Below are 288358 nucleotides of genomic sequence, written 5' to 3'. Positions count from 1 at the left end.
TCATATCAGAGGTGCTCCAACCCCATGATTATTTTCATCTCCCTCCTCTGGACCCACTCCATCAGGTCCACATCTTTCCTGTATTGAAAGCTCCAGACCTGGATGCAGTACTCCAGCTGAGGTCTCACAGAAGTGACCCACAGTCCCTCACCGTCATCATCTGGATACCTGCACCCAAGGCAGGCATTTTGTGTAGAAAATAATAAATAAAACCCTGTGCTTTTACTTTATATGCTACTAAATATTTAAAAATGCTACAAATAACCAACAGAATATGTGAAAAAAGGACATCTTGATGTAGCTATATATGGAATCAGTAAAGAAAGAACAAAAGAGTAAAAGTCTATTACATTCAAAATTGTTAAGGATTTTAAATCAGGTAGCTTAAGATGATAATTTGTTAGCAAGAAATAGCTTAATACATTAATTTAAAACCAAGAAAGAGGATACAGAATATGAGAGCAGATTTTTCTTTGCAAAAGCTCTTTTTGCTCATTTTGCCTTGGAACGTTAGAAGTAGGGAAAATGTTGTGAAATGTTTGGTATTAATTTGGGTAGGATATGAAATATTGAGCAGGGAAAGAGAAACTATAGGTGGTCCCACCAGATTAGTAAGTGCCATCATGTTGTCAGTAACATCTAGATGAAAATTAGTGGAGTCTCTTCCATTATCATAGAATTATAGAGTTATGGAATCACCCATCTGGAAAAGACCTTAAGATCAATGAATTCAACCATAACTTAACATCTCCTTGTATAAACCTGCTAGACCACATCCTTAAGCACCTCATCCAAATATCTTTCAAGTATCTCCAGAGATGGTGGCTCCACCACTTCTCATGGCAGCCTGTTCCAGTGCCTGATGAGTTTTTCAAGTGAAGAATTTTTTTCCTAATATCCAACCTAAACCTCTCCTGGTGCACTTTAAGGCCATTTTTTCTCATCCTATCACTTGTTAACTGGGAGAAGAAGCCAGACCCCACCTCTCTACAACCTCCTATCAATATTTCTTTCTTTATTGATTTTCAGCTGAACTTTTGAGAGGTTGACTATACTGCACACAGAAAACTGTAAATCTGTGTGGGACATGCAGAGTTCAGAAGTAGATGAACACTAACAGTTTTCAAAATTAGTAGAAAACACTTCATCCTTTAAAACTTGAGTTTATTGTAGCATTTTGAACAGTCAGCAACTCCAAAGAAATAAATCTTATTGTTAACCTTTGATGAAGTTAATTGTGTTATAACAACATCCTATTCCTGTCTGTATATTTATTTTGCTCTCCATTTGCTAAATGGGAATCACAAATTGCAATTTCTGCTTGAAGTTGTCAGCGTGCTTGTCATTATTTTTTTTTCTTTTTTGAGGGAATTTCCCAAGGCACTATCACTGAGGAATGTGCAAGCATTCCCTAGAAGAAGCACTGTCTTCTCTTAGTTTCCAATTGGTATTAATTTACAAGTTTCTTGTTCTGATTATTTAAAGGTACCTATCATTCCTCTTTAGAGTTTAGCTGAGTTTTATTTTCAGTTCAAAGATATTATTTCAATTCAATTATCTACTGCTTCTCAAGTCTATGAAATGTATTTCCATTTGACTTTAGCATGCAAGGTTACTTTTATTTACAGAATCACACAGAGTTGTCAGGGTTGGAAGGGACCTCAAGGATCATGTAATTTCAACTCCCCCTGCCATGGGCAAGGACACTTTCCACCAGATTAGGTTGCCCAGCCTGGCCTTAAAAACATCCAGGGATGGGGCTTCCACCAGCCTCATTTCCTTAATATATCCTTTGCTATTGATGTACAATAGACTTCAGGAGAAATCCAGATTAATATCCCATATTTGAACAAATGAAGAATGACTTGATCACACAGACATGAGGGAAAAGCTTGGTCACTGGATGATTTATGTGTAGTAAGCTTTCAGATTTATTATCTTCAGATATTCTGTAATGGATCTAAAGATAATTATGATAGGGCAATTCAGTAGTTACCTTAATGCAAAGTCTTCCTGTTAAGATATTTTTTTTGAGTGCACTCATCTCTTACAGCTATTAATCCTCATTCTTCTGCTAAATCCTACTCTAAAAATGTGCTCCTGCCTGCATCCTTGTTTCTCTTGCTGTCTCATATGATGATAGAGTCCTCAGATGTGACGTGAATTTTAATCTTTCTCATTCTAAAAATAGTGCCAAGCCTTCCCACCAAATATTAGATGACCTTTTTCTGTAGAGAACCATCTGAAACATTTTGAAAGTATGACTTCTGAATTTAGCCCTAGGAAGAAGCTTGCAGATGGGCACCACATTTTATACTTCTGTCCAGTTAAACTAACTGTATTTTAGGCTGCTCCTACTTGTACCATCTCAACTCTTATTTGTTTGCACATTAACCTCCACTACTGGATATTCTTATTGAACCATACTAATGTGTTCTCATACTCCCAAAATTAAATCTTAAAGTTAAGCTTAAAGTTAAATTGAAAAACTTTTTTAAAATTAGAAATGTGTTTTTAATCTTGATTTTTGATGTTCAGTGCATTACAAAGAGTGTGGCCGGCAGATCAAGAGAGGTTCTCCTCTCTCTCTACTCTGCCCTGGTTAAGCCACACCTGGAATATTTCATCCAGTTCTGGGCACCCCGGTTCAAGGGCGATAGGAATCTATTTGAGAGAGTCCAACAGAGGGCTATAAGGATGATTAAGGAACTGGAACACTGCCTTATGAGGAGAGGCTCAGAGACCTGGGGGCTGTTTAGTTTGGAGAGGAGAAGACTGAGAGGGGATCTAATAAATGTCTATAAATATCTGAGGGCTGAATGTGAGGAAGGAAGGGACAGCCTGTGCTCACTTGTGCCCTGTGATAGGGCAAGGGGCAATGGATGTAAACTATGGTACAGGAAGTTCCACCTCAACGTGCGGAAGAACTTCTTCACTATGAGGGTCACAGAGCACTGGAACAGGCTGCCCAGAGAGGTTGTGGAGTCTCCTTTTCTGGAGACTTTCCAGACCCCTCTGGATGTGTTCCTGTGTGACCTGTGTGAGATTCTATGCTCCTACTCTGGCAGGGGGTTTGGACTCAAAGATCTAAGATCTCCAGAGGTCCCTTCTGACCCCTAACATCCTGTGATCCTGTGAATAGCATATTTAAAATTGGAATTCAAAAACAGTCTGCTTATAGGATCTATTGTCCATATAGTTCATAACTATTGCAGTATTTTCAAACTGAAAATAGCTTCTTTCATTTTACACTTGCATAGATTTCATGCTGTATTCTGATACTTACAGAAGATCATATCTAAAGTAGGAAAATGGTTTCTAAGTTCAGAACTTCAGGCTGATGTTGAAGTCACTCCTTTAAGTGTTATTGTTTGAGGGTCATCCTCTGTGTTTTAACACTTAAGGACATTTCTGGAGTGAAAATGTGTTATGAAGTACATTGATTAGGTGTCAAACCTTTTTTTTTATTCCCTCTGGACAAATAAAAGCGAATTTTTCCCGTAATACTACAAATCGAGTGAAACTGACTGCCATGAAGATCTGGGGTCACAGTCTATTTCACAGCACTGCTGCTACTAAATGGCAAATACTTATGCATAGAACAACAATCCACAGCAATTTCCTTTTACTGCGAGTAACACCTGATAACTTGGGACTGCAAGGTGAGAGACTGCGAACATGCAGAGCACTTTTCCTGTGAAACCTTGAATATCCACTGAATTTCAACTACAGTCATGACAAATATGTTTGTAACATGGCATTTTAAGGTATTTTAACTTTCATATGAAGAAAAAAGTCTTTTTACAACTGTTTTCAGTTTGTGGTTTTTAGTTTAGTTTATTTTTAACATATATATTGCAAACTGTAGAAATAGATAAAATTAGACTGTAAGGAATAATACATTTTTCTCTAATGACAATCAGAGAATCATAGAATTGGTTTGGTTGGAAAAGACCTCTAAGATCTGTCTCTTGTCATGAGGATTTTCAGGATAAAATTACCAGATCATAAGAGAATGAAAAATTTAAGTATTAATGGAAGAAAGACTAGTCAAAAAGAGAAAGGTGTTTATTTGGTTGTTTGCTTGTTGTAATTGTATAATAACTTAAATAATAATAATAATAATAAAGGAAATTCATAGAATCAAAGAACGGTTTAGGTTGAAAGAGACCTTAAAGCTCCAGTTTAACTTCCTCCCCCCTATATTTTATTATATGACATTATAGCAATGCAACATGCAAGAAATACTTAAAGAAAAAGGAGATCTTTTAAGTAATGTTATCTAGTGTCCTTAATCTTATCACAATGAGCTGTATTAGGTTACTTACATTTTGTGAATGCAATCTTTTTTTTTTTACACATTTTAGCTTTCAGGTGTCATTGATGAGGGGACAGAGTGTCTGCTCAGCAAGTTTGCTGAAGATACCAAACTGGGAGTCTTGGCTGATACGGCTGAAGGCTGTGCAGCCATTCAGTGAGACCCAGACAGATTGGGCAAAGAGAAACCCAGTGAGGTTCAGCAAGGATAAGTGAAGTGTCCTGCACCTGGGAAGGAATAATAAACTGCACCAATACAGGTTAGGAGGCAATCTGCTAGTGAGCAGCCCTGTGGAGAAGGACCTGGGAGTCGTGGTGGATAACAAGTTATCCATGGGACAGCAATGTGCCCTTGTGGCCAAGAGGGCAAATGAAATCCTGGGGTGCACTAAGAGGAGTGTGTCCAGGAGATCAAGGGAGGTTCTCCTCCCTCTCTGCTCTGCCCTAGTGAGACCTCACCTGGAATATTGCATCCAGTTTTGGGCTCCCCAGTTCAAGAATGACAGGAATCTACTTGAGAGAGTCCAACAGAGGGCTACAAGGATGATGAAGGGACTAGAGCACTGCCTTATGAGGAGAGGCTGGGAGACCTGTTTAGTCTAGAGAGGAGAAGACTGAGAGGGGATTTAATAAATGTTTATAAATACCTGAGGGTTGGGTGTCAAGAGGGAGGGGACAGGCTCTGCTCAGTTGCACCTCATGATAGAACAAGGGGCAATGGATATAAACTACAACACAGGAGGTTCCACCTCAACATGAGGAGGAACTTCTTCACTGTGAGGGTCACAGAGCACTGGAACAGAGTGCCCAGAGAGGTTGTAGAGTCTCCTCTTTGGAGACTTTCAAGACCCATCTGGATGGATTCCTGTGCGACTTGTGCTTGATTCTATGGTTCCAGTCTGGCAGGAGGATTGGACTCAGTGATCTCTGGAGGTCCCTTCCAACCCCTAACATCCTGTGATCCTGTGTCTGATTTATAATTTATTTTCAGATCAATAAATATTATTAAAAGCAATCAGCTGGAATTTAAGAGGATTGAAGAGGTCCTGAGAAGTTTGTGCCATTTTGGTACACAGAAACAGAAGAAAAAAAAAAAAAAAACCAGTTAAAACATATAAAGAGAAAAAATGTCAATGTTCTTATCTATAAAATTTTACTCTTAATTCCTTGAATCTGTCAAAACTAACAAGTAAGTTTTATAACAGCTAGGAGTGGAATGTTTGTTGCCAGTATGATAAGAACAATGTTTTCTTTAGGAGGTGACTTTCAAAGTGTTTCCCAGTTGAATAACCTGGAAGAGTTTCACGCAGAGCACACAAAGGACAGCTTTTGTTCAACAAGGTTCTTTAAATTCAGAAAACTAAATTTTTAGTCAGATACTTTGTGTTGCTGGTCAAAGTAAGAACCCTGATGGAACAATATTCAGATGCAAATGACCTTGAGATATGTGTAGAGTAAATACATATAGACTCAAGACAGAGATTATTTTTCACTATATTTTTGTTTTGTTTTGTTTTTCTATTTTTTCAACTCAAGGACCTTTAGAAGTTTAAACATCAGACTTGCATTTATAATTCACTATAATCTTTTGTTACTGAAGTCAGTGAACTGAAACCTTGAAAAACAGTCCACTCCCAAGTAGTGCTTAAGGTTTGTACCTATTTACTGAAAAGCTTTTCAACATTTACCTACAAGCTGTGATTATGGCTGTTCAGTGTTGAGCTGCATAAAATCAGAATTTTAAGATGTCTCTGCTTGTTTTTTATTTCTAAGCATAAATGTCTTTTTCTTACATCCAATGAGAAACTAATGCATACTAGCTCTATATTTTGAGATTTAAAATGCTGCAACAAGACACACACTTATTCACAGCTAATGAAGTATCCAATATCCGTTAGAAATTGCTATCACACTTTCATTTAATCTGTAATTCATAAAGCATTGAAAACTTGCAATGCTTTTCTGCAAAAATCAACAAAATACCACTTTCAGAAGTTTCCTATCACCTTTCTTTCCCTTTCCCTTTCCCTTTCCCTTTCCCTTTCCCTTTCCCTTTCCCTTTCCCTTTCCCTTTCCCTTTCCCTTTCCCTTTCCCTTTCCCTTTCCCTTTCCCTTTCCCTTTCCCTTTCCCTTTCCCTTTCCTTTTCCCCTTTTCCTTTCCATCTTTCCCTTTCCCTCTTTCCCTTTCCCTGTTTCCCTTTCCCTTCTTCCCTTTCCCTCTTTCCCTTTTCCTTTCCCTCTTTCCCTTTCCCTTTCCCTTTCCCTTTCCCTTTCCCTTTCCCTTTCCCTTTCCCTTTCCCTTTCCATCTCCTCTTTTGTTTTATTTAATTTTACTTTCTGTGATTTTATTCCATAATGATATTTTCTGGTATGCAGTTGCTTTGAATTTCCCAAATACATTTAAAAGATTGCAGTGTGTTATTCTGATGCACAAACCATTTCAATACGGTTACTTCTGAAATAAACATTCAACTAAATAACAGGAATTGTGTGAAGAAATATTCTAAACATGTTCCTAAAAGCTAGACTAGACTAGACTACTTTGAGTACTTAAGTGCAAACACTCTGTCCCATTAGCACTCTGTGAGCCATTCAGTTATTTTGCTATTAATATCCTTAGGAGAAAAATAAATGACTCTGAAACTCTTGGCTCTGCAGCTGATCAGTTTTGTTCTTAATGTGGTCTGATGTCAACCAGTTACAAGAAAGGCAAAGGACAGCACAAAGACCAGATGCCAAACAATTTGCACTCCCTGTAGTGAGGCAATTATTCCCTTGGAGGCTCTTATCATCTTTATAGGATGAATTCTACACAAACTCCAAGTATGCTTGCTGCTTTCTACTGCATTACTGGCACTGTAGTTAATGCTATTGATACAAATTACAGAGGAAGAAGGCTGAAACGAATCTGGATCACAGACATGGAAATTAAAAGACCATCCAGCAAACATCAAATTCCTGGTTTTGGGAAAATTTTCAGTTTTACAAATGAAAATATGTCCTTAAGGAAGGGGGAAGACAAAATAAATTTATAAGAGCATTGTTTCTTTTCCATATTGAAATAACCAACATTTGGGGGAAAAAAAATCCTGCCCAAGAAGTACAAAATGATACTTGAAGATCACAGTGTTAAAGGAGGAAGAAAAATCCCCTAGAAGGAAATAATGCAATTCTGAATTAGTCAAATATATTTCAGAAGACCACTTTACTTTCTTGCTTTTTCTTGCTGAAACGTAATCAGCGTGGCACCTTAGAAATTGCATTTTCATACCTTTATGTTTGAGATAACAAATACAGCAAATTTTGTACATCTCTGGTTTGAATGTGATATCTGCTTAGTCACAATGACACATTGCTGGGAGATGAGTATGAAAGGAACGCATGAAACATAGCAAAACGTGATGAACTGCTCCTGAGCTTACTACTTATGACAGGAAAACACAAGGACTTTGCTAAGTGTGCTTAGTTTATGAAAGTCACCATCAAAGAAAACTTCTTTTTAAAAATAATTTCTTCTTTTCCTTTACATTTTAAACAGTGAAAGCTATGTGATTTAGTATTTAATCTGCATTTGTTTGCTTTCATATAAGGCTCTTGCATCAATCATCTTGTGTCTCACTCACTTCTGACACCTTATTTATACACTTTGAAGTCATCATTCTAGAGACAGTTCAATCCAAATTAAACATGAAAAACATGAACCAGGTTTGGGTGCCTTCATTGTGCATAATCCTCCAGAGTTTTGTGAAACAGGAAGGAGAAGGCCTGGATCATGTGGACATGAATCAATATATCACTTGGCCTCTGTGATTAGGGTGTATCTCATGTTCCCTTTACTTGACATTAGAGACATATTCAACAAGTCTGATATTACGGAGTTTGCAGAGCTTCCTGGCAGGAGCTAAGACTTTAACTTCCTAGTGGGTTCTATGACAGATCAGATTATTCTGCAAGCATTGATATTATCACATCTTTACAAAGCAAAAGATTTTTGCCTGGATGATGATATCCTTCCTAATAATTAATTAATTATATTTTTCCCAATTAAAATTACATGAATTAGCAAGAATTTCATAATCTAGCACAATTAGTAGTTGTCTCTTATCTCAGCTGCCAACTTTTTGTCTGACTTCTGAGATTACTGGTAAGAAGCATTTGCAAGAAACATGTCCATGCTTTTATTTAGTGTTTACACCACAATGAGCTTGATATACTATTGATCTGTCTTAGCATGCTTGCCAAAAATGTCTCTTCCAGAGCAATATCCTGTAATAGCAGTTGTTCAGACGAGAAAAAGAAAGAAATGCTCCCACTTGAGGGGAACTAAATTGATACAATATTTTAACATTGCTAAGTACATTGAATAATACAACCAGGTGGAAATAAATTCACACTAATGTCTTTGTGACAGGTCTGCTTACAGGCAGTGTTGCTATCACCTTTATACTCTTGACATGTCTAGACATCATCTGCTTTCCTCCCTTTGTGAATGAAATAAATCATCCCTAGGTTTTGGTTAGCCATACTCAAATATTAAGACTGGGATCTTTCTATTCATTGTGGCTGAAATAGTATTTATTTGTTCAAAAGTGCAAAATTCTAGTCTCTAACAAGGGCTGCAAACCCATTGTGACCAGTAAAAGTGAATACATACCTGCCCCTCTGCTCTGCTTTGTTAGACCACAGCTGCAATACTGTCCCCACTTTGGGGCTCCCTGATTCAAGAAACAGGGATCTGCTGGAGAGAGTCCAACAGAGAGCCATGAGGATGATAGAGGACTTGAGCATCTCCCCTGTGAGGAGAGACTGAGAGACCTGGGGCTGTTTAGTCTGAAGAAGAGAAGACTAAGAGGGGATCTGATCAATGTCTATAAATATCTGAGGGGTGAGTGTCAAGTGGAGGGGGCCAAGCTCTTTTTGGTGGTGCACAGTAATAACACAAGGAACAACGGACACAAACTTGAACATAGATTTCACCTCAACACATGGAGAAGCTTCTTCACAGTGAGGGTGACAGAGGACTGGAACAGGCTGCCCAGAAAGGTTATGGAGTCTCCTTCTCTGGAGACTTTCCAAACCCACCTGGATGCATTCCTGTGCGGACTACCCTAAGTAATCCTGCTTTGGCTGGGGTTTGGACTCAGTGATCTCCGGAGGTCCCTTACAACCTCTAACATTCTGTGATTCTGTGATTTTTTGATTCCTGAGTGGGCTATCCTGATGAAGGTGCAGACACATACCATGATACTATCTGTGGGAAAAGGAAACATTTAAAAAAAATGTTAAAAGAAAAAAGAAAAAAATTGTAAAAAAAAAAAAAAAAAAAAAGGCTCCAAATCTCTAGAACAATAGCTTCAAAATTGAGTTTGGTTTGGGGTATTGAAAGTACTCCAGACTGAAAGTTTCCTGTGTTGTAGGTGATTCTTGAAGAAGAAGAGGAAATCCTTTTTGACTAATGAGTAACTTAAGGTGGTGAATAAAAGTTGAAGTCAATTGCTTGGAGAAAACAAACAAAATTAAAAAAACCATGCAAATAAAGCATTTACCCTGTACAAAGATTTGAGGAAAGACCACCAAATAAAATGAAAACTATCTTTCCCTTCACCTATCTTGAAAATAAATGTCATGTGGAAAATCACAGAAGATTCTATTATAATAGGAAATTCCTTAACCAAACCACCAAAATCTCCTGTTTCATATGACTACTGCAATGTTTCAAGCCAGCTGTAGTTTATATATCCCGTGTTCTGCTACAGGAGAAACAGCTTCTCATGGCAATTGCAATTTCTGGTAAAATCTACATCCAGTGTGAGCTGAGGTAAAGGCAGAGATTTGCATCACTTCTATTTAACACAAAGGATATGAAGAAGGACTACAGGGGAGCAAAAAAATGAGTGTGTGCATAAAGCATTACCTTAAAAATTTACTTCAGTCAAAAACCACATTTTCCAGAAAAAAATCAGACAGGAGTGAGAATTTTAGCCATGTTTTTTATGTACTCCCACATCTAAGCCTGGTGCCCAATTCAAAATATAACCCCAAAAGCTCAGCCTTTTCAATACTGATTGTGTGTGTGTGAATCTATTCTCAAAGTAAAATGCTAATCTTCTGTGAAGATCAACACCTTCCTTGATGGGTTTTTAACATTAATCACAGAATCATGTATTGCAGAATATATTTTCTTTTTTTTTACATTTGACTGAAACAAAAATCTATTAAATAACCTGAGGATTGGCCTTAGAAATGAACAAAGACCTTAGTAAGAGTCTCAGGGAATAAGTTATGAAAATTTCACCAAGAGCTGGTAAGATGTGGCTTTGGAAATTAGATGACCAACCTTCCTTAACCTTCTATGAACATTCAGTGAATCCCTTAGAGTTATGTGAAACTTTTCTATCTAAGTATTTGGACACAAATTCTATCCCGCGTATGCACCAATGTGCATTTTTTTTCTCATTCTGCTCCAGTTGAATTAATAATTTTTACTTATTCTTTTCATTCAGTCTATGTTATCTTCCTATGTTTCATTTCTACTTCATATAAACAAAATGCTAGGTCTGTAACTTCTTAAACTGCAATACCTTTTGTCCCCTTCCAATGAAATGTTTGCTGTCAAGAGGAGTTGAGGGCATTCAGCTGTTCAGAGAATCATTCTGCATCTTGGGTCTCGGTGGCAACACATTTCCTAAGATGTTAAAATAACACAGGCAGCAAAGAAAGAAAGGAGAAAAAAGAAAAAAGAAAAGGTGAAAAAACCCCAAATAATTCTATAAGATGTATAACTGGAAGTCTCTGTAACTTGCTTTGTAAAGGACTTTGTACATGAGAAGTGCCTAGGCATCATTAACAGTAGCTTATAAATACGTGAAGGGTGAGTGTCAGGAGGATGGAGCCAGGCTCAGCTTAGTGATGTGTAATGATAGGACAAGAAGCAATGGGTGCAAGTTTGAGCAGAGAAGGTTCCATATGAACATCAGCAAAAACTTCTTTACAGTGAGGATGACAAAACACTGGAACAGGCTGCCCAGAGAGGTTGTAGAGTCTCCTTCTCTGGAGACATTCAAAACCTGCCTGGACAAGTTCCCATGTGACCTACTCTAGGTGATCTTGCTCTGGCAGCTGGTTGGACTGGATGACCTTTCAAGGTCACTTTCAACCCCTAACATTCTGTGATTCTGTGCGACTTTGACACTGATATATCTGAACTAGTCTTCCTGACATTTTAGTGGCATTTTTCCTTAAAGCATGATATTTGCATTTTCTACATTGTTTTAGCATTTAATCCCTCCCACTCAGTCCTGTAAGTCATGCTTGAGACAATGCCTTAGCCTTACTTGTCCACACATCTTTTCTGTGCTCTTTCATTACTATGTGTGGCACATCTGCTGTCATATTTGATTAAGACTTTACAATTGGCAGGGCATCCAGACCATTGTTTGTGTCGGTCTGGCAAAAAGTTACTTTAATTAAGAGCTTTCTATCAATCAGTTCCATACATATTTAATCTCTCACAGTATAGCAGGACTTGAAGGTACTCTAAGGGTATCCATGGACTTTAAAAATTGATTCAGAACAAAGGGTCACTTAAAAAAAAAAAATCAATAAAAATAAAACTCTTTTCTTCTATTTTTCTGTCCCTTCAATATCTAAGTACCCCTTAATGTTGTGTCTCTCATTCCTTGCAAATGCTTTGGTATTCAGCTGGAGTAGCTGCACTTCTTATAGAGCAGCATTACTACACTCAGGCCTTTCCCTATATAAATATCTGGGTAGTTCCACTGAATTGCAGGAGGTCATGCAAAGGAACAAAGCAATGCAGAACGTGGTGTAATGCCATTAGGAGGGAAGATCTAGACCTGTTTCCATTTAGTCTTTGGCACTACTGCACAATAGCTTTGCTAAGCTAATAGTTACTGTTTTTCAGTATATTATGTGTAACAGTAGGAAGCATTAACACAAAGCCTCCCATAGACCTAGCTCATGAATTTGAACAGTAGGAAACGCTTCCTCCTACTAGCTTTATACCAGCACTGCAATTTCTGTTGCATGTTTCAATAGGTCTTAAATCATAAAAAGGATTTTAAAACCTGGTTGTGCATTTAATACAAAAAAAGTCAGCGTTAAATGAAACATGGATTACCAAGTCTTTCTCACACAAGGAGTGATCTAATCATAGAGATACAGGATTACTCTTAAGCTCTTTCTTTGACATGATTTTTTTTTTAATAGAAATGTGTTTTTTGAATAGATTAGAAGAGCTCAATTGCAGCAATTCTCTATGCCTCAATAGACAGAAGATACATATTCAAATCCTTCCTAGATTGGTCTGGGTTTGAAACCTGAGGGACTGTATGCCATGTTGGTATTCAAGGTACTGCACAAAAGTCAGAGCATTACACATCTGTTTGGAAGTATCTTTCATAGAAGCATAAAATCATAGAATTGTTATGATTGGAAGGGACCTCAAGGATCACCTAGTTCCAATCCCTCTGCCATGGGCAGGGACACCTCACACCAGATCAGGTTGCCCGGAGCCACATCCAACCTGGCCTTAAAAACCTCCAGGGATGGGGCTTCTACCACCTCCCTGGGCAACCTATTCCAGTGTCTCACCACCCTCATGGTGAAAAACTTCTTCCTCACATCCAGTCTGAATCTACCCATTTCTGTTATTGCTCCATTGCCCCCAGTCCTATCACTACCTGACATCCTAAGAAGTCCCTCCCCAGCTTTCTTGTAGGCCCCCTTAAGATACTGGAAGGCCACAATAAGGTCTCCTCAGAGCCTTCTCTTCTCCAGACTGAATAGCCCCTGCTCTCTCAGTCTGACTTCATAGGAGCAGTGCTCCAGCCTTCTGATCATCCTTTCTGGGCACATTCTAGCACATCTATCACTCTTCAGACATAACAAACCTACCTGATTACTTTTCAGTTGCAGTGCCTTTGTTTTGTTTTGTTGTTTGTTGGGGTTTTTTTGAGCCTTGCTTCATCAATTTTAGGCAAAACAGGGATGTTTTATATTAACAAGACTCCCTCCTTCTGTTCTCTGTCAGGCCAGCTTCTTCATTTAACACAAACTACTGCTGATTGTAAATGACCTTGGTCCAAAGATTGTTAAATCAACTTACCTTCCTGTCTCACCACAAGCTAGATGGTTTTACCACATCCTTAACTTTAGAACTTTTCTCTCTGTATTCTGCATCAGCAAGGATTTGAAGAGTTTCTACGACTGAACTTCTTCAAGGTATTTTAAGGGAGCAAAAAATGTGATTTCTGTTGAAGTCCAAGAAGATCTCAGCACATAATTCTCCAGTATTCCTTGAGAAATCCTATCTTAAATACCCTCCTTTTAAAAAAAAAAAAAAAAAAAAAAAAAAAACCAGTGCATCAATTATCCCTTCAAGTCCTACTTGACATCTGGGAGAAAAAGAGAACATTCATTTTAAGTGGATTCTATTGGGACTGATATCCTGGCTGTAAAACTGATTATTATCAGATACTTCACAGGAAAAGGCAATAGCCTCCAGAGAGAGCAGTTCTGGAATAATTCACTTGGAGGAAACCTCTCTACCCTTTTCCATCAGCTAGCAGTTGCATTTTAGTTTCTGACATGAAAATCTATTTTGAAAGACAAATTATTTTTTTAAATAATATTTTATTTTGTTTTGTTTTGGTTTATGTTATTTTATTTTGTTTTATTTTGTTTTGTTTCATTTTATTTTATTTTATTTTATTTTATTTTATTTTATTTTATTTTATTTTATTTTATTTTATTTTATTTTAATTATCTATACATATTTCTACCTTTTGACTAATTTCTAGATCTTGTTCTCAGTGGTATTATGCAGCAATTAGTGAATTAAATCACTGTCTTAGGCAAAATCATCATCATCAGAGTAACTAAGTACATTAATGAACACATTTTGACAAGACACACAGAAGGCTTCTGTGACGTACAGAAGCAGAATCTTTATTTGTCACACAGAGGACTGGGGAACATAGGTCCTCTCTAGTCTGACAGAAATTAATGGAAATTATATACCTAAGCACCTTTGAGAATCTGGAACAAAGAGATTAAATCAAGGTCATTGCTCAAGGACTTTGTCACTGGAAAAATAATTTCTGAAATCCACAAGTCTTTTAACTTCATCTCTGGATTGTATTCTCCTTTATTTTTTTTTGGAGGGCTAAGGCAGGTGGAATTAGAGGAATACTCTGGGTAATATCTTGTTGCAAACTGCTGAAACAATGCTGAAACAGTGGTTCTTTTACACAACTTCTCTAGGGACTAATGGGGACAGAACTCCAAAATTATTCAGTTGTGACACCAAATTCTTTCTCTTGTGGATGGAGCTTCCCTTTTTGCCAATATGTCAGTCAGGAAATTCAAGGATAAAATAAGGAAAAAGTCATGTCAAATAAAGCTGAATGCTCAAGGTGGAGAAATGGTTAAGAACTAAGGTCTATACTTCTTAAAACTCTTTACCTGAAAAAAGAGAACAATTTAAACACGTTTCATCTGTAGCATGTAGTAGCTGTACTGACTTTACACATGGTAGGAAATTCACCAGCGATTTGTTTCTCAAGTGACCAAGGATGATTCATGAGGTCAATCTATTCACTCTTTAGAAAGCAAAGCATTTGAGATGGTGTTTTTCAAGAAGCAAGAAGTTAGGCACTGATAATATACTGGAGTTCAGTGGAAACTTGATTTCTGCTTTATGCAAGAAGATGTCTTTTTTTAAAGCTCAGTTGCAGAACTGCATTCTGGAGGTTTTACCAAGGCCTGAAGGACAGGTTAAGAATATGGAAGTAGAACCTTTGCAAGGGTGTTCACTGAAGCAAGTAAATTGGTCCTCCCTTCTTATTCCCCTAGTTCCTTTATCACTCTACCCCTTAGCTGTTATCAGCATTCAAGGATTTGGTCTCCCCAAGCCTCAATAAAATTTGCTGTTATTTTTATCCTTGTGATGCTTAGCTGGAAACTGAGACCCTAAGGGACTGCATTCCACATTACTCAGAAATAGAACCTGTATCCACATCCTGACTCCCCGTTTTTGTACCTTAACATCAGCAATGTCTTTGCTTTCTGAAATAACTGCTAAATTATTTGATGTCTTGTGCTCAAAGGGAATCTTTATTTATGGGTGTGCTCCTTGGCACTGTGTAGCAAGAAAGGGAATGGAGAATTGTTGACAGACTGGGTTTCCAAGCTATCCAATTCAAGCAGAAAAATCAGAAATTAGAGTATGAGCAAATATATCCCCCATGCATCCCCAGTGAAACAAGGTGAGAGCTAGCAAAACTTTTAGCAATATCTTTAAGGGATGTTGCATCTGTATTCAACTGTAATACCTCCTATACCATTTTCTCCTTGCAGCCACCTTGCAATCATTCCAATAATTACTGTAGCTTTTATTTGTGCTGTTTGATTTTCCTTCACATGAAGTATTAACCATTTTAATTGCCTGAATTAAAAAAAAAAAAAGAAAAAGAAAAGAAAGAAAAGAAGGAAAAAAGAGAATGAAACACCAACAATCCAGCACTGTACCAAGTCAGTTAAATAAGGTTGCATCAGATCGATTTTATAAGGCTTTACTATGCAGGTATTTTTAGTCTTCTATGCTCTCTGAACTAAATGTTGAATGTTTCCTTAACTGCCTTCATCAGTCCTCACAGAACACTCAATTCTGTCAAAAAAAAAAAAGGATTTTTTTAACAGGTTAGGTAAAAAATAATAAAGCTGCATAATATCATACTCTTACAGAACAATTTTAGGAGATTGCAGAGCACTTTCCAAAGGAGTTTACTATTCATTTTAGAGCAAGGTAGCTAAGGTGCAGAGCAGTGAAAAGACACTACCAGAGCCAGGAATATGAGAAATAAATCAGCTGGGGGGTTTGTTTTAAATTATTACCATCGCATTTTATTTTGTTTTGATATAAGTATGGTTAGGTGGGTAACTTGTGATTTTGCAGGGTCATTACATATCCAAAAGGGCTGTGACAACTCAAGCATGAATTAACTTTGTTTAACTGAGGTGGATTATGCTATAATTACATCTCAGATAATGGTTCTCAGAATCAATGTTTTGGTTGAACAGATGTTGGCAAATAAGTATTCAAATCTGAGTCAAAATACTGACAGTGTAATTTTACACAGTATGAGCTTATGCCTGTGTTCTTATACGAGAAAAAATGATTTGGTAATTGCTATAAATATATTTCAAACCATATTCAAAGAGGCTGACAGGGAGCGGAAGAATAATAGAAGTCCTTCTCTTATAGAAAATGCTTTCTAGAGAAACTGTAAAGAGTTCAACTCTGTATGTGCTTACATGTCATGTGGTCCATCAGTCTAACTAGAAAAAGTGGAGGTAACTTACAAGAAGCGCACTGTTTTGGTTTGGTTTTCTCAGCCTCTTCCCTCATCTTCATACCCATCATCATTCTTCATATTGCTTATCCATGACATCATTGAAAACAGTTCTTTGTTAGATGCAAATAAAGAATTGACTTCATGTTTAGAGACTTATGGTCCTTTTATTCTTAGAGTAGGTGTAAAAATATATAGTTTTCAGTGTTTGCAAAGACTGGGGATGACATCAAAATAAACCAAATGTTTAATATTTTTGCTCATTGAACAATAGGAAAAAATACTTCTTAACCTGACTGGTTCAATATAAAAATTAAAACTAGCTTTAGTTATATGAACAAAATCTTCTGTCATATCCAAATGATTTACTGTTTTAAGAAACTGAAAACTCTCTTCTTCATACTGAGTCAGTTTCTAAAGCTATTTTTGACCAATAGGACTTCATTAAATTCTCAAGTGTGATAGCTTCCAAATTTCCATTACAAGATGAGCTTTACAGATCAAGACAAGCATGACAGTAAGATAGGATCAAGGATATCATCTGGCTCAGTGTGTGGAACTGATACACCGTAAAAAGCAAATTTGTGAAAAGGAGCTGATAGAAGGTCTGAGATAGTCATAAACAACTTTAGAGAGAGACCATCATAACCCTGTGGAAAATAGAACATTGTGGCCACTGCATGGCATAAAAGCTACGTGAGACAGTTTTTGTAATCAACATAAAAGTTTTGCAAGCTGTCAAGGCACTGAAGAAATGCTCCAGTGAATCTCCCTCAAGGAATTTGTTCCCAGTAGACTACAGCATCTCAGGTTTCTCCCTAACATCCTTGATGCATGCTAAGAAGCCACAGATAACATCTGCTCTCACCACCATCTGGCTAACTTCCTCTAGCTAACAATATAGATTCTCAACTTCCAAAACATACCTTCTAACAGAGCAAAGAAGACTTCTTGTAGACTCTCATTTCCAGCTGGCACATAAGACATTAAAAACTTCAGCAGCCATGTATGCACCTGACATATGGTAAGAAAAAGAGAAAGTTTGGGTTTTTTTTTTTCTATTAAAAGATACAGTTTAAGAAATAAGGTGCTGCATCTAAAGAATTAGTGTAAAAAGCACCTTAACATTTGGGTTTTTTTCCCCTAGTATAACTGCAAGTTACTCCAAATGTAACTTCAAATGACTTCAGTTAACTTCAACTGCTTGAGACTGAAGTAAAGGTTCAAGACAGACCCCAAAGCCAGTTCAAACTGTTATTAAAGTTAGTTTAATCCTTCAAACAAAGTGTGAATATCTACCATACCAAATGGGTGCTTGACTCTCATTGTCATCATTTTGTGGAGTATTAGTTTATATGTAGGCTTTTCTGTCCCAACCAAGTTTAATGAGTCTAACCATTGACTCACATATCATATATGAACAGGGGCTTGGAGCACCTCTGCTATGAAGACAGGCCGAGGGAGCTGGGGTTGTTCAGCCTGGAGAAGAGAAGGCTCTGGGGAGACCTAATAGCAGCCTTCCGGTAGTTGAAGGGGCCTTTACAAGAAGGATGGAGACTGTAGTGATAGGACAAGGGGAAATTACTTCAAACTAGAGAAGAGTAGATTTAGATTGGATGTTAGGAACAAGTTCTTTACCATGAGGGTAGTGGAACACTTGAACAGGATGCCCAGGAAGGTATTTGAGATCCCATCCCTGGAGATATTCAAAGTGAGGCTCAACAGGGCTCTGGGCAACCTGATCTAGTTGAGGATGCCCCTGCTTGCTGCAGAGGGACTTGGACTAGATGACCTTTGGAGGTCCCTTCCAACCCAGATCATTCTATGATTCGATGACATTCCTCAATAAGAATAAAGAATGAGGCTCAGTAACAGCTCTTAATGGAGAATAGACAGAATGACACACAGGCTAACTTGGAGATAGAAGTGTGTTTGAGTCATAATTTCCTGGAACCGGGAACAAGGACCTTTAAAAAGATAATAAGGAGACAGAGAATGTTTGTCTTCTTTAACACCTGAAATCATTAGCTTTAGCTGATGGGAAGACAATGATTGGTTCATATCCAAAGAAAAATTCCTATTCTGTACAAATGGGCTTTCAGAAGCCACCAGAAAATTGCATGTGGATTTTGAAATTCATGAAAACACAAAGGAAAGTATCACAGTCATGAGTATGTTAGACTGGCCAAGTTTTGGTTGATCCTCATGATAGTCACTGAAGAAAATTAATTGCTTCTATGTTACACAAGGAGTGCTGCATTTGCATCAAGTCTTGTAATAGATGTGTCCATCACTGAAGTTTGATTGAGTCAAAGGCATGACTGATTATATTCCTTCTAGTCATTTGAGTCATCCACTGGAGAAACAGTTAAGAGATGTGTCACTGGGTAGCTGTGGTGTTGGATTTATTTACTATTGATTGACTTGTATTAAATAATGAGAATTTGTTGAAAGTCAATTAATCCTTGTGGCTTAGTTAGTCCACATTTTATTTATTTATTTTTAAGTAAAAGAGTGCATAGAACCTTGTTAATCCCATCCCTGAGGCTCTATTTTGCTGCCTCATAGCAACCAAAATTTAATAACTGAGGATGCTTCACTCTCTTAAAAGGCACAATTAAATTGTGAACATTTGTGAGAATAATGCATTATTTTCTTGGTGAAACGATTCTTTCTGTAGTCAGGTCGTGTTGTAGCTCTGAATTTCTCGCTATCTGAATTATTTGGATGCCACAGTACTGAATCAAAGGATGTGACCCATACCCCATTTGTTTAAACAATATTTTTAGTGTTATTTCCATTGTTTTGTGGATATTCAGTTTTATCAACGCCTTATGTGTCTGTACATGCACGTGAGCTGAAAATAAATGTCAAGTAAACCCTTTTTATTTATTCTGAATTTATTAACTGAGTGCCTCAGAAACTGGCTAACACTTTATTTCACTGGTTCTTACAGCACATATCCTAATTTGTATGTAGATGATGCTACTTAATTAGTTTACAGATTAGTGATCCAGGTATCTGTGATACTCAGGTAATATTTATAATTAGTGGCTAATTTGAAATGAATATTTATTTTGCTGTCCTGATATCACTGAATTAAGTCAGAAGAGACTGACCTATTTTTAACATTCTAGGGAATTTCATTGTCGTTTTTTATCTTTAAAAGCTACAATCTTAGACTTTTTTGGTGTGAATGTTCAGTAGTAGTTGTTTTGTGTGAACACTCTCCAGTGGCTTGACAGCAACTACAGACAAATTTGGTGAAAGACTAAACCCTTTAGATTCAGATATATGTTTACAATGGTCTCACACAGGAAGCAACAAAACATAAAAATGACTGTTTGCCCATGTTAGAGGACATTATTTAACACAAAATCTTTCATCTCCTCTCCTTCCATGTCTATCTTCTGCAGAAAACTGCATGGTATGCTCAAAAAAGAAACTCATGAACTAGCACTCAAGCAGTGCTATCCAAAAACAGGGACCTAGCTGAGGTGTTTTGTGATATTCTGGTTAGATATGGTATTGAAATTACTTTTCACCTTGAGTATATTTCACCTAAAAATGTATGGTTTCTGTTAAACCATGCCCCAAAAAACTGCTACAAGTTGGTCTGCTTAGGGTTAGTGAGTAAATAAACTTCCCAATGCTTGCTGAAATCTTCTGGATTACAGAGGTGTAAACAATTAGCCCTTTCTCCTACTCTAAGCTCCCAAAGGATTCTTTGGCCAAGCAGTATTGCAGGGTAAGCAACATATTGATTGCTTTAAACAAGATTAGCACAGTGCAATGCAGAATATATACCTTAAGGTAAGACAACCTTTTTAGTCTTGAGCAGACAATTTACCACATTTTTTCAATTAATTGATTGCAAGATGCAAAATACATAACAGGAAAGTGAACTTGTTAATTTTTATTGAGTAAAACCTTACTGAAGACAGAAAGCAGTGCAATAAATAACCATAACCTTTGCTTGGCATAGCTATTGGTTATGTGAAGGCCAAGTCCTTCTCCTGGGACTAAAGACTATCTTTGTGCTAATTACCATTTCTTATATGAAATGGTAAAGGTCTAAAGACTAATGAAACAAATCTTTCCTGATAATCTAATGTTTCAGGAGTTATATCATCCTTAAACATCTTAAATTGTTCTATTGATAACTGCTGAAATCAGAGAGACTTTTAAGACAATCTGTCTCTGTTTCATTTCCTCCCCAGAGAATGCTGAAGTGAATCATGAAGGGGCATGTAAGGTTCTGTGTTCTTCTGGTTGGCTCTTCTTCTAGTGGGGACACTCATCAAGGACACATACCCAGTTCAGATTGGTGCTAAAGTTTGCAAACTGACTGACACAGCATTATGAAACAGTTTGATCTTTGCACTCGCTCACAAAACTGTCAATCCTGGCACAAATGAATGCCTTACTGACATGAGGCATTCATGCAAGCATGGGAAAAGGCACCACGTCCCTGTCACAGCTGCTGAGAATGGATAACTTCTGGTAGGCATGTAGTTGCATGTCATTCCCCTGGGCACAGCCCAGCTGTCCTGGAAGTAGGAACAGAGACAGACTGGACATGTTAATTGATTACGAGAGACCCCCACCTCCAAACGTTAGATTGCTTAGAAGCAATATGCACACCTGGGTCTCTTCCAACTTTTGAGCTAGAGGCTGCACACTGCCTCTTTATAGGCACAATCAGGTGAAGCTTAGTGCCACAGTGGCACATCCTTTGAAAAATCAAGGAAAGTAGTAGATACTGTACTCTAGTGGGCACTCCTGCACTGCTGGGAATCCAGCAGAGACTCTTATTTCCACAGCTCTCTGAAATGTCTTTGGTAATGGTTCACCACAGCTTTTTTTTTTTTTTTGGTTGTTCATGATCTTTTCTTTCCTTTCCTTTTCTTTTCTTTTCTTTTCTTTTCTTTTCTTTTCTTTTCTTTTCTTTTCTTTTCTTTTCTTTTCTTTTCTTTTCTTTTCTTTTCTTTTCTTTTCTTTTCTTTTCTTTTCTTTTCTTTTCTTTTCTTTTCTTTTCTTTTCTTTTTTCTTTTCTTTTCTTTTCTTTTCTTTTCTTTTCTTTTCTTTTCTTTTCTTTTCTTTTCTTTTCTTTTCTTTTCTTTTCTTTTCTTTTCTTTTCTTTTCTTTTCTTTTCTTTTCTTTTCTTTTCTTTTCTTTTCTTTTCTTTTCTTTTCTTTTTTCTTTTCTTTTCTTTTCTTTTCTTTTCTTTTCTTTTCTTTTCTTTTCTTTTCTTTTCTTTTCTTTTCTTTTCTTTTCTTTTCTTTTCTTTTCTTTTCTTTTCTTTTCTTTTTTCTTTTCTTTTCTTCTCTTTTCTTTTCTTTTCTTTTCTTTTCTTTTCTTTTCTTTTCTTTTCTTTTCTTTTCTTTTCTTTTCTTTTCTTTTCTTTTCTTTTCTTTTCTTTTCTTTTCTTTTCTTTTCCTTTTTGTTTTCTTTTCTTTTCTTTTCTTTTCTTTTCTTTTCTTTTCTTTTCTTTTCTTTTCTTTTCTTTTCTTTTCTTTTCTTTTCTTTTCTTTTCTTTTCTTTTCTTTTCTTTTCTTTTCTTTTCTTTTCTTTTTTTCTTTTCTTTTCTCTTTTCTTTTCTTTTCTCTTCCTTTTTCTTTTCTTTTCTTTTCTTTTCTTTTCTTTTCTTTTCTTTTCTTTTCTTTTCTTTTCTTTTCTTTTCTTTTCTTTTCTTTTCTTTTCTTTTCTTTTCTTTTCTTTTCTTTTCTTTTCTTTTTTCTTTTCTTTTCTCTTTTCTTTTCTTTTCTCTTCCTTTTTCTTTTCTTTTCTTTTCTTTTCTTTTCTTTTCTTTTCTTTTCTTTTCTTTTCTTTTCTTTTCTTTTCTTTTCTTTTCTTTTCTTTTCTTTTCTTTTCTTTTCTTTTCTTTTCTTTTCTTTTCCTTTCTTTTCTTTTCTTTTCTTTTCTTTTCTTTTCTTTTCTTTTCTTTTCTTTTCTTTTCTTTTCTTTTCTTTTATTTTCTTTTCTTTTCTTTTCTCTTTTCTTTTCTTGTCTTTTTTCTTGTCTTGTCTTTTCTTGTCTTTTTTCTTCATAGGACATTGTCAGAAGAGCAGGTTTTCAAAGTAAGCTATTATCCAAACATGGGGGTTTTGGTTCTTATGTTATGATTTTTGTATTATCTGCTTATAAAAAAAATATTTCTTTAGTATTGTTTTTCTACTAAAGCAATTTGGGAAAATGAACACATATTTTGAAGGTAGAGAGCATGACTGAACATGGAAGAAAGCTTGCAAAAAATCACGTCTACAAGGAAAATCTCTCCTGCCACAGATTAAAGCAACAAAGCAAACAGCATTTCTGCTAAAGAAACTATTAAAGATGCAATGTCAAAGAGTTTATATCTATATTTAAAAACAGACACTTGTGTACCTGTCTGAAAGAGAGACAATAGAACACTGGAGATGACTTGCTAGGCTACCTCAAATACTTGAAGCAAGAGGACAGTAAAGAAGCAGTATCAGAGTGCTGTAGTGAAAGATCAATACTGAGAGAGGTATAGAAGGGAAGAAGTACCTGGAAGATGTCAATCTGAGAGACGTCCCTCCTACAATCAATGTGATTATCTGGTGAGCATAATTCAAAACTTTATCTTAATAACAGCACCAGGGAAAAAAGGGAAGGAGAAAAGTCTAAAATGAACAGTAAAAACTAGCAAAACCTCCTAGATTAGGGGTTATATTTTAAGAAAATCAGCTCTACATGTTTATGAATATTACATCATACATCAAGCAATTAATGAAAACATCAGAAGAATTTCTATTATTTTACTTATATTTTTTCCCATTTAGAGCATGAATTTGTGCTAACAGTTTTAGTTTCATTATCTTTTGAAAAGCGCCATCAAATTCGATTACACACGAGCTTATCTGTTACAGCTTTGCAAGTTTTCTATCTCAGCAGCACTCAGGTTGAGAAATAAGGTAGAACATTTGTGCATCTGATCTGTTTGAAGGGTCTAGGTCGCTTCTCTGTCTACAACTTCAATAACTTGTGTGAAACCCAATTATTGGGAAACACAGATTGGCTGTTCTATGACAGACAGAATACATTATTTGCAGTTGCAGTGAAAATCTTTCACTGATCTGAAATTGAAAATCTACTTCTTTTTGGTGCAGATCATTTCAAGGACTGGACAAAGGGTTAGGATGATTGTGCTACTTCATGGCCAGAACAATCCTCACTAACAGTACAGACTAGGGAGTGAGGTGATAGAAAGCATCCCTGCAGAAAAGGACTTGGGGGTGCTGATGGATGAGAAGCTGGAAATGAGCAGACAGTGTGAGCTTGTAGCCCAGAAGGCCAATTGCATCTTGGGCTGCATCAAAAGATGTTGGGCCAGAAGACTGATGTGGTTCTGCCACTGCTCTGGGGAGACCTCAGCTGGGGTACTGCGTCCAGGTCTGGAGCTTTCAATACAGGAAGGATGTGGACCTGATGGAGTGGGTCCAGAGGAGGGAGATGAAAATGATCATGGGGTTGGAGCACCTCTGCTACAAAGATAAACTGAGGGAGCTGGGGTTGTTCAGCCTGGAGAAGAGAAGGCTTTAGGGAGACCTAATAGCAGCCTTCCAGTACCTGAAAAGGAGCCTACAAGAAGGATGGAGAGAGACTGTTCACAAATGAATGAAGTGATAGGACAAGGGGCAATGGCTTCAAACTAGAGAAGAGCAGATTTAGATTGGATGTTAGGAACAAATTCTGCACCATAAAGGTAGTGGAACACCAGAAGAAGTTGCTCAGGGAGGTGGTTAGGGCCCCATCCCTGGATATATTCAAGGTGAGGCTTGACAGGTCTCTGGGCAACCTGATCTAGTTGAGGATGCCCCTGCTTGCTGCAGAGGGAGTTGGACTAGATGACCTGTGGAGGTCCCTTCCAACCCAGATCATTCTGTGATTCTGTAACATACAGAAATTCTAGGAAGATTGTGATGACTTCCCTGGATAAATGTGTTCAGTTGTATCTCATAATTGTAGTTAGATCAAATTTCTCTATCTTCATGTTTCTATGAAGCTGAAGGTTGTCCCATACTGCAGTTCTTTAGCAGTACTATTTATAATTTACCTGAGGCTAGTGATGAAATCCCTCCCTTCTTGTGCTGTGCATGATTACAAACATGGAAAAATAACAAATCTCTGAGGACAAGATTAGTAACATCCATCTAAAAACAAAAAGAAATGAGGAAAAAAGACCCAAACAAACACAAAACCCAGAAAAGTACTGTAATCTCAAAGGGAAAAAAAGTGTTAATGCCTCTGCTTACTCATTTTGCCTTTATTTCTTAGTGAGTTTTAGATGAGAATCAGTTAGCTGAAGAAACAGAGGAAAGATGGAGAGGGAAAACTATTAGGAGATAAGCTGGAGGAAGCAGAGGATTGTAGAATGCATCAGGCTTCTCAGTCAGAGAAAGCTCATGCAGAGGATTTTCATTCAGACCAGCAGTCAGCAAGTAGGAGGAAATATTCAAGTGACATTTGCATGATCTGACTGCAAGGTCCATCAGAAAATCTGCTTCCCAGCCTGCTTCTGCTGGCCCTAGAGGACCTTCACCCTGCACATGGAGTAAGATAACTTCCCAGGTCAGATGCCTTGTCCTGACAACAGACCAGAAAGCAGGGATTATTCTTTCTGCTGCTTCACAGATGTGAAGGGAGGACACTTTTGCACAACTTTGCACCAAGGATAAGATATAAAGGTGAAGGCATGTCTTTCCCTCCTCTCTGTCTTGCATGCCAGTCTGGGTCTGCTTTTCCAAATTCTCTGCCTTTTTCACATTGCCTGTTTCACTGCCAGTCAAATTTTCAGCCAATAAATTGTCACATCTCTTTAGTCCAATACTAAATGACTGTAAATTTATTGGCCTGCTTAAGTATTTACATTCACATTTTCATATGAATATGAAGTATATATATACATATATATATATGTAAGGATCACAAAGACATTTGAATATGAAGTATATATATACATATATGTACATATGTAAGAATCATAAAGACATTTCCACCAAAAAAAGAGTACCTCAAATTATCAAACAAGTGTGGTGAGTGTGATGAAGTACTTACAGAGTAAGAAGATTAATAACTGCATAGAGGAAGGAAAAAAATTACTTAGGTAGCATGTCAAGGTTTGGAAGTGAAGCTACCCTTACATAGATTGCAAGCATTTTGGTAAAAGTGTGTTAGACCTTGAATTTTATGAGTGTTAGATTTTTAATAAATAATTCAGAGTATCTCCTGTGTCTGCTTTTATAAAAGCTATGCTTAAGATGATTTTGATACTTGTTATAATAAGAAAATTTTAATTGCTATTTGAGTTCCTGCTGGCTAAGGTTAATCAGTTGTTCTGTGGGTATTTCTCATCTGAAAAATATCTTTCAAACAGGTGAAATTTTTCAACCAACCATTGTGTTGTGAACAAAAATCCAGGAAATGTGGAAATTAAATTAGACATCAAGAAAATGCTTCAAAGACCAAGGTCAATTAGAGATTGGCATAATTTGCCAAGGGAAACTGGTGAAGCAGAGTCACTGAAGATATTCAAGACTATCCTAGTAATATATAGGACTAATTATATATCACTGAGTGCTTTCAAAGTGCTGTACTGACATGAACTAATTAATCTGCTCAATACTCCTCAGAGACAGAAGAGGAAGTACTGCAAGTTTTAGCATCATCTGCCACAGTTTCTGGTAAAAGGCAGGGAAAAAGAGTATTGAATAATCACCCTACCTTGGGTCTTTGTTATGTATATGCAGATGGGTGTGTGTGTGTGTGCAAACTGAAGCCACTGAAGACATGTAAAAGTAAACAGAAAAAAACCTAAACAAACCTTAAAGTAGATTTATGGTTTGGAAGTGTCTTTGAACTACTGAAAGGCACTACTCTTCCTCTTTTCACGTTCCAGTGGGGTCACTAGTGTTCACAGTTAAAACATTAAAGACTTATTTAAGCTGTTGCTTTACCCTACATCTCATCATATATTGCACAATGAAGCTTTAGAAGGCAAGACTAAGACTTAATTTTCAGTCATGCACTGATTTGTGTAACAATTATGTTCTTAGTTTGTCTTTTTATAATCACTAAGACACTTCTTTTTTGCTATATGTTGTACAAACAGCTCAGGGAGGTTTCAGGGAGAAGACAATGACTAGAGAAAAGACAGCAGAGGAGCAACATATTTTGATTGTATTTGGCTGTGACCTAAGCATAACCTAAATCATCAGCAATTAAACAAACAAATATTATATATGTATTGCCTTGGCAGCTACTAAAACAATAGTTGCTTTGGTCCTAGATATACATTAGGAAGAGTAAGCTCTCTGCAGCAGGATTTCACTAGCATTTGTCTTTTTGAAATATCAGGAAGCAAAGAACTCAGAGAGCTGAAAAGTGAGGTACTTGTCATATAATCAAAGACAGTGATAATGTCTAGGGAAGGTGATGAGAAGTAGAGCTTAGTGCTGAACTTATCTGGGAGAGTTATCTACTGGTTTTAGTCTTTGTACACACAGAAGGATTACATTACTTCTCTTTCTTAATAAATTGTTTGTAGTTCTTTGTAAGAAAGACTTGTGGAACAAGTCTAACAATGTGAGCTAAACCATGATATAAACATATACATTATTCATGCAAGAACAAAGGAGTTTCCAGCTGTCGAAGTACAACCAATTCTTCTTTAGTTAGTGTCTACTTTGTTAGATTTCATTATACTGAAAGTTGAAAGAACTGTAAATATTTGGAAATATTTGGAAGAAATTCTGTGTCTGGATTAGTATAAGACAGCATTTCAAACTCTTAGTAGATATTAAATTAGGAACAATATGTCCAGTTTTCCTTAGAACAGTTTTAAGAAGAGTAATGCTTTCCATGTCAGACTTGTGGCCTTTAAGTTAGCCTCAAAAACTAGGAAGCCTAAAGCTGAGCTTTGTCATGGTCTTGATTATAGACATGCTCATTTGTCCGTTCTAGTCTCTCAAGTCCTGAAGCAGAGTAGAAGGGCTGCTCACAGAGGTAGTGGAGTGGCCATCCCTGGAGGTGTTCAAGAAGCTGTAGATGTGGTACTTCAGAAAATGGTTAATGGTCATGGTAGTTGGGTTATGGTTGGACTCTTTTCCAACCTTAATGATTCTATGATTCCCAGTTTTATGCTTGAGTTTAGAACCCTAAAGAGAAAAGATGATATCACACCACTTTTTACAGTGGCTGCAACCAGACATTTTTTCCAGCATTGAAGCCCCTTAAATTTAGTGTCTGAAGTTGATAGGAAAACAATATTTCATTAATCAGACTAGGGGAAATGAAAGTTCATGAGAACATTTTTTAGTTTCTATTTAACAAATCTAAAATAATAAAAGGGAAAAAAAGGAAAGTTTTATCTAGTGCATAGTAAACCCATTGAACTTATTTCCCCAAGGTATAAGCAAGACCAAGAGTTAAGAAAGAGTCAGGTTACTTTATTTTGGATTAAAAGTGAGGTCTATAAATCTTCAAACTTTAAGGTATAAGCTAAGCATCATCTAATAAGAATTCAGAAGAAATTTTCCCTGTAGGCAGATTTTAAAAAGTTTGAAGAAAAGACTGGATGGGACCCTTAGTGCCATAATTTAGTTGATTAGATAGGGTTGGGTGATCGGTTGGATTTGTTGATCTTGGAGGTCTCTTCCAACCTGGTTGATTCTGTGATTCTGTGATTTTCTGATGGAGATTTTAGTGTCTTTTTCTGGCGTATTCAATCCTGACTGTTTAACACTAAATAGAATTTCTGTATATTTATATGTTCTTTAAGACCATTTGGGCCTTGACAGTTCAATCAGACTGGGAGCGCTTCAGAATTGATACTGATGACTCCACCTTAACCAAATGTAACCAAAAATAAAACAGTAACAGCAACAAAACAAAACAAAGCAAAACAAAACAAACAAAAAAAAAAACCCAAAACTTTTATGCACATTAAAATTAGGCTGAAGCTTGATATATCTGAGCCAACTGACTGTATTCTTTCCTTATTTTTTCACTATATTTCTGATGGATTGCTTTCTGAGTGCTCTAGACATAACATGCACAGAGGTATTTCATATCCATCATTTAGTCTTCTGTAGCCTGCAAAATATCTTACCCTAGGAAACCTTAGAATAAAGCTTTAGTATGTAGTGGCAGACCACAGACCTGTCAAAATACATCTGTGATAAATGTGAGAACTTGTGTTGTGGAAAGAGCTTTATTCAAAATATTTTCATTGTTCTCAAATTTTATCAGCTAAATCTTACTTTGTGTATTTCAAATAGAATAGTTAAGAGTTTTTCTGGAAAAATGATGTTCAAGGAGATTTTGTGTCAGCTGGTATTTCTTTTCTGCTTTGTATAAGTGTTATTTTTGTAATAAAAATATCCTGATAACAAAAACGTATCAATCAAAAGATTTTTCTGCCACAGTATAGCTTTGGAAAAAAAAAAAAAACCTGAGCAACAAAGAAATGAAACCAAACCAACCAACAAACCCAAAACCCACAAACAGACAAACAAACAATAAAATAAAACAAATTAATGTGAAATAAGGACACTCAGTCATAGACATTTACATGTAGAGGCTAAGAGTTAACACATTTTTCAGAGGCTTAGGTGAGGACTGTTCAATAAGGAATAGAAGTAAAAGGTGAAGGGAATGCTGAGAATTCTCTGGAGGTCAAGAACACCTTTTTATGGTGAAATCCTGTGTTTACAACAGTTTTACTAGAGGAAGAATAGGGATATTCTTCCACTGAAACAAGGAAAAAGATTCTCTCTCCAGAGATGTTAACAATCTTCCTAACATGACTTTTGGAGGGCATCCTGGGCTCAAAAGTGAAATTTCTGCAATGTGAGATTTTCAGGGACATTCAAAGACTTTTTTTTTTTTTTCTCCCTTTTCATCTGTACCTGAAGGCTTATGTTAATCCAGTCAGTAAAGCCAGTCATTTATTGAGCACACAAGCATGGCAGTCATTTGGGTCATCTGTGTTTACTTTTGTAAACTGCATTTAATGGAGGGTGATCTCTTGTGACAGCAATTGTATCTCACCACAGGGAGCGTGCCATGAAAATCCTCCAGTTTGTACTGCACAGATAGGGCAGGAGTGCCCCTGCCTAATTACAGATTTCTTTATGCCAATGCTCCAGCAAATCCAGTCAAAGATTGCAGTACAACCATAATGTAAAACCCTGTAGGGAGGATACTCTGGATTAGAAGAAGTACCATCAATAACTGCAAGACTGAGAAGAAGAAAGCTATGAAGCTTGAGTTTAGTAATCAACAATTACCAATGGAGTTCCAGCAGTGGAAGCTCAGCATTTATACTTATTTAACTCAGTCCTGGAGAAGCAATCAAGAAAAGTGCAGATCACAGAATCACAGAATCATTTTGGTTGGATAAGACCTTAAGATCATTGAGTCCAACTCGGCCTCAAGGACAAAATTCCCATTTTCACAATTGATAAGGTGAAGAGTGTGTGTGTGTGTGTGTGTATGCATATACACACATGAATATATACCACAGGGAGGTGGTAGAATCACTATCCCTGGAGGTGTTCAAAAAAAGATTGGATGTGGCCCTTGGAACCACAGTTTAGTTGTCAGGTGGTGTTGGGTAGTAGGTTGGACTTGATGATCTCTGAGGTCTTTTCCAACCTGATTGATTGATTCTGTGATTCTGTGATACATATCTATATATCTCTACATCTCTGCTCTATCTATCTATCTATCTATCTATCTATCTATCTATCTATCTATCTATCTATCTATCTATAATGCTTCTAGATGTATAAGGGAAACTAACAAACCAAACAGTAGTTTTAAATGCAGGGTGTATTTGGAAAAGAGTGCAGAGTTCCAATATGTGTATTTGATACACATACTATGTAATGGTATTATCATCTACAATGAGCTCTAAATGCCACAAAATTCTCTTGCACTCACTGCCACACAAACACTGGTGTTCAGGATGCATGGCTGCAATTTAAGCCCCTACATTTTCATGAGATAGCTTTTCCAAAATTGATATGGGTAACCCAAGGCAGACGTGCAGCACACTTTAAGGGTGACTGCTCCTAGGAACTGGAGTAATTATTCATCTTAGGAGAAGCAAAGGTTTGCAAAAGGTTTTGAAGTGTAATTAAGAGAAATCTGATTTATTTAGCAAAATGGAGACCTACATAATGGAAACTAAGATTAATCAAGTACTGCCTGATGAATCTATTGGCACATGTCCAACACAAGACATTACTAAGACAGAATAAAAAAATCAATAAAGTAAGTTTCCTAAATAATGCTGTTCCAAATCCTAGAGATTATTTGTTATTTCATGATCAATTCAGTCTGAGGTGCACATTTACTCTATAATCTTGGATTAGACTATGTGTAAGACTTTTACATAGCAACAGAAGACCTCAAGAACTTTGGTTGTGAGAATAATTTGATATTACTGTGTTATGTGGGGGATAATGCCCTCTTAAAACTACACACACTAAAGAAGGAAGTGTTTCTAGGGCCAGAATAAACTTTCTTTTATTATTTCTAAAGCCTTTCTTGTTCTATCACACATGTGTCTCCTTAGTTTTCACCACACAAAATGCATAGAACTGATCCGGTGATGGATGAGTCACTTAAGTTCTGCTCAGATAAATGAATGGTCCCATTCCCCTGCTGGAAGAAGGTATTTTCACCAATATGTTGTTTTAGTGACTGGAGTGAGGGTGTATCTGGTAGAATCCAAAGGTCATACATCAATTTGGTGATAGGCAATAAGGTGTTCTCTGGCTACTTAAGGTGTTCCCTTAAGGGAAACCCTGTGTGCTGGAGGGTTGAGTGTAAAATACAAGTACTTTCTTGCATCAATATTTTTGGTATCATGGAGGAATGATGCATAAGCTGAGGATGGAAAAGGTGTTTAAAAGCATACTGATAGCAGTCTTGTTTTTCTAACATTTTGTAGAACAAGGAGATTTTTTTCTCAGAACAGATAACATAAACTTGGTTTTAGACCCTAAAAAAATCAGTATTTACAATCTTTAAAACTTTATCTTATACATATTTGCCTCTGTAAAACCCAGACTGAAATACTGTCAAAAATGTTTCATATTATGTTAAGAAAAAGAGTAAAAATTTAAGTGAAGTAATAAAAAATGGCACTTTGAGAAAAGTTTCTAAGACAAGATTTCATACAGAACAGGAATAAACCCAAACTCCCCCACCAGGATTTGATTTTGAGCTTCCTGATTTTTATCTATAGCAGGATATCAAGAAGTTCTTTGTACCTTCAGCCTCTGAGAAAGAAAGATGTTATCTGCATCATGGAGCTTCAAAAACTTTGGAATGTCTTCTAAAAGATTTTATATGCCTTGAATAGGATTGAAGTTGAGAAATATGCTTCCTTTTTCTGTAATAAGCATCCCAGCATAGCACCAATCATTTAGATCACTAAAATCAGTGATTAGAACACTGCTGTAAAAGCCTGAATCATTTTTTAGTTTGTAGTTCTCAATCCAATTCACTCATGTTGATTCAATGTGCCTCAAGATGAGAACCATTAAAGCTCTAATTTAGACACGTCTCAAGTTGAGTGCCACTGCCAGTGGTTTCTTGTGGCGTATTTGCAATATGTAGTTTTGGAAACCTCCCCAGAGGAAGATCTTAAATATAAATTCCTCATTATTATTATTATTGTTGTTGTTGTTGTTATTGTTTTATTATTATTATTACTATTACTATTTTATTATTATATTTCTTTCTCCCTATCCATTACACATGTAGATGCTTACAAAGCAGTCTGACTATTACAAATCTTGAACCAGTGCAGCACTGCAGCAAGAAATAGGCCCCTGAAAATGGGTACTGTCAGGCTGAACCCCCAGAATACAGAGTTTTACATGTTCTGCTGGAAGGGTTATAATTTTCTGGTCTCAAGAAAGAGGAAGGGAGGAAAACATGTTCCTTGTTTTAGCAGTAGGTTCCTACTGAGTGTATGGACAAAATCACTGTAAAAGTAGTGCAATACAAGTCATCACACCATTAATTATGGATAGTGAATACAATTCCAGTTAGTAATGAATGCAAAAATCTAGCACAGATTGCTTTTCTCCTTCTCCTTTTTTAGAACTTTTCATGAAGATGAATCATTTTTTGGCACACTGGTAGGATACTTGCTTTTATATCTTACTTTTGCAGATCACTGATCTGCTGCTTTGGGAGATTTAAGCAAACCATATGAAGTCAGTTTCTCTTGGTATTTCAGATTACTTAAAGCTTCCTATTACTATACTCTCATTAATGCTATTTTTATTTAGCTGTTGAATTATATTTTTTAATATTATATTGATCTATTGGATTTATTTATTTTATTTTTAAAAAATATTATGTTGCAGTTCTCCATGATATTCCATATCCTGCTTCTGGATAACCTTTGAAGGCAAGCTGTCTGACAGTGATAGCCTTTCTCCTGCCTAGGAGTGTTCTGTAAGTGTATTGACTTAGATGGAAACATTCAGAGTTGCTCTTTTATTGCCATCTAGTGTCAGAATAAGGGGAAAATAGTACATGCATTTTAAAAATCCTTCAACTTAGGACTTAGAAGTGAATTTACATTGACTGTATGAGACTTTTCTTGTTTCTGGGTGAAAAAAAGATGCAATATAGTATGCTTAATACAGGAGATTCTAAACATCTTTGTAACTTAATTACATGCTAATAAGATGAGCCAATATGTACCAAATTGTTAAATACTTAACCTGGTGTCACTTAACCTAGTGGCATCTACTGTGTTCACAAACTGCTGTTACTTTGGCAATTGTCTTCTTTTACACTTTATTTTAAATATGATAACACTTCCTTACTGGGTTCGGCTGGCATAGAGGTTTTTTTTAATTTGTATTTTGTTTATTTTATTTTATTTTATTTTATTTTATTTTATTTTATTTTATTTTATTTTATTTTATTTTATTTTATTTTATTTTGTTTTGTTTTGTTTTATTTTATTTCATTTCATTTTCATTTTATTTTATTCTATTTTATTTCATTTTTATTTTATTTTATTTCATTTTTATTTTATTTTGCTTTATTTCATTTTGGGTTTTTTTATTTTATTTTATTGTTTTATTTTGCTTTCTTTTATTTTATTTTGTTTTATTTTATTTTCATGATGATATATTTTGAATTTTTAATCAAACAGGACACAGGGATGTTTTAGCTATTGTTGAACAGGGCCTACACAGCATCAAGGCATACTTCTCATGTTGACCTAACCAGTAAGTTGGGGATGCACAAGCCAGTAGGAGAGGACACAGGAGGGACAGTAGATCTTAACTGACAAAAGGAGCATTCCATACCATATGACACCTTGCTCAGCAATAAAAGGTGTGAGGAAAAATGAGGAAGGGGAGAAGTTCTGCTGTTTGTCTTTCCAGGTGCCTGATACACGCGATGGAGCCTTGTTTTCCAGTCTGAATCTCCCCAGCAGCAACTTGTCACCTTTACTCCTTGCTTTACCATGGGACTCTTTGTAAATAGGGAGTTGCCCTCCTCATGATCCCACCCTTTATGTACTTGTACATGGTTATGAAGGCTCCCCTAAGCCTTTCTTGTCAAGGATAAGCAAACTCAGTTCTCTCAGCCTTTCTTCATATGACAGGTCTGACAGTCTTCTGATCATTCTTGTTGCCCTTCTCTGGACCCTTTCCAGCCTGTCTGCATCTTTCTTGTATAGCAGGGACCAAAACTGTGTATAGATACAGCCTGCCAGCACTGAGATGAGTGGGAGAATGACATCTTTATCCCTGCTTGTGATATCCTTATCAATGCAACTCAGCATCCTGTTTGCTTTCTTTGCCACTGAAGCACACTGTTCACTCATGATGAACCTTTTGTCCACCAAGACCCCCAGATCCCTCTCCACAGCGCTGCTCTCAAGCCAGGTGGCTTCCAGTCTGAGCTGCATTCCTGGGTTCCGTGTTCCCAGGTGCAAGACCCTACACCAGGCCTCATTATACAGTTCCTTCTTGCCCACTCAGCCAGCCTGTCAGGATCTTCCTGATGAATACAGTGTAAAAAATGAAGTCATATATTTTTAGTCAAAAGTCTACAATATCAGGAATATTGCCAATTTTTTTTTTTATAATTAAGCTAAGAAATCCCTTATAGATAATTTTCTATTGCATGTGGTTCACATCTGTTATTTATCTTTATCTTTTTTTTTTTTAAATAACTTTCTGAGAGTTGGCTGCTGTGGTAACAAAGCTTTCCAAAGTTCTGTAAGGTTCATACTAATGTCCTACCATATTGTGCTATAAAAATACACCTTCCCCCCAAATTTTTATCAGTACTGTTGATAGAACCATAATTTAATCTCACTACTGTTTCAGTTTCTAGTAGTCATGGTATAGACAATTTTTGATGGCAGAGGTATAGCCTTAACAGTAGCAGTGCGTCAGTACTGCTTAGGCTATAAAATTTGCTTTGGAATTGCACACAGCCAGCTTATGGAAACTGTAGGGACTATCCACCTAGCAATCTATAAAAAGCTTGCAGAGTTGTAATGGTTAATTTGAAGAAATATTGCATAAAATGCACCTGACTATACCAAGAATAGTTCTTCTGGAATGAACAGATAAGGTGACAAAATGACAGAACATGGTCTTACTTTGTATGCTGGGTTCCTACACAGGAATTGCTCTGCTGCACTGAGCATTTTCAGTAGTTGAGAAACAGAGAAAAAAAAAAGTAGCTGGAAACCAAAAAGTACTAAGACAGATTTTCTGTTTTGTGCTGCACAGTACTTATGCTGAGAAGTTATGACTTCTTGCTCTACAATATATTGGCTTTATATAACCTTATATTGCTGAAAAGAAGTTCAGAATAACTCATGCCTGATGAAGCACTTCTCAACGGAAATTTGATTTCTTAGTTTATGAAAAAGTAGAGCTAAACAAAAGAAAAAAAGCAGAGAGACGTATTGCTAGCCAAAAGCAGACAGATTTCCATTTCCATCACTTTTTACAGTGTTAGTTCAGAACAGCTTGGTCCTGTAGGACATTTTGTTTTCAAGCTTAGAAGTGCCATAAAACACTCTCCAAGTAATTGATTAAATGTTCTATTAACATGTACGCATTCGTGTCATACTTCACTAACAAATTGCTTTTGGAATTAGCGTGCAGATCATGTTGAAAAGAATTCGTATTAATATAAAACACGGGAAAAAAAAACCTTAAGTGTATGAAATTCAGTCACATGGGTAACATTTTTCTATACTTAAAATTTCTTTGACAGAACAGTAATATGTTTAGACAAGTTTAATATCTCAAATTAATGTACCCCAAAAACTACTTTGTCTTTTCTCTCCAATTTTCTCTGTGAGGAGTTACTCTCAGAGTATATTCACAGGAGGTACTCTCAGAAGATGGAAACAGCTTACCTTTTTAGGCAAATTCTGGTAAGCCCTGTTTATTTGTTTTTGCTGCAACTGGAATCTTTGCTCTTTTCCCCATGTGCTTTAAAGGAAAGAACAATGGGGGGCAAAAGCCCTGAGAAATGTAAAGAGGAAAGTGATGTCTTTTCAGAATGGGTCTCCCTTTTCTGGAAGTTTCATCACAAAATCACTTGTTTTGTTTTCTTTTCCTTTGTTTTTCTAGTAGCATTTAATCAATTTTCTTAGCACTCTTTTTGCCTTAAATTATAAACATTTTCCATGGAAATAAGTGGACATACTGATTTGTCTCATCTCCTGCTGTACTCTGATATTGTCCTCTGCTGGCTGCTTTAGGTCATAGTGAAACTTATGATCATCAGGCTGAAATCAATAAACTTAAAATGGACAAATTTGCCTTCAAGCAAATGCCAATATCCATTTCTAGGTAAAGCTAAAATAAGAACAAACACAATCTTTGTGCTACAAACTAATATTTCTCCTTTTAAATCACTGATTGAATTCTACCATGATTCAATATACACATTGAAAACTCTAGAAACACAAATTTGCATTTAATTAAAGCATAATTACCAAATATTTTGGATCTCAGCAAAATTCCTTTGCAGGTGAATTGATAATACGAGTCACAGTTGCTTTTTTTTTACTTTTTATGTCCTGAATTTAAGGTTTCTCAGTTTCCCATTCTGTGCTGTATGTGAGTTTTGATGTTGTCATTCTGTCTCTTTACAGTAAGAGGAGAGGGAGGAGTCAGAGATGGGAGAAGAGCAAATTATCCTGGTAATAATTTATTATTGTGTTGTAAAGTTTAGGGATATATTACTAAAACAGATGTGTGAATATTGAAGGGCTTCACAATTAATGCTCTAGTTCTTTAAGGCAATTTATATGTGAATTGTAGCATTTTAATGGTATAGGTCTGTAATGAAATGAGTATTTGATTTTTGGCACCTTCACAGATGCAATGTAGTTTTACAGTCTGCAGCTTGTGTACAGCATGGCATAAATTTCACAGCAAAAATGGCTTGGTAAGCAGATCAGAAGGGCCATGAAAATGATCAGAGGGTTGGAACACCTCTGCTGACAGACCTGGGGTTGTTCAGACTGGAGAAGAGAATGCTCCAGGGAGACCTAATAATGACCTTCCAGCACCTGAAGGGGTCTACAAGAAGACTGGACAGAGACTGTCTACAAAAGCCTGTAGTGATAGGGTGAGGGGCAATGGCTTCAAACTAGAGAAGAGCAAATTTAGATTGGATGTTAGGAACAAGTTCTGAGCTATGAGGTAGTGGAATACTGGAACAGGTTGCCCATGGAGGTAGTTGAGACACCAACCCTGGAGATATTCCAGATGAGGATCAACAGGGCTCTGGGCAACCTGATCTTGTGGACGATGTCCCTGCTTACTGCAGAGGCAGATGACCTTTGGAGGTCCGTTTCAACCCAAACCATGATTCTATGATCAGTCTTCAAGAAGTTGAGGGTAGAGTTGAGGAAGGTCAGAAATGGATATGCTTCCAAAATGGTTGTGTTGCCAGCTGTTAAAATCCTTATGAATGTTACCTCATTTTTCCACACTGTATTTTCATACCGTGGTTGTTTTTGCTAACATTGCACACATACAATATTACTATTATAATTTCAAGTTCTATGCAGCCTCTGCTGAGTAGCAACACATCTTTCCATCAATCAGAGCATTTCCATTTCCTTTCTGTGACTCTACAGTAGCCTGCAGGACAGGATGAAATCTAAATCTTCAGTGATTTCTGTACTTGATAGCCAGCAGCAAATTCTTTTAAGAGCAACACCATCCCAGCAGGTATCAAAATCTTTACTGAATCTCCTCATAATTGCATTTTCTCTCCAAATCAGAACTGTATCTTCGCCTTCTGGAATAGTTTATCTAGTGCTGGCAGTTATTGTTTTTTTGTTGGTTTTCTTTTTTTCCTTTCTCATTTAAAAGGGAAGTTCAGCTAAGGGCACATATATTTCCATTAAAATTTTATACTTGTTTGCATTATTCTTAATGCTTTTCTTCAGCTAAATGGATACAGGCTTCAAAATTTAGGTCTAACTATTAACCTCAGTACTTCTAATGGAAAAGCACTAGAATTCCTCCTACTGGGCTGCCTTATTTACATCTCATATCATAATTAAATGAGTAATTCTGCAGTTCTGACTACTTTGTGGAAGCATTATCTGTTCAGCAGACTGCCAGGTACTAATTAATAGCAGATAGTCAGACATTACAGGTTTTCACATGTGATTTTCAATAGGTAATTTCTGAAAGAAGAGGGATTTCAAGGTAGGATATAGGCAGTAAAATGCTTATGTATAATTTCCAAAATAAAAGGTACTAAAGAAACTCTTACTGTTCAAATAGACACCACAGTTACCCATACAGTTTTTTCTCAACTCTGAGACGTGGGTGTAAGGCAGGTAGAGAGCAAATCAAGTTCAGAACATAAAAATTAAGTACTGACCTAGAAGCAGTTCACTTTTTTCTCCCAGGGAGAGAAAAAAAGAAAAAAAAAAAGTTCATTTAATGCATTTATTTCTCTTATTATACTAAATAAAGTAATTAAAATAAAATAGTCCATAATGAACAAAGGAGGACAATTAAAACTCACTCAAGGATTCTCTTCCCATTGATAGGAGATGAAAAGTGCACTGTTTATGACTATAGTTATGGTGAGCTCCATGAACTGTATGCCTGGGCAACATGAATGTCCATAATGTCCTTATGGTATGTCTCTCATGAACAGAGATTCTATAGAATTCACAGGAAAATGTTCAATAACTTGGGTAGGTTTTTTTTCCCTTTTTCTTTTTCCTTTTTTTTTTATCATCTTGTATATCACAGAGAGAATAAAGCTCCTGATATACAATATACTATAATATATCTCTGAAAACACACTGCCCAAAGAGGTGGTAGAAGTCCCATCCCTGGAAATATTCAAGGTCAGGTTGGATGTGGCTCTGAAGAATTTGATCCAGTTAAAGATGTCCCTGTACATTGCAGGAGGGTTGGACTAGATGACCTTTAAAGGTCCCTTCAAGTCCAATGCATTCTATGATTCTATGACTCTGTGATTCTATTTTTAGGATTTTCTAAAAAAGCCTACACCAAAGCTTATCACCCTTGACACAATTTTAAAGATCTCTTGACTCCATTCCTGCTTTGTATTGTCAGTCAAACTTTTCCCAATACAGACGTGATGACTTTACAAGAGACCCAAATATTGCATTCCTGCTTACCCAGGAAATTACTAAGTCTTCACAAGTACCCCAAAAGTTCAGTCAATGTGAAGAGTGAGGTCTCATCAAAGTCAGTGAAGCAGTACCAACTCATATCAGCTGTGGATTTAACTCATGAATTCTTTATCTTCTTTTGGCTGGGGTGTTCAGCACTGCATTAAGACAACGTTCTTGCTCAGCAATGTTTCCCAACACTCTGGTGAGGCCTAAATGATCATTAAATGGCCAAATGAATCTGTAATTCGGGGCATTTGCTATTTTTTTCTTATTATTTCCAACTGTTCCTTAAATACACAAATTATTCCTCAAATTTTTGCAGGCTTCTCTTTAAAATCCATTTGTCTTCTTTTTTTTTTTTTTCTTTTTGAGACTATTTTTCAAATAATTGTCTTCTTGCAAACCAAATAGAGTGCTGACAAGCCATGAGTGATTATTTTGGGTTTAACTGAGATTTGTAAATAATTTACCCCAAAAGAACTATTTCACTTTGTTGACAACAGAGTTAATTGTCAACAAAGAGGGAAATGTGCAAACAGGGACAGCGTATTGAAAAACAGGCTGCAAACACACAGGGAAAGATAGACTTAGATCACAGGAAATAAAATGTGTTTGCAGAATAAATTGGTGTAAACAAACATGATTTAAAGGGAAGAAAACAAAAACATAAAACTGTAAAGAAACCAAATCAGCCAAGCTTGTTTATAGTTCTAGATACAAAACGTATATCAAAATAAGAATCAGTATTATGTAGCATTAAGGTGACCAGAAAATCTTTTGGAGGATGAATCCAATTAGACTGTATGACTAAATCTAAAAGACTGTAACTGTTAATAAGTGAGCTGATTTGACCAAAAGAAAAAAAAAATAAACCCAGAATGCAGAGGAATAAATTCTCATGTAAAGAAAAGTTGTAATTGTGGTAGGATCCCAGTGCTGTATATTACATCCCTACAGCTATGTTTTGTTACGATTAAGTTTCATACCTGCAGCACAGTTTGTCAGGTAAATATTCCTCCTGTGAGAGCTGTAAACACCAGTTTTTCTGAGTGATGGCAGCTGTGAAGAGTAGTTGAAATGAAGCAGTCACATCAGCTAACACAGAATGGGTAAGATCCATGGCACATCTCGATGCAGAAGATAATTCATTAGGGTGATTCCCCTCTGCTTACTCAGCCACGCTCCCTTTTCATCCATGGCTCATATAGGATTCAATAACGGCATAATAGAAACAAAAGCCCTTGTCAAGGTGGCATGGATTCTTGTCTAATATCCAGCTAATAGGAATGAACAAGGTCACAAGAGAAGCTGATTTTGCATGCCAATTTGAAAAGCACTGGTGTGGTCTCTTGAAAGTAAAACACATTTGGGTTGCCTCTGTATGGCTGTACCCACCTGTGTGAAACTCCTGAAGTAATGTGTGTTCTTTAATGCTCTTATTTAAAAAGCATGTTGTCATTGTAGCTCTAAGACTGGGAAGGAGCACCCTGTTCCAGGTTGTCAGTCGAAGGACAGGTTGCTCCTGTCAGCAGCTCTTGTCAGGAGACACGAAGTATGTATCTGTACCACACATAATTGTTTCTAAAAGAGACACCTTCACCTGAATACCTGACAACTGCTTTGGCTGTTGTCATCTACTTTCTGTGGCAATGACATCTATCAAACCTTATACAAAAACAAAGAGGTCACCATGGTAATTTTGTATCCCTAAACTTAGTAAAAAGAAGTTGAGGATGCCGCTGCTGACGGCAAAGGGGGTTGGAGTAGATGATCTTTAGAGGTCCCTTCTATGCCAGACTATCCTGTGAGCAAATCATACCTTATTTTGCCCTTATAGACTTGCCTTTTGTGGTTGGGTTTATTTGTGAGTTTTGTTTTGCTTTTTCTTGATTTGAGAGTCCATTAAACAAAACCAGAGAAAATACTAAGTACCAGATTTATTTGGTTTCACCTTTGTTCATCACAGAAATCTTTCCTTTCCCATCTTTCTTTTCTACTAGAAATCAATATGTGTACATTATACATATATATATATATGTGTACACTATATGTGGATATAGATATATAGGAATATGTAATGTACATGTATATGTTAATTTCTGGCAGAAGAGAAATATGGGGAAAAAGTTTCCAAGATTTCTATGATCCTATGTATATATATATATATATTTATATATATGGAGAGAGAGAGAGAAAGAATCATAGAATCAACAGTTTAGGTAGGAAGGAATCTTAGAGATCATCTACTCTAACCTCCCTGCCATGGGCAGAAATGTCTTTCGACTAGACTTGCTTGCTCAAGGCCTTATCCAACCTGCTGGAACATCTCCAGGGTGGTGGCATCCACAACCTCTCTGGGTAACCTATTCATTCCACCTTTGTGTTGAAGAATTTCTTCCTAATATCCAATCTAAATCTACTCTCCCTCAGTTTAAAACAATTCCCCTTTGCTGAAGCCCTAGGGCTAAAAAGGGCATCAGTGTGCTCCAGCTCTCACATGGCAGCCAATGTCCTCTGCTGAAAGCTGCAACAGATCTTTCCTTGATGGATTTGGGTTCCTTTCTTTGCTGCATTCCCCCAGGCAGCTGGGAGGGATCAGCGCCGCAGCCTGAGAAAGAAGGCGTGCTTGCACTCCTTGCTGTCCAAGGGGTAGTACTTGTCATAGAAATCCAAAATGTATTCTTCAGTCTTAAAGCCAAACTTCTGGTAGAGCAGCATAGCAGGGTTGCTTGCAGAGACATGAAGGGTTACGTCTTTGCCCATGCAGGTCTGGATAAGGTGGTAAATCATGAAGGTTGCAATCCCAGCTCTTCTCCACTCAGGGTGAACTAACAGAAAAGAGATGTAAGCTTCATTGTACTTCACATCTGGCACCATGAAGCCAAAGGCAATGATAACTTTGGATGACTTGTGTGATAGCATCCATGGAAATGTCAATGGATCTGTCACGAGCCCATCGGTAGGTTGCATCTCTGCCTTGATGTCCTGACGAGTCATGGGCCCACCGAGCTAAGAACAGCTCACCTCGGTGTTTCCAGTCAAGATCAGGATCAGGATCAGAGTTTGTGTCCACCTGGGAAACTCTTGCAGCTAGATCCGCCTGATGGCTGTGTTGTGTGCTGAAACTGCGATCCGAGAGGGTCGATTCCTGCGTTCCAAAGGAAGAGGCCTGGAAACGCCAACTGAGACATATCGATGCTCACATTCCTAAGAGCAAAGCTACTGAAGAACAACAACACAACCATCAGGCGGATCTAGCTGCAAGAGTTTCCCAGGTGGACACAAACTCTGATCCTGATCCTGATCTTGACTGGAAACACCGAGGTGAGCTGTTCTTAGCTCGGTGGGCCCATGACTCGTCAGGACATCAAGGCAGAGATGCAACCTACCGATGGGCTCGTGGCAGATCAATTGACATTTCCATGGATGCTATCACACAAGTCATCCAGGCATATATCTCTAGACACCCATATGAAAAGTCCCTTTCCATCTTTCTTATAGGTTCCCTTCAAGTATTGAAAGGCAGCTATAAGGTCCCTTGGAGTCTTCTCTGGGCTGAAAAAAACCCAGCTCCAACCTATCCTCATACCAGAAGTGTGAAGAAGGATCATACTCTGTATATTTATCCCTTTAAGAAAAATAAGAAAATAAAACATGTATTAGCAAAGTATAAGATGCAGAATTAACATTATCTATGATCTACTTCAGATTGAATTTTGCCTAAAACTTTACTCAAAATATAGTAAAAATAGGGTCAGCCTTTGAATACTATCAATTTTAATTAGACTGGCAGAAGCTGGACTACAGTAAATTAAAGAAGAGGTACATGAAATATTGAAGAGATTTTGATCATGGTATGAAATAGATATTATTTTATTTATGAAATATATTAATTAATTCATTAAGAACTCACTCATCAGCCTGGCTACAAGGCCAGATGAAGCTGCAAGTCTAGATAAAATTTCTTTGCCTGACCGAGACTGTCTGCATCACTAAGGGTAGAAATAGAGACAGACAGACAGATGGACAGAAAGATAGAGCTGCTGATGATCTGTAGTTTTTCTTTCTGTCTTAGTGAAAGGAAGTTCTATCTGGGTGAGAAATGAATAGACAAAGAGTCTCTGTCCTAATCTAGCTGGCCAAACCAAGTTCAGTCCTGAAGTGAAGCTGCCTAACTTCAGCACATAGCAAAGCCAGTAATGCCACCAGAGAACACCACTTTTCTCCAGGCAGTTTGATGCTAATCATTTCATACCCGCAGGCAGGAATATTGTAAATGGGTGCTGGAGGACCAAAGTTTCCCAGAGGATTCCTTGATTGCTCTCTGTTGGAGCCCATGGGTGAAGTATGTTTAAAACTAGGAGTGACAAAAATTGAATATATGGAAATTTCCCTGTACATACTTTTTTTATCATGATACTAATGACTAGTCAGCAGTGCAGAGGTGGTAGGGGAGCTAGAGATAGACCAACAGAAAGGCCATAACATTTGATTTCCTTCATCTGTTACAGCTCCTTACTTTTGGAGCTGTAACAGATATATTTTGTGTGTGGAATGGCACTGATTACATGGTATCAAGCATGATGATTAGGCTCAGTGAAGCTGTGCAGTAAGTTAATTCACATGTGCCATGCAGATAGAAGTACTGAAGGTTATAAGGGATATATCCAAGCAGGTTGCATTACATATTGCTATCTAATGCAGACAACCTGGGGACAGTAAATGCAATTATTGTTAAAATTTCATATTTAGCATAGGAAAGTCAAAAAACTCCAGTTCTGAAGTTATCAGTCTTTGCAGTAAGTAAAAAAACATTTTGATGTCTTCCCAGGTGGTTTAGACAAGTTACATTTATTTCATGTGTGGAGATTTGCAAGGAATTTATTTTCACCTGAAATGTCTATTTGTTTCTTGCATCAAATTTATAATAATTACATAAAATTGGGCTAATCACTATCAAGTATATAAAATATTACTCAGGCTTGGACCAAAAAAAAAAAAAAAAAAAAAAAAAAAAAAAAAGAAAGGAGCAAATATATGAAAGAAAGAAGTTACCTCTAAGTATGATATGTAGTATATGTAGATAGTAATTTCCATAGAGTGTTGAACATTAAGATCTCAACAAAAGAAACTGAGTAACAATGGGTATGGGAATTTTTTGAAATCTAGAGGAAATAAAAACAATAACAAAATTTCTTTAAAAGGTTTGCACAGTTGTAGAAATACTGTTGCAATATTCCTGGGAATAAAATTAGCACCTGTCTTTTTAAAGCATTAATTGATATCTTCATCTATAGGGCTGGAACACCTTCCCTATGGAGGCAGACTGAGAGAGTTGGGGCTATTCAGTCTGGAGAGAAGGTAGCTCCAAGGAGACCTTACTGTGGTCTTCCAATATCTGAAGGGGGCCTACAAGAAAGCTGATGAGGAACTTTTTAGGATGTTGGAAATTGATAGGACTAGGGGGAATGGAGCAAAAATAGAAATGGGTAGATTCGTACTGGATGTCAGGAAGAAGTTCTTTACCATGACAATGTGTGACACTGAAACAGGTTGTTGAGGCAGGTGGTGGAGGTTTTTAAGGCCAGGCTGGATGGGGCTCTGAGCACCTTGATCTAGTGTGAGGTATCCATGCCCATGGCAGGGGGGAGTTGGAGCTAGATCATCCTTGAGGTCCCTTCCAACCTTGATAATTCTACAATTCTATGATTCTATGTAGGAACCATCTCATTTAACAAATACTAAGCTTATTTAGAAGCATCTTTCCTACTGATATTGTTTTTCTTTTTTTACTATGAATTTTCTTGCAATCAAAAGGGATTTTTTAATTTTTTTTTTGCCTTTTCTTTAGAAGATATTTTTAAGGTATTTTTTTCCAGATAATATTAATATCTGCCCAGACTTTTCCTATACTCATCTAGTATGGATTCTTGCTCAGAAACTTGAAAAAATTCTTCGATTTGCTCTAAGAATATAGCAGAGGATCAGTTGGAAACATGACACTGGAAACCCACATTCTGTATGCATTTGAACACGTCTTGGTATATGTGTGGATATGTTTCAGGTTAAAATGGGCTGACTTCCAGAAAAGCATAGAAATATAGACAGAAGGTTGTAGGTCAGTCTCTAAAGTTAGCATTCTGGCTGAGAATGGTATGAAGATGCACTGTGCTGAGAAGAACTCTTAAGTGATGGGGAAGCTGTTTCCACCTAAAATTGCCACTTATATATTTTTAGGAAGGAGCAGAGAGGTCAGAAAGGTAAAAAACAAGTTTCTGTATCATTTATGTTCCTCTATCTACAGCACATTAAAAAAGTAGTAATGTTGTCTCTTCATCTCTCCACCCTGATTTCATCCTCTGCAACAAAAGTTTCTATATATATGACAGAACACTTGAACAGGCTGGCCACGGGGGTTGTGGAGTCTCCCTCTCTGGAGACATTCAAAACCTTCCTGGACGTACTCCAGGGTGATCTGGCATAGATGATTCTGCTCTGGCAGGGGGGTTGGACTGGATGATCTTTTGAGGTCCCTTCCAACCCCTAACATTCTGTAATTCTGTAATATATTACACACTAGAAAGTAAGGAAAGCATTAGTCTAATTTACAGTAACAATTTTCTATGAGATGTTTATAAAAGTAGAGACAACTGGAAAAAAAAAACACAGAACCTTTAGGATGCTTTTGATGTTATATTTTAGAATAATAAGATTAAAAACCTTTATTAGAAAAAGATATTTTGGGAACATTTAATTACTAACCAAGGCATTAATCTACAATATATAATTCAAATTCTTAGATACATATGAAGGTAAAGAACTAGTAGAGTCATATTACAGTGAAGGTAGTGCAGCAAATTCTGCATCAGCATTCAGTCACAGGCAATAAAGTGATAGAGCTGTAAACCCAAAACCTTGATTCACATGCAAGGAATACAGTGATGCTTACCATATAATTGTTCCACTAAAAGGCCATATATAAGAAACATGCCTCATCCCCTAATTTGAATAGCAATTAATGTTCGAGGTTCAGAGTTGTTCTCTCTGAAACCGCTAACTTCTCCATGAAAATTCTTAGTTGAGGTGGGAGAAGAAGAGAGGGGGAGAATGACATCTCATTGCTTTGAGTGGGTCAAAAATGTTACTTATTAACTGGCCTCCTCCTATTAAAGGTGTGAAAATCTTAATAAATTAAAAGTGAATGACCAAAAATATGGAAGATGTATCCTGTTGTGGTCCAAAACTGCGTGGTAAAATGATTCTTAAGGGATGACTTTTCTCTTTTTTCTTTTCATCTGGCATATTACAGAACACATTATGTATCAATACTTTGTTCTAACCAAAGTAAATTATAGTGTTTAATTTTAAATATGTAGTCTCCCTTCGTGTCCCACCAGGCTTTGATCTAACCTACAGAATTTGATGGTGAATTTCATGGCTCATTTGTACAGTGTATATAAGAATATTTCTAATTTTCAGTCTGCCATTCACTCTCTTTACATATTCTAATTAGGCTAATCTCCACTTATTCCGCCATAAAGTTTCCCTCAGTTGCCCTCTGATGATCCACTATAATTTCACCACTATTTATTTTAAAAATTTCTTAAGTTTCTGGGGATTAACCAGTGCTAGCTCAAACAGGCACTTTTACTGGGCTGCCTTTAGAAGAAAGAGAGAGTTATAATACTTCAGCTTACATTGGAGAGTGATGGGGCTCTCACAGGGTGCTGGTCTGCAATAAAAAGGCACAGTCAAGAAGCTGGACTGTGAATTTGAAGCTATTTGTCACATGAAGTATTCAGACATATACTCTGTGTACTGAGTTTTAGTTTTGCTTCTTATTGCAGCAAGCTTTTGGCAATTTCAATTTTCATTTAAGTCAATCTATAGGCAGTGGTTTCCATTTTATTTTGTTTTAGTTTCTTCACAAAAGAGATGTCTTATTTTCTGACAGTTCTGATGTTTATCGTGCCTGCTCTCTATTGTCTGTATTCTTCACATTGACTCAGCTTAAGCTAAAGTTCAACTTCAAACAAATCCACCAGTTTTCTACAATTGGCATCAATGGGCAACAGCTGGACAGCTAAAAGTTTTCTCACTGAAATAGATGGAGACAAAGACATAAAAAATTATGCTAAAGATTGAAAGATATGAAATATTTTTTTTTTTGTTTAAGGAACAGGAAAAGGTGAATTTTTTAAAGTTAATTATAGAAAGAACTGTAAAAAAAAGATGCCTTTTATGGGGTCTGTAGTGACTGATTATCTTGCATTTGGGAAAGTACAGGACTAAGTGGCCTGTGATCTGCTCTGGAATTCCAACTTTGTATCATTTCATATGTAGGCAATAAATTATTATATCCTCCATCTTCACCCAGTATCATGCAATTATTTCAGTTGGAAGAGACTTCCAACATCATTAAGTCCAACCTTCAACCCAACACCACCGTGGCCATTAAACCATATCTCAAAGTACCACGTCCCCATGTTTCTCACACACCTCCAGGAATAGTAACTCCACCACCTCCCTGGGCAGCCTGATCCAATCCCTGGCCACTCTTGCATGAAATAAATGTTTCCCAATCTCCAACCTTATCCTCCCCTGACACAATTTCAGACCGTTGCCTTCATTTCATTCTACACAAGGGAGAGAGATCAACACTCACTGTTGAATCTCCAGATGACAAAAACGAGGTATGAGAATGAGCCAAAAATAATGTTTAGGTGTTTTTAAATTATTTAAAATGTGGAGATCCTTAGAGACTCGTTTGGTCTGTATGGAAATAGAAGGTCAAATATTGCAATGAATAACTTAATATGGATTGACTGCAAATGGACTCTGAGTGTTAGATGACACTGTTGTGGCCCAGGTCATAAAACCTGCATAAATTAGTTACAAATTGGGTACAGGTGGGTATTTAGCAAAAATGCCTGTTTGAATAGTTAGTTAAACACTACTATACACCAAAGAGTATTCATTTTTCACCTTCAAGATAGCAAAAGTGACATAAAACACAGAGAAACTTGAACGCTAATCCATATCATAGATTTCTATGTGCAACGTTGTATTTTTTAAACGTTTGAGTTATGCTGATTTATGGTGAAATACATTAAGACAACTTGGCAGAAATTGATTTGTTCATAAAATCTGAATATGTCTTCCTTTAACTTTCAGAGGAAATAGTGAGTCGAACAGAGTGCTAAGTATCATTTGTTACTGTAAAAGTCACAAGAGATACTATCTAATTGCTGACATAAAACAGAAAAAGAGAGTGCAGTTCATGCATATAAGGGCACTCTTACATTGAATTTTCAAAATTAAATTAATTTCTAAAAATATCCTTAATATGTTACACAAAGCTTTATATCTTTTTTTATTTTCCTTTACAAGAAGCTCTATTCTAAAGCATTTTTGCCCCTTAAAAAAAATTAAATAGAAAGAAAGATTTCAGGCAAGAGAAGACCATAAGAACATAATTTATAGCTCAGGTTTGAAGTAGACTTCCAAATATTAGAGTTGTTTTGCAGGCCAACTACATTTTTAGCACAAATCATTTTCTTCTTACACTCATTAAGTACCACACAGTGTTGAAGGACATAGATTACTGGGAGAAGTGGTAAGCAGAAGTATTTAGTATAGCTAGGCTGTTAACCATGAGAAATGGTCATGGTCATGGTCAGCTGCAAATATCACAGAATCACAGAAACATTCAGGTTGTAAAAGACCCTCAGGATCACCAAGTCCAACCATTAAACCTACTCTACAAAGTGCACCCCTAAATCATATCCCCAAACATCACATCCGAACAGCCTTTAAACAAATCCAAGGTTGGTGACTTAACCACGTCCCTGGGCAGCCCATTCCAAAGCCTAACTACTATTTCCATGATTTTTTTTCCTAATGTCCAGTCTACACCTATCCAGATGCAGCCTGAGGGCATTCCCTCTTGTTCTATCACTAATTACCTGGGAGAAGAGACCAGCACCAGCCTCTCCACAACATTCTTTCAGGTAGTTGTAGAGTGATGAGGTCTCCCCTCAGCCTCCTCTTTTCTGAACTAAACAGCCCCAGCTCCTGCAAATGCTCTTCATAAGATTTATTCTCCAGGCATTTCAGAGCTTCCTTGCCCTCCTCTGCACTGGCTCCATCACCTCCACATCTCTCTTGTATTAAGGTGCCCAAAACTGGACACAACACTCAAGGTGTGACCTCACCAGAGCTGAGTACAAGGGGACAATCACCTCCCTGCTCCTGCTGGACACAGCATTTCTAATCCAAGCCAGGATGCCATTGGCTTTCTTGGCCACCCGGGCACACAGCTTGCTCATATGCAGCTGCTTGTCAATTAGAATCTCCACATCTGTTTCTGCCAGACAGCTTTCCAACCACACTGCCCCAGGCTTGTAGCATTGCTTGGATTGTTGTGACCCAAGTGCAGGACCTGGCATTTGGCCTTGATGAAGCTCCTATCTCTGACTGAGTCCTGATTAATTTTTTAAGTAGAGAAAAGGGCTCACAGAGAGTTTCTATCAGTTGTTTAGTGGCTGGCCCAGCCATAACTCTTGGTATTTGTGTATCTTAAATTTCAAAACATGCATGATTCTTATTTATCAAAAGTTTTGTTTGGCTGTGCTTTTCTGTTGATTGTACATATTTGTAAATGTTGTGCGTAGTGCATATTTGTACAGATTCATTGCATTTCATCATAGATTGTAGATTTGCTTGTAAACGCAGCTTTCATTTGCTTCCAGACTGAGCTAGTCTGGTTACTGTCGGTGTTGGGGAGGGAGGATTTCAGCTCTCACACTGTTACACCTGGGAAGATACATCCATTTTCAGTGAGCAGAGCTGGGGAGGTCAACGTAGTAATCACTAGAGATACAGAAGGAGTGGCTGCTAGCAATCAGTTGAAGGGCAAATATTTAATTTCTGATGTTTGTCTCCTCTGGGTAGTAGAGATTAAGTCTGTTGTTTTCCAAAGCTATCTGAAAGGCATATTTCCCTTTACGTGTGTTATTATGAATATGATGCACTGCAGCTTACTGACAGGTCACATTTTTTTTAGCATCATCATTGAAATATATATATGTATGTATTTCTTTTAATCTTCTATTTCTTTTAATGTTCGTGATCACAGTGATTCTGTGATGGGAAGAAGTAAACCCATCATTTTTTTTCCCCGGAACATCACACACCGAGTTCTTTAGAGAAAAAAAAAAAAAAAAGAAAATATTATTTATACCTACTTCTGATTTTATACAACTTCAAAACAGATATTTAAAGAATGCAAAGGAACATTTTTTTTTTATATTTAAGAAAGGTCATTTGTTTTCTCCTTTTGTTATTTTTGTCCATTCACTGAAAAACTAAAACTGTGTAACACGTTTCATGCTGATTTATTGAGACATTTTGATGGATAATAGAATATATGCAAATTTTTGAACAAAATGAATCGGAAAAACAATCTTTTTCTGATTACATCTATATGATTCATTACATTTTTGCAGTCTCCACTACATTCTGAAAAGAAAGGCAATGACAATAAAGGCTATTTTGACTTACAGAAAAATCACTAATTGCAAAAGATTTACATGGTTCAGTTTAAGTTGCACAAATTACCTGATTTGTTGGGGGGGTTTAGGTCAAGAAGATTTAAAAGTGGTATAAAGGCTGTACTTAAATAGAAATAAATGTGATGTTAATGTTCCAATACCTGGTTTTGAACCAGGCTTCAAATTAGAGAAGAGATTTAGATTGGTTATTAGGAACAGATTCTTTACCATGAGGGTAGTGGACCTCTGGAACAGATTACTCAGGGAGGTAGCTGAGGCCCTATTCCTGGAGATATTCCAGATGAGGCTTGACAGGGCTCTGGGAAATCTGATCTAGTTGAGGATGCCCCTGCTAACTTCAGAGGGGATTGGACTAGATGACCTTTGGAGGTCCCTTCCAACCCAGACCATTCTATGATTCTATGATGATTTGTGTTTTAATAGCTATGGTGGTGTTAGGTTGGCAGTTGGACTCAGAGGTCTTTTCCAACTAAAAGAATTCTATGATTCTTATTACAAAAAAAAAAAAACAAACCCCATTTCCAGACCCCCCCCCCCCCCTTCTATCCTCTAGAATGTTAACCCCCTCTACTGAACAGGAAGGAATGCATTCCTATTAATTTAATTTTGATTCTTTGCTTTGAGGCATGGTGGACTGCACACCTGAGAAATGTTCCTTAAATGTAACTCTTAAAGACTAAAATTAATTAAATCTTTATGTCTCTGGAGAGGTGATGAGGATTGCAGAAGATAACAAACTTTCTCTACTTGAATTTTTAATTGAAAAACATGAAAAAAAAAAAAAAAGAGAGGAAGAACTGTCTAGGAAGAAACAGTCAAATGTTGCACAACTAACTCCTGTAGGAGACACAGACCATTTTAAACCATGGCATCTTTTGCATTGTCGCACAATCTGGGTTTAGCTGAAGTTGTTTAACTGCCTCCCAAGAAAGCATTGGTGCAAAAGATATATTTTCATCTTTTTAATAAATAGTAATACATGTGTAATGTGCATGCTGTAGACAGGTATCTGAAGGGAACCTACAAGAAAGCTGGTGAAGGACTTTTTAGGGTATCGGGTAGTGATAGGACTAGGGGGAAAGGATCCAAGTTAGAGGAGGAGAGATTTAGATTACATGTTAGGAAGAAGCTCTTCACCATAGGGGTGGTGAGACACTGGAAGAGGTTGCCCAGGGAGGTGGTGGAAGCCTCATCCCTGGAGGTTTTTAAGACCAGGCTGGATGTGGCTCTGGGCAACCTCATCTAGTGGAGGGTGTCCCTAACCATGGCAGGGGGGTTGGAACTGGATGATCCTTGAGCTCCCTTTCAACCCTGGCAATTCTGTGATTCTGTGACAATGATCTCTCATGTCTGCTATGTGAGTGTGTAATTTTCTCCTAATTAGAATTCAAGAGGAAAAGTCACACATGGTATACACACAATTCAGCTATAGTGTTTAGCACTTGCTTTCTCCATTGAAGCTGGCAGAGAAGGAGACTTGCATTCAGACATGGACAAGCTTGGGAACTCAATAAACTCATTAAGGTCACTATCATAGTTAATCAGTGGAATAGCTCATAAAATTGCTGAATATTCCCATCTAGTGCTGCAAACAGATCGTGTTACTAATTAAAGGCTGGATTCCCAAAGGAACTGAGGTAATTCCCAGGCAATTAATGGATCTGAAAGGTAATTATTGTAGCTACACTGTTAGCCCAGAAAAAAAATTTTGGACAGTGGATAAAACAGGTTCCTTTCTAGTGTGGAAAAAGGAAGCAGAAGTTTGAAATTCAATATGACATAACTTACCTGGTGTTTGATGCCAAAAGGAAAAGAATTGGTAATTCAGTGATCAAAGCAATCTTCTAGGATAGAGAAAACCACAGTAACTTACGTAAGTAAACTCCTAAAAAAAATCCTAAAATAACCAATAGCATATGCTTAGGAAATCCATGACCTGTAATACAGATTAAAGTCCCTGCTCCAAGAAGTCAAACTGACATGAAGAATTCTTCAGGATAAGATCCATCTGATACACACTCACACTGCTCTAAAGGGATTTTACACTTTGCAGAAAAGGCCCTTGGCATCCTGGTAGAAAACAAGCTGATTGTGAACCAGTGATGTGCCCTTCTGGCAAAGGTGACCCAATACCCTGGATTGCATTAGGACAAATGTTACCAGGAGGCTGAGGGAGGTTATGTTTCTTACTGAAGTAAGTCCAGCAAAGGGTCACAAAGATGACTGAGCTTATAACACTTGTCATGTAAAGAGAAGTGTCAGGGCTGGAAGGAACCTCAAGGATCATCTAGCTCCAAGCCCCTGCCATGGGCAGGGACACATCACACCAGATCAGGTTGCTCAGAGCCCCATCCAGCCTTTGAATATTATAGATGCATGCATTGGGTTTGGCTGTGTTTCTTTGTGTGTTGTTAATTTGTTTATGACATGCTTATCTGAAGAAGTTATTATAGTGGAGTTTGAAGATGTTTAAAATACAGAATTAGAATAGAAAAACTGGCAGGCCTTTAACTAGATCCACACTACCAGTCACCACTGTAATATCACAGTTTTTATAGCAGAAGTAACAGCAGTCTACAGACTCTGTCTCCAACAGTACCATAAAAATTGAAATACCATGAAATGAATTTTTGTTTGTTTACTGTACAGTGCTACAGCAGTGATTTGTGAATTGAATCTATTTTCCACAACCTTTAGCAGCTCAAAGATCAACTGTATAATTTAGTTCCATTTATATATGCATCTGTAGATGTGGAATTCGTGTATCAACATATTTATATCTGTTATGCAACTGTATATTCAAGTCTACTTTTTAAACTTAGCTCCTAAAGCAGGCACTTTATTTAAACAATCAAAGCTTTCAGATGTTTTCTTTTGAGAATCCCAGAGGTTTAAATCAGATGAGAGTAAAGCTAAGTGTCTCAGGTGTTTGCAGGATCAAAGAGTTTTATGACTAAATTCAGGGATAGTAATAAAAATAAACACTGAGGTAAAAAAAAGTAATGATTTCTAGTTCTTATGTTCCCTGCTGCCCATCTATTGCCAGGTTGAAATATATTAGATCTCTGTTCTTTGAGGGTCCAACAACAAAGGTTAAGTTGCATTGAAAGGACTTCAGAAGAACAGGACTTCATGGAGAAAGACCTTGGAGTCCTAGTGGACAGCAAGTTCTCCATAGGACATCAATCATTTATATGTAATATAAATATACAGTATAATTATTGATTATATGTATAGCACATAGTTGAATGCAGGCTCTGCTGTATCAAACCCACTTTATTTATAATAGATACATAAAAAATATCTGTAATTGTACACATATGTGTGTCTATATTTATGAACAGCCTGTGTCTTTTGGCCTTGGAAAAAAAGAAAAAAAACCGAAATTATCTTTGTTATTTTAATTCATGGCATGTGCTGAATATGCAGCAAACAACTTTCAGTCTCTTTTAACCACCTTGGTTTTCTTTTTTTAATTCAATGAACTTTTACAGCTTTATGATGGACAGGGTATTGTTTGTTACATCTTCATGATTTATATTCCTCTGTTCTATCCTCAATGAAAATATAAATAGCTCAGTCCTCAAACTTTTATTGATTTTTCTGGAAAGGCTGCTTCTTTGATGTTCATCTCAGAAGGAAAGTAAGAGGTTAGAAAAAGGAAGCATAGAACTGTTTGCACCATTAGTAATCATATGTTGTCCCTCTGGAATGAAAAATATTTTAAAACAATCATTATTTTCCAGTTGAAGGAAACTTATAGCATAGAGTCTGGTTTATTGATAGGCTAAGGGATTTATAAAATTAAAGAGTTATAAATGGCAATCCACAGGATTTTCATACATGAAGTTAAAGTTGTTACATATTTGGAATGCTAATAAATAAATTTTAAAAAACATCAAAAAATACAAAGAAGATGTTTTTGTACATATATTGAATTCTGTTTTGAACTCATGATTCTATCAGGCTGCGAATGATAATATAGATATAAAATTCCAGCAGCATTAGTATGATTGTATATAGATACTGAAACTCATTTACAGGTAAAAATAAATAAATAAATAAGGTTTAAATTATTTTTTTAAATTGGAGATGTTTCAAATAATTTATTCAAAATTACTTTACAGATTAATTTTTAATGAAACTTTCCTATACACTTATCAGCTTCCTTCCTCCCTCTTTCCCTCCCTCTCTCCCTGTCTCTCTCCTTTCCTCGATTTCTCCCTTCCTCCTTCCCTCCCTCCCTTCCTTCCTTCCTTCCTGCCCTCCTGCCTACCTTCCTGCCTTTCTTCCTTCCTGCCTCCCTGCCTGCCTTCCTTCTTGCCTGCTTGCCTACCTCCCTTCCCTCCTACCTGCCTCCCTTCCCTCCTGCCTGCCTCTTCCCTCCTGACTTCCTTCCCGCCTGACTTCCTTCCCCCCTGACTTCCTTCCCCCCCTTCCTTCTCAATTCTAACTGATCTGATTTATCAAGCTCTGTATTTCATATTTTGTTCATGAACTTTCTAGGGAGATTAAAAAATTTAATCCTTCTATAAACAACTATTAAAAATTAGAAATCTGTGGAAAAAATCAGATATATATTTATATTTATATGGACATGATTGAATGCTGCTTGATGTTGGATATTCATTTTTGGTGATTTTTAATTTTGTTTCATTTGTGAGTAGGAGAGGACAAAGACTTTTTTTTCTTTTACATTTCACTTTTTCTAAGACTTTTTATGTGTAAAGCATGCATATGTGTGTGCATATATATATGTATATATACATACATACACAATTATTAAATGAAGTGTTGCTGAAATAGCAGTCAAGATAGGAATGCAATTAGGCTAAGAACAGCACAGCATGAAAAAGAAATGCATATACATATTCATTTCAATTTTGGAAAGCCAGACAATAAAAAAAAAAAAAATCTAACTTTTGTGTTATAAAACATTCATTACTATCCTGAGCAAAAAAAAAGAATAAATTCTAAGGTTTTGCATGAGTTCTGTGAGAGTTTTGCTTGACTTCACTATTGAAATTAGGCTGGAAATATGTTTTATGTAAATATATCATTAGGGATAACTCTGTGATTATACAGAACAGATGAAAGCTGAGACTGCACTGTACAATATCAAAGTAATATCTCAGTGACCGCAGAATACACAGGATAATTGAGTATACAAATATGAACCTTGACTTGGGTGGCAGGAGAGGTCAGAGATTATGTATGCAGGCTATTAGTGTTTAATTTCTGGTTTCTACCATCCTTATCACACTGTGAATGCTATTACTTCCTTTTGATGGTAGAATTTCTGTAATCACGTCACTGATCCCAGTCTATTTGCATTACTTCTGTGACTGGTTTCTAACGTTTTAGCACCATTTGTTTAATGTTTCGTATTCTTTCCAATGTAATTTTGCATTTTTTTTTTAAGCTCTGAATTCTTAGACTATAATCTTTAGAGTAATTTGTGATAGGTTTTATCCCATATAATTTAGACAGCTAAAAGATGGGTCAATAGTTATGTGCAATCAAGAGATTTATGGTTCCTTTATGTATGCTTGCATCCCTTTTCATTTACTGTGGAGGTATCCTAGGATAACTACTTTAGATATTAATTCCCTGTCTACATAAAAAAGAAAATAAAAGAATCAGAGTCTTTATTTCCATCCTAGACACATTAATTTAGCCTGTATTTGCTTCAGCAATCTATATAATTACAAGGATTAAAAACCTGACATATTTCACCAACTGATCTGTAAAGCTATTTGCAGTTCTGTGAAAGCTCTGTGGTACCACTGACTCCGATATCACAATATCGGAAATTTCAAACACATTTTGTACTGTCAGTTAACTGAATTACTGAAAAATTCTAGAAAATCGTCTGATATCACCATTTCTAGAAAATGAATTGGTAAAAATTTGTTGTGATAATACAGACGGGTGAAGTAACTCCATTACATTGGTACCATATTCATCTGCAGTGTTATCTAGGGATGCAAAGTGTGCCCTTCAATATGTAGTTATTGTCTCACCTTTTTTTTTTTTTTTCCATATTCATTTATAGCTGGATATGATTTGCTCAGCTTTCAGATTTTGCAATCCAGTGTGCAACTGGACTGACAGACTCTCTGGAAAGGGCTTTTAAGAGCCCCACTTACCACTGAAAAATTTCTTTTCAATACCCTTCTTCGCTGCATTGCTTTCAAGTTTCTAAAGAGGTTAATTTGTGCTGAGAAGCCACAGCTTACATTTGTACTATTTTATAATCAATGCACAATGAAGAAAATATGTGGATACAATCTATTATTGATTTTAGTTTATCATTTAGGGTTTTGAATGAATCCTTCCCTTTATTCATCTTCTGTTAATGTCCATTTAACAGAATTCTACCTTCTGCTTCAGTGCTCTGCAAGCTGATTCACAATGTTTTGCACCATTAACTTGAAATCATTATGTTATTCATCACATACATTGTCCAGAATATTATAATAAATATTGCAAAGGAGGTCAAGGTATGGAGGTATTTTCTGTTGAGGTTGAAAAGTTTTTGTTTTTCTGAGCTATCCACTGTGCTGTAGAAAAGGCTTCAGCTCTTCTTGAGCTTCTGAATCACACAGTCGTTCATGGAGACAATGTCACAATGCTTGTTCCCATCCCTTAAACTGGATCCTTACCCTCTGCTCAATCTTCTTACGTTCCTCTTCTCTGTCTTCTGGTTGGTAAACTTCACACATGGATAAGTTTCAATCATATAAAACTCTCTATCACATCATACATATATATGATCTGCTCCTGGGTGTAACTCTATTCAGGACCACCTGCTGCAGTGGGGTTCTCCATTGGCTGCAGAGGAACAAACTATGACTCCATGGTCTCCTTTATGAGTCATGGAAAATTCTCTGCTTGGATGCCTGGGGCACCTCTGCTCCTTCTTCTGTGATCTTAGAGTCACGGCATGGTTTGGGTCAGAAGGGACCTACAGAGACCGTCTAGTCCAATCCTCCTGAAGTGAGCAGGGACAATCCCTCACTAGATCAGGCTGCCTAGAGTTCCATGGAGCCTGACCTTGAATGTCTGCAGGGATGGGAACCCAACCATCTCCCTGGGCAACCTGTTCCAGTGTTCCACCACTCTCATGGTGCAGAACTTGTTCCTAACACCTAGTCTATATCTACTCTTCTCTAATTTCAAACCATTGCCCTTTTTCCTATCACTGCAGGTCTTTGTAAACAGTTCCTCTCTACCCTTCTTGTAGGCCCCCTCCAGGTACTGGAAGGCTGCTATTAGGTCTTCCTGGAGCCTTCTCTTCTCCAACCTCGACAGCCCCATCTCCCTCAGCCTGTCCTCAGAGGATTGGTAGTCTTGGTTTCCACAGAGCTGTTTTCCACACCTTTTCCTCATTCCTCATTGATGTGTGCAGCCTTTTGACCTTCCTAAATAAGATTTCATAGAGGTGCTATCCACCTTAGCGGCTTACCTGGACCTTCAGTGGGTCCCCTGGAGCCAGCTGGAACAGACTGTCCAACATGGGACAGCCACAGCCTCTCCTCAAAAAGCTCCCCCCAATCCCAGCCCTTCACTGCCACCATCTGTACCCAGTACAGAACATTAGGTAGATTTTACAGAGGTATAAGTGAATAATTAAACATTTATGTTCAGCAGAGGCAGGAAATGTTTTGGCCTTGAAGCACTCAGTGCCTAGCCATATAAACTCTCCCTCATGTAGTCCTTCAGCTGTTTTTCCTTTCCCTCAGAGGTGCATTTCATATGCTGAGAAACACTGTTTTGGAAATGTATTTTACTTCTCAAAGACAGTGAGTTTATGTATGTATGGTGAAGATTTTATTTCAAGCATTTTTTAATAGCTGCTATAAGGATGAATAAGGAAAACTGAATTCCATGGGAATTTTTTCAATTATATTTTCTTTTGGGACTTTGGTGTGTTGTGTTTTCTGCTTTATTTCAAATGGTTGTCATAATTGATTTTGTTTGTGATATTTATTGCTTCAGCTGTGAAGAAGAAGATCATGAAGCATCTGTCTTTGAAGTATAAGTTTTGATTTTCAGGATAGCATGATTATAGAAGAAACAAAACTCTATGTTCACTGTAGAGGAAGTAAAATAATTATCATCTTCTTCCCCTTCTCCTGAATGGAATGTTTGGGAAGAACTGTGTGGGCAACCACATGCCGTTAATTTCAGAATGAAGGTCCTACTGTGAAAATTGGGTAGTAGAGAGAGAAACTAGAGGACAAGAGTATTGGAGCCACATCATTTTATTGTGGAAATGATACCAAGAAAGACAGTGAAACTTCAAAAGTTTAAAGCTATATGCGTATGAGTGAACAGTGAAACAGACGTGAAAATCTGGGGCTGGGACAGGAGGGTGTGGTGGGATATGAAGTTGTTACTGTGGTAAAAATCTTGGATAACTTCTTCCACAAAGAGAGGAATTTCTGCCTTTGTTACCTGATTACTCTTATTTGGTCTTGAGAGGTATAACAAATCCCTGTTGAATAAAATGTAAGAGGAAATTGATAAAAATTATTTTTTCTTTGATTGCAGTCTGTGAAAATACATATGAATAAAGGGACTCAGAATGAGCCGAGTTTGAATGAAACTGAGTTTAAGGAGTCTTCTGACATCATTGATCTGCAGTGTTTGTAACCTGGAGGACAGATGTGATCATTTTCTAGAAGTGGTGAAGCAGTACCAGCATTATAATTTCATAGGCATAAAAGCTAAGCAGAAAAGTGCAAGAAAAGACAGGTGTATTTGAGATCAGCTGTTGTATGCTCTGATATATAATTTACAGAAGACATGTTCAGAATAGTGGATGAATGCTTGTAACTCAAGTCTTTGAAGTAATAATTGAATTATAAATAATACAATTTTTGGCTATTATTGCATGTAATTAAATTTGTTTAGTTTCAATAACCTTGACTTGGAGGGAAAGGAATTCAAGGAATATCCACTGATAATAATAATAGTAATGCATGTGTTGTAGCATAAAGTATTCCTGAATTATGATTATAGACTAATAGCATAAGGTGTTTGTTTCTGCAAGTTGTTGACAGCCTAGGCCAGAGAAGTGAAATTTCAGGCTGCTGGATGGAGACATTATGTTAGCTGTGTGTTTATAACGTGTCAGGCAAAACAGAGCAATCTTGATCTGGGCTTCTTAGTGCAAACACAGATAAAGAAATAGCAAATGCAGTATGTTAAGCAGCAGTATACCTTGTCCTCGCTACAATTTGCTCTCTTAGGAAACGTGCAAAAGTAGGTTCTCTCCACATCTTCTCTGTTAAACAAAAACATGCTCTGAAGTAGAAACTTGCAGTTGTGCAGCCTATAGTTAAGCATGTATGTGTAAGTCCTGGCTGAGCTAGTCGCTTGATTAAGGTTATTCTCTCCATTACAAGCTTAGGATAATCATTGATGATGCAGCCTTAAGGAAATGTATGTAATAAGCTCAAAACAGGAAAGTTAAGACAGGTTCTGAGGTGTTCATTGAGGTTTCAGTACAGTTAGTGAAAGCTTTAAATTTTGTGTAGAAAACCCCTGGGAAAACATATTTATGAAATTCTAATATGCTTAAAATATTGATAAACTAAACTGAAAAAATAAAGAAAATAAGATAAAGCATACTTAATGATCTGAGTAATATCAAATGAAAAAAGATAAGAGTCTTCCTCTGTGAGGACAAGCTGAGAGACTTAGGGTTGTTCAGCCTGGAGAAGAGAAGGCTCCAGGAAGATTGTACAGTATCATTCCAGTACTTAATGAAGGCCTATAGGAAAGATGAGGGGGGACTCTTTATTAGGGAATGTAGTAGTAAGCTGAAGGATAATGGTTTGAAATTGAAAGAGGGTTGATTTAGATTAGCTATTAGGAAGAAATTCTTTACTGTGAGTGTGGTGAGACACTGGAATAGGTTACCTGGAGAGGAGGCTGTGTATGCCCCCTTCCTGGAAGTGCTCAAGGCCTGGATGGCTGGGGCTCTGAGCAGCCTGATCTAATGGAATATGTCCCTGTCCATGACAGAAAAGGTGGGACGTGATGACCTTTAAAGTCCCTTCCAACCCAAACCATTCTATGATTCTAAGAAAGTTTTCCCTTACATCCATTGATCACACTCATGTTCATAAAGCAATATTTTTCAAACTGCAAAATATTTGTTTTTGTTGTTTTTTTTATATCCTGAAGCTGTTAAACACTTGAAAATGAGCAATTATGTTTGTTTCACATCCATCCAAATGGAATTTCTTGTTGGAATCCCTAGACACAATAGGGGAAAACAAACAAATAAACAAACAAAAATCAAAACTGAACAATTAGTCATTGAAGGGGATGAACTACTCCATTTACATAGTTTAAACAAAATCAGAACTCAGATAGTTTATTGATTTATTAGTGGCTTTTTATTAATTGAAATCAGTGAACTATGCATGCAGAATCATAACCAGCAGTATAAGAGAGAAGTCATGGGACCAAAGATTGTTAATAGACACCTACAAAAGCCAGAGTGTTGGCTACCACCAGCACCCAGATTGGATACTAGGAAAAATTTCTTTACTGAAAGGGTTGTCATGCATTGTAAAAACTTGCCCAAGCAAGTAGTTGAGTTCCCACCCCTGGAGGTACTTAGGAGTAATGTAGACATAGTGCTTAGGGATATGATTCAGTGATGATTTGTCAGTGTTAGGCTAATGAATGGACTCAATGATCTTGAAGGTCTTTTCCAGTCTAGGCAATTCGGTGATTCATTGATAAGTGAGGAAAAGGGACAGAGAGCCTTCTCTCTCCTTTTTCATATCCTCTGTTTTCAGATAATCTGGCCAATAGTGGGTTTCCAAGGATGAAATTTCATTTTCTTCCACAGTGATATTAAAAAGTTTCACAGGAAAATGAAGGCTAAAAATACAAGGGTCCTTTTTCCATACCTTTGTACCCACTTTTTGTGTTTGCATGGAAATAGGGAGAGGAGAGAAGACTGTTACCCAGTTACACTCAAAGCTTGAACTATGAGAAACAAGTGGAAGGACTTATTTTATGTGAAGAACTACACATTGCTGAGAAGGTGAGGAGCAGGGGATAGAGGCTCTGGAGTCAAAAGCCTGAGGCATGACATGCAACAAATCAGCACAGGGCTTTCTTTTTAACCTCTGGAAATAAGAGAAGAGGCCTAACCATACAGTCTTAAAAGTTTTTTTAAGCTTCAGTGAATAGTATCTGAAACAAAGATGTCTGGAACAAAGTGTTTCTGGTTCAATAGGTGAATGTTTCCACTGAAAAAATTCATAGTGATATGAACTTAAAGGGAGGGTAGCAAAGTATATTTGTATTATGTCTATACAGAACAGAGAATTCCTTGTACTCACAGTAGTGTTTCTTTAACATTCTTGTCTCACAAACTGGAGATGAAGAATCTCCCTGCTTGTTACATATGTAAAATGCAATCCTTAAATCCTCTTCCTTAGAAAACTAAACCCACCTACTTTCATATGAAAATACGAAAAGAACTAAACAAATCAGAATTCAAATTTCTCTGGTTCCAAAATAAACAAAATGTAATACTCTATATTTAGAGTTTTGATTTTGTTGTTGTTGTTGTTTTGCTTTTTGTTTGTTTGATTGGAGTTTTTTGTTTGTTTGGTTTTTTTTTTCAGTTTGTAAATTTATTCCACAATTGCACTCTGATATTTTCCTGAATTATAAAATTTCACCTTGTGTTCTCTATAAGAGTACCTTCCACAGGATTTTCCTTGAAATTATGTTTGAAAATTTGATAAAATAAAATTCCTCTCTGTTTTCAAAGTTCAGTTTTATGAGAAGTACTCAGTAAAAGCTGATTCAAATGAAAATATCTTGAGAAATTCTTGTGTTTGAACTGTTGCAACAATTTTACCTGTAAGCCAGACTGAAATGACTAAGACATTACATGGGTTTATGTATAAAGTGAAGAATACATCCTGACTTTAAGCTAGGTGATGAAGCAATCCTGAAAAATTCATGGGAAAAATCCCCTATTTAAATAGGGAGATGAATTGGGATACTGAATATTTGTTGCATCATAAGATCAGAAAATATCAGCTGTGAATCACGCTATCATGCTTGCTGTAACAGAATCATAAAGCCAAAAAGCCTTATTTTCAGTTAATGTCTTGCATGACTGTTAAATCTCATGATAAAATTTCCAGAGAACAGACACAAGGATGATCAGAGGGCTGGAACATCTCTCTTATGAAGACAGGCTGAGAGAGTTGGGGTTGTTCAGTCTGAAGAAGAGAAGTTATCTGAAGGGGGCTACAAGAAAGCTGCTGAGGGACTTTTTAGGATGTCAGGTAGAGATAGGACTGGGGGGAAGGGATCCAAGTTAGAGGAGGGGAGATTTAAATTAGACATTAGGAAGAAGTTCTTCACCATAAAGGTGGTGAGACACTGGAACAGGTTGCCCAGGGAGGTGGTGGAAGCCCCATCCCTGGAATTTTTTAAGGCCAGGCTGGATGTGGCACTGAGCAACCTGATTTAGTGTGAGGTGTCCCTGCCCAAGGCGTGGGGGTTGGACCTAGATGATCCTTGAGGTTCCTTCTGACCCTGACAGTTTTGTAATTCTGTTTCTGTTAGTCAATAATGGGTGATGAGATAAAAGGGCTTGAGAGAGAGTTAACAATAAATAGTATTTTCTCAACTCTAAGAAGCTGAACAAGGACAAGCTGATCTCATTGGTGACTGAATTAGTAACAGAAGCTGCAATTATCTTTACTGATGAATGTTTGTAAAAGAAAATGCAGTTACAATAGGGACTTTTCTTTTCCAAAGAGGCAATCTGGCAGGGTGATGTATCATCCAAGTTAAAGACAAAAATGTCACAGCCACTTTTAATCAGTTCCAGGAGCAGAGGCTAAGTCTCCAAATAGAAGGAAATAATCATACAATGCATTTGTGCCTCTCTCCTTCTCTTTGAACTTCCTAAATTTACTAGACTTGCCTGAAAGAAAAAGGCTTCTGAAATGGAAATTAGAGTTTGAAACAACAATGCCTTTTTAATTTTAATCTTTAAAACAAAAAAATTGCCTCTTATTGCTACTCTTCAATGCAGAGGGAGAAAAGGTCTGGTTCAGTTTTTTACTCATGCATTGTTTGGTTGCTTAGTTGTTTTTGTTATAAAGTTCACTATTCACCTACCAGATCTTCAATATTCTACCTTTCAACATAAACCTTTATTATTTTTCTTATTTTATTTTACATTTTATTTTTTTTTACATTTTATTTTATTTATTTTTTATTATTTTATTTTATTTTATTTTGTCTTTTTGTTTTGTTGTTGTAGCTTGTTTTTGGTTTTGTTTTGTTTTCTAAAATAATTCTAGAAATGTTCTATGAATGCTTTTCAAATATAGGCCTATGGCAATCCTGAAAAATTAAGCATCCAACTTTGTGTTCTGTACTACATCCATTAATTCATGTTTTGAAGATAAAATTTCCCAAGGTGGAATAATTTCTCAGAAAATGGGACGGCTGTAAGTAGAGTCAATTTCCTTCACTCCTATTGCCTTTTTTGTGTGCAGTGCTGCTCTAAAACCTGAAGTATTTATTAAAAATAAAGTCCATTGAGACCAACAGAACAAGATTGAAGACAACTAGGATATCTTTTCACTTGAATGTACATATCTGAAAATGTAGACCTTTCTGAGAGCAGCAATATAATGTGCTCCAGGATTAGAACTGCCCTGTGGTTTGAGGTTCACACTTGGAATTCTCTAGGCACTTGGGTCAACTGTAGTTGGGGAGAGGGAAGTGAAACCATCTGTCTGAATGAAATGTGACTGGCTTTGAATGTGCAGTTTTACACTATTTTTTCTGACTTATGTAAAACCCTTCAATTATATTTATTATTATTATTATTATTATTATTATTATTATTATTATTATTATTATTATTATTATTATTATTATTATTATTATTATTTGAGAATGCCATTTTCTTACAAGAGGTTCTCTTGGCTATAATATAAGAAATTCATCTGTTTGTAGGTAAGACTGAAGCAAGTTGAGCACTGGAATAGGAATAGGTTGCTCAGAGAGGTGGTTGAAGCCCCATCCCTAAAGATATTCAAGGTGAGGCTTGACAGGTCTCTGGGTGACTTGATCGAGTTGAAGATGTCCCTGCTCACTGCAGGGATGTTGGACTAGATGACCTTTGGAGGTCTTTTTGAACCAATTCTATGATTCTAAGTATTGTTCTGAAGACTTTATGGGCCCTGTTATAAACAGGGTTTGAACATTGAATATTCAGACCTATTGAATATTGTTGCATTTTCACATCAAATATAGGCTTTATAATTTCATTATAATAATGGGTTACTGATAATTAGTCTTTGGAATCACCTTTCCTAAGCAGTTTTCCACCCACATTATTGTAGTTTCATCTATTTTGTGTTTCATTGTCAGAATATAATGCACTTCCATTGAAAGCTTTGGGAAAGTCAAGATAAGTGATTTGTTGAATCTCCTATTCTTAAGGGCTGCAATATTATTCTAAAAACCCAAAGTCACCAACAAAAAGTAATTTTTGTTTCTTCACTCTTTGAAGCTACAAGATTTCTACCAGTTGTTTGCTCTCAGCTGATCTTCCTGAGAACTGGAACAGAAAAGGTAGTTGAGACTGTTTCCTGACATCATTTGTTTATCATTCTTTCCCTGTGTTTGAGCAAGAGTAATGCTTTCCTCAGTCTTGTTACTCTGAATGCACTTGCAGAGCAAATTATTGATAAGCTTATTTTCACTAGTCATCCTCTGAATTGCCTTTCCCATCCTGATAAGTATATGACAGATATTTGATTGTGTTCTCTTCAATAAGATCTCCTTTCACTCCCCGATGTTGCCTTGTTCCAGTCAAACTCCAACTCCTAATTTGTATGAATTTAGGCTTGGGTTGATTTTTCATCCTCAATTATACTCCTACTAACAACGTCAATGACAGTCTTACAAATTCTGATTTGTTCTTTCTGCCCTCTGAATTATGACAGCTGAATCTGAAACCATTGTGACTCCCCTGGACCAGCCTCTGAAGAGGCACTTCTGCTCCACAAGGGGGAGAGATGAGTATCACTTGGCTGAAGAAATAAATGATTATCTCAAACTCTAATAGCAACTATCTGAATTGAACCAGCTCTAACATACAGGTTCTATTAACCTCAAATTACCATTACAGATGAGAACACATTCAGGCAGTGTGCTATATAAATAAAGCATGCTACTTTATTAAATCAATACAAGAATAACAGGCCTTATAGTAGGGAAAATGCTGCCAATTTGCAAAGAAGGCTGTGCAAGAAGATTCATAATTAGATTACTTCCAGCTCCTTAATATTGACCTCAAAAGTGTTCAATATGAATAGACATAAATAGTATGTTTCCAGAAAATAGCAAACCATTATGATAAAATCTATTTTAAAGCTATAAACTGCATTTAATTATTCTGAAGGTGAATCAGGATGACCTTGTATAAATTTACAATGAGATATTCCTTTTACGAGGAAGACTCACAAAGTAAATCTTATGCATCTGAACAAATAGAATCTGTTTACTTATCCCACTTAAGATCAAAATTATACCCTCATGTCAAAATCTGATTGGATCCCAGAGAGTGTGGAAGGACAAGCAATTATCTTTGCAACTGCATTATACTAAGAGACTGACTTTTATTAAGGTTAATATTGACTATACCATTGTCTCACATGAATAGCTATACTATACCTTTAGAATAGTGAAACATAATCAGACTTCTGGCTTCCATGAGTCTTGAAAATCTCTGTATATTATACAGAAACCCAGAACTATGCCAAGACAGAAATTTCCATTCCTATATACAACTGGTTGTGCAATTCACCTTGAAAGTGAGCAGGGAGTTTAACCTCACACCTAATAATTTCAAGAATATTTGCTAAAGTATTGTGCTCTTTTTGACATTGCTTAGGAAAAAGCCCAGTTTCAACAGAATATCTCTGATCTTTTCTTTAGTGTAGGTTTTAAGATCTTTTATCTGGATCTTTTCTTGAGATTGTCTGTTGCAACAGGAGAAAACATTGACTTAATTTTCACCTTTCCTATTCTTTAAGATCAATGAGTCTGTCATTTTTATTTTTTTTTGCAGTGATTTTACATTCTCTGAGCCATCTCTTACAACATTATCAACGTTTTAAGTATCTTTCAAAACAGTGCTACTAGTCACTGTCCCAGACTAGCAGCTGTACCTAGGAAGCTGATCCATGATGCTAAACTACAATGAAGGATCTGTACCCTAAAGTGTTAACAGACCTCTGTCTGTGGTGTGCCATGCCCTGTAATTCCCTATGTCCATATTAGCTTACATAGCTTAAATCAATGGGTCTAAGTGAATGTGAATTACCTTCTGAATCCTTTCAGCTTTGAAAACTGAGTCAACTGATGATTTTAATTCGATGTTAGTAGCTTCATTATCAGTCTCAGGAACAACAATTTGTCAAAGTAAGAGACTGTTTAGCCACCTTATTGAATTTTTTTGTCCACAAACATCATGCTGGATAAAATGTCATGTGCTGTCAGAAGAAGATGAAATGAATACATGAAAAGTTGCCTAGAAATTATGACTGACTTAAGAATTTCCAGAGCTACAAATCTTGGAAGATAGGGAAGTTCTTAAGAAGAATGTCACTTGTCTCCTCCATTTCTTGCATGCCTTGTATCTTCTTTATGTATCTGTTTGTACCTATTGCTGAAGATAAGATACTGGCTTAGATGGATTTTCAGTTCCATCCATTTACAAATACTTCTATACTCTCTACCTAAAAAGGGCTGATGGGTACAACCTCAATCTGACTGATTACCTCCAGTCCTGGCAGTTATCCTACAACTTTTTCTACAACAGAATACAGAGAACCAAAGCTAAATTGAGCATTTTTGATGTACAGAGTATACTGAAAACAACATAGTTCACAATGAGCTAAGATTTGTAAGTATCAAATCTGAATACTTTGAAACACTGAGAAGGGACAAAAGAGAGGGCAAATGAAAGCAATCATTAGGATCTCACTTTATTTTTTCTCTTCTTAAGTTTTGGCTTTGGGTTTCTGAATTGTAATGGTTTTGTTGGGTGGGTTTTTGTTTTTGTTTTTTGGTTTTTTTTTTGGTCCAAATATTCATTTGATTTCAAACAGTTTTTAATCATTTATTTTTGTCTCCCATCCTGAAAAATTCATTATTTCTACAGGTTGGCCAAAGCTGGCTGGTCAATATTAGTCATGTGTCAGATTGCATAATAAAAATATACTGATTTTATTACCTCAGGTTTTATCTGTCTTCAGACAATTAGAAACTGTCTTAGCTATTAACGACCATTTTACTTCTCTAAGCCTTGCTGCAAAGACTCATTTTCCACCTGTAGTGATCTCCTGATTGCCTATTTTCAGTTTAAATTATTTAAAATCATTCTTGTCTTACTAGAGGATTAAAGATGTAGCATGCTGAGAGAAGCATTGCTCATTATAAGGCTATTAAGTAAAGGGTGCTTTTTCTGTGACTATTTGAAAGAGAAAAGAGTTATTTTATATATATATATATATCTTGCCATGGTACCAAATGCGGAAAAAGAAGTGAAAGACCTGTCACTGTGAACTGTGAGCTAAAACAAACTGACTAGTTCAGAGTTAATGGCAGACCAATCTTTTATTTTACAGATGTGTTTTCTCTTATGTGCAACATTTCTACTTAGATAGAACAGTAGCTCTGAATGTAACTAAACGTATCTCTGTCCTCAGCTCTCAGAGGAAGTTATCAGGAGATGGTTTGGGTACAACTAGAAGAAAATTACTTCTTTAAAGCAATTTCAACACCTAGTTGGATTTAAAAAATAATGAAATGTAAATCCATATATAAAACATGCGTATTATAGAAGGTATCTTTAGTTATTTGTTATTCTACTCTGCCAACTACCTCCTGGGAGAAAAAGATACAGCTCTAGGGTGTTTGTTCCTAATGCATACAAGGGGTTTGTTCCTTCCTCCTCCACTATTTAAAACACAGACACAAAAACCCCCAAACCAAACCAAACCATAATTAAAAACAAAACGAACCACAGAAACCCCCACACCCCAACTAACAAACAAACCAACCAAAACAAAACAGCAAAACCAAAACCCTCAACACTCCCAACCCATAGGCTAAAATAATTTCATATTGAGCCACACGGTTCATCCAGATTCACACAGATTGCGTTGAGTTAGAAGGAACCCTCAAAGACCATCTTGTCCAATCCCCCTGGAGTCAGTAGGGACACTTTCAACTAGATCAGGCTGCCCAGGGATACAGCAAGACTGATCTTGAATGTCTTCAGGGACAGGACCTCAAACACATCCCTGGACAACTTTTCCAGTATTTTACCACTCTCACTGTAAAGAACTTCCTCCTGATGTCCAACCTAAATTTGCCCCACTTTAGAACCATTGCTCCTTGTCCAGTCACTACAAGCCCTGCTTAACAGCCCTTCCCCAGCCTTCCTGCAAGTCCCCTTGAGATACTGAAATGTGGCTATAAGGTCTCCCTGGAGCCTTCTCCAGGCTGCACAGCCCCAACTCTTTCAGCCTGTCTTCATAGGAGAGGTGCATAGTTCATTAGACTGTGTAGTTTGGAGTGAGTAACTGCAGAGGTCACACTGTAAATTATAGATATTCTTGAAATAGAGAAGGAATTAATTTAAAGGTTAGTCACAATTGTCTCTAGTTTAGGTAGCAGCAGTTCTGCAGAAACAAAGGTGGTGCAGAATATTTGTGGAAGGATATCTAACAAAGCTTCTCATAAACACACTCTTCAGCAGTAAAGTGCAGGCTGATTAAGTTCTTCAAGAGTGTTTATGAGTCCTGAACTGTTTCCTGTGTCTGTGGATCTATCCAAGATATCCACAGGCCATTTCGTTACAAACCTCATTTCTGTCCTTGAGGATTTCCTCCACTCCAGCAGAAATACCCCAGTGTATTAGTGGGATAATCTTTCCTGAGATAATTTCAGAATGCCTTATGGCGATGAAGACAGCTGCTGTCACAGAGAAAAACTGCTCAGTTCATATAGTTTAAACCAAATTGGATCTGAAACGGTTTATTGGTTTGCTAATGACATGCAATTAACTTGGAAAGAGTGAACTGATATTGATCCAGGATCAATATCAGTAGCACAACAGATAAACCACAGGACCAGACATTATGAAATGTTAATAAATGCCTACAAACTTCTAAGCATTCTTTTATAATAATCCTCATACAGCTACACACATTTACATCCCTAATCATGGGTGCTGGTAAGAAGACTCTCCTAAGCTAACATCTATGCCCCCAATACAGGTCTTCCCAGTGTAGGCTGGTCCCAGCACTTCTCCCATAGAAGGGGGATGTGCCTGTCCCAGGTAGAAGCAAAGGTGCTGCTAGAGCAGGTGCTGGCAGTGCTTAACCTGCTGTGCTGCAGCTCAAGGCCTGTTGCTTCCAGTTACAAATTATCATCTTTCTTTTTTGCACTTCTTTTCACAATGACCTCTTCTTTGTTTCAAAAGTCTCTGTAATTACCTCTAGTTCTCTGATTATCTTTAGTCTGACTCTTGGTAATTTTCCTCTTAAAAATGACTTTTTTTTGGTTTTGGCAAATAATCTCCTAGACTGTTTTATCCACCTCACATTATTTCTACTTACATTCCTATTGTTACTGGTGTTGTTATACGGGGTATTCATATATTCACAGAATGGCTTGGGTTGGAAAGGTCCTTACAGATCATCTGATTCCAACTTGGTGTTGTCAGGGACACCTTCCACTAGACCACATTGCTCAGGGCCTCATCCAGCCTAAGCTTGAACACCTCCAGGGAGGCAGCATCCATGACCTCCCTGGGCAACCTGTTCCAGTGTCTCACCACTCTTACTACAAAGAATTTTTTCCTAATATCTAGTCTAAATCTACCCCCCTCAAGCTGGGCCATTTAAGAACCCCCATAAGGAGCCTCTTTCAGTTGGAATGCTGCTTTGCTCTCTTCCCTGCTTTGTTTCTTCAATATCCACCTCGGTGTGTCCCTTCCAGATGGGATGCCAGAACCATATCAGTTCTGTGGCTGATACTCTCTGTGTAACTTATTATACTGCTTACTCTGGCAGTTTGTCTGAATTTTTAGTTAACAAGTCCTCTTGTAACTATTTAACTACTAGTTCTTTCATTTATTTTCCTTCAACTTTCCCCTTTAATACCTCCCTATTAGACACTGCAGGATTTCTGCATCTCTAGGTATATTCTTTCCTTTAAATTATTTTTTTTTTATGAATCAAAGAAAAATATTTCCTCCACCTTCAAATGTTAGTTTTGGCTTCTATACTGTCTCATTTTCCTGGTTAGAATGTACTATGTGTTTTTGGCTTCCCAAATGATCATTAAAGTTGGTGATACAAATCCATCTTCTGTTAGTGTATAGCATTTAGATTTTCACTACCTATCAAAGTCACATTTTCTATGCTCAGGGACAAGCTCTGGCTTATTCTATTATTTAGAATTGTTGTGATTAAGGAATAAGGAATAGATACAGAAAAACTAAAAATTATTTGCCTCCTCTTTTTTCCTAACTTGCTACTGAGAATTTTATTTTCACACTACCATCTGTTCTTGCAGGTTTGAACTATCAGATTTTAAGTAATTTAGCCAAAATAACTACTTCTCTAAGGAATTTTCCTGGCTTTCCTAACACAACTTTTCTACATCTTTCCTATATATGTGAATATTTGCTTTTATTTCATAGTTTTGGGATGTTTCTTTTTTGAGGGGTTTTGTTTGTTTTTATTTTGTTTTGTTTTTTCTTATTTAATCTTTGTAATTTTATAATATTGGGCAAATTTTCAAAACTCATTTCCTATTTTTGAAGAATCTAAAAGTCTGAACCCAGAAAGATTTGAGGTTTCTTTAGAGAAGGTACTTTCTGCAATATGAAGCAATATTGTGATTGAATATATAGAACACAAAGAAGTCTTCCAAGCTGTGATAAGAAAAGCAACCTTTGTTTTTTCCTTGTCTTTTTGTTGACACATTCTTTCATAAGGTGAGCTGTTTTTTCAACACAGATGTTCTCTTAGCACCATGGATATTTCCTCTTGAATTAAGTGATGAAGCTTCTGTAGCGATTCCAGGAAAGGAATCATAGTGACGTGGTCTCACCAGGGCAGAGTAGAGGGGGAGGAGAACCTCCCTAGAACTGCTGGACACAATTTTCTTGACACACCTCGGAATACCATTGGTCCTCTTGGCCACAAATTCACATTGCTGTCCTGTGGGTGACTTGCTGTCCACTAGGACTTCAAGGTCTTTCTCCATGGAGCTGCTTTCCAGCAAGATGACCCCTGGTCTGTACTGGTGCCTGGTGTTATTCCTCCTCATATGCAGGACTCTACACTGTTGTAGACTCTCTACAACATTAGTATCCTCTGTGACAGAGATCTTGTTCTATACATTAAATATCATTTACATCATTAGCATTTCATAGCAGCCTAGTTCTCAAAGAAATATACCTTGCAAAGCATCTTAGGCCTTTGATTTGAACTTTTCTGTGCACACTGATACCTTATTAATCTGTGTTGGATTACTGGACTTCATGCAGAGGGGAAAAAAACTCAGCTTGTCTCAAAATTTTAATTCTGTAGTTTCTTACTTTATAAGCAGAATGGGAGAAAGAATCCCATATCACCCAAACACTGCTGTTCCTTCAACCTTCCTTTATCCATCAGATATTTGGCTTGTATTATAACATGTTATGAGATGATGGAATATTTTTTTTTTGTCAGCAACAATTTCATGGCTTGGCATACTTTTTTTTTTCATCAAAACTACATGAAAATCATGTTGATGGAATCATTTCCAAGTTGCCCCAAAATGACAGTGAATGCAACTATTAATATAAGAAAAACATCCTGAGACTTCAGAATAGGAGCTGTTCCTTCATGGTGATGCCTGATAATCTTTGTTATTTAACAATCAGTCAAGCTTTCTGCTGTGAACACTTTGCTTTTCCTCATATTTATATTTAACATCTCAGTCTATGTAAGGTAAATTCCATGGGTTTATGTATGAAATATAGCAATGGCTGTCAGCACAGATAAATGTTTTGTTCAACAAAATCAAAACGCATTCAGGTTTGGTTTTCAGTTTAGAAGCAATACTGATGACAAAACATGTATCTGCTTTTTGCTTTCTCTTATCCATATGGAAAAAAAAACCAGTCTAATAAAAATGTCTGGAGTACAGCTTTTTTTGCCAAAGATGCTAAAACATCCCAGCAGCAGTTATTTGTTAGAAAAACAACCATTCATATAAGATATGACTCTTCAAAAGTGTTTTCTTTGATACTTACTGAGGCAGTCCTATTTCACAATTCTGATTGCAGTTCTTGCTCTTGGTTGTGGTATTTAGACAGAATCAAAAAGAAAAAGAAAAAAGGAGACCTTAAGAGAGACAGCGTCTATTAAGCATTCTTTTGAACACACAAGGAATACTTCTGACCTCAGAATCACGGAAAACATCTGGTTGGAAGGGACCTCAAAGATCATCCAGTCCAACAGTTTAAGGTCAATCTTAAACCACGTCCCTAAGCATCAGGTCCACAGGCTACTTAAACACCTCCAGGGATGGTGACTTCACCACTGCCCTGGGCAGACCATTCCACTGTTCGATGACCCTCTCTGTGAAGAAATACGTCCTAATATCCAGCCTGAACTTTCCCTGGTGCAGCTTGAAACCGTTTCCTCTGGTCCTGTTGCCTGACACCAAGGAGAAGAGGCTGCCCCCTCTTTGCTTCAACCTCCCTTCAGGCAGTTGTAGAGAGTGGTGAGGTCTCCCCTCAGCCTCCTCTCCTCTAGGCTGAACAACCCCAGCTCCCTCAGACACTCCTCATAGGCCATGTGCTCCAGGCCCTTCATGAGCCTCGTTGCCGTTCTCTGGAAGTGCTCCAGAACCTCAATGTCCTTCTTGTAGTGAGGGGACCTGTTGTTTTTTTCTATGTCCCACTGTTGCTACTGTAAGATGTTCACTGCTTCTAGAAATTATAAGGAGAGCACAAGCAGAAGCATCAAAGGTGGGAATGTTACATTTTCAGAATAAAAGTCTTGTATCATTTACTCTTACTCATTAATGGAAAACTGTATTTGGCTTTAAGTAACATGTATTCATTTTTTTTCCTGGCACAAGTGTTTCTTGCTTATTTCAATATAACACAAACGTTTTAACTGGATGTGGAAAAAATAGGTACTTCACTAAGGATCACGTATTTTTCATTTGTCTGACGTCACTGACATGATTTGACATCAAGGTATGACATAGTTTTCTTTAGGGAGATGTTGGCTTATGGATGGACTTGATGATCTTGAGGTCTGTTCCAACCAGGTGATTCTCTAATTAGAGGAATATGTCTTATTTCTGCAGCAATCAAACTAATGAAGACTTCTGTTGTATAGATATTGGTCTTATGTCTTTTTCTTTCTTCTTTCCCAGTGTTTCACTTCCAAAACTCTCCTATATGACTTCCTCCTTCTGGCAACTGGAAGAAAGTCCTCCCAGTTGCAGAAAGCACAGACTGTGTAGGCTGACATCTGCCTCATGTCTGGAGCACTTACTTCTCTTTGTTGACCTTCATATCTGCAGTGTTATTTCTCATGTATTCTCACTCTTCTTTCCTTACTGCTGTGGTGCAACAGCTTTTTTACTCCTTAAATGTTATCACAGAGACACTGCTTATGCCACTGGTAGCCCAATATAATATTCCAGAACAGTTTCCAACAGTAATCATTCTGGAATATGTTTCACAGAAAATAGTTTACTTGGCATTTTCCCTTTGACTAGGTGAAATCTTCACTGAGATGTCTTGATTTCAACACTTCCATTGATTGTCTTAATTCCAAAGCTTCCATTCTTTTACTGTTCCTACTGTTCCTCTGAAGAAGTAACACTTGGATCTTTTCAGTTAATTGCGATTTACATAATATTTACAATTTTATAAAGAACGTGTAAAGTTTATCATAATTGAATGTATAGGCTGAGCAGTTCTAGATGCTATGAGCTTCTCAATATGTAGACATATGTAGGCTCCCCTTTATCTCTCCCTTTGAGAAAGAGAGGGGCAATAAGAGAAGTGCCTATTTGGCTAAACAAAAGGACAATATGGGAGAAAATGACATTTTTCTTTTAATTGCAGACAATAAACTAAAATAAAGCAACTGCAAAGTCATCAGATGCATTTTTTCAGCTCTTCAGGACACTACTATTTGCCAGATTTTTTAAAGGCCTTGTTGTAGTAGCTGTTGGTTATTTTTAATAAGTTTGGCCATAAGTATTGTAGTGGGAGTGATAATATGCTGAGCTCTATTGAAAATCTTGTTGGTGCAGGACAATTGAATGCAAAAATTTGGTCCTGAGCCTTGTAGAATAACAAATTGTATGACTTAGGAAAGATATAAAAGAGATCTTAAAATGTTGACTAGCAGATTGAAAATTATTAGGAAAGAATCACTTCACCTTTCTTCTTACAGTAAAAGAGTCAGAGGCATCCAGTAATAGAGCATCAGAATGACTGCACACTGAAAAAAAAATCTGTTATGCTGTCTTACAGAGATTTCAGTGCAGTCATTCTGTGGTTAAATAAGATTCAGGAAATATAAGTAATGTTAAAAAAGAACTTTTAAGTCCATTTAAGCTATAGTAGTCTATCTATCCCACACTGAAAATTTGAGGTATCTTGATTTTCTCTTCACCCAGAATCAGGTCTATGAAAAAGTAACTGCTTTTACCTAGTGTTGGAAGAAGCCTGAAACGGAATGGACTTCCAATATCTTAAGGGGACCTACAAAAAATCTGTTGAGGGACTTTTTAGGATGTTGTGTGGTGATAGGATGAGGAGGAATGGAGCAAACCTCGAAGTGGGTAGATTCAAATTGGATGTTAGAAGGAAGTTCTTCATTTCTCACCTACAGAGAGTGGTGAGACACTGGAAAAAGTTGCCCAGGGAGAAGCCCCATCCCTGGATGTTTTTAAGGCCAGGTTGGATATGGCTGTGAGCAACCTTACCTAGTGTGAGGTGTCCCTGCCCATGGCAAGGGGGTTGGAACTGGATGATGTTTGAGATTCCTTCCAGCCCTGACAATTCTGTGATTCTATGATTGAGTGGCACATATTCTCAGCTCTCCATTTAAAGGGATGTACGCTGATGGAATATCTTTAAGCAGGATGTGTGACACTGCAAAAATATTTATTTTCTAATCTACATTTTCTGCTCTAGACTGCTGACAGAATTACACAGATCACCCTTAGTCTTTTTATAGTTTTATCACGTTATTAATATAAACAATAATTCTTTCTTATATCAAGGTAAATTTGGAATAATGATAGAACACATATAGTGTTAATTTTAATATATGTATACAAAAGAAAAGTTAAATCTTTTCAGACTAAGAGTATACCAAAGGCATATGTACATCATTGACTGATCTATATTGCATTTTAAGAATGCTTGAGTAATGCTTCTTGCTTTCTATACCAAATATGCAATTAAAAACATCCAATGGCATGATTAATCTTTCTAGTTTATGAATTCTCAGTATAGACTGAAAAAAATACCTTGACAGTTTTGCTAGTGCACTAAAAGAGGCCAGGGTTTCACTATTTGGGCTTTCTTTGAAAAGATGTCATTTGGAAATTGGACGGATCTATTGCCTAAGCATTGTATTCATTTTGCTATTGACCAGTAATTCAGGAGTGCATTAATCATTTGGTATTTGTGCTACTTCACTGACCCTGTACACAAAATGTTCACATCTAGATTACACTTAGAAAAAGTCTGCATGCAAATGAATTTCTCACCATATCTTAAGAGAGTTTTATATCCTCAGAATGGTGTAGACCTGTGGATGACTGGGCACTGAATAAGACATCTGTCTTTGTAAATCCTAAACCAAAAAAAATCTGTGCTTGTCTTGGGCAGTCCCAGAAATACTTCTTGGACCTCCAGATATAAACATCATCATTATTATTGTTCTTGTTCTTATTATTGTTATCATCATCACCATCATCATTATCATTATTATCATTATTATTTGGGATTTGGAGGAGGGGTATTTATTTGTTTGGTTGGGAGGTTTTTTTGTTTTGTTTTTGGTTCGTTGGGTGGGTTCTGTTTTGTTTTGTGACTTTCATTAACAAATTCAAATAGGCCTTCCAGAAAGGTGTCTGGCTAATTAATTAATTAATTAATACATGTAAAGCTTACTTACCTGCTACAAGAGATTTCCATAAGCTCTTCAATATGTCAAAAATTAGTGTCCCTTTTCCCTTTATACTGGGTCATTTCTTTGTTGCAAATACTACTTCTGTGGCTTCCAGAGGCTGTATCCTCTGCTTTCCCCTCCTACTAGTTAGTTGGTAAGAATGACCATTAAAAGTCACAGTTGAATGTCCTGTTAGAGTTTAATTATTGTGCAAGTTTCTCAAGGCAATGATGGCCTCTAGAGAAATCTCACATGCACAATTCAGTAATCCTAATCAATCTAATTAAATTTCTGTGAAATAAGCATTTTTTAAAGTCTTCCAGAGGTCCAATAAATTTGGTTTACTGTTGAGTGTTGCAGTCTCTAATTTAGGAATGTTGCAATGAATTGTGCATTAGCTATGAATGGAAAAGTCCTTGTCTCAAACCACTACAATAATTTAGCAGAGCATGCTTTCCCTTAGAGGACAGACTTCATGCTGCAATTTCCTGGCCCATGTGGTGGGTTGACCCTAGCTATACACCAGATGCCCATGAAAGCCACTCTGTCACTCCTTCTTCTCAGATGGACAAGGGAGCTAAAATACTATTAAAGGCTCCTGGGTCTAGATAAGCATAGGGAGATCATTCAGCAATTACTGTCAAGGGCAAGCCAGTTCTACACGAGCTTCTGCAGAGTGAAACTTTCCCATGGGCTGCTGTTCTTCACAAACTACTCCAGAGTCCCTTCCACCCAGTGAAATCCTTCAGGAACAGACCACTGCAGCGTGGGCTTCTCTCTCCATAGGACCACAGGTTCTGCCGGCAGTGTATTTGATTCTGTATAACCATCAGTGTATCACATAAACATAGTCAAGATTGTTTACTTTGAAGGTAATGTTACTTTTACTTTCCTGGAATTATTTGCTACAGAAGGGGATAAAATGGAAATATTTATGATATTTGAATAAAAAATAAATAGTAAATAAATAAATAAAAATTTGAAACAAGAGAAGTTTGACTTTTACTGGCTAACTGCTATCGAAATTCACAGGAATAATGTACTAAGTATAGGAAGGTAAAATTACAGGGGGTGAAATATGCAAACAAATTCAATATGACTAATGGCATCACTAATCAGCTCCACAGGGTACAGACACTAGGTTTAGGAAATTTGGGAAACAGTGATTACAAAACATATATTTAAACTCCTCCCTCTTCTCCCTTCTTCCATTCCCAGCTAGGTGTCTATTCATCAGTTGTTGGATTTTTTTACAACTTTAATGGTAGATGTGCTATAGAACACAGATTTCCTCAATAGAGCAAAATCAAATAGAAAAGTTGGGTTTGAGAACTAAACTTCCTGTAAGTTTGAATCACATTCCAATTATTCCAATGAGGATTGATTTCTATTAAAATTCCAGCCCATTTTAGTTTTTGTAATGAGCCTAAAATAGCTGCCAGCTTGCAGTGCTGGAATTAATGATAATTAAATGTAACACAAAATGTATTTCCATATTTTGTATTGCTTAAATGATTTCATCTCAGATGTAGTAAGATTCTTTTTAGAGATGACTACTTCTATTTAATCTCTTTTCCGATTTTAATTTGAATTTCATATTGTTCCTGACTGTTTAATGAATATTTTGGGAGATGGCCATAGTGTTGTTAATTATACCGGAGACTGAGCATAATGAATTCTTTTGGACCCAAAGTCAGCTAGTTAATCGATTTCTGATGAAACTGAAGATTAAACACAGATAGTTCACTTCTTCCTTCATTCATTTTAATTTTTTCCCTCTTTGAATTCAATCAGATTACTTTGGGAAGACATTGTTGGCAAATCAGTTTGTGGACCCATTTGGGGTATTATCCAGGTGTTAATAGATGAATGATCCACTAAGGCAAATCACTTTCCTACTTACAAAGGCCTGCAGGAACAAGACAAGGGGTGATGGCTTCAAACTAGAGAAGGGCAGATTTAGATTGGATATCAGGAACAAGTTCTTTACTATAAGGGTGGTGGAACACTGGAACAGGTTGCCCAGGGAGGTGGTTGGGGCCCCATCCCTGGAGATATTCAAAGTGGGGTTTGAGAGTGCTCTGGGCAACCTGGTCTAGTTGAGGATGTCCCTGCTGACTGCAGGGAGCTCGGTCTAGACGACCTTTGGAGGTCCCTTCTGGCCTAGATCATTCTATGATTCTATAGATTTTTTTTTTCATTTTTAAAGAAACCCTAGTTCTTTTCTAGCTTCTACTACCAGCACTATTTGTAATTCACATTGAAATTATTTTTAACTGCCTATTAACAATCAATTCATTAACTATGAACAGAGTAAAAAAAGAGGTTCTCAGAAGAGTTCTCTGAAGACCAGACAATTCATGCAGCAAAGGGGTTGTAGAAGGCATTCCTCATGTTAGTGATGAATTAACTCATGTGGCTAAATTTGATTTTAAGACTGTGAAAAGTCTTAAATGAAAAAGCAAAAAGTACATTAGTATGCCCAGGAGATCCTCTCAACTTTTTTTTTTTTTTTTTCCTTCTCCCTAGTGTTATAAATAATGGTATATTTTAATTTTTGACAGCAGGAAAAGCCCTAAAGGCTGTAAAGAGATAATCAAAAAAGGGCAAGGAAGAAATTAAAAGGAACAGGAGGAGGAATTTTTTTTCTGGCCAGTGAGAGAAACCTTGAGCACTTTTAATTTATTATTCTGGAGATAGTAATAGATAGCTCTAGGTTTCAAACTGTAGTGGCTTCTGATCCAAGTATACTCTATCACTCTATTCAATAGCCTTCTGTGAACAGACTTAAGACAGCTCTTAATGTTCTTTCTTCATGAGGGAGTAAAAGAAGAGCAGAGGTGTGTCAGATGATTCATAATCTGCATTTTCTGGAAAAGTAGTGCCAGCAAGAAAACATTTAACAATACTTACTTACAAAATTAATCTTTCTCAAACAAAATGTGTAAATATTTAATTCAATCTCCTCAGCACTTGACCACATTATATGTTAAATTTAAATTAAATATATTACTGGATAAAATGCTAGGTGTTAAACAGGAAATATTTTCTGTTTCTCAGGGAAAGATCAGATGTGCACAGTTTCTACCAGCAGTTGTACCATTTAACATTCAGTGACTGTCAATCTGTAGAAACAAAGACTTCATCAGTTTAATAGCTCTTCAGCTTTCTAATTAATGTTCTTATGTTATACTTTTGCCAGCCTTTCTGCATATTTATAGCTGCCAGTGGTTAACTTCAAGTTTCCTTCCCACAACCATTACTTTTACATTTAAAATGAAACAAGTGAAATGTTCAGAGTAGATCATAATATTATGTCTCTTTAAGTTGACTCTTTTTTAAGGAGTGATGTGGATAAATAATAAACAGTCACTACAACAGGGAAAAAATAAATAACTTAAACATTTATCTCTGAAGTTTACATTATAGAACTGCACATATCTAGGTAATGAGTGTATTTGCTCTCAAAGTTATGACACAAAGAAAAGCCTAATAGCATTGATGAGAGATGTTTTGACTCAGTAACACCTCAATTTATTATGAAAAAAAAGTTTATCTTCAAGTCCTGCCTTGTTCTTAGAGATCATGAAGGAAACTAATAGTTGTTCCAGACCCCAAACAGCTTGATCTTTAAATTGTCCTATTGGCTTGGCAATGAAATTTTTCCTCAGATTGAGGTGGAACTTCCTGTGTTCCAGTTTTATCTGTTGCCCCTTGTCCTATCACAGGACGCCAATGTAAAGAGCTTGGCCTCTTCTTCTTGATACCCACTGTTTAGGTATTTATAAACATTAATAGGATTTCCTCTCAGTCTTCTCTGAGGACTCCAAGGTCTTTCTCCACGTAGCTTCTTTCCATCAGGACAACCCGTAATCTGTACTGGTGCATGGTGTGGTTCCTCCCCAGGTTCAGTACTCTAAACTTATTCTTGTTGTACCTCATTAGGTTTCCCTTTACCAGTCCAGACATCACTGAGTGGCTTCACAACTTTCTGGTGTATCAGCCAGCCACCCCAGTTTCATATCTTCAACAAACTTGCTGAGGGGACGCTCTATTCCCTCATCTAGGTCACTGATGAAGATGTTGAAGAAGACTGATTCCAGTACTAACTTCTGGGGAACACTGCTACCTACAGGTCTCCAACTGAATTCTGTGCTATTGATCATGGCCCTCTGAGCTCCATTGTTTAGCCAGCTCACAATCCATCTCATTGCCCATCCTTCTAATCCACCCTTCTTGAGCTTATCTACAAGAATGCTATGGAAGAGTGTCAAAAGCCTTGATAAAGTCAAGGTAGACATAGAATCATAGACCTACTGTATCTACATATTACTGAATCTAGTAATTCAGAAGAACTTAATTAGTATTCAGTGGAACTCTGTCTTTTTCTATTTCTGTATTTGGGTTTTAAGTTGCATTTAGATAGATGAGTTGCATGGAAATACCAGGAGGATCTGCTGAGTTGCAGGTTGTGGAGTCTCCTTCTCTAGAGACTTTCCAAACCTGCCTGGATGATTACCTGTGTGGCCTGTCCTGGGTGATCATGCAGTGGGGTGGACTAAATGATCTCTACAGGTCCCTTCCAACCAAATATCCTATTATGCTATGACTGTATTTTTAATAGAAGTAAACTCAATGGAACTATGTTCCCCTAATCAAAACTGACTTGACTTTATGTAGAAAATGCCAGCTGATAATTTCATGTTGTTTATTTGCACCTTCCATAAGAGAAATGCAAGAAATCACCACGAATATTCATGATCACCATAAAAATCACCATAAAAATACAAATATAATCAGAGAACCCTAAATAGCCTGCTGTAGCGAGATGCCACAATGCAGACCAAAATAAAGCAATACTATTGAGACTCATAAACAAAGGACAATCCCATGTCCTGGCACTCTTGTCTTTTCCTGTTGCATTCCCTTGATTTATCTTTCTAAATGTAATTATAGTTATGTTGATAATGACGATGATGATAGCAGTGATAACAATAACAGCTGGTCTGGTGGAAGTTACTTCAGGGGAAATTAGTTTCATTCATTAAAAAAAAAAAAAATCTGATCCATCAAACTGCTGGATATTGCTAAATGCAGCTCTTGGTTGCAGTATGTGCCAAAAGAATAAAACAAAAACATAGCAAAATTGTGTGACTCCAGATTTTTCAGCTACTTTCGTTGCCTACAGCCAGCTTCAGATTTTGTTACATTCAAGGACAGTTCTATAATCAGAATATGTGCAGTGAACCTTAATTTTGCTTGCTGACTTGTTCTTTTTTGTACAGAAGTATAGACAAAAATCTATCTAAAAAAACCCAAAAAAATCCAACTATTTTGTCCTTAATTAGCTATTTGTTTCTCCCCTGTAAACAGCTTATGATTATTTAATAGCTTTCTTCTGCTACTAAGTATTTCACACTGAAGAGAATTATTTCAAGGTTTCTGTCTTTTTTTTTTTTTTTAATAGGATTTGCCTTAGATATGTAAAAATTACTATGATCATATTTTCTCATGTAAAACTACTTCAAACTGTCTACCAAAGTGATATCATAGAATCATAGAATGGTCTGGATTGGAAAAGACCTCCAAAGATTATCTAGTCCAACCCCCTCTGCAGTCACCAGGGGCATCCTCAACTAGATCAGGTTGCCCAGAGCCCTGTCAAGCCCCATTTTGAACATCCCCAGGGATGAGGCCCCAACCACCTCCCTGGGAAACATGTTCCAGTGTTCCATTACCCTCATGGTGCAGAACCTATTCCTAAATCTGCTCTTTTCTAGTTTGAAGCTATTGCCCCTCGTCCTATCCCTGCAGGCCTTTGTAAACATTGAGGATAAATGTGAACGTTGAGGATAAGGATGGGGAATAAAAATACACAACAGAAAAGCTCTAAAACAACAACAACCAAAGGAAAAAGCAAATCACAATCTAGACAATACATTCTCAAAGCAGTCAAACTGGCCAGCTCTGAAGTGTGGTTTGGGAGAGTGCATGATTTCTGTCTGTTTCACACTCGCATGATAGCCATTTCGTAAAACGTATCAAAAGTGAATGTGTCAAAACATCAGGATGATTATTATTACTACCAGTAGTTGTAACAATGACAATAATTTCACCAACTCTGACATTACCAGTCTTTCAGCTTCATTACTGGCCCTTCAGCAAGAGTTCTTTCCTACATGAAAATCCTTATCAACTTCACTCCACAGATTTTATCCTTCCATTAATTAGATTCCTTATTCAGCTGGTGGAGACTGAAGTAATTTCAAAGATGAAGGTTTCTTACCAAAAAAAAAGAAAAGAATTTTCACTGAAAGGTTAAGCTGAAGAAGGAGAACAATTCCATTATGTTATGAGTAAGCCTAAGAGAAGAAATTGCCTAAGGATCCAGTACCTTCTCTCAGAATTACTGAGGGATTTAAACTATGACTGTCCAGCAACCAAGAAACTCTGTTCTGTTCTGACATAACCTTGAACTCCCCGATCCCAGCCTATCTGAAGGTTTCTTGGTTGCTCTTAGTTTTTGGATCTCTTTAGAGTGGATCACTTGCAGAATTCATTTTGGCACACAACTCAGCTTTACAAGGATTGAAAATGAGTCCTACTTAAAAGATAAGAAGAGCATCTGAAGAAAGATATGTCTCCAGGTTTGGCTGCACAGTGACTGATTATAGAAATCATCACAAGGTGTGGCTTAAAAAAAAACCTGTTAAAACATTTTTGAAGTGAAAGTTTTGAGCACTGGATTACAACAGTTTAAGCACACCCGTGTTAAAGGCAGAGGAAGATGTTCAGAGTAGGCCTTTTCCTTTAGGTGGGTCCCTTGTAATATGCAATTTTTTTTGGGGGGTTAACACTCTCTTTTGGCTCATTTCATACAATATCTGCTGTGCTAAGGCTGATCCAGCCATTATCCTTCTATATAATCCTTAAAAAAAAAGAATGAATTTGTATTTCACTGGGGACCATGTTTAAAAGCCAGTATGGGCTCATTAATGAAACTGTTGGAGTTTTTTTTTTTATATAAAATATATTCTTTATCTGACTAGATTTTAAAGTTATCTGTCATTTGAAAACAAACAAACAAACAACTAAACAAATTAAAAAAACACCACAAAATATTGTAGAGATCATGGCTATTTCATACAGAAAGGGAGGTCCTTCGGAGGTCCCTTCCAACATAGACCATTCTATGATTTTATGAAAACTCACCAGAAATCTGTCTCCAACCCTAATCTAATTACTAGGAAAATATTTAATGAGAGAAAGTAGGATAGTGATGTACAAAGGCATCCATTTCCATGTGATAAGTGAATGTTTATATTTAATTTTTATGAGAGATAAATATTGAACACCTGACGCTTCACCAAATTAATTGTCTGAGGCTGGATAGAGCAGCTAATATCATTATGGAAATATTCTGAGTAATATACTTGCAATTGCCATGCATAAAGCAATAAGGTAGTGTGGTGGGAACTCTTATTTGCCATGGCAACCATTAATTGGATATGCAGGAGGTGGTGTTTTGCTTTAAATAAATCTGACTGGGTCAGCAACTGAATGTTTCAAATGAATGATTTATATTTTACATATATTTTTGCATTTTATTTCTTTTTAAATTAGATTTATTTCTCCTTTTTATTTTTTTTCATATCTATGTGTTCCTCAGAAACAAATGGGATATAACTGAGTGGAACCCTGGGACATTGTGGTTTATGATTATGTTTGTGAATGCACATTTTGTGTTTCTAACTCTGACAAATAAAAGCTGATTGTAATTACATTTGTGTTCCTGCCATGTGTTCTCAGTCCTCTTTCTCTGTTGTTTCTCTCTCATGTGACTATTATTATGGATCAAATAGCTGCTTTGCATAAATCATTTCCATAAAAATGTATAGTTGGGGGTTGATTTACAGAGAGTTTTACATAGGAGACCGTCTCTTTAATGTATCAGACTGAGAGTTTGATTAAAATACATTGGGATGTGTACATCCAAAATTCACTTCCAGATAAATTGATCCCAAGAAAGGACTAAGAAAGAAATCAATAAAATCTGAAGACACTATATATTTTGAGGCAGAATAGTGTGAAGTGCAAATAAAAGACACTGCACTGAGTTATGCATTCTGTAGCCAAAGCATAGCAATTAACAAACTGTTTAGAAATAATCTGACTATCTCATTGTTCAGCCCTGCTCTCAAACTACTGGTTTTTGGTTTCAAGTGTTGTCACAATTAATGATAGATCTAAATCTGAATGCATTTATGGATGTCATTAATTTTATGCAAGTGAGTAAACGTGCACAGATCAAGGAAGACCATTCTAGTATTGAAGTTCATGTTATCTTCCTTACTTATCTATGGAGGATTCTTACAACATTAATAAGTCAGTAGTCATGGTCTTTGATAACATATTAATATTTTTCTGGTTTAAAAAATCATCTGAATTCAGTACAGGTCAAAAACATCTCATCACTAACATTAGTCAATGGAGATACTGGTCCTCCAAATTTGATTCTGGAAGGAAGCCCAGGGCTTTGTCAGACCCCTGGGCATGTCACTACTCAGAGGCCTGAACCCAGCCAAAGAACAGAGTCTAGAGAAGGCTGTGGTCAAAGCATAGTGTACTCTGTAGGGAAGACTTGCCTAGAATACACAATACTGTTGAATAATTTCTTGAATGTCTCCCAACAATCTGCAGCCTTTGTTTTAAAGATGTGGTGAAGGTAGGATTTTTTTATGTATATGTTTTCATAACTAAAACAATTGTGATGTTATTTTTTAGATATATCTAATGCTATGGTAAGTAGATAAGTATTCCCTAAGTGGTTCCTGGACCTCTGTTTACCTGACAGAAACCAGTGGAAGTGAAAGTATTTCATCACATATTTTTCTTGGGGTTACTCTCCAGCTTTTCTGTGGAAATATTCTAGCCAATAGACTACTATGTAGAAGATACATCCCAATCTGTCTTGTGCAACACAGCATTTATCCAGTACATGTCAACAATCATCTGGGAATGTCTACTGGCTTTATCTCAGAAGATAAAGCCTGTGAAATTTATATTTAGCATTTGACATCATAGAATCATAGAATTGTCAGGGTTGGAAGGGACCTCAAGGATCATCTAGTTCCAACCCCCCCACCATAAGCAGGAAGCACTTCACACTAGATCAGGTTGCTGAGTCCCATCTAGCTTGGCCTTAAAAAGTTCCAGGGATGGGGCTTCTACCACCTCTCACTTCTTTATTCCTTGATCTTGAATTGACAGTTGTTCAGAAAAAAAAATTCTCAAGAAATATTTTGAGTGCAAATAGATTTATGTGCTCTCATGATTCTTTCCTTACTCAGGGCCATAATATTTGCATATCTTGAAGGAAATTACCTTTAACTGTATGAATTTTGGTTGTAAATATATATTCCTTTTCTTTCATTGATAGAGACTAATTTACAGATCAAGTAAAATGTTTAAGTGAATTTAGTCTTGGTATACCAGAAACTGTGGCAGCTGTATGTTCAGCATAATGAGCACATACTAACTTTAACTGAAGTCACCACTAAGATGTATTGAGCTGAAATGCTGATGCAAAGTTACAACAGTCAAAAAGTCATGATGGTGAAACAAACATTTCTGATTTTAAGATCTCTTTTCATGCAATCAATTTTTACTGAATCCACCAGTAAAATCTAGTACAATAGTCTAAAATATTCCATTACATTATCCCTGAGTTATCCTTTTTCATGCATAATAACAAAAATAATATCAAGAAGCATTATCAAAAGAATAAGGTTAAAAAAAATAATTCACAATGAGATCAGCCTTTGGAATAATCTTCTTAAGGAAGTGGTGGATTCCCAATATTGGACACTTTTAAGATTCAGTTGCACAAGATTCTGTGCCATCTTGTCTAGACCATGCTTTTGCCAAAAAAGTTTGGACCAGATATCCTTGAGATCCTTATCAACCTGCTACTCCATAAGTCTATGATTCTTTATGAATTTTAATTAAAATAAAAAAAATAAATTGTCAGCAAGTAAAATATTTCATATGACCATTTTCAGACAGAGGAGCCAATATTTTACTTGTATTGTATTTAATGCATATTAACCTATTGCTCAGGAATTTTGCCTATTTGAATACTTGGATTTGAACTGGTTATTGAGGGATTTCAACACATGACCCAATTAGTATTATACTGATTACCTAAAAATTGACATTTTCAGAATTAGTGTGCTCTTGGTTGCCTGGCTTACACATAAATAACCAGATCATTAGAAAACAAGAGTTCAGCATAATTGTACTCTAGCACACAGCAAAGGGTACCAAAGCTCAGTTTACACCATTATGGCATCATTTATTTGTCCTGAATGCTATCATACTCTTTAATAACACTGCAATGTGAGCCAAGGTCTTACTGATATCTTAGAGAGGCTTCCCATGTCAACAAAGAGTCCTCTTGATCTCTCGTTCTTAATTTTGAAATATTTCAGGTAGGTTACAGGCATTTTCTTGTCCATTCTCTGGTCCATATTTTTAAATTGTTATTTTTTAATTTGGGAACGAAGGATGTGTTCCTGTGTGATCTGATATAGGTGACCGTGTTCTGCAGGGATGTTGGACTAGATGATCTTTCAAAGTCCCTTCTATTCCCTAACATTTTGTAATTTTGTGGGGGTAAAAAAAAAAGCAAACAAAAAAAAATAAAGAAGGTTTGGACAGGATTTCTCTCTCTCTCTTTCATTTTTTTTCTTAATGTAGCATTTTAACAAACATGAATCTGATTTATTCATCAGCTTTTGTTTTCTATGTGAATTGCAGCATCTCTTTAAGGGTTATTGCTGCCCTCAGGGAAGCAATCTCTTTACAAAATGTGATGTTACTTGCTTAGAATTTGATTATGTTTTCTCTCATGTCAGGCAATATTAAATGATATTTGAATTTTGGTCCTTTGACATCACTAACAGTTACAGTTCCTGGCAGATGACTCCTCAAACGTCAAAAGCTAGGACCAACAGAGAAAAATATTTTCATTTTTCATCTAGATAACAACCAACAATCAAGATGATTCAGCAATGCCTATTACAGTAGAAATGGTCTTTAATAATTTCATTTCTGCATAAAGAGATACTCAGAAGTTTGGCTGGGCACATAAAGTGGTGACTGGTTTTCTTCACTCAGGGACCTGCTGTATGGCCACCTATAAAAATCCTTCTCCTCTTCCTCTTTCTCTGAGCTCTTGGTCACATCAGTGAATTCATTACACATCCAAAGACAGGAATCTCCACGTTGAATTTCTCTCTTTGCATTTATTTGGTGGTGGTGACCTTCTCACCCATTGTCTAGCAAGAGTTCATACGTAGCTGGTATTTAGAGCTCTGAGAGCTAACTAAGAGCTGGTAGAAGGAAAAAGGGAATGAAAAAGTTTTCTTCATTAATGGATGAGGGTGTCCAAATTTAGTTATAAAATAAGTGTAGATATCTGTTTAAATGTTCATCTAGTCTTTGGGAAATTGCATAAAAGTACTGGCCAAATGTTCTTTTCCCCTTTCTATTTTCATTTTCTTTCTACTTTAATTTACTTGCCAGCAAATTATGAGAATTCCTCCATGATGCAGATCTTGCTACATTCATGTTTGCCTAATTTCTTTGTAGGTTAATGACCTACACAGGATGAATCTTAGATCTTTTCTGGAAATGGAGCTATTCAAATTTAGTAAAAGTTGGTTATTAGCTGCTGTAACTTATTAAGGAGATTATACTTGTAGTCTTTCATCCACACTGTTTTAATGTAGTTTCAACATAGCTTTTACAAGTTAATTGGTTTTGACTCAGTTCTCCCAGAAGTGTTGATTTTTGAATCCACAAAAATGAGCTAAAGAACCTAGTGCCTTGCAACAGAAGCTGTGTGTCCTTTGACCCTTTAGAAATCTCTTCATTAATAATTTAACATGATTTCTTTTTTTAAGAAATTATTCTTTCACAAGATATAGGATTAAAATTATCATGATTTTTGGTATGTTGCTTTTTTCATTTATTGAAGTTAAAAGAAGAGGATATCCTTTTCAAATATTCTATTTCTTAGTCATTAACCTCCTTAATTTATGCATCTTTAGGACACTTTTTTTTTTAATGAGTATCAAGAAATCTTGGAGAGTTTGTTTCCTTTGCATGGTGATTATTGGCTGATAGAGAAATTTATGTCTATATCATGTATTTACATTTTCCTTTAGTAATGGTTTTCAAAAATTCTTAGAATTGAGCAGGTTATATCAGCCACACTGTGTACATGGTGATTGATGCATACTTATTAAATATCTCAATTTAATAAGTATATCATCTTTAAAACTATTAAAGAAGTGTGTGGTTTTACATATATCTTGGGCTTTAAGTTGCTCAGAAATAAAACTGAAAGTGAGCAGCCATCTATCAACACAAAAGTTATTGTACATTACTAAAATCAGGCTTTCTCAATATTCATAATATTAGAATATTTAAAGATTCCCAGACATATCTGAAATGTGAAGCTGCTCTATTTACCGATTTCTCCAAGAATCTTTTTTTGTGAAGATTATGTAAGGGAAACAAAAGAATGAAACAAATGTTTGGAGTGCACTGTGTGGTTTGAATTATGTTGTTCCGTGGTAAAGATAATTCAAGATAATCTGTACAACAGTGTAAAATAAAAATTGCCCTAAATCTGCATATTTCTAGGACCAGAACTCGTTGCTGATGGAGTAAGTTTTTTGATCTAATAGCTTGAGCAAACTAAAATATTGCAATATACAAAACAAGTCATGGAGCTCTAGAAGCAAGGCCCACAATTAATAGTGCCTATAGAAGTGAAAATTTGCAGCTTCCTGAAGAATGAGAACTCTATCATTGGTGTGATTTCTGCATTTTCATATGTTAAAAAGTAATTATGTGTCACCTATGTAGAAAAAAAGAACTATTCAGAAATGTACATTTTTGATTACTTGGTAGTGTCAATATCACAAGGAGAAAGAAACTAAACCTACATGAACACTTCCCAAATACTAAGATGCTTTTGTACTCTATGTAGTGTTATATTTCTTTTTTTTTTTTTTTTTTTTCTGTCAAATAGATTATAGAATAACTTTGGTTGTAAGGGTCTTTGGAGATCTAAACTCTTGATCAAATCTTAACTAACTTCAGTGTTAGATCTTCAGTCTTGAAACGTGGATTTGTTTCGGTGTTTGATTGTTTGTTTTTTTAAATATCCCACTAAATTTTTTTTGCATGCTCTTGTGTCCTTGCTTTTCTCACTTTCATTATGCATCTCCAAGAAGAATCTATCTTGGCCTTCTCTGTATCCTCCCATTAGATTTCTGATGAGAGCAGTGAAATCGCCTCTCAGCCTTCTCCAAACTGAACAAACTTAGCTATCAGGCTTTCTTTCTGTGCCTTATGTTTTTTCCCCTAGCTATCTTGGTGGCCCTCCACTAGATTTGCTGTTTTCCAGGGAACTTTTTACAGTCATTCAGTGTCCTTCTAGTACTGAGGAAGCCAGCTCTAGACAGAATAACAAAACAAAACAAACCTGTCCAAATTTCTTTAGCTTACATTTGTAGAAAACCATGATTGTTCTGGCTCAAACAGGCAATGGTAATCTCATTTTTCAAGTTGTAAACATAAACAGATGGCTAAGCACTACATTGGCTGATGTTACTGGATAGATTCCTTTATATCTGTTCTCAGTTGCAAATCTCCAGTTCCAGTTTTGGATGCAAAGTAAACAGGAGGGCACCATCAAAGTATTTAACTCAATCCAATTAAAGAATTCCTATTATTGAAGTTTTCTACTAGTTCTTACATTGGAGTAAACTGGGCAAGATCTATGAAATATATAAAGAGTAAAACTTCTCTATACATAAATCATGACTTTGATATTTCTTTTTCCAAAACAGTAATCTATATTTTCTTCCTCTGACTAATATCAAATACCTATAAAGAATGTGAAAATTTGAAAACCGTATTTCCAATTACAATTTGGCTGTATTTTCCCACAAGATGGTGTTCCCAAATTTGGCGAAGATTGCTTCATGTAAGAAAATGAAGAAGGTCTCACAGAACATAGAATCAAAAACTGTATTCACCTGAAGCTTTTCTGAACTTCTCAAATCAGCAATATTAGAGGACATTTCACACAAAAAGCTCAGCGACTTTTTCTTTTTAGCACTCATTTTTGTTTGTTTCCCTCACCCCCACCCCAGGTTACAGACATCATAAACAGTTTCTCCAGTAAAGAAACTTTTAACTTCACTAGAATCTTATAAAGAATTTAAACAAAACAAAACAAAACAAAAAAGTCCCAATACAACAAAATAATAGAACAATAAAGATGGTTTAAATAATTTATTTAAACTGATACAGTCAAAACAGAAATAATTTTTTTTTTTGCTATTAGACCAAAGTGATCTTTCTTCCTTCCTTAAATTCGAACAGCTCTCATTTTTATTCTCTCCTTCCTTAAACTCACAGAATCACAGAATTGTCACAGTTGGAAGGGACCTCAAATATCATCCAGTTCCAATCCCCCTACCTCACACTAGATCAGGTTGCTCAGAGCCACATCCAGCCTGGTCTTAAAAGCCTCCAGGGATGTTTTTAAGGCCAGGCTTCTCAACAATTCTCAGTCTTATTCTCTTCACCTTTCAAGTAAGCAATGCTTAAATAAGTAATCCTCCCTAAATACCTGCAATATGTTACTAATGTAGTACTCTAATGGTCTTCATAGCCATATTGCCTTCCACTGTGTTTTGCTATGCAAAAATAGAAAGCATGCACTTACAGACTTTTAATCAACAATCTTGTAAAAAAGCAGCTTATACTAAAAAAAAAAAAATAAATAAAAACCTCTGTATTAAAGAATCAGCAATATTAAAGGACATTCCACAGAAAAACCTCAGTGACTTTTTAACACTTATTTTTGAAAAAAAAACCAAAACCAAAACCAAAATCAAACCTTTGTTATTGAAGTAAACTAGCACAGGATTTTTGTGTTTTCTCATTGCTAATGTAACAAAACATCTTATAACTTTCACATTACCAAATAATTAGACACTAACTTATGCAATTAAAATTAATATTTCTGTTGAATAAGGAATAATATTTATTAATTGTGCTCATATAATTATAACTTCTTCAAGCTTGAAGACTATTTAAAAAGAAATATTATTCATTCAAAATAGTCTGGTTATTGTTGCAGGGGAAGTAAAAAGAAAGTACAAATCAGATAAATACTTGAGGTGAGTTGTCCATACTCTGCATTTATCATAGAATCATAGAATGGTCCAGGCTGGAAGGGACCTCCAATGGTCATCTAGTCCAACCTCCCTGCAGTCAGCAGGGACACCCTCAACTAGACCAGATTGCCCAGAGCCCTGTTGAACCTCACTTTGAATATCTCCAGGGATGAGAATTCAACCGTCTCCCTGGGCAACCTGTTATCAAAATAACTATGTAGATAAATAAAAAAATGCAATATAAAAGAAAAAAAAATCTGGGGGCCTCTATTATTTAAATTTCTGCTAGTAAGCGTGAAAAAGTCCAAGTCATTTGGTTGTTCTCAGCTATTGGCACTCCCAGAGCAATATTTCATGAGCTTCCAGCTATCTGTGGTCAAGAAACCTGAATAATTAGGAATAACTGCTTTGGCTGATTAGGTGCTACGTATAAGCAAACTGGTGTTTTTAGAATGTGTAACACTCTTTTGATGAGTTTTGTGACAATTATGTTGTGTCACTGTGCCTCTATCACACGTTTTCACATGGTACACCTTGTCCTATCCATACACTTGCTGTGACAAAGCCAACTCTATGTGATGAAATGTAGCCCAGAGACAGGAATAGAAACCATTCCTACCTCCTTCCTCTTACAAAGCAACCTCTGTGGACATAATGGGTGTATCTTATACCTAGGAACAAAAAGACGACCACATCTGGCAGAGTTTTAACACAGCTTTAAATTCAATGTCAGAATAAAATCAAAACTGAGTTCCTCTTGTCTGTTGGACACCTAGAGAGATGCATCTGAGCATCATGAGCTACCATGAGCTATTTCAGAATTGAACGAAGAGAGAATAGGTATTCCAAAGTTATATGAAATAGCACACTCGTCTCCATTCTCCAAGTTCAGAGAGATGATAACTGCCCCATCCCTGGAAGCATTCCAAGTCAGGTTGTTTGGGGGTCTGACTAACCTGATCTGGTTGAGGATGTCCCTGCTTACTGCAGAGGGATTGGACTAGATGACCTTTGTAGGTCCTTTCCAACCCAAATTATTCTATGATATCTATGCATCAAATGCATCTCTTAACTAAAAACATAACTCAGATTTTTATTTTTTTACCTCCTCTAGCATTTTTTTTTGATTTATCGTTTGTTTGTATGTTTCCTTACATGCACTTTTACCTCTATTCACAAGAATTCTAAGAATAGACAAATTGTTTCTGTTGATAAAAAGTTGTGGTTTGGGAAAATCAAATGCAAACTGATAAATTTTACCCTTGTTATTTTTTTTTTTTTACTGAAGAGATAATGCACCAGAGAAAGGACAACAAAAAATATTAGGATATTTAAGGCATATGAAATGCATATAAACAGATTGTCTACTAATTTCTAGTTCCATTTCTCCACATCAGAATTCAGAAGAAATAAGCAGACGTGTCATTATAAATTTAACCTTAGAATTATCCATTCAGTTTGGTCCTTTTGTCTTGTTTCTTCTCTGTCCATTTTATTTGGTTCTTTTCTTTTGTTTTGTTTTTCCTCTGTCCTTTTTATAGATACTCTAAAAAGAAAGCAAAACACCACAAGCAAAAACCCAAGCAACCAACCATCCAAAAAATCGAACCCCACGAAACTCCTCCATAAACAACAACAAAAAAGCCAACAAAACACCACCAACCCTCTCCATCAAATGTCACCTCAAACAAATACTCACACTCAGAGGCACACTCCCCAAATCCTTTACAGATATCTTAAGTGCATGGCTGATATACAGAAAGGTCATCTCAAAAGAAAACAAGATAGAGCAAAACTAAAACTTGATTATTCATTTTTTTTTCATTGGAAAAGAAATATTTCCATTATTTGAGAGTTTTTCCCAGTATCAATATGCTCAAAATGCTGATTAATATATATTTTAGGGTGGTTTGGTTGGTTATTTTTCATTTAGTTTCTAGCAGTAACAGTACCTGTTAGTCACTAGGCTCAGTGTTCACAGGATCACAGGATATATCCGGTTGGAAGAAACCTCAAAGATCATCCAGTCCAACCTTTAACTCAATGAACTACTCACAATTTTGTGTCTAGCATCATGTATACAATTTGTATAAAACTAATAGACTGAGAAACTGGATTTTTGTGTTCGAAATTTCTGAGAATGAAGAGAGTTCTTATCAATTTTACGTGCAGCTCAGGTTAAATTCCTTGCAGGAAATATGGGATTTAAGGATTTAATTAATGTTTATCTATATTCTGGTGGGGAGATATAAGCAGTTTACAAGTTTGTTTGTTTGTTTTCTGAGGTTTAGTTTCCATTGCTTGCCTCAGCCCAAAGGAAATGCACTCAGTAAACTCAGTGACCTTTATGTCACATACTTAATGGAAACTCTGCACTAGCTTGTAGAGGTTTTTTTTGTTTCTATCTTTATTTTTCTTCAACCTGTTTTTCCCTCTGTATTTATTAAAATAAAGCAAAATAAAATTCCAAAACTGTGAACAATATAAATGTTTTTGTGGGTTTTATCAAAGAATCTTTTCTTTGCCTCTTTTCCTGTTATTTAGATGAGAAAACAAGGCACCATTGTTTGGTCTCAGGTCTCTTAGAAAGTGAATTTTAAGACTGGGTTCTAAAACTTTTTGTCAGTGAGTTCTATGACTTGTTCATATAAAACATATTACTTATTCTGCTGGCAGCTTCAAATCCCCAAAGCTCTGTATAGATAATTGCATTCTGTGTGCAGTTGTGAGCATGACAGTAAGCAATCAGTCAATTCCATTACCGTGAGGCTGATACTGAGGGCTGTACCCAATGTCATTTGCTTCTCTGTAACACATGAACAACATACTCTGAGTTCCAGTGTTTTCCTGTTATTACATTTTAAATCATATAGCTAAGAATAGCTTTACAGTGACTGGGAAGCATGTCTGCTATGAATACCAATATTGAGAGACTAATAATTTTGTTGAAAAAAAGCATGAGATTTATCATATGATAAGCAGGTAGGAAAATACAACTTCATTCCTTTCACCCTTCTTCTTCTTCTTCTTCTTCTTCTTCTTCTTCTTCTTCTTCTTCTTCTTCTTCTTCTTCCTCTTTTTCTTCTTCTTCCTATTATTATTATTGTTATTATTATTATTAATTGTATGGCAATGTTCAGAAAATTATTTCCCTTTCTAGTATTTACCATCAAACCCAAGCCAAAAACCAGGAAAATATGGTTAAATGTTATCTTTTTTACGCTAAAATGGTAAATCTCTGGATTCTTTATGGAATTCTTTTTGGTTTGTTTTATTTTGTTGTTATTTTGGGGTTTGTGGGGGGTTTTAATTTTTTTTTCTCCTTTCTCATTCTCTCATTTCTTCTCATTCATGCATATTCATGCATTAGAATCATAAAATAACAGAATCATTAACTACCAACTACCATGACCACTAAATTATATCTTGACACACCACTTCTACACACTTCTTGAACACTTCCGGGGATGGCAACTCCACCACCTCCCTGAGCAGCATGTTTCAATGCCTCACCACTCTTGCAAGAAAGGAATTTTTTCCTAACATCCAGTACAAACCTCCCCTGGCCCATTTCCTCTCTTCCAATCACTGGTTACTTGGGAGAAGAGACCAACACTGGCCTCAATCCAACCTCTTTTCTGGGAGCTATAGAAAGCAAAAGATCTCCTCTTAGCTTTCTCTTCTCCAGACTAAACAACTGCAGTTCCCTCAGCCACTCCCAACATGCCCTCCAAACACCTCACCAGCCTCAATGCTCTTTTTTTCATGCTAAATGCATATTTTGGTAAATTTGTTGTTTTCTCTTTTTTTTTTTCTTTCTTTACATAGAGCAATAAAAAATTTGGTCTCTTTACCAAAATATATACTCTGATGTTATATTGCTTTTTCCTTTATACATACCTATGTGCATGTATTTTAGTGGAGAGCTCTTCAGTGCATGATACCTCTGTGTCTTCCCTATCTCATGAAACTTGGCAAGGAAGAAAATTTCCTGAAAGTTATATGCTTTGGAAATATCTGAGTCATATTGGCATCACTGTGATTAAAACAGTTTAAATGGAATAAAATATTGGGTTTGTTTACAAGATGAAAAATGTTTTTCACCACTTGAAAGTGCTACTAGTACTACTAGAGATGCTTTCTTAAATATATATTACTCATTTATAAGAAAAATACAACTGGATTTCAGAATGTGAAGGATTTAGTGCCTGACTCTTCTTGAAACAATCATAAACTTACATACTGAACATAAAACTCCAGATTCTCCTTTATGTTACCAAAAATAACATGGAAACAATAATCAAGAGACAAAGGTGGGGGTGGGGGTTGGAGGGGAAATCTGCCATCAGTACAAGGCTATGCAGTATTAGGTATTCTCCTACAAAAATCAAAGCTTCCTCAGTGCTGAATCTCTTTTTTTAATTTTTTGGTTTCTATTTGGAGAGAATTAGAAGAGTAAGTATGTGGAGGAAACCTCTAGTTCTGTGTAATCAAGGGTCCCAGATAGTTATTTATTGATGTCCCTGCTCTAACTCCAAACCACCTGTAAGCTTTCCTTCCGGTTCCAACCGGCAAGGCAATTCCAGCAGCTGGAGAGTTTGGGGACCTGCTAAATCAGGAGCTGAAAAATGAACTAAATTCCATTATTTCAGAAAATAAACTATTCCACAAGAGACAACCTGGGTAGTGTGGGAATTGATACTGCTGGATGAAGCAACGTAAACTTCAGATTGCCCTGGTCCCCAGTGATGCAGCTAATGGAGATCACAGGGCAGGTCTGTTTACAGCCACAGATTGCTTGTGGGTACACTCTCATAGTAACAATTGATAAAAGGCAGAGATTGCTGGGCCAAGAATTGATGCACAAAACACTGATAGATCTTGGCCTGAATGTAAGACCTGAAACTATTTAATTCTAAAGTATGTGACAGTAGGGATACAGCTTCATGTATACAGGACACATCTAACAATTTTTCCTCCTTCTATTAACTGAAGCAGAAACGATGACATATTCCTGATTATAAGCTGTTACATATTCCTGACTGCAAACCATGACATGCTCCTGATTGTAAATCATGACATATTCCTGATTTTAAAACATGTCATGTTCCTGGTTTTAAAACATGGAGAACTTTTCACTGGACTAATTATACATAAATAAGAGAAAAATGTAAGTAAGTACCCTTTTCATCTGGATGAATATCCCAATCCTGAAAATTGTAATCAGCTCAAAAAACCCAAACCATTGCTCAGCATTGTAGTTAATTAGATTTGAGTTGAAGCCCAAATTACTAGTGATCTTCAAGAAAATGGAAATCAAAGTCTGAACTCTGTCTATCACCACTTTTTACCTGCAAAATGAAATCTTTAAAAGGACACCCAAAAATCAGAGAGGAAAGAAAGTGCATTTCATGTGTGAAGTATGAATGTCCCAGATGTTGTAACCAAGAAAATATGAGGCAAGACAAGCCCATTCAGAAAAAATGCAAGAAACAAGGAGAAAGATGAAGGCAAACTGCAATCCTGTTAATGATTTTCTATGACTCAATAAAAACCTATCAGAGACAGGACAAATGTAGCACTGCAGAGAAAAAATCTCATGTACAAGCCCTGACAGATTATCTGTGAGTGAGCTTTGTTAAACCATAAGGATATAGCTAGGATACTTTGCCATGGCTGTCTTGTGAGATGTCACAGAGCATGGTCTGAGAGAAGCACTGCCACAATTTTCTGGTCCAAGATTACACTTTTCTTACCTCAGCTTGACTCCTTTTCTTTCTACTGCATTTTAAATTTAGATTTCAAATTCATACTGATAAAAGTAGGAGAAAGAAAAAAGAAAATTATATAGATATGATGAGTTACACCTGCCAAAAGATTCTGCTGTGTCTAACAACAGACTGGGACCAGTAAAAGCTGACTGTAAGCCTGTCTTTTCTGATCCTCCTAAATCAATTTTTGGTGATGTCTTTGGCTCAAAATACCTTGAAAATAATTTTTGTCTTTTCTTAGCACAGACTGATTTTGTGATCATTGATTCCAAATTATTCATCTCTTTCAAAAATCAACTTTACCTCGTCGTCCACCAGCAGCAGTCATTGCTTGACCACTACAATTTACATTTGCAAACTGGAACCTTGTGATAGAATCCTTTGTATAGAAATACAACAATTTCCCTACCACATTTCACTTACTAGTAAAAAAAACAGTCTACTCACACTAGAGTCTTTCATGCAAATTAACTGCTTATTATTACTATAAAGCAAAACTACACCAAAACATATTTAGGCAGTATTACCTCACTACTTTCACAACTGAACAACTTTGAAAGCATCTCCAGCCAAAACAATCCCAGACAAGTCCTGAGACCCTGTACTGTCATGTAAAGCCCTGGCTTTTTTATTAAAACTGGTCCAGCATTAAACCTGTCATGAGGCTGAAAACATAGCTAAGAAACCAAATAAATGCCTGGTTCATTGTCCTGCACCCTGTTTTTTCCTGGGATGCTTTTAACCTGGCTGATGTTTGGGAATGACTGTATGGGTTGTAGCTACCTCATTCACTATAGTTTTGTGTATCCATTTTCAGACCTTGATTCAGAGCTAAGGAGAAGTTGGTTTAGAAAGAAATTTAAAAGATTACTGCAAGAAAGGGAACTTGTGTAGAAAGGTTAAATGTAGGAATGTAATAATTTCAAGTTATAGATTGTTTTTGATTGGTTGAGAGCTGAAATACAACAAAGGTAAGGATCACACCAAGGTAGATCTAGGCAAATCATAGGAAAGGATTGTTCCTGGTTTTTTGTTTGTTTGTTTGTTTTTTTAAATGAAGTTATGAATATTTTATTTGTATTATTACTTTAGTCTCACAATAAAAGATCTCCTATTTTTGTCAGCCTAGAGATCCATGCAGCATGGGAACAATTTAGATTTTTTAAAAATGTACTTTTATACAGAATAGTGGGAAAAAACTGAGCTGAATGAGGCACAAATTATTTGCAGTTTGAATGTGGCATTATGAGCAACTGAATGTCATATACTCTGATGGAGATGACATAATAATATGTGCATATAATATGTAATGATGCCTAGGGGAGGTTGTGGGGTCTCCCTCTATGGAGATACTCAAAATCCACCTGGATGTGTTCCTGTGTGATCTGCTCTAGGTAATCCTGCTCTGGTAAGGGGGGTTGGACTGGATGATCTTTCAAGGTTCCTTCTAACCCCTCACACTCTGTGATTCTGTAATTTTGTTCTAAACCAACACCTTTTTGTAGTTCCTATACATTGTTTTACTCCTCGCTTCTTCTTATTTCATGTATTTCTTTCTATACAAGAATTTTAGCAGTCCAATTTGTTTGTTCTACAAAGGTTACTCTTCATGTTACATAGTGTGAAAATTTTCAGTTAAAATAGTTTTTTCAGTACCTGGAACTTCAAATCTCTATTTTCATTTGGAAATATTTCTAGCTTTCAGAGTTGCAAAGGTCATGGGAATAAAACTTTCCAAGACTGAAAGCACAGGATATAAATTATAAAGAATCTTGTAAAGATGTTTTGGTGGGAAAGAAACATATCTAACTTAGTTCCCATGACTACCTTTGGTATTTGTCTTTGGCAGGTTTTTGTAACATCAAATTTAGTTGATTAAATATTTCTGAGCCAAATTCATTCCCTTGCCTGCATTAATATAGGTGCAAACAGGAATCAGATTCACCTCAAAATCAATATTTGCGTTGAAGAAACTCTCCCAGACACATTTTCTAACTCTAAAATTGTATTCCTTGTGAAACGTAAATGGTCTTGGATTATGACTTTGTTCTTTCTTAAGATTTTTTTTTTTTCTATGAGTGAATGGATAAGAAGAAAAACTGCTGGAAAGAATCAGCCTTGAAAAAAAAGAATTTGCTTTTCTCTACAAATGGGATAAAAGTCCAGAGTTCTTCAAGATAGCCAATTTGAGAACATTTTGGTTTTGAAAGCTAGATCACAGATAGAGCAAATCCAGTGATGTCTTCAACCAGTATTTTAAGAACTACTGGTATCAATGAGAATGCTTGTATAAAATACCCTGTGAAAATGCTATGCAAAAGTGACTCTACAATCAATCCTCAAAATTAAATGTATACATAAAACTTTATAAGCCCAGTAAAGGCAGGTATATCACAGACTATTAAAACTCCAAGTGTGTTTGTTGGTTTTTTTTGGTTTCCCTAACAAACTACAGAAACAGCTGGACCCTCTTGCAATGTGAATTAATCAAAGGAAAAAATAAACAAAAAAACACACCGAAAACCAAACATAGAAACAAACAAAGAAACAAAAGACCCAAAATAAACAAAAAAAAAACCAAGAAACTATAAACAAACAAAACAAAACAAAAAAAAACACACACAAGAAAAAACACAGCCCTGAAACAAACAGCAGCAGCCAAGGCACAGGTAAATCATCACTGAACGTGGCCAAGTATATTTAATAAACACTTGGATGAAAAATTAAAACTGCCTTGTAACTTAATAGGAGACTGTGTTTGGAAGAATCAAACATGCATTGGAGAAATACAGTCACCAGTAGCTGTCAGCTCAGCCAAATGACTTAGCTGCAGGATGCCTTCTGTGCATCACAAAGCCTCCTCAAACTGACAAACGTCCTGCCACTTGCTGCAGATGCATGGCTATTGTGCACAGCAAGGACTGAATATGTCATTCCAGCCGTGTGTATTCTTAATTTGTATTGTCACGTGAGAGCTCAAACCTGGAATGAGGCCCTGAAGGCACAAGAACTAATGAACTCTGCCTGGCATTGGAAGAGTAATCCCTCACTGACATGCAGTGGCCCTTTTCTTTAGGCTGTGTTGATGATTTTCTAATCTCTCATGCCAGGTGATAATTTCTTAACTGTGCAAGACAAAATGTTCTCCTAACATTAACCTTCCCATAGCAAAATACATTATGGGTAGACTATTCTAAGTCAATTTGAAGTGCATCTCATTAAAACAAGGGAAGAGATGAAAAAAAAAAAAAAACAAAACAAACAAACAAATCCCTTCCCCCCAACACCCAAAATGCATAATTATTAGGCAGTTATTTCTGTTTATTTATGGGCTTAAATAAATATAGAAGTAAATGAACACTGTTATGAAGACTTATATAACAGTAATATTTCTCCAGCCAAATAGGTATATGAGACATCTGCATGAAATTCAGTGCTGTGTAATCCAGCATAACCAGTTTAGAATCACAAGCTGAGCTGAATTTATGCCCAAATGAGCATCATTTTAATACATATACAGTTCAAGATTTGGAAGATTTGCTGTCACTTTACAAAGTCTATAGTAGACCATAGGTCCCCCTTTAGTGACCTTCTTGGAGATAGAAGACTGGTCTCATGTCACCTCATTTTATCCATCTGAAATCCAGATGTTTTATCAAGGCTAAACATCTGGACTCTTTTTTTACTCACCAAAGAGATAAAGATGTCATTTATATATTATTTCAGATCAATTTCTCCCTGGAGGTGTCTTTCTCTTATGACTAGGAAGGTATTTTTGAATCATAGAATCATAGAATCATAGAATCAAGAAGGCTGGAAGAGACCTCAAAGAATCACATGCATTAAATTCTGAGATTTTATATGTTTAAAGTGAAAATAAGTTCATTTCACTACAGAAAATAAAAAAGGAATGGAGAGGTTTTGGGGCGTTGGGATTTTTTTTTGTTTGCTTGTTTGGAGTTTTTTTTTTTTTTGGTGAAAGTGTTGTAAAAGGATGGAGAGAGACTGATTACAAAGGTCTGTAGTCATAGGATGAGGGGCAATGGTTTCAAACTAGACATTTAAACTGGATGTTAGGAACAAGTTCTGCACCATGAGGGTAATGGAACACTGGAACAGGATGCCCAGGGAGGTAGTTGAGGCCCCATCCCTGGAGATATTCAAGGTGAGTCTTGACAGGGCTCTGGGCATCCCCTGCTTACTATAGAGGGAGGTTGGACTAGATGACCTTTGGAGGTCCCTTTGAGCCCAGACCGTTCTATGATTCTGGGATTTTATGATTCTATGATTCTATGTTATTACTATGATTGCTAACCCTGCCTATATATGATTTGTGTGTGTGGTCTGATTGTCCTTGAAACATGTTGGAAAACTACCTCCCTTCTCAGATATCCAATTATTAAGACAAGGCAGGCATTTAAATTCAGAGAACTTCACCACATGCCCAAAATTAGCACACGATTAAGCATTTTCTTGAAATGAGAGCCAACATTTTTCTTTCATCAGGTTACAAAAGGTTTCTGCTCTGGCTGTCTTAATGAAACAAAAGCTGTGGGTATGGAAATACAGCAAACCTATTATTGAACAAAGCCCTCAATTAGTGCTAAGGACAGAATGCAGTCTCTTTCATTACCATCATAGCAACTTGCCTTATCCTCCAGACTGTGTTAGTTCTCATTCTGTGGTCAGATATGCAAAGCTGGTAGCAGCACTGCAGAGGAGAGAGAGGTTAGTGACTGTTGTGTGTGGTTAATTAAAAGAACTGCATTTTCTACATTTATTTTTCCTTGCTTCTCCTATAGTATTTGGCATTGCTCTATACTGCACTAACTTTAATGCTTTTGATATACATTGCGTGTGCTATGGAACTGAGGTCAGAGCTGCTTCCATTTTTTATATTGCCCAAGCTTTCTTTGAAAGTACAAGACTGTCACTGTTATTAATTGGGAACCATACTGCCAAAAAGGTGGGAAGGAGGTCAGGTCATAGGAAGCATAGGCAATTCATGGGCTAACATTTTCTAATGCTTGAGTGCTTAATGTTTCAACTTTAAAAACACCATTCTATACACATATTTCAAATAGATGTAAATACTTCTCTACATGCTTCTGTGACTGCAATTGTCATTCTAGTTGGGGGGCGGGGGTAAAGACACAAAAAAAGAAAGAGGCTGAAATTCTGTAATTTCATTTCTCAAAAGCTATCTCAGCTGTCTCTAGATCTTCTAGATCCCTGAAGCTAATAAATTAAAAAATATGATACAATGGCATACCGCATCCAAAGAATGATGTCATATGAACTAATGGTATCTAACACACATTTTTGAGGCACACTATTACACAAAAGAAAGGTCCAGACTGAAGAACTATGGATTTGACTTTTTAAAGAGCAAAAATCAACTTTCTTTTACTCACATTTCCTGCCCCCTTGTCAGTCTTCTCCAGGTTGATATTGCATACCTGTATTTCCTCTTAATTTTTCTCAAGACATCTTACTTTTTATATATTGAAAAGTATCTGCAGTTAATGATGGTGATGGTAGGGGTTGAGTGTTTATGGGTAAGATTCAGGGGAAAGGCCAACAAAGGAGATGTCCTGATGGTAGTCTGTTGCAGACCACCCAACCAAGATGGCAAAACAGATAAAATATTCTTTAGGTATCTGGGAGAATTGTCATGATCACTAGTCCTTGTTCTCATGGAGGACTTCAACTTCTTCAGAGTCTCCTTCTGTGGAGACTTTTAAAATCCACCTGGATGCATTCCTGTGTGACCTGCCCTAGGTGATCCTGCTCTGGCATAGATGTTGGACTTGATGATCTTTCGAGGTCCCTTCTAATCCGTAACATTCTGTGATTCTGTGGTTCTCCTCTATAGTTGATGATACTTACTAATGTGGATAGTGAAATGAAAATCATTTGTAAAAGGAAAGAGTCATTACTCTCACCCTGTCAGTTCTTTCCACTTCAGCAGCTCTAGGCCACTCATGCCATAGAATCACTGAATCACAGAATAGCTTGAGTTGGAAGATACTTTTAAAGATTATGTAGTCTGATCTCTATGCTGTTGGCAAGGACATCTTTCATGAGATCTGGCTGCTCAAAGCCCCATGAAACCTGATTTTGAACACTTTCAACTTCAGGCTGTTCCTTCCAGGATTATTGGAAAACATCTTATTACTGTGCTGGAATGGCATTCTCATTCCCAGGCTGTTCTCTGGCAACCAGAATTTTCTCTTATCTTTGAAGTCCTTGTTTCTTTTTGCAAAGTCCATACTGTATTTACCTGTCACTCTTACCCTCTTTGCCCAGTAAAGCTTGTGAATATTCCCCTATGGATCCCATATATTTCATGAGGATCCTTATCCAATTTTTCTTCTATATCCAGTCCAGTCCCCTTATCCTATGATAATGAAACAGACTGATTCCTTTAGTAGCTTTCTCCCCCAACCCCCATAATATAAGCTCCCTTTTTATAATCCATGTGTTTCAAAGTGCCCCAGAAGCCCTGAATTAAATAGATCTGATTATGTCTTTTCTTCTACCATGAGTGAAATATGTAGCTCTTAGGAGGTTACAGATGCTGAAAAGCAAAATGTCAATTCTCAACACATCTGATGAGCAGGTATTTTCCAAAGGCATTTAAATTAGCTAAATTTTGACAGAATTCCCCAAGACAAAAAATGGCAAAATATGTTATTGTCACAAAGGAGTTCTTTCTTGATGCTGAATTTCAAGTCCAGGGTTTAATACCTATTAATTATTTACATATTCTTGGAAAGTCCTTCATCCTTCTAGAAGACCCTTGGGGAGCTCTCCTACAAGAAAGGTCAATGTCATTCTTCAGAGGAAAAAAATACGTCCTTCACAATTTAAACTAGGGAAAATTCTTTCCTCATGCCCCATCTGGCTCAGCTTTCTTTTGACCTTAAATATGCAAATGAGATAAGCTAACTGGCAAAACAGCACTTTTTTATCATGAATGGCCACACTGATATTCCTTCCTCATCATCTTGCACCTAATATATCAAAATCCTTTAATGAAGAGATGAGGGTACCATGAGGGAACACTGGAACAGGTTGCCCAGGGAGGTAGTTGAGACCCCATGCCTGGAAATATTCAAGGTGAGGCTTCACAGGGCTCTGGGCAATCTGATCTAGTAGAGGATGTCCCTGCTTACAGCAGAGGGGGTTGGGCTGGATGACCTTTGTAGATCCTTTCCACTTTCTACTTCTTACTTCAGTGAAGTGGGCTTTAGTCTTTAATTTCCGATTGCAACAGTCTGCACTCAATGCTTTTATCCAGCTTTTTTTTTTTGTTGTTGTTGTTGTTCTTGGAAACCACTTTTTTCTTCTTTTGCTGGTCAATATCTTTAGAATTTGCTTATCTTTACAATTTTACTGCAAGTCTTTGTGTATATCTTGTCTTTTAGGCACAAATCAAAGAGGCTTTTAGCCAATTCTCCCTGATTTCTGGTACTTAATAACAACAACAACAACAATAATTGTAATAATTGTAGATCTCAAATATCATGAGACTGACCTTGACTCCATGTCAGCACAAACCAAATCACAGTAAGGCTGCTATGATACAGCCAGATTTGGTCCATGTAAGGATTTGTTCATGTGCTGTCTTTATTTATGTAGAACGTTAGTACAGAAAAACTAAATTGAAACTTAAAATATTTTTGATTTTTTCAACATATTTAAGGAGGTCACTAGCCTCTCTATTTTGAAATTAGTCTTTAAATTTACAATAATTAATCCATGGTTGCAATAGTCAACTCATCCTTAGTTTGCCTGTATTTAAATTGAAAATACATGAAAATAGATATATTTAAATAATCCTTACATTTATATTAATTTGAATTAAAATTACATTTATATGAATTTAAACTAAAATCTATGTCACATATATACATATATAAAATAATATATATACCTGGAGTACTGCATCCAGTTCTGGTGCCCCCAGCATGAGAAGGACATTGAAACGCTGGAGTAGGTCCAGAAGAGGACCAAAAAGATGGTCAGAGAGCTGGAGAACCTCTTCTGTGGAGGAAGGCTGAGAAACCTGGGGCTGTTCAACCTGGAGAAGAAAACACTCTGGGTAGACTTTAGAGATGCCTTCCAGTACCTGAAAGAGGCCTGCAAGAAAGCCAGCAAGAGATCTTTTACAAGGGCTTGGAGTGATAAGATTAAAGGGAATAGACTGAAGTTTGAGGAGAGTGGATTATTCTTTGCAGTGAGGATGGTAAGACACTGGAACAGGTAGCTCAGGGAGGTAATAGATACCCCCTCCCTGGAGGTGTCAGTGGCCAGGTTGGATGAGACCTTGAGCAATCTGTTGTAGTGGCAGAGTGGTTGGAATTAGATGATCTTTAAGGTCCCTTCTAATCCAAACAATTCTATGAGTCTATGAGTCGGTATGTATACACTGACTATGAAGTTCCAAGCTTCTCAGGCTAGAAAAAAATTATTTTTCAGAGACAAGTTCTTCATAGAACTATGTGAATTGTCTGTTATGAACATGGCCTTCAAGTGCTTATAGTTAAGCTACAAATAATGTGGGCACAGAGATTTGAATCTCCAAAGCGAGAGCTCCAAAACAGTGTTATCTGTCTCTGAATGCATGAAAAGGGCATTAGCACTTCAAAACAGTGTCCAAGGGTATTAAAAGAAAAATGACTTTTTCATTTTTATTTAGTTCATCTTAGAGCAAAAGTTTCCAGAAATGTGCTGTCTGCCCAGGTTACTACATCATGCCCATGGTGTCCTTTACTTAAATAAAAATACAGTTTCTCAATTAATTCACGAGTTCTTGTGAATTCACTGCCAGACAAATTGATTCTGTTTTACACTCAATTTGATTTTGTACTGGACAGAAAATGACTTGGGTAGAAAAGAAAGAAAAGGGCTTTAATTAATTCCATTGAAAAATACCTCAAATGAAATGTACCCTGAAGAAACACTCCTCCAACTATATTCAATAAAGGTTGTTTATCAAAGTAATTATTTCCTTTAGGGAATTTCTTAGAATTTTCTCTTTAGATATATGAAGGCTCAAAAAAAAGCAAGCTTTTCCTTCTGTGACCTTGAAGAAACACCTTAGTTTGAACAAAGTATAGCAGGGAGAGAGGGAAAAAAAAGAAAGTAGGAAGCGTTTTATTTTAAAAAATATTTTATTGCTTGTGTTAATAAATCTTGTAGCAAATTAACCCTTCAAGCTTGGATGAAAGCTCACTATCTTTACCAAGAGTACTTCTTCCCATGTATGGAAGATATAGAATAAATATATAATATGATAGGTAATATAATACCTTATATCATATATTTATTTGCATTTTTATGTGTAATGAGAACAATGTGCTTTTACTACAACAGTTGTGTACCTAAATCCTTCTGTATCTACAGTAAGGTATGATTTTTAATAATCACAGAAGATTCTGTTATCATCAAGTAGTTTTGATTAGCAATAGAGTTGGTGCATTAAGTCAGGAATCCATTGGAACTCTTAATAAAAATAGCTCTGATATCTAGCTGGATGCTTTGCAGTGGTTTTGGGGTGATGATTGCTCTTTAATGAGGTAAGTCCAAAACAGAAAGGGAAGAGCTTCCATGGAAAGCTAAAGTGAAAGCCAAAAACCCCCAAAGACCGTCATGTTTATACATCCAGAAAAATATCGAATGTGATAGAAATTCTTCCAGAGACAGTTTTAGATACACATACATCAAGACACTCATACCTGTAGACCTACACACTCTGTGGATGAAGGTAGTAAGACTGAGAAATTACAGTCCTTTTATTCACTTGTAATGATTCCATTTCACCATGGAAATTTGCTTCTATCTCGTTTGAGGAGGCTTCTGAGTAAAATGCTTTCCAAGTTATTTCATCCAAATTATGTTAGGAAGTGAGACTAAATTTAAGCTGCTGTATTTACATATTGCCTTAATGACAACAGAGAAAGATTCAAGTTTTCTCTAAATGCTGAGTAAGTTGAATGCAAACATTTTCTGCCACTTTGCTCTAGTGAGGTCTAACCCAGAGTGCTGTGTCCAGGTCTGGAGCCCTCAATACAGGAAGGACATGGACCTGAGGGAGAGGGTCCAGAGGAGGGCTACGAAAATAATCAGAGGGCTGGAGCACCTCTGCTACAAAGACAGGCTGTGGAATCTGGGGATGTTGAACCTGGAGAAGAGAAGGCTCCAAGGAAACCTAATCACCACCTTCCAGTACCTGAAGGGCGCCTAGAAGAAGGATGGAGAGAGACTGTTTACAAAGGCCCATCATGATAAGACAGGGGGCAATGGCTTCAAAGTAGAGAAGACGAGATTTAGATTGGATGTTAGGAACAAGTTCTTTACTGTCAGGGTAGTAAAACACTGGAATACATTGCCCAGGGAGATAGTTGAGGCCCCGTCCCTGGAGATATTCAAGGCGAGGCTCGACAGGGCTCTGGGCAACTAGATCATAGTGGAGGATACCTCTGCTTACTGCAGAGGGGCTTGGGATGAATGACCTTTGTAGATCCTTTCCAACCCAGACCATTCCATGATTCTGTGACTTCAATAAGGTTGAAGGCACTTTATTTTTTTAACCTTTCCTTCCTTTTGTGCTTTTTGACAGAGAGTATACAGAGTATACAAGCATAAAGAAAAGAGTCAGTTGCACTTAATAGCTCTGAACTCTTTAACAATACAGTTTCTCTCTTCATTTTCCACTAAGAGTTTTTCAGATTCAACTACTTGTATCTTTCCGTGGAAATCAAATGCCTTGTATGTACTAACTTACACTTCAGGGACTTTATTTCTGCTTCTCCCTGATGCACTCACAGGGACAGGAACACGCTCCTGTCACAGGACAGGAACACGCTTTTCTTTCTGCCCTTAAAATTCCACAGCTAAACTCACAACTTCTTCTCCAGCTTGTAGTGATGCTTTCAACAGGCTCTTGTGATCAAAGAGATAACATTTAACATGTTGGTTGTTTGGGGTTTTCCCTCAGGCAAGCAGTAATCTCTCCTTGTTACCCCGAGGTTATATACTTAAAAATGATGACTATACTCTTTTTGCTCCTGGAGTTTTCCAAGGGGGTAAAATGTTAGCTTCTGGCTTCCACCTTAATTCACAAACATTGAAGCTCTTGAGATTTTATCAAAGGAGACTCATTTTCTTTTTACAAGTGATTTTAATTTCACTGTACATATTAGTATCAGCACCTACAGCACCTTTTATTTAGTGCTATAGATGCTGATACCAAGTCTATTACTTTACTGTTGCCACATACTACTCTCATAACTGTGTCTTGAGTAAATAACTCATTGAATGTCAAATCATGAGTAGAAAAGTCATCTTTAATGCAAAGTGTTGATAATTGTAACTTCTCACTGTAACAAGCAGTTTCTTTTTTTACTGCATTTGAATACTTTTCTTTCTAATAAATGACTTTGAAACTCCTGCAGGAAAGAGATTCTCAAAGTGTGTGTAATTCCCAAAGTGGAGTGTAATGATATGTTACTATATTACTTATATTTGTACCACAGAAGGACTTACAATGCAGTTATATTTTTACTGATGCTTTATGTAATAATATTCACCAGAAACAGTAATTTTCTTTTACTGATTTACTTATCATGTCTGTCTTTCTTTTTGCTATCCCTTTAGCTTACAGTGTTAATCATCAGTAATTAGCCTAGTTCCATCTGATTTTGAGAATACATTTTTGTCTGTTTAGGTTTTGCAAGTGTTTCCTCATCTGCTCTAACTAGTTTTGCATATATTTTCATACTTCCTGGTTTAATTTATGTCACAGACTGTCTCAGGCATTTGCAAGTATGGTTTTTGATCCTTTTCTTATTTATTAATTAAAGTAGTTGCTGAACAGTATTTATTTTCTTGTCCTATACCTTTTTTATTCTATCAAAGTGGGAAAGTGGGTTGACCTTGACTGATTGCCAGATCCCTACCCAATTGCCCTCTCACTTCCCCTCCTCATCAGGGTAGCAAGAGAAAGTAAAAAGGAAAAACTTGTGGGCTGAGATGCAGACAGTGCAATAAGAAAAGCAAAAGCTGCTCACAGAAGACCACAGGTCTTTGTGGAAGGAGTGAAAAACCCAACCAACCAAAACAAAACCAATGAAAAAAGTGCTGCTGTGCTAAGATTGGTTCTGCTATATAAAGCAGACCAAGAAGGTGACTTCTAAGTTTTTCTAAAATTAGAAAAGCGTTACACTGCTTAAGCTGAGAAAATCCAGTTATTTAAGGGATAATTCATTCATTAGCTTGCTTGCTTTACTCTTTGCTACAGAAAATAGCTGAGCTCAAGTGAACATGACCTGAATTGTTGTTACCTTTTCATTGTTACTGTTATTTTTTAGCAAGCATACCAGCAAAATATTTACATTTATTTTAAATTAAAAATAATAGTCGCATTTCATTTTCGTGTCTTAAGATGGAGTTCATGATAAGTTGGAGTGGGTCCAGAGGAGGGCCACAAAAATTATCTACTACAAGGACAGGCTGAGGGAGCTGGGGTTATTCAGCGTGGAGAAGAGGAGGCTCCAGGGAGACCTAATAGCAGCCTTCCACTACCTGAAGGGGATAGGGGAAGGATGGAGAGAGACTATTTACAAAGCCCTGCAGTGACAAGATGAGGGGCAGTGACTTCATACTAGAGAAGAGCAGATTTAGATTGGATGTTAGGAACAAGTTCTTTACCATGAGGGTGGTGGAACACTGGAACAGGTTGCCCTGGACGGTGGTTGAGGCCCCATCCTGGGAGATATTCAAAGTAGGGCTTGACAGGACTCTGGGCAACCTAGTCTAGTCGAGGATGCCCCTACTGACTGCAGGGGGGGTTGGACTAGATGACCTTTGGAAGTCCCTTCCAGCCTGGACCATTCTATAATTCCATGATAAAGTATTGGAAAACAATACAAAATATTATTTAAACTGGAGCTATTAATTTGAGTTATTTTAATCCAAGAAGGTATTCTGATTTTGTATGAACACTGTAGCTGATTCTGCCTAAGTGGCATCATTCAACATCAGTTTGAAAGAATAACAGGTCACTTTCTCAGATATAACTCCTAAAAGACAGTTGAGTATGAAAATTCGCATGAGCCACAATGTTGGGCCAAGTTCATTCACAGCCAAAGCCAAGAATGTCCCAACACCACCCACCTATCACAGATTTACTGTGAAACCCTTGTTCTGAACTGAGTTCCAAGAACTGTGAGACAGGCATCCTGTTTTTGTAGACCCTTGTTTATGTACGTTCCCCAAAATGAAGCCAGACCCCATGCATGAGCTTGGGCCCATGATGGTACTGAGCATGCATAACACCAATTGGACAATGAAGGCCAGTCCCAGGGATGCAGGATGAGTGTGTGGATACTGTCCTGCTGGAATTGGAGAAGCAACATGTCTAGGCCTTAAGTGACAGCATGGCTTGCAGGGACTGAGCGAGCTTCACACCTACCACTCACCATGGAGATAGACAGGATGGGTACAGAGAACCACAGCTGGAAAGCACCTCTTTGCCTTCTGCCCACTGCAAGTGGAAAGCACCTTTGTTGTTTTCTTCTAAGGAGGACTATAAAGGGGTCCTGTGTGACTTCATGTTTGGGATGTCCACCCACCCACTCTGTCAAGCGGACCTTCAGAGTGCAGATCCCTTTCAGAGCACCGCTGTGGTGGTACTTCTTTCTCCTGTCTTCTTTCCTCTTTTCCCCCCTTTCTCTTACTCTGTCTCTCTCCCTTACCCTTGTATGTGTAAGTTGTGTAAGTGCAATAAAAGCTGACACATGCATTCAACACCATTTGTGTCTTAATTCTGAGACTGAAAGATCTGAACCTCATCATGGCTGGAATTTTCCTGGCTCATGACAGAAGTTAAGGGAACTTTATACATTATAGCTTTTTGTACTGCATAAATGAAAACAAAGCAAGAAAATAAGTATGTAGCATACTTTGATTATTATCACACTGCCTATTATCTTCTCTTTGCTCATCTACTTAATATTTATAACTTCTATTAAAAAGAAACAAAAACAAAAGATGTATTCTATCAAACATAAACACAAAACGAAAACTATCTGCAGATCAAATCATTGAAAGAAATTCATGCTCATATTTGTTTTGAGTCAACAAAGCAGGGAAAGTCATGAAAAAAATGTTATCCTCTGAAAAATATGTACAGAGAAATAGTAGACTTTACGAAAATATAATAATCCCTTACAGATGCTGCTTCAGCGAAGTGTCAGAACTCAAGAGAGCTTTCTGTTCTTACATGTCTAGAGTGAAGTGCACAGATTGGATGTTGCATGTTTCCAGGTCAGCATTAATGTCTCTCTCTGTTTATCAAGCAATAACATTTCCTTTAAAATGCTATGGGAATCTTCTTTCTCCTGCAGTGTTGAACGATTACATCTTCTTTTACATACATACCTCTGGGTTTCAAGAAACTGCTCTGCCTCTGGTGAGGCCCCATCTGGAGCACTGTGTCCAGCTCTGGAGCCCCTGTTACAAGAGGGATATGGGCGTGCTGAAATGTGTCCAGAGAAGGGCCATGAGGATGATAGAGGGCTGGAACACCTCTCCTATGGAGACAGACTGAGAGAATTGGGGCTGTTCAGTCTGGAGAAAAGAAGGCTCTGAGGATACCTTATTGTGGCCTTCCAGGATCTGAAGGGGGCCTACAGGAGAGCTGGGGAGGAACTTTTTAAGATGTCAGGTCATGATAGAACTAGGGCGAATGGAGCAAAACTAAAAATGGGTAGATTCAGATTGGATGTTAGGAGGAAGTTCTTCACCATGAGGGTGATGAGACACTTGGAACAGGTTGCTCAGGAAGGTGGTAGAAGCCCCATCCCTGGAAGCTTTTAAGACCAAGCCGGACAGGGCTCTGAGCAGTCTGATCTAGTAGAAAGTGTCCCTGCTCATGGCAGGGAGGTTGGAACCAGATGATTCTTGAGGTCCTTTCCAACCCTAACAATTCTATGGTTCTATGATTCTATAAATCTGGAATTGACTTCCTTCCAGCCAAACTCTTGCTGTACTGCTTCTGACAGCTTAAGTGACAAGTGATATTTACTCTGATCTACAGGTACTGAGGCCTTTTATTCCTCTGGAAAAAGATATTTGATAAAGATGATTTTGGCATGATCATTTTCCATGTAGTTTGCTCATCACCATGGTTTGGGATAGATTTTCTGTGTCAAAGCATTCACATCTTTTTTCTGAGGTGCTGAAATGCACCAGATCAGCTTGTTCCTCTCTTTGAAATGAAAGCAGACTGCAGCTCCTTTGAGGTCCTCAAAGAAAATCTTTCAAACCATCTCTGAAAACAGATAGGTCTTCCCAGTTCTCAGATATAAGGCTATTTATTAGGAAGTGCAGGAAAAAAAAAAAAAAAAAGCTTTTGCTTTAAGCAAAACATAAGACCATTTCAACAACATGGATCAGAACACCAAGGTCAATCCTGCTGTCATTCATTAAGTGTTGATCTACCAGAATTGCAGCTTTTCTTTCTGCTACCGCTTCAACTGCAAATGATCAGGTTAAGAAATCAAGTTAAAAAAATGTTATAAAATACTTTTTGAATATAAAATCCTTTTCACTAAACATCTCTGTGATTATTTTTTTTTTTTTTTTTTTACCATAGTGAAGCTGTGAATTTGCAGGTCATGGACATTCTGCTCTTCTAAAGGTAGCTCTATAATTCTACAGCAGCTAGTATGATGTTTAACAGTATAGTTTCATCTGCATTCTATCTTTATGCTCAAGAATAGTTTTAAATATGCATTGATTTTACAAAAGCAGTTTGCTTCCTCAGTCTGAGTCATTTGACAGGATTGCACTGTGCCTAGAACCAATCCCTGGCAAATGTCTTTAAAATTAACTTTAAAAGTAATGCAGATTTAAAAGTAAGGCACAAGGAAAATTTTGCTATCTTTAAAGCAAGGACTATTACAGATAGTCCTGTAAGATTTCTTTCTATATTTGAATATAACATCAAAAATCTTCAATTTTAGGACATAAAGTTTACATCTGTTTAAGTGTGTTCCATCACAGAACATTTTCTAATTAAAAATAGAAAATGTTGGTTTTGTTTGTTCATTAGGTTTTTTTTGTTTGTGTTGTGGTTTTTTTTAACTTGTTTCTTGAAAATTAATACATCTGAATTAATACATCTGAGAAATTTCCTTTGGCCTAAAATACAGCTGAATTAAAGGTTTATACTTTCTGTACAGCCTCTGGATCACTGCTGTGCTTAATTTATTTTATTAAACAAAACTTACAGCTTTTGAGTGTAATTTGTACAATTTTCCCAAGGTATTTTAATTCATATTATTTGAAATCATTGTTCAGCTGAAGACAGCTTTGTTCTAAATTAGCATCATCTAATATGAGCTATGGGTATGCCAATTTTAATGCTTTCAGAAATATTTCAGTAAGATGAAATATATGTCATAGCTGATATGGAATATTCATCATTAAATGGCTCCTTGTCACCCATTTAATACTTTCACTATTAGTCTTTGTCTGAAAACTGAAGCTAGGTAATGTGGCAGGAACTCATGCTAAGAAACAGCATATTTTACAAACGATGTGGCAAGGAGAGGTTAAGGCATAACAGGGTTCAAATCACTGATTTGATCTCAAAATTGTTCTACAACTTTACTTATAACAGGCTACCTCTGGCTTCTGCTGGTTTGATAAGTGTTTGATATTCCTGGGCTGGAGTGAGGTTAATGTGAAGTTTGACTCTCCTGACTCTTCAACTGAGCTATTCTATCAATTAACAGGGTTATCCATCACATATGCATTACCACTCAGTGGTGTGCAGTGTGTCCTACTTTAAAGAGTACATCAGTTTTTCATTCATGTAAAAATGTCCAATGTCACTAGTCACAGGAAGAAAAGATGTACTAAACCTGGCTTACCCTCACCTTTGAGGATGAATGTGCTTTGGAAACAATCAGGTAGCCGTCATGGCAGGAGCCTTCTCAGTTACTCAACTGCTTGAAACATTGTTTCCTTCCATGATAAAATCTGGTTTTGTACTTTCCATATCCAATGGTATGGCCAAAAACATATCCAGAACTTTTAAACCCTGTGTTAAATGTCCACCTCTGTTCACTGTGTTGGAATCTGCCTACAGCTGCCTACTCAGCAGGAATTCTCTCAGTGCTGTCTTTATTGACAACTTCAAGAACTATATGGAGATAAATACAGAGCGAGGGCATGACCTAGCTTTTTTCAAGCTGTGCTGCCACGCATTTAATGTATGTCATTGTCAAATGGGAGAGAAATCTTCCCAGCCCTTTGCAAAACACAGCAGATAGCATCTGAAATTTTCTGAGACCCTCTGTATTCCATCAAGCTTTTCTCTTAATGTGCCCCACTGAAATATCACACTGTAGTCTGAGGTGCAGTCATTACTAGTGATGTGAGATTATTGATTAAGGATGAACGCAAATGATATTTTTCTAGAGTCTACATCAGCCTATATTAGGAGTGGACTGTATGAAATGATAGGCAATGACAAGAGAATCATAGAATGTTTTAGTCTGGAAAGGCACTTTAAAGGTCATCTAGTCCAACTCCCTTGCAGTGGACAGGGACATATTCAACCAGATCAGGTTGCCCAGAGCCCTCTTCAACCTGACCTGGAATGTTTCCAGGGATGGAACATCTACCTACATCTCTGGACAACCTGCACCAATGTTGACCATCATCATTGTACGAAATTTCTTTTCTATGTCCAGTCTAAATCTCCTCTCTTTTAGTTTACCCTTGTCCTGTAACAACAGACCCCTCTAAAAACACAGTCCTCATCTTTCTTACAGGGTCTCTTTAAGTAATGCAAAGTTGAAATGAGGTCTCCTCTAGACCTCTTTTCACCAGGTTGAACAATCCCCAATGAATATAAGGACAATAATAGAAAAATTTGACTATGTGAAAATGGTCTAATAACCAGAGAGTATAACTAAACAAATTCAACACAGGAATAAGTTATCTTTTGGAATAATTACCTTAATTATATATCAAGAAAAGGTGAGGTGAGGCTTGAAAGAGCCCTCGGCAAGCCGAGCTAGTTGAGGATGCCCTTGCTTACTGCAGAGGAGGTTGGACTAGATGACCTTTGGAGGTCCCTTCCAATCCAGACCGTTCTATGATTCTGTGGTTCTGTGATACTCCTATGCAAATAAATAAGGTGAACAATCTTTCCTATTCACATCACAAAATACTCATTAGAAAAATAAATAATAAAAACCTATTAAAATTTCAAATCAATTACAGAGGAGAAAAAGTGGCAGCGAAGAGAAATTATACTTGTTAATGAAACTAAATAATACAAATGGTTGAAAGATAACTGGAGGAAATATTAATAATTACCAAATAAAAATCACATGCATATTGTAAACACAATTAATTATCAAAATGTCCTTACATAGAAATGTAAATGCAAAACTAACCTAAAATAGAGGAGGGCAATTTGGAATTTTTTTAATTAAAAGATATTTAGAAAGTATTCTGAAAAATAGTCATTAGGGAAAACAAAAGTGATAAATTGCATATACACACAATACATAAGACATTAAATTATTTTGGTGGAGGTTCATACAGCTATGGCATAAACAAACATTATAAAAGAACAGCCTATATTTATATTTCACCATGAGAAACTTTGAATTAGGTGAGAACTGTAGACAATTTGTCTGTCAATATTCATCACCATATTTTTTTCTGTGGTTAAGAAAAATCTGCCCTGAGTTATTCTTCCACTACAAGTGAAGCATGCAGCAGCCATAGGCACTGTTCCTCAGTCCTTGCAGAATCCTTTATCACCCCTACCTGTTACCCTCTGCACTTAATTATGTACTTCCTACTTTCTTTCTTTTGCCTTCACAAAAAGTCTAAACAACTATGTATACATGTATTCATACATGTATCAACCACTGTAGCCTTTCTTTTTAACTAACTCCCTTGCATTTGCAAAGAAAAAACAAAATCTCTTCTCCCTCCCCACCTACAACAATTGCAATTACTTATTGGTCAGGATCTACTGGCACAGGCATAAGCAAGATAAGTAGTTGTCCAGATCAATGTGCTGCCAAGAGTAACAAAATGATTATGATGCCACCCAGTTTGTTTTGGAGCACTGGAAAGCTCATTTTTTTCCGAACACAGATTGTGAGGAAAAGGTTAGAGGCTGTGAGTAATGACCACTGCTGATGAAACAGACCTCTTCCATTTTGCAACAACATCGTAGGAATAACAAGCCTACCACTTCCCTTTGCTTGCACATTTAGCATCTTAATGTGAATGCAAAGGTCCTTTCATTTTCTCCAGACTTCACTAAAATGTATGAGACTGTTGGCATTTGGGCAACTTGATTTTATTCACCTTGATGTTAAAAGGGCATTCACATGATTATTAGATCTGAAATTCTCACAGCAGCATTGCTTCTTTCATCCTGTTACACTCAGAGAAAGCTGGAAAATACCACACATTTCTAGGGCATCCACATGAAAAATAATGAAAAGTAAGACCAATTAAATGTTGTACATGTTTAGTCTATATGTGCTGTCATTACCAGTGGTAAATACTTCTTTATATGTTTTCATATTTTTCCTATGTTGCTCTCAAAATTTTAATTCAGTGTTTCAGTTTTCTATCCTATCATAGAATCACCAGGGTTGGAAGGGATCTCTAAAGGTCATCTAGTCCAAACCCCTGCGCAGTGAGCAGGGACATCCTAAAACAGATCAGGTTGACCCAAACCCTGTGGAGCCTCATCTTGAATATCTCCAGGGATAGGGCTTCAAATACCTCTCTGGGCAATCTGTTCCAGTGCTTAACCAGACTTCTTGCAGGCCCCGTTCAGGTGCTGGAAGGCTGCTATTAGGTGTCCCTGGAGCCTTCTCTTCTTCAGCCTGAACAACTCCGGCTCTCTCAGCCTGTCCTCATAATAGAGGTGATCCAATTCCCTGATCATTTTCATGGCCCTTCTCTGGACCTTTTCAATCAGGTCTATGTCCTTCCAGTATTGAGGGCTCCAGACCTGGACACAATACTGGTAAGGTGAGGTCTTACCAGAGCAGATGCTGTGAGATTTCAACAGATGTTTTTTTTTTTTTTCAAGTGAACTCAAACTTTAGCAAGCTAGCATCTTTATTTAGTGGAAGTTTATGTCAACATAATATTTCGTTCTTAGAACCACTTCTTGAAACAGAAAGGACAAAATCAAGGATTTTTGTGAAGATGATGAACATTATTAAGAGGTGCTTAACATTATTAAGAGGTGATGAACATTATTAAGAGGTCCTAAAGAAATGCTAAAATACAGCTAACAGTGAGTTAGGATCATACTAGTTCCTGAGCCAAGGGGAATATTACTTTTGATATGACCCATTGCTCAACCAAATCTTACAGGGAAATAATATGTGGAACTCTGGTAACATAAATCTCCAAAACCATGTCAGACAAACCTGTCCAGAGCATAAATTTCTAAGTACATTCTGGCTGCTAGAAGTGAACAAGTGCCTTTTGACAGGTGCTGAAATGTCTTCCAAATGTTGCAAGACAAAAAGCCTGAGAATTCAAAGAGCTGTCTCGCTTACTTTAAAAGTCTCCAAAGTAATTGAACAATTAATGACTTCTGATGCACAGAAATAATTGCTTTTAGTTGCAGTACTTGATTCCAGAGCATTGAATCATCACAGAATGTTACACCTGCAAGTCTGAGTGCCCAAGAACATAAATGATAGTTACACAAATTGTCTGCACAACAATGACACTCTTGTTTTCGCAATTACAAAAAGCTGTTTAAACACGAAATGTTTTATTCCCAGAGACACACATTAATATATCTCATAATTAGCCTCTTGAAAGTGTGGTTCACAGATTTGTTATCAAGATAATAGCCTAGTCCTTTAAGGATCTCAGAGATAATCATTTAATTAATACTAATAGTATTAATTAAGATGGTTAGATTATTGCATTATTCTTAGTGATGGAGATTAATCTCATTTTCCCTAATAGCCAATAGATAAAAGCAGATGAAGGGTGATTTGTCTGATCTATCCTAAACACTGGGTTTGGCACTAAATGATTTATCTAATAGGACAATAAGAAAGGTCCTCAAGTTGCAACAGGAGACATCTAGTTTGGACATTAGGAAAAAAAAAAAAAAAAAGAAGTCACTGAATAAGTTCTCACACATTGGAATAGGCTCCACAGGGAGGCAGTTGAATCCTCATCCCTGGAAGTTTTTAAAAGATGCAGAGAGTTTGTGCTAAGGGACGTGGTTTAACACCAGACTTGGTAGAGTTATATAATGGTTGGACTAGATGATCCTAAAGGTCTTTTCCAATCCAAATTTTTCCTATGACATCCTGGAAATGCTTTTTACTTTCCTCTGAGTAAATGGCTAGGGGAACACTAAAAATGCCTTGTCACAACTTGAACATCTAATATTGAAACTCCTGAACCTGAACAGTTGAAACTTGTTTCAAGTGAAGGTTCCAATGCTTCTTCCAAGCAGTATTTCTCATAATCCAATAATTCCATTCATGAGGGAGTCTTTTGAATGACCTACTCTGAAGCCACACAGCAGTGATCCCATATTTACTCCATGACAGTCTTTTCTACTCAGGGAATTTCTTGCTTTGACAGTCATTGAGAAAGGCATTAAAATGTGATTCAATTGCACCCAAATACTTGTAATATGAATGACAACAAAAATTGTGCTTTCTTCTAATGTACAATTTTTAATTATTTTTCTGATATAGCAGACTAGACTAATCACTGCTTAAAAGTAAATAAAACTCTTCAGACTTGTTTATGATCCATGAAGAAAACACAAACCAAGACAAATTCCTTTTCTCATGGAAAAAATCTCTAAGATGTGGCTATGGGAATTTTTTTTTCTGACTGAAGAATTTCAGGACTGGAATAATTTATCTCCACAGCTATGGAGTCTCACAGCTTCATGGCTTTAAAGAATAAAAAGCAGTAAATGCTGTGCTTTTCACCTAAGGTGATATGATACATCACCTGGTATAGTACTTGAGGTCAACCTCATAACAAAACTATCATGCTTTATCTTCACTGTATTTTTATCTTTGGAAGACTAATATGCATTAGATAGGCTTGGATAAAACCAAATAAAAAGTAAACAGCTTTTAGAGGACCAAAATCACATTGTCACCAGGCAGCCTGTGCTGGTCTGAGCTTTGCAGCAGAAGGGTGGTGGCCATGTCAGAAGCATCTACCCTCAGGATATGAATCAAATCTTCTTCTGCGAGGAAACTCACAGCAAAACTAAGCCATTTTCCCTCATGATAATTTGGATTCTGTAAAAAATTCATTTGGCAAAATTCTAACAGTGTAAATGCTTCCAATGGGGCTATTGATGTAGTCCTTTGTATTTTTTAGTGTCCCATTAAATTTATTTCTATCTATCTAAGAATGCATTCAAGAGGAAAATCTGGTAGTCAGGTATTGAAATTGTTTTACTTTCCTTCTTGAAGGATGGAGTTGTAATGTTTCAGCTCACTTGGTTCAAGGATGAAAACCCCAGAGATCTAAAGCACAGAGTTTTATTTAATGCATCCCAGTTTGTTGAGTGCGCTAAAATGTGTAAAGTGATGCCTAGCCAGGGAATAAAATGCAATTGGAGAAATGCAGCCTTTCTAGTCTGACATACAATTCCCATTAAATGACACTTACTCATGCATGCACAGGTAAATTACATCAGAGCCAAATTTGTTAGGGGAAATTTGATGAATTCTCTAGCCTAATACTATATGCAAACAAAAAAGTTCATCGGCTGTTGAGAAGTTATTGATAAGCAAATTTTTTCTGCAAATCTCAGCTATAAAATCACACAGCTGCAACTGGTCATAACTCTGAATAATATTCCAAGAAACAACAAATACACAGAAGGAAATTGACAAGATTCAGCCAACAAAGTCATTAAATAGTGTGCATGACTAAACTCCCACTAAATAAGGCAAGTCACATCCCCAGAAACAGAAACTCTAACCTCATTAAGCAAGTATAAAACTGTCTGAAGTGATGGAAAACCACTTTGTTCTCCACCTAATAACACAACTGGAATCCACTTTGAAGGAAAATTGAAGCAAAAACTCCTGTACAAAGCAGGGAGACTTCAAACAAACAAAGCATTAAAGCAAAATTGCCCCAAAGAAGGCAACAATAAGAATCTGTAATACCCTGAGCAGAGCACAAGAAGGCACTTAAAGAGGCAATCAGAACTAATGGTGACAATAACTCCGTGAAGGAATATACATGCAAAGAGTCCCTGAAGCAATCTGTACCTAGTGAGTATGGCAACAGAGATGTTGTATATTGAAAAATTAACACACAATTACTATGGAATGAGGACAAAAGCAAGACCTGAAACTTGGCAGTTGAACTCCAAGGAACACCCTCATGATAGAAGTCCGGAAGGGAAATGAAAGGTGTGATCATACAGAAATCACTTTTCCTTGGCATTGTCTGCTGGAAGAACAGCTAGGGAAGAAAAGAAGTGCTCAGATTCAGTCTGTGAAGGTTTTAGTGTTTATATAATTTGTCCTGGAGATCTGAGCCCCAGATAATGAGAGTTCTTCACGTACTCATTTCTTAAACTGTATGCAAGAGATAGAGGAGCCTTCATGGGTTTGCAGTGGTGAGTGTTGAAGATAGGGACTGTATTTTAATAAAATGCAGTAGATGATGAGGAAAATATATTTTGACATCCCTTATTTGTGAAATACATGGAAATCATATCAGCTTCATTTCTGAGTTACCTTCTTCCTTCTTCGGGATGTATTTCACATGCTCTGAGGACTACAGATTGATGTTTATAACTTCCAGTTCAGCAACTGAAGATAAGAGAAGACTGACTAGCACATAATGTGTTGACAACAGTCTTCTTTCTAAATCTTTGATCCAAACTGAGAAGTGTGGCACCTAATCTTTCTTTGGTACATCATAACAGAGAGGATATTATCATTGGAGAAATCAGACAATCACTTGGCTGCATCATGCCTTCAGATTTAGCCTGATAAAAACTAAGGAATTAGCAAGATACTATGGGATAAGTAAAATATGTTTTGGTTATTTATCCTGTGCAAAGAAACATCTGTTTCTTCAGAATTTAACATTCCTCATGCTGGTTATGAATATGGGGAGGTAAGGATGGACAATTTTAATGCCCTCTTGTTCTGGCATATATTTCCATTGTAGTTGGTTAAAAATCACTTAATTACAGTAAAAAGATCAGTTAATAACTTGACTCTTTATTGAGCCTTCTTAAGTTTATCAGCTGGTAATTTGAATCAGGATGCCTGTCACATTCTATTTTTTTGCAATAAAACTCTGCTCAAAGTAATCTTTCCATGTGCACACCCATTACATTGTCCAGTTTGCACATCTAATGTTATCCACTGCATTGACCTTATGATGACAGAATGAGTGAGGAAGGAAAAAAAGGCATATCGTAGGACACATTTCACTATTTTACAAATGCATACAAAATCTGGCTGTAGTTGCAGTCCACGTTAACTTTCCTATGGAGATTTAGCTGCTTCTCTTAAATTGTGCTGAAGTTCAGCCTTGTGACCTGTAACAGTCACAAATTTTGATCCTATTTTCTTTCTCATGTGCTCATTCTCAAGTGTCCCTTTGGTAAACCCATCCCAACCATTGACTTTTTTATTTTTTTTTTTTTTTTTGAACCAGAACTCACTGAGGTTCATGGATATTTTTCTCTAAGCCCTTTAATACTGTAATTGTGGATATATTTAATGGCTCAGAGTAGCCCGTCTCTTAAATCTGTATAGATTTGCCTTTTAGTAGATGACAATCTTTGTGGGGTTTTTTTTGTTGTTTTTTTTTTTTCTAATGACTCAAGTAAATGACCACAGTTTAAAGGAGACTTCACCTAAGTCTCCTTATTGAAAGCACTATTTAAGAGATCACACATGCAATCTTCAGCAGCATTTTCCTTTGCTGTCAGAAGACATTGATTTTTCTACAATAAGAAGTCCTCCTATGCATTTAAAAATTCTTCTACACATGTAAAGTTTGCAGCCCTTTAAAAATGAGCTTTTTTGGGAGGGTTCACGTGACTCAGAAAGGTTCAACTTCTTTGGAGAGTGACCCAGTTTTGCAGTTAGAGTTGATTTGTATATTGATCTCTCATTGCCGTAATGCAGAGCAGAAATAAAATCAGTTTCTAAGGACACAGATGATTTAGTCTGGCTCTACTTTGAGTTTGTTTCTTGTTGCTGTCAACATCAAATGCAGTGTAGTTTAATTTCTATTAAAATCTTTGAGCATACACAAGGCTAAAACCAAAAAAACTAAAAAACCTACTCATCTAGCTCTGCTCTGGTTAAAGGAAATGTTAAATTTTATACTGACTTTTATAGAAGTGAAATTAAGATATGGGTGATCCTTTATTGAAGATCTGAAGATACTGAAGATCTAGTGCTTGCACTACCTAAAGTCTGTTAGAATTTGAGCCATGTGAGTGTTCTACAGCTGGAATTCAGGTGAATGTAAGTCATTTCCCCAGAGGCAGGAGATAGATTAACTATAATAGTTATTTTCAGAGCTTCCATGAAAAAAAAAACCAACACCAAAAAACCAACAAACACGTTACTCATGACATTGTGTGACTTATGACTCATAGTAAAGTGAATGAGACATGAAGGAACTACATAAGTGATAAGCAACTGCAGTGAGAAATTATTTTCCAGCTAGGGTGTTTCTCTGGTGTCAGAGAAACCAGAGATCTGTCGACACTTAGACGAAGGCCAGGATTTTACACTGTAACAGAGACAATAGCTAAGGAAGGGGAGATCCTTAGATAAACTATTTGAGCTCTCTATCTTGTTTTATTTTTCAGATTGTCACATATAAGTAATGTTAGCAACATATTGAAATGAAACATTTAAAATTTTTCTCTCCCAATTAAAAAATGTCAAGATTCCTGAAAAAGTTATTTTAGAAAGCATCGTAACACAAGGTTTAATTTATTATAAAATTCCCCTTTCTTCAGTAAATAATAAAATAATTTAACAAACTTCTTCTACCACAGGTTGCCCAGGTTATGGAGTTTCCTTAAACTGTCAGACCATCGACTGTGTTTACATGACCTGATGAAAAATCATTCCCTCAAGAATGAATATTCACAAAAAAATGTGATGCTGAGGTCACAGGAGTGAAGTAGAAAGCTACTAAATGCAAATAGACCAAAAGTGGATCTAAAGTAAAGACACAAAGTTGAATGAATGTTGTCAATTTGAAGTTATTGATTAGAGGCAGGCAAATGCTGGCTGCAACCTCTGTGAATATAGAAGCTTCGGACAAGGGGAGGTAAGAGTACAGGAGGAATGTTTAGGGCTTGACATTACTATAAAGAGGCCACAGTGGGATTTGGATATGTTTTGTCACTTATTACTAGGGATGTGTGAGCCTTTTGTTTTGTGCTGATTGGTATAGACTTTTGAATAATATGCCTTGATTGGGATTCCATCAGGCTTGCTGAAAATGTTTTCTACCTATATATATGATGTTCTTTTGGCACAGTTGTCTGTTTTCTTGGGTCTTAAGTTTATCTTTTCAAAGCGCACATAGAATTCTAGCAATTCAGAGATTCTTTGTTGAAAGTTTGCTAGCCCTTTTTTGTTAAAAATCCCAGATTTTACTTAATTCATTTTCAAGTCTGGAAGACAATTTTTTTCAACATGAAAGTTTAATATCTGTAGTGCTACTCACAAGCACTGCTTTCAGAGAGAAAAAAAAAAAGAAGAAATTGATTTGGTTATCGTTCACTCAGGAAGACTGAAACCTCTGAGGACAAAATATATTTTCTTTCTCATAAAAGCTCTGTTCTGATAGATGGGAAGAAGGGAGTGGGAAAAGAGAGGCAGTAGCAAGGGAATCTCAACTGCAGTTCAATGAGGGCATCATCTGAAAAACCTTTTTCAGTTAAAGTTTCTAGGGAAATTGATGCAAGGAAAACATATCCTAATAAAAATTAAATGTTCTGTGTTGTTTCAAACTGAAGTACATTTTAAATTATGTGCCTATTTTAGTGCTGATAACAGAAAATGCTGACATTGAAGCTGATCTTGTTCCTTACATTCCTTCTTTCTACCTAACAGTACAACAGTGTGTATGACCTCGGCCAGCTGCCAGATGGCCACCCAACCGTTTCCTCACTCCTGCTTCTCAACAAGACAGGGTCAAAAAAGCTCCTGGTGTGAGATAAAGACAGGGAGATCAGTTGTTGGTTACTGTCACAGAATCACAGGATTATTGAGGCTGGAACAGACCTCTGAGATCATCAAATCCAGCCTATGACCTAACACCATCACACTGACCAGACCATGTCACTAAGTGCCACATCCAATCTTTTCTTAAACACCTACAGGGATGGTGACTCCACCACCTCCCTGGGCAGTCCATTCCAGTGTCTGATTCCCCTTTCTGTGAGGAAGTGCTTCCTAATATCCAGTCTAAACCTCCCCTGGCACAGCTTCAGGCCATGCCCTCTCATCTTGTCACAAGTTGCCTGGGAGCAGAGCCTGACCCCACACCTCCTACTCTGGGCCAAGTAGTGCAAAGCAGGTGGGGAGTGGGGGCTGTGGTCAGTCCATAACAGCTCCTCTCAGTCAGAGAAGACAGCAACAAAGAATTTTTTTTTTTAATATATATTTTATCTAGGAGTTGCCAACACTTTTTTACCTTCTAACAAAGCAGGAGTGCCAGCATTTACTCACCAGAATGCTGGATTTTCAGCAAGGTGACACAGGAAGCTGACTTGGTGGTAGCCAACTCGGAATACACCGTCAACAACAAATTCAGCCAGTTCCACTTCAGTAATGTAAGCACTAATTATCAGACTCTCAGAAGAGCTAAATTGTATTTTACTGATGACCTTGTTCCTGTTTATAGACTCAGTGGCCTGGAGGCAGAAATTGTGAAGAGAAGGAGGGCTGCAAGTAAAGTGGACCTGGATAGAATGATACAGCAAACCAGAAACACAGCTTCCCCCAAGCTAGATGAATCTATTAACATTTGTTTCATTTCCATATGTCTTCTGAAAAAAAGTTTACTGCAATTTCCCATAACAGGACTGTCTGAAATAACTTGACATTTTAGTTGTGAGAACCAGCTCTTGGCAGTGAATTACTGTAACTTACATCTACCTTGGTCAAACCCTCTTCCTGCCTGTGACTATCCATATTTCACATCAGCTGCCTTATTTTGGATGCTGTTCAATCTTTTTTTGCTAGCAGACTTATCACTATAGGGATGCTTCTCAGGGGCTACATCTGGTAGATTTTTTATTTCTATCTTAATTATCTTCTTTTCTTGAGAAACAGTTCTTCAGAATATTTCAGACTTTCTGAAAAAGAGAGTGCTACCCTTAGGCAGAGAGAGAATAAAGCAGTGGGAGTATTTTCACATCCTGAGTTGGTCCTCTTGAGTTGAGATTCTAGGGAATTCTCATGGACCATTTACTGACAGATTCATTAATCCTTCCACCTTGCAAAACTCAGCTGAGAAGGGGCAAGGTGAAGTCTGGCTGTGCAACAAGGATGTGTAAGCTCCAAAGTGAAAAAAGGCAAACTTGTGGCTGTCTTCTGAGAGGTTTGTGCAAGCAAACAATTAGTTACTCGATTAAACTCAGGAACAGGACAACTGTGAACTGTTCCTTATTAGCTGATTGCTATAGATTGTTGATCCCTTGCTGAATGAATCCTTTCCTTACGTACAATAATGCAGTATCTGATCTGGATCTATTTCTCAGCTCCTAACCAAGGGAAATTTCTCTGGGAAGACCCAAGTGTCATTGATTGGAAAACTTAAAGAAAAGAGGTCTGAGCTCTCCTTGATCTTAGTAAGAAGTGAAATGCAGTCTGATTATTGCAAGATTTCCCACACTGCTTCATTTTAATATTAGGAAAATGTTTGCATTCAGGTATTTTGATTTCTAAGTAACATAGAAGGGTTTGCTTGTTTGTTTATTTTAAACAAGTACTCTTTCAGACACTTACCCTAGATGCAGTAGTAAAAGTCCTTGGACAAAACAGAAATATTTTGATCTGTCCAAGGTGCATATCTAGTCATTCATTTGCTGCTCATTATTGTTTATGTAGACTTTTTACATCAAACTACTTTGGCCAAGCACTTCAATTTCCACACCTCTGAGTAGCAAACCTTCCAGATAGATAGATAGAGATAGAGATAGAGATAGAGATATAGAGATAGAGATAGAGATAGAGATAGAGATAGAGATAGAGACAGAGATAGAGATAGAGATAGAGATAGAGATAGAGATAGAGATAGAGATAGAGATAGAGATAGAGATAGAGATATACTAAGGTTTATATTTCCAAGAGCACTGAATAAAGTCTTAAAAACTTTATTTACTTTTTTTCCCACAAAAATAAAATTCTCTGTCTAGATTAATCAATTTAACTTCCAGAATTGCCTCAGTTAGATTATCCTTTGAAACAAGAAGTTACTATTGTATTAGCTTAGCATTTCTTCTTTTTAATCTCATGATCTCACTCATTATCATTCCCACATTTTAAAATACTTTCTGTCTTTCTTAGTTTTGGGGATTTTTTGAGTAGGAAACTTCAGGCTGAAATGGTGGGACTTTTTTTATTCTAAAAGTTTTAAAGACTAGAAAATTCAACAGCCAGAAAAATAGAAATATTAGATTTCTTGTTCATGTTACACACTGCTGTAATGTGTGAGAGAGGGTGACCAAGAGAGACTGGGCAAAGAACAGAGAGGGCTGAGAAGAGAGGGAGGGAAGAGATGCTTTTTTCCCCTAGCTATCTACATTAATTTAATTTAATATAATTTCTTTGGACAACTTCAGGAGTTAGGGGAAATCAAGAACTGTGTAAGAGTGAGAATGGAAGCAGATATAAATAAGATAATGCTCTACTCAGCACTTTAACTAATGCTGAGCTGGAAAGTAATTTCCCTCTGGATGAAGCTGTAACAAAAATCTCATGGACAAATGCAAGGAATAGGTCAATAGTACAATGAAGGAATATTTTTTCCCAGCTGGGACATCTTTACTGGATGACATTGCAATATGCTGCCTTCAACAATATTTAAGTTCCTACTGAAAGAATTAAAAGAGTACATAAACTCACTGAACAAATGCAGCACAAAAGCATAAAAAAAGTCCCCATGCTGCTTCCAAACTACTTCCCTGACCTGAAGGATTGTTTCAAGGCAGGATAAGAGGATAATTCTTCCTCTGAGTCCTTTCATTCCATAGTCTCTCTGCAGGGACTTCCAATTGAAGAGTCAAATTATTGTAGTGTTTTCTGTGAAGCTGAAACTTATCCTGTGCCTACCTACTAGGAGACACAGCAATCAATTCAGCTCACTAAGAAGAGCTAGCAGCACTAGCAGCTGTCCAACAGCAATCAATTAACTTAACTCAAAGAAGGGGGAGTTCCCACAGCTCAATACTACTTCATGAGTGTTTTGTCTCCTTAGAAATGTACAGTGGGGGACATGTAAGTAAAATGAAAAAGCTCTAAAAGTCAAAGGCTTTAAGCTCTAAGTAATGAGCTGTGACTCCTGATTTCCAATTCTCTTTGTCAAGAATGCCACTGAATTTTAAACCAGTACATATTTAAAACTATACATAGCAATATTTTTTTGTGGGGTTTTGTGTGGTTTGTTTTGGTGTTTTTGTTGTTTTTTTTTTTTTTTGTTGTTTTTTTTTTTTTTTTGTTTTTTTGTAATCACTTGGCCCCAAATGTAAGCAGTGGCTGCTGGCAGTTGGAGACTAACCTCTGCAGGGGACAGAAACACAACTGATTTATTGTCTTGGTAATATTTGTTGCTTGCTAGAGGTTCAGGTCTGCAGTGTTGCAAAGAAATGGCTGAGGCTCATGCAGCCTGCAAGTTATTATCCCTTCTTGCTCATCCATATGGAGACAAACGATGGCATTGGGGAGAGCTTTAGTGTATTGTGAATGATGTGAAGAACCTTGGGGTGAGGATAAAGAACATGAGAATGCAGGCAGTGCACTAGATCTTGGTGGCAAAAGGGAAAAGATCAGGTAATGGGCTCCTGCAGGAAAACCCTGGCTGCATGGCCACTGCTGAAGCAGGGCTTCATCATTTAAGAGCTTGGGATCTGAAAAAAGCACAAGGAAGATGCAAACTAGGGGAAAATTGGGTGTTTTTTCCCAACAGACCTGCTAACCTAGTGAGGAGGGTTTTAAACTAGGTTCATCTGAGGATGGTAGCAGTATCCCAAAGAGACATGGAGACAAACACAAGGAAGTATTCCTCAGGGCTCAGCAAAATGCAGAAAGTGCTCCTACTCCTGCCATGAAAGCTTCATGATGAACATCCCAAGTGTCTGCAAGCAAACTTTTGCAGCCTGGGAAACAAGAAGAAAGCAGAAGTCTGTGCACAGTTGCAGTGCTATGTTCTTTTTGAGATTAAAAAAGGATGGTGGAATCTATGACTGGATTCATGTTTTTTAGGCTCTTCATCATTATAGGGAAGATGGGATGGAGGAGTTACACTCTAGACAAAGGTGTGGCTTGAGTGAGTGCAGACAAGTGAGGATTTGTCTAAGAGCTTATGGCTAAGGGTCAAGAAGCAGATGAAGAAAGTTGATGTTGTAGTAGGTGTTCTGGACCAACTGATCAAGAAAAGCCAGTTTCAGCTGGAGAAAGCCTCATGATTACAGGAACTGGTACTGATGTGGGGCTTACATCACATTGCTAATTTTTGGAAGAGCAACATGGTGGCATGATTCAGATTTCTGGAGTGTGTTGATGACACAGGGGATTGACAGATCAACTACCCCCTGTTGATTACTTATGAATTAGAAAGAACCAGTCAGAGCTGTGAAGTCCGAGTCCAGCCTTAGCAACAGAAACCTCAAGACTATGAAGTTGAAAGCCCTAAGAGATGTGAGCAAGACTAATATGGAATTACAGCACTGGACTTCAGGAGAACAGATGTTGGCTTTTTAAGGTTCTACTTGGCAGGATCAAGTAGAAGACTGCCCTGAAAGGCAATGAGGCCCAGGAGGACTATTTAGTATTCAGTGTGACCTGCTAAAGCACAAGAACAGTCCATTTCAACTTGCAGTGAGTTACAGTCACAGCAGAAGGCCAACACTGATGAACAAGGACCTCATAACTGAGCTCAAATGCAAAAAGAAAGTATGCAGAAGGTAGAGGGAGGAATGAGATACTAGAAAGGAATACAGAGAAATTGCTTGAATATGAAGGAATGGAGTGAGGAAATCCAAATCTCAGAGTTGCAACTCACACAGTATGTGAAGGACAATGAGGACTTTTATAATATGTTGTAAGCAAAGGGAAAGACAAGTAAAATGTAATCTAATTGCTCACTGAGGTCAGATGCCCAGTGACAAAATATATGAAAAGCCTGATGCTTTCAGTGTGGGTTTTATCCTCAATTTTACTGGCAAGTTCTGGCCTCAAGCCTCTGGGACCAGTGGCAGAATCTATGAGAGCAAGGTGATTTAATCACAGTAGAAAAGGATGAAGCTATCAACCATTTGAGGAAATTTCATATAAAGAAATGCATAGGACCATATGAAAAGTGTGATATTCAAGTACAGAAGAAATACCTGAAGAACTAAAAAGTCTTACTAGATATATTCACTGAATTGATGATCATTTTAGAATGCACTGAGTCATTACCATCTATCCAGGTAAAGCGGAGCAGAAGGTTAACAGAAAAGAGAAGCTCACCAGCCAGTTTTATGAGCTTCAGTTGGCACTGCCTGCATAAGATATTAACTGTTCCCCATCCTAAAGGGTGACTCCTTTTTGAAATCAAGGCTGCACAAATTTTTATCTGAAGGTATAGAAAGATGGACCACTCTTTCAGGAAAGAATTTTTCCTAATATCCAATCTAAACCTCCCCTGGCACAATTTAAATCTATTTCCTCTCATCCTATTGCTAAGTACTTGGGAGAAGAGACCAACACCAGCCTCACTCCAACCTCCTTTCAGGTAGTTGTAGAGAGCAATGAGATCTCCTGTCAGCCTTCAGCCTTCTCTTCTCCAGACTAAACAACCCCACCTCCCTCAGCCTCTCTTCGTACACAGTGCCTTCCAAATCCCTCACCAGCCTTGCTCCTCTTCTCTGGAAACCCTCAATGTCTTTGTTATACTGTGACTTCCAGAACTGAACACAGTATTCAATCTGTGGCCTCACCAGGGCCAAGTCTAGGGGCACAAATACTTCCCTACTCTTGCTGAACACTGTTTTGATACCTTTTATACTAAGGCTTGCCTTTGAAGGTGTAACATTTTTATGCAATGTGGAAAAGCAACTGAAAGCTTACATTATAAGTATTTATTGTTTTCCTTTGTAGTGTTAATAAACTTACACTTTCTAGAAAGGTTTTTGTGTCTTATTCCTAGTAGCATCATTCCCTTGGCTCATGCTTTCCCAAATAAATGTCACTTCTAGCTGAAACACCTGCTACTGAGAAGCAATGTTCAAGCTGTTATGTTTCTATTAACCTGAAATATGTTTATTGCAACCTTTTTTTTCCTGCTTCTTTAGGAATTGTGACTTTTCTTCCAAGAAAGCTTTACTGATATTATTTTCAAATAAATTCACTTTGGTTTTAGATGGCTGTAACTAAGTCTAGATGATTGTATTTGCTAGCAATGGATTTAATTGTTCATATTAAATGTCAAAGCTAGAGACAGATAACTTAGTTCCTCCTTTTTTTGTCACAGATAGGTTGATAATATGGCTGAAGGAGCTGGGATTGTTTAGCCTGGAGAAAAGGAGGCTCAGGGGTGACCTCATTGCTGTCTACAACTACCTGAAGGGAGGTTGTAGCCAGGAGGGGGTTGGTCTCTTCTCCCAGGCAACCAGCACCAGAGCAAGAGGACACAGTCTCAAGCTGCCACAGGAGAAGTTTAGGCTCGAGGTGAGGAGAAAGTTCTTCATGGAGAGAGTTGTTAGACATTGGAATATGCTGCCCAGGGAGGTGGTGGAGTCATCATCTCTGGAGGTGTTCAAGAAGGGATTGGACATGGCACTTGGTGCCATGGTTTAGTAGCCATGAGGTCTTGGGTGACAGGTTGGACTTTGATGATCCTTGAGGTCTTTTCCAATCTTATTGTTTCTGTGATTCTGTGATATACTAAGGACTGTGAAAAAGTCTTGTGGGGGAAAAAGGATGACTTTAAGTAAAATGCTGTAAAGTTTCACATTGCTTCAATGTCAAAGTAGTACTTCCTGTATTATAAATGCTAGAGCATAAACTAGATCATCTTGATTCAAATGGTGTGTTCGGCTCCTGAGATGGACAACATTAACAAATTGCTGTTTTGTTATTTGCTTTGAAAAGCAAATCGCTCTGAGAAAAGCAAAACAAAATAAAAGCTGATAAAAGACATAGATTGCAAATGAAAATCACAGAAACAGAATCACAGAAACATGCAGGTTGGAAAAGACCCTCAGGATCACCAAGTTCAACCAACAACCCTACTCTACAAGGTTCACCCCTAAACCATATCCCCAAGCACCACATCCAGATGACCTTTAAACACATCCAGGGTTGGTGACTCAACCACCTCCCTGGGCAGCTCATTCCAATGCCTGACCACTCCTTCCGTGAAAAAATGCTTCCTAACATCCAGTCTAAACCTACCCAGACACAGCCTGAGGCCATTCCCTCTTGTTCTATCACTAATTACCTGTGAGAAGAGACCAGCACCAGCCTCTAACAATGCCCTTTCAGGTGGTTGCAGACAGCAATGAGGCCTCCCCTCAGCTCCTTCATAAGATTTATTCTCCAGATCCTTCCCCATCTTCCTTGCCCTCCTCTGCACTGGTTCCATCACCTCCACATCTCTCTTGTATTGAGGTGCCCAAAACTGGACACAACACTCAAGGTGTGACCTCACCAGAGCTGAGTACAAGGGGACAATCACCTCCCTACTCTTGCTGGACACAGCATTTCTAATACAAGGCAGGATGCCATTGGTTTTCTTCGCCACCTGGGCACACTGCTTGTTCATATTCAGCTGCTTGTCCATTAGAACCCCGAGGTCCCTTTCTGCCAGACAGCTTTCCAGCCACACTGCCCCAAGCCTGGAGCATTGCTTGGGGTTGTTGTGACCCAAGTGCAGAACCTGGTATTTGGCCGTGTTGAAGATTGTTGATGCACCGGGAGTTCTACACCCTTCAGGTCTTCCTTCATGAAAGGCTGGAACTTCATAAGTGCATTACACTCTGCAGATTCTTCACTTGACTTTAGGAAAAAATACACCACTACTAGAATTTGTTCAGCTGTTTCCTTCAGTACCAAATATCACCAGTAAAACTGCAGGCAAATTAACCGCTAGCTGACAGCTAGTTACAAATCAGCACAATGATTCAGATATGTGGTTACAAAACCAAAATCATGCCTCTGTATGTGATATTTTTCCTTCCCCACTCTTTCTCTCCCCACTCTTTCCTTCCCTCTGTATCTTCTTCCCACCTTCCTTCATATATTTTTTTCATTTAAATGAAAGTTTTCTGAGTTTTAAGGCATAATAATGTGTATGTGTGACTCCAGTGAGTCAGATTCTTTGTAAACTCACATATGCCTAATGTAAATGCTAACAAGCTTAGCATCAGCATTTGACAGATGTAGACAAAGCTCCTGTGATTGTAGGTGTGCCCTCAGCAGGGTCTGAGATGGGAGAATCAGTGGTAAAAGGATTTTGAAGTTATAGATAATGAATAATCACTGTCATATACTCACTTCCTCTTAAAAAACAAAAAAAAAACCCAAAAAAAACCAATAAGCTGCTTAGGACATTGTACATGAGCAGAGCATTCAACAAACAGAAACCTTGCAAAAATATTTGCTTTAATACTTACTAAATATTTTGGCTTTAAAAAAAAATTAAAATCCAATTTCCATTCAGGTTGCATAAGAAAATTATGAAATTGCAGAGAATCTTACTAATGCCCTGAAAACATTACAGTTTTTTTGAACAGGATTTTACTGTGTCTTATCCAGTTACACTTAACACCCTCTCGAGATTTTTAAGATTCTGGGGACATCATTCATCTTCTCCTGAAAGTAGCTCATTTGTTAACTCACTGACTTCAGTTCCACATGCTAAAGCTAGATGGATTTAGAGTAGCTACTCAGTTTTGTTCCATGATCAATCTGTTCCACATTATAGCAGTTGGAACTGGATGAGGTTTGGGAGGTGAATAAGTACTTTTCTTATATTATTCATTTGTATGTAATTGTGCCTAATGAATAATATGTAGCTAATTTGTACATGTTCTGCCATTTGGATAGCAACTTCACACATGCTAGGCAAAATAAACAAATATTCATACATCCTTCAGAAACTCACTTTCAAAAACTTACTTCCAAAAGCTGCTAAAAAAGGTAATAAAAATGTAGCAACAGTATTTCGTGTGCCTTATATTGTATATGTAGTTGTGTATAGGAGTGTACAGTTGTATAGCAAATCAGAAGAATAATGTATTTGAAAACAGGTTCAGTTCCTCAGAATGAAGTTTGATGACTTACTGTGCTTTCTGTGGTTAGCATTATCATTTGGTTTAGGGAGAAGGTATGAGAAGGCAAAGCTCCTGAATTCCAGTGGAAAAAGCTACATTGCTTTGCCTTGGAGGTGGCCTGGTTCAGCTTCATGCATTTATACAGTGGATTCTACTGAAAATTTTCTTTATGTCTTTGGTGAATAATTCTTTTTATTATTTGGTGCATAAATAGATTAGATAGATAAAGAGACAGATGTATAGATAGATTAAAACAACACACCAGCTAAGAGAACAACTGAATGATTTTACTGTTTTTTGCAGAGTGTGAGCCAAAGTAATTTATTTGGAAAGTAAGTTGCTCTATCAGAGAAGACACATTGGAAAAAATCCATCCTTTCTCTGGATATTCTTTCACAATCAGATTTATCCTAATTTTTCTTTCTTTCAAATATCTTCTTCTTTTTAAATTCAAAATAGCTCTAACATCCAACGAAAATATACATGGCTTTACATTCTATAAAAAGTGGGTAACTTTCCTCCAAAACCCCAAAATATCCTGTATGGATTTATGTCAGTTAGGAAGAGTCACCTCAAAATACTTCTCTAGTCACTTTTGTTTCAGAAACATTCTACCACTTTGCTTCTTTGTCCAGGTGTTGTGCAGTGATTTGCAGGAGGAGCACAAGAAGTTATGACAGCAAGAATTTGTGCAAACTGCTACCTCTCTTTACTTTTTTAGCAGCCTCAAACAAGATCTTCCAACTTGTATATATATGTACTTAAGAAGAAGAAGAAGAAAAAAGTAAGAGTCAATAAATTTGAAACTATTTAATCAGGTGAATAAATTTACAAAGATCTGGAGCCAGTTGGTTGGCTGTTTTGATATGAGATGTCGGAATTACGTTGGCAATCTAATAATGTGCCTGAGTAGCTAAAGGTTGCTACAGGCCTGCAGGAGCTGGTAATGTTGTTGTAACATCTTATAGCATTAAGGACATCATGGAGATAGATGAGGCTAGTGTAGTCTGAAAATGAACATCTCCTTTGGTCTGAAGAATAAGTTAACTATAGAAATAAATATTGTGCATTTATTATTCATATCTAGGACCTTGCATGCAATTTATACATATTGTGCTATAGACATTCTTGAGCTAAATATTCCAGAAAAAAAATTCTTTTTATTTTGAAGCCAACAAAATCTCATTAGCAGAGGTGGAAAACACCCATTTTCTCCTGTTAGCAGACAATGGCTCTTACTTTAAGCAAAATCATAAAAGTGACATTATATGGCAGAAGTAAGGAAATGTAGGTGGAAAATCAGATGAGTTGACATGCAAAATGAGACCCTTCAGGACTGTCTTTGCTTGTAATTGAAATGCAGCCAAAATATTGTTCTGTGTGGAATCTCAGAAAGCAACTGCAAAATTGATTTTATCCAATTTTGGACTGTATCATTTATTAAACTAGAATTATTAAGTATTGCAATTTATTTTTCTATTTGTTTTTCTTCTCCCAGAGTTTAATTGGAGAAAAATGTATGTTATAAATAACTCACAGACTTATTTATGACATAACATTTTTTTTTTTTTAATATTTCCCAGAAACAAAGTGTAACTTATGGTTTGTGAGGATTCTGGATATATGTTGTTAGGAATTAATTAATGAGACAGAGATTATTTACTTGTGTCACTTATGCCTTAAAAAGCAATTATAAAAATAATACCACATGCCACATGATTTATATTTGTTTTCAGTCCTTCATGTAAAGTATTATCCTTCATTAGCAGAAGCAACAGGAAGGAAAAAAAAATAGAGAAGCTTAAAACACAGAAGGAGAGCTTGAAAATTTTCACCTGTTCAGGCAAGATAATCCTGAACACAGCATCACAGAATTACAAAAGTGTTGAGACTGGAAAATACCTCCAGAGATCATCTAGTCCAACCCTCCTGCTCGGAACAGGGTCATCTACAGCAGGTTGTTCAATGCCATGTTCAGTTGAGTTTTTAATATCTCCTGGGGTGGAGGCTCCATAATACCTCTAAGAAAACTGCTCCAGTGTTTGAACATCTTCAAAGTGAAAAGAAGGGCATTTTTTTGTTTTTCTTAAGTTTTAACAAAATTTCCTGTATTTAAGCTCCTGTCTGTTTTTTCCTGTCCTGTAACTGGATATAAAAGAGAAGAGTCTGTCCTTGTCTTCTTTACTCTCTGTAAATTCCAATTCTAGCATTCTTGTTTTGATATTTCTATTCCTCAGAGTTCAGTGACTACCAAGACAGGACACACAGATGAATCAGGAAAACAAGAGAAAAAACAGTAGTTTAATAATTCATGTGAAAAATGAAGAATAAGAAGAATTCTATACAGCTTGCAGATTGCCAACCTCTCCTTTCCTCGTTATCTTTTCCTCCCTTCACCATCTTTTGAAATAAAAGGGGATAAGGAAGGAAAAATATTATATGAATCCAGTTCCATTAACTCCTGCTTCATATTGCATTATTTTGATACCTGTCTCAATAAAGGCCAGAGCCTTATGGTACTGGGCCTTAATCAACTAAGGTATCAAGTCAGCTTCCTAATATCTGACATTGCACCATAATTAATTTCAACTGGGTACATTAATACACAAATTACATTGGAATTGTTTGTATTCTGTATGCAATGACATGCAGGCAGTCAGTATGGCACTCAGGGGGTGTGTGTGTATATATATACACAGACACACACACACATATATATATAAAAAAATCATTGGGCTGAAATGAAGGCTAAGAAAAGGAATAATGAGATAGGTAGCACCAGGAGGATGGTTATTCCTGGTGAAATTTGTAGTTGCCTTATACATAATTTTTTATTGTTATAGGAGGAAAATAAAAACAAACAAACCAAAATGGTATAATACATACATAAAAAGTCATAAATGGAGACTAAAAATGTCAAAGCCATATAAATCCTCTCAGTATGATGGGGAAATATTAGTAGGATATATCCTTGACTATTCAGCTAGGGAGAAATTTTTATCAACATGTCCCTATGATTAGCTGTTTTCCAGCAGCCTGAAGAAAAGACATAAATGAAGAATGTTTCATTGTATTTAAAAGAAAGTAGAAATACATTTTCTTTTTTTACCTGAATAAAGAAAAGATAAAAATGTTACCACATCCTTCTTCCCATACTTAAGACAGATTATATATCTCCTTCCAACACTGGACCATACAATGCAAAAGCACTGATTCTATGCAGAGTAATACACACAGACTATAGCTTGTTCTAAGATATGAACTTATTGTAGAGGTTTTTGCTAACTGGTTTCAAATGCATGACCTTGAATTTCATACTACTGAACTTTCATGCCACCTTTTTTTATGCTTTAAATCCCAAAATACATATCACTAACTGAGAGAACAGGGACTGCTTCGTCTGGAGAAGAGAAGCCTGAGAGGGGATCTTACAAACATCTCTAAATACCTGATGGGTGGGTGTCAAGAGGAAGGGGACAGGCTCTTTTCAGTGGCACCCAGTAACGGGACAAGGAATAATGTATATAAGCCAGAACAAAGGAAGTTCTACCTCAACACAAGGAGAAACTTCTTTATCGTGAGGGTGACAGAGCACTGGAACAGGCTGTCCAGAGAGTTTGTGGAGTCTCTGTCGACTTTCAAAGCCAAACTGGATGTCTTCCTATGTGGCCTGCTCAAAGTGATCCTGCTTTGTCAGGGAGGTTGGATCAAATGATCTCTGGAGGTCCCTTCTAACTCCTAACATTCTGTGATTCTGTGATCATTGGTACACACATATTTTATTCATCCAGCTAGCTAAAATGTTTAAAAAGCTGTAATCTAACACAAATTACTGGAAAACTGTAATCTTTCTACCTCTTGGTTATTTCCTTTTCCAGCACATCCCAGAAACACTAAAGTTTCTTCTTCAATCAGTTCTCCATGCTTTGGCTCATATCTTCACTAAATCACAGCTTCTCCAACAACCTCTTTGAATCTATGAGAAGTTAAAGATTAAATTTGCCCACACACACATTCAGAACTATTTTTATTAGCAGCAGTTCTCTGGAATATATATTCTTAGAAGCTCAAGTCTACCATAACAAGGAGGGCTCTCAGGGCTATTAGTATTTCTCATAATATCTCAGCGTTCTGTCACAAGTAGGGGTTTATAGAATATTTCTATGACTATACTTGTGTTCTACACTTCCCTAAAGAGATTTAAAATTGTCTTCTGTTTTATTCATGCTATGTGTTTGAATTTAACTAATGCTTAATGTGTTGTAGGCTACTACTCTTTTTACATTCATTTCTATCTTCCCTGACCAGGATAGATGATGATATAGATATAGATATAGATAGAGATAGAGATAGAGATAGAGATAGAGATAGAGATAGAGATAGAGATAGAGATAGAGATAGAGATAATGATATAGATAGAGATAGAGATAGAGATATAGAGATAGAGATAGACATAGAGAGATATAGAGAGATAGAGATGATAGAGATAGAGATAGATAGAGATAGATAGAGATGATACAGATATAAATATATATTCTACTTCATTCCCATGTATTTGTTTAATTTTTTTTTATTTCTATTCATTTGCTATCCTTTAAAATACCTGGGTGTAATATTTACATCTAGTAATTTGGATTCCAATGTTTTGTGTCCTAGGACACAGACAAAAGTTAAAATTTAGCACGAGCTCTTATCAACACTTACATGCTAAAGAAATCTGAGCTGTTACACCATACCTCTAAGCAGCATAGTTTCCAAACACACAGTTCATAGGATCACAGGATGTTAGGGGTTGGAAGGGACCTATATAGATATTTGAGTCCAACCCCCCTGCCACAACAGGACCATAGAATCTAGTGCAGGCTGCACAGGAACACATCCAGATGGGTCTTGAAAGTCTCTGGAGAAGGAGAATCCACAACCTCTCTGGGGAGCCTGTTTCAGTGTTCTGTGACCCTTACACTAAAGAAGTTTTTCCTCATGTTGAGGTGGAATTTCCTGTGCTGTAGTTTACATCCATTGCCCCTTGTCCTATCACAGGGCACAAGTGAACAGAGGCTGTCCCTGTCCCTTCCTTCCTGACATCCAGCCTTCAGATATTTATAGGCATTTATTACATCCCCTCTCAAACTTCTCCTCTCCTGAGTAAAGAGCCCCAGGTCTCTCAGCCTTTCCTCATAAAACAGCGCTCCAGCCCCTTACTCATTCTTGTAGCCCTTGATTGGACTTTCTCCAGTAGATCCCTGTCCCTCCTGAACTGGGGAGCTCAGAACTGGGGCAGAGTAGAGGAGAATTTCCTTCAATCTGCTGGATGTACTCTTCCAATTTTAGTCCCACTATTACATTGGTTTCAAAAGTGCATAATACTAACTTTTACCTTCCTTTTCTACAATCAATTAAATTCTTCCACTGTACACAAAATAAAACTGAAGTTTCTTTGGTAGAGTGTTTTTATGATAAACATCTTTCCATTATTCATTGCTAAAATGAATTTAATATCATTAGTAGTGACATAGTGTGCCAAATGAAAGTACACCATAGTGTACTTCCAAAAATAAGACCAGACCTGCATTTGTTTTCCTTGATTATTTGGTGGTTTTATTACTTATACTGATACCACAATTGAAATCAATGCCTAAGCAGACAGTCTTTCCCATCCTCTCATGAAATGAGAACTTATCAGAGAAGTTATGTTCACTTTACAGGAACAGCCTTAGGACCAAATGTCTCCAGAATGAGTGTAAGTTAGTTATGAGTGTCAGTGATAAGAACAAAGAAAACTTTGAAAGAAAGTATAAGAAAATGCAAATGAATGCATTATTTCTCTGACTGGTATTGGAAGTCCCAGGAGGGCATCTATGACTCACGCACTTGGTTCCAGCTTATTGCTTGCATCAACTTGTGGAACTTTGCCCATGGCATTGTTTAATGGAAAACTGAAGCAGTTGTCAACTCCTTTCACAGAGCTTTCACAGGCTTTCCTCTGTCATCTTCCCTAACCCTGAAATAACAGAGAAGAAGACATCAGTATCTTCTGTCAGCAGAGGGATTCATTCCATGAGTGACTCCTGAGAGCATTTTGGTAATTTTCTTCCTGTAAGATCCAACAAAATTTAATCCTTAGGGTTGCTGGTTTTGGATTTTGTTGCTTTGGTTTTGGTTTGTGGGGTTTGGGTGGGTGTTTTTTGTTGTTTTTTTGTTTGCTTGATTGTTTGTTTTTTCTTTGGGGGGGTGTTTATTTGATGGGGTGAACTTTGTTTTTTTTTTTTTTAAGGGTTAGTTAGTTAGGAAAACAAACAGCCACATAATTAAAAAGATAAATCATATATTCAGGCCTTCTTCTTTATGCTCTTGTACACTGACAAAACTTATGTAATAGAGTTCTTAAATGATAATTACAGTATGGTCAGGTGCAGATCCAGAGACCTTAAAATCTTCCTATTTCAAATTTTCTTTCCCAGCCCCCAGCCCCAGACTGGCACTAAGCCTTCAGAAGCATTTAGACATCAGATGCAGGGATTTAGATGGAATTCAGGATCCTCTAACCAGAAACATGGCTGACTTTCAGTTGTTCTGAAAGTTGTTCTGTGTAAACTAGATAAAACTGGCTTCAAACATGAAAATGCTTTGATGAAACAACAACTCAGACAGGAAGACTTAATTCTGTTGCTGTTCTGCATGCTGAAACCAAGCCCTAGAGTATAAAGCTGTCAGAGTATCAGTGAATGTTGAAGTTGAGGAATTTCTGCCAATTCATACCAGCTTAGGTTCTGGCATAAAATGTAGTTATAACTATTTGTTTATTTAATGCCACATTTGGATCTTATTATCCTTCAAATAAAGGATGTTTCACTTTCCTAATCTGCATGGTTTTCCTACAAAATATCTGCTAAACAAAACTGGGGTATAATTTCTAGACAGCTTAACTGAATATATTTGCCTCACCGAAAATTTGCATATTGTTGATATAAGTTCCCAGTCCCTGCTTACCTGCTAACACTAGAAAATTGTAGATGCAAGGCCAGCTCATTTCCTATTTTCAAGCCTAAATCATGCAGATGTTTTGTGGTGGAGCAGCATGTGCGCTGGTGTTGAAACTCTCATCTGCTAATCTTGTTCTCAGTCTGCCTACCTACAAAATCAACATTTTTTTTCTCCACTTGGTGATCTAAGGATGCACAGGATGCTCCAGACTTCTTAGCCTCTCCAATTTCCATAGCAGTAGTGCTGTGAAATTCCACAGAATCCAGAGCTGTTCACAGAATCACAGAATGTTAGAGGTTGGAAGGGACCTCCAGAGATCATCGAGTCCAACCCCCCTGGCAAAAGCAGGATCAGCCAGGGTAATCTGAACAGGAATACATCCAGGAGGGTTTTGAAAGTCTCCGGAGAAGGAGACTCCACAAACTCTCCAGGCAGCCTACTCTAGTGCTCTGTCACCTTCAGTATTATGCTGCTAGAAGCTGCATGGGCAAACCCCTAAGCAAGGCTGATCCATTTTCTGTGTAGCTTGAAGGCAAAACGAATGGCCACACACAGAATGTTGGCACTCATTTGTAAGCGGCAAAACCAAACCAGAGCACAATTAAAGGGAACATTCTTGACAACAAGGTCATTCTGCTACCCTCCACCTCTGCAAGAAGTCAGTGTTTTGTTATCAGAGATAGCAAAGTGATTAATCCATATTATTTGCAGCTGATGTCTGAGAAGAGAGGTTTTCTTTGAGAACAAATTTTCATCACTGATGACTTAGCTGAAATCTAGGCTGAACTGACAGCTCTCTTGTTAGCAGAGTCATCCCTGGAGGGACAAGCATGGCTGCTCTTGAGCTTTGGGTGAGGTATTGTGGTTGGACGTAGTGGCAGGTATTCAGGCTAAGACATGTACAGCAGAGCTAGAGCCTTCTTGCACAGAAGAGGCCAGCTTAGTCACAGCATACCTTCTTCTGGATATTTTTAACAATATTAAAGCTTTTTTCTTTTTTTCCCCCTAAAACAAAACAAAACAAAACAATCAGCTCATTATCTTTATTGTTCTCCTATGCACTGTTCTGGCATACAGGGACTCTTTTGGGGACAGAGAGAGAAATAGTCAATAAATGATGGTTTTTAAGGAAAAAATTAAGTAATCTCAAGGGAGGAGGAGGTGAAAAGGGCAAGGCAAAGTGATAAATCTCCAAGACTTGGTGGCAGAGCTCCTCTCTACTGCTACTATAATTTGCTGCTCCTGCTGAGGTGCAACTGCAGGTGAAAGCTACTTCTTGATCAGATAATTGGGTTCAGAGAAGACCCAGTCATGAACATGCAATTATTTCCTGTGTTTTTCCCTGCCTACATCCCTTGAGAAAAGGCATCTGACTTAAATATGTCATTATATATGAACTATGCATTTTGAATGCCCCTCTGGTGCTACTGCAGCAGCTGCTGAATCTTCCTGAACAGACAAACAAGCAGCATTTCTTCCACCAGTGTGAGGTCGATGTAGTTTAAAAGGAAGATGCAGATTAAACACAGCGATGGTTCAAGCTGAGCAGAAGTGACTCTGCTCCCCTCACCCTGTGTTCCTCTCTCTGGCTCTCAGGCCCTGGGAGTTACACCTTTTATGAGGACATGCAATTACATATTAGGGACTGGTGCGAGCATGCAAATATAGCTGAGTTCACACGTCATGATCCTTCAGTCATCAAGTCTGGCTCTGTCAGAAAATTCCTTCTCGATAAAAATGATGTAAGAACTTTTCTTTCTTAGCAACGTGCTGCTAAGCAGTGAACCCCAGTAATGCCTTTACTCACTTGCTGTTTTTAAAGCTAAACTGAGCAGTCCCACATTCATGTTAAGAATTAGCCGAAACCAGATTTATTTATTGTTTTGCATTCTATTAAATGGTTCTTTGTGGACTTAAGTGCCATGATTTCAAAACTTTTGTGAAGCATCTATTTTTACTGTTCATGTAAGAGAGATTTTTAAAAAGAATCTTTGTGGCTTTAAAAAGTTATTGAAACAGTCAACATCTGTTGTACAAATAGGTGAGATTACTCAGAAAATAAGATTATCTGCTTAAAATACCTGTCTTTGACTGAAATGGGTACTGATTAAATATTGTCTTTAGGTTAAATCTTTTTCATTATCCCATGAAAATATTTTCCAAGAAGAAATAAGTTTAAAAGCAAGAACTTTGTACACGCTGGGAAGCTTTTCCAGCATTTCTTCTGATGAACGTAGAGTTAATCCTTAAGGACTTGTGCAGGTTCTGCTGCTAAAGGGTTATAGGATGCAATGTCACAGCATAAACAGACTTTGGCCCTTAGCCTAGATCAAATGCAGGGTTCTGAGATTAATGATGGCACTCATATCCCTACCTGTGGAAGTGAGGCTGCTTCTAAACTAAAGTTGCTTCTTATTGCAAAGGAAAATAGGAATGTCAGTATGTCCTTTTGTTTTCTAGGAAAGAGCAACTATCTTATTGCAAACTAAGGAACACAGAGTCCAAAATTATTTGCAACTTCAAATTTCTTACTTCTCCAACTACCATGAAAGTGTCTCTCCCCAAAACAGGGCACTAAAGGCAATTACACTTGTAGTGATGGATTTCATGAAATCTAAAGAACATGGGGAAAAAAATTCACGTTTATTCCACACGCTCCTAGGCTGGTGCCCTAAAAATAGTGCAAACAATAGCTAAGGATTAATTACCTCCTCACCAGTGTGCTTCATCATCCCTAGGTACAAATGCATTTTATTGGGTAATTGTTCATTTTTTCAGCCTTCCACCTATGATAAGTAAATGATCAGACTGATCATTGATTTTCCTCATTGCTCCACTTCCCTCAGCACTTCTTTTCTATCTCATTGTGTTTACCTTTGATTTTCTATTGAAAAAAAAAAAGGATGCATGGAGAAATGTGTGCCAGCTCTATGCAGTATTCTCTATTTAATTATCCATCCTCAAAAAAAAAAAATCAATGGAATGTACACTGGGAAGTCACTCATTTCTAATATATTTGTATAGTGAAATAGAGATCTCTTAATCTATATTATAGGACAGTTTTATGTCAGCTACCTACTTAATCATCATTTGCTCTTTCTATCACGTGTCAAGAACATTCTACATTTATTTTGTAGTTAATTACATCAGATAGAGATTAATAGTTCTGAAGAAACTAACTGAAATCATGAGGAAAAACAATGAAGAACAGCAGCACTGCCACAGTTTTGAGTGGTTCTCAGGGTTAATGTAAATATAAATAAATAAATAAATAAATAAATAATGTGAGATCTGACTGTAATTTTTTTTTTCAGACCAATGAACTTATTCATGCAACACGTTGGCACTTGAACAAGAAAAAAAAAAGACAGATAATTCAGTAACAGAATATGTGTTAATATATAGCACTGTATTAATAAATTTTAATAGAACGATTTATCACAGCAAGAACTGTTAAGGAATTCTGTAGGCTTTCTGCCACTGTGGTAAGATGAATGATGAATCTGATGCAATGCAGAGGTTTTATTTAATAATTTATTGGGCCATGAGTTATGGTTTTATTCAATTGAAAATTATTAGATGGGTTTGCCCCAGGCAGTGAGCATGGTATATGAAAAAGGAAAATAGATTAAGCAAACACCCGATGAGTTTAATCATTTCAAACAGGGCAGTGGATAAAGCAACTGACAGATTTGTCATTAATTCAGCAGATGTTTTTACCTCCACACAGCGTAATCACAAGATGGGAGTTGTCAGTAAAGCCCTGACAGTGTGATGTTCATAATGAATAGTCTGCATAATCCATTATTTTCACAAAAGTCATTTACTTTTGCCATGAAAGAGGACAAGGGGTGGAACAGAGGGTAGAAGACCTCTTTCAAGAATGGTGGTACAAAAGTATATTTCTTCATCCCAAATTCTGATATCTATAATTAAACAATGCTATTCAATAATGGTACTTGTTGGTGATCATCCCTGATCAAAAATGGAGTGACTCACCACTGTTGCACTTTATCTAGAGATTCTGGTGATTCCTTCACCACAAAGACTATTCATCAGATTTTTATCAAGAACCTCTACCACTTACCTTTCACTCAAAGCTGAGTCACCAACCCTGGATGTGTTTAAGAGTGGTTTGGATGTGGTGCTTAGGAATATGGTTTAGGGTTGAACCTTGTAGAGTAGGGTTGTTGGTTGGACTTGGTGATCCCGAGGGTCTTTTCCAACCTGAATGCTTCTGTGATTCTGTGATATGGTGCAGACAAATCTAGTTTGCTATAACAAATATTAAGGGTTTTGTTTTGAGAATAGAGAGGATCTGAGCTATAGTACAATTGTATTCCTTTTGTGTTGTTCCCATAAAATTATGACCTTTCAGAGAAAGTAAGTATAGGCAGCAACTTTTCTGTTAAAAGATTGATCTTGATATGTACAAACAATTTAGAAACTCTCTATAATCATGAATAAATCATGAAATTAGCTGGCAAACTCTTTGTTTACCAAGAGTACTAACATATGGAACCTTACTATTTTAACTGACTCTTATTTTCACATATATGTATAAATATTGTTTCATTTAGCTAATGTGTCAAGAAGAAAAGGACAGCCTCTTCCCACTTGTGCCTTGTGATAGGACAAGGGGCAATGGATATAACCTATAGCACAGGAAATTCCACCTCAACCTGAGAGACCTTCTTTATCGTAAGGGTCACAGAACACTGAAACAGGATGCCCAGAGAGGTTGTGGAGTCTCCTTCTCTGGAGACCCATCTGGATGTGTTCCTGTGCAGCCTGCACTAGATTCTATGGTCCTGCTGTGGCAGGGGGGCTGCACTCAAAGATCTCCAGAGGTCTCTTCCACCCCCCAGCATCCTGTGATCCTCTAATGATTATAGAGGACTAAAGTCATTAAGCAATCCAGTTCTGCCCTGAAATGTAAATAATTTCTATTATTATTTTTTTTTTAAGAGAAAAATCCCAGTCAGAGCAGGAAACCTTAGTCCGGTCATAATTTACACTCACTTCAACATTACGCTCACAGTTCCATGAGAAAACAGCATAGCCAGAATTGCAAAGTCAATTACAGTTAAATTTGGACGTGCCAAAATTAACACTTTTCTCTTCCATGTGGGCGGTTTCAGTTTCACACTATAAGGAGCTAAAAATCGGAGTAATGTCATCAGAGGGGCCAAAGAGCCATAACACTCTATAACACTTGAAGAGCTGATCAAAAGTCTTTAATTCTTTGCTCTCAGAAACCATTTCTACAGGATTCCCACTGTATTCAAGATGAATATTAAGGTGTTTAATATATTCAGTGGCTACAAAGTACATATCTTCAGTGCTGCACGAATCTATCAGACATCATCTTTTCTATCTACAGCTATCTACAGGTGAAGATTTAACAGCAGTTTCAGAATGTGGGAACTTAAAACTTTGAGTTCCTGGATTTTTGTTTTAATCATTTGCTTTATTCATCTATACATATGTCCCTAAATTTACCATGAAATTTTTTCCCAACAGTACGTTTAGAACTGTTTCAGGTCTCTCCAGTGTATCATTTTCTGTTCCTCTTGATCACTCCCGTCATAGAAGTGCTGTTCACTCTTCCCAGTTTCATTTGTAGCTATACTTGTTCAACACCTAACAAATAATAGGGTTTTTTTAAGTATGAATTTGAAACTGCCTGTCTAGAAACAAGCAACCACACAGTTGATGAAACAATGGTTTTTCTTTTACAGCTTCTCTGGGGTCACATAGGAAGTGCTTGAGAGAGCTAAAGTTAATATTTCTTTAGCTATCAAAACTGCAGAGTACTGGGTTTTGGTGTTGGGATTTTTTTGTTTGGGGTTGGTTGGTTTGGGTTTTTTTCTCAATTTCTTGTGGGAACTTCCAACAGTTTTGCTAATGCATCATTTTATGCACAATTGTGACAAATCCCAGCTAGTAATTCATTCCATGGATTTTGACACAGCATTCAGACCACCGAGGTAGTTCACAGAAATAAAAATTCTGCGCATCAAAAGGCAGGAACAGGATCAAACCTACAACAGGGATAAAAAAGGAGGAATTTTCAGTGTGGCAAGAAAAACATGCTCCACTTTCTTTTAAAGAATCTCAGTGATGAATCTCCAATCCTAAGTATTTTATTCTTAAACAAAGAGAAACAGGAGGTTGTTACTAGGTCATTCTGGATTAACCTTTATGTTAGATATTCTGTAGACAAGCAGCAGTTATCACCACATCCAGATATATTTTTCTGATGAGGAAAAAAATAAAATCTTATAAAATCTTATAAATCTTATAAAAATATTTTTGCTTTTAAATTTTAATACAGTGAATGTTTTAATTTCTTTATTTTTTTGTCAGAATTGTATAAAAAAAAAAGTTAAATTATAAACTATTCTTCCATCAAACTAGATGGTAGCTTAGATAGATCTATGATGTAATGTGTGAACCTCTTAGAGTCTTTAAACTCCAGCTTGAATTTCTTTCTGAGGTTCTGTAATAAAAATGGCAAGGACTTTACATGAGGAAGATAAGTGAGTCAGAGGAAAATACAATGTCATAATGTTACCCAGCAAAAATGGATGTAAGGTTTCCATACTCTGAACCTCAGAATTGTTAATGAATATTTTAAGAGCATGTTAGCTATTTAATGGCTCTATAAATCATATTTTCCCTTCCTCATCAACTGAATTTGCTGCAAGACCTAGTGGGTGCTAAGAAAGGGAAAATCTCTGCCATGATGAGGAAAAAAAATAAATCAGCATTTATCTAAATTAAGGCATCTCTGGAGAAAGAAATAGAGTTTTAACCTACCAGAGAAGAAACCACAGTAAAAATGGTAATAACAACAGCAATAATAATAATAATAATAATAATAATAATAATAATAATAATAATAATAATAATAATAATAATAATAATAATAATAATTATTATTATTATTATTATTATTATTATTATTATAATTATTATTATTATTATTATTATATACAAGTTCTATTCAGAATTTAAAATATTACTTAGTTTCTTTCCTTGTTGTTTCCTTTGTTGTTTTTTTTTTTTAATTTTCTTTTAAAGGAATATTTCCAGAAGAGCACTTTCATATCAGTCTGAATTTCTACTCATTTTATTTTTTAAATACTTGACAATAATTTTATTTTGCATTAAACTGTGCAAAGTTTAGTCTTCATTCTGTTATTTTTTTTCCTTATACTATTTTAAATCTACTCCTTTTTTTTCTTTATGTTATTTGAAATCTACTACTTTCTTTTTTTTTTTATTTTTTGACTAAAGGAGGCGGGTGGGTATAAGAGACTAAATCTTTTCTCTCTTGATGTGAATCAACAAAGATAAAACCACCTTTGCTCCTCACCCAGCAGACAGCTACCCAGGGAGGGGATGGTGAAAAGACCCTCTGGCAACAGAAATATGTAATGAGCGGAAGCCACTGGTACTGGCTCTCTGGAATGTGCATAGACAAGATCATCTCTACCCATCAGCCACCCCTGAAAGGGAGGATGTTGAAAAGGCTTCTGGACTATGCAATGGGTTCACCACCTGGCATGATAAGCCCCTGATGTGTATTGTGTATATGGACAGGTAAAAGGCGAAGAAGGAGGAGGGGCCCCCCACTCCCCTGGAACCCTGTAAACACAGGAATACGCAGGAAGATTCCAAGGGGACGATACCTGGACATGTACCCAAAAAAAACTGTATAAAAGACCTGAGCGATGCCTGCTCAGGAAGAGAGAAAAAGACAGACACAGAGATAAAAAGACATCACTATGCAGCCTGGAAGCAGCAGTCCAGGAACCCTCTCTCCATCACCACCAGCAAACCTGTGCCCTAAATTTTGCCTGCTGAAAGAAGAAAAGAAGAACTCCTGGAGAAGAGAAAAGACATCTTACTTAAGACTTTGGGATCTCTCCCTCCCCTCCTCCAGGGTGGACAGCACAAGCCAACAAGGATGCAGTCGCACCTTTCCTTGGATCCAAATCATCTTGTGTCTTGGGGGGAGGGTGGTAATATAATTCCTTTCCTGCTCTCTGTCTTTCTCCAATTTTTTTCCCTCTCTGTCTCTCTTCTTCTGTTCTGTTCACTTTATTCTATTAATAAATAGCCTCACTTTTGATATTTGACCTTGTTTGTGCCTTTAATTTCACAGCATGGGAATGTTCAAAAAGAACCGAGTCTCTTTCCATCTCTGGACTGAGACAGAGGGGAAAAGTACAAAATTGCCCAGAGCTATTCAGTGGGAGAGTTAGGATAGAATGTAATGTGGCAGCTTAAGTTTGCTGCTGCTATGGGTTTAAAGTAAATTAGTCATTAATGTTATTCAGTAAGGAGACTTGCATAAAATAATTAAATGAACCCTAAGGATGCCTGTCAAGCTGTCACATAGTCACAAGCAAGGAAGTCGCTGAGTAAAGCTATCAGTCAGGGTGTGACATTCGGAAATCCTTCAAAAAGTGTTAAGCATTCAAAACTCTGCTTAGCAATAAACCTGGCAAGAGTAAGATAAACTGCTCTGCCACAGCCTCAGGATTCTTTTTGCAAATGACACTGCAAGATGACTCAGTAATCTTACATTTGGAAGAAACTAGTTCATTTTTTTTTTTAATCACTTGTTCAAGGAAGAATCGAAGGCATGCTTTACTCTTGCCTACAGCAAGCTCCCTTGTTTTCCAATTTGTAAATAAGCTAATATTGGCTTTGGGTGAACTGCAGTACATATTGACCAGTCACTGTAAATCAGCTTAAGAGACATGTAGGCTATGGCAATTTACATCAGATAAAGATTTATATGACACTTTTTTATTTCTATTTTATTTTCTGGACAAATAGATGTGCTAATGTTAACAGGTCTGTTGAGAGCGTTTTGCCACTGGTGCTGAGTGATTCATTTTAGGAAAGGGAGTCCTCCTTGGACTTCGGGTCACTTGTAGTAATTACCTTAAAAAGAGAGATAATAATGGTCAGAAAATGGTCGTTGCCTAATCTAGTATCTTATCGCTGTCATTTCAAAAGTGCCTATTAGCAGTAGTATATTTGTGCTAACTATGCAATTTAAAACCATTAAATGCATTGAAAAACCTACTGCTCCTGGCACTAGTGTATGTATATGACTTACTAGTCATATGCATCTAGTGAGTAACTTCTGGGTTTTGTTTTTCTTTGTGTCATATTTTCTTTCTGTCTTTCTTTCTTTTTTCTTCCTTACTGTATAATTCAACAATATTTTGGGATATGAAAATATGAACGTGAACTAGCCCTAGCGGTCAGCATTTCCATCCATGATGTAGTGTTTGCTATCTAACTAGAAAAGTGGTCACAATCACTTCTCCTGTCTTACCTTCTGAAAATATTTTGGCCTTCAAACTTCAATGTTTAGCCTATCACCACTTGAAAAATGTAGTAAACTCTTGTCTGAAACTCTGCATCTCATCTTGATAGAAATGTTACTATTTCAGTAGTGCCTCAAGGTAAGCCGATTGCATTCCTTTGTAATTAAAATGTGGAATTTAGTTCATAGTGATCTCCCTAGTGGGGTTTGAAGTCTATCATCACTATGAATCCATGTTTCCTAGCCAGTAAACCAGAACTACACTGTTTTTTTGATGAAATAATCACTTCTGGAGAATGACATTTCAGTTTCTTGTAATCCTTTCAGCTGTTAGCTATTTTCCCTCAGTCATTTTAATTCTAGCAAGTTTACTTTGAGCTGTTCTTTATTCAGAGTTTGGATCAATGGGCAGAGTTCTATTATATGAGGTTTAACAAGGCCAGGTGCCAGGTCCTGAACTTGGGTCACAACAACCACAGGCAAAGGTACAGGCTTGGTGCAGAGTGGCTGGAAGGCTGCCCAGCAGAAAAGGACCTGGTACAGCTTGTTGGCAGCTGAATGAACATGAGCCAGCAGTGTGCTCAGGTGGCCTAGAAAGCCAACAGCATTCTGGCCTGTGTCAGCAATAGTGTGGCCAACAGGAGTAGGAAAGTGACCATGTCCCTGTAATGGGCACTGCTGAGGCTGCACCTCAAATACCGTGTTCAGTTTTTGGCCCCTCATTACAAGACATTGAGGTGCTGGAGCATGTCTGGAGAAGGGTAGTGAGAGTGGTGACAGGTTTGGAGAACAGGTCTTATGAGGAGCGAGAGAAATGGGGTTGTTTAGTCTGGAGAAAAAGAAAGTGAGGGGAGGCTTCATTGCTCTCTACAACTACCTGAAAGGAGCTTGTAATGAGGTGGAGATTGATCTCTTGTCTCTCGTATCAAGTGAAAGAATGAGAAGAAATGGCCTCAGATTGTGCCATGAGAGGTTTAGTTTGGGTATGAGTGTAAATTTCTTTTCTGAAGCCAAGTACTGGAACAGGCTGCCTGGAGAGGTGGTGTAACCACTGTCCCTGGAAGCATTCAAAGGACTTGACACTTTGGGACATGGTTTAATAGCCATGGTGGTGTTAGCTTGACAGTTGGACTCCCTGGAGGTCTTTTCAAACCAAAACGGTTCTATGATTCTATGATCTTTCTAGTCCAATCTATTCGCACATGATTCTTTCACCAGCAGCCAAGTTTAGCTATGGAATTGCTATGCAGAAACAAACCCCAACTATCTGAACACATGCTGTGTTATGTTATAATATGATGACCTACTTCATAAGGTGTCTTTATATTGATAACCTGCCTTTTGGTCTGATTAAAAAAAAAAAAAAAAGAAACAATGAAATAAAAACCCAACTCAAATTCCTTTTACGCTGGGATAATGAATTGTCTTCAGTTGTCACTTAGCCCCGAAATTATGTGGCATACACTGTTTATTTACTTAGTTTGTGTGTGATTGTGATGCTAAATAGCCTAAAACTTGAAAGCTGTGCTGACTTCTGAGCAGGAGGAAGGGTATCCTGACAGGAGTGGGATTCTACCCTACAGACAGCAACACCAAAGGAAGTTTGCTAATCTCAACAGCTGCAAGACTGGGCTTTAAAATCAAAATCCAAACTTAGGGAAAGATTATAAATCCCAGAAAATTTCTCTGAAACAACTGAAATATTAGCCTTATTGTGCAAAACATACATGAAATCATAAGGCTAATGAAACCAGAGAAACAAAAACACAGTGGTGCAATCTCAACACTGGATTCAGAGGCAGAGTCAGGGATTTTTAGAAATACTAATGTAATACCTTGGACTTCATTTCTCCAAAGTAATGCCTCTTATTTTTATTATTATTATTTGACAATGACAATGAGATATTTTTGTAAGCAATTTTTTTTTTGGTGTTGTCATTGTTTTTATGTATTTTGGTTTTTCCCAGTAAACACATCACATTACTTATTAAAATAAAAATAATTCCATGCTTGGCCCCTGCACCTTCAGGCTAAAGCTAGCAGTAATAAAAGACATCAAGAGGGTATGCTTTGGGTTTCTTTCATTAAAATTTCTATTAAAATTTACTTTACTTTTAGATTTTTCCCCCTATTATAACAATTCTTCGTCTATGTATTTCTTATCTTTAATTCACTTTGCATTTTTTTGTATCTTTCACCAGACTCTTTCTGCAGTCCCCCACCCTGCTGTACCTCCTCCCTCTTTTTGTCTCACTCTCTTTCTTGGAATCCCTCTCTACATTTAGCAAACTAATTCATTTTTTTCTGAGTTTGAATCTAGCTAAAACCCTGGTAAATTCCAAAGTAGAATGCAGTACTTCACTGAGAAAATTGCAAACTAAAACCTTTGAAGGTAGGAGAGTAAAAGAGGCTTTTATGTCATTATTTAGGAAGCTACATAAGTAACTTCATTTCAGAAGATTATGCATGACTGCAGCAGCCTTTCAGCTCTGTGCCTTTATGCTCAGTTTGCTTAAAATGAAGCTGCTTTTTTAGAATTTTTTCCTTTTTTTGATATGTTGAGGTGGATTACATCATCTGACATTGTATCATAATTATTCAATACCACTATTTTCTGGAAGTTTATTTGCTGCTTTGTCCCTTTCAGCTTCTAAACTCAAAGATATTTTAACATGATTTTTTTTTTTTTTTACACCCTGTCATCCTCCTTCACAGAGCTGCTCTCAATTCACTTATAACCCATCTTGTGTTTGTGCTTGGGATTGCCTCATCCTTGAGATTGCCTCGTCCTTGAGATTGTCTCGTCCTTGAGATTGCCTTGCAATTGGCATTTGGCCATATTGAACTTCATCAGGTTGGTTTGGGCCCACCTCTGAAGCCTGTCAAGGTCCCTCTGGATGGCAACCTTTCCCTCCAGAATGTTGACAGCACTGCACAGCTTGGTGCTGGTGGCAGGCTTGTTGAGAGTTCACTCCATCCCACTCTTTGTGTCACAAATATGTTAAAGAGTGTCAGTCCCAATATTGACCTCTGAGGAATTCATTCTTCACTGGTCTCCGCTTAGACATCAAGCTGTAGACTGCCACTCTTTTGAATGTGGATGTCAAGTCAAATCCTTCTCTACCACTGGGTAGATGTGCCACTTAAATATAAGGATATCTTAAATCAATGATAAGGATGAAAGGAGGGAATACAATTCTCAACAGATTCAGTTCAAAATTGTGTCTTTCAGATGAAGAAACCTTAAGAGATATGATTGTTTTCAGTAGTGCTTTAAAATATCAAGACCATTGAAAAAACTTCAAAACATCATTTTCCTTGCCCGAAAAGCCCCCAGAGAATTTCAACTGTAATTTCTCCAATCCTTAAAAAAATATTTATGTTTACTGGGAAGCTATTGTGGGAGATACCAACCTTTACATCTAGAGAGACTTTGGAGTTTTACACAATCTAACAACTATTTGAAGACTTCTGGACAAGAAATAATGACTTTTATGAGCATTGGAGAAGTGAAAATGGTGTGTAAAGTCAAATTTACACAGTGAGCTAAAAAAGAGTCTGGATTCTGAAGTTTGCTGTTACTGAACCATGGGAACTGTAACAAAGCATATACTGAGAAAAGGAAGTTATTGTCTATGAGAGGAAATTTGCTTCCTGAAAACATAAAAAATAATTTTAAAAAGCCAATTTTCACATAGACTATGGAGAAACAAAGGGAAAAATTTTGGGACGTTACTAGTAGTATATGCTGGAAAATAAACAGGAAAATTAATAATGATTTTAATTCATATCAGAAAATTAAATAACATTTCTAACAGATGTTTGTTTGGGGTTTTGTTTCTTTTCTTTTTTGAGCTTTTTTTCTGCATGTCTCAAATAGACCAAATAACAATAAAAATGGGCATCTCATTCCTTTGATAAACTGAAGACGAGAAGTAGGAAGCAATATCAGAAGCAGCTTTACAGTCAAGGCAATCAGTGGATATAAACTAAATAAATCAAGAAAATTAGGAAATCATATCTCTTACTTAATGTCTGTTTGGAAAGAAATGTTTTTTAAGTCCAGAAGATTTCCTCATTAAATCATTCAAACAAAATTAGTTTAAAAATATCCTTCAAAAGGTAAATGACCCTATGCTGAACTATATTTAACCTAAAAATATTCCAAAAGATAAACCTCATTATATCAAGGGAAGGAGAAAAGAAAACCCCAAATCCTTACCCATCCAATAAAATCTTGGTTTTCCTTAAATGAATTCAAAGATCCAGTGGATTTTAACACAGTTTAAATGTCACTCTTGAAAAAACAGGATGAGGAAAAATTAAGAGTCAGCTGTACTCAACTACCACTTCATTGCTGTCACTTTTAATATGTTATATGGGGAGAATTAGACACCCTAATTAAAATCACATCCTAAAACTAGTGAATTCAATCAAATCAGCACTCACTTGATAGTGTCTTAGACTGACCTTTAAAGTTATTTGTCTCTCCAAGAGTCTTTATACAGTCAAGACTGCAAGTCTTTTAACTATTTATCCCCAGTGTGTATTGGCAGTGTGAGATGTCCCTGCCCATGGCAGGGGGGTTGGAACTGGATAAGTTTGGAGGTCCCTTCCAACCCTGACAATTCTGTGATTCTTCTGGACCCGGTACAGAACCCTGCACTTGTTCTTGTTGAACCTCATGAGATTCACCTGGACCCACCTCTCCAGCTTGTCCAGGCCCCTCTGGATGATATTTATCCCTCTGGCATGTAGGCAGCACCACTCAGCTTGGTGTCATCTGCAAACTTTCTGATGGTGCCTTGATCCCACTGTCTATATCATTGATAAAGATATGAAACAGTACAGCCCCAGTATGGGCCCCTGAGGGACACCACTCATTTAATCAACATACTGATGGAAATATTTTCTTTCTCTAAACGCTGAATCTACATATTTAAGCAACTGACTGTTACTACCTGCCTATAAAAACAATTGAACATATGTGCACCATTCTAAAATGTTATATCAGTTAGCAGAATGCTAAAGACATTTGGCTCAATTTGAAGCTTCCAGCAGGAGAAGGAAAATAATTACTTCTATTTAAACAATGAACTCATTTACAAGAATAACATGAAAGTTTCACAAGTTTCTGCTTACAGATGGGCTAGATCACAAATACCTTCTGCTTTTTTGTATCCATAGGGAACAAAAAGATTAAGCACTTTCTCTGATCCTCTGTATTCTATTGTAAACTAAGTTAATTACAGAGACAAAAGTGTCACCTGCTTAAAGACAAAGAACTTGAAACAGGAACAAGAAGCTCCATGAACCATGAACTAGTTTAAATAGGTCATAATATTCCTGGGGTGCATTAAGAGTGCGTCCAGCAGATGGAGGGAGGTTCTCCTTCCTCTCTACTCTGCCCTGGTGAGACCTCATGTGGAATATTGAGTCCAATTTTGGGCTATCCAGTTCAAGACAGACAGGGATCTACTTGAAAGAGTCCAATGGAGGGCTATAAGGATGACGAAAGGACTATGAGGAGAGGCTGAGAGACTTGGGGCATTTTAGTCTGGAGAAGAGAAGACTGAGTGGGGATTTAATAAATGTTTATAAATATCCAAGTGTTGGGTGTCAAGAGGGAGGGAACAGGCTCTGCTCAGTTGCACCCTGTGACAGGACAAGGGGCAATGGATGTAAACTACAGCACAGGAGGTTCCACCTCAACATGAAGAGGAGCTTCTTCACTGTGAGGGTCACAGAGCACTGGAACAGGCTCTTCAGAGACATTGTGGACATTCCTCCTCTGGAGACTTTCAAGACCTGTCTGGAAGCATTCCTGTGTGACCTGTGCTAGATTCTATGTTCCTGCTTCAGCAGGGGGATTAGACTCGAAGATCTCCAGAGTTCCCCTCCAACCCCTAACATTCTTTGATCCCATGATCAGTATTAGAGAATCTCAGTATAATTCTTTTTTTTTTTTTTTGAATGCCAATTCGTTCCAAAGGGAAACTTTAGTGTGTTCCTAACTTACCTTGTCTTATTGCTAAAGAAACGTAAGAGGATAGGTAAAATGCAAGAAGCGTTTCAAAATCACAGCATGGTACAGTGCAACAAAATTATTGCATTTGTAAAAGATATTTTCACTGAATATTTTCTAATATAATCACCATAGCACTAGGCAGAAGGTTTTATTTCTCTAGAAGACAAATCTACACTCTCCCCTATGAGAACAGGCTGAAGGAAGTGAGGTTGCTCAGCCTGAAGAAGAGAAGGCTACATGGAGATCTTATAATGGACTCAAAGGGGGGCCTACAGGAAGGATGAGGATGGACTCTTTAAAAGGGAATGTAGTGATAGGATGAAGGGAAATGGTTTTCAGCTGAACTAGAGTAGATTTAGATTAGATATAAACAAGAAATTCTTTAATTTGAGGGTGGTAAGGAGCTGGAACAGGTTGCCCAAAGAGGTTGTGAGTACTGCCTTCCTGGAAACATTCAAGACCAGGCTGGATGGAGCTTTGAGCAACCTGGTCTAGTGGAACGTGTCCCTGCCTATAGCAAAGCAAAGGATGTTAGGAAAGCAATGGCTGAATTCCCAGTGTGAATGGCTGAGAAACTCAGTATAGGCTGCGAAATCTAGAACTGGATAGCTGAGTTCAGAAGGCAGTCATGATACACAGGACAGAAAAGTATTTGAATCCCTCTCTCACTGTGGTCAGAGATAGATTTCTGGGCTCCCATTCTTCTTCAACTACAAATTCTTAGAGATGCTACTAAACCGGTATTATTTTTTACTGAGTTCAAACATCAGCAGACAAACACTACACATCAGACAAACACTACATATTGCAATAAATTTCCCTTTCTCTGTTCTGTTCATTTTGAAAAAGGAGATTGAGATAGATAGAGATAGAGATAGAGATAGAGATAGAGATAGAGATAGAGATAGAGATAGAGATAGAGATAGAGATAGAGATAGAGATAGAGATAGAGATAGAGATAGAGATAGAGAGAGAGAGAGAGATAGAGATAGAGATAGAGAGAGAGAGAGAGAGAGAGAGATAAAGAATAGGGATAGGGTTAGAGATATATGTAGAGAGAGACAGAGGTAGAAATAGAGTTAGATAGAGATAGAGATAGTGATAGAGAGAGAGAGAGAGAGATGTATATTCAAGATTTTTATGCTTTGAGGCTCAAACTGACTATACTGGCATTAATAGGAATAGTACTGAGATTCTTTCAGTGTGAGGTGGGAATCATGGGGCTCTCATCTTTGTCTGCTGAGCCTGTCAAAGGCATGGCAATCAGAGTATACCACATTTAAACTGACAAAGGGATGAAGAGGCATATTAGCTGATTAGATACGTCCAATTTTTCATTCAGTAATAGAGTAATGAGCAAAATACAAACATTCTTATGGAATTAAGAGCCAGCCAATTGAGAAAAAGCCTCATCTTCTAATCTCCTGTGTATAAACTCTGCTTTATAGATTTTCTCTCAAGCATTTAATGAAATATACATATTAAGCTTAATTTAAGTAACCATTGTAACTGACAGAAGTTGATATTTATATCGTATTCAAAGCAAATAGATTTCTTTTCACTGAATGTATTCATGTCTCATTCACCAGAATACATTTCTACAAATCTTAATTAAAACTTTTCTAATAAAGAAAGATTAAGCAAGAGAAAAGTCAGACATCTGCAAATTCAATATTTCTGAAATGAAACAAAATGAAATTAAGACAAAAGGAACAAGATAGAGCTGATTTTAGTAATTCATAAGTATTCTATTTCTTTCCCTTTAACTTTTTGCTCAGAGATAAATACTGTAGAAAATAACTGCTTGCAGATGAACAATATCTGTGTCTGGAAACAATGTTTGTAGAAACTAAGTCTAAACTTATATATAATATCTACATTTTTAATTTAATTATCTAAATTATCTGATAAAAATTTACAATATGAAGTCCTTTATAAACCTATAATTTTAGAAAGGAAGTAGGTTAAAGGTATTCAGCCTCCTTACACACTTGAATGTGCTGGACAAAAGCATCTTCTGATGGAAGTGTTAAAAATTCTCTACAGATGGAGAAAGATCTTTACGTTGTGAGATATCACAGAATCACAGAATCATTGAGGCTGGAATAGACCTCTGAGATAACCAAGTCCAGCCTATGACCTAATACCACCACATCAACCAGATCATGTCACTAAGTACCACATCCAATTTTTCCTTAAACACCTCCAGGGACAGCAACTCCACCACCTACCTCCCTGGACAGCCCATTCCAGTGTCTGATTACCCTTTCCACGAGGAAGTGCTGCTTAACATCCATCCTAAACCTCCCCTGGCACAGCTTCAGGCTGTGCCCTCTCATCTTGTCACAAGTTGTGTGGGAGCAGAGCCTGACCCCCACCTTACTACAACTTCCCTTCAGGTAGTTGTAGAGTGTGATAAGGTCCCCCCTGAGTCTCTTCTCCAGGCTAACCAACCCCAGATCCCTCAGCCTCTCCTCATCAGACTTTCCCTCCAGTCCCTTCCCCAGTCTCATCGCTCTCCTCTGGACTTGCTCCAGCACCTCAACATCTTTCTTGAAGTGGGGGGCCCAGAGCTGCAGACAGCACTCACAAGTGCCAAGTGCAGGGGCAGAATTACCTCCCTAGTCTTGTTGCCCACACTGTTCTTGATACAAGCCAAGATGCCACTGCCCTTCCGTGCCACTTGGGCACACTGCTGGCTCATGTTCAGCCAGCTGTCAACCACTACTCCCAGGTCCATCTCTGCCAGGCCATATACAAAATATACAAAACTGTAATTCTTCCATTATGAAGGATATATTCAGATAAGTATTCCAAGATTTTTTTAGGAACTGGAAGAATTAATATAGATAAATCATCTTGAATCGCTGTTAATTACTCAACAACTGCATTCTCTCTTTCAGTTTTCTTTTCTAATCTACCAGATTAACAGGAAGGTTTTCAGGTAAAATTTGCAGCTTTTGCAAACCTCCCTTCTGAAGCATACCTTGAACTAGGAGTTTAGACAAAGTGCTTCAATAGTCAACACTAGTAAAAATTCAGTGGTGAAAACATTAGAAAAACAGTGCAAAAAGCTGAAGCAAACAGGTTGAAGCACTAATTTTTCTTTTCCTCTTCAGTACCCAATGTGCAAAGATGGCTTTGGATCAAAGTTTTAAAACATAAAAGTGTAAATATATTGGAATTATTCCTGTGTTCAACATCTGATCCCTGGATCTTGTCTAAGGAGTTGATATACGGGGTTTTTTTACAAATCTGAGATATTCAGGCAATACATCAATGAGTGCCCAATAAGATCAATAGAATCGCAGAATCACAGAAATATTCAGGTTGGAAAAGACCCTTGGATCACCAAGTCCAACCGATAACCCTACCCTGCAAGATTCACTCCTAAACCATATCCTCAAGCACCACATCCAAATGACCTTTAAACACATCCAGGGTTGGTGACTCAACCACATCCCTGAGCAGAACACTCCAATGCCTGACCACTCTTGCTGTGAAAATTTTTTCCTAATGTCCAGTCTAAACCTACCCAGACACAGCTTGAGGCCATTCCCTCTTGTTCTGTCACTAACTACCTGTGAGAAGAGACCAGCACCAGCCCCTCTACAATGTCCTTTCAGATAGCTGTAGACAGCAATGAGGCCTCCCCTCAGCCGCCTCTTTTTCAAACGAACCATTCAAACAACCAGTTCCTTCAGTCACTCTTCATAAAATTTATTCTCCAGGCCCTTCCCCAGCTTCCTTGCCCTCCTCTGCACTGGTTCCAGCACCTCCACATCTCTCTTGCACTGAAGTGCCCAAAACTGAACACAATACTCAGGGTGTGGCCTCACCAGAGCTGAGTACAAGGGGACAATCACCTCCCTACTCCTGCTGGACACAGTAAAAGTAATAAAGTTTTAATCTTTTTTAGTGTTGACCAAAACTTTAATTCTTTTCAAATGAAGAGTTTTTTTGTCAGTACTAAAAGGGACACTATAAAAATGCAAATCCAACCCAAACCACACTTTATGCAGATGATATATTTTTAAGCTATAAAGGCAGCACATATGGTAGCTGCAAACTTCCAAGCTTTTAACTTTCTTGTTCCATTATAATAATTTTGATTAAAGCAACTCAGCAAGGCAGTAAGAAAATGTCTTTAAGATAAGAGATTACAGTCCAAAGTTCAAAATAGACAGAAATTTTTGTATTGCCATAAATTTTATTGAAAAATAAAAGTCCATTGCAAATATCTTCACTTTGCCTTCAGATCTCTCTTACTGAAGGTTTAGATATGAAGTGCTGTGCACAGTACTAGAAATAATATGATGAAGTATGTCCAAGCAATTTCAGTTAAATGACCTGTGCTGAGGCAAACGGAAGTAAAATTATCCCAAAAGCACACCTGAAAAACACAATTAACTGAGTGTAACTTGATAATTAACTCTTTCAACCTCTTAGATGCAGGGAAGCAGGAGAGTTTGAATCTGAGGAAAGATTTTTCTGAAGAGAAATATCATGCTCTGAGGCAGGAAGAGGGTGCAAAGTGGAGTATTTATCAATAATAGGCTGGCTATAACATTGAATGGACAGCTCGTTGTGCCACAGAAAGTACAAATCACACATGAAACTCATTTATTTAGACCTTCATCATGAAAAGTATTCATTTTCTAGATTATAACAGAATCCCAGAATGGGAAGGGTAAGGAGGAGCCTCTGAAAGTCATCTAGTGCAACCCACCTGCAAAAGCAGGTTTACTTAGAACAGATTGCACAGGATTGTGTCCAGGCAGGTTTGTAATCTGTCCACAAAAGACTCCACAACCTTTCTGGGTTGAGATACAGCTTGATAGGTGAAGCAAAAGCTTGACATAAATGCAAAGTAAGGAATTCATTCACTGCTTCCCATCTGCCAACCACTTGGAAAGCAGTGTTCCATGATGCATATTGGTTACTTGGGAAGATGAAAAATACAACCAAGAGCAACCCTCTTTTCTTTTTCTGCAGTTTTTATTGCTGAGCATGACATCATATGGTAAGACACATCCCTTTGGTCATTTTAGGTCAACTCTCCTGGCTGTGTCCCCTCCCAGCTTATTGTGTACTGCAAGCTTACTCACTGGTATGACTGAGTCAGATATTGGTACAGCCATAACGAAGTAGATGGGAAAGTAGAGTGCTTCTAAATCAAGGAACTTCAAACTCCAGCTTGAAGGAGGTGGTGAAAGAACTGCTGTATTCCCTTTGTGATTTTCATCATAACTGAATGATGATGAATAACATCGTAACTGAATGATGCTGACTCTAACCATAGTGCCACCAGTGCTTCATAATACATTGATGCTCTTTTGGCAGACTCTTCTACAGAAAGGGACCCAAAAAACATTCTTCAAATCATCTGTATTTGATACACACTTTGAAATAATTAATTTCTTCCTTCTGGGAGTTGTTTGAGGATTATCCATCCAGCAAGAGCAAAATTATCATATGCAATGAAGATATCTGTTTAAAAAAAAATCTGTGTGGAACTCAGTAACAGATCTAAACTGGAAGAAACATTTGATTTATTTTTCTTTTAAGATTAATAGTTCATTATAGAAGCAAACCAATATCTTTCCTTTCTACCTATCAGAAAGTGGGATGCAGGGAGTGGTATAATTTGATGCATTCTTCACAAAATGCCTCTGCTTAAATCTTTGCAGGTAGAGTACAGCACAAGCTTCTGTTTCCACGAATCATTTATCACCACAAGTAGAATCAGTAGAGGCAACAATATATTGATGAATAACAGCTCAAATTCTAGAGTCAGGTCCTTAGCTTTGTGCTTGGTGATGCTCCAGGCAGAAGCAGCAAGGCTTTCTAAATCTAAGTCCATGCTCAGTGTTAAGATTTGCTGTAAATCCCATCTGCTATGTAGAGTATTACAGAATGGAGTTGTAAATTACTATTCTCTCTTGTCTTCTCAGAGCTTCAAGATTTACAGACAAGAGAATGCATTTTCCCTAAATCCTTTTCAGCAGAAGGAAAAATCCTTTGTGAATCAGAACTGAAGCGCTACAACAGCACCTTTATTAGAGGGATGGCTAATAATAGTGTATAATCAGTAACTTTGAAGGTTCAGACCAGAACAGAGCTTTGTTAGTAACTGACCTGTACCTGTTTCAGAGCCTACTACTCAAGAGACTACCCCAATCAAATAAAACTGCTTGAACCTGTCCTGTGTCTTTTAGTCCAAGGAAATTAATGGGATCACTCAGAGCTGAAATACCTGAAAGGTAATGCAACTCCATTTTTCAAGTTCTTATCTCAAATGATAGGTTTATGATTTCACCACCCTGTAAAAGCCTCAAAAGTAGTGAAGACAGGCTGAGCCAACCTTCTGGTGACTGATTGTGGGTGCAGACCAAGCAGGAACGACAGAAAGCCAATCTTCTAACAATCTCTTTATAGCTGCAGAGCATTGTGCAAATATTTAGTGGGGGGAAAAAAAGACTATTTCATATTAAGGATAATAAATATCCTCTCATTCCACCTTACAGTTGATAAATTATTAACAGCTTAACTTTTCCAGACCATGTGGCTGTGCAGGGAAGCTTCTCTGGTTTCCAAGAAACTATAGACTCACTTCCAGGCAGAGGCCTCCAGTTGCTATCCCCTAGTACCTGAGAACCATAACTCAGCAGCATAACTATCATGGCAGAGGACTAAAGGGTGCTTTAAAATATGTCATTAATTAATGGGCCCATGTGTGGTTCAGTAAAAGCACTCTGCACAGTGACTGGAGGAAGAATTTGGTTGTTAGTGGTTTGGTGTTTTGTTTTGTTTTGGTTTTTTTATGGAGAATTTTGCTTAATCAGGTTAAAAAGGACTCAGATATTCAGACCAGACTGATTCCTGTGTGGACACTAAAGGCTATTTTTTGTGCCAAACAGATAACTGATAAAGTCACAGCCAAGGCTTTCCTCATGTGTGTGTAAGATTAGCTTCTGATAATCTCTTCAACTGTTTGAAACAGTTAATATTTGGAGGTTTTTTTGCTATCAGAAGATGTTCACAAAACAGTAAATATGCTAGAGATTAGATATTAGAAAATCCGGTTATTTTCAATTTTAAATTGCAACAAAATGTATGGATTAAACTGTAATTATTTCTTGCAAATATTGTCCATAAGATGAATTATAGTCTTTCTACAGCTTCTTCAAAATCTGTATTGTGCCAAAGAGTATTGAAAAGTATCAGAGAAAGCTAAAAATCTTAAATCAAGAAAACAAAACAAACCAAACACCACCAACAAAAAAACACCCAAACAAAACAAACCAACCAAGCAAAAAACACCACCAACAACAAAAACCCAAAGCCAAAAGTATAAAAATATTTCATGGTTTGACTAGTATCAGATCTTAAAAGTTCTTTTTTTCCATGGAAATTAAAAAAAAAAAAGAGAGAAAATAAATGTAACCTTCATCAATTGAAGCTCTTATTTGAATAAACAGTACATTCAAAATCACATTTTTTAAATTTCATTTCTGAATTTACTGTTTCTTGCTTGTGTAAAATCATAGATTCACACATTCATAGAATGGTTTTGGTTGGAAGGGACCTTGAAGATTATCCAGTTCCAGTCCCCATGCCATGGGCAGGGACACCTTCCACTAGGACAGGTTGCTCAACGACTCATCCAGTCTGGCCTTGAATGCCTCCAGCAAGAGGCCATCCATGACCTCCTGGGGCAACCTGTATAATGTCCATCTCTTCACAAAATCAGTTCCATTTTTTGAAGAAGTAATTTCTTCAGCTCATCAAACTGTACATCTTCATTAAAAGTATACTACTTGGATGTGAGGACTTGCTCCTCTTAGAGAAATTACTCCTCTTAAATTGATGTAACCAAGTTAAAAAAATAAATTGTGTTATCTTGATTTTTTGACAATTTGATAACTTGTTTTAAATGAGGCATCAAATGAGCAGAAAGACTGATATTCACTGTCACTAAGACTTTTCCCACTTAAAGACATGATAATTAATTTTGTCAAAAATAGATTTGTGTAAGTGAAATGAAACCATCAGTTTGCAATGAATAGCTAAGCATAGACTTAAATTATTAGTGACCACCAAATATGTAAAAAAACATTCAAAGTAATCAAAACTTTTTTTTTCTAATAGCACATACAGAACAAAATTATGAATTAGATACTAAATGACTATAAACACAACAAACAGTCTTAAGCAAATGCTTAAACACCTGTTGGGATGGAATAATTGAAAATTTAAACACAGATGTAAGGTTGACTTAAATTCCTGTATATCATTCTAGGCTATGGAGGATAATAACACTAGGTAAAAAACCAGCACCATATCAAAGTACAGTCCCTTCTACAAATATAGTCCATGCTGGAACTTACATCATCTCAGCATATAATAAGATTAAAAGAGATTTTGGAACATCAATATCAGTCAAAATCAATTGAGAAATACCTAATGTAAATAGTTTAATTACTTAAGAAACTTCTTGTAAGTGTGGAATGCAGACCAAGGCTGGTTTTAGTTTTTGTCTTCCTGTGGTACATTAAAATTGAAGCTTTAGCTGATTATTCTTTTTGTCTTCCTGTGGCACATTAAAATTGAAGCTTTGACATTTTATTACAAATTTAATGTTCATTATGGGTTACCAGTCTGCAGCATGTAGATGCTCTGTAGATTTTTTGGAAGTACATTTAAACTGCACAGCTTCCAGCCTTTGAAAGGGACTGAACTCTTCTTTATTTGAAGGAAGACTCAAATCAATACTTTTCATCTTAAATACGAGCAGGCATGCTCTATTTCAGCACTTAAACATGGCTAGGAGTCATCTCACTGAAATCTCAACAGTGTGTTTGCTTACTGCTTTGTCCTTGTTCTGCCTAAAACTTGTCTGGAAATGTTAAGGGAAACGAAGAGACATTCCCATGTTCTTGCATGTCAAAGTATTCTCTGTTCCTGTTATGAGCTGACAGGAGGAATTTCAGCTACACTGATCAATGGGCTTCTGTCAGATAAGATGAAGTAAGGTCATGAAAGGAGAATAAAGAAGTGGAAGCAGCTTAACAATAGTGATCATAACATAAATTGGAAAGAAGTAGAACAGGACTGTGTATTTAACCTTACACTGCTCATTGTCTCCTTATCACTGGTGATATGTTTAAATATATATATAAAAAAATACATATATATACACACATCAGGAAGTTAGAGGAAGAATATTTGTCATAGTAAGATATTTAAGGAGCCAGCAGTGTGCCCAGGTGGCCAAGAAGACCAATGACATCCTGGCCTGGATCAAAACCAGTGTGTCTACCAGGAGCAGGGAAAGGATCATGCCCCTGTACTCAGCCGTGGTGAGGTCACAGTTTGAGTATTGAGTTTAGTTCTAGGCACAAGAAAGACACAGAGGTCCTGGAGGATGTCCACAGAAGAGCAATGAGGCTTGTGAGAGTTTTGGAGAGCATGTCGTACAACAAGTGGCTGAGGGAACTGGAGTTATTTAGTCTGGGGTTTAGTTGACAGTTAAGCATCTCAGCATTTTCCTGAGAGAGATTTGCAAGGCTTTGCATCTGCAAGGAATAAAAGATTGTTATACTATTTGTGAAACTTACGTAGTGTTACGGCAAAAGAGGAATAAATCAAATTTTGAAAAAAAAGTAGTGATGAATACTCCTGAGTGCAGCAGTAGCACAGCCTTTTGCATGCACATAGAGTCTCCCATGGGCTCAGATTGGCAGTTCTGCTTTTCTGATGTAAATGATGCTGTCCTCTCACTGTTATAGTCCCAGGACCCAGGCATTTGAGTTAAATCAGTTCAGATCCCAGGAAGAAGACTGGGTGAGCAAGAGGTAAAATGCTGAATCCTACATCTTACTTGTCTGCAGCAAAACCAGGAGGCTGAACACAATCGTTTAGCAGGTCAAATTACAAACAGGCCTGCTTGGTCATGGACCAGACAGAAGAGCCTGTTTAAATCATCTGGGGGCAGTGAGGTAGGTGACACACTGCTCATGGAGCTGCTTAGCCACAGCAAAACCTCTTAGTGTTAACATTAAATCACTTGTGATGTGTTTCACAGGAAGGCTGTGAATTGCCCTGCTGCTCAGTGACTTGGAATGCTAATGGATTCTTGGGAAAGTGATTTCGAGTGCAGACTCACTACCAGCCTGTGGAAATGTTGCTCAAAAATTTGTTTTCTGCACAGCTGTGAATATAGTGGGCTAAATGTGTCATATTTATCACACAACAAGCTGACGTGCTGAGTCAGAAAAGCTTGTTATATATCATGGTTACCAGGCACCCCTGCTCTCCTTGCCTTTGCCCTGGAATTCCTTTCCACAGACTCTGGTCTCACATCCTAAATCTCAAAGCAGCAGAGACAAAAATGTACACGGGACTTTTATCTTGCCAGAGGATTATGAGTAGGCAGAAAGTTCTATGTTTATTAAAATTTCTTATGAACCATGGAAAACTATCTCAATCCTGTCTACAGGTATTAAAATATGTTCAAATTTAAATTTTCTGCTGCCATTTTCATAAAGAGAAGTCTCAGGACTACCTTTTCAAAGGTCCCTGAGTCACACAAGTGCATACAAATGATCAGAGGACTGGAAGACCTGTTGCATGAAGGAAGGCTGAGAGAACTGGGTTTGTTCAGCCTTCAGAAGAGAAGGCTTAGGGGAGACCTCATAACCATGTGCAAATACAAAAAGGGTGCTATCACCAGGAGGGAGACTCCCTTTTTACAAAGAGTCACATCATAAAGACAAGGGGTAAAGGGGACAAGTTGTTACTGAGGAAATTCAGACTGGATGCCAGAAAAAAAGAAAAAAAATATCATTCAAACTATTAGACATTGGAACAAACTTACAAGGGAGGTGGTAGATTCACCTACATTGCACAGTTTCAATGCCCAGCTTGCTGGGTCATCTCATTTAAATTATATTCTTACCCTGAAATTTGGACTAGATGATCCTTGAGGTCTCTTCCAACCTGGTATTTTATGAATCCATAAATTTCCAGATTATTGTGAATTCTTACTACTGATATCTGAGTATGGACAGATGCATCTAATGCTTCTAATTTAACTAAACATTAATGATATTAGGCCACAGAATTGCAGTGGACACATCAATGCAGTGGAAAATCTGAAGAGCACAAGTCATTGAGTGTGGTTGTGTTATAGGATTTTTTTAATCCAGCATGAAACTGTGCTAGTTAGGAACACTGTCTCCTGTCTTGTAGAAGTACCAGAACTCTCCAGAATATGTCACCTTGTGCAGTGCAAATAGATTTAAGTTTATTAAACTTTTTTACAAACACTAAGCATTAAAACTTACGCATAAAGGGATTACAAAGACACTATGTTCTGCAGCTGTTGTGGGCTGTAGTGACTACAGTGTAAACAATGCAGATGTTTTGACACAGGTCTGAATGACTTGAAAAAAGTTATGTATGTCTCTGAAATAATCCTGCCATCTTTCTCTTATGCTAAAAAAAAAAATAAAAGCTAAGGGATAACTTTTGCTAGCACCTTCGCTCAGTTACCACATCATCTCTTTGTACTGCTGTCTTATATTTCAAGCTAAGTAAGTCTCAGAGCACCTTGGTCTCAGCTACCTACTGCGAGAAGAGGATATGAGTCATGACTTTCCCAGCAGAAGGACAGGAATACACAGCCACAAACAATATATTCAGACTAGGAATTAACCTTTCTCCCTTGCCAAGTGTCCCTGAATTCCACCCCAGAGCAATTAGGAGATCAAAGGGGTCCAAATTTTTTAACAATCTAAAGTGAGTGTGGGGAAGGTAGAAATTTTTGTTGCTTTTATTGCTGGCCAAAACCTGGTATCAGTCCCTCTCTTTGGTCCTGCCAGTGATTAATACTCTTGGCTTTACTGCTGATGCAAAATCCAGTCTTCCTCTTTCTAGCACTAGGCTCCTTTCATTAGGTCAGTAAATGGTTCTTTGACTTTCTATTTTAGGCTTATTTCTTCCAGTCTCTTTCCATCAACCTCCAGCCCTACCTCTCCTTGACTGGTGGCAGAACCATAGTACTCTGCTAACTCAATTCCTCTTTCCTACTAACTATTTGAGAAGCAGCACCACTTCTCTAGCCCTCTGGGAGTAAGAGGAAAAGATTCTTTTCTCAGTAAGAATCCGAGATTGTTTTTAAATTTGTTTTTCTATTCTGTATCACTTTATTAAGTTTTCATTAAAGACTAACCGAGTATTATTTAGAAGGTTATAGAATGAAGATTGCATTTCTGGTGTGCTAGGTATCTTATTAATGCTAGTGATAAATAATTCACAACACAAAGTTTTTAATCAGTGAGAAGAAAATGGGCATAATGTGAATGTAAGCCTTTTCAGTGAGAAGCACCTCACACAAGACCACTCAGCCAGCTTTTTGTTATACCAAATCATAAACACAGTAACAATAGAGGAAAACCATTAGGAGCAGAAGGCATCTGCTTGAATTTTCAATGTATTAGACTTTCTCTCAGCATCAAAGTTTCTTGTAATAAACAAGACAGTGTTTCTTGATTAAATCTTTATCTTATTTCTTTCAAGTCAAGAAGAAAATTTTCATCAACTTAATCAATGTAAATATCAGGGTTGATTTTCCTAATTAAATTAGTTACCATCATCAGAGTAGTGCAATTTGACCTTCATATGTAAGGTGAACACATAGGGACTTTCTACAGATAAAATAACTGAAAATAAGATGAAAAGGAAATGGACTTAACATACTTACATCACCTCTGCATTATGCTAATAATTAATACTACAGCAGGAGTAGAAATCTTACCTGTTGTACTTACATCATCCCTGCATTATGGTAATACTTCTTGCTAGAGCCACATCAATCTGAAGATGCATTTACATACTCTGTCTCTGAAGTGATGTACAGTAGCACTGATGATATGTTAGTTTAAATCATTGTCAAAGTGATACTGCTGTAATGCTACTGTGTTGATGATTTGATGTAATATATTGCTGGAGAAACACCGTGTTGATTGTGTGCCAGTGGAATGTATCATTATTTTACTGTCACCATGAGCATGTTGTGGAATAATCCACAGAAAAGGAAGGAAGAAAATCTAACAGAAAGAATTTCTTAGAGAAAAACTTTTCAAAATATTCATTAAAGGGTTTAAGGGAAACAAGAACATAATTTTGTCATAATCAAGGATTTAGAGATCTCAGGTTAGGCTTCCTAGATTCTTTCTACAAATAAAGCAATATGAAATTAAAGAAACCTGTAGAGATGAAGGGCTCTGAGGTAGTCATAACTGCCTCTGCTGGTTTACATTTTTATTGACCTATGCATCAGCCTGAAAGGAAAATTGAAAACATAGCTTGATTAATAGAAATTTAGGTAGTTAAAGAATGACCCCCAAGATACCTAAACACATTGGCTATTTGTACAATGAAGCACACATCTTTTTGATGGTTTTGATATGCAGATGGATAACTAAAGACTGACAAGAGATATTTTTCTTGCCCCATAATCCAGTGAACTCTAATCAATTCTCTCTCTCCTTTTCTCTCTTTCAATGCTCAGCAACATGTTGTGATTCTTCAGATGCATTCATAAGTGTATGGGAGGAGTAAAAACTCTATTTGAAGCAAAGGATTTGGGGACACACTGAATTCCTGTAGGGAATTCTGACACAAGAAAGCCCTGAAGCCTTGAGGTCCCAATTTCCTGCCAGCAATCCACAGGCTAGAGAAGAGTAGATTTAGATTGGCTGATAGGAGCATGTTCTGTACCATGAGGGTAGTGAAACACTGGAAGAGGTTGCCCAGGGAAGTAGCTGTGACCCCATCCCTGGAGATATTCAAGGCCAGGCTTGACAGGGCTCTGGGCAACCTGATTTGGTTGGGGATGCCTCTACTTACTGCAGAGGGGGTTGGACTAGATGACCTTTGGAGGTGCCTTCCAACCCAGATCATGCTATGATTCTCTGATTCTATTCTTTGATGAGGAAAATCTAAAGACCTTGAATGCCCTTTGTGAGAAGATATCCACTGAAGTTTCCAATTCAGGCAAGTAAAATTCCCCGAAGCATCAAATCTTGGGAGTTCTGAAATACTTAACTTCCCCAGTCTGTATTTTTATAAGCAATTATTTGTCATGAACCAATGCTGTAAAAAGTTTTTGTAATGCTTTTTACCATCACTGCCTGTTAAAAAAGGTAAAGGAAGAAAAATAAAATAAAAAATCTTGTTTTCTGATATATCTTCCCCAGCTGAGATCTGCACAGATACAATTATATGCATGTCCAATGTGCAGAAATCATTAAAAAGTGTATGACAGACTGCTGACATAGTCATCTCTAGCAGGAAGTCCTTAAAATTCAGTGTGTTTTCTTCTGTTGTAAGGGACAGTATCAAAATAATAAGACAAAAATGAAGAATAACTTATATTCCTCATTTTCAAAATGATTCTTTTAAAAATTAATCCCTGATATGAGTCGCTTCGTAAAATAATGTGTATGAGAGACAAGAGAGGGCTTTTTATTCTATTTCCAGGCCTTTTCCTGGTTTTTGTGGGCTTGGGTTCCAGCTCTTTGAAAGGTTTCAACATAGTTCTATACCTTTGCTAAAGATTTTCTTTTACACCAATATGTCACAAAGGAGAATTTAATTTTATAATATCAGGAGAGTCTTTCTAAAGCTTCCATTCCTCCTGTTACACTCACTGCTATAGTGACCCATGACCTTTTTTAAAGATATTTTAGACTTTCTTGCTCCCTTGATAGCCAGAATGGAAGTTAGGAGAGCATTGTTTGTGACACTTTTCAACCTCTTTCTTAAACATGTGATTTTCGATCAGCTCATAGAAGTATCCTTCTCTTCCATAGGGAAGTTTGAGTGGCTGTCTCTTAGAGTAATTGTGGAAACTGTTGGAAGTGACACTGGAGATTCAGCACGTGGGGATGTTCCCATTTAGCAAGTAATCGTCAATCACCTTGTGCTGTGCTGCTGGAAGTGACATATTCTGCACAAGATGGGAAATGAATGTCTTCATCATTTTGCTATTAAACACCTCCAGGCACTTTCACAAAATCAGCAATGCTAGCACCTAGCTTCTGGACAAATTGGGGGTAGATAATTACGCCTTTCCAGTATAAAATTCATTCTCATTTCATCTATATACTTTAACTTCCTGATCTATTTTAGTGCTGCAGCAGCTGACTGAGAAATTATTGTATTCCCCTGCAGAAACTACTAACTGACAGCAGCAGTAAATTGATACTTAATGAATTCCATGGTGGTTTTGTTAAAATCTTTTTACTTCTGAGATTTAGGTAAAATGATCTCAAACACAAGAGTTCAACCTAACCATTGTTCTAAAGCCTAATAGTATTTTGCTTCAAAGATTCCTTGCTCTTACATTTTTTTCTAGTACAGATCTAGTACATTTCCCAATTTATCTAACAAAACATTAAAATCAGTCAAAATTTATCCATCAAAAGAAATATAAATAACGGGCATGAGGGACAGACAAAATTGCCCCTCAGGAATGGTAACGAAAAATTGACTGACAACTGTATTGTTGTATAAATCTGAGTATCTTCCTGAAATATGGCTTCTACTGCTTGAGGGGAAAAAAATAAGGAAGAAGCAGCTGTTTTTCATTCATAGTCTTTCCTACCTAATATACTGTTTCCCCTCACATATTTGACTGTTTGAGTCAGTGGTATGCTCATGTCAGTGGGGATCCTGACCCAAAGTCATGGGTTTATTTGATCTCTTCACAATTCTTGCTGCTCACACATGATGCAGTGGCTAGAATAAAGCCTCAAAAAAAACCAGTGTGCTGTGGATTAGCTATAAATATAGCACTCTTGCTGCTTGTGTATAACTTTCTTCAGAACAAAACAGAGCAGACAGCTTGGCAGTCTAGCAACAGTTCATTAAGTTGCTACACAGAAGATCCATGTGTCATGTGTTCCTTATTAGGAAAAAAAAAATGATTTATTCTAAAACTGAACATGGAATTTTATTAATGGAAAATAATTTCTTTTTTTTTTTTTCTGCCGTGGACACTGTCTCTCACATCCACTATGGAGCTTTCCTTTGGAGCAATCAATACCCTGGTCAGATTTCCCACTCAATTTGAAGGATGATCTTCAGCCCTACTTCAGATCTGAAACTGATAGTAAGCTCCTGTGTGCAAGGCCTATAGAAGTTCAAAGTATAGCTAGAAGTCAAAGAAGAAAATCATGAGACTTACTACTAACTACAAATCTTTCAGACAGATGAGATCTGTGGAAAATCTCTTGCATTGTTTTTATTACTGTTATATATTACCCTGGTTTGACAGAATGTAAGTTTGCCCTACTTCCCCTTCCCTCTCCTCCTGCAGGGAAAAGCTAGGTAGGGGAAGGTGAAACGAGTAAACAAAACAGACTTACACAGAATTGGAAGTTAATAAATGCAATTTTAACAAAAATAAACAAAGTATCACAGTATATCAGAGGTTGGAAGGGACCTCAAGAGATCATTGGGTTCAACTCGCCTGCCAGAGCAGGATCACTTAGGGTACTCTGCACAGGAATGCATCCAGATGGGTTTGGAAAGTCTCCAGAGAAGGAGACTCCAGCCCTGTTCCAGGGCTCTGTCACCCTCATGGTAAAGAAGTTTCTCCTCATGTTGAGTTGAAATCTTCTATGTTCAAGTTTGAACCCATTGCTCCTTGTCTTATCACTGTGAACCACCGAAAAGAGCCTGGCCCCCTCCACTTGACACCCACCCCTCAGATATTTATAGACATTGATCAGATCCCCTCGGTCTACTCTTCTCCAGCCTAAACTGCCCCAAGTCTCTCAGTGTCTCTTCATAGGGGAGATGCTCAAGACCCTAATCATCCTCGTGGTTCTCCGTTGTGTGGTTCTCTGTTGTATTCTCTCCAGCAGTTCTCTATCTCTCTTGAACCAGGGAGCCCAATACTGTGGTCCATTTTGGGGCTCCCCAGTTCAAGAGAGACAGAGAACTGCCGGAGAGAATCCAACAGAGAGCCATGAGAGGGACTTGAGCATCTCCCCTATGAAAGTACGAAAGGTATTAAGGAAAAAGAAGTATATAAAAAAACAGAACTGGCAATGGATTAGGGTTCCAATGGACTAGGCCTGAGAGACTGGGCTCCACCACCCTGCCCACAGCTTCCAGACAGTAAGAAGCCTCTCTTCCAACCAGCAAAAGTGAAAGCAGGAGCCAAGAGTGTTCTGACCAGAAGTTCTGCTGCTTAAATAGTGAATATGGAGGAAAGGGAAGGGAATAATGCATTACATTATCCCATGCCTCCCTCTGGGTGGAATTCCACCTCAGGGTTTAGCAGTTAACCCTTAACCTACTACATGTATACACATTGATACATAGATATATACCTTTACTACATCACTTAGTATTGTTCTGGCCTCTGGCCTCTTAAATCTTTACAGGTTATATTTTCATGATTTCATGATGTACAAAAAAGAGAAACATTTTCCATGTCACAAGAGGTGTTTATAGATATTTCTGTTTCTATATTTGTCAAAAGCTATCTCTCCTTAACTTAATTGAAAATGGCCACATGAAGAAATACCCTATACAATTATCTAAAAATTATGGTTATAAATAAGCAATAAACTAATTTATACTCAGAAAACCACTATTAGCAAATTACCTCTGCTTTGAAATAGGTTTTAAGGTATGTGCTTTATGGAAGATACCTCGGAAATCACCAAAATTCGTTATGTCATCCTTTTGTTACTTAATAAAGGGCTACCAACAGAGGGTAAATAAATCTCTTTGGTGAGGAAAAAAAAAAGATAAATAAACCAACAAACAAACAAAAAGATAAAAAATAAAGGAAAAAAGAGAGAGAAACAAAAAAGAGGAAGAAAAAAAAGAAGAAAAAAGGGAGGAAGAAAAGGAGAAAAAAAATCCAGCAAAATAACAAACAAGCACAGTTAGATCTAAAATGCTCTTACTCCCAAAATCTTGATCTAATATATTTTTTCTTTCAAATAAAATTAACTCTGATTTTTAGAAAAAGAAGCAAGATTTTTTAATTGCCTGCCTCTTTTTCCTGAAGCAGAAATCCAGAGGAAACACATTGTTCAAAGAATTGCTATAATGTTTATGAAAGAACCAAACTTAAATGCTTTCTTTAAGAAACAAACAAAATTATAGCCACAATAAGTAGACATCAAATATGTTTGGGCTTTTGTAATGATTTCCTTGCCAAGTTTTGTTCCTTCAGGAGACAACAAAATAATTGCTGTGCATCAGTTTTCTAGTGCTGCTCAAACACAAGGATCCCTGCAGCACACTGCTGTCCAAATGATTCTGCAGACATCTGACATATTTCTAATCCTTCAAAAATCCCCGTTTATCAAAGTAGAAGTTTTTTTTTGGCTCTGAGTGAGTGTAATTTGGAAATGGTGGGGTGATTTTCAATATGAATGTACTGTTCCAATTCTTTTAAAATAATTATTTTCTTGTGTTCAAATCAGTATATGCAAATGTTTGCTTTAATTAAAGTAGTTCTATGGCTATTTTTCTTAAATAGCTACAACTGTTATTGCTTTAAATCTGTCTTTCCATGTAGAGCACCAAGGGCATTGAAAGTTTATTGGATGAACAAGTGGGATATCCAGGAGTTGCAGACTGATGTCAATGCATCCTTTTACCTTACCTTTTACTTTACATTGACAATTGAATGATGCTGCATGTCAATAATATGTCACACACCTTCTATTTGTGTAAATGAAGAATGTTTGGTTCACGGTGGATAATCTTCGGTGTTGTTTCCAGTTCCTGCAATTATTAGCTATAAAACAGGCCGAGTTCTGCTCAGTTCAGTGTTATTGCTACCCTCGCGTTGCTGCAGCCTTGCTGCTGCTCTGCCTCTCAAAATCTCCTGCCTCTCCACTGCAGACTTCCCAAAAGCTTGTTGTGCAGGGACATCTAGTGGTTCGAGGATTATAAACCTAATGGCAGTTTAACTGTTTCAAAGTTGTGGTCGCTTCAGGAGACCCAGAGTGGGGGGGGGGGGGGGGGGGGGGGAGCAGAGTGGGGGGTGAATTCTTTCCCACTTTCAGGGACAGGAAGGGAGAAAGGTTGTGCTGTTAGCTGCAGACCCCATTTCAGAGAACAAGCGACAGGAAGGTAGCCGGTTAGAACCTTGCTAACTTAAACCTCGCTTGTCACTCCAGTTTTGTGTCTCAGTGAACACATGACACTGATGAGACTGCAGTCTGGAAGTGGTGCTATTTATTCTAGTAACTGGTTTCTACTTTTATTTCTATTACACTGTTGTCTTCTCATCCACACAGCTTCTCACCACCAAAGTACCTCAAAACCTTCCCTGAATCCACTAAAATAGATGACTAGCATTTGCCATGTGTTTGTTCTTCTCTTCTTTTGGAGAGAAATGTTGAGTGTGAAATGCCTTCCAAGGAGGTAAAGCTTGTTTCTTGAGTTTCTCTTTGAGTATATGTGTTAATTAACACGGAGAGTTAACTAAACATGGAGAGTAAAGTGGTGATGCATTTGTGAAGGCAAGAGCAGGTGAGGAGTACCTGCTTTAAATTAGATTTTAAAGAAAATCCTGTCTCTCTCAAAGGCAGCATTTGCTTTTATTGTAGATCATTCTACAGTCTACAGTCTACATTGTGGACTTCAGTGGCTGCACATTGTCTACATCTATCTGTAGCTGACTGACAAACTGCACTGAAATAAGTGTGTTCCTCTGACTTTAGTGATAACCTGCCTTTAAGTCATGATGGAACATGTCCTGGGGCATCAGATTGTAATAATACCCTTGCCCACAGGAATTAGTGGTGAGAAAACCCACACACAACATATATTTATGTAAGCATATTGAATATTTGATGTGATTTGGAAAATAAAAATTAAAGATCATCAATGAAATATTTATTATAAACACCTGTACAGAGAGAAAGAAAGATCACATAACTGTGTTATCATGGAACCATAGAATGGCTTAGGTTGGAAGGGACCTTAGACATCCTCTACTCCAACCTCCCTGACGTGGGCAGGGATGCCTCTCAACTAAACTTGGCTCAAAGCCTCATCCAACCTAGCCTTGAACACCTCCAGGGAGGGGACATCCACAACCTCTCTGTTATGCACAGCTCTTTTAAGTATATCACATAATTAAGGCTACAGCAAATATTCTTCACATACAAAGACAAGCATTTGCTGCTGAAAATATAAATATGAAAGATTACTTTATGGTTAACACACTAAAATTTTCTCTTCTAGAATCGTAAATGTTTTTGAATATCAGGATGTAAAATTTTAGCAAATAAAAAGAATGAAAATAGACATAAACAGGCTTGACAACCTAAATTACTGGAAATTTATAGGTATTGTTTTGCTAAATTATTATATGGCACATCTTTTTCTCTTTTTTTTTTTTTTTTAATTTCCTCTTGTAAAAGTAAAATCATCATTGGCCAGTGAAGGTTTATTTTCATAGTAAATAATAAAAGATTTCCAGAAAAATTATTTCTGCTGTCTCTGACTGTCACAGTTTCAAAATGTTGATATTACCAGCATTGGCAGTTTTAGGCTGATGCTTAGGAAATTTTCCCCAGATCTTGAGTAGAAAGTGATAGAATGTAAATAAACTGCCATTGGATATAAAGGGAAAATAATGATAAGGTGTAAATAATCTCATTGGTCTGATAACTAATATAAAGTTAGTTGTATAAACTAACTATCTTTCTCAGTTTCTTTGCTCTACAAGATACTAGCTGGTTGCTTCTGCTGGTTTGCTGACCTTGGCTGTCTTCTTGTTGTGGCTAAGTACTAACAAGCTATTCTCTGCTTTTTTCTCTTTCTTTTTCCCTTGTACAGCGGGGGGAAGTTGGGAGAGAGAAGGAAGCTGTTGACAGCCCCCCCCCCCCCCTCCGTTTTGTGCAGGGTGGTTCTTGTGTTGTTTGTAAATTGTAAATATATGCAAATAGTGTATATCTTGTACATACTCATTGCATTTCATATTTCTAGATTTTTAGTGTGCTTGTAAATATAGCTTCATTTGCTTCCAACTGAGCTGGTCTGGCATGATTATTTTGGGGGGGGGGGGGTGGAATTTCAACCCTCCACACCAGGTAAGATTCATCAGAAATTATTTGCAAAGTTTGAATCTAAAATGCAGTCAGAGATTAATCTACAATTCCTAAAAAACCATTGCCAGCTTCAACTTCCAATGTATCACTGCTGCTGTAACATTCCTATTATGAAAAAACCAAATTTCATTCTCTAATTTTAATACAATATTATATGTCGCAGAGCTCCATCTTTTATATTAAATAGCTATCTTTCTCCTTGACAATTTGTGATATATCTGACATTAACAGGGAGATGATTTACTCAGGTGCAGGAGAAATATCTGACAGCTGATTATGCTGTCACATTTCCCTCAGTAACTCAACTTATGAAAACATTAGCCAGCACTCTAGTGAATCTCCAAGGCAATATTCACCAGAAGCAGTATCTACAGTGAGCTAATTTCAGATAATAAACTAGAAAATACTTCTGGGGAATTGGGAAGGATTGTAAAGGGCTGCTGTGTCACATGTGTGGTGACACACATGTAGTCTGTGTTACCAACGGTCCTGTGAACTATCTGGAAAAGAAAACCAAAACACATAAACTGAAGGACTGAAGGAGCTGGGGAGTGACTGAAGGAGCTGAGGAGTGACTGAAGGAGCTGGGGCTGTCTAGTTTGAAAAAGAGGAAGCTGATGGGAGACCTCATCACTCCCTGCAACTACCCAAAAGGATGTTGTGGAGAGGTTGGTGCCGATCTCTTCTCACAGGTATTTAGTGATAGAGCAAGAGGGACTGGCCTCAAGCTGTGACTGGATAGGTTTAGACTGGTCATTAGGAAAAAAAATAATTCACAGAAAGAGTGGTCAGGAATTAGAACAAGCTGCCCAGGGAGGTGATTGACTCATCAACCCTGGATGTATTTAAAGGTCATTTGGATGTGGTGCTTCGGGATATGGTTTAGGGGTGAACCTTGCAGAGTAGGGTTATTAGTTTGACTTGGTGATCCTGGGGGTCTTTTCCAACCTGAATATTTCTGTGATTCTGTGTGATTCTGTGAAAAAGGATAATCACCAAGAAGCTGAAAAGAAGTCTAAATGGATATGACCCAGAATTGTACCTCAGTTAGTTTGGCAACTAACTATATTCATTAAGTCATTTATACATATTGAGATGAGCAGAGAGCTCAAATCAGTAATGTATGAAACACCTCCATTCTCTTCTTACAGACAGGAAAATACCATTTTTTTGCTGTTGTTGTTTGTTTTGTTGTTTTTTTTTTCTTAAATATTGTTTGCACATATGTGGTGATGCAAAGGTTTAACAATAATTTGTACAAAGATGTGATTGGGTAACTGAGATCATATAGAATGTTCAGATAATGGACAGATGTAGGGTGAAACTTAACACCTTTACAAGAAACCTAACAAGCTGTAAGAAAGAGTTCTTCCTCTGTATTTTCCTTCCCTTGAAGAAGGGAAGTTGCACCACTGGAAGTTTAGGTTGGATATTAGAAGAATGTTCTTTATTGAACAGCTTCTCAAGTACTGGAATAGGCTTCTCAGGAAGGTGGCTGAATCCTCATCCCTGGAAGTGTTTGAAGACATTGGGATGTGGTGATGAGGGACACGGTTTAGTCCCAGACTTGGTAGAGTTAGATAATAGTTGGATTCAATTGTCTCAAAGGCCTTTTCCAATCAAACCAAAGAAAATCAGTGATGTGCTCCAGCATTTGTATTAAGAGAAAAAGCAATTATGTATTGTAGCACATCTGTTAAGCACAAATATTCGTAATGAGATCTCTAGGTCTCTAAGTGAAACAAATTCTGCAGCCTCCCCACATGCCATGCCATGCCATGCCATCCCATGACATCCCACCCCACCTCACCTCACCCCACCCCACCCCACTCCATGCCATATCATGCCATGCCATGCCATGCCGTGCCATCCCACCCCACCTCACCCCACCTCACCCCACCCCACTCCATGCCATGCCATGCCATCCCATCCCATCCCATCCCATCTCTCTCCTGTGGCTGGGTTGCAGGATATTGGGGCCACTAATGAACTGCAACAAGGTCTGGTCTCAGTATCCCTTGGTCTGCCCTCCTCTCATGCAGTTCATGCTGGAGCTCAGATCCTTTGCCCTGTCCTTCTCCTGGACTGTGCTGTAGGGATGCCCCTGCCATGACATCCTTTTGCTAACCTTTTTCTTGCTGATTGGAGTTCCAACCTAATTTCCAACAGGCTTTGGGTGACTATCCTGGGGCAAATCTGATTAGGCCTGCTCTGCTGTCCTTGCTCAGGGCTGCAGGACCACATTCCACAGCAGGACTCTGCAGCATTCCCATACACTGGTGTGCAAATGTGCATGTCCCCATAAGAGAGAGGTAAAAGGTGACAATGGGCTGCTACTTATAGCACTGCTCTCTGCCTGTCTTCTCTGAGCTGTACTGAACAGATTCCAGCCACTGGGAGGAAATGTGGCAATTTTGGTTAGCAGCTGCTGAAGAAAGTGAGATATCAGTTTTTTCTCCTGTATCTGTAGAAGCCCATAGGCAAATGGCTAAAAAGTCCAAACCAGAGAAGCTAAGAATGAAAGTGTTCAATACTTCCAAAATTTGTGTTTTTATTCTTGTCACAAGCTTTTTCCAGCTAAGGAATTCAGAGTCCCTTCTTAATTTCTATCAATAAATTGTCTGACTTTTGCCCACTTTTTAATGAAGTCCATATGACTGTTGGATGAGTCAAATGACAGAATCACGGAAAACATCCCATTGGAAGAGACCTCAAAGACCACCCAGTCCTACCTTCAACCCAGTTTAGGGTCAAACGTAAACCATGTCCCTAAGTCCCAGGCCCACATACTGCTCAAACATTTCCAGTGATGGTGACTCCACCACTGCCCTGGGCATATCATAATATATTTATAATGTACTGAAATTCAAGCCCAGACTTCTAAATCAGGTCACCCTAAATCTTTCTGTGCTGCTTGGTGAGATGCACCATGGCTCTGTGCTTCAGCGTGAAGTACAAATAATGAGTATTTACTTCCTAAATTTATCAGTCATGAAAAGTAACTTAAGGGTGTAACTGTGGGTGGAAGGGTGTCCCAAGACACTCAGCATTGGCCTGGATTCATTCTGACTGAAGTTGTGAGATTTTTTACAGTGTTCAACAAGAACATCTGTAAGCTAATATTACTTCTTTTATAAAAAAAATCTTGTCCTTAATGCTTCTAAGTAGCTTTGAAAGCCTGAAATGAAAAATTCCTTTAGAAGTGCAAAATCATTGTGTTATCATATTGAGGCTGACTTACTTTTCTTAAAACTCTTTAAAAGAAATCCTGCTTTCAATGAACTGAAAGAGTTAGGGATTCCTAAGAAGAACAGAGTATGCAAAGTTTAATTTAAGAGTCAGAGGTTGATGTTTCTGGTTTTAGGGAAAACAGGCTTACACATATCATTCTTTATTTTGCATGCAAAAAAGAAACTTGTGGTCTGATATAATCTTCTGAAATAGTTCTCATTCTTTTCTTAACCAAGTAATTCATTTACATCACCAAACTCTCTCTTCATTTACATCAAACTCTCACCAATGGCACAAAAACAAATCAGAAGAAATATCATGCTGTAATTTCAGAGGTGATAAAAAGGAGATTATTAATATATAATGCTGAAAACACAGTTTGGATTTCTGAATGCTGTCTGAAGAAAGCACAAGGAAATATTTCTTTCATCTGTAATGAGCCTTAGAGAAAGAATTTAAAGAAATCTAGGAAGATGGTTGAAGTTCAAAAGAAATTAAACCCAGAGCTCTGAGATACTGCAGGTTAATATGGCTGAATAATAAAACTCTTTTAAATATAACAAAATAAAATGCTAATCTGAGATGTATTTTCTTGGCTTTTTTTCAAGTCTCAACTGATGTCCATTAACACTATTTCTAGCTTGAATTTATATGCACTGGTAAATTTGTATTTGCTAATATGATTGCCCATAACCTTAGGGCTGGATGGGAAGGAGAGAAATTGCATAATTGCAGGGCTGCTTCCTTTCATGTGAATGGGAACAATTTTATAGTAACTGTTGTTAGAGTGCTGGGGGGGTGTGTGTAATCCTCTCTTAAACCACTTTCATTTGGGCATCCTCAGTGTATGCAAAGACTGTAAGCAGAATTATGCACAATTTATGTGAACACTTAATTTAATCATAAGCTAACAGAGAGAACAGATAGCTCAGACTAGCATGCCATGAAATTAAACATTGAGTGTGCTCACCACTTTCAGTGCAGGCACCCAGGGAGAGTTTCCACAGGCAAAAAGGTCATGAAGATGTAAGTGTCTGTAGTTCCATGATACAGACAGATCCTCAACCTTGTTGAGTTGCTGTCTTCCAGCTCCACTTTTTACTCATGTGTGTCAAAATTAACATTTTTTTCCCCATGAAATGATTGAGTTAATACTACCAACTTGGCAATTCAAGTTGAATCTTTTAGTTGGTATTTTGTAGTACTTTTTTCTTGTCTTGAATGTCTTTAACACTTATTGTCAATATAATATCCCTGTATCAAATGAATAGCAATTTCTCTTCTATCTCACTGTAACACACTGATGCACTCAGAATAGGATACCTCCAGTCCAGTTGTGGTCAACACTGTGGTCTCAAGGGAACAGGACACTTGTTCTATCTGGTTGAGATGCCATGGAAGCCTTGGTTGTAAAAGCAAGCTCAGCCTTTAGCAGTGATGAATACATCCATGTATATGCTTCCCCCAAAAGGAGCTGCTGTCTTCATTTCTTTCTAAACTAAAATTTCTGCTCAAGCCAACAGAGGCCTTGGCTCATCACTGGAGGCCAATTTTTACTTTCGTCTTGTCCCAGGTCACTTACCTGCTGTTAACCAAATCACTATAATCTTCTGGACTCTTGCTCTGGATTTATTACATGGATGAAAAACTGTTAACAATTCAGGTGAACGTCTCTATTTCTTTCCCATGCATAACTAAACCATTGAAGAAAGTCAGATAAAGTCCAGATCATGAGGGGTAAGCCTCCTCCACAATAATTAGCTGTGCTTTGATAGTGTTCTGAGCTCAATAATTTAATAAGATAGAGCTGGACAGATGTAGTCAAAGTCTTGTTTAAATACTGCTTTCTTATAGGCTTCACTCCATGACATTCCCTCTCTTATTCATTTAGTCTCCACTTTTATGTCTGTAATTTACTTTATTTCCTCTTCACACAATGGCATTGAGCTGGCAGCAGAACAACTTCCACAGTTTTGTTTTAGAGAATAAATTCAAACAAAGCAGACAGGGCTTCAAGTTTTCTTCAGATTTAGGAGTGTAATAGGTACACATAGAGAATAGATGTCAGTTAAACAAGTAGTAGCACTGAGTATTCCCAGGGTGAAGGGACAGTGCTCTCTCTGCAAAGACAGGAGTTAAAATACTTTTTTTTTTCCTCAGTTTATCATAAAAGGTGCAATTATTTGTCCTCCTTTGAGCTCTGGGGCATAAAGTGTCAAAAAGTTATGAATGTTCAGCTATCTCAATCTATTCAATATATATCAAACACTGAAAAACAAATGATTGACATATTGCATCACAAAAGCAGATGCAGAGCCATTGTCTTCAAATGTGCAAATCCTCTGTAAAAATGGGGGAAAGGGCCAGGCCTCTATAATCTAATCAGCAGAAGACTGTGTGAAAGGTGGTATAGGTGTCAGTCACATGAACTGCATCTGACTCAAGAAAACCTGTGAACTGGAAGTATTTGAAGGATGAAAGAATACTGGAAAGTAGTTTTATGTTGTTCCCATTCTTTCCTTCAACTTTGCTTATAAAAATTTTGCTTATAAACAGTTTCAGAAACATAACTCTGCACTTCATCTTATAGAATCATAGAATTATGCAATTGTTTCAGTTTGAATGGGTTGAGTTCACTTCTTGGTGTATCTTTTGAACAATTTTCTATGAGGTTATGAAGCCTACAAGTTATTTCCTTCATTACTTATCTGCTAGAAGAAAAATAAGTATTACAATAATTGCAGTTAACCTTCTAAACTGTCTTGTCTTTATTTGTCTTGTTTATTATTATTGGGATTTGCTATCAGTCACTGAATTGTCCAATTCAAATTATATAGTGCTGAGGTTGAGACAATGGTGGTTTCATGATTTTTAATAAAGACTCAAAAAATTATTGCTATTTTTTTTTGTTGATGGTGGTGGCTTTTTCCCTATTCCTAAGACTTCACTGAGACTGAATACGTATTATAATAATATAAATAATATGTCACATTTAATGATTTTTATTCACGTTTAATAATATTCAACTGTTAAAAGAATTTGTGACTTGTTGGGTTCATACCCCCACAGTAACTTAAGACTGCATTTATTTAACTTAATTAATCTACCTCCATTCACTTAGGACCACCTGAGAACCGTAGCTATGTTTTGCAGAGAGTGTGCAGATAATGTGTTTAAAAAATGAAGTAGTGACTACAAATAGTTTATAAGACTTTGAAATTAATGATCTGAAACAGAAATCCTTAGATCTAAGCATTTCAATATTTATTCATACCTTTCATGCTGTCATTAGTGCAACAGACCACAGTCAAACAAATGCCAAGCTTCTAAGATTCAAATAATGAAGAAATACTAAGAAAGATGCAGTTATTCTCATTGGAAATGAAGAAAGCTCACAATGTCCTAATTGAAGCACTGCAGTTTTAAAGATGGTAAATAACACTGATCCAAGTAAGGATTCACAGCTGCAAAGAACAAATCAATCTTAAAAGGAAGTAAAACAAACAAACAAAAACTTTTAGTAAAACATTTGCTTTTCCCATATTTAAAATTGTAGACAGCAAAGAAATGGAAGATCTTTTTTAAAAAAATGTTTATATTTAAGAAAATCTTCTAGAAATGAAATGTTCAAAAATGTGGAGAATGTTTTGTTTTCTTCACATAAGAGTTGATTTCCAAAACAAGTAATGAAAAGTAAGTTGGTAGAATCACAGAGTCATAGAATGATCTGGGTTGGAAGGGACTTCCAAAGGTCATCTAGTTTAATCCCTCTCTGCATTAAGCAGGGGCATCCTCAACTAGATCAGCTTGCCCAAGGCGCTCTTGAGCCTCACCTTGAATATCTGCAGGGATGGGGCCTCAACTACCTCCCCAGGCAACCTGTTCCAGTATTCCACTACCCTCTGTCTCGTTAATGGCGCCTGCCTGCGCAGTCCTCTTAGGAAGAACTTCTTCCTATCATCCAATCTGAATCTCCTCTTCTCTAGTTTGAAGCCATTGCCCTTTGTCTTATCACTGCAGGCCTTAGTAAGCAGTCTCTCTCCATCCCTCTTGTAGGCTCCCTTCAGGTACCGGAAGGTTGTTATTCAGTCTTCCTGGGACCTTTTCCACGCTGAACAACCCCAGAGATGTTCCAACTCACTGATCATTTCCATGGCCCTCCTCTGGACCTGTTCCATCAAGTCCATGTCCTTCCAGTTTTGAGGGCTCCACACCTGGAAACAGTACACTGGATGAGGTCTCACCAAAGCAAAGAGGCAGAATCACCTCTCTCAATCTGCTGGCAAATTCTTCCAAGTAGTGCTTTTAATATTTTAAATAAAATATCTTTTCACCATGGAGGTTGATCTCTTCTCCAAGTTAACTAGTGATAGGACAAGAGGAAATTACCTCAAGTTTCACCAGGGGGTATTTAGATTGGATACTAGGAAAAAAGTATTTTCTGAAAGAGTAGTCAGACATTGCAATGGGCTGTCCAGGAAGTGAGGTAGTCATTCTCCCTGGAGGTCTTAAAACATTCTGTAGACATGGCACTTTGGGACATGGTTTAATGGCTATAGTGGTCTTAGGTTGAAGGTTGGTCTTGGTGATCTTACAGGTCTTTTCCAACCTTAATGATTCAGTGATATTCAGTAACTAGTTGTCAACATAGATGTCCCTAAGTTGTAGGTAGGTGTTTAGTCCCATTTGTTTCACAGAGATGAAGGGGGGGGGGGGGGGGGGGGGTGGGGTGGAAATCAACTAGGATGTACAAGTTCCACATATTATTGAAACAGGAAATTGTTTTGGCATCACACAAACCAACCTAATAGCTGCTCATTTTCTGAGTGAAGAAGTTCAACTTTTATTTGAATCTGAGTTAGCTTTTTCAGCAGTAAAAATACTAGAGATTACTTCACCTGTGCAACCTTGGCAAGTACTTCAATAGCAAACCGGTGGATCAATTAGATGTAAGTGATACATTGAACCTGTCCTTTGAGGGAGCAAAATCCTATTGAGGAGCAATTTCTCCAATACAATGAGAATGGAAAATTGATTTACAGTCTAAATGTGTCAGTTCTTATAAATAGAGTTATAACGAGGGTCTATAGCATGTCAGATAAAGGAACAGAGGACTGAATGGGAGAGGAGATAACACTTCAGTACAAATAAAGTATAATTGTTCAATCAATAGTTTGCTTTAAAGATTTAGGTAAGATTTTATCAGACATCGATCAAAGAGGTATCAACAGAGAACAAAGAACGGTGGGTTTATGGTGGGAAAACACTCAGAAAAGTTAAAAGGATAAAAGCCACTAAAATGTACCAAAGCAGATTATGCTAATGAATAGTTTTTAACACTAGCTAAATAGTACCCTATAGCTTTCTTTCTCTCCCAATCCCCACCCTGCTTCTTTTTCAGCAAAGACAGTCACTGAGGTAGGCTGGTTCCTTGAAGGAGCTTTTCAATTCTGGGTGTTGTGACAACAGGGCAAGTGCCATTGTTTGGGTGTGAAGTAGCTGCTGCTAAGAAGAGTTGCATCAAACGAGTAGCACAACATTTAGTCTCAAAGCACTTCATACAAATAGATGTTTGCCTAAAGCATCACTCACAAGGTATTGATACAATCATTTTTAAACATTTTTAGCAGTCCTTCTCCTGGCTCAGCAATCAGGCAGAAGCAGCAAGACCCTGTGAATTGCAGCACATTAGAGAAATGAAAATCCTCAAACAAATGATGGGAACAGACATGATTGCTGTCTATAAATAACTCACAAGTGAGCAGGACAGCGAAATGCCCAGAAGCAGAAAGAGCTATTTAAGCTGAAGGACAATATTGGCAATTGACAATGAATAAATTTAGACTGGAAATTAGATTTCTAACTATTATAGAAGAGTTAGAGTGTGAAACAGATTCCCAAAGGGAGTGGTGAAGCAAAAATATCTACTGGCTTTCAGGATACATCCAAAAAAGTTTGTGAAAGGGATTACAGAATAGCAGGAGATAGGGCTAGCCGTCCCCAATCATTTCCAGTCACATGTCATACCTTAGCAAGCATGATGAAGAGGTGAAGAGCAATTCATGGAGTGATTCAGTTGGCTGGAAATGGCATATTAGCCAGGAAAAATTACTGTATTATAATTTATTGCACATAGTCTAAAAATCTGAAGTGAAGAATGGGCCAATTTCCCAGGTATACCAATCACGTATTTCGGAAAAGGATACATAAATGAACTGAAGCTTACAACTACTCCTCTGGATAGGTAATATAAATTGGTCATGGCTGAAGAACCACATAGTCCCTTGAAAGCATCCCTAAAGAAAGTATTACACCCCCTTAGCACCCTTATTTTGCCTAAGCTCTCTAAAAAAATAATCAATTTCAAAACATTTATTAGAAATTCTGGTATCAACTTCAGTCACTACTGGAAAGTCTGCAGACCTGCTGGACAGAATTTTCTTGATGCACCCCAGGATACCACTGGTTTTCTTGGCCTCAAAGGCACTAGGACTCCAAGGTCTTTGTGGAGCTGCTTTCCAACTGGGAAGCCCCTAACCTGTACTGGTGCCTATTGTTATTCCTCCCCAGATGCAGGACCCTGCACTTGTCTTTATTGAACTTTGTGAGGTTTGCCTGCACCCAGCTCTCCAGTTTGTCCAGATTTTGTTGGATTTAACTACATATTAAGGTTCTTTAGCTGTTGAAGCAAGTATTTGCAAACCTAACTCAAGAACTGTATAGTACTGTGCTAGATGTACTTGCCTAAAAGTCAGGCCTTCCTTTTTCAGTTGATTTGTATTTCAAAACAGGCATAGTAAAATGAAGTACAAATATAAAACTCTCTCCAGGAACATTCACCAAAACCAAAAGGAACAAAGAGGAACTCAGAAGTGCTTACTATTTCTCAGATTTAATAGCAACGTAGAAAATGCAGATTGGCTAATAGTGTTAGTCCATCACCAAATGACATTACTCTGAAACAGGAAAACTACCTCCAACATAATAGATTAAAACCTCACACAAATGAAATTATTATTATGTGCTTTGGAGAAAAAATACCAATAACTGATCTCAAAGTAATTTCACTGACAGTGCAACAAAGAGCATTCATGTTTTAATTGCTTATTGGCATTTCATTTAAAATGTTTTAAGACACTACAATAAACCTTATTAGAAGGATAGTTTATCTGAATCTTTGAAATTACTTCTCAGTGGCAGTAAAGCTTTGCTTAATTCCCATTTTCCCTGAAGTGGATAATTGTATTATTAATTTTCATTAGCAAAATCCATACAGGACTGAAAAATGTCTGGTTGTCATTGTGCTACATGCACTACAGACACCTAATTCTGCCCAAATGGTTTTGGACACAGGGAAAAACAATAAAAACAGAAAATTCTTATCTTGCCTAGAGTTGAGTAGCTAATCAGTATCTAAAGAAGACACAGAATCACAGAATGACACAAGACTCTGCTTCTCTTTGTAACTGATTCCTTAGCACCTTTTAGTATTCTGACCTTGTTTCTTGAGCTTTGTATTAATCCCACAAATTCTTATCCAGGGAAGGACAGAAGGAGAGGTTGTTCTCAAATTACTGTTTCTAGAAGCCATTTCCCTTTTGGTAAAGCAAGGCAAGCTAATGGTCTCTTATACCCTTGAAAAACCTTGAATGGTACTGCAGGTCTGGCAAGCAAATTATAACAGCTGTACAGAGCATTTATGAGAAAATGCCAAACATAACCAGGGACTAGTGAAGAGGATAGGAATCATCAGTCCAGTGGGAAGAGAAAAACTCTTTTCACTTAAAGAAACATTTAGGCAAAAAAATTCAAGGCTGAGAGCTTCCTGTTATAAAGGAAATGGTGGCGATTGCAAAAAATAAGCATTTCCCTTGTTCTGTACACTCACCACCCTTATTGTGAAGAACTTCTTCCTAATGTCTAATCTAAATCTTCCCTCCTCTAGCTTGGATCCATTTCCCTTAGTCCTATCACTACCCAACACCCTAAAAAGTCCCTCCCCAGCTTTCTTGTAGGCCCCCTTCAGATACTGGAAGGCCACAATGAGGTCTCCTCGGAGCCTTCTCTTCTCCAAACTGAACAACCCCAACTCTCTCAGCCTGTCCTCATAGAAGATCTATAGATCCAACTTCAGTGCTTAATGCCCTGAGGTTTTTGAAGAATTCTTGCCATTTGTATTTTAGTGCTAGATTCCTCTAAATATATTTCAACATTATTAAATTAGACTTAATCAAAAAATTCAATGTAAGATTTGCCACAATGAGGTGTTAGTCCGCAAATAATTACCTTTAAAGAAGAACAATAGTCAGACTATATAAAAATGTTATTTCCTTTAGAAAAACACTCAGTGGGTTGAATTTCTTTTTTGTTTGCTTGCTTTTCTTTTTTTCCCCCTTTTTCTTAATGCTTTTGACTTCTTAGCTATTCTAGATAAAATCATCCAGAAATTTCTTCTTCCAGTAATGCCAGTTTAAATTGAGACTAGATCTGTTATATATGCTGAGTTACAGCTGCCAGAGTATTTATTTCAGAACTGAATACAATTCATTTATAGAGCAAATTATACAGCAGATAATCATGTTTCTGTAGTAAATTTCATCCTATTGCCATCTGTTACATATTTAAGAGCAGGTTTTGAGTCCAGAAGGTGATTTCACTGAGAGTGATGAAAAAACATTCTGTATCTTTATTACAGGACATACTAATTGCATTACAGTCTTAACATATTAGAATATGATATAATATCAAATTCTTCATTCTTGATTACACAAAACTCATATTTGCAACCAAAACGACTCTGGAAGCCACACCCAGCATATACTGTATGGCATATCAGAGTCCTGAAAGCACAATCTGTTCCCAAGAAACTGCATATGAAATATTTCCTTGAAGATAATTATGGACTATGAAAACAGGTGCTTTAACATGAAGTAAGAAACTTAACGATTGGATCAATTCTCAGTTGGTTTAAGGCCCCAAGAGATTTTGGTTTAAAAAAGATGTGTTTACCGTTATCTACCTTAAGCCTGTGGTGTTATGCATGAAATGTTACTTGTCTCCGCTGATTTATCAGTTTGCTTATAATCCAGCAAGTAAGGATGACTCTAGTCTAACTGTTGTCTGTAGCATAGAAATTGCATTCTTCTCCCTCTTGTTTCTGCCTCTTTCATAACACGATATTCTGAGACATGTCCAGAGAAGGGCCACGAGGATGATCATAGGGCTGGAGCTCCTCTCCTGTGGAGACAGACTGAGAGAGCTGGGACTATTCAGTCTGGAGGGGAGAAGGTTCCAAGAAGACCTTATTGTAGCCTTCCAATATCTGAAGAGAGCCTACAAGAAAGCTGGGGAGGGACTTTTTAGGGTGTCAGGTAGTGATAGGACTAGGGTTAATGGAGCAAAACTAGAAATGGGTAGATTCAGACTGGATGTTGGGAAGAAGTTCTTCCCCATGAGGGTGCTGAGACACTGGAACAGGTTGCCCAGGGAGGTGGCAGAACCCCATTCCTGGAGGTTTTTTAAGACCACGCTGGATGTGGCTCTGGGCAACCTGATCTAGTGTGAGGTGTCCCTGCCCAAGGCAGGGTGGTTCAAAGTGGATGATCCTTGAGGTCCCTTCCAGTCCTTATGATTCTATGATTCAGGAATCCACAGTGCATAGGCATGCTGTTAATCCTGATGTAACACACATTTTTCAGTTAATTGGTGCTTCTGAAAAGGCTTGATGATTCAAGAAAAAAAGAAATGGTTATGTTCATAGTGTGGTTTAAAAAGTATCATCAAAGTCTGAAACTTCCCTTAGAAATTTCCTCATACCAGGAAAATATCAAAACCTTGAAGACCCATATTTAGAAATTTGATCAAAGGCATAAAATTAAAAGCTTTGCTTCTGTACATATAGAAGACAGATTTATTTGAAACTGTGAAGATTTAATATTTGTGATGCTCTTTGGTTTAAAAATTAGTGTTAAGCATTTTGTTTAATGAATGGCTGTGCTTGCCATTTGAGATAGATGTAGTCTGGAGAAATCAGTGTGTGTGCCTCAGTCTCCTGTATAATTTTATTATAAGTTTCTGTATAGTTTCTCTATATACTTTTTCTAGAAGTTTGAGATCAGCTCTATGTGTTCTCTCAGGCTGGAAATTTCCCTTCTTCAAGCTTTGCTTCCCAGAAAGGAATCCAGCCATCCCATCTTGTACCAGAGATAAATTCCAGCTCATGTTTGAAGGACAAATCTATCCAGAATGTAGATTATTTTAGGCATTAGAGATAATTGTATTCTGGCCAACTTGTGAACCTGTTCTCTTAAAAAACTTCTAAGAGGCTTTTAATTTAAAAGTAGAAGGGATAATCCTACTTGAGACTGATAAGGCCCAAAGTCTTTATCAGCTACATTGCTGGTAGAGAGATTTAGGATGGAAAGGATTAACTCACCTGCTTCATTTCAAGCAGGTTAAGCCTGCAAAGAGCTCTCTAGAGAATCTGCTGACATAACTGAGGGTCTAGCATCATTTAAGTGCAGGACTAGTATCAGCAGTGTCACATCTGTCAGGCACCTGCAGTTTAAGTCCAGGCAGGACAGCTAGTATCAAACGGTTACTTGTACAGATTATGTTTCATCACATCCTGCTCTAAGCCTCTGCCAAGCATTTCAGGTCCACTGATCCTTCATTCTAGAGACATAGTTTTCCTTCTCTTTCAAGATAAATTGAAGACAAGGCATTGTTTCCTGTACATGTTCACTACAAACAGGGAAGACTCTTCCTCTCTTTGTTTTTCACACATCGGAGTATGTATGTGAATGAATGTATGAGTATGAATACAAGCTGGACAATCAGCTGTAGCACCAAAGACAGTAACCTCTGATAAAGCTTCAGAATACATTGAATTATGTGGCCCAAGGAGTCCTCTAGATTAGTAATAAAGAAAATTATGCCACACAAATAATGTCTGCTCCATCTCCTTTTGTGTTCCTATCTCTAAACAAGTCACTGATCCTCTCAATGAACCATTTCAGTCATATATTTCTTTTTTTTTCTTTCATGTTCTTTCCTTTTATTGTAATAAATAACAAACATTATTCTTTCTATCTCTGGAGCCTTGTTTATTTCACTATGACTCTCTATAGGGAACTTACTTTACTGTTCCTTCTTCCATTTGAATTATTTGCCTGTTATTATTTGCTTTTCAACATTTGAATCACACAAGAGCTGCTACTATAGAGGACATGAATAAAAATATTACCTACTTATGAGGGATTTTATAGGAAGGATATTCCCAATATGCTCTAAAGTGTTCTCATCACCCTTTTCCTAGTCACCTCTTTTCCACCTATGTAGACTTCAGCATGGAGTTAAAAATTTCAGTTAGCTGAGAAGTTTCCTAGTGGTATATCCTATGACCCAAAGCAAATTTCCAAGTAACACATATATATAATTAAAGTGGTTTCAATCAGTTTTGATTGAGTTTAATCAAACATTTACTTTGTTTGTTTCTTGATGCCCATAATTATATAATTTATTGTAATTAAATAGGAAAAACAAGACACTTAATGAGCACTGTGAGTGGAAAGCACTGCGTGACTTTGTAGGCAGTCATGCAATGCATATTAAATTAAGCAGGGTTCACAAGACCACTTTTTATATTCCTGTCTGTATTCTCTGAAAACACTTAAAACAAACACAAGATCATTATTAAGCTAAAATGCACTACTTGAGAAAAGCAAGAATAACACTACCAGATCCTGTGCTAAAGAGGAAGGCAGATGTTCACACCAATTCCTTTTTCTCTGACTTAATGGAAAATTCTTTTTACCCCAAATTTTAAATCTAACTGAGAGACAAACATGAGAATCACAGAATCACAGAGACCTCAAAGATCATCCAGTTCAACCTTTGACCCAGCACTCATCCCTGTCCCTAAGCGACAGGTCCACAATGTTGCTTGAACACCTCCAGGGATGGTGACTCCACCACTGGCCTGAGCAGCCCATTCCAATGTCTGTTAACCCTCTTTGTGAAGAAATATTTCCTAGAATCCAGCTTGAACCTCTCCTGGTGCAGCTTTAAACTATCTGTGCTGCTTGCCACCAAAGGGAAGAAGCTGGCCCCAATCAGTCAAACTCAGAGGTTCTCCAAAGTTATAGAGACACTGGAATAGTAGCACTGACCACTCTCTGCTTGGACTGTGGGATCTGGGAGAAATGCTTTCCTCTAATTTCCTACAGTTTCTACTTCTAAAACTCTATTATCCTGTTACATAAGGTCTCAAAAATAATTAAAAAAATCAACAAATGTCTGGAATGATCTTGCTTTTAAAATAGAATTATGAAAAAAAAGAAAAATAAAAAGAAAAAAGAATAGAAAAAAGAAGAGAAAAACATCTGCAGAGAAGGTATTCATGCAATCTGGGAAAATTTAAGTGAAAGAACAGTGAAAACACAAGAACTGCAAATATTTGCAGAGTTTGATGGGGCAAATCCTGTCTAATAAAGGAGATAGAATTAAAAAAAAAAAAAAATCAATCTAAACTTGATTATCCCTAAGCATATTTACTTATTGCTGCATACATTGCACTGAGAAAAATCTATACTTTGTAAACAGCCCTCTGCATCTTCATACCAGGTTTTAGTCCTACTTCAGCTGGAAAGTATCAGTTTCCCCAGAAGTTTGATTGACCCCTTAGGCTTCAATCTCTTTGAGATATTTTCAACAGCACAAACACAACGTCAAGAAGCAATCTGGCAAGAAGACAGCAGTGGTAGTTATGTGCATAAGGAAATGCTATAAAAGTAAGTTATTGAAAAGATGTGGAGGGGTTTGCATTTAACCAACAAAAATGAAAGATGATTTGCATATGAGCAAACATCATCTTATCCCAACAGCACTAAAGTTCACAGGGACACTCTCCAGGGGTCAGGTCACAAACTGTATTTCTGAAGGGAAGATTTTGTGTGGCACAAATTGACATTGTTTCACTTAATGATAATTGTTTTCTGAATTTCACACCTTTTTCTTTGTTTGGTGGTTGTTGTTGTTTTTGTTTGTTTGTTTTGTTAGTGTTTATCCAAGTAAGATCTGATAACAGAGTAACTGTAAAGTGAAAATAAAAGTAGATGTGTGCTGAGTACTTATTTTTCCACAAAGTGAATTGTTAAAAGACCTACAAGCCTGAGTGTTGAAAGCCAATATTTCTGTGGATATTCAAAAATATAAATAGTTCTGTTTGTGGCAATGCTTTTGTCATCTTCTGTGGTAACAACAAATGTTTACCAAATTATTATGTGCTGTGACTCTGACTCTTGATACTTTTAATTCTTCGTGTCATAATGCATCTTATTAATGTGAGGTGTGTTGCAATAAATGTTTCCCTTTCTCTTCAATACTTCAACAAGGAAAACTTTTAACAGGATATTAATAAAAATTATACTTTTCCTGATGCCTTCTCTGAAAGGGCTAAAAAAATAAATCTGCTGTAAGCTTCTCTTTATTCCACAAGATGGAGCTCAATCACTATATTACAGTTCTGCAGCACCTCGAGAGATGATTGTTGTCCTTTGGACATTCTTTTGTGTGAATAAGCAACTCTCAAGACTAAGAAGTGTGATGCAATAAACCTGTATTAACGAATGATAGAAACGGCTTCAATCTAGAGAAAAGATTTATACTGGGTGTTGGGAACAAGTTCTTTACCATGAGGGTGGTGGAACACTGGAACAGATTGCCCACAGTGATGGTTGGGACTCCATCCCTGGAGATATTCAAGGTGAGGCTTGACAGGGCGCTGGGCAACCTGATCTAGTGGAGGATGCCCCTGCTGACTGCAGAGGGATGTGACCTCAGCCACCTCCCCAGCAATCTGTTCCAGTGCTCAACCACCTTCATGCTTAAGAACTTTTTCCTGACATCTAATCTGAATTTCCTCTTCTCTAACTTCAAACCAATTTTCCTTATCCTATCACTGCAGTCCTTTGTAAACAGTCCCTCTCCAGCATTCTTACAGGCCCCTTTCAGCTACTGGTACCTGTTAAGTCTCCCTGGAGCCTTCTTTTTTCTATAAGGAGGGAGATTTTTAACCTTGATAATTATGTCAATTAGAATAATTTTAGAATACAGGAACCTCATTCAGATAAGGTGTAACTAAAGCAACCTCATTCAACATTGCAATTAATTTTGATTTCTTTTGCTTTTTTTCAGTTTTTTTTATTTGTTTATTTGGTTGGTTGGTTTTGTTTGTTTTTCTTTTTTTTTTGTTTGGTTGGTTTGTTTGCTTTTTGTTTATGTAGTTCATTGTGTTTGGGGGTTTGGGCTTTTTTTTTTAGATCCATGAACACTTTCATTTGCTCACAGATGTTGAAGTAGTGACTGTCAGATTTCACCCAGAGCAACAAGAAGCAAATAAAATAAAAATTTAAAAGTCATATTTTCACAGCATTTTCCAATTTATTTTTTTTTTGCCAGTCCTATTCCACACAAATTTTATACATCTTTCACCCATTTCTTATCTGCATCCATATTCTGAGCAGATATATCACATAAGCTTCTCATGCTATAATACTACACTCGTTATTTTGATGTCCTCTTTTCCTTTCTTGTATTCTTCCCTTTCAAACAAGTGCAAAAAAAACCCCAGGTCCAACACTCACAGTTTTTCAGTCAGCTCTCTGACACTATATTCCTTTACTGCTGCTATTCTGCATGCCTGGTGTTCCTATCCCATTTATCTATCCTCAGAACCTCCATCACTTGTGTGGTATCTTTGTGATTTCTGTGGCCATTCCTATTGTTCTCTTTCTCCTTTCTCTGGAATGTTTCCTCAGCCCACAGAATAAAATCAGCTGAAATGGAACAAAAATGCAGCCACTCATGGCACTTTTGCTGTCATTCAAGCTTCTGATTTACAGACACCTGGATCATTTCAGCTGGTCCTCTCATCTCTGCACCTGCCCATTTCAGGCCAGATCAGACTGCTGGGGTTGGGACTCATCATTTCTTGCAGTCCCTCTCATTTTTTCCTTCACTTTTGAGAGTTCCAGGAAGTCTCCTCTCTTCTTTATAACTGCTGCCATATCCTGTCTCTTCAAGTCATATCACCACAGTTCAGCTTTCCTTTCTAATTTCAGCTTAAATCTCTCTCTCCTTCCCTCAACATCCTGCAACTTTTCCTTGACTTCTTTGTTAATGATCCATTTGATCCCTTTTACTGCTGGTTCTGTCTTCCTCTGACTTGATGCTTTACTTCAGCTCTCTGACCTGCCAAAATGTGCACCCTTTACATTTCAAGCTTTCATTAAGCTTCACTGTCCTTTTTCTGTCTGATTTCCCGCTTGCTGAGTTTTCCTCATTCCAGCTATCAGCTAGTCTCTCTCATCACCGATCATCAGGCTCACTGTCTTGCCTTGTGACATTGCAGAGAAATTACTTTTTGCAGCACTGATAAATGCCTTATGATTGCACACTTTTGGATTTATTTTTCCTCAAATCGTTTTTGGGATGGAACTGAAAGACATTTTTTGATTAAAGTTAATCAGTTAGGCTTTACAAAATGGAGTTCAGAAATGAGTGTGTTCACTTGCATTATCTGAAACTTTTTTTTTTTTCAGTTTCTCCTTTTGATATAGATTTTTATGTAGATCATTCTTTCCCCCTTGCCTTAGCTATCAGATTCTGAACTGGATGGTATTTTCCATCTAAATTCACTGTCTTTTTGTGCTGCTTTTCTCAAATTCCAGAAGGATCAGGAAATGGGAACACAGGTGTTTGAAATGGCTGGTTTGTAACTCTTTGCATTTCATTCACTGTCAAATAGAACTTAGCTTTGAACATGGCTAAATAGTGACCTTTAGTTCAGTCTGAGGAACAGAAAAAAGGTTTGATGGTTTTTAACTATATGACAGTTACCCTACGTTTTGCACTCAGTAAGGTGTTGTCTTAGAATGAATTTATTAACAAAACATATTAAGACCCTGCTAGAGCTGAAACTCTATAAAATGGTGATGGTTGTTTGATTTGCTTATTTAGATTCATAATGTCTCAAAATGTGTACCTCAATACAGCAGCATACTTTTCAGCAAGTCTCCAACTGTTTTTGTTACAACTGCAAGAATCAAGCAGAAAAGACACTGAATGACCTTTCTTTTGGTCATTGTTTACAATGACTTTATATGCTCAAAAATTTCCAAATCATTCATTGCTGAACATGAATCACACAGCAGCAAAGGGCAGGGGGAGATAAAAAGCTTTTCACTCCTTTTGATGTGATTCAGACTCTTTGTTCTGAAGAAGCCAAAGTTGTGTCAGTCAGGATGGTAATTAGAAATTTGAATTGGGTGTTCTGAAATAAAAATAAGGTGAAAGACCCCGAGTAAAATGTGCCACTGTCTTCCAGAACACAGAAGGGAATTCAGAAGATGTAGAAGTCTTTGAAGGATTTATATACTTATATCCTTAATTTGGTAACAAAAACCACTACTGACCTTACTGATAATACTGTTTTTTCCAGCATCTGTTCATCTCTTTCTTCCCTATATGTCTCAGCTGTCTGTGTGGTGGTTGAGAACTAATCAAAGAAAAATTTATGCTGTGTTTTTTTCTTTTTCCCTTTCTGTCAGGCAAAACCTAGAAAGTCTGCAAAATTTCATGCCAGTCTTACTAAATAAACTGAAAATCCTAGAATCATCAAATGGTTTCACAGAATTACACAGAATCACAGAATGTTTAGGGGTTGGAAGGGACCTCGAAAGGTCATCTAGTCCAACCCCCCTGTCAGAGCAGGATCACATGGGGCAGGCCACACAGGAACGCATCCAGGTGGGTTTTGATTGTCTCCAGAGAAGGAGGTTTGAGTTGGAAGGGACCTTAAAGAGGAGAGACCAGGATCTACCTGATTAAGAGCAGCCCTGTGGGAAGGGAGGGTGTGCTGCTGTGGCAAAGAAAGCAAATGAGATTCTGGGTTGCATCAGCAAGGGCTTTGCATCAACAAGGACATCACCAGCAGAGATAATGAAGTCATTATCCCATGCTACTCAACACTTGTCAGGCTGCACCTGCAGCACTGTGTTCAGTTTTGATTCCTGCTGTACAAAAAAGCTGTGGACAGGATGAAGAGGGTCCAAAGAGGGGCCACAAAGATGATCAAAGGTCTGGGAAGCTGCCATATGAGGAAAGGTTGAGAGAATTGGAGGAAATATGAAGGAAAAAAAATAAACTTATTCCTCTATGTAATTTTACTAATCTATTTTTCTTTCTGATTTGTCTTCATTATTGGAAATCTGATTTTTGTGTGTGTGTGCATATTTGTTTTGTTATGTTTTTGTTGGATTGGTTGGATGCAAGTTAAATTGGAATCTTACAAATAATGAACAAAGAATTTTTATTTTTTTTTCCAAAATTCTTTTGATATTTAAATTCTATAGATTTCATTATTTTAATGGAAATAAAATACACAAATACCTTTGGAAATCTCTCCCAGAAATATTATACTGTATAATCATGTACAGCTGAGAGGAATGAATTAAGAGATTTGCTTGACTAAATTCCCAGTTACTTTTTCCCTGAGTGCACCAGCAGAGGCCTTTCAGTATCTTAAAGGGGCTACAAGAAAGCTGCTAAGGGACTTTTCAGGGTGTCAGGTAGAGATAGGACTGCGGGGGATGGAGCAAAAATAGAAATGTGTGGATTCAGATTGGATGTTAGGAAGAAATTCTTCACCATAAGGGTGCTGAGACCCTGGAACAGGTTGCCCAGGGAGGTGGTAGAAGCCCTGTACCTGGAGGTTTTTAAGGCCAGGCTGGATGGGGCTCTGAGCAACCTGATCTAGTGTGAGGTGTCCCTGCCTATGGCAGGGGGGTGGAACTACATGATCCTTGGGGTTCCCTCCAACCCTGACAATTCTATGATTCTATGATTCTCTGTTCCTACTATAAAAGCATATTTACAAGTTGCTTGCATGGAGCAGTGCTTCCTGAAGAGATACCCACAAAGGGTTTAATTTCTTCTTGATTTTAAAATGAGATGTGCAGCTCCATGTTTTTCCTCCTCACAGCTATTTATGTAAATTTATAGATGTACTTTTCTTTATTAATAATGTAAATGGTTTGCTATGGTACAAATGCAGACATTTGCCTATGCATCACTAAAGAATTCATGGTATTGCAAATTAATGAATCAATCAACTTTCTTTTCAATTTATCTCAAGGAATTTAACATTTATGATAAAAGACATTAGTAATACTTCCTTACCCCTGAGAATTTGCCAATTTAACAAGTGCTACAATTGGATCATTGCAATAACTATCAATAAGAAAAAAAATAAGGGTTGTTTTTCATACGCTTGGTGATTCGTAACAGGATTTCATGCCAATAAAATAAAAAATAAAATAAAATATGTAATTGTTCAAATGAATTAAAACAATTAAAGGTATTCTGAGCAGTGAGTTACTACAGGTTAGACAGGAGAGTCCTTAAAGATAACAGTGTTAGTGTCAGGAAACAAAAGATCTTAATACAGTTCATATAATTGTCATTTCAGAATAGTTCAAATTAAATTCCAGACAAATGAAAACCTTTATTAAAAAAAAAAAAAAGAAGAATTATACAAAAATAGTAACAGCAGCCATCTGACACGAATTGCTTTTCTACATTCTATTATTTACCACAAAAGAGTAGAGTCCTGGAAGATATTTAGAAGGCATTTAATGCCAAATGAGTATTAAAAATAAATAAATAAATAAATAAATAAATAATCTTCTTTTACTTCACAATTAGATTAAAAAGTAACAATCAACATAATAATGTTTTGCCAGCATTTTTGATTCACAGGACCAAAAAGTCACAAAGCAAAGATTAAATCACCAGTTTGTACTTTGCTGTGCTTCCAATATTTTACCTGGGATTCCCTGAAAAACTCCACCAGACCCTCATTCTTTCACCTGTTTGAAGTCTTTGAACATAAGTGCTTTGGAACAAGAGGAAAATCTTATGAGAAGGCTTTTCAAGCAAAATTAAAAATCTCTTTTGAATCCCCATCAATATGCATATCCTTTTTTACTGAGATGATCATTATTAGAAATGTTTGCATTGAGAAAAGAGTTTATGAAAAAGACATTGAATCTCTGACTTATGCCTTATCTGCTGGCATGGCTGTGACCTTTAGATAGGTGTTAAATCCCTGCATACATGATCAGTATATAGTCTTTTATCTTCTTGCAGGAGTGGCTTTTAAGATGGATGAAAAAAGGGAAGGCATCATACGAAAATGATCAGGGGGTTGGAGCACTTCTGCTACGAGGACAGACTGAGGGAGCTGGGGCTGTTCAGCCTGGAAAAGAGGAGGCTCTGGGGAGACCTAATAGCAGACTTCCAGTACCTGAAAAGGGACTACAAGCAGGATGGAGAGAGATTGTTTACAAAGGCCTGTAGTGATAGGATGAGGGGAAATGGCTTCAAACTAAAGAGTAGCTTTAGATTGGATGTTAGGGACAGGTTCTTTACCATGAGGGTGGTGGAACACAGGAACAGGTTGCCTATGGAGATGACTGGGGCCACATATCCCTGGAGATATTCAAGGTGATGGTCAACAGGGCTCTGGGCAACCTGACCTAGTTAAGGATTCCCCTGCTTACTATGGAAGGGGTTGGACTAGATGACTTTTGGAGGTCTCTTCCAACTCAGACCATTCTGTGGTTCTAGGATTCTATAAGAAGCAGCCAAGGCTGTGCACGTCCTTCAAGCCCACACCAAATGCATCTAAATTATATCTGATGGGCTTGTCCATATGGATAAAGAGAATTCAAAACTAAAGCAGTATCATTGGTTTGATTTTCAAACTTTTACACGTGAATCAGTTACTAGAGGAGACTCTCAGAAGGCTGAACATATAGATTAGCTTAGTGACTTACCCATGATTTACAGCAAAACTCTATATAAACCAGTGCACAAGTTCAGAAATCAACCACTGATTTTTATTTCCATGGTTTGATTTTATCCAACTAGGCTGATGCAAGAGTCTGCACTTCTGAATGAAGTAATCATCAATGTATCATGAGAGCATTGATAAGGGGAAGACCAGAACGTGCTACTCAGTGGTGTTACAGAATACTGGATGCCAAGACAGTTCCTCATCCTAGAAAGACAGGAAATATTTTTTTTTATCTTGTGCTTTTTTTTTTTTTTTCAGCTTCCTGTAAAACTCCTTATCTAATTGAGCCTTTCTTGTGCTTGCTCCACCCTTCTTCACTGACCTTACATTCATTTTCCTTCCTATAAATGTAACTTGATGTCTTTCATTCTTCTGATGCATACTCATTATTCATTTTCAATCTGAATTTTCATTCAGAATGAAAACTCAGTTTTTATCACTAAGCTAAGAAATGGATAAGAATGCTAACATAAAACAGGGAACATGATGCAATTACAAACCTGTAAGTAAATTCTCTGATCTCTCAGGGTATGAAACTTTTTTCCCACCTAATTTTAGGAAAGTATGACCACACAATTAAAGAGCTTTCTGCACTTACATGAGAGCCATCTTAACAAAGGGGTTATTATAGAGATCAGTTTGTGTGAATTCTTAACACTGGCTCCATTTTGAACACTGTTTGCAAAACATTTAAAGAAAACATTCAGATGAAGAAAAAAATATTAGAAATTAAAGTAACAGATAAGTCATGTAACTGAACAGAATTTACCAGCAAATCTAAAAATTGTCCTTTAGGAACTGATTTTTTAAAGGAATTTTCCAATACAACACAAATATTTAATTCCCAAATTCTGCTGTCTGGAAACCACACAATCAGGGACACTCAGTTCCAACTTCATACATTAATGAGCACCTTCAAAAGCAGTATTCATGTCACCTAAAATTAGATGTTGTAGAAAAATAAGCCTCTTAAATAATCAGCTTACTTTTTTATTATTATTATTATTCCTGTGTGGAAGAAAGATTGTAAGACAAAGTATTTTGCATTTCAATTTCTGTTCTTACAAAAAAAAAACAAAACCAGCTCAACTAAGAAGGTTTTGCTAGAAGGGTTTTCACCTGGCAATTTGCTCTAGGGAGGGAGAGAGACAGGGAAAGGAAGAGAGAGAGAGAGAATGCACCTCTAAACTTTCTTCTTAAAGTTGAAAACATTGCTTATTTCTCTTTTCATACTTGTGATGAATAGCCTGGCTGCCCACCAGGCTCCTCTATCACTCCACCTCCACCAACAGGACAGGAGATAAAAAACATAGTTAAAAGGTCATGGGTCAATGTAAGTCCAGGGAGATCACTCACTAATTACCATCACAAGCAAAAGAGACTCAGCTTAGGGAAACTAATTTATTGCCAATTAATTATGACAGAGCCAGACAGTAAGAAATAAAATAAAATTAAAAATACCTACCCTACACTCACACCTTTCCATTCTTCCCAGGCTCAGCTTCACTCTTGACGCTTCTGTCTCCTCCCTCTGAACATCATTGGAAGACATAGACAGGGGTTGCAGAGCAACAGAAACTTGGGTCTGCAGGCTAGAAGTCAAATGAAGTCTCCTGTGAAGACAGTCTGAGAGAGTTGGGGTTGCTCAGTTTGAAGAAAAGGCTCCAAGGAGACCTTATTGTGGCCTTCCACTATCTGAAGGGGGCTGCAAGAAAGCTGATGAGGGACTTTTTAGGGTATCACTACACTTCAGGTAGTGATAGAACTAGGGGGAATGGATCCAAACTAGAGGAGGGGAGATTTAGATTAGGCATTAGGAAGAAGTTCTTCACCATAAGGGTGGTGAGACACTGGAACAGGTTGTCCAAAGAGGTGGAAGTCCCATCCCTGGAAGTTCTTAAGGCCAGGCTGGACATGAATCTGAGCAACCTGATGTTGTGTGAGGTGTGCCTGCCAATGGCATGGGGTTGGACCTATGTGATCCTTGAGGTCCCTTCCAACCCTGACAATTCTGTGATGGAAGAATAATGGGGCAAGAATGGGAAAGCCTAAGTACTTAATAAATAGATAATAGCAAAAGCAAGCCAGTGTATGCTAAGATGGAAGGATACCCTAGAAATAGGAAAAAGAAACATGTATTTCTCTTTAAAGCATTTGCCACTCTTTCAGTCACAAAACACTTATTACACTGTCTGACATTTTTTGTTTAAAGGTACATATTGGCTTTCCAGTTACCTGTGCTTGAATTCCAAGAGGAAAACCTTTTTTACTATTGCTTAACAAAAATGTGCTTCTGTAGAAAAGCCTTACACTAACAGCCATTAATCTACTAATATTTAATGTCTTGAAAGGATTAAAATACATTGGAGAATAAGAATTAAGAGAGGATTTCTCACTTAATTATCTGACTCAGGATAAGTCAGAAGGGGAAAACTCCTGTACTTCTGATTTAGTGACTTTCTTTTTTTTAACATTCAGCCAATACTTAGCCATATCTTAAAATAAAAACTCAAAAAAGGTTTATTTTCCTCTTTCTCATCTTTGTTTTAAGCTACTGCATTCTTGCTGATACAAAGAAAGGCATAGAAAATTGTTTGCCATCTAGTAAGTGGCAAATAAGCTACAAGCCCTGTTTATTTTTCCTCTCCATTTTTTTTCTTCTCACTTATTAAAATAGCTTTACCTTGACCCAAGAGGGGTTGGGAGTATTTTGCTTGTGGGTTTTGTTGTTGTTGTTTTTGTTTGTATTTTTGTTTGGGTTTTGGTTTTGATTTTTTTGTTTCTTTCTGCTGCTTCTGCCCTTCTGATTCTCTCCCCATCCCACTTGTAGTAGTTTGAGCTAGTCCTTATCTTGGATAATAATTGTAATTAGGAAACTTGCAGAGTATAAGATAAATAATAAGGTATTGGATATAAACCAATAACAATAGATTAGTTAATATAATTCCCTTGGTGTATTGAAAACCTTATATCTTGCAGCAGACTTTGTTCTCTTCTCTTTGCCTGCTCGCTCCTGGCTGCTGTGCTTTGGCTTTTGGGCTGTGCTGTACTCCCTCTGACCTTGGGCTTCTCTGTGTTACTTCTCTAAAGGGACAGGGGGGCATGAGAGGAAGTGTATGGTTTCTATAGCTGTCTTTGGGCCCTTTGTCCTCAAGAGGGGACAAAGAGCTGAATCAAAGGTACAAGAGAGTCCTGTGCTGTTCTTATATTGTGTATTTATATGTAAATATACTATTTACATGTTTATTGCCTTTTATATTGTTATATTTAGTTTCTTTTGTAAATACAATTCCTTTTTTACTTCCAAATTCTGAGTGTGGTGAGATTTACTCTATGGGACAGATTAAAAAAAAAAAAAAAGTTATTGGGGGGACCTAATTTAACTCATAACACCGCAGCAGGGGAATGATCAAGGGTGGAAGCTTAGCTGCTAAATGACATCACCCCACCGTGTTACCTCCAGACAATTACAGCAAGCAATTAGCCCTTTAAAGGACCTACAAGACAAGGAATTGTCATTCATGTCAGTCAATTTTTCTCCAGTAAAACATGAAGCAGAAGATTCAACTCTGATGGAAGTTAGAAAAATATGTTCACCCAGAGATTTTTGTTTGTTCATATTTTTTTCTATTACATCCATGTTTCCATTTCCTAGAACTCCCAATATCTTTCAGCTGTCCCCAGAAGCAAAGTAAAAAACTTACTGTTAACATAATATTGCCCATTATATTAGCTATGAATACGAGAGACATTTCATAGATCTAGGCTGGGCCATAAATACTGGTGTGGACTGCAGATACCAACCAGTATCATGAAATGTGATTTATGATGTTTAAACCCATTTCAGTAGTTTCATTCAGGAAATAAGCAAGGGCTTGCATGCTAAATGCTTGCTTCAGTAGGTGATTTTTACAGCATGGTGCTCACTATGCTGCCAAAATGACCAGCATCAGTGCTCTTTCTCTTTTCTTAACCTAAGTTGATGTACTTCATAGAATCATAGAATGGTCTGGGTTGGAAGAGATCTCTAAAGCTCATTTAGACCAATCCCCTCTGCAGTAAGCCATATAAATAAACCATTTAAATTAAGCCAGGCTAATCTTAGTAGTATAAGCATTTAGTTTTCAATTCACTGTCTTATTTAGAGTGAAGCAACTTTTCCAAGTATGTAAACTTGCAGTTCTTTAATGACAGCTTCATGAGACAGTGTGAGACCATGCCAGAGGCCAAGATGAGTGGTCCAGAGGTTTTGTACTTCAAAAACACAAGAACTACTTTAAGCATTTAATATGTCTTTTTGTAGTAAATTTATAATAGCTCTCACTGAGCCTCTGAATTACTCAGAACATCAAATTAAAAAAAATATTTTTCTATTGTATCTTTAGATAATCAGAAAAAATAAATTTGTTCTTTTATTGAGTTGACCTTGCCTAGTGTACCTCATGATGCAATCGAAGCACTTAACCTTCATTTGGTGTACAAGCATCACCCTCAGCTAAGAAAAGAAAGATCAAGCCTTAACATTAACTATGTTAGCTATATGAGACATAACAATGAAATTTAGCTGTGAGGAAATAGCAGCTCCTGTCTCAAAGAAAGGTTTGTTTCTTTCTCTCATTCATTTCTTTCTCTCTCAATCTTTTTTCTTATCCAAAATTTAACAGATAAACATTTTTGAAATAGACTGAAAGTTAGAGGTTTTGATGAGTTAATATCTTTTTTCCTCCAACTTCTCAATTAAAATTTCACCCTTTTTTAGTTTTAGATAAGAAATTGCTGATGAGGATGAAGACAGGTCATAGAATAATGGAATCATAGAATGGTCTGGTTTGGAGGGGACCTCTAAAGGTCATCTAGTCCAGCCCCCTCTGCAGTAAGGAGGGGCAACCTAAACTCAGTGTGAATTACAAGCTAACAAATATTCGGATCACACCAGAAGCATACCTGGGTCTTGGAAATGAGATTCCAAGTCAAGGAAGGTAAGGACAGAAAACTGAACTTGTAAAGTGGAGCACTCATGCAGAACAGAAAGATGACACAGATATTGTCAGACCACATTTTCTGTTTTATTCCTCTCTTTTCTCGCTCTCTCTTTTTTTCTTCATCTTAATTTCACAAAGTCCTTCACTGTTTAATATGTTCATAAATTACTTAAAATCAAAGTTTGAAGGTCAAACTTTTTTTTTTTTTTAATATAAAGATGAATGAGAAGAGCCACAGGACTTAATAATTCTGTGCAACTATGCAAACCAATATCTTTAGTACACTCCTACTATATACAGAATATTTTAATTTCTAACAGATAAAATATAAATGGCTTCAACAAATTGATATAATTGAATGTTAAGAAAGATGTGATTAGAGTGCAAGCTACAACTCTGAAATATCCTTGCTTCTTGATTTCTGAAATGTTGTAACAAAACAGTGTGTTTTGGGTTTTTTTCTACTATTTCAGTAATGTGTTTGTTCCTGCTCATGTCTGACAGTATGCAGGGATAAATCTAGACTGATCTGATGCTCAGGACAGGCATCAGAGTATTCTTAGCCATGGTATTCATCATACACCATACAGCTAAATCACAAAAGCAAAGAATAATAAAATCTAGAATGCCTTCACTAAGAAACATGTCTTGAAGAATGGTATGACTAAACTAAAAGCTAACTGAAGAAAATAATATGTGGGACTGGCAAAAGTCTTGTTTGTTTGTCTAAGCAAGAAAAGAGACATTTGAATAATGTTTCTGTGAATAATTGAATAATTTCACTGTGACAGTGAAATCAGACCTGGGTAACTGACAATATTGCTGTCACTACTGTGGATTATAGAATCATAGAATGGTCTGGGTTGGAAGGGATCTTCAAAGGTCATCTAATCCAACGTCCTTCGCAGTAAGCAGGGGCATCCTCAACAGGACCCACTCTGGAGCAGAGGAGAAATAAGAGAAGGAAGTAGCAGGACAGAGGAACAAGTAGCAGCAGAGAGGAGCTGTTATGGACTTAACCAGAGCATACATTCCCCCTCTCCCTGGGCCACTCAGAAGAAGGATGTAGAGAAGCTGGGAATGGAGGAGTGAACTTGAACCTGGAAAAGGAGAGTGTGTTGTGCTATTTATTTCTTATAATTCAAATCTATTTTAACTGGCAAAAATCAAATTAATTTTCCGCAAGTTGAGTTTTGCTCCTGAAGCTAATTGGTGAGCAATCTCCTTGTCTTTGCCTTGAGCCATGAACCTTTCATTACCCTGTGCTGTTAAGAAGAGGGAGTGATAGAGTGCCTGGCTGTAGGTGTGACCCTCAGTCAAGTTAAACTACCACAAGCAGGAATTTACCTCAGTTCCATAAATATTACCAGAGCAGATGAGGGCACACATTAGGCAGATGTCTATGCTGAGAGTTGCCCACCCCTATCTTAGACTGATGCAAGCTTCAAACCACTTTCCTACCTTTATTCCAGCATCTAGTGAAAGTAATTAATGGAAATCACTAGATTTATGCTATACTACTGGATTGCAACAGTAGAACAACACAGAAAATCTGTCCACCTGCACAAGAAGCTAAAAGAAGCAACTGCCAGCTAAAATCAAACTTGATGTCTGTCACCTTATTGCTGAGTTGTGACTATGTTCCTACAAGAGCTTGGGCAGCATGCCACCTGGCCAAAGTAGAGACTTGGGTCACAGATGTGGTACATGGCACATGCAATTCTGTTTGCAAATATAAACCACCTTTTGTGCCTGAATAAACTGCTTGACTGTGTGATTTCTGCTGAAGATTTTCCAAGTCATCTCACAAGTGTTCTTGGATTCCAAACTGCAGAGTAACAAGGACAGATTTTCATTGTGTTTGAATTCAGACACCTACTGAAAGGTCCTGTTTACCATTTTTTCACTTGCAAGCTTGAGCCCACAGGATGAGTTGGCTGATTCACTCAGCTGATAGAAAATTAATCCCTTCTTCCCACCTACATGCTGAGAAGTGTAGTTTCTGTCATCAGACAGCTAAACCAACTCATCCTTCAGGGAAGCTGCAGAAATAATGGATGATACGGGGCGGGGGGGGGGGGGGGGGGGGGGGGGAAGACTGGGCAGCATCTCAGAGTTCCATCAGCTTATGTATGATGAGAAATTGTCTTGGCAAATGTCTGAACAAATGCTAGGTGATCTTAGAGGCAAATATTTTGTGAATTTTGTCTGCAATACTTTCAAAACTAGCATCTCCTCAACAGTTCTATGCTTGGTTTTTTGTTTTGTTTTGTTTTGTTTTGTTTTGGTTTGGTTTGGTTTGGTTTTTTGCACATACATTTGGGGTGGACATATATCTGTAGGGAACATAAAAAACAAACATCAGCTGCTGCTTGAGGGTAGGCAGTGAAACCATATTTGTCTGTTCCTGTAATTACACTTTGAATTGCTTTATTTATTTTCACATCTTTCTGACCTGTTATTGAAGTACACACACACAGATCATCACATATCTGGCCAGCCTGATCTAGTGTGAGGTGTCCCTGCCCATGGCAGGGGGGTTGGAACTAGATGATCTTTGTGGTCCCTTCCAAACATGACTGATTCTATGGTTCTATGATTCTATGTCCAAATGGGTAGATTGGTTGCATCAGTCTGTAAAAGGTCATAAGTGAAAGCAAACAACCTGTGGGATCCTTTCTTGTTGTTAAAAATGTTTGCATCAGTGGTTCCAGGTTCTCTGCCACTCTTAGACAGTAAATGTTATATGATGTGGTTAGTTAGAATCTTGCTGGAGACACACTAAATTCCACAACAAATTTTCATCCAAAGGAGTACATATACAGAGAATCAGAGAATCATAGGTTCATAGAATCATAGGTTCACAGAATCACAGAATTATAGAATCATAGAATCAAAGAATGTTAGGGGTTGGAAGGGACCTCTAAGGATCATCCAGTCCAACCCCTCCTGCCAAAGCAGGATCACCTAGGGCAAGTCCACAGGAACACATCCAAGCAAGTTTGGAAAGTACCCAGAGAAGGAGACTCCACAACCTCTCTGGGCAGCCTGATTGATGGCTCCAACACCCTCACACCGAAGAAGTTTCTACTCACGTTGAGGTGGAATTTCCTGTGTTCCAGGTTGTAGTCTTTATTCTTTGTCCTATCACTGGGCACCACTAAAAAGAGCCTGGCACCTTCATGTTAACATCCACCCCTCAGATAATTTAGAGACATTTCTCTTCTCCAGACTAAACAGCCCCAGGGCTCTCAGCCTTTCTTCACAGCAGAGATGTCCCAGTCCCTTCATCATCCTTGTAGCTCTCCGTTGGACTCTCTCCAGCAGATGCCTATCTTTCTTGAATTGGGGACCCCAAAACTGGATGATATTCCAGCTGTGGTCTCACCAGGGAACATATACACATTGACTTAAAATAAAAGATGTGAAAATTAAATGAAACTTAAAATTGAAGAGGATCATACCCTCCAAAAATGGTAACAATCATTCTTCTTCAAAGAGTTAAATGCTGATAAGACTTAGTAGAGATAAATGATTTGATGATGAAGAAAAAGGTAAAATTTGACCACAGAAATAAGGAGAAATATGGTGGGAAAAAGATTTTTTTTCCCCTGTGAAGCCATAAAAAATTCTGTTTTATGATTGTTCAAGATTCAGTGCTCTGAAACTGTGACAGCTGTTGAACTAATAGGGAAATGTGTATACTCTGTAACAGCATGTTCTTGTGCAATGTGTCCCTGGAAACAGTTACCTAGTAAATTGATCAGAAAAAAAATATAATTAGACATTGTACCATAATATATGACAGATTTGGTACCTCTATCAATATTGCACTGATTTATTGTAAGCCTAGGATTGTATTAGTGGTGTGTTCCCAGTAGTATATTCCATGGCATCAGGATTTTCCACTAAAATAAATCTGTAGCAGACTCTGCAGCAATAAATCAGCCATTCTTATTTTTCTTTTCATATATTTTTGATTTAAATATCTTTATTTAGAAAGATGAGGCCAATCAAAGCTACTAAGTCACATTCACTGAATAGACTTCTAAAAGTATTTAGTCTTTGTAGAATGCTACATCTGTCTAAAGCATTCCAATAAATCATAGCAACAAGTTCATCGTTATTTTTCCTCTTTTTCATTTATTTTTTCTTTTGGCTCAACTATCACTTGCCTTTATTGGAGAGCTGTGTACAAAACCACAGGTTGATAATATGTCAACTTTTTTATTTGCTAACATTTCCTGGAAGAGACCTAGACAACTAATTTTATTTTGATAGGTATTCTTCTTAACTACTACATCCTTCAGTAAGTGGTAGACAGGATTTAAAAGAAGTGTGAAAAAAAAGTCAGAAAGATAGCAAAGGGGATTTTTACAGAATTCTCCTTTCATCTCTCTCTCTCTTCTGGCTTTCATTAGAGGCAGAGATATCATCTAAAGCAAAGAGCCATTATTAAAAGTGTTTACATACATTTAACTTGTGATATATCCCATTCTCCTTAAGAGGCAGTGAATAACTTTAATGAAAGACCTACTTTTCTTATTTTGAATTAGTAATTCAGAGTCCAGTTCTCTTTTGAATTAAGATCCCCAAACCTAGCAATTAAATTTTTATACAAATTAAGGCTCTTGAAAATTACTCAATATGTGTTTTGATGTATTAAAGAAGCCAACTGTAAATAAGAGCAACGTTCATTTATTATCAGGAACGCAGGAAAAAATCTCTAAAACAAGCATGAATAAGAGGATTTGCAAATATTGAAAATGTCAGTATCAATGTACACTTAGGTTTTTTATTTCTTTCTCTTTCTCTTTTAAGGAAGTTTTTCTGCTTATACTATATTTGCCACTGAAAATACTGTCCTGAAAGATAAAAATCAGGGTCCTTGTTTGTTAGCTGAAGCTTTTATCTAAGGCTCTGGAAGGGCATCTTTTGTATTCTCGTGAGACCACACCTAGAATATCATATCCAGTTTTGGGCTCCCTTATTCAAGAGAGACAGGGATCTGCTGGAGAGAGTCCAACAGAGAGCTACGAGGATGATGAAGGGACTGAGACATCTCTGCTATGAAGAAAGGCTAAGAGCCCCAGAGCTGTTTAGTCTGGAGAAGAGAAGGCTGAGAGGGGATCTTATTGTCTCTAAATATCTGAGGGGTGGATGTCAAGATGAAGGTGCCAGGATTTTTCAGTGGTGCCCAGGACAAGGAACAACAGGTACAAGGTGGAACACAGGAAGCTCCACCTCAAAATGAGTTGAAACTTCTTTGGTGTGAGGGCATTGGAACCATGGATCAGGCTGCCCAGAGAGGTTGTAGAGTCTCCTTCTCTGGAAACTTCCCAAACCTGCCTGGATGCATTCCTGTGTGGCTTGCCCTAGATGATCCTGTTTTGGCAGGAGGGGTTGGACTGGACAATCCCTAGAGGTCCCTTCCAACCCCTAACATTCTATGATTCTATGATAATAATAAAGTTTCTCGGATTAACAAACCTGAAATGATCATCTCCACTAAGTGGTTTGTCTGTGGGTTTCTAAGTACAGGGAGATTATTCTTTTTTTCAAATGAGGTCAAAATTAATTAATCAGTGAGTCTAGAGAAACAGGTTAAAGTACCTGATAAAAATAGCACACTTTTTTTTCCATGCTTCTAACAACTGGTGGTGTAACACCATTACATACCTTTTCTTAATCTATATGACATACCAGGGAACAGCCTAGGAGGTAGGAAATGTAGCATTAAATTCTGTAAAGGAGAAGGAGCTGAAAGTTGGAATTGCACATCACACACATATGCTGCACCACCTGCTCTTTTATGTGAAAGAGGAGTAGCAGGAGCACTGACATTTCTGGTAAATATGCTTTCCTGATTTCTTTGTCAGTATTCAGCATATGTGGAACATGCTGTGCCAAAGAAAATGCTCATCCTTCTTCCCTTCTAGAAAATCTGAATATGGATTTGGTTTGCTCCAAAGTAAGTTTGGCTTTTGTTCCCAGGGTCTTGAATGCACTAAGAGGCTTTGCAGTTCTCAGCGTCAACCTTTCTCAGCACTCTGCCATGGATATTCCTGTGCTTGGATCTCTCACCTTGCTTATCCTTGCTTTGCTGAAGTGACTTACAGGCCCAGACTTGAACCCTCTTCATCACTGTGGACTTGCATGGCCATCACTGGGGTGTTGTCCAAACTGTTTCCTCTCATTTGTCCTTCTCTGTCCTCCTTGCTCAGGTACCACTGGACTACACCCTTGCTTGGTGAGAACATCGATCCTCCTTGCCTTGCTGTCACCATTGGCTCTTGCTTATCTTTTTATTCATGAATCAGCCCAGCCTTGCTTTTCCCTAACTTCTCTTTATTTTGTTTATTTATTTTTCTTTTTTTTTTTTTAAGGTGTATTTATTATTATTCAGCAGAAAGTTTCTCAGCAGAAGCTAAAAGGTCAATGTATGGAGATTAGGTTCTTGTTATTCACAATTCAGTGGTTTAGTAAAAAAACTTATTAGACACTTATTGAATAAAGTATTCCTCAATGGGTTGTTGATCTGCATTTAGTCTGTTATTAAAGATCATCATCAGGGAAGAGTGGAGCAAAACTCAGGAATATTTTGCATTGTTCAAAACTTCTGACAAAATCTCCAAGGTCTGGTAGAAGTATAAAAAGACACAAGGTGGGAGAAATAAAGCAGCCCAGCTTAGTATTGTTTAAGAATCAATATGCTTCCTTCAGGAAATATTTCCTATTTAATGTGGGGGGGAAAATATTGTCAAAATAGCTATGCTGAAACAAAGGGGGGGGGAGGGGGGAATCACTCTTAAATTACAAATAGTCTGCAGAAAATAAGGTAGTTTACTGTGTAATAGGCATGAGCAGCACCAAGCCTAACATTTCACCCTTAATAGTCTCTGAGAAAAAACAATCATGATAAATCAAAGTATTAGCTGCTCAGAAACAGGTTCCCCTCCTGATCAATGGTGTTAATGACTTGCAGGGGCTTCTCCAAACATCATTATGGAATGATACAAAAGTAAACAACCTTTAAATAATATTATTTTTCACTTTTTCTTGTTAATAAATATGTTTACTAGGACTGTGATTTTAGGGCTGAACTTCTGGATAATGCAGAGGACTGTTAGTTCTTGCTTCAGTTTTGTACCAGTAGTTTGAGAAAGAAGCAGCAGAAAACAATTCTTCTACCAGATTGGCTTTGATCACTGAACACTGAACATAGTAGAGTTGCCTGTTTATCCCGGGAAGCTCTTTAACATAGAAAAAAACGTAAAGCTCTTTATCATACCAAATTAAAAAAAAAAAAAAAGACTTTTAAAAATAAAATGAAGAAATGCTTTAAGGGTTAAGCTCTTGTGAGCTGAACACATCTTGACTGCTTTGGAAGGAACAGGACGTCCTCACTACATGTTTTCATGACAACACCAGCAGACAAGCAAAACAAATGAGGCTGGTGGGGCATTCTTGCTGCTGCTCAGAGAATTCAGGACAGCAAACAGATTTTTCAAATCGAAAACATATGCCACAGAGACATTAGGAAACTTAGAATTCAAGATATTCCAGAGCACAAGTAATTTGCTCAGCTCCTTGGCTAATAGTGTCCCTTTATAGCTCTGCCTGACATTTCACACTTCAGGATATGCATCCCAAAGAAAGGCACTAGGTGGTGTGGAAGAGCTAGTTGGTGGGAAAGATGATTTGTGCAGTTCTGGGATTGACTAATAATCGCCTTTTGTTGCAGCTGATGCAGCAGGATTTGTTCTTCATCATAATTCATCTGTAAAATGTAAAATAGTTTATTCAACCCTATGTTTAGAATCCCTCTGCTTAGAAGATGAGCAGGTGTAAATAAGAAGTGATCTCTTTAAATTAGTGATAATATTCCTCTTAGAGATAGGAATATAAGAATTAAAAAACAGGTCTTGTGGCTACTATTTACTCACTCTCTTCAGCTTTAACTAAATTAGCCTGAAAGTTATAGGCCACTAAACTTGCAATAAGCAGCTATTATATTGCACAAAACGTGAAGAAAGAAATTTGTTGTCTATCTCTACTAGATTTCCAATGATGTTTTCTGAATTTGTCAGAAGGTAAAATTGACTTAAGGAACTTCTCTTAATATTAGTTTCATTTCTAAATGTAAGTATTCTTCAGTAGATTGATCTCAAAAGTTTCAGTGGTTAAATTCTGCTAACTGTTCAAAGCAAGATGTCTCAAAATATATCATTTCCATGATCTAGAAATCCATGATGGAAATATGTTACAGAATCACTCACCCCTTACATATCAAGAAGCCAAATACCCAGATGAAATGAGCTTACATGGCTACTTTAGCAGTCATCTTTGCCCTTGTATGACAAATGAGGTCTAGTTTCCAAACACATAAAATGTATGGAAATGATTTTTAAAAAATCATGATACTTTCAAATATCTCAGGATTTTAAGCAACCCATGCCTGTTCAAAAGGAAAATTGGATGAACATTATCTGAACTAGTCACATATCCCTGATTTATATCTGTATTTTAATGAAGACAACATTAATAGTATCAACTTCTATGCTTGATTAGCATCACAGACACTACTGCCAAAAGAGTTACCATCTTAACAAGGAGAACTGAGACTTGGCCCAAGGAAAAGATTTTTAGAGTAAAACTGGCCATAGAGCTGTGTGAAGTTGCAGCAGTGGCTCTCAATCTGTCTATCCCCACCTTCCTGAAAGAAGCCATGAGTGCCATGAGGCACTATGGAAACTCCTTATGAGGAGAAGCTGAGGGAGCTGGGGCTCTTTAGTTTGGAGAGGAGGAGACTAAGGGGTGACCTAACTAATGTTTATAAATATGTGAAGGGTGAGTGCTGAGAGGATGGAGTCAGGCTCTGCTCAGTGATGCTCAATGACAGCACAAGAGGCAATGGTGGAAGTTGAGGCATAGGAAGTTGAATAGAAACATGAGGAAAATTATTTTTGCTGTGATGGTGACAGAACACTGGAAAAGGCTGCCCTGGGGAGTTGTGGAGTCTCCCTCTCTGGAGATACTCAAACCTGCCAGGATGCATTCCTGTGTGATCTGCTCTAGGTATTCCTGCTCTGGCAGGGGGGTTGGATTGAATGATATTTTGGGGTCCCTTCCAACCCCTGACACTCTGTGATTATGTGATTGCCTCAGAGTATCAGAGCACTGCTGCAGACACTGAAGTAAAGATGCAACCTAAGTAGAAAAAAACTCAGAAGAATCAGCAAGAATGAAATTATGGTAAAGGTAGTAAACACTTCAATGAGCTAATAAACAAATAAGCATCCTTCTCTCAAACCACAAAATTTATATGGCAAACTAGAAGAATATGACTTTGGAAACCAATTTTTGTTTAACTGCCCATGCTTATTCCATTTGGTATATTTATAGCTCTTTAATTCTCTCCATCTCCTAATAACGTGCCTGTTAATACGCAGGGCATAAACTACAGTACTTTGTGGTAATTGGCTAATCAATCAAAAGAATTCTCATTTATACCCACACTCTCATGGTCTAGGGAGGTCATTCTAATATTCTGCAAACACCTTTCAGCAAACTCCAGGGACAAGTAAAAAGTGCTATAACAGGATAGTTTCCTGTAGCCATGTACAGTGTTTATACTCTGCTGTTAAATACTGTAGGTTGATTTTATTGAGCCTATTTGAGTATAATGAGCATAAATGTTACACATACCACCATATGGTTTCTACATATGGACAGGCTGCAATTAATGCTGGAAACTAGAATTTGTCTCTTTCTTGCTGCTTAGTAGTGTTATTTATCTGTGTGATCAAAGTGAATTCATTTACACTGAGTGTCTGCATATACACCTGTCTATACGCATAACTGCTTCTCTGCTTAACTACTGGCTGTGGAGAATGAAGCTTTTATGTAATATATGGTCAACAGTAGAATGCAGAAGAAATAGTTAATGTTAAGAAAATAATTGTAAAAATATTGTGCAATTATACTGTTGTTTGTTTGGAGGTTCTTTGTTTGTTTGTTTTACCTTTTTTGTTTTTTTTTTAGTGTGGACAACTACCAGCAAACTTAATATTCTTCTAATTAAGCAGATAAGATTACACTGTACCCTATATAGCACTTTGAAGACAGTGGGCTAAAGCAGGTTTGCTTTTTCTTAATTAGATATTCTGCTCTGATTTCATTCATTGAATCATCTAAAAAGCTTTTTGAACATGGAAGTAAAATTTTTAGCAAGAATCAAATAAAACTTAGAACTGGAAAATTAAGCAACAAATTCTCTCTCATCCTATCACTACGAGCCCTTGTAAAAAGTCACTTTTTGGCTTTCATGTAGGCACTCTTCAGGTACTAGAAGGCTGCTCTAAGGTCTCCCTGGAGCTTTCTCTTCCGCAGGCAGAACAGCCACAACTCGCGCAACCTGATCCCATAGGGGAGGTCCTCCAGCCCTCTGATGGTCTTTGTAGATCTCCTCTGGACCCACTCCAGCAGTTCAGTGTCCTTTGAACCAAAGTGGTTTTAAAATAACATTTCACACTTTTCAGTAATGCTCACATATATTAGAACATACACAGAAATATGTAGAGGATATCATAGATTAGATTCCATTGTCAATACCTTAGGCAGCACCCACAGACAAAGAAAAAAAAATCTATTTCCTGCAGTAATTTCATTGGCTTCAGAACTCAAAAGTGTCTCATTCTAACTTAGCAGCTTACTCTCAGCATCTATTTTGCTTGAATGGCTAAGTAAATCATATGTGACTTTAAAATGAGATGTCAGGGTTGATAGGTTTGTAGTAATTGCTCTGGAAGAGAGGTGTGTAAGAGATTAGCACTGCAAATCGTTTTGAACAACCTGTCTCATACTTTCCCTAGCAAAGATGGAGCAATACGAAAGCAGCAGTCCAGAGCTAGGTTGCCAACCTTTCATGTCAAGTAATAATATCAGTTCTTTTCTATTGAAAACCTGAGGAAACCCAATGCAATAACTCATGCATAAATCATCCAGTCATCAGGGCACCTCGAGCATCACCTTCAGGGACACTGACAGCACTCTCATATCAATAAAACACTCACACAAAGTTCCTCTGTTCTGGGCTTGGTCAAGAACATGCCACAAGATCATGTGTTTTCCTTTCTAAATATATCCCTGCACTGAAGCTTAAGACTCCTAAAGCAATTCCACTAACATCCCTTCTGCAGGAGGAAAACCAAACAAAAACCAAAACAGATCTACTCTTGCTGCTCCATGGAGAATTGGCTTTCGCATTGTTGTCTGTTACCACGACTGCAAAAAGAAGCTGGGCTACTCTATGGAACATCTCTCTTATGAGGAGAGACTGAGGGAGCTGGGTCTCTTTAGCTTGGAGTGGAGGAGCCTGAGAGGTGACCTTATTCATGTTTATAAAGATGTAAAGAGTGAGCACCAAGAGGATGGAGCCAGGCTCTGCTCGGTGGAGTCTCTTTCTGGAGATATTCAAGACCCATCTAGATGCATTTCTCTGTGACCTTGTACAGGTGTTCCTGCTCTTGCAGCAGGGTGGGACTGGATGATCTTTTGAGGTCCCTTCCAAACCCTGACATTGTGTGATTACGAGGGACGGAGCTATCCTCGTAAGACCTGTAAGGCAAATTTGGCCCATACCTGAATTTGCAATTCTTTGTTCTACATCTCCAAGATAAGAATGGACCTAGGGTTAAAGCAGACCGAAGACCCACAGTGGCTGCTATCATACAAAGCTTTATTCTGCCCAGGGCACAAAATGAAATCCACAGCTTCTTTTCTGTCATGCAAAGCTGATACCATTTCGTAACTGACATATGTGATGAAATACCAACAGAACTGCACAGACACTGTGTGGCATTATCCAGTTCCTGAAGTAAAAGGATTTTAATAAAAGGAGAGCAAGCTGGTGAGGAGTTGTGACAAAACTCTGGCCTATGGGAAGACTTCTGTACTTATTGCAGGTATAGGGTTTTTTTCTTCATTTTCTGCTCACCCATTTTCAGTTGTACATTTAACCTACAGTAGAGAACTACCATGAACAAGGAAAATCCTGGTAGAGTTTATCAAGTTGATTTACCGCAAATCAACCAAACAAATATAGAGGAACTCATTTTCAGCTGTTTCATGGAATCAGTTGGTCTAATCTCATAAAAGAGGACCGTGCATTTTTTTTAATTCACTGTTAAGTACAAATAAATGTGGCAGATTAGTCTAAAATTCAGAAGGTAAATAGAGCATCAATCCAAGGTAATATTCCCTGCATCTTTTATGTGGTGGGTTGAAAAAAACACCTCTGCATGGTAACCATATTAGCTCTCAAGAGTCTCTAGGGAAGCGAGGAAGGTATGACTACACATAACACACACTCATTTATTTTTGGCTTGAAAAATCCTGGCCCAGAGAAGATATTAAATGAACAGTCTGTTATTTATTTATTTTTCCTTGCTGATCCACTCTTCAGAAGAATGTGAAAATGGGAAGAAAGCTGACAAGGTAAAACACTTCTCTGTCATACCAGTATTTTTGGGGTTAAGGGATTGTTGGTGTATTGGTAACACTGCGGATCTTCAGTTGCAAACTTCACAACAATACTGATCAGCCAGGTAAATACTTGCTAAATATTTGACAAATAACCATAGGTAACTTACCTTTATGTTTTTTTTTTCTCCACCTTCAACAAGGCAAAGTGCAAGGTCCTGCATCTGGGTCGAGGCAATCCCAAGCACAAATACAGGCTGGGCAGTGACTGGCTAGAAAGCAGCCCTGAGGAGAGGGACTTGGGGGTGCTGGTGGATGAGAAGCTCAACATGAGCTGTCAATGTGCACTTGCAGCCCAGAAAGCCAACCAGATCCTGGGCTGCATCAAAAGAAGTGTGGCCAGCAGATCAAGGGAGGTGATTCTCCCCCTCTACTCAGCTCTGGTGAGACCCCACCTGGAGTACTGTGTCCACCCCTATTACAAGAGGGCTATGGACATGCTGGAACTTGTCTAGAGAAGGCCCACCAGGATGATCAGAGGGCTGGAGCACCTCTCCTATGAGGACAGACTGAAAGAGTTGGGGCTGTTCAGCCTGGAGAAGAGAAGGCTCCGAGGTGATCTATTTTGGACATGACTATTGAGTTTACCTATCTTTGTAATCTCTTTTTAGTCTGGACCGGGCACCTTTTAAATATGCACATGCAAGAGCAGGGAATGCATAACAAGCACTGCCCAATCCTCTTAATGTATCAGTTCCTGGGAGCAGCTTGATTCAGACTTTGATGCCTTCCTTTCCCCAGGGGAGAAAGTCAATTTCTAACAAGTCCCTTGCACTTGATGATTTTCCTTTGGATAACTGTAACGGTGTTACATGCTTCAGATATGTGTCTGACATCTATTGCCACCTTTGTATTTCATCCAGTTCCAGTCATTGTTACATCCCAAAGCTGAATGTGGGAGTAGTGTGACTTTTATTTTTGCTACCAATTAATCTGCCATTTCTTCCTTTTTTTTTTTTCTTTTCTTTCTTTAGGTATTTTGTTTCCTTCTGAGCATGCAATATCTCTTTGTCTGTGCCACACAGGGTTGTTTACAGATTACTGATCATTACCCACAGAAATTCAAGACCTGTTGGTTTTTCAAGTCTTTTTCAAAACCAGCTTATTTCTCTTAGAATTATTAAAATTATCCAGAACCTTGGACAATTTTATTCATCTTCTCTTTCATTAACATGTCTCCTCTATAATGTAGCTTTTGTTTAATTGAATCCTAAATAAAATTCACGCATAAACCTTGTTCACTGAAACTGTTCCTCATCTTTCTCTTCGAATATTTTGAAATATCTCCATTAAGCAGGGTTTACTTCATTTATCCTTCTGAGGAAGAGCACAGAAGTACAATGACACACCAGTTCTGTATGAAGGGTCAATATTCATACACCTTGCACTGCACTTTGCACAGCAGGGAAGAACACATTCTACCAATTAAGAAGATACAGAATCTGAAAAGAAAAAAAAAGAAGCAATTTTATTGTTCTTTCTTTATAATTGCCAGGGTCACTCTATGCTACAAAAGATGTCCTGCTGTGGAAGAGGAACATAGTGTCATCCAAAGGAGGAAAACCAAAGGCAAACTTTTCAAGAGAGTTTATTCACATTTGGAAGGAAAGAGAAAGAGAGAGAGAAAGAGAGAGAGAAAGAGAGAGAGAAAGAGAGAGAGAAAGAAAGAAAGAAAGAAAGAAAGAAAGAAAGAAAGAAAGAAAGAAAGAAAGAAAGAAAGAAAGAAAGAAAGAAAGAAATAAAGAAAGAAAGAAAGAAAGAAAGAAAGAAAGAAAGAAAGAAAGAAAGAAAAAGAAAATTAAAAAGAAAGAAAGAGAAAGAAAATGAAAAGAAAGAGAAAGAAAATGAAGAGAAAGAAAGAGAAAGAAAATGAAGAGAAAGAAAATTAAAAGAAAGAGAAAGAAAGTGAAAAGAAAGAGAAAGTGAAAGAAAATGAAAAGAAAAAAGAAAGAAAAAGAAAGAAAAAGAAAGAAAGAGAAAGAAAGAAAGAAAGAAAGAAAGAAAGAAAGAAAGAAAGAAAGAAAGAAAGAAAGAAAGAAAGAAAGAAAGAAAGAAAAAGAAAGAAAGAAAGAAACAGAAAAAATGTAGAGAAAAGAAGAAATAAAATGAAGAGAAAGATAGTAAGAAAATGAAAAGAAAGAGAAGAAAGAGAAAAGAAGAAAGTGAAAAGAAAGAAAAAGAAAGGGAAGAAAGAAAAGAAAAAAGAAAGAGAAAGAGAGAAAAGAGAAAGAAAAGAAAGAGAGAAAGAAAGAAAGAGAAAGAAAGAAAGAAAGAGAAAAGAAAGAAAGAAAAGAGAAAGAAAGAGAGAAAGAAAGAAAGAAAGAAAGAAAAGAAAAGAAAGAAAGAGAAAGAAAAGAAAAAGAAAGAAAGAAAGAAAGAAAGAAAGAAAGAAAGAAAGAAAGAAAAGAAAGAAAGAAAGAAAAGAAAGAAAGAAAGAAAGAAAAGAAAGAAAGAAAGAAAGAAAGAAGAAAGAAAAGAAAGAAAGAAAGAAAAGAAAGAAAGAAAGAAAGAAGAGAAAGAAAGAAAGAAAGAAAGAAAGAAAGAAAGAAAGAAAGAAAGAGAAAGAAAGAAAGAAAGAAAGAAAGAAGAAAGAAAGAAAGAAAGAAAGAAAGAAAGAAAGAAAGAAAGAAAGAAAGAAAGAAAGAAAGAAAGAAAGAAAGAAAGAAGAAAGAAAGAAAGAAAGAAAGAAGAGAAAGAAAGAGAGAAAGAAAGAAAGAAAGAAAGAAAGAAAGAAAGAAAGAAAGAAAGAAAGAAAGAAAGAAAGAAAGAAAGAAAGAAAGAAAGAAAGAAAGAAAGAAAGAAAAGAAAGAAAGAAAGAAAGAAAGAAAGAAAGAAAGAAAGAAAGAAAGAAAGAAAGAAAGAAAGAAAGAAAGAAAGAAAGAAAGAAAGAAAGAAAGAAAGAAAGAAAGAAAGAATGAGAAAGAGAAAGAGAAAGAAAGAAAGAAAAAATAAAAAGAAAAGAGAGAGAAAGAGAGAGAGAAAGGAAGAGGGGAAGGGTTGAAATAAAATTGGATTTAATGAAATGGCAAAACTAATATTAACACTAATACCTATGTAAGTATATCACATTATACTCAATCCAATGAGTGGATGGTGGTCACATGCATGGTGGTCCTCTGGAGCAGGATTGTAAGTGAGCTTCTCTGGGGATGAGGAGGGGGGCAAAAAAGGAGGAGAAGAAAGATCAGGAGGAACCTCATCCTCAGCAAACATCCCCCTTTATAGTGAGCATGATGTTTGTGGTCTGGGATACAGCACTTACCAGTGTGGGTCAGCTGCCCTGGCTTTTGCCTCTCCCTCTCCTCTCCAGAGCTTATGCTCCTGGCTAACTAGAGGAATTAAGAACATTTATCATGGTATTTGATCAAACCAACCTTTTTAATGCAAGCTTCAAATATACAGACATGCAGAATCCAAATAAAACAGCGTATCTGTTCATAGATCTTATACTATATTAACAGGAGAAAAAAAACCAACCCAGACACACACATAATACATGGCTCTTCTTATCAGTTGACAGTTGCAAAGAATATAGGTCACATAAGAAATACAATTTCTGAAAGGTAATCTCATGCCTATTCAAAACTATCCTAATAGTTTTATGTCTGCCTGGACAGAAATAGTTGTGACATGACCTATTTATAGTCTGATGTCTGTTTTACTGATTCCTTACCCTGACTTCTTTGGTCTCATCCTGGCTATCTGGTAGTGTTTTAAACATTTCTTAAACTACTATTGGTCACAGTTTAAAAGAGTTTACTATATAGCACTTTATCTGAACAAAAAAAACCTTCATCTATTCTTTTTAGTTATTGGTCTGCACATTAATTGCCTTACATTGCCATTTTAATCTCAGTCCGAGGATAAGTAATGTTTTGGTGTTTAGCTTTTCCTATCCAATCTGAATGCAGAAAATAGTGCAAGAAGTGTATGGATGGAATCCTATTCCTCTGCTGCACACATCGTGCCCCCCTACAGGGGGTGCCTATGACCCTTGGAAGTCAAGAGATATATGTGCTGGGATTTTGGTTTGTTTCTTTGTTTGTGGGTTTGATTAGGCCTGTTTGTTTGGTTTGGGGGTTTCAATGGGGTTTTTTGTTTGTTTGTTTGGGTTGGTTTTGTTGTTTCTTTTTCTTTTTGTTGTTTTTTTAAGCAGAATCATTCATACTTCAGCTCTTTGCCCTCCTTCTTGAGAACCACATTGTGATTTCATTACCAGTTCCCACAAACAGTTCCCACTACCAGTTGTCAGCATGGGTAAAATATATTCCAGACTGTAAACAAGCCAGTAACTTTATTTTTAGTGTGAAATAATAAAGGGCTTTTAAATATTATCATTTAATTAGCATTATATGCAGAATGAAGCATTGTCTTTTTATGTCAGATAGTCAGACATAATTTGGAAGTGTCTTGAAAAAATCAATTGTAATGTTAGTTGATAGCTGGCTGCAGTAAATACTAGGTCTAATATTATTAGCACTGCATATTCAATTTTTGAATGTAATTTATGCAAAGAAAAGAGATATTTTATGACTAAATGCATACAGCATTTGTTTTAATAAAAATTACAAAGCCCTTACATGGAATGTAAGTCTCTCTATGAAGTGAGTCTGAGATCCCTGGGGATATTTAGTCTTGAGAAGAAAAGACTGAGTCAGCATCTCATCAATGTGTATAAATATCTGAGGGGTGGGAGTCAAGTAGATGGGGCCAATCTCTTTTTGGAGGTGCATAGTGATAAGACAAGGAACAACGAATTCAAACTTGAACATAGAAGATTTCAGCTCAACATGAGGAGAAACTTCTTTACAGTGAGGGTGATGGAACACTGGAAGTGGGTGCCCAGAGGGGTTGTGGAGTCTCCTTCTCTGGAGACTTTCAAAACCCACCTGGATACATTCCTGTGCAGACTACCCTAAGTGATCCTGCTCTGGCAGGGGGGTTAGACCCAATGAACTCTTGAGGTCCCTTCCAATCTCTAATATACTGTGGTACTGTGATACTGTGAATATTTTATAACACTAAGCAAAGAAATGGCTTTAGTATATACATTTTTTGGTGACTCTAATCCTTAGACTTTGCAGTTAAAATAGGAGTAAATAACAGAGATGTCACTTGAAGGAATTAATGCAATGTTTGACATTTTGATACTTTCATTCTGAAAGAGATAACACCACACAAATCACAGTGTAAACATTTTGTTGATAAGGTTAAAAAGATCCATGTATAATCACAGAATCATAGAATTATAGAACATTAGGGGTCAGAAGGGATCTCAAAAGATCATCTGAGTCCAACCCCCCTGCCAGGGCAGGACCACCTAGGGTAGGTCACACAGGAACACTGCCGGATGGATTTTGAATGTCTCCAGAGAACACTCCACAACCTCTCTGGGCAGCCTGTTCCAGTGTTTTGTCACCCTCACAAAGAAAAAGTCTTTCCTCTGGTCCCCCTTAGAGCATTGCTCCACTGCCCCTTGTCCTATCACTGGACATAGCTGAGCAGAGCCTCACTCCATCCTCCCGACACTTGCCTTTCACATATTTATAAACATTGATGAGGTCACCTTTCAGCCTCCTCTTCTCCAAGTCAAAGTGCCCCAGTTCCCTCAGCCTTTCCTCATAAGTAAGATATTCCGCTCCCTTTATCATCTTTGTGGCTCTGTGCTGGACTTTTTCAAGCAGTGCCCTGAGGTCCTTCTTGAACTGAGGGCCCTAGAAATTGTCATAATATTCCACATGTAGCCTCACCAGGGCAGAGCAGAGGGGGAGGAGAACCTCTCTCTGCTAACAGTATTGGTATAGGAATACCTTAGGATTATAAGCTATTGTAATTAAAATAAATGGAACTAAAAAAAAAAACCCAAACAATAATTTTAGTCCAAAGAGCCATGTAGTCCATCTTCTATTTAAACTGCTATGCCACTGGAAAGGCTGCTATCAGAATCACAAAAACATCAACCACCTTTTTCTTTTTATCAGTTAAACCAAAATCAGGCTACTTTTATATAGTCATTTTACCATGATATTCCCTCATTTAAGTAATGAAATATTTCCAAGGGATAGAGAATGGATTTTATCCCAATATGTAATGATCTTTTTGTCTTGGACAAAACCTCAACATAAGAGTTTTAGTGGTGTAATATTTCTTGGGCAGAAATCCAATAGTAGGGAAACCGAGTTATTCAGTTATGAAAGCTGTCTGTCTAGAGACATGCTATTAAACAACACTTGAGCTTTCTGTTTACTTTGTTGGCATTTATAGTTATGGCTATGCATTTGTGGCTTGCTCTTTCTAAGCATTTCTCCAATGCAGTTGCTATGATAGACAACACAAATCATCATAGCTCCAGTGGTACTGTTTTTTAAGAAGAAAGAGAGGCAATGGAGGACTTCCGTTGCTGCTTGCTTTGCTTTTACATCTTATTCTTCAGTGTCCTACTGCTTTATAAATAGTGTGTTTATATTGATTGTGTATTCCCCATTATTACAGTACCTGAACATGCCATACATGAATGCTTTTAGACTCATTGATTCCTTTGAGATGAAAAACAATCAGAATTCTGCTGTAGAACTGTGGGGCATGGTTTGGAGTCTGGAAGCCCAGTATTTTTCTAAAGTCAGCCCAACAGCAAACCTCTAAAACTATCCTGTACAATTTGCAAGAACATAAATGAATCCAAGATCTGGTTAAAATGCCCTCCAGACCATTCAAGAATCTATATGTTCATAGAAAATTTAAGCAACAGGGCAGGGGAAGCAGGTGATAAATGTCTTTAAGAAGATGACATTACCATTGTGATCATTCATAAAGGCATAGATACAACTCAACAGATCAGCTGACACTCAAGGACCACCAGAGATTAGTGGGTATGTTTCCTGGGTTACAACATCACTTCTTTTCTTCAAGAGTCACCCCATCCTGAATTATGACTTTTTCAGGCTTCTGTGTATTTTTAGAGAAGAACAGAGATGTACAAATACACTGTTGATCTTCCAAATCTTATCTCTGCCACAAAATTCCCACTAGAGATAGCAGGATCCTTTAGGGCTAATGACATATAAAACAGAGAAAACAACCTCTGCCTTGTCCACATGTGAAATCTGACTTCAAATGAGATGTCCTTTACACATCAGTCCCTGCTGTTTACTCTAAATGCCAGAGCCAATGTCACTTTCTTCCTCTTCTATAGCAAAGCACTAAGATCATATCCTGCTATCACTCATCAAGTAAGGGATTTTTGCTAGATTAAAGAGAACAGAAAAGGCATAGCCCTGAAAAAACACTGCCTTGTTTTGCATTCTGATACAAGAAGGTAAAGATTTCTTGCACAATTCAATGGCTTGTGAAAAGGAGCGCATCTACAAACTTAGGCAAGAAGAAATTTAGACCTCAGTCTCTAATATCTCCTATTGGCCAATTTTATCTATACGTCTACCAGATGTTCATACATATGCATACAGGCACAAATATATTTCAGAGGTGCAATTGCAACACAGATATACATCTTTTTCATTTCTTCATATCATCATCTTTTTTTTTTTTTTTTTGTTCAGTTATGTTACTAGCTGCTGCTCAGTTTGCAACTTATACAGCAATATCTCAGTGGAGGTTTGCTCACCACCTTTCAAATTAAACAGAACGAGGAATTAAATCTCTTTTAAGTACCAATTCAATGGTGAAACAGTGGGATGCCATAATCCACAGTGAAGTGCTGCTTGGAAAAGTTAGTCAGCAGCTAAGCCGTGAGAGTGAAAATGCTGTTTGGAAAGCCAACGGCAAACATGGATCCCCATGGTTCGAGTGGCTGCAGCTGTGCAAGGGAAGCAGCAGGCAAACAGGCAGGCAGTTGGTGGTGTCTTCTGCATGGACCTGGGAGAAAGCCAAACAGCACATTTTGCATTTACCAAGATAGATGCACAAAATGTAAATCTAAGATACTTAACAGGTAAGACGCCCTCCCTGCTCATTCCCAATACAATGGGGGAAAGGTGAGATGATTAAACAAAGAAACTTAAATCCAAGAAACCAGAATCACACAATAATTTTTTTTTTATCCTGATAAACAATTAAAAAGACTCCATGTACTAGCTAATTTCTCAGGCTGAGAGAACTGATTGTTTATATTGTTTAGTATCACTAGTAATGAATTCAACAGAGTAACAATAAAACTTGTTACTTCCATTTTTGTTTTGGGAGAGCTGACAAGCAGAGTGCCTTCGAAGTGCCTTTTAATAAAAACAAGGTGGGACTGTATCATTAAAGTATTTTCTAAAGTGAAAGATAATGGAAAATATCTGCCTGTTGCAACGAATTTCATTACTGTAAGTGAACTGACAAACCTGAATAAGGTGTTTGTATGTATATTATTTATCTTTATAGTTAGCTACATGATTATGTTCTGTATTGATATTGATGATATTCATAGTTAGTCTCTCTCTGTTATTCTCCTTCTCTTCTCTTTGGGAGGGGAGAGGAGTCATAAAGAGCATTTGTTACTCATTTAGTGTCTAGCCCAGCCTTAATCCTTGACAACATCAAATTAAAACTTGATAAATGTCTGTTAAACTTTGGTAAATTCCATCAAATACATCAAATAAACTCTGTCAAAGTATCACTTTATCTTTTTAAAACATATTGCTGCTTTCCTGTTCTGAGTGAGGTGTTTTCCACTCATTTCATGGTGAACAGGATCCTAAATCATGATTCTGCAAGCAATTTAAGTGATTTGAAACGTCATTTGTGACAAAGTGGCATCTTTGGCAGGATGGCAAGCAATATTACTGATTGTTTACACAGGCAAGGGATAAGTCCAAGTACCAAATTCTCAATAGAACGGGCTCATAATAATTAGCATGATTGGAAAGCTGTGGAAGTACAGCTAAAGGTAACCAGGGACCATATAAAAGCTGGAAAAGGAAAAAAGAATGATTTGTAAGATGTTAGACACCTGCCTAGAAGCTGCCTGTCAGGATAGGAAAGAACAAAGTTGAGAGAGAAGATCTGAGAGAGTAAATGGAAGAAAGGAAGCCAGCTTGGTTACTACTGTCCCTGCAAATTGAGCAGCTGCAGAAACAGTTACAGGAAGAAAAGGAAAAGAACAGAAATTGGAAGAAAACGTTGAAAAATGCTTATGTGGGCTCCTCAACCCCTTGACATGGTACAGATTAGGAAATCAACCTGAGGCACAGTCCCTGCCCTGTTTCTGTTACTGTGGTGAAAGGTCTAACCACACCTGCCTCGAGCTATTGACTAAAACCACCTTTTCCCCTCTTTTCTGAAGCCATGGCATTCAGGCTGAGTTGAAAGGGAAGAGATGTGGACCTCTTACCAAGTATATCCAGCTACTTGCTTCTTGGGTGTGGTACAGCCTCCAGGTGGGGTACCTCTGTTCTTCTCAGAGAGAGAAACCCACAAAACAAGGTGAATACACTGAAAAGGGAGACCCTGAAAAATTGTGGTATTCGCACAAGGAAAGGATCATTTTTTCCCTTGTATATTTACTTAGTACAAGGCATCAGAACCTAACATTTGGCAAGGTTTTTAGTTCTTGTGAAAATATTAAAGCAGAGTAGGTGTGCTAAAACTTCAGTGAGACCTGATTTTTATGCTGTCTGCTCTTTGAGTAGCTCTGAAAAGAGCGTTATATGAGGCTAAGTGGAGGGCTCAGAACACAGGTCATTCCTTTGGTAGCATATAGATATAGTTTATGTTTCCATTGTGTTATTGGAAAACTGAAATCAAATAAGATATGTATTAGGAAAAAAAAAAAAAAGAGAAAGAATTTGAAGATGAGTTCATAACTCTGTTAGTGTGTGCACTTACATTGAGTTTATTATCCTACTTTATGATTTAGGCTCAGCAACAATGCAGCAGAATTCATAGGAAAGAAACATGACTTAGAGTTCAAAAGTCTTGATACATATTCATTAAACATGTCATGTATATTCATAAGCCTTACAAAATATTCCTGTAAAATATTGATTTTTTTTTTTACCATATTGCCAGACTTAATATTAATTTTTGTTTCTCAGAATAGGAATTTAAGAGAGATTAATTTTTTGCTATATTTTATATTATATTTTGTTTCTCAGAACAGGAATTTAAGGGACATTAAAATATTCTTTTTTCTATACTTGATATTATTTTTTGTTTCTCAGAATAGGAATTTCAGATAGATTACAACATTACTGGTTTCTCTATACTTCAAATGAATAGAAAAGTTCAGAATTAATTACTCCAAGTTTGAAGAGATTTGGAGCCAAATAAGGGGTAAAGACTTATGGATTTCTTATAAATTTTGTGCCAGAATGCTGAGCAATAATTCATACTTTTGGCTTTGAAAGCACTGCATTTACATTTCAAGAAAATGAATATGTGTAAATTGATTTCACAGAATCACAGAATGTTAGGGGTTGGAAGAGACCTCAAAAGATCATCCAGTCCAACCCCCTGCCAGAGCAGGATCACCTAGGGCAGGTCACACAAGAACATATCCAGGTGGGTTTCGAATATCTCCAGAGAGGGAGATTTGGGTTTATTTAACTCTATTTTTACAACTCAAAGGTAAAAGCAAAATTACAACTTGCAAATAGCAGGAGGGTGTGTGTGTGTGTTAGATTTATTCCACTAAAACTTAGTATCTGCAATAATTAAATCTTCATAACTACCTGCTCACTCCAATATAACCAGCAGAGTATTTCAAACTCTGACCTCTAAGCAGTGATAGTCCCTCTGTATGTGCCTTGCATCCTCAGAAAGTGATGAGCTGTCCTGTTCTTGCACATTCATTCAGGGTTACCTTGGCAACCACTTCATAAGATGGTGCCATAATGTCTGTCCAGCTTTTTTTTTTTTTTTTTTTTTTTTTTTTTTTGCTGTAGCATGAGTTTATAGACTAGACAATTTCAAAAGATAGGTTTCTCCCCTAGGGATTGTAGACTCATATAGATTTCTTCCTATCTTAATAACAAGCACGCTACTTTACTTGCCATCCAGTTCCTCTGGATTTTGTGGCACTGCTTCCCACATCTATGCAGACACAGACTCAACTGCTCTGTCTTCTAACAAATGCATTTACTAAATACTTGATCTTAACCTTCTATTCCACCCTAGTGAGACCTCACCTGGAATATTGCATCCAGTTCTGGGCTCTCCAGCTCAAGAAGGACAGGGATCTACTCGAGAGTCCAACAGAAAGCTTCAGGGATGGTTAAGGGACTGGAACACTGCCTTATGAGGAAAGGCTGAGAGACCTGAGGCTGCTTAGTCTGGAGAGGAGAAGACTGAGAGGGGATCTAATAAATCTGTATAAATATCTGAGCGCTGGCTGTCAAGAAGGAAGGGACCTCTTCTTCTCACTTGGTCTGGCAGGGGGGTTGGACTTAAAGACCTCCAGAAGTCCCTTCCAATCCCTAACATCCTGTGATCATGAAATTAGGCAGCTCAAAAGAGAGGAGAGACTATTATTGCCATCAGCAAGGGAAATAATATTCTGTGAGCTCAAACAAAAGTATAGAGGAGAGACAAATCATGGATCCTGGAATACCCAGAACTATAATTGTAGTTTGTGACCTGTTAGACACTAGCTAATCTGTTTTGTTATTTTTCTTCTTTGAGGTTTCTGTGATTGCTGATGGAGGCCCAAGTCATGCATCAGGTGTAACAGAACAAAAGTACATTGTCAGACACAAGAGAAATTCACTGAAAACCTTTCCAGCACTGATGCTTCTCTTTTTACATCATGATTATGGTTTCAAATATGTCAGTATTAACAGAGGTTAAAACCTTACAAACAAAATAGTTCTAGTGCTGATCAGCCCACTGTACACTTCCCTTATTAGCCCAGCAGTGCTTCCATACTGAGCCACAGTAAACTTCAGAGATGATATCCATCATCAGTGAGATCTGGCATAGTTGCTTTAGTTCTTAGAGAAAATGGCGTGATTCATGCTGGGGCTGAAGGGATCCTGAGAAAAAATAAACTATACAGGAGAAAGTAATATGTCACATACCTCCCACAGAGAGCAAGAGAAGTTGTTTGCAGTGGTTGTTTTCATGAATGAGTCCCCCAGTAGCTGATCAGCAATATAATCATAGGACCACAGAATTATAGAATAGCTTAGGTTGGAAGGGATCTCAGAGATCATCCACTTCAGCCTCCCTGCCATAGGTAGGGATGCCTCTCAACTAGACTTAGCTGCTCAAGGCCTCATCCAACCTGGCCTTTAACATCCTCAGGGAGAAGGCCTCCACAACCTCCCTGGGCAGCCTGTTCCAGAGTCTCACTACCCTCATACTCAAAAATTTAATCCTAAAATTCAGTCTAACACTACTCTCCCTCAGCTTTAAGCCATTCTCCCTTATCCTATTGCTTGACACCATTACGAAAAGTCCTTCTCCAGCCTTCTTGTAGGATCCTTTCAGGTATTGGAAGGCAACTATGATGTCTATGGTAAATTATTTTGATCATATAATTTTTGAGAATTTTCATTTTAGCTAAAAATTGTTGTGGACTATATTAATTACTCTTCCTATTACGTACTGTTGCCTTTTAAGTACCACTTATATAATTTTCTTTCTCCTATGTGTTAAAATAAAAAAATATAAAAATTGCACTTCGTCCAACATGAACTGTGGATATAAAATAGGTATCACAGTAACAAATACTGATTTTTCTTGGGTTTTGTTTTGTTTTTTAGTTTACAGTCTTGGACATTAGCAGGTGATTTCCAACTCTAAGAATATCCTAGAGTTATATTAGGTCAGTTTGTCAGGTCTGAAAACATTACATGATAGTTCCAGGAGACTGGAAACTATGGAGATCCAACTGGAACATTTAAAAAAAGGTGAAGGAAGAGACAAATAGTCTTTTGAGTCTTTTGTTCCTCATTCATTTATTGGTTAGAAGAGACTACAATAGCTCTATGATGCAGTGAAATCTATGAGAATAACATCATTAGAAGTTCAGGTTTCTGTTTTCTGAGTTCCTAGCCTGCAAACTTCATGTGAACATGCTTTTTGCTTTATTCTCCAGGTATCTTTATTCTTGCATACTTCTTCCTCCTTTGAAGTCAGAAAGGCTCACCAGAATTGATGAGAACTGAGCAACCTGGTCTGGTATGAGGTGTCCCTGGCCATGGGACTGGGGATTGGAACTAGATGATCCTTGAGGTCTGTTCCAGCTCTGAAAATTCTATGATTCTATGAATTAATTATTTTATTCCCAGAAGTCTCAAAAAATAAAGTAGCAACATTGTGTTTTTTCTTTTTATTTCTGATACAGAAAGAGAGTGAGATTAGGTTTGTTTTTTGCATGACAGAGCATAAAAAAAAGAAAAAATATTTAACGAAGTCTAATAGAATCTTTCATAGTCACTTGTAACTTTGCATTCATAAAGTCATAATTCATTTAGGTCATAGAGTAGCTGGAATGGACATTGTGTCACAAATGCAGTTTTACAACTCTATATGTCAGTCTATTTTAGCAAATAAGGGTTCATTGATTCTCTTGTTCTCCTTTTTATTTTTTATGTATTTTATTTTGGTGATTTTATTTTTCTTTATTATTTTTTGCTATTGACATAGATGAGCTAATTTTCAGCTTGCTTTTAACAATAAGTAAAATTCCAGGGATGATTTTTTTCTTTTTCTTTCTATTTTTATTATTATTATTTTTATTTTAATGCCTCAGTAATCATTTGACAAGTTGTAAAGTGGGAGTTGAGAACTGCTGAGGCTCACAAACCCTGCTGTAAAATTAAATGTGTAAGAAATTTCAGTGTGTGGTTTGTAAAGAGAGGAGAATGCTTAGGTACTTGAAATAGATGAGGTGAAACCTCATCCACTCAAGTACATTATTATGGTGCAGTGACCTAAGGAAATGCTCTTTTCTAGACACTGAAAGATGATCTAGCTTCAGGACAAGGACTAAACGAATTTGAGCCAAGATCAAAGATTTCAGTAGCCCAAACAAAAGGTGCATTACAGCTTGAATTTAGTGCTTTGACCTGGGGAGATGCTCTAAAAAAAAGTAAAAGCTATATACAACATGCAGCTTGTGACACTGTTTCTCTGCCCTTGTTGCTCTTTCTAACTGCAGAGCTGGCTCAATGTGCAGCAGGCTCTGCTGCACTGCACAGACATGGTGTACCTTTACTTTCTAAGGTCTCCCAGGAAATCTAAAGTTGGAAGGAAAGGAGACAAAAGGATCATAGAATCATAGAGTCACAGAGTGCCAGGTTGGAAGTAACTCTAACCTTTCTAGGTGACAGTTTATATGGGATGACCCAGAATCCTATCAAGCGAACTCAGTGTAAGGGAGTCCACTACTGCTCTTGGGAGATGATTCCAGTATTTTGATAAAAGATGGGAATGTGTTTGAAATTCACTTCCAAGCTAAAAAATCAAAGGGACACTTTAGTTTTGTTAAGGTAATAGCTGTGTTGAAATTAAGCTATTTTCCAGTTGCAGCAAGAAGTTCCTCTGGGATCAAACATGACATTTTCCTTTAGCATCTCTGTTATCATCTCTGTTGAAATGTTTATTGACAGGTGGCCACTACACCTTCATCTTCTTTTGTATTTATTTTACCTGAAAAATCTTCAGCAATACTTTCTGTGCAGGACCCAGGACTCCTTCCATAATACAATATGATGGCACAAACCATCATGTTAGTCCATACAAAGGAAGATATCAAAGACCATTGAAAAGAGAGTTATAAGTTTGGAAAGGAAGAATCAATTTCTGCAGTCTGGTGTATTTATCACAATTTTCTCATGTATTCAAAACTACTTTTCACCTTTCTTGTAAAGGCACAAATGTTTTCTTCATAATTCCTAGGGCATCTCTCTTCCCTTCATAAGTAGGGCAGCGTTCAACTTGGCTGTTCCTACTCATGGAAAACTTAAATGTTTTGAAATTTCCAAGCAGTTTTCAGGTTTTTTTTGTTTGTTTGTTTGTTTGTTTTTGGTTTTGTTTTTTTCCACATTCCTTTAAATTGTTGTCCTGAATTCCAGAGAATCAACTACGCATCTGTAAAGCTCTAGGTCCCAGAGCAGCCAGTCTGGCCAGCTACCCTGTTCAATAGATGGAAACTGAGATGCTTCATCACCCCATCTCTGCCACAAAGATGGCAGCAATTCAAGGACTGTACTCTTCAGAGAATTGTGAAATCAGAATTGGCAAAAGATCCTGTCACAGTAGAATGTTTTCAGTTTGCCAAACTGCCAATTCTAAAATTATCTTCTCAATCATTTATTGATTATTTTAATTTCTCATCCTTCCCTGTTAGAGCTCATCTAGTTAAACTAGGTTCTAGCTATGTGAATTGCATTATTACTTAGCTATCATGATTATACAGATGGTTAAGTAGGAAGGAAGACTGAACTTTTCTGCATTTACCTATGCATGATTTTCCACAAGTTGGATGCAGACACAGAAGTATGGAAAGAAAAAAACATCCACTGTATGCATGCAGCTTGCCTCCTCCATATGGAAAACTAGGAGGAATTCAACTTGTGAGTATCTGGAACCAGAGTTCCTGCTTCCCTTGGTGAAATAAGACATTTTCATTTGTGAAAGGGTGGAAGCAAACAGCATGCTCTCTAAATGACAGTAGTTACTTTGATTTCCATTTCCTCTAAAAGAGGAGTTCTGAGCAAGCTTGTGAATGATATACAGCTCACAAGATCTAAGATTAATTCTCTGTGTTATTCTTCCACAAAAATAATCAATAAAAATAGATTGTGTCTGGAATATAAGCACAGGATATTTTTTAATATATAAATGTAAATTAAAGATCCAAATGGTTTTACTCACTTGAAAACCTGGGAAAACAGTGTTCCTTAGGTGCAATTAGATGGTAGTATCACTCGATTAAAGGACTTGATATTTTTGTCTGCTTCTCTAAATCAATAAAAATAGGCACACACACACACAAGCCAACAAATCTCAGATCTATGGGATGTGGATTTTTGTAAATACTTTTCAATGTCCACCATTTCTAGCAACCACTGTACAAATATCAAGGTACAGCTACCTGGTGGATGGTCCACTAGTAGTCATTGTTACTTAGAATCAAGCACATCCCTTTCTGTTCTGTCCTTGACATTTTACTTCAGGTTGTTTCTTTACTTACTTCTGATGCTTTTGTATTTTTCAAGCTCTGGCAAAAAGCTATGGAGCATATTCTGTTGTCTTTTTGTCAAGCAGTGCCTTATATTTCAGCCCTTTAGAGGAAACTTTCAGACGGAAGGAAAAGCAGTGACATGGATCTCTGCTGAGCTTGTTTATTTACGAAGTGTATGGCCTTAAACAACTATACAGTTGGTCAAAAGACACAGGAAATCCCTTTGTTTCAGGGGTCTCAGCTGAGAAACAACAGCGTACTGAAAATTATCCCTAATTAAATCTTGACAAAAGAGAGAATTTCTTCCTCCTTTTGCCCTAATGCACACTCAGAAACCTGCTCATACAAGTAATAACAAAACAGTGTTTCTTCAGGCAATATAAACCACTTACATTAATGAAAACAAAAATAAGCAAAACAAAAACAACCAAACAAAAAAAATAAAATCATGAACAAGATTTCCACTTGATGATTCTCACAAGAAAAACATGATTTTCTCATGATGCAGCCTTATTTTAGATGCCAAGAGACCTCAACCAAATAAGATCACTAGAAGTATTAGAATAAGAATTCTGAGAGGAAAGAGCCATGGCCAAAATCTTGTTCCTCAGTCATGACACTGGTGAGCAAATTGGTACTCTACAGTCTGACTACACAAAGAACTGAAGCCTTGTTTTACTTTGCCTGTGGAGAGCCCTGGTCTTCTGCTGTTAATAGCAAATAAATGGACACTCCTAGAATTTTCAGCCCTTGTTGTTAAGGCTGGATTTACTCAGGAATAATATATTACAGCTTTCTATCTTTACATACAAACATACCCAAAATATTTTTCCTCTTCTGTGATTCTTGCTTTTGCTGTGACTCAGTATTCCACCAAATAAACACTTGTGTCAACGTGTAGGTTTCTCTCTGCATCTATAACAGAAATGCTTAGTCAAAATATTTTCCATCTTATTATAAATTCTATATCTCATAAGCTCTCTTTTTTCATTCTTTTTCCAGTACTGGATGGCAAAATTAAAGCAATTCCACATAAGCTCAGAGAGGAAGGAGGTCCACAGGTGGTGTTATTAAAGGTGCTCATCAAACACAGGGATGGACTCCTGCCATTTATGGAGCCTGACTTGCTCATACCCACCTTGACACCTCCATGTTCAACTACAATGATTTAATGACAAGAAGAAAGATAAGGAAGAACAAAGTTCTTTTTATTCTCTGCTTTTCCCTCACATACATCATGTAATCTCTGTTAACTTTAATATAGGACAAATTTAATTCATGGAAAATAAAAGACCCTCAAACCTCTCCTTTCTTATTTTTTTTTTTTTCTGTTAAAATGAAAATAGGATCTTCTAAATAGCCTAGAAACTTTAGCTATCAGAATTGTTCATTGATCAACCTCTCACTAAAACACAGGCCTCCTCTTGAATCCACTAGAGTCAGTAAAAAGATTTAGATTGGTATCAGTGGATTTCAGATGAGTTTTCCTGAAAGCACTCAACTCATCTCACTTCTCTTGTTATTCTTCAGGTTGCTGTAGTATTACTGAATATTCTTATCTACAAATAAGGAACAAGCCTTTAACACACAACAAACCCAATAATTTCAAAATTGTTTAGGAATTTTTTAATTTACAGAATCACAATGTTTTCAGGGTTGGAAGGAATCTCAAGGATCGTCCAGTCCTGAACACAATGTCATGGGCAAGGACACCTCACACTAGATCAGGTTGCTCACAGCCACATCCGGCCTTAAAAACCTACAGGCATGAGGCTTCCACCACCTCCCTGGGCAACCTGTTCCAGTGTCTCACCATCCTCATGATGAAGAACTTCTTTCTAATATCTGATCTAAATCACCCCTCCTCTAGCTTGGATACATTCCCCCCAGTCCTATCACTATCTGACATCCTAAGAAGTCCCTCCCCAGCTTTCTTGTAGCCCCCTTCAGATACTGGAAGGCCACAATAAGGTCTTCTTGGAACCTTCTCTTCTCCAGAGTGAACAACCCCAAATCTCTCAGCCTGTCCTCATAGGAGAGGTGCTCCAGCCCTCTGATCATCCTTGTGGCTCTTCTCTGGACACATTCCAGCACATCCAGATCTTGTAGTGGGGGTTCCAGAACTGGACACAGTGCTCCAGGCGGGGTCTCATGAGAATGGTGTAGAGGGGGAGAATCACCTCCCTCGACCTGCTGGCCACACTTCTCTTGATGCAGCTCAGGATACAGCTGGCTTTCTAATTTAGTCTTTTATATATGAGATTACTCATACTAGAACTTTTATTTTCTTCCACATAACTGCTGAACTAGCAAAACTGCCAGACTTCAACTTGGTTTCTGTTAGCATCACTGCATGCAAGAAAAAGCTAAGTAAAAATTTTTAAATCATAAGAAAGTAGGTTACTTTACCACACAATATTTTAAGGAGGCAATTTAACATCCTAAAGGGATTTACTGGTAACACATTTTTAAGTCAAGTCTTTAAGACATTTAGCTTATTCTCAGCTGAAATTATCTCTTTTGCTCCTTTATGAGATTATGATGAGATTATGACACCTGTGACTGTTTAGTCTGGAGAGAAGACTGAGAGGGGATCTAATCAATGTCTATAAATATTTGAGGGCTCAGTGTCAGGACGGAAGGGACAGTCTCTGCTCACTTGTGTCCTGTGATAGGACAAGAGGCAATGAATGTAAACTGCAGCACAGGAAGATCCACCTCAACATGAGGAACAACTTCTTTACTGTAAGGGTCATAGAGCACTGGAACAGGCTTCCCAGAGAGGTTGTGGAGTCTCCTTCTCTGGAGACTTTCAAGTCCCATCCAGATGCATTCCTGTGCAACCTGTGCTAGATTCTATGGTCCTGCTCTGGCAGGGAGGTTGAACTCAAAGATCTCCAGAGGTCCCTTCCAACCCCTAACATTCTGTGGTCCTGTGATTTAATAGTATATTAGAACAGTGGCTATTCTCTGCTGACTATTTGTCATCACTTAGACGATTTCCTTGGCATCCTAACAAACACCTGAGAATACATGGATTGCTTGTTCATGTAGCACTCATGGGCTCCAGAGGCACAGAAAACCATGCCTGAATCTCACAGCCCAACTTGATCCCATTCCACAGCTTGAAGTGTCTCCTAAACGCTAAACCAATGTCTAAATGCCTCTTCTTTGAATTAGCTGACATATAGTCTAGCAAAGAGAGAAGACTGACAAGGTGGGAAGCACTTCAGGATGCACCATCAACAACACAGGAGAAGTCTAGACAATCACACTTGCAGAAGTATCAGTAGTCAGCAAAGTTCAAGCTAAAGCTGTTGTTCATAGGGATAAAAGGAATGTTAAATCCAAATAGGAATCTAGATCCTCAGTGTTTACCTAAAATTAACTGCATGCCAGTTAATTTTAAGCCTGAGAGTCACACATGTTTCACCACAGAAGGCATGAAGTACAGCACTCAGGTATAGGGTCTGATTCTACCTTTTCATGAGGTCTTGCAGAAGGAAATTCTATTGTAAGAGATAATTGTTTTTTAACGTGTTTTTTTTTTTTCTACTTTTTCTACAGAAGACCTCAGATAGATGTTTCTAGAGCCCTTTCCAATAGCCAACATTCATTTTCAGGTTTAATTGAGATCTACCTGGATCTCAAAGAGTCACATCTTCATCCTACTTATACAATCACAAAACTAAGAATTCTCCACATTGTGTTCCTTACTACAAATTAACTAGTTACCAGACTCACCTCATGCGTCTTCTCAGACATTGCATGGTTTGTGATGGTTTGAAACTGTCTTTTTAATTTTTCCTTGCAAAGTTCAAAACAGAGAAAGTGAAAGAATGTAAATAAGTCACTATTGGGTGTAAGAAAGCAAAATAACGATTGTTCTAAACACTTCCATTGGATAGATAGAAATGTTTAAGAACTATTACCCAAAACAAAGTAGGCATTCGGCATATTCTGCGTTCGGCAGTGGGGGCAGTTGCTGGGCTGTCTGGCTGCTGTTTCTTCTCTTCTGGCTGAAGATAACACACTGACCTTGGCAGCTAAGTTAACAACTTTCTGCTTAACTAACTCTGCTTCTCTGTCCAGGGGGGTCTGGGGGGGAAGCTCCTGGGAGAGGGAGGCCCCTTTGGGAGGGTCCCCTTGGGGGGAAGCAAAGGGAGATCGGTTGTGCTTTTTCTGTTGATTGTATATATTTGTGAATGTTGTGAATTTTGTATATTTGTACATATTCATTGCATTTCATTGTAGATTTTAGACTCTGCTTGTAAATACAGCTTTTCATTTGCTTCCAGACTGAGCTAGCCTGGTTATTGTCGGTGGGGGGGGAATTTCAGCTCACACCGACACACTTTTTATTTTTGGCGCCCAACGTGGGGCTCGATTGCTTGTGATTTATTTCTGCTCAGATTAGGAAGCAAAATGAAGCTGTTTTGGATTTTGAGTAATTTTATTTCATCTATTATCGATGTGATTGTTTACAGATGGGCCATTTCTTGCATGATAGACAAGATTGTGAGATATGTGGCATATAAGTCGTTTCTTTGGGTTAAGAACAAGTTACTGAATGTTGGTGAATTCTGTTGTGGTCTTATTGGGCTAAGAAGCTATGGTAACTCAACTATGGATCTGCTAGCAGACACATATGAGTTTGTTACTCCTCTTACAACTACAGAGGGTCTTTGTAACCAGTGGTACCCTAGATATCTTGTACTAGCCTTAATCTTAATTTTGTTGCTTCTTGGAATAATCATATGGCTACTGATAGCACTGTATCAAGAAAGACATAAGGCTACTTGCTCTTCCAACTCTGCTGTGAATGTGAAAACCAAGCCAGTAAATTTGGTGGCCACTGTAACCAGAAAGCGTAAAGGAGCTGCAGGAGGAGATGCAGATGCTGCAGGAGATGGTGCAGATGGAGATGAGGGTCCTTCTACTCAGGGTGCCTCTGTTAAGAAAGATCCTTCTGATGAGGAAGAGAGGGTTAGCCTTAAAACTCTGGTAGACCTCTTGAGACCCCACATGGATGATGGAGATGGAGGTCAGGATGTAGACCCTAGTAGATTAGCAACTGCTGGTAGTGCCTCTGAACTCAAAGAAATTCAACGGAGGATTAAAATAGGATTATGGGGACAGCGACCTCAGGATGATGATGATGATGATGATGATGAGGATGACATACAGTCAGCTAATGCACCCAGACAGGAAATTAGACATGTGAGGAAGGATTACATCAGAGGAGATAATGAGCCAGTCCTGTCTTGGCTAGCCAGGTGTTTTGATATGGGAGCCCCAGCATTGGTGGTAGGCGACAAGTCGGCCTCTCAGTTGGGGATGCTCTCAAAGGATACAGGCATAGACAGGCATCTAGGCAAGTGCATTGGTAAAGTTTCTCTGTGGGCAAGCCTCCTACTGGCAGTCTCGCTGAGGTACCCCAGCAGAGATGATTTACCATGGAACCCTAAGCCTTGGACCACAATAGCTGAGGGAATCAAGCGTCTGAGAGAGTTTGCTGTGAGAGAAGTAATGTATGGAGATCATAAGACTCTGAATCCTGATGAAATTCCTGTTGGAACAGGCCTTGCCAAAAAGCTCATTAAACTTGCTCCTCCTAATTATGCCACTATTCTGGCAAGCAGGATTGTGGCAAGAAATTATGGTGGAGCACCTCCTACTGTTGGCCATTTCACTGACCAAATGAGGCAGTTGGAGGATAGTCTTGCACGTACTTCTTTGGTTTCAGCCATTGAAACTCTGTCTGGAAAGATGGAGAATTGCATGAAAGAGCTGAAGGAGGAACTTAAAACCTCCATATCCAACTTGATGAAGGGGGATGATTCTAATTCCTCTTCCTCCAGATGGATACAAGTTTCAGCTGTCAGAAACAGACGTGCTCCAAGAAGGCCATTCCAGAATAGGTCAAACCAAAACAGACAGCAGAGGCAATCACGTGGCAGTATCTGGATAACTCTGCGTGATCAGTTTGGTGAGAACATGAACAGATGGGATGGTCAACCAACTTCTGATCTTTTCAAGAGGTTACGGAAGCTGCAGAGGGGCAGATCCCGAGGTAGCAATACCAGGAGGGCAGCTGTTGCTTCCTCAGTTTCCCAGAACAACTCTGATAGCTCCAACAGTGATCCTAATTCTGGTGCTGGACGTTGTGCCAGCTGTACATGTGGAGGTAATCCCCACCATTAGGGGTGCCCTGCCTTCCTCCAGGGGGAGGTAAGGGATAATGGAGATAACAGAATCTATTGGGATGTGTACATCCAGTGGCCTGGCACTTCAAAATTTCAGAAGTACAGGGCCTTGGTTGACACAGGAGCTCAGTGCACCATAATACCATCAAATTATCAAGGGGGAGAATCTATAACTATTCAGGGAGTCACTGGTGGATCTCAAGAGTTGTTTAAGATAGAGGTTGACATAAGTTTAACTGGGAAGCAGTGGAAGAAACATACTATTGTAACAGGTCCTAATGCACCTTGTATTTTGGGAATTGACTTTCTGAGAGAAGGGCGTTTTAAAGACCCTAAGGGTTACAAATGGGCGTTTGGAATAGCAACTGTAGAAATTGATGGAGAAAAATTGAAGTTGTTCATTAGACCTGAGCTTTCAGATGAATCTGCAGTTGTGGGACAACATGAGATAGAGGATGTAAAGCTGCCGGTTGCTTCTCAAACTGTGCATCACAGACAATACAGAACCAACCGTGACTCTTTGGTGCCCATTCAAAACTTGATTCGTCAGTTGGAGAGTCAGAAGGTCATCAGCAAAACTCATTCACCTTTCAACAGTCCAATCTGGCCTGTGCGAAAGCAGAATGGAGAGTGGCGTCTGACAGTTGATTTCCGTGCCTTGAATGAAGTAACTCCACCCATGAGTGCAGCTGTACCAGACATGATGGAACTCCAATATGAGCTGGAATCCAAGCAGGCCAAATGGTATGCTACCATAGACATTGCTAATGCTTTCTTCTCTATTCCCATAGCAGAGGAATGCAGGCCTCAGTTTGCTTTCACCTGGAGAGGCATTCAGTACACATTCAATCGTTTGCCCCAGGGGTGGATTCACAGTTCAACCATCTGCCATGCAGTGATCCATGATGCTTTGGAGAAAGGTGGAGCTCCAGAACACATTCAGTTCATCGATGATATCATCGTCTGGGGTGAGACTGATGAAGAAGTCTTCGAGAAACGTAACAAAATCATTGACATTCTCTTGCAAGCCGGTTTCACTATCAAGCGAGACAAGGTGAAAGGACCTGCCAGAGAAATCCAGTTTCTGGGAGTGCGGTGGCAAGATGGTCGCCGTCACATCCCAATGGATGTGATAAACAGAGTCTCCACCATGGCAAATCCCATCAACAAGAAAGAAACTCTGCGTTTCTTAGGCATAGTGGGATTTTGGAGACTGCACATTCCTGGATACAGTCAGATTGTGAAACCTCTATATGATGTGACTCGAAAGAGAAACAGTTTCCAATGGGGTCCTGAGCAACAAGCAGCCTTTGACCAGATCAAGCGAGAGGTAGTCCAAGCGATGGGTCTGGGACCTGTCCGAACTGGTCCAGAGATTAAGAACATTCTGTACACAGCCGCGAGTGACAATGGTCCAACCTGGTGCTTATGGCAAAGAGCTCCAGGGGAGACACGAGGACGTCCTCTTGGTTTCTGGGGTCGTGGCTACAGAGGCTCAGAGGCAAACTACACTCCAACTGAGAAAGAGATTTTAGCTGCTTATGAAGGAGTGAAAGCTGCTTCTGAAGTGATTGGAACTGAGTCACAACTTCTTCTAGCTCCTAGATTGCCAGTTCTGAATTGGATGTTCAAAGGCAAAGGTTCTTCACCACATCATGCAACAGATGCTACCTGGTCTAAGTGGATGGCTCTGATAACACAGAGAGCTCGAATGGGAAATCTCGAAAGGCCTGGTTTGGTGGAGGTGATCACAAACTGGCCAGAAGGCACAAGCTGTGCTAAACCTCCAGAGGAGAGAGTAACTCGTGCTGAGGAAGCTCCTCCTTACAGTGGTCTGTCTGATGATGAAAAGAGATATGCTTTGTTCACAGACGGTTCCTGTCGTCTTGTTGGGAACAAGCGGAGGTGGAAATCTGCAGTGTGGAGTCCAACGCGCAGAGTGGCAGAAGCGAGAGATGGAGAAGGAGAATCCAGTCAATTCGCAGAGGTAAAAGCTGTCCAGCTAGCTCTTAACATAGCTGAACGTGAGAGATGGCCAAAGCTTTATCTCTACACTGACTCGTGGATGGTAGCCAATGCCTTGTGGGGTTGGCTGAAAGACTGGAAAAAGAATGGCTGGCAGAGGAAAGGAAAGCCAATCTGGGCTGCAGATCTGTGGCAAGACATTGCTGCTCGCATTGAGAGAATCCCAGTGAAAGTGAGACACATCGATGCTCACATTCCTAAGAGCAAAGCTACAGAGGAACAACAACACAACCATCAGGCAGATCTAGCTGCAAGAGTTTCCCAGGTGGACACAAACTCTGATCCTGATCCTGATCTTGACTGGAAACACCGAGGTGAGCTGTTCTTAGCTCGGTGGGCCCATGACTCGTCAGGACATCAAGGCAGAGATGCAACCTACCGATGGGCTCGTGACAGATCCATTGACATTTCCATGGATGCTATCACACAAGTCATCCATGACTGTGACATTTGTGCTGCTATTAAGCAGGCAAAGCGGATCAAGCCCTTGTGGTACGGTGACCGATGGTCCAAGTACAAGTATGGTGAAGCCTGGCAGATTGACTACATCACTCTACCTCGTTCTCGATCTGGTAAGCAGTATGTGCTGACTATGGTAGAGGCAAGCACTGGATGGCTGGAAACTTATCCAGTTCCTCATGCAACTGCACGTAACACCATTCTTGGCCTGGAGAGACAAATCCTGTGGAGACACGGAACTCCAGAGAGGATTGAGTCGGACAATGGAACTCATTTCAAGAACAATCTTGTAAAAAACTGGGCCAAAGAGCACGGCATCGAGTGGATATTCCACATTCCCTACTATGCACCAGCTGCAGGGAAGATCGAACGCTACAACGGTTTGCTGAAAACCACTCTCAAAGCCATGGGGGGTGGATCTTTGAAAAACTGGGAGAAACATTTAGCACAAGCAACCTGGTTGGTGAATAGTAGAGGTTCAGTGAATCGAGCTGGACCTGCCCAATCAGATTTGTTGCGAAAGGAAGAAGGTGATAGAGTTCCTGTTATCAGAGAAAAGAATCTGTTAGGCAAAACTGTTTGGGTATTTTCTCCTTCAGGAGAGGCCAAACCTGTCCGAGGGGTGGTTTTTGCTGAAGGTCCTGGTCACACCTATTGGGTGATGCAAGAAAATGGTGAAATTCAGTGTATTCCACAAAGAAATCTAACTTTGGCTGAGAGAGGTTAAATTCGGAGTGTTGCGCAGATACAGCATCGCGCCCAAGAGGAGAGTTCATGAGATCTACGGTGCACGAACCCTGAGAGCCCTGAGTCACCTGAGAGTCCCTGTTCCTTTCTTCGCTCCATCTGCGAGGAAACAAGCTGTTTGCTGTTTTTCCTGTGATTTGACTCTTTTGAATCATCTACATCTGAGATAGCCGGAATGGACTATGGTCTTTATTCACCTATTGTTGTAGATATTATTTTAGATTAGATAAATGATAGTAGCAGCCAATGGAATTGTTTAGAAGGGGTGGACTGTGATGGTTTGAAACTGTCTTTTTAATTTTTCCTTGCAAAGTTCAAAACAGAGAAAGTGAAAGAATGTAAATAAGTCACTATTGGGTGTAAGAAAGCAAAATAACGATTGTTCTAAACACTTCCATTGGATAGATAGAAATGTTTAAGAACTATTACCCAAAACAAAGTAGGCATTCGGCATATTCTGCGTTCGGCAGTGGGGGCAGTTGCTGGGCTGTCTGGCTGCTGTTTCTTCTTCTCTTCTGGCTGAAGATAACACACTGACCTTGGCAGCTAAGTTAACAACTTTCTGCTTAACTAACTCTGCTTCTCTGTCCAGGGGGGTCTGGGGGGGAAGCTCCTGGGAGAGGGAGGCCCCTTTGGGAGGGTCCCCTTGGGGGGAAGCAAAGGGAGATCGGTTGTGCTTTTTCTGTTGATTGTATATATTTGTGAATGTTGTGAATTTTGTATATTTGTACATATTCATTGCATTTCATTGTAGATTTTAGACTCTGCTTGTAAATACAGCTTTTCATTTGCTTCCAGACTGAGCTAGCCTGGTTATTGTCGGGGGGGGGGGGGGGAATTTCAGCGTGAGTGACTGTGTGGTGGTAGGGCCAAACGGGTCCAGCACAAACCGAGACAGGTTCTGGTGTGCCTAGACATGGTCCCCCTCTCCCCGCCTCCCTCCTGCAGGAGTCCGGAGTAACGTGGGAAAAGCGACAAAAGAACAGGAACCAGTCTGGTAAACAAAGTCTCCCTTTGGGGTAAGAGCAGGTGCACAGGCCGTGCTTCTCTCAGACCAGGACTATGTTTCTGCCTTTTATAGCCACAGCCTGGAAGAATCCCATTCCAACCCACTACAGGTAACTGTTTGCTGGCTTCAGTTGCCCTATTGGCCCAATTGAATCTTGGGCAAGTGATAAATACAGGCTGATTTATATTCGCCTTGCCTGCCTGGACTGGTGTTGCAAGGAGTTGCCCTGTCCAAGACTTGGGATAGAAACCACAAGCCTTACTTACTGCAGCCCCGAGAAGCACAAGCCTTAGGAGCCAAGCCTCGATTCCTCTTGCAACTGGAATTCGTGCCGTGCTTCAGTTTACCCAGGGAGACGCAAGAGCCCTTTGTGGAAATGCATCATAACGTCCACCATCCTGCTGGAGCCAGACCAGCCATCGAGACTGTGTGGCATCCCTACCACCAACCAGCACCAATCTCTTGCCAGGCTAGGTGCACGAGAGTGCCCCAAAAAGTCTCAATGGCTGATAGACAGCAGCAGCACACCCCGCCCTACTTGGGTGGAACTCATAGAATCATAGAGTCAGTCAGGGTTGGAAGAGACCTCAAGGATCATCTAGTTCCAACCCCCCTGCCATGGGCAGGGACACCTCACACTAGATCAGGCTGGCCAGAGCCTCATCCAGCCTGGCCTTAAACACCTCCAGGGATGGGGCCCCAACCACTTCCCTGGACAACCCATTTCAGGCTCTCACCACTCTCATGGGGAAGAACTTCTTCCTCACGTCCAGTCTGAATCTCCCCACTTCCAGCTTTATTCCATTCCCCCTAGTCCTATCACTACCTGATAGCCTAAAAAGTCCCTCCCCAGCTTTCTTGTAGGCCCCCTTCAGATACTGGAAGGCCACAAGAAGGTCACCTCGGAGCCTTCTCTTCCCCAGACTGAACAGCCCCAACTCTTTCAGTCTGTCCTCATAGGAGAGGTGCTCCAGCCCTCTCATGTGTGAGTACTCATACATAATTCATTGCCTCCTTTGTATTGACAGTTCTTGTCAAGTCTCCCCCTGTGGTTGAGAGCCATATTGTGCCAGGGATTCTCTTTCAGTTATTCTTCTGTTTTACTTAAAATTGTTAAATATTGTCTAAGTACTGTGCATTCCCACTGTAAATATATATTCCAGCCATACACTGCACCTATTTGATAAGATTTTGGCATTTTTTCATAGTAATAAAAAGTTATTAATATTTTTATTAATATGCATAATTGCCATATTGATTTTTATAATCTGTCCTTAATAAACTGTACTTTATAAACTGTCCTTAACTCTGTGCTTAATCTCTGTATTACCCTAGAAAGAGACAAAATCATTCACAAGAGAAATTTGTTGATCAACAATTTATATTTTTTGTGTTTTGTGCACAAAACATGCACACTGTTGATCCTAAAACCACATTCTATGATTACATTTTCTAAGACTTACTAGGCCATTTGTTCTTTTGTTTCCAGGCCATTTTTCCTTTTGAAAAAGGAAAGGTCTCTGCCATAATGTTATGTATGGTCTAATAAATGACAATAGCAGGAGAATGCAACTAATTTCCCCAGGCTGATTTCCATCTGTTCACAGTGTAAAACATGTGGATGTGTAGTTCTATTAATTTGAAGGTACTGTCTGAATCAGCTTGGTGTCTCTGAATAAAAAAAAAAAAAAAGGAAATTGCCAAAAAGATATAACATTTTTCTCCAGAAAATCTGATTGAGAGTTTTCTTAAAGCTATGTAACATTGGGTAAAACTGGTACATAGGAACATTAAAGGGAAAAAAAATCTACATTTGGAGAAGAAGAAAGAAATTTTATTACTGTCCTTTGGAAGTCTGAATTAGGTAAATCCTGACAACTTTGTTTCCTACAAGTCTGAATACATAGATTTAGTTCCAACAAAAGACATTTGCCTTTACCTCTCTGTACATTAAGCATTTGATTGCCATCTGTATCAGAGGCACACTAGTAAACTGTGAAAGAAATGTGTTCTCTGTAAATTTCAAGCATCCTAAAAATTCCTCTTGATGAGACATTGATGTTTGGTTTTGTTGGGTTTTTGTTGTTTGTTTGTTTTGTTTTGTTTTTTCATCTACAAGTAGTGGATGTAATTTCCCCCACAAAATCATTTCTCGAAATAGCATTTTGATCTTTTCCACTGTATATTTGATCCACAACAAAAGGTTAATACTTGCATCAACAGACAGCAACTTTTAAGCAAAACAGAAATGAACAACAACAACAAAAACCTTATAAAACCAAACCCGGACCAGCTTTCCTTCTTCAGAAAAGCACAGAAATGAACAAAGTACTCAAAGGGTTTTTTCTATATGATTGCAAGAGATGCCTTTGGGATCACACTAAACTACTATATGGTCTTTCATTTCCACTTACCTAAAAAGCAGCCTAACTTGAAAACAAAAAAGTAATCCACATCTTCATTTGGTACAACAGTCTCCCTTATTTCTACTTGGATACCTGACATCAGTAAGTCTAGTGATAAAATATTTGTTCACATCTCATTAACATTACCACAGTCTTATTGCAGTCCAGCCCTCTACCTACTAGAAGTAGACTAAAATGGCTATGAAATTCTCAATCATGTCCACATTCATAAAAATGATTGCAAGTCTCTTAAAAACCTTAACTAAGGAAGAAAAATCTCTTATGTGCTCCTTTCTCACTCAGATCATGTTGACATTTACAATTTACACTACAGAAAACAGAATATATTTCTTTAGGATTCACAGAATCACAGAATTATCAGGGTGGGAAAGGAACCTCAAGTATCATCTAGTCCTGGGCAGGGACACCCTCTACTAGTTCAGGTTGCCCAGAGCCACATCCAGCCTGGCCTCAAAAAACTCCAGGCATGAGGCTTCTACCACCTCCCTGGGCAACCCGTTCCAGTGTCTCACTACCCTTATGGTGAAGAACTTCTTCCTGACATCTAATCTAAAGCTCATCTCCTCTAGCTTGGATCCATTGCTGCCTTTAACAGGGTTCAGAACCATAGTTTTTAATACTGATCTAAAATATGTTGCTTTTATATATTCAGCCCTTCAAAATAGACTTTAATCTCCTGGAAGAGGCAGCAGACATAATTTTCAACAAAAAGAATAGGATTGCAAAATAAAATTATATACCCTACGTACTATTAATAAGAAGCTTGCTCATCATTTCTGAGGTGTTTGCCAAAATGCCTTTTTGTCTTGTGTGTCATTTATTGACAACCTATCCAGAGGTTAGGATTTATGTACAGATAACTTATCTTGAGGCTAAATCAAGGAGCTTTTGATTCCACTTGAAAGCATCCACTAGCAACTACATTATTTTTCTCTTCACACCCTCTCCTAACATGCCACATTTCTCTCACAGAGCAACTCAAACATGGTTCATTCTCCAGTACTCATCATTTTTTTTCTTTTTCCTTTCCTCCCTGTATTCAGTAATAAAAAGTCTTTCACTATTTCTTTTCCTCTTTGTCTGGAGCAAAGAAAAGAAAGCACATCTTTTCAACCTTGTAGAGTAGGGTTATTGGTTTGACTTGGTGATCCTGAGGGTCTTTTCCAACCTGAATGTTCCTGTGGTTCTGTGATTCTGTGATCTCCAGTTTCCATTGGTTTTCCATACCAATCATTTTTCTCAATTGATAACCTGTTGGGTTTCCATGGATGGATAATTTCTCCCAGAATTAAACATCCATACAGTAAAAGACACTTCCATGTGAGTTGTATAATTAAAAAAAAAAAGCCTTGAGAAACATTTGTCAGCCAAATCTTTGAATTGTGGAGTGAATATTTTGAATTGAAGACAATTTTGGCATTTAAAGTTGTAGCTAATTTAACAGCAGTAATGTTGCCTAGCTAGCTGAGTGACCAAATATGAAATTGCAGTGACTGACAGCATTTGTCATCATTATGAGGAGAAAACAACAACAACAAAAAAAAAGCTTAGGCATGTATCTGTGTTTTTAAAGGTATATTTCATAGACTTGTAGATTCACAGAATGGTTTGGATTGGAAAGGACCTTAAAGCTCCTCTAGTTCCAACTGAAGTTCAGAGGCTCAATCCGTTATGTAACACCATCTGAGTCAAGTGCCTCAAATGTTAAAAAACTGTAACAAAAGCAGAGGTTTCTTCATTGTTGTGGATAAATAAGTCACAGAGTGATCATATTTTGTGCATTTCAATACAGTCCATTCTATATATCTCTGTGTATGATACATTCCTGAGGTGCATCAAGAGAAGTGTGTCCAGCAGCAGTAGGGAGGTTCTTCTACTCTGCCCTTGTGAGACCACACCTGGAGTATTGTGTCCAGTTTTGAGCTCCCCAATTCAAGAGAGACAGGGACCTGCTGGAAAGAGTCCAACAGAAAGCCATGAAGATGATTAGGCAACTTGAGCATCTCTACTAAGAAGAGAGACTGAGAGCCCTGGGGCTGTTTAGTCTTGAGAAGACTGAGAGAGGACCTGATCAACGTCTCTAAATATCTGAGGGGTGGGTGTCAAGTGGAGGAGGCCAATCTGTTTTTGGTGGTGCACAGTAATAAGACAAGGAACAATGGATGCAAACTTGAACATAGAAGGTTTCACCTCAACATGAGAAGAAACTTCTTTACAGTGAGGGTGACAGAGCACTGGAACAGGCTGCCCAGAGAGGTTGTGGAATCTCCTTCTCTGGAGACTTTCAAAACCCATCTGGATGCATTCCTGTGAGGACCACCCTAGGTAATACTACTTTGGCAGAGGGGTTGGACTGGCTGATCTCGAGGTCCCTTCCAACCTCTAACATTCTGTGATTCTGTGATTGAATATACACTTAGGATTTTTTCTGTGTTTACATCTCCTGTGACCCATATTGTATAACTGTATGATATGCATGCATTATACCTATATATTAATTACATATTATATATAAAACAATTGCTGGATTTAATTACTATTAATATTACAATATAAATATTATTAAATATTATAATATAAATATTATTAAAACCAGCAATTATTTTCCCTTCACTTACATTTCATGCCTTCTTTTTCTAATGACAGAATAAATCTGCTCTCATCTTCTTCATTTATTCTCTGCGTATTCCTGCCTTCACTTTGAATTCTAGGTGGTGTTAATAGCCTTCTTTATAGTGTCTCTTCACCCTACCAAACCTGATTTGAAATCTCAGCTCCATGTGACACTTTTCATCTACCATCTGTAGTCTTGTGTCATCTGGGGCAACTCCTCAGTTTTACCATGTTCCTGAAAGCAAGCCCTGTGTTATCATCATCTAGTATAGGATTCAGCTACCGGTTGACACCTACATTCAGATGGGTGCAGGTGGGTGCTTACATGTGCAAAAGCTAACTTAGAACTAGAATTATAAAATCAATTCTATATATGGAATCTGGAGAGTTACTCTGTTAATCAGCCACTACTTTAAGGTAAACTGCCTAGGCTCCACTGATTATATTCCTCAGGACCTTTCCTTAATTGTCCAACTGGACAAGCATCATATGGAATGCCATTGGTATCCTTGGGTGGCTTTTCTACAAGAGGACGTTAATGGTCTCATAGTTTTCATGACCTCTCTGCCAGCTCTATGCACTTATCCTGGCAAATGATAAATTACCTTAATGGTACAAGACACCTATATCTGAATCGAGGTCTCTGAAATGCTAAGGGGAGCACAGAAATCATTTAAACTTGAAGTCACTGACATGTAACCATTGTTGCTATTTTAATCTAGAGCTGTCTAGTTCTTTCATTCATATCTGTAATTTACTAAAGGATCCAGATTGTTCTCCCACTTCCAGAATCTATAAATGCCTTAGTTTCTTACTGTGTTAAAAGCCTCCTGCTTTTCAATGGAAAAAAGTAATGTTAGGAAAAAAAAAAAAAGAGAGAAAAAGAGGAGGGGTAGACATTTCTCAACCTTCACCAAGAGACAAGAAAACAGATACAACGGCATGTGAATTTATGTTGATTGTTAGATGAATCACATTCAGCTCTGAAAATGAAGAAAATCAGTGAAATGGCTGAATAAAAAAGATTTGGGAGGTTTGTTCATGATGAAGAAAAAAAAGATTGGGAAGTAGTCAAGATTTTATCAAATTATGGTCCCTGAAACTGCACAAAATAAATGTTTTATTACAAACTGTGCTTTGTTTTTGTTTTGTTTGTGTTTTTTTCAATTACTGATTTTTTTCCCAATTCTTGATTTTTTTTTCAATTACTTTATTGTTGGTATATTTGAAAGTCTAGCAATGAAATTTAAAATGGAAAGTCAAAATGGTTTTAAAAATAGATGTGGCATGAGTTTAAGAGTTATTTGAGCAATTCAAAAGGCAATAAGTATGGATTATGCAGCTTTATGTCATTCTAGAAAGTTCCTTCTGTGAATGCTTGCCCCACAGGAAAGTTGTGAAGGTTTGCTCAAATATTCTCACAACAGAGATAAGTATGTATTATGTAGAGCTGCATGGAGAGTAAAGCAGCAAACGGAACTCTATTTCTTAGATATTTTCTCTTCACTCTCCATTTTTGTCTTGTTGTTTTCATCCGTTTTAGCTCTATCAAAGGCAAACCTAGTTTGCCTAAAGTCCAGATCTCCAGATTTGAGGTTGTTCAGAACGGAGAAAAGAATGCTCTAAGAAAAACTGACTGTGGCCTTTCAGTATTTAAAGGGGACTTGTATGAAAGATGGAAACAATCTTTTTAACAGGGCCTTTTGTGACACGACAAGGAGTGATGGTTTTAAACTAATGGAGGGAAGACTTAAACTAGATATAGGGAAGATATATCTTTGCAGTGAGGGTGGTGAAACAATGGCACAGATGATAGAAAGAGGTGGTATAAACCTCATCCATGGAAACATCTAGGTCAAGTTGTTCGTGTTCTACACAGTCTGATCTCATTGCAGATGTCCCTGCTCACTGCAAGGGTGTTGGACTGCATGACTGTCAAAGATACCTTCCAACACAGTGAACTCTCTATATAATAAATAGATATTCTGAATCATTCTTGAGACAGCCTAATATTGCCTGAATCTCAGAATAACTCTTCACTAGGCACAGTACAGAGGAAAACAACCCTGGAAGTTTATAAGGCCAGGCCAGGTGTGGTTCTGAGCAACCTGATCTAGCGGTGTCGCTGCCCATGCCAGAGGAGTTAGAACTGGATGATCCTTGAGTTCCCTTCCAAACCTGACAATTCTGTGATTCTGTGAAATCAATATTCGTTATTAGCTGGGTGACAATAGCTTTATATCTGGGAGGAAAGCAGCTCAAGGCTACCAATCTGCCCTACTGTAGGGCAAGCCACAACAAGAACTGTTCTTCCAAGGAAGCTCAAACCTTGCAACCTCCATGTCAGTCCCAGGGACCACCTTGAGAAAAACCTGGAAACAAAACAAAAACAAATTGTGAAACTGTGAAAATGAGATCTATTTCTATGCACAGCTCCCTATAGCAGTAAAGTTTGATTGACCTTTATCTTTCCCTCCTAGAAAAAATATTAACATTCCCTGTTGCTGTGCAGGCCACAATGGTCAAATCTTCATTTTTGCCTCTCAGTTCAACTTTACCTTTCTAGTTGTGGGTTTTGTTTGATTAGGCTTGTCCACTACTACACAGTTTTGAAGACATATAGGTTGCTATATGGTATAAAGATAAATAGACTGACAAATGCTGTTGAGTATCTTCCTACTGTTATGTCTTAAGGTGTTGTTTAGGGTTTTTTGTTTTCTGTGCATTTTCTTTTGTTTGACGGATTGCCTCTTACACAAAGAAAGCAAAATAGAATTGTTTTAATGCATAGGACCAGTAACCAAATAAATAAGAGGCTGAAAAAACCACAGCTGCATTGCAAGAACATCTCATCATAAAACAGTAAGATAAAATAAAATAAAAGAAAGTAAAATAAAATAAAATAAAATAAAATAATAAAGTAAAATAAAATAAAATAAAATAAAATAAAATAAAAAGAAATGTCAACCTATTCTATTTATGCTATAGATGTGCTAACAAGTATTAATTACATAAGTCTTGTAGTCTTTTTGTTGAGCTACATAGAAACACTTGCACAGTGTGCTGCTGATACAGGACTTTGAGCATTTCATATATAACAGTCGGATAGGATTAAAAAGGGAACAATAAGGCAGCGTTGATAAATATCCTGTGTTAAATACTGAAGACTTCTCTCCTGTAAGAAAGCAAGAGAAATAGGATTCACTTTTCTCCATCATAGACTCAAAATTACCAATGTCCTCTTGGGCCATCTCTTCAATCATTCCTCTCATGCCCTTAATTGTAAGGGCTAGGGGAGGATGAAAAGCTGCAAATATAATGTCAGCTAAACTCATTCCTCTCATGCTCCTCATCCTGAACTTTTCTAAGCCTTTCTTGTCTAATCACTAGTAGGTAAAATGGCTTCAGATAAACAAACAATTTATTTTATTAACTAGCACTTTGGTCATCTTCTCACCCATTTCACTATAACAGCAAATAAGGAGCACTCTTTTCTTCCATTGTGATCATGTCCTGTGACAAAGTGTTAAATACTGGGGTTTTTTTGAAGGAACTGTTTAAGAAAAGGGAGAAAGTGCCCAATATTGGAGAAAAGAAATGGGAGGATATGTCAGTAAAAAAAGAGATCAGAAAAAATTAAAGACTGTAAGTGGAAGATGACAAAAGCAAACAAAATAGAAGAAAGTTTAGGAGGAGAGAGAAAAAAAGTAAAAATTGGAATAGGGAAAGGACAAAAAAAGTAGATATAGAGGTAAAATAAAGGAAATAGGTCTCAAAAATGTAAAACCTTTAAAATGCCTATAGGTATAGGAAAGAGGGAATAAAACAACACTGGGGATGCATATCTAGTAAATTAATTGTTATTCAAGGTCTGTAAAAACATGAGAGCAAGACTTGGAAATACAAGAATAAAGTATTTCATCAAATGCAATATGCAATACAGGCACCAGCCAGTTCTGCACTGAAGTGCTTACGCAAACAGCTGTGCTAAAGAACAGCTGAAATGGTAGTATAGAAAGGTCACCATAACACAATTATACTAGTTTAGAAGCATGATGATGACCTAATACAGGATTATTTTTTTTTCCCCTGATGTCTTATTTCCTATTAATATATGTCCACAGCAGGGTCTATTTTCTTATGATTACTAGCTCATGCTTCCCAAAATTTAGTTAAAAGGTGGGTTTGAATATTGGATGTTTGGCTAGAACTAAATGCCTTTTAGCCATAAATCTTTCATACTTATTTTAAGTGCTTAACTGATCTATACTTTGAGATTTACAGAGAAGAAAAAAAAAAAAAGTAAAAAGTAAAGATTACTGTGGCCCAAATTCACAAAGGACTTGCAGAAAATGCAAATGTCCATATTGGAAAGTTTAATCTTCAAAGTCCTCTCCTAACTTCTTAGATACTAAAGGATAAAAGATTTCTTTTGAACACCAAAGTCCTGAACGCTCTGTGGGGGCTTAGGTGCTCCACAGTGTTGCAGTCCTTATCTGCTACCATCTCAAGCCCTCAGGCAGGTCAGCATCCACCTTCTCTCTCATAACCTGGCAAACATAAGCCAAACAACCTCACACACTGGCAAAAGGAGAATGGAAGTTACCAGCAGAAGAATATTTCCCACAGAATGATGCCTCCATATTTTTACTGCCAGTCCTGGTGCTCAAGAATCTACTGGAGATTTCTTTAATACTTTTAAATATTTCTCTCTTCCTTTCTGTATCCTTGGTTAATTTATCTCTGTTCCACAGGTTCTAAGTTATATCTTTAGCCTTCCCTTTGGAGAAAACCAACTCTCCGCTCCTCTGCGGGTACCCAAAGCCTCATTTTTCTCCTCATATGATCTTACTGAAAATTTTCTATTGAACATAGTGCAATTGTTCTTATCTTGGACGTGGTTTATGTTGTTTCCATTTCAGATCTGATGGAGGACTTGCATGCCTGAAATCTTACCTGGTTAGTTATTTATCACATTTCAGTTATATCAGCTCATCTAACCTCCACTGTCCATATCTAACTTGGCTTGTTTTCAAGCCTGTGACTAGAGATATCCAAAAACACAACTGTGGTTCTAGGGGGTGCCTGTATAGCATGTGGAAATGTAGTTGTAGCATGTGTAGAGTTCTCAAAGCTGCTATATAAAGGTGGGAAGGGAAGGGAAGGGATGGGAAGGGAAGGGAAAGGAAGGGAAGGGAAGGGAAGGGAAGGGAAGGGAAGGGAAGGGAAGGGAAGGGAAGGGAAGGGAAGGGAAGGAAGGGAAGGGAAGGGAAGGGAAGGGAAGGGAAGGGAAGGGAAGGGAAGGGAAGGGAAGGGAAGGGAAGGGAAGGGAAGGGAAGGGAAAGGAATAATCAAAATTAAATCAATATGTGACTCTATTTCTGAAATGACCGTTCAAAAACATACTTGCACTGAAGCAACCAAAGACATACTTTTAAATACATTTGATTATGTTGCTTGTTTTTAATATGTAAGCTAAGGATGAGGATTTTATGTTTTGCATCCATTTTATAAGTGAAGTGCTTATGTCTGTAATTCAAAAAGTCTTGCTACAGTTACTATTCCCAAAGTAGCAAAGTTTATTAGTTTGGAACATGGCTTTATAATTTCATTCTAAATTACAAAAAAAAAAAAAAAACAACAAAACAAAACAAACAAACAAAAAATCCTGACAATTTCTAAATATCACTGCTTGCAAATACATTATAAAAGCAACTCTGAAATGGACAAATACTTTAAAAATATTGTTATTTATTTGGTGTTTCCATCATTTTAAACATAAGAAAGTGATTATATATCAATCAACACAGATAAAACTACTTTCAGGACAAGACAGTTTCACTCTCTGCCAAGAAAACTGTTTTTTGAAGTAGCTTGGGTAGAAACCTGCTGGGTTTTTTTATTATATTTGCTTTTCCTGCTGTTTTATCCAGCTGCGTATTTGGTAAATTCATTTCAGGAGTATTGCAGAGAGATCTCTTGACAGAAAAAAAAAAAACACCAGAAGAAAGGCTTGGAAAATAAATCTAGAATCATTGCAAAAGTAATGTTGCCATTATACAGTCACTACACACCTGTAACAAAAGCTCTGTGACAATTGTCCTTCTTAATTTTACTTCACATAAAAGGACAGAAGATGTCAGGAGAAAATCTAGCACTTTCTAAATGGAATTTGAAGGGTGTAACACTAAGAAGATCTGAATTAATTCCTGTGTCTGTTTCATGTTTGAACCCCCAAATTAATTTTATTTTTCATATTTCACTGATTTAGAATATGTCTTGATCAAAGTAAACATAGAATCAGTTTAGAAACATAGTCGCTGCTTACCATGAAACAAAGAGAGCCACAAAAATTATTAAGAGAGTGGAATATCTTCCTTATGAGGAGAGATTGAGGGACCTGGGGCTCTTTATCTTGGAGGAGACTGAGGCATGACCTCATTCACACCAAGAGGATGGAGCCAGGCTCTGCTCGGTGATGCCTCATGACAGAAACAAGGAACAATGGGTGGAAGTTGAGCCATAGGAACTTCCACGTAAATATGAGGAAAAAAAATTTCACTGTGAGGGTGACAGAACACTGGAACAGGCTGCCCAGGCGGGTTGTGGAGTCTCCCTCTCTGGAGATATTCAAGACCCAACTAGATGCATTCCAGTGTGATCTACTCTAGGTGATGCTGCTCCGGCAGGGGGGTTGAACTGGATGGTATTTCACGGTCTTTTCCAACCCCTAACATTCTGTGATTCTGTGAAAGGGGCAGGATGAGGGAGCAGAGCCAGAGCAGGCTGTACAGGAAACGTTGCTGAAATCCGAATATTGACTTGCACTCCCAATGGCACCACAGGGAGATCATTGTTGAACAGCCTTGCTATTAATTCTGTTGCCTACATGGGTCATGGCTGCTAAATTAACTGTCTTTAGTGATATATTAAGTTCTCAAGGTTCTTGACAGATTTTGTTCCTCATCTGTTCTGAGTCTGACAGCAGCCATTTCTGTTGCTTCTGCAAATCACACCGAGGCTATAAACTTTGTGTGTATGGCAGTGACTTTAAGTGGTGTTATGGCTGACAGAGAGCATTCTCTGTTATTGAAAAGAGAAAAAAATCATCATCCTTAAGTGAGCTATCACACTGCATATGAGTGTTGATTGTGACAGTTTAATTTTTTTTTTTCTGTATCTTAATGGAGTGAATTAAAGATGTTTTGTCTTATTTCTGTCTTATTTCTGCTAGAACTCAATGAGCCTGTATAACTAAAGCAAAGGAAAGCTCTTCCTTGCTCTGTGGATTACCTTAATAAAGGTACCTGCTCCCTCCTTCCCCAGGTAAATACATGTAAACACGCACACAGTGAGTTGCTCTTTCCAATGCCTTCTACAGTGTAAACATCCCTATCTGAAACAACGATCACATTTCCAAATGCTAGGCAGCTTTAGATAAGATAAGGAGGGTTAGGTCTGAGGAAGCCACATGAGTAGTTGCATGCATTGTCTGCATGGTTTACAGCTATGGAAATATAGAATTAAGCCTTTGCAATGCTTCAGGATTGGTAGTGAAAGAATCCCTCTACTCTGTCCTGGTGAGGCCACATTTGGAATATCGTGTCTGGTTCTGGACCCCTCATTTCAAAAAAGACCTCAGGGAACTGCTTGAAGGAGTCCAGCACAGAACCACAAAGATGATGAAGGGAGTGGAACATCTTCCTTATGAGGAGAGACTGAGGGAGCTGGGGCTCCTTTGCTTGGAGATGAGGAGCCTGAGAGGTGACCTTATTCATGTTTATAAAGATATAAAGGGTGAGTGCCGAGAGGATGGAGTCAGGCTCTGCTCAGTGATGTCCAATGGAGGACAAGGGGCAATGGAGGTTCCATGTGAACATAAGGAAAAACTCGTTCACTGTGAGGGTGACAGAACATGGGAAGAGGCTGCCCAGAGAGGTTGTGGAGTCTCCTTCTCTGGAGATATCAAAAACCTGCCTTGATGTGTTCCTGTGTGATCTGGTATAGGTGTTCTTGCTCTGGCAGGGAGGTTGGGCTTTGAGGTCCCTTCCAAGCCCTAACATTCTGTCGTTCTGTGTTTCTGTGAAGTTACTTTAAACAGAAATTGGAATATTAAACATTATTTCTTAAAACTTGCCACTTTATTGACTTTATACAGTAAATCAGCCCTCACTTCTACAAAAAATATATTTTGGGTGACTCAGATATAAGAACAGATTTTCTTTCATGCAGTCATAGGGTTTGTTTGGAGGTATAAATTTTGAAAATGGGAAGGTGTCCAATTTTCTTGATCCAACAGACTGTTAAGAGTAATATTAATGAAGACTTTTTACAACCATGAACTGTAAAATATTTGTGCAGCTCCTGGTGTTCATTGTTCCTTACTTTATAATGCCTGTAGTACCAACTACAAGTATAACATAACTCTAAATGCTTGTGTTTTTGAAGACCCAGGCTATACAGATTGAAGGGAAATACCTAAAACCAAGTGAAAGCAAAACAAGAGATTTTTGTCCATTTAAATGATTAAATTTATAAGGGGCACATTATAAATTATTTACAAAGTTGGTGTTCCGTACAAAGGTGGAGAGTCTGATATCACAGACAATTTTGAAGTTATACTTCACTTAATAAACATGGATAGAATGACGGAAGAACTATGGATGTGTTGGAACACATCCAAATAAGGGCCACAAGGATATCAGAGAGCTGGAGCACCTCTCCTATGGAGATAGACTGAGAGAGTTGGAGCTGTTCAGTCTAGAGAAGAGAAGGCTCTGAGGAGACCTTACTGTGGTCTTCCAGTATCTGAAGGAGGCCTACGAGAAAGCTGGGGAGGGACTTTTTAGGATGTCAGGTAGTATTAGGACTAGGGGGAATGGAGCAAAACTAGAAGTGGGTAGATTCAGATTGGATGTTAGGAAGAAGTTCTTCCCCATGAGGGTGCTGAGACACTGGAACAGGTTGCCCAGGGAAGTGATGGAAGCTACATCCCTGGAGGTTTTTAAGGTCAGGCTGGATGTAGCTGTGAGCAACCTGATGCCCATGGCAGGGGGCTTGGAACTGGAAGATCCTTAAGGTCCTTTCAAGCCCTGACAATTCTATGATTCTGTGAAAAAAGATATATCTTTAGTGAAAGTAAAAATCCCATTTGTGTTCCACAAAACACTGTCTCAGTTTTTAGTTCATGATTTTCATGCCGAATAGCAAATCTTTAGACAAAAATGTGGTTTTATTTATTTATATGGGACTATTGCCCTTAGTAAAGGCATTCAAAGGGAAAAACTAAATATTTTCATAAGTAATTATTACTTCATTGGTATAACAAACTATTCTGCGTGCCTTTTTCTTGTACAAACATTTGGAGTTTGTACAGGAAAAAGGGCTAGAGGGTCAGTGGACTAAGAAACAATGTATTGAGTTTTTTTTGTTTGGTCTGATTCAGTTCTCAGTCCATCCACAAAAGGTCCCTGAGGAGCATACAATGCTTCAGAGAGTGGTGATGTTTTCCTTAAGCAAAGTGTGAGATGTTTACTCTCACAATATAAGCGGGACTTGTGGAGAATTCAGCTTTACCAGAGGCAAAATAAGTTAATTTTTTTTTACTGCAGACTGGATATGTACACTGTAAACATATCAGCTAACATGATTATGGAATCCATCATATTTTAATGATACTGATAATTATAGATCGTGCTGTAAAAATAAACAACTTGTCTTCCTGAAAAGAAAATACTTTCTTTTTGATCCCAGAAGCTCAGAAACTACCAAATATGCAGTAGTTTGAATGAAAATATATTAAATGTTGCTAAATATTCTGAATCTACCTCATCTTCAAAATTAGAGTGGGGGAAAAAAATAAAAGTGCTGGAGATTGTTTATCTTAATGTTGCTGGGAATCAACCATTATTTAATATCAGAAAATCGACCACATTCTATCCTTATAGACTTGAAAAATAAATATCTCTTCTGCTAAATGGAAAATAGATGGCAAAGGTCAATGGTTTCAAAGGAAATTCCCTAAACACAAGTGTTTAAATTGCACATGACACATGAGTGAAAGTGACCTGATAAAAAAACAGAGTGAGCTTAGTGCAGTGCATGAAGGGGAAAAAAAAGAGGTTGTTGTAGTTCTGAGGCTTTTGTGCATAATTATAGCTACAATTACTAAATTTTTATTTACACTGAAAGCATGCAATGCGTGGTTACTTTAATTATATTAAAAGTAATTATATTTATGCAATTATAGTGTTGCCAAAAAAATGCAGAAAATAGTTTCATAGAAGTGGACCAGTGGTCTTCATACAGAGTTCAAACTTATACTCTCTTTATATTCTATAATATAAAAAGAGAAGTGCAGAGAATGTGGAGTATTTATTTTAATTCCACCTGGACAGCTCTAGAAAGCAGGGGCTCTTTCATTCTCTTACTCACTCCAGTCTCCTGCAGAGGAGATCTGCTTTCCAAGATATGCTGCAGTCTGTGATGCAAACGTGGTTCTTTTGTGCCAGGAAATCCTTCCAGCTGGGATCAAAGCTGGTCCATTTAAAATGTAACAGGGCTGCTAACAGATTTTGCAGTTGGTTCAAAAATGCAAACCAAAGTTACATCAGAGGTGTTATTAAATTATTCTCACTTTCTATACCAAAACTCCTTCACAAAATGAAAAATGAAGGAAAATCTTAAGCGACCTCCAGTGCAACAAGAGAAACAGCACAGGACGGGGCACAGAAATCAGCACAATATTAATTCCTATCTGCCATAAGAATTATCTTCTATTACCATTAACTGGAGAGAAATGTATCACCTGTTACACAGAACACTATAAAATGCTAGTGAGGGGAGAAAAGAGTAGTGAAAGAGCTGTTTAGTGTTGGAAACTTATCGCTATGAGAACACGTGGTCAATGAGTAAAAGTGATTTATAGTGCCTGAGTTTAGCTGTGGTCATCTTGACTGTGGTAGAGTGGATTAGTTACAGAAAACTGATAATGTACAATTTGAATCTATCTAATCAGATTGGCTTTTAAGAAAAATGTAAAAATACTGTATGGAGCCCTCAGGATGAAATATCTCAGCCTGCTAAATCTGAAAATGCTGTGTCATCTTGAAATAGTGAGAAAATTCTGCTGGCTTTTAAATGGTTTGTCAACCAGAAAACATCCTTAATAATGTTTATTCATAAAGTAGTTTATCCTGAAATTACACTGTGAGGATCATAGCTGTAGATGGAATTTATAATATATTCACTTGCTGTAGGTTATTAATTTCTAAGACTTGGGTCTTGGACACCCAGATTAAATAGCAAAGCTCCTGGAAAATATGGAAAGAGCATTGTTGTCTTTTAGCAGAAAACAGCTAATAAAATTAATCAGACTTTCACCAGACCCAGGATGAAAGTCAGTAAAACTAGAGAAATGAGGATTGCAGCACCAACAGTAAGAAATCACTTAGAGCACTGATTTAGAATACAGGCCATATATGTTTGGGTTTTAAATTCCTTGGTTCATGTAAAATACGCACCAGAGACATGAAGCTGGGTCATCCACTTTCCAAATAGTCTTCCAAGCAGTGAGTTACACATCTTGCTGATAAGATCCTGATTTTTCCATTATTACTATCAAGTGGAAACGAATGATGAAACACCAAAATTATTCATTAAATCTATTTCAGTTTTCAGGCTATCTGCAGCTGGCCATACAATACCATATCTCTTAAAGTGGACAATGAATTGATTTGTCTTTTTATATGCCTAGTTCCCACATGAATATATTGTCCAAAAGAGTATAATAAAACTCCTTTTTATTAGAATGCTAACATTTAGATAAAACAAATCAACCAAAAACCTCTGGAGAGTTTGATTTCGAAGTGAAATAAAAGAAAGTCAATATACTTGTTATACAACTACTTTACAATATGAATCATTAACACCATTTAAATGTCAACATTAGACAATTTATTGTTGTTTTTCTTGCACTCAAAATAGCCACGGATGAGCTTGTTCACTTTATTCTACTAGTTCACTGATAACAAGAAATTCTAGAGGCAAAAGTGAAAGCAGAATAGGGACAAAATAGATTGACCTCCAAGCAATTACAACTAAATGCAGAAGAAAATGAATGACACATCAAAGCATCAACTTCAAAGACACTCCCACATGGCTCTTTACAGAATGTGTGCCATAGGAATTGTAGAATAAGGTGTTTGAACTGTTCTGTATGAGTAAAATTTTAATAACCGTTTTCAAGCCAAAGAAGTCCACTACAATAAAAATAAAAAATAAATAAAGAAAATAAAATGACTGTGTTGAAGGACAGCCTAAAATCCAAAGTCAATACATTACAAATATATTTGATGAAAGGATGTATAATAGTCTGTCTCCAGCTTTTTCAAGAGGAGTTATTGTGAAGAGAAAGGATTGTGGTACTAAAAATGTGTATCAGTGTTTGACAGATATATTATTTTGACTTAAAAAGCCCCCAGCATTTTAGATAATGGAGTACAATTTTTGTTTAACTTAATTCTTGAAGCTATATGAGGATCATGTTAGTAAAATCTTTAGCTGCAGCCAGTGGTTTGGTGGGAGATAAAATTCCAAAGGCAAAAACCTAACAATACAAATCACAGTGGGTGGTTTTGTTTCATGTGAGTCTTTTTCCTGCAGACTCAAAGCAGGACTTTTAGTGCACACAAGCTGAGTTCACTTTTGAAGTCCTCAGCACAAGAAGGACATGAACCTGTTGGAAGTGGTCTAGAAGAGGGCCATGAATATAATCGGAGGGCTGGAGCATCTCTTCTGTGAGGACAGGCTGAGAAAGCTGAGGTTGCTCAGTGCAGAGAAGAGAAGGCTTCAGGGAAACCTTTTTGCAGACTTTCACTACTTAAAGGGAGTTTATAAAAAAAGATGGGGACTGTCATTTTAGAAGGGCCTGTTGTGAGATGACAAGGGGTGAGGTTTTAAACTAAAAGAGGGGAGATTCAGAATACACAGAAGGAAGAGATTTTTCAAACTGACAGTGTTGAGACACTGGCACAAGTTGACTAGAGAGATTGTGGATATTCTCTTTCTGGAGGTGTTCAAGGGCAGGTTGGATGGTGCTTTGAGCAACCTGGTCTAGTGGAAGGTGTCCCTGCTCATGGCAGGGGAGTTAGAGCTAGCTAATTTTTAAGGTCCATTCCAACCCAAACAATTTTGAGTCTATGAAAGTACAAATGCAGCAAAATAACTGCAGGGTAATCATTCAGATGTGTTGCTCTGGCTATACAATGCAAATTGTTGTATTTCTGTGGTCACGAGGTCTGCTATGGAAGCAGGGTTGGGGTCTAAACTATCCCTGTTAGGGGAGCACCATATGGATAGATAGAGTACCATCAAGCTGGGGCTCATTCCAGGTCTGACAGAATTTTTAACACACAATACATTGTCTCTGTTTATCACGATAAAACATTGCCTAGTTCTGAAGCATGAAGTCTTCACATCCCTTTCAGAAACATTCAGTTTAATTATGACAGTTCCTGTGTTCCTAAGAGAGATGTTGATACATTTTCTAAAGCTTCTTTAATGTTAATTATGGCAAGCCTTAGATAACTTTGGAATACGACATCCAAGAGCTTTCTTTACAGAATATCAATGAAATAAGAAGAGTGGATGTTATTATTATTGGTTTAGTGAAGTATCATCAATATGCCCCAAAAAATTGTTACTAGGGAAATTATCTTGGGTTTGGTGAAAAGGAAATGAGACAGACAAAAATTGTTCCTTTTTTAATTCAGAATAAACAATTCTTATATAAGTCTTATAGAAAACATTTATAAGAATTTAATCAAGACAGCTGGACTGAAAAGCTGGGATTTAGATGATTTTTTTCTTTAGCATGCCAAAACATATATTAAGCCTGAAAAGTACATGAACATAAAATAAACAAACAAATAAAAGGACTTAACAAAAAAAATGGTGGACTTAGTAGTCCATAATAATTCCCAAAGAACAGTCTGAATTCAGTAGGTACGATTTCTTCAACCATATAAATTAAACAAAAATTAATTAAAAACTGAAGGGAAAAAGGCAATTTTTTTTTTTAGCTGAGGAAAAGACTAAAGGAAAACTAGGCAATTTTCAAAATATCTATACTTTTATTTTTCCCTCATGTTTTTCTAATAACAGTGATACTTACATCAGCCCTGTAGAAAACAGAAGCTCGTGTTAGAAATTAAGTTGTAAAGGAGTGGAACATGTTTACATTGAAAGGGCTAGAGAAATAAAAACACAAAGTTGTCAAATAATTGGTCTATGAGATCATGTGTCATGGTAATTTTAAAGAGTAGGATAAAATTACATCATTACAGGAAAGTAACTATAGTATTCTGTAAGCAGAGAGGAAAGAATGAGTCTTAACAAAGTCAGGACATGGGAATTTATATTGAAGAAATATGCAAATAAAGAGGAAAAAAATGAATAATATGCCAACAAAGAAATGAGATAAAAATATGTTCACAGAATCACACAGGGGCTGGATAAGACCTCAAAAGATCTTTGAGTCCAACCTCCCTGCCAAGGCCAGATCACCTGGAGTTAGTCACACAGGAATGCATCCAGGAAGGTTTTGAATATCTCCAGAGAAATATCCACAGCCTCTCTGGGCAGCCTGTTCCAGCGCTTTGGCACCCTCACACTGAAAACATTTTTCCTTGTGTTCACATGGAACCTTCTATGCTCCAGCTTGCACCCATTGCCCCTTGTCCTACCTTGGGCATCTCTGAGAAAACCTGGCTCTGTCCTCCCAAAATTGTCCTTCACATCTTTATAAACATTAATGAGGTCTCCTCTCAGTCTCTTCCTATCCAAACTGTCAGGGGTTTTTTGTTTTGGTTTTGTTTGTTTGTTTTGGGTTTGATTGGTTGGTTGGACAAAAAGACTAGTAAAGCATTAAAGAAAAGACAAAAAATCTTTACATTTTGGGTCATTTGATACAATATCACAAGGAAAAAATATTTGATGGGAGTTAGCACAAACATTATAAAGTTCAAAAAAAAAAATAGTTGAAGATAAAATTACAGGAGCCATATTGAAAGGAAAAATATTGAACTGCAGACAGAATGGTTGTGAAAGTCATAAGGAACATCTTGAGCCTGATTGCATTTATCATTTTCTTAATGACCTTGGTGAAACAAGTAGGAATGTGCTTAAGAAATCAGATAAAAATGTGTGAGATGCAATCAATGCAGAGGGTGAGCAGTATTTCCTACTGAACACTTGGATAACCTTGAAGGCAGAATAATGGAAATGAAATGAAATTTATGTAAAAGTTGGACAGTAGTGGGACTCAGTTGTAGTTTTTCCCAGCACAGATAGTGATGAGCCAAAGACTTGCCTAGTTTCTGAGGCAGAATAAGGCTCAATCTTAGGCTTGACCTACAGCTGTGTAGGACTGAGCTCTGTGATCTACAAAATCGGCCTGTTACTCTTGGGCTCGAGAACTTTTCACTTCATTGAATACTGTGTTTTAATTATAAACAATCCTTTTCATTTGTTTTAAATTTCCCACCTTATAATTAGATTAAATGTTGTCCTTTTCCTGAGATGGAAGAAGTTTTTTCTATTTCCCACCTTGTTTATCTGATTTCTAATTTTTTCCATACCAAAGCTTTTCTCAGTTTTACCATTTCCATCATCTTAATTCATCAATATCTGGATTATCCTCTAACTGATGCTACAATAAAGCAGATGATGAGACCTGAATTATCTTTAATTAGCTCATCTTTAAATTTATTTCCATAGTGTTTTGCTAAGCTTTTATTATTTCTACATGATGGAAAGTCAAAGTATTAAAAGACAGAAAAATAATTAAAAATAAACCCCCAAAACATGCAGAACTTTTGTTTAACAAAGTTTCTATGTAGTGACAAAATTTATTTCAGTAAAAAGAGAAATTGAGAAACAATTTCATTGTGTTAATATTTTTTTCTTGACAGTTGACTACAGTTATGCTGAATGTGGTCTCAGGTAGTTTTATGTGCAATCATAACATAAAACAACTCAATCTAAAAAATACTTAACTAAATAAATTAAATGTACAAATTGGGCCAGATTTGTTGTCACCAAAGGAAGCAATCATGTGTATTTGATGTAAATCAAAAACTTCTTCTTCCCATTTTATCTGCAGATACAGGTATGAAGATCAGTCCTATTTTTATTCTTTCCTGACAACTCTTGCAAGGCAGATCACAACGGAACATTTTAAAGTACTTTTGTTGTCATTATAAGCACTGCAAAATTACAGAACCTCTGTTGAAAGAAAAGTTACTTCAGTTTGTCTTTCTAGGACACACTTATGCCATGTTATTATTACTGAGTTGATGGGTTGACCTTTACTGGCTTTCTCACCCCCTCCAGTTGCTCTCTCGTTTTCTTCAACAGCACAGTGGGACAAAATAAAACAAAGAGACAGACAGCAAGACTACTCACCAGTTGCTGTCAAAACAGACAAAACCTGGTGAAAAAAAAAAAATTCAATTTGCTGCTGGTCAAAATATCCTCGTATGGTGAGAAACAAGGTCTTCCCCATCCCTCTTCTTCCCAGGCTCAACTTCATCCTTCCATTCTTGACTCCTCTGCTACTCATCACCCCAGGAGAGGATGGGAAACTGGGAGCTGTGTGGAACTGGATGATTTTTGAGGTCCCTTCCAACCCTAACAATTCTGTGATTCTGTGATATACACAGATAATAATGATATTAATAGTACCCAGTTTCACCTCTGTCACTTGTGCCCATCCCCTAGACATCATACAATAGCCATACTCACGTTAATAGCTCATGGAGGCCACCTGCTTACACAATATGTGAAATCCTTGGTGTTGTAGGTGAGTGCTTAGACCTTCCCAACATAAAATTCACATAACTTGTCCCCTGTTTACAGGAAGAAATTGTAGCAATGTAAGTAAATCAATGGTTAAATTGATTTAAACTAGTGAAACCCCTTGTGTAGATGCTCTTAAATTGGCTTAAAAGTGGCCAATATTGATGTATCTCATTTATTTTGATCTAGAATTTAATTGCATTAAATTGGCTCAAATTCTGTGGAGCCTCAAATCTAGAAGGCCAAATCGAATTTCACACTGCAGGGTCAATGGACTTCAATGAAGTTAGGACCTACAATGACATAGCAATTTTAGAAATTACTTCTCAGGGCCTACAAATCAGCAACTGCAAGAAAAAAGTTAATAAATGCTAATAACTATACATTTTATAGAGAATCAGGTTTTTTATTTATTCTGACAAAAAAACGCTGTTGATACATAAACCAAGAAAACTGGATAAAATGATGAGAGAAATGAAATACATCATACATTTTGGCTGCCTTTCTTTCACTTTCAGCTTAAAGTTTTCTGCTGACTATTGTTTGGAACAATCCTGGGAACGAAGACTTACATGACCATCAGTCAGAAAGAGCTTCAGTTCATCACAACTTCTAGTCTCCACTATGTGCAAGACAAAAGTACTTCTGCCTGCCTTGGGTGTAGAACCAGGAAAACTACAGATGAGGAAAAACGTAAGATAAAAATAACATTTGCAGATTCCTTTTTCCCAGAGCCAATTTTATTTTGTTTTGGTTTGTTTTTTATCAACACATAGAAATCAACAGACTTTCTACCCTTTTCCTGTTCGTCTCCACTTCCAGTTGTTTTGAAATTGTTATTGCACTCAGTCAAACCTGTGAATATACACAGCCTCCTCTCAAAACTTCTTCAATAACACAGGCAGGAGAAGAAGACTATATAGAATAGGAAGAAAAGCCTTGAGTGAAACAGATGATAAGTGACAGTATGGGGAAATAATAAATGAATGTCCTGAAATTTGTCTATTATTTCAAATATTCATGTTCCTTCCCATTATCAGTTTCAGCTTGACAATATTCACTAGTTACTGCTCAGTTAACACTGACAAATTTGTGGCTGCAGTAATGCTGCTTTTTTGTCTGACTCTGTTTTCAGTGTGTTACTGCTATATTTGGTCTGAGATGGAAAGCATAAACCCTCCCTGCCTGGCACAGGCACCTTTGCTTACAGTCCCGAGCTTTGTTGCCTCCTTCTGTGTCAAAGGAATTTAAAATACAAAAAAAAAAAAAGGTCTACTAGTTACTCCGAAAGGCCTGTGCAAATCAAGGTGCCTTTTGAATGCGCAGAGATATGGTTCCAAACAATAACAGTTGCTATGGGAGCAGAGCAGGGTGCTTTATGCAGGCATGTAGAAAGAAGGATGGAGAAGGAGTGTGTGTAGTGTGCAAATCCAGTACAGACTGTCCTGGGCACTGATTGGCTTCAGGCACAACATTACAGACCTTAAAATATGCTGTGGTAAATCACATTTATACATCAGAGGATGGAAAAGTTTATATTTAACTGAGTTCCATTTATTTACTTATAAGAAAATTTATGGTCACCAGGAGGCTCATTACCATTGATTTTCACAGTCCCCACTTGGTATTAGTGTGTGTCCTTGCTACAGGAAATTATCCAGAGTTGGTATAAATGGCAGGCTCAAATGGTTCTGTGTATATTTAGCTGATGGGTATTATCTTGTGGGGGAGTCAGACAAAAGATGCAACCTTCCTGAATGATTGCAACAACATTATTTAAAAATAATGCAGGCATATTGCAGTAATGAGAGTGTTAGCTTTGTTCAAAATTCTAAGGTCAAAAAGGGACATCTGCAGAATAAGGAACCAGTCAGCCTAGGAAATATTAACTAGGGTTATATTTCCTTCAGTAAAACAGAAAAGGTCTATAATTTCTTTTATCTTTAGCAAGGTAGCCTATAATGTGCATGTGCAGCTTTCTAGTGTGGCTGAAGCACAGAGAGGTTTCCATGACTAGGAAGAATTATTTTAAATAGATTTGAAAAGTGTTTGGATATTTATTTATTCACAAGTTGTCTGAACAATAGTTTAGAACTCACTGGGGTCGAATGCCTTAAAAAGTCTAACAGCTGGCTTAATTTTCGTTCATTTCTCTCAATCATGTTATCTCCATGAAGGAATCTTTACAAGTGGGCACATCACTCATCCAATTTAATCAGGTGCAACAAACCTGGCAGCACAGTTAATCAATTAGTTATTTTTTTTTTCCTTTTCGTATTCTTATTTACATCCTCAAGTGAAATTATTCTGTTTAGTTCCTGGTAAACTACACTTGAAGCTTGAAAATCCATGAAAAATACAACTGCTACCTCTTCAGTTCTCCTATTTTTTCCACACTAATGTCTATTTTTGTGTTAGATTTTTAATTGCTTTTTCCTCCACAATATGAATACAAATGTTGTGTAATTTTCTCCGGACTTTTAAACTTTATACAAATTTGCTTTAAAGGCAAAACTCTTAGTAACTGTACTGTGACCATTTTCTTCCTGATCCACCATAACATATGCTGACATTATCTGGACAGCTCGGATCCCATGATCCATGATCCCTGGAAGTTTTTAAGGCCAAGCTAAATGTGGCTTTGAGCAACCTGATCTAGTGTGAAGCGTCCCTGCCCATGGCAGGGGAGTTGGAACTGGGTGATCCTTGAGGTCATTCCAGCCCTGACAATTCTATAATTCTACAAACACTTGTGCAGGAAAACATGCTTCTGAAAGGGACATGGAACACTTGAATAAAAAGCATGGGCAGATAACTACAGGCAAATGACATGAAATAATTCTTACTAGTTGCAAGCTTAGCTTAGTCTGCTTGCATGCAAGGACCACTAACAACTCCACTGCTTCCACTACCTTCTCCTTAGTCTTAGAGTGCATGAAGTATTTATACATAAGTCACTGCTGAGTAGCTAACACATTAGTATAAATTTCTTAATTAATACACAAGCCCACCATTTTTTTTTATCTGGAAGATAGACATTTCATTCAACAATTTGTCTGTTCAAGCAGTGTGGACCTGGCACTTAAGGACATGATTTAGTGTTGACCCTTCAGTGCTGGGTTGAAGGTTGGATGATCTTGAAGGTCTCTTCCACCAAGATATACTCTATGATATTGATTACAAACCCTGTATTACTTTTTTTTTTTTTTTTTTTTTTTTAAGTGCCTGAATCCTAAAATGAATACTGCCAGAATAACAAAGAGGAAATTTGATGATATGCTGTAGTTTACTTTTGGCTTGTATCAATATTCTGGAAATAATAATAAAATTTTTAAAAAATCCATTGTTAGGATTTTTTCTAATTCTCCTATCACTCAGTCATGGGCTGAAGTGAAGGGTTTGGACAAAGCATTTACTTTGAATGAATTTGCTATTTCACTTAATATTGATTCGGTATTGATAAAGATTGGAGGAACCACAGTGCTGCTAGCCTGCTAATATCTGAGATAATGTTAGACCTAGAACTAACCAGGCAAAAAACTAGAAAAGTGTAATCACATTCTGTAATCACCTACAGAAACTCTTAGTCTTCAGCTAGGAGACTGAGGGAATCTGTACTACAATCAGGTCTGGTTAACAGCTGTGCAATAGAGAACAAGACTTTTTGTTGTTGTTATTATTGTTTAGAAAAAAACCCACATCCAGGCACTGCAAGTGGTGCTCATGATTAGAGAGGAAATGTTTTCTCTTCTCCCTCAGTAGATCTCTAGCAGATGATGCACTTTCTCAGACAGAAACTATGTAATCTCAGGCAGTAGTTCCACAGACAAATTAAACTGGAACAAGGCTACTTTACTACCAAAACCCGAATCCTTCTTGTGCCCTCAGCCTTCACTATTTATCCTGACATTTGTGACCACTTCCTTTGTTCTAGCACGATAAGCTTCACAGTTGCACAGTGAATTAGAGCAAGGAAATAATCTAATCTAAAATTATTCCCCCCACCCCCTGCAAAGTGAATGACAGAAAGATGCATGGATATATATAAACATGCTAATTTGTGCAAAATCCTCAAATCAATTCTAACAAAGTCTTGGAAGACATAGTCATCTATTTCATTTTTAAGGTGTGAAAGTTATATTAAAAAAAAAAAAAAGAGAGAGTAAGAAAATAAAGAACAAACCAGTGACAGCAAAGGTGGAGAATACCCTTTAAAATGAAGATCTTTAAAAGAAAAATACATGCAAAACGATTTGCATGCATTATATTTCTCTTTACTGTACCATCCAAATTATGTTGATATTTAATATTTTGTTAACTGATCTCCTGAGTTGTACTTCAAATGCTCTTTTAAAAATATTTTTAAAAGGGATTGGCAGAATTAAGGCCTTTAATTGTCTATCTGGAGAATTCCTTTTAAATTCCTTTTTCAGTCTTCTGACCTTTGTAGAGAAACCAATCTTTTTACTCCTATGCTTATGATGAATGCCAAAGCAATTGCTTTTTGAGCACGAGTAAGCTCCAAGAGTTTCAATTTTTTTTTTGTCACGTGTTTCCAAAATACAATGTCCAAACTCATGAGTAGAGTAGGAAACAGATCCCTTAATAGGACTACTGAAAAAAGAGATTCCCTACGGTATATCTATCACACTTAGCCAAAGGTGCAAGTTAGCTATTTGTTGTGTAAAGGACTTGTAAAACTTGCATCTGATAGGGAAATTGTAAAGAAATAGTAAAATAGGTTCTATAAAGAGATAACAAAAGTAAAGTCAAATGACTTTTTATTAGAATTGATTTATATGGGGTTAAGCTTCCCTTTGAAATTCAAATTTTTAACATACACGTGAGAGATTCCATCAGTAGCTGGAACAGTAGTAGGTAGGCTAGTCCCTTGTCTCAAAAGACCAATTAAAATTCAAATCTAGCAGTGAGGTCCAGTTATTATCTAGACTCTGTGATACAGCAGCTCCATTGTAAAATGAATATCTCTGCCCCACTGTATTTTATAGACACATGAAAAGCTCAAAAGACATTTCCTTGCAGTTGTCAAATTGAATTCAATAGCAGTTTAATGACACAAACAATGTAAAACTGGATTAAATCATCTTGGTATTTTCATAAACGCCTTTAACCTTCTCTCACTATTCCACTAAGTATAATAATGTACTTTATGCAGAAAGAACAAGATACAGTTAAACAAATTAGACTTTAGATTAAAATGTTGGTCATAACGGAGGTTATATTTTTGTAGATGAAGCTTTGATACAGTTAAATTAGTAAGACACTTCCTGGGTTATGGTGATGATGAATCAAGTAAATGGCTGAATGTAGAATAAGATTATCAAGGCTGTTTAAGAGCTTTCATAAAATAATTGCCTTGGTGCACTTCATTTCAAAAGTGTCCTAATATAATTTCTGCTGGGAATGCCACAAGATCATTTTTTAATTTAAATTACAAATCTAATATGTTCCTTTTTCTAAAAGTGATACTATCATAAACTCAGTGTGATTAGTATTATCATACAGTTTGTGATGCCTTTTGTGGATTAACCAGCATCTCAGCCCCACACTGCTTGCTTGCTCAGTCCCCCACAGTGGGTTGAGGAAGAGAATGAGAAGAGTAAAGTTGAGAAAATTTGTGGGTTGAAATAAAAACAATTGAATAGGGACAGCAAAAACCATATGCACAAGCAAAACAAAACAAGAATCCATTCATCCCTTCCTATTGGCAAGGAGGTGTTTGGCTATCTCCATCAAAGCAGGGCTGCATCACACATAGTAGTGACTTGGGAAGACAAATGACATCACTCTAAACATCCTCCCCTTCATTCTTGTTACTCCAGTTTTATATGCTGAGTCTGATGTCATATAGTATGGAATACTCCTTTAGTCAGTAGTGGTCAGCTGTTCCAGATCTGTTACCTTCTCATGTACCCTCAGCCTATTCTCTCTTGGGGTGGTATGAGAAGCAGAAAAGGCCTTGTCTTTATGAGCATTGCTCAGTAATATCTAAAACATCCTTATGTTAATGTTTCCAGCAAAAATCCAAAATGTGGTCCCATAGCAGCTACTGTGAAGAAAATTAACTCTACCTTAGCTAAAATCAGCATAATGTCATGAAATCAGTGATATGTAAATCTGAAACATAACTTAAATTCACAAAATAGAGAAAACAGTTCTGTTGTAGCATGTGGTTTCATAGCTTCAGTGATAGATTTACAGAAAAGACTGCAGGACTTGGCGCTTGACCTTGATTGAAATCATGTCATTGCCCTCAGCCCATTAGTCTAACCTGTCCAGATCCCTCTGTAGAACCTTCTGACTCCTGTCCAAATTGATGTCATCTGCAAACTTACTGAAGGTGCACTCAATCCCCTTACCTAGATAAAGACACTAAAGAGAACTGTCCCCAGTATTAGCCCTGGGAAACATTGCTTCTGACCATCTGGCAACTGCATTTAACTCCATTCACCAGCAGTCTTTGGGCCCAGACATCTCTCCAGTTTTCACCTGGTAAAGGTAACCATCGAAGCCATAAGCAGACAGTTTCTCCAGGAGGATGCTGTGGGAAGCAGTGTCTAGGCATACAACATCCACAGCCTTTCCTTCATCCACTAAGCAGGTCACCTTGTTGTAGAAGTTCAGATCAGTCAAACAGGACCCATGCTTACCTGGCCTGATCATCTGGTTGTCCTGTACATGCTGCGTGATGGTACTTAAGGTGATGCACTCCATAGTCTTTCCCAGCATCGAGGTCAGGCTTACAGGTCTGTAGTTCCCAGATCCTCTTTCTGGCCCTTCTTGTAGTTGGATATCATATTTGCTAACTTCCAGTCAACTGGGACTTCCTCAGTTAACCAGGACTGTTGTTAAGTGATTGGAAGTGATATGGTAAGCACTTCTACCAGCTCCCTCAGTATCCTTGGTTGGAACACATCCAGCCCCAAAGACCTGTGTGTGTCTAAGTGGTGTAGTAGGTTGCAAAACATTTCCCCTTATCCATATGAATGCAAATAAATGACTGTGTCTATTTTCTCTAGGGAACAGGTGAGATTCAGGGAAATATTCCAGCAGGTTAGCTTAGGAAGGAGCAGGCGAAGGCCTAATAATGATACAAGCTAGCATCCCATTCCCCTCTAGTAAAACTGAAAATTAATTTACTTTTCTGCTTTCAATTTCAAGTGACATATAATATTATGGTAGCATTTCTACAGAACAATCTCTTCCTGAAATCTGCAGTAGATATAAAAGTAACATTCGATATTAGAATTCTATGAATATCAAATGTGTTCTCTTCAGAATTAGGTCCTCTTTCAGCAAGGCCTTTCTGCATGTGCTTTATCTTGAGCTTTTTGCACTAAAGCATATCCCTTAGCTGAGACTTAGTATGAATTGTTAAATGTAATGAGCTTGGAATGCTTAATGCTGACAAAATTACCATCTCTGAAAATGTGTGACCGGTTTCTGATTTCAGAAAGGTTCAGCCAGTCTTAATACAGGGGAATTCTAAGGCACCATTTGTGTTCAGGCACTTTCTTAGGTTTCTGAAACGTTTATATTCTGTTTGGTATGTGAAAATATACAGAAGAGTCATGGCTAGGAAAAAAGAAAAGATCTTAACAACTATTGAACACATCTGATTTTAACTAACACATTGGTTTAGCAAAATCATTTTCTCACCTTTCATAGATGAAGTCATTTTTTTTTTTCTGCATAGTGCTATCCAGATAAGCCTAACCACACCCCACTAAACTAAGATTCTGCTATTTCACAGAATCATAGAATGTTAGGGGTTGGAAGGACCTCAAAAGATCATCTAGTCCAACCCCGCTGCCAGAGCAGGATCGCGTATACCAAATCACACAGGAACACATCCAGGCAGGTTTTTAATATCTCCAGAGAGGGAGTCTCCACAACCCCCCTGAGCAGACTGTTCCAGTGTTCTGTCACCCTCACAGTGAAAAAAATTCTTCCTAATGTCCACATGGAACTTCGTATGCCTCAACTTCCACCCATTCCCCCTTGTCCTGTCATTGGGCATCACTGAGAAGAGCCTTAGAGTTTTTGTAGAGTTCTTCAACAGAATAATGATATTGCCTCACCAATATACATAACAATAGCAGCCAACAGACTGACTCCATATGTGCCAAGACAGCAGTTCAGTGAAATGAAAGAGGATTCATGAATTGCTTGTAGACTGTAAGAGATAGGTAGTGAAGAAGCTATCATTCCAAAAGAAGAAAATGTGGATCTGCACAAGCACTGACATTTCTATGTTTCAGACCATCTTGCCCCAGAAATGTTAATTTGGCCTCTGTATGTAGCAGTATATCTATATGTAACTTTTCTAAATGGTTTCCTGTAACTGTCCTCTATCTTGGAGTATTGTGTCCAGATCTGGGGACTGCAACACGAGAGGGACATGGACCTGCTGGAGTGGGTCCAGAGGAGGGCCGCAAAGGTGATTGATGGGCTTGAGCATCTCTCCTGTGGGGAGAGACTGAAGGACTTGGAGCTGTTCAGCCTGGAGAAGACAAGAGAAGGTTCTGGGGAGACCTTATATGTGCATTTCAGTATTTGAGGGGGTCCTACAGGAAGGCTGGAGAAAGACTGTTTAGGAGGGCTTGTAGTGATAGGATGAGGGGCAGTGGTTTGAAACTGGAGCAGGGTAGATTTAGGCTGGACATAAAGAAAAAGTTCTTTACAATGAGAGTAGTGAAATACTGAAACAGGTTGCCCATGGATGCGGTCTCAATGCGGCCCTGGGCAGCCTGCTCTAGTCGGCGGTGTCTCTTCTGACTGCAGGGGGAATTGGACAAGATGACCTTTGAAGGTCCTTTCTAACCCATTGTAATATGTGAGTTTGTGTTATAAAGACTCGAATTTGTAAATGTATTTTCTTCCCTCATCTAGAAGAAAATGTTCTTCAATCAGGCCTTGTTTCCCGGCTTTCTGCATATAATTTTGTTTACCTTTCTCAACCAATGAAACTGTTGAGTTCTTAGACAGCAGTCCAGTCCAATTTTCATTTTGTTGCCTGAAGAGGCAGAGTTCACATGTAAGTAATTTTTATTTTACTGATGCACTTTCAGATGACTTTCCTTGGGTTGAAGACAGATTTTAAACACACGAGCAGTGTGCATGATCCTCGTTCAGGTATCAGTTATAGCATCAGAAATATCTTCTCAACATTCTCTTTGCTCTTCTATTTATGAATCTAGGTTTTTTCACAGTCTATTAAGTAAATGTTATTACAGTATCACAGTATATCAGAGGTTGGAAGGGACCTCAAGAGTTCATCAGGTCCAACTCCCCTGCCAAAGCAGGATCACCTAGGATAGTCTGCACAGGAATGTATCCAGGTGGGTTTGAAACTCTCTGGAGAAGGACACTCCACAACCCCCCTGGGGAGCCTGTTCCAGTGCTCCGTCAGTTCTGTGTTCTAGTTTGAACCCATTGTTCCTTGTCCTATCTCTGTGAACTACTGAAAAGAGCCTGGCCCTCTCCTCCTGACACCCACCCCTCACATATTTATAGATATTGATCAGATCCCCTCTCAGTCTTCTCTTCTCAAGACTAAACAGCCCCAGGGATCTCAGTCTCTCTTCATAGGGGAGATGCTCAAGTCCCCAAATCATGCTCGTGGCTCTATTGAATATAAACGTTATCACATAAATGTCTTATTGAATATAAACGTTATCACATAGTATATTGTTATTTCAGATCACCATCCAACCAATTTAGACCTTTATTTACTGCAAGAGATGCCTTTTTGAATCCAAAATTCATAGGCATTTCATGTATTTGACAGATTTAGTCACACAGGAGTCATTCCATAGTTAATAGCAGTAGAACAAATAACTAACCCATGGTTGTTTGTGACCATTGATATTTACAAGATGACATCTAAGTTTATAATCCCACTCCTTCAAATCTTGAAACAAATCAGGCTCTCTCCACCTCTAAATTATGACTAGATTAACGTGACTGTTTTTATCTTTTAAAGAAAGAAAAGAGCAAAAGAAAAGCAAAATGAGACTTGTAACCTTTTAAGACTGAATCAGACACTGGAAGAAATTACATATTGTACCACCAATAAAAGTCAGATGACATTACAAATTAATGGTTTCTGGAGAAAGGTTTATCTCTTTTGGTTTGTGCCTTTGTTATGTTCTCTTATTATGGATGCATTAACAGCAAAGCCACCTGGATCTTCACAACAAAGCCTCTGTGTCAAGACTTGAGAAGAGTCTGTTTGTAATGAGTCTCTGGAGTTAGACGTTGTATGAAAAGAGGTCACTGTAAATTGATCTTACAAACCATCCACTCATCTATCTCATCATATATTGACTTCTACTATACAACAATAAAAAAAATCCCTAAAGGTTTCCACTTTTTCCCCTTCTCTTTTAACTCAGAAGAAAAGACATGAGGATTATTTGCTGCCATTTAGACAAAGGTGACACAGCAGATATTTTATTGTTGTTTTTCAAAGGATGACAGTGAGCAAAGGAATCCTGCTGCTCATGGGGTGATAAAAAACAGCAATACTATAGATGAGAAATTCTAACTCCTTTTCTAAATAAGTCAGTGACATGAATTATGCTAACAAGTGATCTAAAAGAATGGAAATAAAATCTTGCTTTTCCTTTTGAAATTTGTGGCATTAGATCTTTTTAAATAGCTGATAGTACTTGAAAAAAACAGTGTGAGTCAGTTCCTCCACCTAAAAATTTTCCTTGTGCAGGTCAATGTGCTGCTACTTATGCATAAAACACTCTCTTTAGGAAAAATTAAAAAAAAACACCTACTTGCTACAACAAATTCTGTAACTTTTGTAGGTCTGTAGTCCCCAATGCCACAAGAGTCCTGGGTCTGAAGTGTAATTACCTGTTCAAACCATAATCCCTGCTATGAGCTCTCTGCGATAAAGTCAACAATACTGTTATCCACAATGAGCAGCACAAGCTACATATTGCTGTAAGGATGCATATTGGGACATTAGGAATTTTCTGCAGCATGGAAAAGGACTGTCCAATCTCATTAGCCATTCATCTCAAAGGTGTACATGTTAATTATTCCACTTTTATTGTGCTGTTCCAATGACAGCATCTCAAAACCATAGTGGCCCCACTCCAGAGCACTGGGAGGACTGAAGTGAGAAGAGGGGTGTGTCTATAAACATTTTCCCAGTCTCAGAAGTTTGGCTTTTTGTGGCTTTTTTGTTTTGTTTTGTTTTGTTTTGTTTTAATGATTTAAACTGTTCTGTGATGATTTTTCCACACATAAGCTTTTTTTTTCAGAGTTTAAGATTTACCTCATTTTAGCATTATAAGGAAAAGATAATGTCTAGACAACTCTAAGAAAAAAAAAAAAAAAAAGGTCAAGATTCAATGTACAGTCAGCCCTATTTCTTCCAGTGGTGAAAAGTCAGACATGTCTAGAAAGCAATAAGGATTAAAGTGTATCTAAAATCAAAACAGAAGGAAAAAAATGCCAAAAAGAAATGATAAAGAACAATCTTCTTCTTGGGAGAAATAGCCTCTGTGAAACCAGGTGAAATGTTATTAATGGGCTTTAGAATGAGTAGGTATAAATAAGTATGTTCTGAGTTAACATTTTTATTTACCTCAAGAACATTTGGAGAATGTACTGGGAATAGAAAAGATGATTGTATCAAAGACCTGTAAGTTCCCCAGGAGTCTGTAGTCAAAAATGTGTAATAAAATTTGTAATTACACATAAATAAATAAAAAGTAAGTAAATAAACATTGACAGAATTTTGCCATTAATTAATACATATGAAAATTAAAACACTTTTTTGGAGGCCAAATACATGGAGTCATAGACACCTGGGTACATAGACACATAGACACATAGACACACAGAAACATAGAATCATAAAATAGTTTGGGTTGGAGAAGACTTTAAATATCCTCTAGTTCAAAGCAAAAAAGTGTCATTTTTTGTCAAAATACAGATTAGATATCACTGAGTGATATTTCATTTGCAGCACTGCAGCATCCAGCCATGATGTAGGAATCTACCTAAGAATTTATTAAATGAGAAATTTGGGGGTTCCATTAACAAGATGTGGCCATGTTTTTAATCTATTATGTTGCTTCAAGGCTATCTTCATTGTCCAGACTCCTTTGACACCATAGTGATGATACCAACCCTTCAAAGCATTATATCAGGACAACCCTGAAGATTATCAGGTTTTGGTATATGTTAAGGAGATTTCTAACTTCTGCCCGGAGGTCTTCAGATGTGCAGCTGCTGCTGTGCCACTGACAAGAAGTCAAAAGCTTCCGCTTGCATATTAATCTCCTGTTTTCCTTCAGGAGGAAAAAAGAAAAAAACAAACAAACAAAAAAACCCCACAAAACACTGATTTTCTGGTATTTTTGTTTATATTCTTAAGAATACTTTGTAGCACAAGGTCAGACAGTTAGTTTCTCCTTTCATGTCTTACTTTTCATTACACAAGTGAGCAACACAGGTTGTCTCTGACACCTTTTGCATTACCTAGTTTGTTTTGCATTTTGGCAGCTGTAGTCAAATACCTGGGTTCAAACAGTGTGTTTCTTTACAAGTGGAGGGTTTGGCTGAAGGCCACATGCTGCAAACACTGCAAAATTAATTCTCAACACACTGAACTTAGAGTCCAAGGAATTTATTCTCTTTCCAAATACGTAATTAAACTTCACGACCTTAAAGTGGCTTCAAGCTAGAAACGAGAGAGGTTTTTTTGCAAAGATTTTGCATTGCAGTTGACTTTAGGTGAAAAATCTTTTCTGACGTTACTCAGTTATATAAACAAATCTTGCCAGGGAAATAATCTTCTTCATTAAGAAACAAATTAACTACAGATAAAGTAAAAAAAAACAACCAACCAAATAAACAAACAAACCAAACCCCACCAAAGCAATGACAACAAAAAAACAACCAGCAATAACAACATAGCAACATAGCAACATAAAAGAAAACCAAAAAGATAAAGTAAAAGGAAAAATACATATTTCAATAACATTAAGGCTGTCACAAGTTTGCAAAGGGCCAGGATGTTAATAGATAACTAAATCTAAAATGTGTCCCTTCAATCATAGCTATAATCCTGACAATCATACCACAGCAAAGCCAAAGCACTATGATTGTCAGGGAGCTTTTAATTTTACTTATGATCTAGTTGTGTGGGTGTAGGTATTCTGTATTCTAGGAACATATTCCTTAGGTATGTGATTCAGTGATTTCAAGGTATTGAACTTAGAAGTCACACTAAATATTTTTTTATGTAATTTATTTCTGCAGGCTTCTCCAGCCCTTGGTTTTGCAAATACCAGAATTCTGGGCAGAAGAATAACATATAAGGCTGTTATCCAGCTCTGAAAAATAGAAAGGTTTGATTATGCTGCTTACTGGTATAACTCTGTGTTTATTATAAACTACATTTGAGGAGCCACTGAAAATTTATTTAGCAGATTTTGTCCAAAATAGCTGTGATATCTGAATAGTGTGAAAGACTAGATGTGACTTGAGATATTCCTTTCCTTCCTACACTGAAGATTAATGCCTCCAAAAAGATGAAAGTGGGAGGATAAAAGGATGATGTTTTCAAAGATAATTCTACCAGTGGCAATCATGATCATTAGAGGAAAGTAAATAAGTCATTTTCATTATCATGTGTCCTGAAAGGAAGCAAGATTCACTATGAAAGAAAAGCATAAAAGAGGGGAAATTAAAGGCTGAGAAAAATTAGCGCTGATCCAAGGGTGCACCTGAACTTTTATTTCCACCGTTCTGTCTTCAAACATCAGCTCCTATTCTGAGATGTTTTGATACTGAATAATGCTTAATTTAATGCAAAATAGACTAGACTTAACCTAAGTGCCCTTGTCTAGTTCTATAGCATTGTTGTACATAAACTCACATGATGGCAACTTATTTTCCCACAGAACAGAAAGAAAAAACAAAACTAAAAAGTAAAATGAAAACTTCCTCTCCTCCTCTTGCCAGTGTTCAAAACCAAAGTAGAACAAATTACTTTTGGCCCTACCTAGCAATTGTAAATAATGTTTATAAGAAAGAAAAGGAATTAAATTACAAAAGGGGTAGTACTGCATTGTCTGATGTGTTGTGCTTTATTCTGTGGTGTTAAAACTAGGGATATGCTGCACTGTTGCTACCTGCAATATAGTGTCAGCCACTGCAACACAAATTAGGTCCTCTAAACTCATTCCCTACCTGTTAAGTAAATGATCTTGGCTTTCTGTTCTTTTTTACCATTCATCTATAAACTCATCTACTGCTTCTCCAGACTATTCAATTTTTATTGATCGTATTGTTCTACTAAAATCCTTTTACCAAATTAGTGCGTCTTACATCTTTATCCCAAATTTGGATTTCCACTTCGTGCTGACCCTGCACGTATCCCCTTAATACTCTTCACATTCTGCTTAGCCCAGATGAATTATCAAATCTTCCTTCTTGCAGCTTCATTCTGCTAACTGAAAGATTCCCTGTGCTAAAGCAGGCACCTTGGATTTTACTCTTCCAATTCTAGCACAAGATTTTCAAGCATCTGCCAGATACTAGAAATTCTTTCCTAACTGTTTTTCTTCAGCATTTCCTTCTTCTGCTGTTCACTCATTCTGTATTTTTTGAAAGTAGAGGACCAAAAAGATCTTTTCCAGTAGTCATGAGCTGTGTAAGCAGAGTGAGACAGGGACAATCAGTGAATATTGAAAGAAAAGCTTTGTGAATCCCATTGGCAATTCTCTGTTTGGTTGGGTTAAGCATGCACATCAGATTATGGCTGATGATACAAACTATGAAATGTTGGGGTATACTTTTCATTAACCAGAGCAGTCTGGGGTAACAATTCTTTGATCAAGAGAGGTTGATATTTCTCAACCAAGGGACATCAAGGCTTCTTATAGCCAGAAGGACAGAACTCTAGGGAAGTCTCCAGTTGCTATTTGTACATTGTTGACAGGATCTTATAGAAAAGGAGCGTCACTTTGCAAACTCTTAAACTAACATTAAACACAATTGCAGATTCAATTGTGAAAATCTGAAAGCTATAACAGATGACTAGAGAATGAACAGATGAGCAAAAGCATGTTTTAATAACAATTATGTGAAAATTCCAGTAGCTTGTGACAGATAAGAGTTAGTCATCCATTCAGTTTGATCCCTTCCTTATTGCATTTTGAAAAAAACTCGCTCAAGAGCAGACACCACAATATATAAGCAGAAGTACTTTTAATATACCAATCGGAACTTCAGCATGTTTTTTTGGTTTGTTTGTGGTTTTTTTTTTGTCTCCACTGAAGCTTTAAAATTTACAGATGATTTTGTTGGCTTTACAATGAATTTACACAAGAGGCACCAGATTTATTGGTTTCTCAGGAGATTTTGATATTCTGCTACATTTCCTCCTTATGAACAAAATCAGCCAAGGCTAGGATATGAAATAATTAGCTGAGTATAAGTGACAGATAAAGGAATAATCATAAAATCATAGAATGATTTGTGTTGGAAGGGACCTCCAAAGATCATCTAGTCCAACACCCCTGAAGTGCCCAGGGATATCCACCATTAGATCATGTCCAGAGTCCCATTGAGCCTGACCTTGAATATCTCCAAGGATGGGGCTTCAACAACTTCCCTGGGCAACCTTTTCTAGTGTTCCACTACCCTCACGGTAAAGAGCTTCCTCTTACTGTCCAACCCAAATCTACTCCTTTTCAATTTCAAACCATTGTGCCTCATCCTATCACTGCAGGTCTTTGTAAATAGTCCCTTTCCAGTCTTCTTGTAGACCCCCTCCAGGTACTAGAAGACCACTATTAGGTCTCCCCAGAGTCTTCTCTTCTCCAGGATGAGCAACCTCAACTCCTTCAGCCTGTCCTCATAGGAGAAATGTTCCAGCCCTCTGATCAATTTCATGGCCCTCCTCTGGATCCACTCTGTCAGATCCATGTCCTTGTGCTGAGGGCACCAGAGCTGGATACAGTAAATAATAATGATCTGGAGTTTACTTTAGGCCAAATAAATAAGTTTTTAATCTTCTGTTTACAACTCACCAAAGGTTTTAATTCAATTTTAACTATTTTTGATCTTGCTATTTATTAGCAAGCCGCTCAACATTTCTGCATTCAGTTAAAATCAATTTTTGTCATTATGCATTCATTGGCAATCTGTATTAGACCAATAGAACAACAGCATCAGAGAGATGCCATTTTCAACTTTTACAATTTGGATGGTTTTGGCCTAAAATAATTCAGTATTGGACTTTTTAAAACACCACGTGGTTAAGAGCCTACTTTTTGTAGTTGGCCTGAAATGCCTCCCTATTTTTAGCCTTCTTTACTTTGAGGTACTGAATCACTTCTAGTTTCTCTGATAAACAGCTAACATGGATAGCTTGAAATATCTGCCTTCATTTCCTGTGCACCTTATCCACACTGACAAGTGAATTCTATTTTGATGGAGTTGTGAATTTGTCTCTACAAGTTCCTACAAACTGTTTATCATAGAACCCTAGCAGCTGTAATTTTGTACAGCCCAGTTGACTCCACCAATTTTAGCCTGGATGAAGAGATAAAGATCTTTACATTTTTCCACTTCATCTTTTGGAAGCTTTATTTTCCACCCTCAGTAAGAAGCCATACCACAGACAAAAAAAATGTAACATCAACTTCCTCAAAGAAGGTAGAGCAAGGAAAATTAAATGTTGAAATGGCTTCTCAGTGTCATAGTTGTTTTTAAATAGTTTCAAGTCAGAGTCAACATCTTCATTTCATTTGGCACTTTAAGAACACTTTAAAAAAACAAACAAACAAACCAACCAAAAACCTCCTCCTCCAAACAGGTTTTTTTTTTTCTTTTCTTTTTTCCCCTTAAAATTAATTCTGCATGTTTTAGGTTTTCAAGGATAATAATAAAGAAGTCACGGCCTGATGCTTTAATTTCCAACTAATTCACTAAGGAGCTTGATATGCATCAGTCTGGAATAAAGTCTTTATCAGTCTGATAAAGTGACCATTGAAATATAAACTGCTTCCACACAGTGTGGTACATTTGATAAGAAATTGTGACTCTAAGGATGGCCAATGTGTAAAGAAAATTCCACAGTATACCCTGAACTTACTTTCACACAGGTTTCCTAAAAACCTAGATATTTAAATTTTCCTATAGGAGTTAAAACATATCTGCATGCACACATGCATTTCAGATTGTCAGTCTTCAAACCATACTGTAATGGACAACAGGCTTCTTATTGAGCATATAATTTTAAGCAATTATTCACAGATTCACAGATTGCATTGGATTGGAAAAGACTCTCAAAGCTCATCTTACCCAATGCCCGTGCAGGAACACCTCCAACTAGATCAGGCTGCCCAGGGCCACATCAAGTGTGATCCTCAGTGTCTCCAGGGGCAGGGCCTCAACCACATCCCTAATCACCTTGTTCCAATATTTTACCACTCTCATTGTAAAGAATTTGCTCCTGATGTCCAAATTAAACCTACCCTGCTCCAGTTTCAGACCATTTCCCCTCATCCTATCACTACAAGCCTTTCTAAACAGTCCTTCCCCAGCCTTCCTGTAGGTCCCCTTCTGATATTGAAACATAGCTGTTCAGCCTTCTCTTCTCCTTCCCATTACAAGATCATATGTCTCTGTAAACTGCTTACATTGGCAGACTAAATGTCCTTGGCCACTGAGCAGATTATTATTCAAATTTAATAACACTTTGCACTAGGTTGGGCTGGGATAGATTTAATTTTCTTTGTAGTAACTTATTCTTGGATTTGTAACAAAAAATTGTGTTAATAGCAAAGTAATGTTTTAGCTTTTGCTGGACAATAGAGCTTACACAGAGTCAAAGTCTTTTCTGCTCTTCAGCCCACCCCACCATGTGTGCAAAAAGCTGAGAGGGGACACAGATAGGACATCTGACCAAAAGAATGCCACATACTGTATGACATTGTATTAAGCAACAAAAGCTGAGCTACAATATGTTGGATGGTGACATCTCAGACCTCTCATTTTCCTGCTGTCACCTGTTCTCTCAATTTGTGAAAGAATTCTTCAAACAGTCATGATCTTTGCACATGAAGAGGAAACAGGGTCTGGAATTTTACCTTTTAATTTTCACCCCCACATATTTTCTTTTTTCATTCCTTTTTATATTTTATTTTCCCATCTCTAGTGCAACAGATAGGCAGAATCACAAAACCTCTTCTATCTTTCCCCAAGTAAAGTGGGCCAGGAGGAAGTCATTCTGTAGGTTGCTACACAGAGTATGAATTTCCAAGACAAACTGGCCCACGTAGAGCCATGAACAGCAACAAACACATCACTTCCAAGATCAGCATTTGCTTAAGGTCTCGGAACATTGAACAGTGCAAACTGCAAGTATGATTAGTCTTGCTTTTGTGTACAAGCTAGCTGTGTTTTCTATAGAAAAAAAAACTTTATTCCATTAGAAACAAAAAAAAAAAAAAAGTTCTGCTGAAAGCTATGGTTTTGAAGGTAAATGATTTTGGAGAGAGTTTATTATTTCCACAGAAAACAATAATGTTTCACTTGAGTCTAGACACAAATACTCACAAGTTTTCTGATGAAATATTAAATAATTCAACTCAGATGGTTCCATGGAACTTTCAGCTCTTATTGCACTTGCTGGGCTTTGTGCTAAGATTTAACAGCCTCCTCCAGCGCTGAGGCTTGGAAATATTGTAAAAGATGAGGTAAAAGAAGGAGCCCATTGTAAACACTTTGACACTAGAGACAATCTCCATTGAGAAATCTGTATTATCTAAAATTAATAGTCTTCAGGGTGATGTGATATAATATAAACCCATGTGTTATGAAACCCCCTACTTGAAGGCTTACAATGTTAGGCTAATGTGAATTTATCATGTAATCACACAGGATCACAGATGTTAGGGGTTGGAAGGGGGTCTCTGGAGACCTTCAAGTCCAACCCTCCTGCCAGAGCAGGACCATAGAATCCAGTGCAGGTTGCACAGAAACACATCCAGATACAGCTTGAAAGTGTCCAGAGAAGGAGACTCCACAATATCTGCGGGGAGCCTGTTCCAGTGCTCTTCCTCATGTTGGAGTGGTATTTCCTGTGCTGTAGTTTACATCCATTGCTCCTTGTCCTATCACACGGCACAAGTGAGCAGAGGCTGTATCTTCCTTCTTGACAGGCAGCCCTCAGATATTTCCAAACACAGATTAAATCCTCTCTCAGTCTTCTCCCCTCCAGACTGAACAGCCCCAAGTCTCTCAGCCTCTCCTCGTACAGCAGTGCTCCAGACCCTTAATCATCCTTGTAGCCCTCTGTTGTATCACGATGTGTTTTGAATAGCACTAACATGGCATATGCCATAACAGATCAGATCATTCACTCATCCAGACTCCTGTAACACAGTTAGCACCTGTTCTGTATAAGCCAGATAATAAAATCTAAAACTAACCTAAGTGGTCTGGAACTAATTGTCTAAATATAACAACAACTTTGCAAAACCCAGATGTTTTAAACAGAATACATTATCCTTCTGTCAGATGAAATATGAAACAAGATTGGTTATAGAATGCCTTAAAAGAAACCCCAAGGTGTTATGGGGCTTGCTGCTGTGACAAGGATTTACAGGAAGGAAAATTTAAAAAGGGGGTCTGAAATAGCTGGAGTGTTTTGTACAAATATAGTATTTCAGCAATTAAGGTGGTCTTTTAATTGAAACATTCATACTTTATGTTTTATTACTATGGTTTTCTGCACTCATAGAGTCTCAAAATAATGCAGGTCCCACGGTGGTGTAGCACATTTCAATAAAAAATTACAGGAAAATAGGATTTTCTGGTTTTTAAAGGTAATTTATCACATTTACAGATCTTTTCAATTTTCTCCTAAGTCAGGTAAGCAATTTAGACTACAAATGACATTTATAGTGCATATGGTGCAGCTGACATTTCTTTTTCTAACACTGCTTGCTAATATTTTCAGAGGGAGGAATTACTCTTCCACAGCTTAACCATTGCCACTGCACAGAGAGATAGATGTTTGTTCCTGGTTTGCTTTCAAAAGAGTATGGGTACCATGAATATTTTATGTACAACATGGTGCTGTCTGAAAAGAAGCTAAGACTGCTGGAATCTTTGGACTGATAAAGTGATATGACACCAGAAAAAAAGCCATTCTTTACCATTGAAGGATATTTTGAGGTAAATACCATCATTAATTTGGTGTAGGTTAAATTTCTGTGTAATGTTTTCACACAAAACTAAAAAGAAAGTCCCTATTTCTCTATTCATTGTGTCAATTTCAAGTTATAAGCTCCACTATAATGCACATTTACGAGGAGCTCTGTGGAGTCTTCAGATGTTGAAAAACTCTATCCAAACTACAAATCAAATTAAGGGTCTATTCCCAGGCATATAAAATCTCAGATGCTTTAAAACTTACATTCAGTGTCTCCAGATTTTCTGAAAAATACTGAGGGAACTGAAATGCTGCCTCTTACTTTTTCCTTCTAAGCACTTCTTCTGATTATCTACATTAGTGGATGTGATTAAGCTGAGAATTCTGCTGCCTTCATCTTCTAAAAGTTTAATACTTCCTTCACTCATTTTTTTTATCTCTGTTTTATGAAGAAAGTCCTTTTTTTAAGAAGAAAATATGTATGAATGTCTCTGAACACCTGTGGGTCTTCTACAAGTGTATACTTGGCC

The sequence above is a fragment of the Indicator indicator genome, chromosome 6, assembly GCF_027791375.1.
Source record: "Indicator indicator isolate 239-I01 chromosome 6, UM_Iind_1.1, whole genome shotgun sequence".
Lineage (NCBI taxonomy): Eukaryota > Metazoa > Chordata > Aves > Piciformes > Indicatoridae > Indicator > Indicator indicator.
This window is presented reverse-complemented; position numbering follows the sequence as displayed.